The sequence below is a fragment of the Natrix helvetica genome (genome assembly GCF_964273705.1).
Source record: "Natrix helvetica genome assembly, chromosome: 11".
Lineage (NCBI taxonomy): Eukaryota > Metazoa > Chordata > Lepidosauria > Squamata > Natricidae > Natrix > Natrix helvetica.
The window spans coordinates 4,978,791-5,266,200 of NC_138562.1; the positions used below are offsets into that span (position 1 = coordinate 4,978,791).

Genomic DNA, 287,410 nt, shown 5'->3' on the forward strand with positions numbered 1-287,410 from the left:
GCTGCCACAGAGAGTAGGAGGTCAAGCTATTTTCCAAAGCATCTGAAGGCCGGACAAGGAATAATGGATGGAAACTGACCAAGGAGAGATTCAACCTAGAAATAAGGAGGAACTTTCTGACAGTGAGAACAATCAACCAATCGAACAGAAGTTGCCTTCGGAAGTTGTGGGGGCTTCATCACTGGAGGTTTTCAAAAAGAGATTGGACTGCCATTTGTCAGAAATGGTGCAGGGTCTCCTGCATGAGCAGGGGATTGGACTGGATGACCTTCAAGGTCCCTTCCAACTCTGTTAATCTGATGATCAGACCACATTTGAGAGAAAAGATTTGAAAGGGGTAAGTGAGCCCTTTCCATGGCAGTTTCTGGGGGTGTGAATCTTGGTCAATCTAAACAATTAGACACCTTTCTAGCAGGAAGTTAAAATCCAGGAGGTCTGAAACACACTTTATCTGTGATTACATGGAGGCTACGATCAATCTGAAAACCCATCAAGTAAGCAGGTAGAAGGGGAAAATAATATTAAGCAGGAAAGGAAGCAGAATGAGAACGAGTGCCCTGAGGATCAAGAGTGAGACAGATGCCACACTGCCATGAGCAAAGGTTGCTGCCAATGTGCCCCTTTCCAAATGCAAGACTTGAGGGGGCTGCTGGGAAGGGACCTTGGATTTGGATTCATTCCACAGTGACATTCCTTGGCAAATGCTTCAGGGGTCTCCCTCTTTCTCTGCACGCGTGATGGCAAATAATTGCATCCAGTCATCAAACTCGGGCAAACTCTTCCAAAAGTGAAAAATAAAATAATGACACGCAATTAGTTTTGCTTGGAGGAAACAGGATGGCATAATTTATGGAAAACAAGGACAATGAAGTCAGGCAGGGCCTTGTTTGCATCCTATTCTGGCCTGGGATTCTGTAAGGTCGCCACCTTTCTTATTTAAATCAACCCTGGAGGAAAAGTTGGTTGTACTTTAAATACCAGTTCTCAGTTCAAGCAGGAAAGCAGCAGTTTGCAAATAGTACTTTGCAATGCATTTATTTATTCAATACATCGGCAGCTTTGAGGACACGGGAGGATGACGAATTATTTCCCCCCCTTTTTTTTCACGGAGATTAATATTCATCCTAGCATGTGTTTTTTCCTTGAGGAACAAGTAGGAGTAAAGGGCACACCTCTACAGCTGCCACACTGGTACCACAACAGCCTCTTCTGTGTCTGTTGTCCTTTGTTGTCCAGTTCACACAACCAGCTGGATCAAGCCATGTTGTGCTTGGGAAATCTGGGCTTCAGTGGATAGTTGGGAACCTTCTTTGGGCAAGTGCTGCTTTCCTTTTTTTTCCTGATCACTAAAGAGTCACTGAGGCAAAAAATGGCACAAGTGCTGCTCCCGCCCATATGTTCCCACCCAGAGCCACTGTTGACAAGTTCATAGCCAGATTGTCTTTCCAAGCATAGTTGAAGCTCAGAGGTCTATGCAGACGTGATCAGAACCTTTTCAAGTCTGGAAGATAAGTTTCTGCTTCCTGGCATTTCCACTGTAATTAGCTCTCTCGATTGCACTTCTTGGAAGTATTTGGGTAAATATTAGAAGAAAAAGAAATGACCTTGCTATAGAATAGACTAGACTAGACTAGAATAGAATAGAATAGACTAGAATAGAATAGAATAGAATAAGGATAGAACAGAACAGAATAGAATAGAATTCTTTATTGGCTAAGTGTGATTGGACACACAAGGAATTTGTCTTTGGTGCAGATGCTCTCAGTGTACATAAAAAGACAAGATACATTCATCAACATACAGTGACGTGCAGTCAGGGGAGGCAGGGGAGGCACAGCCTCACCACTCTCATCATGAAAAGAAAAAAAATGTAAAAGGAAAAGGCGAGAGCTGAGGTCAGACTGAGCTAGTTGCTGCCTGAGCCTGCCTCACCATGGATGACTCTGCTTAACTGTTTAAAAAAGCCTCTAAAAAGTGCCCTCTACTATGAGGCAGGAGAACTGCATGCCTCCTCTAGTCTAGGCATTTTATGATCATTCGAGCAGAGTAAAGCAAGGGTTAAAAGCCTAAAAATTCCTGACTTAGGGGAGGCACGCAGTTCTCTGCCTCATAGTAGAGGGCGCTCATTTGGGCGGGGCTTCTTCAGAGGACCTGAGGCAAGAGCAGAGTTGAAATCCTCTCTGAAACAGCTGGAAAAGGTAAGTGTGGGTTGGAGGGAGGGGGAGGAATTCAAACTTCATCCTCCTGGTGCGGGGCTTTGGGCAAAGGCTGGAGGGAAGGACTCTGGCTCGCTTGTGCTCTCCCTTGCAGGCAGAGCCACGTTGCCTTTTCAAACCTGTAATCAGTGAAGCTGGGCTGGATCCTTCCGGGGCTGGGGGAAAGTGTGTGTGCTCCAGTATGGCTCTTTGACTGGCTTCCTGCCTCCTCCTGTGGTCTCCCTCCAATCCAACTTTGTGTGTGTGTGTGTGTGTGTGTGTGTGTGTTTGTTTGTTTGTTTGTTTGAGAGAGAGTTTGTTTGAATGAGGGAGGGAAGGGGGTAGGAGAGATAGTTCAATCCAATTTGTGTGTGTGTGAGAGAGAGATAGATAGAGATATCTGGTTTTATACAGGGGAGACAAATGAGAAGTAATGTAAGACAAATTGTTAATATATTGGAATATTTGGGGAAGAACAACCAAGTCCCCGCAGTGCTTTTATTCTTAGATGCGGAGAAAGCATTTGATTGAGTGAATTGACAATTTCTAATAAAAATAATACAAAAGATGCAGTTTGGAGAGTATTTCACACAATCTATTAAGGCACTATACCAGAAACAGACAGCACAAATTATAGTTAATGGTAGTTCAACAGAATCCTTTAAAATTGAAAAAGGTACAAGACAGGGGTGTCCCCTGTCTCCATTATTGTTTATCTTAACCTTGGAATTATTGTTGAATAGAATACGTGGGTCAGATGACCTACAGGGAATTAAGATCAGGCATTATGAATATAGAGTACAAGCATTTGCGGATGACTTGGTTGTAACTTTAACGCAACCGGGGAAATCAGTTATAGGTTTAATGAATATAATTAATCAATATGGTCAAGTATCCGGGTTTAAAATAAATCTAGGGAAAACAAAGATGATAGTTAAAAATGTGACTACAAATCAAAAAGAAGAATTAGAAAGAGTAACAGGATGCGAGATAGTAGAAAAGATTAAATATTTAGGAGTTTACATTGCAACCTCAAATGGGAAATTATATAAGTATAATTATGAACCATTATGGCATAAAATACAGTTAGAGATGAATAAATGGAAAAAATTACAATTGTCCTTGTTGGGAAGGATAGCAGCAGTAAAAATGAATGTTTTGCCTATTTCTCTTTCAAATGATACCAATACTTTCAAATGATACCAATACTTTAAAAAGATGCAAATTTGGAAGAATGGCAGAAAGGTATTAATAACTTTGTCTGGGTGGGTGGGGAAGAAACCAAGAGTAAAAATAATGCAAGATATACGGGAAAGAGGTGGTTTGAAAATGTCCAATTTAAAATTATACTATGAAGCAGTAGTTTTATCAATAATTAGTGATTGGATTAATTTAACAGAGGATAGAATACTGAATATTTAGGGATATGATTTGGTATATGGTTGGCACGCTTATTTAATATATGCTAAGAAGGTGAATTAGATTTTTAAAAGCCATATATTAAGGAATGCCCTATTGCGTGTCTGGAAAAAATACCAATATAGGCTAAATGATAAGATACCTATGTGGGTAGTACCTAGACACGCGATAGAGAATATAAGTATAGAACAAAAACAGGATGTAATTACATATAGAGAACTTCTTAATATAGAAAGAGGTGTACTACAATTAAAGCCTTTGAATGTATTAAGAGAGGAAAGGGTAATTCAAACCTGGTTTCAGTATGGACAGTTACAAGCTAGATGGAAAAAAGATCAGACAAAATGAGGATAGTTTGGTAAAACAAATTAGGGACCAGACTCAAATGCATATAAAAAGGTTGTATAATACACTGATAGAAATAGACTCAGAAAAAGAGTTAGTTAAAGATTGTATGATAAAATGGGCACAAACTTTGAAGAAACAATAATGATGGAAACATGGGAAAAGATTTGGGTAAGAAATGTAAAATTTACGCAAGCTCAGAAATTGAGAGAGAATTTTTATAAGATGTTGTATAGATGGCATTTAGATCCTAAAAAGTTAGCTTGTATGTATCCAAATTTACAACCTAAATGTTGGAGATGTGATTGTGCTGACGCTACGTATTACCATATATGGTGGACTTGCAAAAAAGTTAAAGCATTTTGGATAAAAATATGGTGGGTTATTCAAAATATACTTAAAAAGAGGATAAAGTTCACTCCCCAGCTGTTTTTGTTAGGCATAATTACAGACTGTACAGTTATAGAGATTAATTTGATTTTGAACTTAACGACGGCAGCAAGATTGTTGGTGGCGCAGTACTGGAAGAGGGAAGAATTGCCTACTATTCAAGAATGGACGCTAAAAGTAGTAAATCTAGCAGAGATGGCCAAAATCACAGCATATTTGAAGGACCACTCAGATGAGAAATATGTTGGAATGGAGACGATGGATTGACTATATTCAAAATAAATATCGGACTAAAAAATTTCAATTAGCTTATGAGCAAAGGGACAACGAATGTTACAATTTATCTAAAGTTAGTTTAATAAAAGGGGAATTAAAGCACAAGAGGAGGTAGGATGTTAAAGTCAGTTAGCTTATATTAGCGTATGATTGTTAAATGTTTATACCCTGTATTTTGCTCTGGGAGGTTGGGGGGAGGGAGGGATGGAGGGGGGTAGGGTCGGGGGTGGAGGGAGGGAAGGGGAAGGGGAAACATTTGTAAAATTTATTAAAACTTTTAATAAAAAAAAGTGGGGGGAAAAAGCTTCTGGGGATCCTCAGGAGTTCCCCCCCCCCCCACTTTTTAAAGCATTTTTTTCTTGCCTATTCGTCCAAACCAGCAGGAAAAAAAATGCTTTTAAAAAATGAAAAAAAGTTGGCCACATCCACCCAGTCACATGACTCCCCCTGCCACCAAGCCACGCCCACAGAACAGGTGGGAAAAGCAATTAGATTTCCCCACTGAGTGCTCAGTCCTTTGCAGCATTTGCAACTCTCTTTGGAATGAAGCTCTCCCATCCATCAGAAGTGATGAGAGGAAGAATAATGGATTGGTTAGAAACCAGCCATAAAGGAAGTAATTCAGGAGAGAGAGAGAAAAAGAGCGACAAATGTAAAGTTTTTCAGCAAACGTGGGCAAAGGGCCCATGAAACTGCAGCCCTCACCTTCTTTCCTTAAAGGGAACAGCTATATTTGGGCTTTTGCAGCTGAGGAATTATTTGACTCTTGACTCAAAGCACGCCTTCACTAATTTGATTGGCGTCAGTGGGATGATTTTTCACATTTCTGAATTAGGCCTAAGCCGGAGTTCATTGCTTGGTCCCGGTCCAGGCTTCCCCGAAAGGGAACAGGGAAACCTTCTGGCAGCCCCAAAGAATTCAAAAGGTTTAAGGAAGCTGCTTTTGCTGTGACAGAAAAAGGAGGAGAGCAGAAGGGATGCAGGGAGAACATGGGATGGGAAGACCAAGACTTTCCTGTGCTCTGCGTTTGGAAAATCCCTTTTCCTCTGGTGGCCCAAAGAATGGATCCAGAGTAATTTCTAGTTCTAGACTGAGTAGATGCTGCTGTTTACACACTGGTGGCTGCAGATGCGGCAGGCTCAAAACAAACTAAAAGGACTTTGAGGTTTATCTACCTCGTCGATCATCGGGTCAGTGCTGCAGAGCACAAGTGGGGATCTCTCTGCACACAGGTGGGAAGGCCTAAGGCAGAGGTCTTCAAACTTGGCAACTTGAAGACTTGTGGACTTCAACTCCCAGAATTCTCCAGCTTATAGCTGAATTCTCCAGCACATAGCATAGCTGACTGGAGAATTCTGGGAGTTGAAGTCCACAAGTCTTCAAGTTGCCAAGTTTGAAGACCTCTGGCCTAAGTTCTGTCCTAAGACATCTTCCATCACCCCACATACACTCCACACACACTGCATCCAGATGTATACAATGGGCTCAGTGCTCTTCAACATTTTCAGAAATGACTTAGCTGAGGGGATAAAATTAAAATTAACTGGTGACCCTAAAGTGGGAGTGAGGGAAATGCCACTGCCAACATCTTAGAAAAAACATTTTTTTGGGGGGGGGGGTCCAAGATCCCATGCAGTGGTTGGATTCAGCCGGTTGTCACCGGTTTGGCTAAGCCGGTTAACTTTGTGTGCAGTTCGACGAACTGGCTGAATCACCACGCCCAGGGCCTCCTTGCGCTCCTCCCCTCCCCTCCCAGCCACTTGAGAAAGTTGTCCCATGGCAAGTTGGCCACGGCAAATTCTTCAGCACCGAGTTGGCCACGGCATATTGTCCCATTCCATGGCTTTCTCCTGCAGGTCGTCATGCTTGGACAATTCATCAGAAATTAGTTGAGTCTTTAGCCGTTAGGTGAGTCTCGGCAGCAGCACCTGGGATTGTGCTAGGAAGCCAAACCACCCCAAGGAAGGTTGCTCACGAGCAACGAATGGATGCATTTCCTTGCACTCGTTTGACACCGGTTGCCGTTTCCAGGCAGTGGGGAAGGATGACGTGCTAAATGAGGCACGGAAGCCACAGGCTTGTTTTACAGGAATGATTTTCTTTCCTCAAGGACTTAAAGGGGGTGGCAGAGCATCGTCCCCCCCAATCCAGGTGGGCCCGTGTGCTGCCCACCAGCACTTTCTGCCCTCGGACAGGCTCTGGTTGCCTCAGTTTGACTCAGTCCGAGCTCCGTTGGTGTGTCAGCAATGCTGGGGAACTGTTGGTGAGAGGTGAAAGCACCGAGAATGGAAAGATTAGTAAGGGGAAAAGCTGCCATGCCGTTGCTGGTTTTCATTCCTTTTTGAAGTAAAAATGCATCAAGATTTCCTTAAAACCAGGCACGTTTTCCTTTCCTTCCAGTAAACAAAAACCGCAATGAGGAGACGTTTTGTCTGCCATAAGATGAAAAATGCCTTTTATCATTTAATGTGCAGACTGGGGTACCTCATGCTCTGTGTACATCAAGCCATGAAACAACCTGTGTTCATGTGTTGCATGCATCATATTGTCCAGAATGTGTTCTCCTCAGTGACTGCTCTGTGATAAAGATGTGGGTTTTTTTCCCAAATCACCATGCTGGTGAAAATATGTGCACAGGGCAGGGGCTGAGGGAGCTTGGCCAGTTGCTAGCGGAGCTTCCATTGTAGCGGCTGGTTGAGCATCGAAGGGTCAGAGCAGCCTCTCCGCAGGGGGCTCGGCTCCCTCCGTCACCATGGCAACCTGTGGAAGAAAGCGACGGGGGCCGTCTTTTAGCTCCCTATCAGCTGCTGAGAGGGTGAGGGCCTTGCAGTCACGCAGACCCAAAAGGCCAGGGAAACGGAATTTCCTGAGGGCTGCAGTGGAGAGCAAACGCACTCAGACTGTAAGCAGAGCAAAGATGCCTTTGGAGAATCCAGGCGCCGGCCCATCTCTCTTAGCTCGGTCCTCCGTTGCTGGAGAGACACTTGCTGGACTTCAGCTCCCATCCTCCCCACCCTTGGCTAATGCCGGTGAGCAGTGGTGGGAAGCTAGAAGGTGCAAGGGTGTGCAAAGCTAAGTCACAAGGGTTGGTTTTACGCATCACATGGACCAAAATGAACATCTATTTTATGGCTTAATGTGATGCATAAACTTTCTGGTTGCTTTTTTCTGGTGTAAGCACAAGTAGAATCTTTCCGATAAACAACAATTAATGGGATCCTGTTGTTTTTTTTCCATGGAGCACATACGGCCCACCCCAATGTTGCTAGGGAGTTTTGTTACCATTGATGCTACACAGTGGTGGGACTCCACCAGTATGCACCTATTTGGGAGAACTAGTTGTTAACTTTCTAAGCAGTTCGGAGAACCGGTTGTTGGAAGAAATCTCCTTTTGTTTTTTCCCATTTTACAAGGCTAATCCTGTAAGGAAGGCAGGAAAGAAGGAAACATTCTGGTGTTGCTTCTAGCCTAATCTTTATTGCCCTGCTTACAGAAACTGCCTCTCCTGTTAACCCTTATGACATTGTAACAGCTAAGGCGAAGTGCCCATCGACCTGAGTGATGTTGAGTTGGCCACGCCCACCCAGTCACATGACCACCAAGCCCCGCCTATCCAGCTGGTCATTGGGCAAAGAACTGGCTGTTAAATTATTTGAATCCCACCACTTCTGGCAAACACTGGAGTACAATAGCTGGAGGCCGGCAGCCCATGGCCTGCCCTTAGGACCCATCATGGCGTCCTTCCCAACTTTCCCTGGAGAAGCCAGGCCAAGATGGCTGACCAAGGGTTGGTCAGAGCAGGAAGGACCCATTTTGCAATGGCTGCCCAGGCGCCTCTTCTTTGCTGTTCCCCACACAGGCTTCATCTCAGCGGTGCCACCCAAATGCTGCCAATGCAGTCAGCTGATGGGTCTGAATGAAGCCCCTCCTCACTTTTGAACTAATTACTTACTTACTTTACTTTATTTTCATTGCACATGGTACAACGAAATTAAATGCCGTCTTCAGTGTACATTATAACTCTAAAAATAAAAACACAAACATACACCCTCTACTTTCTATATAATTGAAATTGAAAACCGAAATTGCGCTATACCATAGAATCCAATATGGTTATTGCCCTGGGACAGAAGCTGTTTTTCAGCCTATTTGTCCTTGTTTTTATTATCCTGTACCGTCTGCCAGATGGTAATAGTTCAAAAAAAGAAGGGTGCCCAGGATGAGATGGATCTTTAAGAATGTTTTGAACTTTATTAAGGCAGCAGGATTTACTTATTTAATTGTTTACTAATTTATTTACTTATATTTTGTACTTCTTAACCACCTGTTTCCCTCAGAGAGGAGCTTTGGTCTGTGTATAATTTAGCCAATAAAATTATGCATTAAAAACAGAATAATTTATGACTTTAAAAAAATATTATACAACATGATAAAATTTCAAAAGATGGAGAATTCCAAGATGGAACTTTCTCCACGTTTGGGGGCTTTTCTCACCTCTGTGGGCAGGAAGTTTCCCAGTGCAGGGGCAGAAAGCCCCCCTCCCTAGACCCTACCAGTCGAAATTCCTTGGCTGACAGGCTCTGCCACCTCCCCTTCCAGATCAAGTGGGAAGGGGGGATATGATGGGGCAAAGCTGGCTCCATAGGTAGCCTGGTCATGTAGATAATAACCGATACCTTGAATTAGACCCGGAACCAAACTGGCACCCAGTGCAGTTCACGGAGCAGAGTGCTATATGTACCCTTCTTTGGGCACCGAGTCTAGGTGGCGCAGCTACGTTATGCAGAGGTTGAAGCTTCTGGATCCATTTCAAGGGTAGCCGCATGTAGAGCGCATTGCAGGAGTCCAATCAGACAATGACCAGGGCACAAGTGACCGAGTAGAGGGCCTCCCTGTCCAGGAAAGGGCATAATTGGCATACAATGCAAAGTTGGGCAATGACCATCCTGGCCACGGCTGCCATCTTCTTTTTCAGCAGGAGCCCTTAGTCCAAGAGGTCCCCCAATTTACGCGCAAGGTCAGTCTAGGGTAGTACAACCCCATCCAGGAGCAAAGATGATAAACTCCCAGACCCAGAGAGGCCCACCCACGGTCACTTCACGTTACCAGGCTGAGTTGAAGACAGCTGTTCCCCATCCAGGCTCCCACTGCCTTCAGGTACCATTAAAGGTGTGTCCACTGCATCTCTCCCTTCACCTGGGATGGAGATACATAGCTGGGTATCATTGGGTTATTGGTGATACCTTGCCTCATGCAGGTTCACGTAGATGTTAAAAGGGACTGGAGTAAAGAGCCCTGTGGTACCTCACAAAGAAATAACCTTGCCCCTATGACCACCATTTGGGACTGGCCTCAGAGGGAGGTGACTGTGCCACCTGCCTCCAACTCCATAAGTCAACCCAAAAGGATACCACGGTTGATGGTATCAAAAGCCATCAATGACACAACAATGAATCTGAAAACAATATCAAGAGGGAAGAAAGTTAAAGAATTAGGAGCACAAGTGGTGTTTTCAGCTATACTTCCATCAAAAGGCCAACATCTAATGAGGGAGCAAAGGATTTTAGAAACCAACCACTGGCTGCTGTCATCAACAGAACTTTCCAACATGGCCCCCTGCAAATGGGTTGACTTTTCATCCATGCCAACAGAGTGGTATGTCCATATTAAGCCCAAGGAAGACAGTCATACAGGCCAGCTCCTCTAAGGGAACTCCAAAGTAAGTGGAATGCAACCTTTTGTAACTCGTGTGCATGTGACCCTAACCCCAACTCTTGCAATGAGCAAGTGGTCTTCCTCCTCTGTCTAATGTTGGATGCGATCAGTCATGTTATATTTTGCAAGCTGACTTTACTATTCTATGAATAAAGTTCACACGAGTTCAAAAACTACAATCAAGAGTAATCAGATGGATTTTTTTAATCCATGGAAACGTTATAAACATTATTACAACTAATCTACTTCTTTTACCAGACAAGTACACCAGGTGGAAATTACTTTAAGTGCCTTTAAATTCACAAAACAGAGAGAGCTGAATTGTTGGACATCTTTAGCTTACGACAAAAGCAGGTTTGATGAGAGAGGTACCCATTTCGGATGGGAGCACCGCACAATAGTTTGGGAGCTGAGTACCCCACCCTTCCTGCAGAAAGAAATATCAAACATTCACTTTCAGAACTTCCTTTCCTGTCTCAGCTTCTACTCTCTGGAATCAATCACATCTTGAATGCCTCCCCCCACCAGTCATTTCCCGCAGTAGAAATCAATGGTATCGGCATAATCCATTGATAGATTCCTGGGAAACATAGATCAACAGAGATTGACGTACGCCCAACGCCTGAACTTCCTGGAGGTCACTGTAACCTCTCACTACTCAATGTGCAAAGATCTGTGGCCCCAGGATTGGTCTGACAAGGCTGCCAGGGAGACGTGGGCGTTTTCATATCCCTCAATCAATCTTCAATTATTCTGTCCAGCTTATACTGGTGGTTAAGAACAGACTTCACAGGATGAACAATCTTCTGTATTTGATCAGCAACTTTGGGGAGTTAACATGAGCATTGGATGGCACCGGTAACAAAAGCATAGCAAGAAAGCATATACATCACTTTCTTCACCCCTCAAGGCATGTTAAATATCAATATGGCATTTCCTGATGACGTCTGTGGAAATAATTATTTGTCTGGTGGTACATTGGGAGGGTGTTGGTTGGTACAAGTATCAAGCTTATTTCTAAAGAGAAATGAACGGGCCCAAAATCTGGCAATCCTGAGCCACTCCCCAAAGTTCATTTATTTCTTGCATCTGCAAAGCATGGCTACAATGTGCTAGCTGGAGGCTTTCTACCCTGGTCCTCAGAGACATTTACAAGGTGAACTGAAACCTCTGGTGCAAAAGTATTCAGGTAAGTGCTATATCCAAGTTCCTAGGAAAGAACCAATTGCCAGTTTGTGGAATGGGGAATCCTGGGGAGGGGCCTGTCCAGAGACTCTGCAGGGATCCAAAGTGGAGCTTGGAGAAAGAACATCCCAGCCGAGATGTCAGAAGCTGTCAGACGCCTGAGGCAGAGAGACGTGCACACAACTATAACCACAGGATCTCTTTCTTCCTTTGGTGGCCGGTCGAATAAAAGCGGATCTAAATGCAGGCTCTCATCTCACTCTACGGCAGGGGTGTCCAAACTTGGGAACTTTAAGACATGTGGACTTCAACTCCCAGAATTCCCCAGCCAGCTATGGGAGTTGGGAATTCTGGGAGTTGAAGTCCACATGTCTTAAAGTTCCCAAGTTTGGACACCCCTGCTCTACGGCAAGCAGGAAGGGCCCTTTGGGGAGGAAAGAGGTCAAGGTGGGAGAGCGGAATGTGGTCTGGCAAAAGATGAAACTACCTGGAATGTCCTGAAGCTGCTTTGGAAATGAAGGGAAACTAGCCTCACAGAGGGGCGCCATTGGGCTTCTACTTCCAATTTCGGCACCATTTCCCTTTGTGGGGGCTGGAGCATCTGGCTTCAAAATCCTTCCTCCTGCCATTCACGCTCCGGAGCATTGGCTGGTTGTGCAAGCACAACCAATAAGAAGTGTGGAGGCCTTATTGGGAATGTTTTCAGCCTTTTATGAGTTAACAGCTAACCCCGCGCTTGCCCTCCACGCGGCAGGGGCACGAAATCTCAGTCTTTGAAAAGAAAAGAAAAAAAAATAACACAATGGGACACATTTGGAGCCACCCAGCCAGAAAACCTCTGAGGCACAGAAGCTGCTTGCAGCCCAGTTCCTAGATCCAGGTAGCAGCTCTTCAAGCGGGACCCCATAAGAGGCCAGAGTTGGCGGAAGGGGCCTCCCCTCCCGATGGGCCCCTCTTTGGCTGCTCCAACTCAGCTGCCAGCGAACGCTTCCAGGGGAAAGCAGCCCTTTCTGAAGAGGAAGAGGAGGAGGAGCAGAAGGCCCGATTGTTGCTCTGTCTTTTTGAACTCTTACAGTAGCGGGTGGAACTATGGTCCCTCCCAAGGATGTCTCTGCTTCTCTTATAACAATGCAAGATGTTCACGACGGCATGCTGAAAGGCGGGGTTGGAAAGAGCTGATTTACAGAGCAACACGCCGCGTGTTGCAAATCCGTGATCCAGGCTCAGCCATGCAGAAGCCTGGGAAGGAAAGAAACACGGGGAGTAAAACAAAAGTGGAGGATGTGAAAACACAACGCGCACCAGTTGGCTTGCTGGAGCTGCAGCCAAGAGGGGAATCTCCCCCCCCCCCCGGAGGTTTCTGCAACACCCGCCCCCCCGAATACCCCCAGCATTCGGGTTCTTAAGAAATCAGAAAATAAACGGCAGGATTACCTGGGGCCTTTCATCCCTCCTCATTTGGGGATCTGCCCTGGGGACAGGAAGAACTGCAAAAGAAGGGAAGCAGTAAGGAAAACAGCAAGGGAGAAAGCAGGAGTGCAGCTGTAGCTCTATCAGTCAGGCTGAACTGGAGTTACTGTATTTTTCAGAGTATAAGACACACCGGAATATAAGACACACCAAGATTTTGAAGAGGTAATGTTTTTTAAAAAAGTTTTTAAACCTCCAAAACCCTCTGCATGCCTCATTTTTTGTGAAATTGCTCCCGGGGGCTCGGGGCAAAAACAGACTGCTCATTTTTGTCCTCCCCAGTTCCCAGGAGCATGTTGCAGGTATCCCAAACCCTCTGCACATCCATTTTTGTGAAGGGGCGGGGTTTCAGGATGTCAAAAATACTGTATTCAGTGTATAAGACGCACCCAGATTTTCACCCTCTTTCTGGGGGGAAAAAGGTGCATCTTATACTCCAAAAAATACAGTAACTAGAGGGCCTGTGTGGTGTGGTGGTTTAAGTGCTGGACTAGGAGTGGGGAGGTCCAGTTCTCATTTCCCCTCATTCACGGAGACCCCATCTCTGTCAGCTCAACCCACCCGCAGGGACTGGCAATGCAGCACCCTAATATATTCAATGCTGAAAAACAATGCCTTGAATTTTAGGATCATTGCAAAGGCCAGGACGCTGCAAGAGATTGGAGGCTCAAGTTTGCAAGATTCCGCAATCCCAATTGACTATCAAACAATTGATAAGAATTATTTTATAACTCATGATTAAAATACTGCTGACCCTGAACCTGCAATGCCAACTCCAACGACTCTTCCTGCCTAGGAGATGAAGGATTGGGGTTGATAGGAAAGGGGCGTTATGGCCGCTCAACAGGCCAGCTGTCCAGCACAGGAAATCAGAAGCTGGAGCAGTTCAAAAGAAAACTCAGCTTTGTTGCGTGCTCACAGGCTCTACAAGAATCAAAGCAAAGTGGCTGTGGAGAAGGGTCAACGGAATTCAAGATGGGTTTGATCTTTTGTGGGCACGGAGGGACTCGAGACTGGTGAAGCACTTGACCCCCTCCCTCAGGCTCAGCCTGGTCATTTCCTCTACCAGCCGGAAAGACAAAAAGAGCCCTGAAAACAGTGGTGGGTTCCTACCAGTTCGGCCTGGTAGTGGCATGCTGGCCTGGATTGCAGAACCGGCAGCGACCCAGTCTGGCCACACCTCCGAACCAGTTCCCCAGTTGCCGCAGTCGCCACTGCCATCTTGTTCTTGAGTTTTGTGCATGCACAGAACCATTTCTATTGAACTGCACATGGGCATGCAGCATGCGTCCAGCGTGCCCACAAGCGAGCCGGAAGTAACACTGGCTAAACCCCACCAGTGCCCGAAAAGCTCTGCTACTGCCAAGCCAAGCAACCCTCGAGGCCCTCAGGGGCCAGTGGGGCTCTTTATGGGGCAGAATTTGGCAGGCCTTTTTTTTTTTGGTAATAGTAATTTTATTCCCAACCTAATAGCTGAAGAGTAATTAACAAGCCATTTTGAAAAATGATTAGGAAAGGAAGTATTTCACATGCCAACCGCGATTTGAGAAAGGTTCCCTCATCCCACAGAGCTGTAAACCCACCGGAGACCTTGCAGTTTTGCAGTCTCCTAGTTAGGAGCAACTGTCTGGAGCAGTTGTGGGCAATCTCAAGGCCTCTCCTTGTCCAGAGAGGAATTATGAAGAGCCAGCCTACTCGCTGGCTCTTCATTCTTCTGCAGTCATCGGCTCTACTCTCAGCTGAGCCATCTTCAGTTCCCCATCTCTTCCCCAGAAATCTCACAAAACATCTGCCAGTCTTTTCCACTCTCAGGCATCTGGAAAGCACCTCTCTATGCAGAGGGGATGTATTTGGGATAAATGTCCCAACCATCCATGGCAGGGGTGAAATTCAGCAGGTTCTGGAGAACCGGTAGCAGAAACTTTGAGTAGTTTGGAGAACCGGCAAATGTCACCTCTGACTGGATTCTGACTGGAGGTCTGGAGTGGGGAGGGAATGGGGATTTTGCAGTATCCTTCCCCTGGAGTGGGGAGGGAATGGAGATTTTACAGCATGTGATCCCGGGAATGGGGAGGGAATGGAGATTTTGCAGTATCCTTCCCCTGGAGTGGGGAGGGAATGGAGATTTTGTAGTATCCTTCCCCTGGAGTAGGGAGGGAATGGGGATTTTACAGTATCCTTCCCCTGGAGTAGGGAGGGAATGGGGATTTTGCAGTACCCTTCCCCTGAAGGGGGAGGGAATGGGGATTTTGCAGTATCCTTCCACTGGAGTGGGGAGGGAATGGAGATTTTACAGTATCCTTCCCCTGGAGTGGGAAGGGAATGGAGATTTTGCAGTATCCTTCCCCTGGAGTAGGGAGGGAATGGGGATTTTACAGTATCCTTCCCCTGGAGTAGGGAGGGAATGGGGATTTTGCAGTACCCTTCCCCTGAAGGGGGAGGGAATGGGGATTTTGCAGTATCCTTCCACTGGAGTGGGGAGGGAATGGAGATTTTGCAGTATCCTTCCCCTGGAGTGGGGAGGGAATGGAGATTTTGTAGTATCCTTCCCCTACCGTGTCCACCAGGCCAGGCCCACAAAAGCAGTAGTAAAAATTTTTTGAATTTCACCACTGATCCATGGGCAAAATCTGAAGACTGCATGATTCACCAGCTTTTCAGAATGCCAACCATGTGTCTTAAGGCAAACCTTTTCTTCTCTTACCTTGTTCTCCTGAAGGAAGCTGTCTCAAAGAACTTTGCCCTGGACGCCACCCTGAAAAGCAAGCAGCGCAAACAGCCTCTTTACTTTGTGGTAGCAATACGGATGTGCAGTCAAAAAGAGCCTGAGATCAAGGAAGCAAATTTCCACTAACCAAGGCTGGACAGATAGATAGATATGAGAACACAAGTGTGGACCTAGGTTTCTAGTCCTTATGACTGCCAAATTCTACTTGGAAGGATAAAGGGCAGTGTTTAACAAGTCCTCAGAAGCTGCTGTATATAATCAGGGATAATGATATACAAAACTCATGTAAGTCTCCACTATAATAATAGAAGTTGCAGTTTAGCTGACAGAAGTAGGGTAACTGCAGAGAACCAGTCTGTCCTCAGTTATAGAAACCTCTATTTATAGAAATTTCCATTACCAATTCTCTCTCCTGGAGAATTGGTAGCGGAAAGTTTGAGTAATTCAGAGAACCAGCAAATACCACTTCTGGCTGACCCCAGAGTGGGGTGGGAATGGGGATTTTGCAGTATCCTTCCCCTGGAGTGGGGAGGGAATGGGGATCTTGCAGTATCCTTCCCCTGGAGTGGGGAGGGAATGGGGATTTTGCAGTATCCTTCCCCTGGAGTGGGGAGGAAATGGGGATTTTACAGTATCCTTCCCCTGGAGTGGGGAGGAAATGGGGATTTTGCAGTATCCTTCCCCTGGAGTGGGGAGGGAATGGGGATTTTGCAGTATCTTTCCCCTGGAGTGGGGAGGGAATGGGGATTTTGCAGTATCCTTCCCCTGGAGTGGGGAGGAAATGGGGATTTTACAGTATCCTTCCCCTGGAGTGGGGAGGAAATGGGGATTTTACAGTATCCTTCCCCTGGAGTGGGGAGGAAATGGGGATTTTACAGTATCCTTCCCCTGGAGTGGGGAGGAAATGGGTCTTTCATAGTATCCTTCTCCTGGAATGGGGAGGGAATGGGGATTTTGCAGTATCCTTCCCCAGCCAAAATGGCAATTGTTGGGGGGGGGGGGGAAGAGTTGGCGTCCGACTCAGCTGGAGGGCTGGACCCTCTGCCACTACTCACACTGAGGAGGGGGCTTCTGCTGCTGTTCCCATCGCCAGGTCTGCCTTGGCGTCCACCTTTTGTGTCACAGCAGCCTTGCAGGGAGGATCTGGGGGTCGCATTGGAGGTCGTGTGATGACTGGTTTCTCGCCAGGAAGCCGTGCTTTAGTGAAGCTCTCGTATTCGCCTGGGGTGGAAAAAAAATTAACTGAAATGCAGGAATGAAGTGGAAGTAAATACGCAGACAGCCACAAAAGAGCAGTCATCAATAGTTTCTAAAAAAGAGGCACATCCCAGCATCCCAGACTTCCCTAAGGAAAAAAAAGATAAATATTGGGGATAAGGACATTCAATTCTTAGGGGAACAGAAACTATAGTCTGCAGAACGAACAGTCCATCTTGGGAGGAATACTGTCTCCCTGGAGCAAACATCAAAGATGTAACTGAGAAACTTACTAAAGGATTACTACCCCTTTCTTCCCCTACACGTGGGGACTAATGGCACAACAATGAATCTGAAAACAGTAACAAGAGATTACCAACAGCTAGGAGGTCAAGTGATATTTTCAGCTATACTTCCAACAAAAGGTCAACTTCCAATGAGGGAGCAAAGGATTTTAGAAATGAACCACTGGCTTAAAAACAGCTGCGGTCAAGAGAACTTTTGCTTTCTAGACCCTGGTCTGCATTATCTACATCAGGGGTGTCCAAACTTGGGAACTTATGGACTTCAACTTCCAGAATTCCCCAACCAGCTTGTTGTTGTCAGCATGAGTTGAAGTCCACAAGTCTTAAAGTTCCCAAGTTTGGACACCCCTGACCTACACGAAGGGCTACTGACAAGGGCTACTGTGAACCTCACAGGAACTGGAAAGAATATATTTGGATAACAACTTATCAGAAGGGTTTTAAACTAAAATTGAGGGGGAACCCTAATTCCAAGCAAAAATCATATATGGAGGTAGGGGGGAGGGGGAGGAGGAGGAGGAGGAGGAGGAGGAGGAGGAAGAGGAGGAGGGGGAGGGGGAAGAGGAGGAAGAAGAAAAACAGTGAAGTAGAGAGTGATGGGAAGGATGGAAATCCCAGTCACAAAGTAGGAGATATAAGAAACACACCCAAGACCCATAAAGGACAGAAATGACACTCAAAGTTTAGGGAACCAACAGTGTAAACTTGAAGTATTAGTACACGAAGGCAGAAATCATATAGTTGCCATTACTGAGACTTGGTGGGATGAATCTTTTGACTGGAATGTACTGATAGGATACAAACTGTTCAAAAGAAACAGACTTAACAAAAGAGGGGGTAGAGTTGCATTGTATATAAAAGATCACTACATTTCGACAGAAATTCAAAAAACCAAGGATGTCTATGGAGATTCTTAGTCATCCAGGTCATGCTTGTCCCAAAAGTGCTTTTTTCAAGAGGCAACTGGACTTTCTGGTTTATCTCTGAAGACATTTCACTTCTCATCCAAGAAGCTTCTTCAGCTCTGACTGGATGGTTGGGAATGGAAGGATTTATATTCTTTGCAGACAGCTGGTCATTTGCATCCTTTAAGATGGGACGTTGAGGCTGTTTGGGGGTTTTATCTGTGTCCTCAGGGTCACCTGAGGGGTGCAAATGGGTGTGGAGATGCAAGGGCAGAAAACACCGTGCAAAAAGCACAGCTCCACAGCACAGCTCCAAGAAGGATCCACACCCATAAAATCCTTCTATTCCCCAGCATCTGCAAGGAATATAAATCTATAAATATAACCCATCAAATCTGCAGATGACATTAAGCTGTCAGGAACAGCCAATACCCAGAAGACAAGAGCAGGATCCAAATAGACTCCAACCATGAGCCCTCTCCATTCCCACATGGAATGGAATGTGAAGAAAAACAAGGTTTTATACCTAGGCAGGAAAAACCAAAGGTATAAAGTATAGGTTAGGCGAAATCTGGCTCAAAACCAATAACTGTGAGACGGAGAGCTTGGAGTCCTAGTGGACGATCACTTAAACAGGAGCCAGCCATGTGGGGGCAGCAGCCCAAAAACGTTAATACAATCCTTGGTTGTATAAACAGAGGCATAGAATCAAAATCACGTGAAGCATTAGTGCCGCTTTACAAAGCTTTATAGCAAAACCACACCTGGAACGCTGCATCCAGTTTTGGAAAAAGTGCAAAGAGCAACTGAGATGATTGAAGGCCTAGAGGGCAGGACAAGAAACAATGGTTGGAAACTAACCAAAAAGAGAAGCAGTCTGGTATTAAGGAGAAACTTCCTAACAGTGAGGACAACTAACCAGTGGAACAGAAGTTGCCTTCAGAAGTTGTGGGCGCTCCATCACTGAAGGTTTTTAAAAAGAGATTGGACAGTCACTTGTCTGAAAGGGTATAGGGCAGTGATGGCCAACCTATGCCACAGGGGGCATGCAGAACCCTCCCTGGGGGCATGCCAGCTGTCACCACAGCCCATCTCCACTGTGCTTGTGTGTGGGCCTCCCGCCAACCAGCTGGTCTTTGGGTCTCTGATGGGCATGCGTGGGGGGCAGGGCACATGGACGTGTGCATGCATGCGTGGGGGAAGCAGGGTACATATGCAGGAGGGCTCGCATTGCAGTTTGAGGGTTTATGCACATCCCCTCCACATACACACACTGTGTTTTAACCCTGGAAGGCCTCCTGCACCACCCTGGAAGCCAAAATGGGAGATGCGATGCCCTTCGTGCCCTGTTTTGGGTTTGGAAAGCCTCCTGCATCAACCTGGGAGCCCAAAGTGGATGGGTGGGGCGCATGAATGGGGGTGGGGTCCCTGCGCGGGGGGGGTGCTCACATTTTGGGGTTACATGTACACTTTGGGCACTCAACATGAAAAAGGTTAGCCATCACTGTGTATAGGGTCTCCTGCTTGAGCTGGGGGTCGGACTAGAGGATCTCCAAGGTCCCTTCTATTCGGATTCTAATGGGAAAAGCATAAGCCCCTCGCTTAGAGCCGTTGTCCAATCCTACATGTGACCCAGGGCAAGGAAGAAACCAAGGAGCAGCTGATCAAAAATTCTATTTTGAAAAGAACACTTTCAATATTGTTTGAAATGTGCCAACTGACTGAACTGATGTCTCACTACAGCTGCCTGAATTTCTTGCCATCAGACAGCAGAACGAGCTCTAATAACAATTGTACAGTGGCCGACAACAGAAAGATTGGGAATGCTACCAGGTACAAAATAAATCCTGTTGTGTGGCAGGGCTGCAGAATGCAGAAATGCAAACAAACAAAATTAGTGCTGGAGCTAACATTACATTCTCAATCCAAACTATGAACAATTTGCAATAGACTAACAGTTGAAAATAGATTAGGTGCATTTTTTTTTAGTGCTCAGCATTTCAGGATAATTGAACAATTGTACATTGGAAGATTTTTAACGGTGGTAGAAATTCTACTCTAAGGAAGTTGAGAGGGCCACAAACATGCTCTCTAGAGCTTTTCTTGACAATTTATCTTATGTTGTGGCATGATGACCAGGGCTGTGGGTGGCTGTGATGAAACATCAGGATCCATGATGCAAATCATGTAGTTTACAGCCACCTGATGAATGCGTGTGACTCCATCAGAGCTTGTATGAGATAAGCCATGTTCTGCTTAACCTACTTCTGCCATCTGTCTTAATGATGGCACACTGAGTTGGATGCTGTTTAATAGTTCCTACTTTGTTCTTCTTCACTGCTCCTGCTGTTTTTATGATATTTTTACAGTGCTTTTTATAGCTTGCAGTGATTTTTGTTCTTTTATTACGTAATAATGATTTTGTGTTGGTACAATGGAAGTTTTCTGGTTATGGCTTTACCCTCGATGGCAGTTTGCGCAGAATATTTTAAAGAAATAATAAAAATAAAAAAGAAGTAACTCCGCCCCAAAAAACATCTCATGGAGAATGAAAAAAATGGGGCGTTGGTTCTTACCTGATACGCCCCTTCTCTGGGCAGGTGGAGACAGCGGTCATGCATGGGTTAACTCAGTCGGTAACCAATAGAACTGAGTCTACCAAAGTGATGTCATCACCTCAGAGGAGCATGCTCCCGCTTTTCTTGACGAAGGAGATAAGTAGACTGCTGTGCGGTGAACAATCGCTTTCCGTCCTGTGACTTCACAACATGCTCCCAGATCCCCCTTGCGAAGTAGGCCAGGACCCCAAAGGGTGGGGACGACCGCTGTCTCCACCTGCCCAGAGAAGGGGCGTGTCAGGTAAGAACCAAGACCCCATTCTCCAAAGTTGGTTGAGACAGCGGTCATGCATGGAACATACCAAAGCTGGCGTGTCCCTGGGAGGGAATGAGACTGGCCTAGGAGCTGGAAGAAGGAAGAAATTGTTGAAGGACTCGCCGTCCGAAGGCCGCATCCGCTGACACATACCGATCCACCTTATAATGTCGTTTAAATGAATTAGGAGTAGACCAGGTAGCTGCCTTGCAGATCTCTTCCACCGAGGCTTGCCGTGCCCACGTCGCCGGCGTAGCCGCGCTGCGCGTGGAATGAACCATAATGTTGGATGGAGGTGAGAGATGATGCGTGATGTAAGTCTGTGCACGTAGATTCGTAGATTCTATTAGTGGCTGGGCGGCGGGAAGCCTGATTGGATTACTGTCTCAGAAAGGTTAGCCGCCCTCAAGACCGCCCGCTCAGCCTCCAAGCGGTTAGGTGCAGGTCGAGATGGTGAATGGAGCCCTGATGAAGGAGGGACGGTATGATTGGGAGAAGCCACTGAGGTTCCACGGAAAGATTGACCAGGTCTGCGTACCATGGTCAACGCAGCCAATGGGGAGCAATTAGAATGAGCTCAGCTTCCTCCTCTATCATTTTCCAAATCACCCTCTGTATCAGGGGGAAGGGAGGTAAGGCGTACAGGAGACCATGAGGCCACCTGCACCGTAGACCATCTGTCCCTTCCGTGCCTGGTGCTGTGTAGCGAGACAGGTACCTGGGCAGCTGTTTGTTGGATGCCATTGCAAAGAGATCCAGAGTCGGAGTCCTGTACCTGGATGACAGCCGGTGGAAAATGCGACAATTCAGGCTCCACTCTGCCGGATCGATTGTTGTGCGGCTCAACCAGTCTGCCCTGGTGTTGTCGGATCCCAAGATGTGTTTGCCGTGGAGAGAGAGGAGGTTGGCTTCCACCCAGGTTCCTAGGCGAAATGCAGATTCCATGAGAGATACTGCCCTTGTCCCCCCTTGGCGGTTGACATGCGCCTTGGCCATAGTGTTGTCTGTCCGAATTAGCACATGTGTGTTTTGAAGAGAGGTTTGGAAATGAAGGCGGGCCAGATGAATGGCCCTCAATTCTAGCCAATTCATACTCTGGGATAGGTCAGAATCGGACCAGAGACCCTGAGCTACCTGATCCTTCAGGTGAACTCCCCATCCTGTCAAACTCGCGTCCATCGTAACTACGAGATGCGGAGATTCCCTGAAGAGGGAGCCCTGAGCTATGGCCGGGGAGATCCACCAGTCCAGAGATTGCAGAACCTCTGGAGTCAAGCTGACCTTCACTAGGGAACAGCTGCTGTTAGTCTTCTGGAATGGCAGAAAAAACGACCGAAGACAGCGGCTGTGAAGCAGTGCCCAAGGGACAATGGAGAAGCGGAGACCATCTTTCCCAGCAGTTGAGACAGCAGGAGAAGAGGGACCCGCTGTCTCCTTCACACCTCCTTGGCTAAATCCCTGAGACTGCTCTGGCGATCCTGAGACAGGAAGACCTTCCTCTGAGAGGAATTGATGTGTACCAGGCGAGAGGTGGGAACGAAGTGACTCTTCTCCCGATTGATGGTGAAGCCCACCTCCTGCAGCACTTGTAGGGTGTCCTGGAGAACCCGGAGGGCCTGGTTGCATGGCCTGGACAACAAAAGAATGTTATGCAGGTAACAAAAGATCCGGATGGCCCTGGCATGCAGGTGGGTTGCTACGACCAACAGAAGTTTCGTGAAAACCCTTGGGGCTGACGACAACCCGAAGGGAAGGGCCCGATATTGGAAGTGGCAGCCCGCATGGACAAAGCAGAGGAACCGTCTGTGTCGCCTGTGAATGGGCACATGGAGGTAAGCCTCCGTGAGATCCACTGATGTTAGGAGTCTGCGCACACTCTCCAGAATTGATAGGAGAGAGTGCATTTTGAATCTCCTGTATCTGATGAATTGATTTAAAAATTTGAGATCGAGGATTGCTCTCCAGCCCCCCGAAGACTTCAGCAGGGGTAATGCTCCTGCCACCATCTGAATCATCCCCAATGTTGGCCAAATCGTCTGTGCCCCTGGCATCCTGAGGCTGGAGAATGGAAGCCACAGGGGAGAGATCATCCTCCAAATCCGAAGATAAATCAGGAGGGGGACTGGTGTGAACAGGCCTCTGGGCTGTTATCTATGCCCCCCTGATTAGGCCTGGGGTTCCTGGAAGGGGGCTCAGTGGGGGTATCTTCAGGAGCAGGCCTGCACCCGTGGGCCCCAGATGAAGAGGTTTCTGTGGTGGGAGCAGGGGCCAAGGAGACTGGAGGCAGTTGAGCTTGTCGATCAGAAAGGTCAGCAGTTCAATGGTTCGAATCCCTAGCGCTGCATAAGAGAGTGAGCTCCCATTACTTGTCCCAGCTTCTGCCAACCTAACAGTTCAAAAGCACAGAATAAATGCAAGTAGAAAAATAGGAACCACTTTTGGTGGGAAGGTAACAGTGTTCCATGTGCCTTCGGCTTTGAGTCATGCTGGTCACATGACCACGGAGACGTCTTCGGACAGCGCTGGCTCTTTGGCTTTGAAACAGAGATGAGCATCACTCCCTAGAGTTGGGAACGACTAGCACATATGTGCAAGGGAAACCTTTACCTATGGTTTTATTCTTATTATATAGTGTACATGCTTTTGTATAATTCTATTCTTTTTACCATTGAAGGCGTCACCTTGGGGTGAGATGAGTGGCAAACAAATTGAATAAATAAGGAATTAGGAAAGGGCAAGGCTTGGCAAAGCTGCTCCCCATGTGAGAAAATGAAAGGCGTCTACAAGAAAGGGCTTGTGTCAATTCCATGATGACAGTTTGAGACTCAATATTGTCCAATTTATTTCCCTTCAAAATCTACATAAGCATGAAAAGGAGGCATCTGGAGGCTTGCAGCAGGGCATGCTTCAGGGATGTGTGTGTGTGTGTGTGTGTGTGTGTGTGTGTGTGTGTTGCCATCTTGCAGGTTACGAACAGTCCCTGGAGATGCCTCTGGAGTTCTTCCTCTCCAACTCCAAGGAAACTCCCCGTGTCCTTGAATGTTGCCAGATGGAGAATCCCAAGTTAAATAGGAAAGGCATCTGCAAATTAAGGCTCAGCTGTACTCCCTCCCCCCTCAGCTGGGTGAGGCAGGGCAGCTTGGATCTTCAGCCCCTGCATTTGCACAGTGTTGCCCCAGGCAGGCTGCTGTGCCACCCATGAACCTTCCCGAACCAGCTGGGACTGGTGACATTTACAGTAGCTCACATCTTGTCTTGATGACTGGAAGGAGATCCAGAAATTATAATTCGTACAAAATGCAATTGCTAAATTGTTAACTGGTGCAAAAGTTACACAGCGATTACACAAAGCCTGTTCTGAAATACGTATGGCCACTTCCAAGTGCTTATTAAGCATTATTTTACATCTTTATCTTCAGAGTCCTAAATGCTAATGGGCTGTTTCTCCCAGAAGGAGCCTGTCCAGCTGTTAACATCTGCAGAGAAAGCTCTCTTGGAAAAGTCCTCTCTGTCCTTCCGGCATGCAGGAAAAGACCATCTCCCACGCTGCACCAAGATGCAGGTCACGTGCTCCTAAAAACAGCAGCAGGGCCCCATTTCCTCAGCAAAAACCCAGATGTTTAATTAAGATGATTCAGAACTTATCTTACTAAAAAAAAAAAAGAACTTACCTTACTAATTTTGATATATGTTTGCAATGTTTTATTTTGTTTTCAGTTTTATTACCGTAGCTTTCTTGAGTGCTCACCAAAGTAGAATGGTGCGGTACAAATTAAATGACAGAATAAGAGAGTTGGAAGGGACCTTGGAGGTCTTCTAGTCCAACCCTCCTGGTCAAACAGGAAACCCTATAGCATTACAGACAAATGGCTGTCCAGTCTCTTCTTAAAAGCCTCAGTGTTGGGAGTGCAGGTAGTCCTCAACTTACGACCACAATGGAGCCCAACATTTCTGTTGTTAAATGAGACAATTGTTAAGTGAGTTCTGCCCCATTTTACAACCTTTTGCAAAAGTTTGCAAAAGGGGATCACGTGACTTTGGGTCATAAATATGAGTCAGCTGTCAAGCATTTGAATTTGGATCACACGATCTGTGGGGATGCTACAAAAGCCGTAACTGAAAAATGGTAATAAATCACTTTTTTCAGTGCCGTTGTAACTGGGCAGTCACTGAATGAATTGTTTTCAGTCGAGGACTACCTGTAAACTTCTGGTGGCAAGCTGTTCCACTGGTTAATTGTACTCACTGTCAGGAAATTCCTCCTTAATTCCAGATTGCTTCTCTCCTTCATTAATTTCCCTCCATTGTTTCTTGTCCTGCCTTCAGGTGCTTTGGAGAATACATTAATCCCCCTATTTTTTGTGGCAGCCCCTCAAATATTGGAAGGCTGCTATCCTGTTTCTCTCTCTCCCTCTCTCTCCCTCTCCCTCTCACACACAGGTCCTTCTTTCCATTCATAAAGATGGTAGCCCTGTTTGGTTTCATGGTCTTCTTATGCCTTTATATTTTCCAACTGCCCTAGGATTTCTCAGCCCTAAAAATAAGGGGTTCTTTTTTTTTTTTTTGAGCAAGGGCACATACTGTATAGCTACAATGCTTATTTGGGGGGATTTCAGACTTGAAATGAGGAATTATATTGTCGATTTCCATATCCCATAATATTGTCTATATCCCTGCGTTAAATAAAACGATCGTCCCACAATGTGATTTCCTAACTCTCTTAAAAATAACTATATGCTAGAATTGAAACTAAACAAAATGGACAAATGATTGAAAAAGTGAACAAATAATTCGTTAGTCAATCTCCCAGCTGTGATTCTAATTCCAAGGGGGAAAGACTCACTGGGCAAACGGCTCACTCCAAATTTAGTTTGAACTGAATTGCAAAACAAAAAGCCTTGGGGTCTTTAAAGGGCTGGGGGCCAGAAGCAGCATGTCTTGGAAAAGAACCAACCCAGGAGGCTCAGCCACAGGTGGGCTTCAGCCGGTTCGGACCACTTCGGGCAAACCGGTTGTTAAATTTTTGCGCAGTTCGGAGAACCGGCTAATCGTACCACTGGCTGGCCCCACCCCTCCCAGTCACTCCTTATCTCGCCTCTCCTGCCTTGGCCACGGCATAGCAGCTGCTGTTCTCTGGCTCCCTCACTTGCTAGCTCGCTTGCCTTGACCGTGTGCCCCCACAGCCCAGACACTTGCCTGCCTTCGCCCTGACCTCTCACGCGGCCCAGCTACCTGCCGAGACTTCCTTTGCCATTCTCCACTGCCTCCCATGCGGCCCAGCTATTTGCCTTTCTGGTGAGCCTTCCTTCACCTCTTTGCCAGTGTGAACGGCCTGTTACACGGCCTTCTTAGGGCTCCCCCTCCTCTTACAGGGCGAAATGGAGGGTCTCTGGGCCCGATCCACCCTCCTCACCCCATTCCCCATGCTTTACCGTACTTACTTTTTGAAGAGCTGCAGAAGAGGTTGACCCACGTGGCAGAGAAGCTAAAGTCTTTTATTTAGAAGCGGGGGAAGCTGTAAGAATGTGAGATGTAAGGAAAACAGCTTTCCCCATCTGAATAAAAGACTTTGGGTTCTCTGTCAATGGGTCAGCCTCTTCTGGACCTCTGGAGATCTTCATAAAAGTAAGATTTTCACAAAGTAAGTAATAAAGTAAATGACATGATTAACATTTCCATTATTTTCAGTGGGAAGTAAAAATAACACAGTTAGCATGAATGTAACCTATTAAGGTTATGTTTAAAAAATATAAAAGAACTATATGTTAAAAATGTGCCTGATTTGCAACTAAATCATTTATGTCCATCCTTTGATTTTTGCAGCAAATTGTACATTTTTGTTTTGATAAAGGAAAAGTGAATATTCATTGAGAATCAATCTGTTTCTTCAGAGTAGTTCCTCCCCCCCCCCCCCCCATCCTCTAAAGCTCTACTCCTTAACTGGTTTTTCTTAATAATTAGTCTATTTAGAACAACAGAAAGGAAGCAGAAAAAGGGCAACAGAATTCCTAAAGGAGCGAAATCCCTACAGCTATATAATAAATGGCCTCTAACGTGGTCTTATTATCACAGTAAAAAGCAGTAAAAACCAATGACTTTAAAATACAAAATATATACAGGTACATGCTAAAATTATAGAAGGTACCTAGGTTAACAGATAGCTGCTTCCATTAGCAAAAGAACAGCTTCCAACATAGGGGGAAATAATCACAAATCCAGCAAGTTTTTATATTTGCTTGAGAATCTGTGAGAAACCTTTTGCTAATGTTAGAATGAGACTTCACTGAACAAAGTAATGCAGTTTTGTCGTCTTATAGTTCTTGAAATCCATGTCACAGAATTCAATGTTTCAAAGGTACTCATATCATTTTAGAAATTTTTGACCTAAGATTGCCAGATTTAAAAATTCGGAGTGTTTAAACATTTCATGGGAAAGTTTTTTATGATGCTACTATCAAGCATTGTACATTAGACTTGTCAAATTTCTTCTTTCTGATCAGATGGCATTTCACAATGCTTCAAGTGCATAATGGCTTATTTAGTTTATTAACAGACTAGATATCAGTAAAAATTATACCATTATAGCAAAACAAGGGGGAAGTAATCCATGGGAAATGGAATAGGGAGGAGTAAATGGAATCTGAGATGCTAGCAAAGCAGGTCCAGTTTGTGGAGAGCCAGAGGGGTGGGGTGGGGTAAGCAATTGTGGAGACCCCAGGGGAGCATGAGGTATCTCAGTGGATTGAGGGAGGCCTTGGATCAGGGGTGGGTTCCTGCCAGTTGTAACCTCTAATAATAATAATAATAATAATAATAATAATAATAATAATAATAATAATAATAATAATAATAATAATAATAATAATAATAATAAAAAATTTAAATTTATTAGCCGCTCCCTCTCCAGACAGGACTCGGGGCGGCGTACAATAAAACATATAAAACATAAAACATGTGCAAACACATAGACATCCAAATACACACATATACCAAGACATACATGCATGGAGGAGGTAACAAATTACATCACATTTAGACAATTAAAAGTCCCCGTTAAAAATACCCCATTAGCAAAAATCACAATTTAAAATTTAAAAGGACTGTCAGGAGGAATAAGAAAAAATTTACGGTTGAGCCAGGCCGGATAATTGAAAGAGGTGGGTCTTCAGCTGTACACGGAAGGAGCGGAGATCGGAAGTAATCCTGATGTCACGGGGGAGGTCATTCCACAGGGCTGGGCCCATCACAGAGAAGGCTCTGCTCCTGGGTGTCGCCCCCCGACACTGTTTAGCGGACGGCACCCGAAGAAGTCCCTCTCTGTGTGAGCGGATTGGTCGTAGGGATGTATGGGGCAGGATGCGATCCTGCATGTAACTAGGTCCTGTGCCATGAAGCGCTTTAAAGATCATAGTCAAAACCTTGAAACGCACTCGGTAGACTACAGGAAGCCAGTGCAGCTCGCGCAGGAGAGGTGTTACGGGGGAGTATCTAGTCCTCCCCATAATCACCCGCGCGGCCGCGTTCTGGACCAACTGCAGTCTCCGAGTGCATCTCAAGGGAAGCCCCATGTAGAGAGCATTGCAGTAGTCCAGGCGAGACGTCACTAGCGCATGGGTGACTGTGCGTAGGGCATCCCGGTCCAATAAGGGGCGCAATTGGCGCATCAGGCGAACCTGATGGAACGCCCCCCTTGCCACGGCTGTTACATGGTCATCCATGGACAGCCGGGCATCCAGGAGGACGCCCAAATTGCGCACCCGTTCCATGGGGGCCAGTTGCTCGCCCCCAATGGCCAGAGATGGAAGCAACTGGTTGAACCGGGAGGCCGGAAGCCACAGCCACTCCGTCTTGGAAGGGTTGAGTTTTAGTCGGTTGCCATCCATCCAGACCCGTACGGCCTCCAAACACCGGGACATCATTTCAGCGGCCTCGTTGCGGTGGTTCGGGGTGGAAATGTATAGCTGAGTGTCATCAGCATACAGATGATATCCCACCCCAAAACCACGGATGATCTCGCCCAGCGGTTTCATGTATGTGTTGAACAGGAGAGGCGAGAGCACCGACCCCTGTGGCACCCCACATGTGAGGGGGCTCCGGGTCGATCTCTGCTCCCCTGCCAACACACGTTGCGTCCGGCCAGAGAGGTAGGAGCCAAACCACCGTAAAACGGTGCCCCTGACTCCCAGCCCCTCTAGCCGGTGCAACAGGATACCATGGTCGATGGTATCGAACGCCGCCGAGAGATCTAATAGGACCAGGATAGAGGAACAACCCCTATCTCTGGCCCTCCAGAGATCATCAACCAACGCGACCAAGGCCGTCTCCGTGCTGTGCCCGGGTCGGAAGCCGGACTGGCGCGGGTCTAGATAATCATTCTCCTCCAGGTGGCGTGGAAACTGTTGTGCCACCACACTCTCTACAACCTTCGCTAAAAAGGGAAGGTTGAAGACTGGACGATAATTGACTAGATCCGTTGGGTCCAGGGAAGGCTTCTTGAGCAGGGGCCTCACAACCGCCTCTTTCAAGGCGGCCGGTAGAAACCCCTCACCCAACGAAGCGTTCACTAGGCCCAGGAGCCAGTCGCGCGTAACCTCCCAGGAGCCAGTACAAGCCAGGAGGGACATGGGTCCAATAAACATGTGGTAGGACGCAGACGTCCACGCAACCTGTCCAAATCCTCGATGGCAACCGAGTCAAACTCCTCCCAGAACGGTCCCTCAAGACTCGCCTCGGGCGTCTCCACTGGACCACTGAAAGGGGCCCATTCCATCCGGATTTGAGCGACTTTGTCCTGTAGATATTTCCCAAACTCCTCTGCTCTGCCCTGTAAAGGGGCTTCCCGCGGTCTCTCAGACAAGAGGGAGCGAGTCACCCGAAACAGGGCGGCAGGGCGGTTATCTGCGGACGCAATAAGAGCGGCACAATGTTGACGTTTGGCCGCTCTTAATGCCACAAGGTACGTCCTCAAGTAGGCTCGTGCCTGTGCTCGGTCAAATTCGGAATGGGAGGATCTCCACCGACTCTCTTGTGGCATTTCATCACCCTTAGCTCCTCGGTAAACCAAGGAGCCAGGGTGGATCGTCGCCGCAGGAGAGGCCGCAAAGGCGCCACCCGGTCTAGGGCCCCGGTAGTCGCACTATTCCAGGCATCTACCAGGTCCTCCACTCGGGGGCGGGTCAGGTCCACAGGAGGTGGCCCAAGCTCCGTCTGGAACCTATCTGGTTCCATCAGGCGCCTGGGGCGGAACCATCTAATACCTTCCGGTTCCGCCTCCCCGCAGCGGGGGGTAGCACCAGGGAAGTCAAGCCGGAGAAGTGAGTGATCTGACCATGACAGGGGAATAATAGTTGAATCCCCTATTCCCAGATCACTTGTCCACTGGCCAGAGACAAAGACAAGGTCCAGCGTGTGGCCTCCCTCGTGAGTAGGTCCCTGAATTAATTGGGTCAGGTCCATGGCTGTCATGGAAGCCATGAACTCCCGAACCCCCTCAGACGCTTCTCCCATCGACGGCAGGTTAAAATCCCCCATCACTAAAAGTTTGGGGGTCTCAACCGCCACCGATGAGATCAGCTCGAGGAGTTCAGGCAGGGCCGCTGATGTATAGCGAGGAGCCAGGTATACTATCAGCAGGCCCAACTGCCTCCCTGGGCCCCATCTCACGACAAGGGACTCACACCCGGATGTCTGCGGCACAGTGAACTCTCTCGGCTCCAAGTCTTCCCGGATAATCACTGCTACCCCACCGCCCCTTCCCTGGGCCCGAGGCTGGTGAAATGCTCGATAACCTGGCGGGCACATTTCCACGAGGGGTAGGCCTCCCTCGTGGCCCAACCAGGTCTCAGTTATTCCTGCGAGGTCCGGCTCCCCCTCCAAAATTAGATCGTGGATGAGGGGGGCCTTATTGACAACGGACCTCGCATTGCATAACAGCAGTCTCAGGCCTTGGGTCTGTAGATCCTGACCACCTAGTATGCAGGGGTTGGTACAAACGACCGGGTATGACCAAAAACCCCGGTCTCCCAACCGACTACGCGTTCTTGATCTGTCCTCGCACCTGCCCCTCCCCACGACCGTTGGTATCAAAGAGCCCTGCACAGGAATGCTATCTTCCCTCTCCTCCCCCACTTTGCTCCCTCCTCCTTCGACCACACCTGGATGCCTGGCTCTACCATCCCTCCTGACCTGTTCCCCCCCCCATCCCTGGAACCCCTTACAATTTTTAAAAAACAATTAATTAAAAAACCCCTCAATGTGCGCTTCCTCTATAGAAGAGGTTCCACAAATCTACAGAGCCATTTAGAACCGGTTCCATCTCCTTCCCCCTGCCCGTCCGTACATCATCAAGATAAAGAGCGAGAGGAGGAATTCTGGGAGTTGAAGTCCACAAGTCTTAAAGCTGTCAAGTTTGAACACCCCTGGAGTTTTTTTTTCTTCCAAAGGTTAGGAGTGCAAGGGTCTTGTAACTTGACAGCTTTAAGACTTGCATGCTTCAATGCCAGAGTACCTGAGCCAACATTTTGGTTGCTAAGCAAGAGCGTTGTGAACTGAGTTTCACCACATTTTACAAGTTGGCCATGCCCACCCGGTCACATGGCCACACATTAGGGCAGAGAACCGGTTGTTAAATTATTTGAATCCCACCACTAGGCTCACCTTCTTTGCAGCCAGCCCCAGGCCTTGGAGCAGGCTTCTTGGGGTGTAGGCTGGAGGCCTTCAGGGAATTGGGAGTTGGCCCGAGGCTGTTGGCAGATTTACTGGAGACTTTGGCTCCTCCTTCTTGGAGCCTGGACACCAGCCTTCCTACATCCACCTCTGAACAGGGTTCCCCAGTTCCACGGTTGTCTGGGCTGGGTCTTCCTGGATCAGCTTCTCCCGGCCTCTGCAGTCGGCTACGCTGGAGTGGCTTCGGAACATCAGGGCTGATGGCAGCTATTACGCCATTCGGGGTCCGGTCACAGCTGTCCTCTTCTAGAGCAAAAACAACGGATGGTCAGTTCTTAGGGCTGTGATGGCAAACCTAGGGCGCGCGTGCCACAGGTGGCATGCAGAGTCCTCTCTGTGGGCACATGAGCCCTTGCCCAGCTGAGCTCCACCGTGCATGTACATGCGCCTCCCACCAGCAAGCTGATTTTGGGGTTTCTGCTGGCAAGTGGAAGATGCGTGCATGCGCAGGGGGGGTCAGGTGCACATGCGCAGGGGGGGTTGCATGTACATACATGGGGGGCAGGGAGAGCATGTGGTGGGTGTGGCACTCCCCTCTGCATCCCATTTTTGGTTACAGGAGGCTTCGGGGAGGTCTGCTAGGGCCAAAACGGGGCACAGGGGGTCACACACATGTGTGGTGGGGTGGGGGAGGCACAGGGGGTCATGCGTGCATGCACAGGGAGCATTGCATTATGGGTGTTGGCACGCATGCTTTTGGCGCATGAGGAGAAAAGGGTTAACCAGCACTGTCTTAGGGCATCCAGGCAAGTCAGAAATGGAGGGAAGCCTCTGCAAAGAAAACAGTGGAAGCTGCACTTTCCCACTCTGACATTATGAAATCCAACTGATAGTAAATTTCTTGATTTTTCATCTGATGTCTCTGCAACTGTATCTTATTAACCTGTCCATCTGTCCTGGTTCCATCTGATGTTTTCTACTGAACCTGGATAGTAACTCTCAGCTATTCGGCTGGCAAGCTGAAAGGGAAAACCCAACTCAAAGGATTCTGGCCACCAGGAACCTTTTCTGAGCCTACAGATCATACACGAACAGTCCATTTCCAGGAGGAGAGGGCCAAGTCAGCAAGGGCAATAAAGGTTTTAGGGAGGAGGGGTCTGAAAGAATGTCTGCCTTTCAATCCCCTAAAATAAATCCACCCAAAAAAACGTCTACACCAATATTGCCACGGAAATAGATTTCCCTGCTAAGTGTTAAAAAGGACTCCTTAAATATTTTCTCCAAATATATAAATCTCAGTATTAGTATAAGGAACAGCAAGAAAGACTGTAATAAATAGGAAACTTAAGAGCTGAGGTGGCGCAGTGGTTAGAGGGCAGTACTGCAGGCTGTTTCAGCTGACTGCTAGCTGCAGTTCGGCATTCAAATCTCACCAAGCTCAAGGTTGACCCAGCCTTCCATCATTTGGAGGTGGGTAAAATGAGGACCCAGATTGTTGGGGGGCAAGAGGCTGACTCTGTAAACTGCTTAGAGGGGGCTTTAAAAGCACTGTGGAGCAGTATATAAATCCAAGCGCTATTGGTAAATATATTTATAGGGCTGGGGGCTTCAGGACGTGCTTTCATTTAGCTCTCGGGTGATGGCAATACGCCCTCTGCACTCTTAGTAAGATTGGAGGAGATGGTTTTCAGAAGCGGCTGCCAGGAAGGAAGAAGGTATGAGTTCAAATTCATTTTTGCCCAATTCATTAGGCTGAAGGGAGAGCCTTCGCACTTCTGAAAGGCTGCCTCACCTCAACCCTAGGTTGTTCTGGGTGAGCTTACCTCAGCCAGCAGGATCATTGACTTCAATTACACTTGGAGCCCGTCCCAGAGTGCAGGTATTGCAATGCCCAAATCTTGCACAAGTGATGTTTAAGATGCTTGCATGTTCTGGCTCTCTTCCCTCTTCCGCTAGCCAAACTGCAGCACAAACCCGTGCTGGCTGTCAGCGTGATTATTCCATGCACCTCCCCAAATCACCCTGAGGGCAATGTTCTCCTACAACTTTTATACTTCTGAAGGAGCTAATGGGCCTTTGAAATACTTGAGTGTTGGAAGAACAGAGAGTACGGGCTTGGTCAGGGAAAGAGGCTCAGATTGGAAATCTCCAGTTCCTTTTGCAAAGGGACAATTCAAGTGGTCACCGGTTGCTGCTGTATTTTCGTGCTAGAGAATCCCAGAAGAACAGAACAATCCTCATACCGAGTGCTGGAAATTAACAAGGCGTTAAATCGGTTGTGGTCTGCCAGTGGCCTGCAGAGCTGGCAGCAGAGTCGGACAGTGAGGAGGTTGGGGAGGAACATGGGCCAGTCCTGGAGTCTGGGGAAGGCTCGGATGAAGGCAGAGAGGGGGCCAGGGCCATCTGGGAGTTATGTGCTGCCTCCGGAGCCTCCAGAGTTGGATAGCAGCGGAGCAGAGAAACAGGCTCCTCCTGTTTCCAGTGCGCGCATGCACAGAGCTGCCAGAAGGTAAGAACAGTTACAGAACTGTTCAGAAGGGATGACTTGGGAGTAAGGCTTGGAGGTGATTGGCTCCTCGCAAAGGACATAAAGGAGGAGCAAAGGCACGTGAGCCTTTGCAGGAATCCAACTTGGTTCATGCTGGTCAGTTTACCAATTGAAACTCCGTTTTGACTCTTCGCTCTGTGCGGCCTTGCAAAGCTATTGGCCAATTAAGTCTTCGGCAGCGTTTCAAGGAAGATAATGGTGGGTGCTTATCAGCCTTATCCCGAAGGACTTTGGCAGCCTACTGTAGGACTCTTTACAACTATTTGGGACTCATTACAGGCTGAGAATGAACATAATTCACAGCCTTTGAAATAAAAAGAGGGTTTGGGGGTATGTGTTTTTTATTGTAAGGAAGCCTAGTTCAGAACAAAATCTTGGAGCCCAGATCTCTTTGTTCCAAGTGCAAACCAAGACAACACAGGATTCCAGGCATTCAGTTTCCCATCTCATCGCCACAAACCCAAAGTCTAAGCAGGCCAGCAAGACCAATGACCTCTGGCCTTACGGTGAAATCAGGGCAGCAACAGTTTTGATCTGTTGCACGAGAAACCAGAGTTCATAACTGCTTCAAAGTTCCAAAAACTTTTTGTCAGGTGGACTGGGGTGACCATTCCCCTTTCAATAACGGTTGCAAATTAACACCAGGCTTAATTTCTCTTCTATTGCTCTAAAAATGCCAGGCCTTGTTTGGCACATCAGGAGAGATAATGGCATTCATCCCTTGGCCCAGCACCAATAGAACCTGGCCCTAATGAAGCGGCAACCTCTACTGATGGAAGGGTTTGTGCTATGAGGAACAAGAGAACCCACCTTCGTTTTCTTCCACAGACCCTCCAAAGAAGAGAGGTCTCTCTCTCAGGGGCCGCTTGGAAATGGTGATGGGCTTATGCCTCCGAGTGACTACCCGAGGAGGTGGAATAGGGGGTGCAGCATTGTCTTCAGGAGGCCCAGAATAGATCTAAAAGGGAAAAAAGTAATTAAAAAACAGATTACTTCAACCTTTTTCCTGCTCTCTTGTGCAGCAGAGATTGCAAGCTACTATATACCCTGTTTCCCTGAAAATAAGGCCTCCCTGGATAATAAGCCCAATTGGGCTTTTGAGCGCATGCACTAAAATAAGCCCTCCCCCAAAAATAAGCCATCCCTGAAAATATTGCAATACAGCAGCAGCTGTGAGGTGGCCACACTCGCCATCTCCTGCACCCCAAAAATAATAAGACCTCCTCGAAAATAAGGCCAAGCGCTTATTTCAGGGGTCAAAAGAAAATAAGAACCTGTCTTATTTTCAGGGAAACACGGTACAGAAGTGTGTGTGAGAAACAAGCCACATCCAATGATGTGATAACTGTTTCAGTGACTGAGCAGGATGATCTTGATGGGAGAATACGCTTAAAAGCAATGCAAAGTTTTCTGAAAGTGTCTGATGGATCAGAAAGAAGGTTCATTCAGCTTGGACTCCTGCAGGACCAATTCCCAAGAAGGCCACTAACAAGAAAATAGAGCTGTAACCCATTGTTGATCCCAGCAACTACCCTCACAGATTCTCTCAACCCCCCTTTAAAGCCATTTTAATTGGCAGCAAGGCTCAGTGGCTAAGACGCTGAGCTTGTAGATCAGAAAAGTCGGTAGTTCAGCAGTTTGAATCCCTAGTGCAGCATAATGGAGTGAGCTCCTGTTACTTGTCCCAGCTTCTGCCAACCTAACAGTTCGAAAACATGTAAAAATGCAAGTAGAAAAATAGGAACCACCTTTGGTGGGAAAGTATCAGTGTTCCGTGCACTTTCGGCATTGAGTCATGCCAGCCACATGAACACGGAGATGTCTTCGGACAGCGCAGGCTCTTAGGCTTTGAAACGGAGATGAGCACTGTCCCTTAGAGTCAGGAATGACTAGCACACATGTGTGAGGAGAATCTTTATCCTTAATCATCAGCACTTCTTCCAATTGGAATTCTTGGTATTGTGAGAAGGAATACAACGTCCGAGTGTCACACGAGGCACTAAACTTCTATCGCTTTCCCCACCTGGGGCTTGATTTCATAAATATTCACAGTCGTTATCACTGTCCAATTTCCTACTTTGCAGTGGCAAACTCCACCAGAGTCTTTGCCACAAATTCAAACCATACTAGTTTATGTTGGGCAAATGACTTTGCACAGAAATTCTCTTTTGATTCTTGGGATGAGTTCCACAACCCACTACACGCTTGGGAATCAAGACCATACGTAAGGTACGTTACCACTCCAACTATAGAAGAACTGAATTCAGAACTGAGAGTTAGCAATCTGGGAAGCTGTCTCAAAACCTTCTGAACTGCCTCTTTGGATGGGACACAGGGAGACCAAAGTTTTCCCCTTCGACTGCAGGCCCTGTGCTCTCCACGCACCATAATCAACAAAGTAGCTGAGGATTATGGAACTCAAGCACCAACACATTTGGGAGGCGCAAGATTGAAGAGCTCTGTCCCCGAGTTGAGTTTCCTGCAGATTGCAGAAGATTGGATTAGGGGACCCTTGCAATTCTACGAGATACGATTCTGAGGACCCTTGCAACTCTCTGCGAGATATGATTCTGGGGTTGCAGGAACAAAAGGAAGGGATCCTGTTGCAATCCGGTGTGCGCAAAAGCTCCTGCCTACTTCTGTCCCCAGCAGCCAGAAGGGAGAGCAAATTGCTGCAAGAGCTGCAGTCCAGAGGTGGGTTCCTACCAGTTCAGCCAAGTAGGTAGTAATTTGGCCAGCCACGCCCATGAACTGGTTCTATCGGCGGCGCCATCATGCGCAGAAGCAATTATTTTTACTACTATGCATGCGCTCATTGAACCAGCAGTAACAGGAGCTGGAACACACCCCTGCTTCAGTCTCGGGATGGAGGCACCAGGGTGAGAACAACTTCACCTGCTGAACTTCTGCCACATCACACAACTGTGAGACTGCAACCCAGTTGGGAAAAAGAGATGCCCAAGGCACAGCCAGCCAAAGGAAACTCTTTAGAACTCCCAGCCAGGAAGAACCTAACTTCCTTTTATTCTTTTTTTTTGGGGGGGGAAGTGTTTGAGTCTTTGTCAGCTGGCCTCTCCCCACACATCTTGAAAACACACCCTTTACAACAACAAAAGACTGCAAATTAGGGAGTTATGCAGGCAGATGATCTGTTTACTGTTGCTAAATTACGCAAAAAAAAAGTACATTTATTATTTTTGACGTGACATTCAAGCTAAAATGACTGTCAACAAAATCTTTTAATTATACATTACTAGCCTTCTGCAGATCTATCCAGTCTGATGAAGCTACGATGAACAGTTAGAAAACGCTTGAGAAACCCTTTTATTTGCAGAAAGCAGCATTTGGAATTGGTGTGTTTTTGTTTACTTTGTTACAGTATTTAAATCCCTTTATCTATTTGATGTTCAGGTAGAACATCAAATCTCAGTTTGCCTCTTTCCTTCCTTCCTTCCCCTCCTCCCTCTCCTCATCTTCTGCTTCTCAGTCAGTATTGATTTCTGACAATTGTCTGGACAAGTCCATCCAATTTTCTCCACATGTTTTCTTTTGATAGAGACCTCCCTCCTCCCCCGAGGGCTGCAAGAAAAGGATTGGCCCAAAGTGATCCATTAGGCTTTATGTTTAAGCAAGACTTAATAGAATAGAATAGAATAGAATAGAATAGAATAGAATAGCAGAGTTGGAAGGGACCTTAGAGGTCTTCTAGTCCAACCCCCTGCTCAGGCAGGAAATCCTACACCACTTCAGACAAATGGTTATCCAACATCTTCTTAAAGACTTCCAGTGTTGGGGCATTCACAACTTCTGGAGGCAAGCTGTTCCACTGATTAATTGTTCTGTCAGGAAATTTCTCCTCAGTTCTAAGTTGCTTCTCTCCTTGATTAATTTCCACCCATTGCTTCTTGTCCTATTCTTGTCCTACCCTCAGGTGCTTTGGAGAATACCTTGACTCCCTCTTCTTTGTGGCAGCCCCTGAGATATTGGAACACAGTTATCATGTCTCCCCTGGTCCTTCTTTTCATTAAACTAGACATACCCAGTTCCTGCAACCGTCCTTCATATGTTTTAGTCTCCAGTCCCTGAATCATCTTTGTTGCTCTTCTCTGAGCTTTTTCTAGAGTCTTAACATATTTTTTACATCGTGGTGACCAAAACTGAATGACAAAACTGAATGACCATACTTGACTACATGGTATTCTGGTTTCTAATCCGGTGTTTTTAATCACACTGCTGAGGGGACTCTCTAGTTTGGCATTTTTATTTGGTTCCTTGCAGCTTGGCAAAAGTCCGGAAGTGATTTGCCATTGCCTTCTCCTTCCTAGGGCTGAGAGAGAGTGGCTGGCCCAAGGCTTCCCAGCTGGCTTTGTGCCTAAGGCAGGATTAGAGCTCAGAGTCTCCTGGTTTCTGATGCTTCGATCTCCAATGGCTCCCTTAATTTGGCATTGTACGCATTAAATGTTTCGGTGGCTCTCCATGCTTCTTTTTGGCGCTGCACAAGAGGAGGAGAATTTTGGGGTGTGGCCATTTGTGATTTGCCGTTTCCCCCAATATGTGACCTCACAAATTAGGATAGAAAAGTATTGTTGGATGGTTGATACATTTAAAAATAGCCATTGTCTGGAAAATGCATTAAAATGACATTAAAGTTTTGTTCCAGGTTAGTGAGAAAGACTTTTGCAATACCAGATTACTTAGCTTTGTCGGCCAACTTTCAATTTGTCTTAAAACAAATAAAATGGTACCCGGGAATTTTTTTTTTCCAATCTGGATGTCTGACCTTTCAGTAAAAGAAAAGAGAGAAAACTTCTACCACATTCTGCTCTAATTTAAGCTGGAGAAGTGAAAAATATATTGTGTAAACGTGATGTGATGATTTTTAAAATCTTCTCTCATGGAAAGAAAGAAACAACTAAGATTGTTTCCAAAACAATTTTCAAGAGTTTGTGGTCCAGCCACATTAATTAAGTACATATGTTTGTGTCTTTCAGTAGCGTTGCTTCTGATTGGTGCAGAACATTTATTCTATACAATAACCATGTGGGATAGACAGACAGACCTCAGATGGATTTGTAATTGGCTGACAAGCCATACCCAGTGTGTAGTCTTCAACAGAACAACATAAACATGTAGGGAAGCATGCAGTGGGGTACCACAGGGTTCTGTCTTAGTCCCAATACTCAACAACTTCATAAATGACTTAGATGGGAGGATGGAAAGGGAGATCATCAAATTTGCAGGTGGTGATAAGCTGGGAGAAAGCGCTAAGATTTATAAGATAAGGTCAAGATATAAACTTAGGAAAGAAACGCCAAATTCACAGGTACAAAATAGGTGTCACCTGGCTCAACAGCATTAACTGTGAGAGGGATCCTGGAGTCCTACTGGACAATCACTTAAGGTTTCTGCAGCTGTCAAAAAAGCCAATGCAGTCCTAAGCTGCCTCACTATATAGGTAGCATCCAGATCGCGAGAAGTGGAAGTACCACTCTGTGCTGGACTAGTGAGGCCACACTTGGAATACTGCATTTCATTCTGGCAACCACGATACCCAAAAATATGCTAAGGAAAAGTTAAGGGAATTTAGCACGTCCAGCTTAACAAAAAGAAGAACGAGGAGGTGACATGATAGTTGTCCTCTCGTACATGAGGGGCTGCCACAAAGAAATGGTGGCTGACTCATTCTCCAAAAGCACCTGAGGGTAGGACAAGAAGCAATGTGTGGAAGCTATCAGAGGAAACCCAACCTGGAATTAAGGAGAAGCTTCTTGACATGAGCATAAACTGACAACAACTGTTAAGTAAGTAAGCTCCCCGTTAGGAGAGCGAGTGTGCAGAGAAGCATAATGAGAGTGGTATGGACGAACACGCACAAACCAGCATACAGGAACACTGAATAGTATAAAATATAGTAGTTTACTATGTGGAAATATAGAGGCATTCAGAGTCCAGTTAACAGTCCAAATCATACACGGTTCAGTCATTCAGTTATCAAATAGTCAGTCTAGCACACAAAACAGCTAACAGTAGCGAAACACAGTACCTCACAATACACCGATCAGCGTTTAACAAACAGAGAGCTAACAGTCATTCTGGCTCCCTCTTATGGCTGCTTGAGGTAACAAGCCAATTACATCTCTCTAGCATTTAAAGTAACAGATACATTTGTTACAATCATAGCTTATATACATTGCCAAGCCAAGCCTAGGGTTACGGTACATCCCTAACAACAACTCCAAGGTCCCCTCCATCTCTGTTATTCTGGTAGAGAGAACAATTAAACAATGGGACCGTTTGTCTCCTGGAGTCATAAGTGCTCCATCGCTGGTGGTTTTAAGAAAAGACTGGATAACCATTTGTCGCACATGTATAAGGTTCCCTACCATGGGCAGGGAGTTGGACTAGAAGACCTCCAAGGTCCCTTCCAGCCCTAGGACTCTATTACTTTTGTATCCCCAATGGAAACAATAAACCCAGATGCCCTTTCTCCCGGAGGAATGAATCTTCCACATGGTTCAGGGACTGAACAAATGTGGAATTCTGTAGAGGACTTCCTGCATCTTTCACATCTTCTTTTTCTCATGTGTGAAAAAGCCCTTGGCTGTTCACATGGATCCCTAGGAAGCCCCCGGACACAAAGAAGAATGGGTTCTAGTAACAGAAAAATGTCCCGGGCTGGTTGCTTCTGGATAGTTCCTTCATTCAACTACCTTTAGGCATGTTGACAGGTAGCTTTTCTGAAATCATCTGGCTGGACAGGGCGAGGGTTCTTTCTCCAACTTTTACAGACAGGTTGAAGCAGATATACCCAGGGGTGGGTTTCAAATATTTTACTACCGGTTCTGTGGGTGTGGCTTGGCAAATTTATGTTTCAGATTGGAGATGGGAAATAAAATATGTTGTAAAAATGTTTTTAAAAGGCCAAAGAAAGAAGCAACCCACACTGAGCTGAACACTCGAGAGCTGGAGGATCCAAAGAGTGCGTGGTTTTGCTTGCTACCTGTGAGCTCGGGGGGGGGGGGTGCAGCAGCCAAGTACCCTGCTCATGAGTAAACTTGCTCATGAGTAAACTGCAGATTAAAGGCAGTTGGCAGATCCTGGAATGCTTGTTGGCTGTCACCCTCCCCCGGAGCTCGCAAATAAAACTGCTGCCTCCTGCCTCCGTGCACTGAGAAGGCGGGGAGGCTCGATCCCATTTAGGAGGAGGTGGTTGCAAAGCCTCGGGGCTCCCTCAGCAGCCCATGCTGCTTACCTGTGTGTAGGCTCTAGGAGGCAGTTGTGTGGATGCACGTGGTGAAGACGAGGCAGGTTGAACATCGGAGCAAGCTGGTTTGAGGGCGTGGCCAGCCAGCCCTCACTACTAGTTCAGCGACCCATGCCGAATTACCACTACTGGTTTTCTTGAACTGGGAGCAAGCCACCTCTGGATAGACTTTTCTTCGGGTAATGAGAGTGGTCCCTTGCTCCCCTCCAAAGAGGTTTGAAGCCTGTCAAATCAGGCAACTTCTAATAGAGAATCAATTAGTTCATCCCCCCAACTTTTTTTAAAAAAAGGATATCACCAAGGGACACTCCATGGAACCAGACAGACCAAATGAATGCAATCCATTTTTTTCCATGGATCATGGTGGCCTGCCAGGATATCCAGAAGTGATGACAGATGGCAAATATGTTCTCACTTTTGAGGGTCATTTTAAGGATGAGGCATCTGGACCATAAAGACACAGGGGGCCCCTCATGCCATCCATTAAGCAAATGCTCACTGTATGCATCCTGCCCTCTTTTTACTGCCACTTTAGTGTCCAAGACTGCAATGGATACGTACAAGCTGTCAACACGGATCTTGGGGTCGGCTGTTCCTCCCGTTTCTCCATCCAAAATTAAATACCTTCCGTGTCTGGCAACCACACAAAGTTTGCTTTCAGAATTACTGGGCAGCCAGAGCATTTCAATAATACTGCCCAAATTTCATTTGCTCCAAATTTCTGAGCACCAAATCCAAATATAGTAAAGCAGCTGCTAAATCTCTAATGGATTCTGACACCAGGAATGCTGCATTTGGGACAAAGAAGCGATTCGGTTTTCCATGCTGGGCACCTTCCCCACCAGAAGTCACAAACTTTTTGACTTGCAAAAAAAGAAAAGAAAACTATCTATTGCAATTGAATGATTGGATGGCTGAAGAAAGCCCCTCCTTCATTTGATTTACTTCCCACCTCTTTTCTCTTTATATAACATCCACAATAGGAATACTACAACTTATTCATCATGTATTTATTCTATTCTATTCAATGCCACTTGATTCCAAACAACCTGGAGCACCTAGCAATATTATGCAAGTGTAATACAGCGACCAACAAAACCAAACTATAGAGAACAGTATCAACAGTAGAGACCTTCAAATTTCTAGGTTCTATGCCAACTCAGGAAGCTCAAACTTCCCAAGGAGCTGCTGATTCAGTTCTACAGAGGAATCATTGAGTCTGTCATGTGCACCTCCATAACTGTCTGGTTGGCTCTGTAACCCAACAAGACAAGCACGGACTTCAGAGGATAATTAATTCTGCAGAAAAAAACAATGACTGCCAACCTGCCTTCCATTGAGGACCTGCACACTGCACGAGTCAAAAAGAAGGCTGTGAAAGTATCTACAGACCCCTCACATCCTGGACATAAATTGTTTCAATTTCTACCCTCAAAACGATGCTATAGAGCACTGCATACCAAGACAACTAGATACAAGGACAGTTTTTTCCCAAACGCCATCACTCTGCTAAACAAATAATTCCCTCATCATGGTCAAACCATTCACTAAGTTTGCATTATTATCACTATTAGTCTTCTCATCATTCCTATCAACAATCTCCTCCCACTTATGATTGCAGGACTGTAACTTTGTTGCTTGTATCCTTACGATTTATAAGGATATTGATTATTCCTGATTGCTTATTTGTACCGTATGGCTATCATTAAGTGTTGTACCTTAGGATTCTTGATGAATATATCTTGTCTTTTTATGTCCATTGAGAGCATCTGCACCAATGACAAATTCCTTGTGTGTCCAATCACACTTGGCCAATAAAGAATTCTATTCTATTCTATTCTATTCTATTCTATTCTATTCTATTATTCTATTCTAATATGCACTAAAGACAAATTCCTTGTGTGTCCAATCACACTTGGCCAATAAAGAATTCTATTCTATTCTGTTCTATTCTATTCTGTTCTATTCTGTTCTATTCTATTTTAATATGCACCAAAGAGAAATTCCTTGTGTATCCAATCACACTTAGCCAATAAAGAATTCTATTCTATTCTATTCTAATATGCACCAAAGACAAATTCCTTGTGTGTCCAATCACACTTGGCCAATAAAGAATTCTATACTATTCTAAAAAAAAAAGAAGAAAAAGAAGGAAGAACAATAGTGAGAACCTCTTAGATGCCTGAAAGCATCCTACCAAGATTTAATGTTTAGTGAAGCAAGCCCCATCCAACCTCACAGGGATTCTGGGGAGGGGGACGACTCATTCCAGAGGGCAGAAGGGGCAGTTCCTGGGTCCCAGGCCTTAATGGAAGGGAGCCAGGTCTGGTTCCCAGCTGGTTAGAAGCCATGGAGGGCTTTGGATGATAATTAGCACCTTGACTCCCCTCAGGAAACAAACTGGCAACCACTGCAGCTTGCAACTCAGGAATTGTTAACCCTTTCTAGTTTAGTAAACCAATAACATTTTATAACAGTTCTCTGATTCAGAGAAAATAGGGCACTGTGATTTAAATGTCTGAACCCTAACACCTGTTGGACTTGCACATCTGCTGAACCAACATTTGACATTCCCACAAATTTCTGTTACTGTTATTTCAGATCCCCTTCAGCCCAAATATTTAAATACTGCAATACAGGTAATAAAGGCAACAGTCTCTAAATGTGTGCATGCAGTGGTGGAATTCAAATAATTTAGTTTAGTTTAGTTTACTAAACTTAGTTTACCTATAGTTCAAACCAAATCCAATGTTCCCTTATAGAAACTCACTTGAAACCATGGTTTATACTTAACCATGATGTAGCATCAGTGGTGGGATTCAAATAATGTAACAAGTTTGCTGCCCTAAAGACCTGCTGGGTAGGCGGGGGCTCTGTGGTCATATGAACGCATGGGAGTGGCCAACTGAATGTCACTCAGCCCGATGGGCGCTTCGCCTTAGCTGTTACAATGTAGTAAGGGTTAACCGAAGAGGCAGTTTCTGTAAGCAGGGCAATAAAGATTAGGCTAGAAGCAACACCAGAATGTTTCCTTCCTTCCTGCCTTTCTTACAGGATTAGCTCTGTAAAGTGGGAAAAAACACAAAATGAGATTTCTTCCAACAATCGTTTCTCCGAACTACTCAGAAAGTTAACAACTGGTTCTCCCAAATAGGTGCGAACTGGCTCAATCCCACCACTGTGTGCATGGATAGGTTTCATACTAATTGGGCTCCAAAAATATAGTATTACGGAGATCAGCAGGACATGCAAAAAATAGTGCCATTTATTGAACCAAGATATTTCCAATATAGAACCAAAGAATTCTAAAAAGAATTCTGCTTCCCTGGATACTAATGAGAATCCAAGTGACCAAGGTCACAAAGACTTTTCCAGCTTGAAATCCAGACTGACAAGCGGCCACCATTCATGTGACATCTCCTCACCACCATCACCCTCAGACACAGAGATTTTGAATTTGCAGCACAAAGTCTTATTTATATTAAAAGTTATCTTTATACAATTCATAAGAGAGGTGATATTGATCTAATCTCCGCTTTCCAGGGCAAGGCCTGTGTAACGCCACGTAACTGTTTTCTGTGGGATTAGTTTTTAAATTTTAATTTTAGTGTACATGTTTAAAGCTGCCAGAGCAATAATTATCCATACCAGAGAACATTTTCCTCCGTCCTTTGAGTCTTCATAATTCACATACAAGTTATATACCGTCCCTGCTTAAAAATTCATTTTGGAATGTTTGCTTAGGTGCCGGCTGAAACGTCAACCTCAAAACTACATTTAACAATCACCCAGCCTAATAAAATGTTACTAGCTTAACCTTATCATAGCAGAAATTGAAGGCCAAAAAGACACAGTCTCTCTCTTTTTAATTAAAAGACTTCACTCTGGAGATCAGACACGTGATTTTCTTCTCCCTCTGCTGGCTAGAATCTCCTGTGAAACAGAGAAATCGTGGAAAACCTTTCCGAAGCCAAAGCTTGGCCCTCTTATCTGAAAACAAAGCACTTTGCTGTTATAGCTGTTTTGGAGTTATTTTAATTCAGTGGAAAATTGTGTCACCCACTCTGCTTGGCCTTGAACGCCATTTATGGTCCCTGCATCCCATCAAGGACTTCCAGTTACAGCTCAACTCCAGCCTCCCTCTATAAAACCAAGACTGCAGCTGGCAGCCTCAACAGACCAGCTGTTGGTCTCCTCCTTGTTCCATGTTTTCAGAAGTCCAAACATCTGAAATGACTGTCTAGTTTTTGAATTAGAAATAACCCAAATCAATTTTTCTCTTTTTGATAGCAACAGATGCTTTTAAATAAAGAGCCAGAAGTGAAACAGAATAGATGTGCTGATCTGTGAGAAAATACCCATATGCTTGGGGAGATCCTTTGTTAGAACCAACTAAATGGGAACAGAATTGTGGATAACTATCTTAAATCTCTGGACATATTGTTGAAAGCAGTGGTGAAATTCAAATTTTTTTTGCTACCAGTTCTGTGGGCATGGCTTGGTGGGTGTGGTGTGGCTTGGTGGGTGTGGCTTGGTGAGCATGGCAGGGGAAGGATACTGCAAAATCTCCATTCCTACCACAGTCTGAGGGCCATTCACAGGTGGCATTTGCCAGTTCTCAAACTATTCAAAGTTTCTGCTACCGGTTCTCCGAATTATTCAAAGTTTCTGCTACCAGTTCTTCGAACTACTCAAAATTTCTGCTACCGGAAATACCATCCCAAGGAAACATAAACTGAGATTTGAAAGAGACACCTACAACAATAGTAAAAAAAGGGAGAGGAGGAGAGAATGAGAGGAAGACAGGGGAAGGAAGAAAGAGGTAAGGAGAGGAGGATGGAAGGGAGAGAAAGAGAAGGAGAGAGGGTAGGAAGGGGAAGAGGAAGAGTAGGAGTAGGAGAAAGGGAAGGGAAGAAGGAAGGGGAAGGAGAGGAGGAAGGAAGAAAGTAGAGAAGGGAGGGAGGAGAAAAGAAAGGGAAAATAAGGGGGTGTTACAACAGGCGGAAGGGATGGTAAATAAAGCAACCCAAACTGTATATTATAACCTATTAAATGAAATAACAAATGTATAAGAATGACAAATATAAAGAAGAATAACAATATTTGAATGTATACTTAAAATGGTATGTAAGAGAATTTTTTTAAAAAAATCCGCTATTAGTCCTCCAGAACCTATCAGAACCTGCTGGATTTCACCCCTTGTTGAAAGTATGCAAAATAAGAGGGAAGAGAGAGAATAATTTGAAAGTGGAAATTGTGGAAGGAAATAGTTAAAATCAGCCTCCTTAAGATAATACTAAAGCAACTGTACCCTTGGCATGGCATGGCGATTTCGGGAGCAGAAGCCATCCGCCTGCAAGAAATGTTATCTAAGGTAACTCACAAGATCAACCTGTATGTCCACCTGGAGGAACCTGTCTTTTTGCTTTCATATTCATTGCGTGTGCATTCCACCAGTTAATCTTTGGAAAACTCAAACTCATAATACTATATTTTATTCTCTTACAAGCGAATCAGGAATCTCTTCATTTGGAATATGTGTGTGTGTGTACGTACATGCGTGTGTGTGTGTGTGTGTGTGTGTATGTGTGTGTGTGTGTGTGTTACAAGCCCTGGTATGCCCAAATATGGGAGGAAGCTCACTACTCCCTCTTTCTGTCCTTCGGCTCATTACAGAAAACCATCCAGGCAGAAAACCATATTTTTATTTTTAATGTTGCCTTTTTATATTTGTGTTATATTTGTGCTGATAAATAAATAAATGGAGACTAGTATAGATCTATTTCAAGCTATTTAGCTGTCATCAGCTAGCCCAGGTTCAAATCCCAGTAAGGGTATGGCTAGCTGATGAGAGCTAAATAGCTTGAAATAGATCTATACTAGTCTCCCTTTATTTATTTATCAGCACAAATACAGCACACACACACACACACATATGTATATGTCTCATTATATATATATATATATATATATATATATATATATATATATATATATATGTATGTATGTATGTATGTATGTATGTATGTATGTATGTATGTATGTATGTATGTATATATTTAATGCCATAACCACCAGCCCTTTTCTATGGTTAGAAAATTAAAACATAATGCAATTATGACATAGATAATTGTCATAATTATCTACTACATAACCCTACAGCCATCATATTATAATAAAAGTATCATCTAAAACTATGCACTTTACCTAAGACAAAATAAAGGCTTCGTCAAATTGCAAGCCAGTCAGGTTCTGGATAGGAGAGTTATTGTTCCATGATCTTAATTTTAAAAACTGGACCCTCATGAAACACAGGAATGCCAGGAATGGGAAGCCAGAGGTGTTGCACGGAAACACCAAGAGAAGTTACGGGGAAGAGAAGTCCAAGGCTTCCGCTCCCTGGTTCACGCCCGAGCCCTCCAAACAGTGAGAAGGATCCTGGGGGACCCCGGCTGCCCATCCCCTGAAGGTCTATTGAAAGCACCCTGTTGAGGTGCTAAAAAATCCCCAAGTGTCAGGTTTCCTAAAAATGCCCTAATTGATTCATGAGTATTGAGACAAGTTTCAATCCAAAAGTAGTCATTTATTAGGAGCACCATTAGTCAAGGCCTTTCGCAGTCAGATCTAAGCTTTGTTTGAGTTATAGCTGAACTTCCCTTTTGTTCCTTCCTCCCCTCAGTCTGTGTCATAAATCACATTCCCCAATGAGGTGCACCCCTCCCAAGCCTGCTGCAGTAATCTGAGATCCAACTTTAGCTGAAAGTATGCGTGGAATGCGCTCCCCTCCCCTTCTCTCACTATGGCAACGTTGACACTCAAGTGTATTCCAGCAGTTTTCAGAAGGAGATTGATTACAATTGGTCGGTTGAGAACAGGGCTGGGTTTCAAATTTTTTTACTACCGGTTCGGTGGGTGTGGCTAGAGGGGTGGGTGTGACTGGGACTGAAAAATTTGATGTGTTTTTCCCTTCATTCAGCCCTGCTGAAGCCTGCAGAGTACTTCTGACGGCTATGGGAAGGCAAAAACGCCTCCATTTTTGCGAAAAACGGCCCATCTCTAGGACCTCTCTGGGGACTGTCATGTGCACACCATTAAAAAAGGAGGGGGAATTTACATTTTTTTCAATGAAGATTGTTCTGCGCATGTGCAGAACGGAAAATAAAGATGGCGACACCCCGGATAGAACTGGTACAGTCATGTTTCTGGCTGAGTTACTATCTATTCAGCCAAACTGGTCCGAACCGGTAGGAACCCACCTAAGGTTGAGAACACTGCAAAGACATGTATGGTCACCTTTGAATGCCATTTTGAAAATCCCTCTCCCCTCCCCATAATCACTGCTTGCAGAGAGGTCCCCAAGTGGGTCAGATTCTGCTGGTTCAGACAGAGCAAAAGCCTGGCACTGGGCTGGATTCCCAGCACTCCTCCTGGCAGCTGCATTCAGCCTGGGAGTGTCTGGCAAGGCAACACGCAACTACTGTTGCCTAAAATAGAGACATAAGAAAGGCCAAAGTCACCTGGGTCTTTCCTTCTGGAAAAAATATATGTCGAGGGAAGGGGATTATTTTCAGGCAGCATCTACCGTATTTTTCGGAGTATAAGATGCACCTTTTCCCCCCTAAAAGAGGGTGAAAATTTGAGTGTGCCTTATATACCGAATGTAGCCTCACCCATCCACTGGCCCAACCCTTTGGCCTCTGCCTCCTTGCAGCAAACGGGGAAAATGGGGCTTGCGGAGGCTGTAATAGGCTATGGCAATCCCTGCAGTCTGAAACAGATGATCATCGGGAGGCCTCTGCTGAAATTGAAAGTGAAACTTGCTGTTTGCTGCATGAGGCAAATTGCTGGGAGGCAGAGGCAGATTTTTTTTTTCTTGTGCTAATCAGGCTGTTTGCTGAAAGGAGGTAAGTCAAGAACTGTAAATGCCTATAGAATGTTCAAATTATTAGACTTATTTTTTAAAGACTGCTTTATTATTTTTCTAGACAATTTATCAAAATGAAGAACCTTTTTAAAATAAATGCTTGATCTGAAGAGGCCCAGTGCTATTGTATCTTCTTTTAAATAGCAGAGAATAACGTATACTTCCAGAAAGCCACATCAATTTTAACAAGTATAGTCTGAAATGTAACACCACAAACAGTTTATACCAGCGATGGAGAACCTTTTTTGGCTCGCGTGCCATAAGTGGGGGGGGGGTGCAGGGGGGTCATGTGCACGCGTGCCGCACCCATAGCGCGACCCCCCAGTGCGCATGTGTGTACTACAGGTGTGAACCTCCCCCCATTTTTGCATGCTTTTTTCACCCTCCCCAGGCTCCAGAGGCTTTATAGGACCTTCAGGAGTCTTCCCTGAAGCCTCCGAAGCAGTCAAAATGATCCTCCGAGCAAACAGAAAGTCCGTTCCTGAACTTCCGGTTTGCCCATAGGGCCGCTTTTTGCACTCCGGAGGCTTCAGGAAAGCTCATGAAGCCTCTGGAGGGCCGCCGGGGGGGGGCAGGGGAAGCTCTTTCCCCCCTCCGCAGGCTCCTATAAAGCCTCTGGAGCCTGGGGAGGGCGAGAAATGGCTTTTAAAAAGGGTGAACTCAGCTGGCCAGTACGCGCATGCGTGCTGGCCAGCTGATAGGGCAGCGCCTCATGTGCCCTGACAAATAGCTCCACATGCCACCTATGGCATGCGTGCCATAGGTTCGCCATCACTGGTGTATACCGTCTGTACAGTTTGCTATTCGTTGCAAGGAGGCAAATTGCTGGGAGGCAGAGGCAGATTTTCCCCCCCTTGTTTTCCTCCCCAAAAGCTAGGTACGTCTTATACTTTGGAGCGTCCTATACGCCAAGAAATATGGCAGATGCATCGTGGAGGTGTTCCGGCAAGGCTGAGCCTGCTTGCCCCAAAGGAGTGCCCCAGTTTCTCCCCTGCTTCCAGCCGCCTTGTCTTGAGCCAATGGCTTCACCCAAGTTCCCTTTCCAGTTGGGTGTGCTTGCCCGCTCTTCCTTCCTTCCCCAAATGCAGTTGGCTCCCCTCTGGCTCTGGAGCCATCTCTGCTAGCTCAGCCCCATTTCCCAGGCTTTGTTTGCCTTTTCCCCTAATTCTGTTTATGTTCTGGGGAGGCCCTGCAAGCATCCCTGAGAAGCTGTCTGGGAAAAGCCAGCCAGGCGCTCCTGTACCTTGTTAAAGTGCTCGATGAGAATCTCCACCACGATGTTCTGGAACTTAATATTCATCATTGCCGCAACCGTGTCCTCTTGAGCACGCATGAGGGTGGGGCCAAAGATCACCCCCATGTTGGAGGGGGACATGAGATTCTCCCTGCTGTGTTCACACACACTGTCGGGAGAAGGAGAGAAAACAGAGAGCGGTTCAGGAAAGGGAAGGGCAGAAGAGACAGAGAGCAGGTAGGGGGGAACTCCTTGAAGGAGGACTTGGAACTGCCCCCTACAAGCTGAAGAGGGTGCAAAGTCAGGACCAGGGAAGTGCCCGATGTCCAGTCTCCCGGCTGCCCTGGCTAGTTGACAAGAGGACGGAGGCTCTTCTCTGACCCAGCTGACCTGGAGGGTCCAGGAGAGAACAAGTCAGCAGGGCCTAGAGCAGCACTCGATGTTGTTCAGGGGAAATGAATTCAGCCATTTTAATTTCTTCCATATACTGTATTTTTCGGAGTATAAGACGCACCTTTTTCCCTCAAAAAAGAGGGTGAAAATCTGTCTGCATCTTATACACTGAATACAGCACTTTTTTTGCCTCCAGAAACCCCGCCCCCTTCACCAAAAGGGCCGTGCATAGCCTGTAGAAGGCTTTCAGAGTGCTCCTGGAGGCTGGGGAGGGCAGAAATGTTTTGGAGTACTCTATAAACCTCCTAAAGGCTATGCATGCCCTTTTTTTGAAGAAAAACAACGGGCCATTTTTTGCTCTTTTTTGCTCGCCCCCCCCTCTCCAGGAGCACTCTACAAGCCTCCTAAAGGCTATTCATGGCCCCTTTTTGGAGAAAAAAAACCAGGCCCGTTTTTGGGAGGTCTGCAGAGTGCAAAAACTTTTTAAAAAATTTGCCTCTTCAAAATCTTGGTGCGTCTTATACTCCGGCGTATCTTATGCTCCGAAAAATACGGTAAGTCTACGTAAGCAGGAAATATTTTCTACTGAGGCTGAAGCCAACGGGAAGCAGAAATATGTACTCAGAGCAAAGGCTCTCTTGTCCCAGGAGGCAAAACTGCAGCAGCCCTAATACCCGACTACTGAGGGTCCCAACTCACTCTTCCACTGTCTGCTCTCGTAAAAACACACCAAGATTTTGAAATGATCTATGTCTGTGATGGTAAAGCTATGGAGGTGAGCAGTGCGGTACGCATGGGGGGGAGCATGGGGTGTGTGCGTTTGTGCAAGCATGTGTACATGGGTGGGCGCTTTGCATTATGGGTGCCAGCACATGTGTGTGCTATCGCACGCGTGCACTTGCATTTTTGGCAAGCAATAACAAAAAGGTTAGCCATCACTGATCTATGTCATTAAAGCCCCACTTTAAAGTCTGGGTCAGAAAACATCCCTTCTCATTTGAGAAATTGTAAGTAGCCATATCTCCATGTGTGCCAGTGGTGAGCTCTGGCTGGTACGGCCGCACCGGTAATAGCCGGGAGCAGCTGACAGCATACCGGTATGGTGGTCTGTTCAGCCCACCCGCCTGCCCGTGTTTAAACTGGTTTTTAAAGCAACTGGCCAATTGCAAATGTGTGCACAGTGTGTGTGGCACTTGCGCGAGCTCCGACAAGCAGCTGGGTGTTGCAGGGGCGGTGAAGTGTGCATGGTTGCGCAGGGTGCGTGCACGAAAGGATGCGCGGCCCCATGAGCACCGTACCGGTAGCGACGGGGAGAGGAACCCACCACTGGTGTGTGAGTGGATGTGCACATGTGCGCGCAAATTCTTTTGCTCATAACTGCAAAATGGCAGTTATGAGCAAATTGTCAAGAAGACAAAGTGGGGGGGGGGGGGAGCATCATCATTTCCCCTTCTGTGGCCTTTCTGGTCCCCTGTAATTCAAAGCATGACTTCTTTGCAAAACCAGAGCATTCACAAAATGCTTTGCAAATGAAGCTAGAAAGAGAATCAGAGCAGACGGGCAAATAATTTTATTTCAGCCATTGACCAGTAAAAATGCAATCAATACAATGAGCAAGACAAAACTATCCCTGAGCAACAAGAACTACCGGCAACCATTTATGGGTGAAGCTTACACATAATGGAGCAAACATTTGCTGCTTTTAAGAGGAAAATTTTTTTTCTTGGTTGTTAAGCAGACAGGGCAAATAAAAAATGATCAGAATGCCCCAGAAATTTAAATAAAAGAGCGGTAATGAACTGGTGGAAAATGCCCCCGTAGTAACTGGCAGTATAGAAGAACATGGACTGTGGTTTCTATGGCACCCATATCATAGGGGCGGCATCGGGTTTCACGTGGGGTTTCTTCTACATTTTCCCTTCCAGGACAGTTGGGGGAGAACATTAAATCACGCTAAAGATGGAGGTTCTGCAGAATTTGAGAAGCAGAGCATATTTTAGAAAGTTTGCCGTCTCTCTTGTGACAGATCCGGGCTGGCTACAAAGCCACCTCTGGGTCGCCATTTCTGTCCCGTGCCAAGCCAAGCACATACGAATACACAAAGGGCCAGTTTTGTTCTCTTTAGTAAACGAGCCTTGCAGGCACACACAGTTGAAGTCTACAGAGACATTTCCCTTCAGAGTTCAGCAAGTTTGTCTTACAAGAGTTTCCAATCAAAGCAGCATGCTGTCAGATTCCTCCAGCTTCGGCTTGGCGCCTTGCCGCCGTTCTGTCATCAATCGGGGAAGTGGGGGGGGATGACAAATGGGCAATTTGCTGTATACCTTTATGGCAGGATATTGGGAGGGGGGGAAATTGACGGTTGAGGAAGAACTGAGCTGTTTGGAACCAGGTTCGCCCTGGTGCACTGGCACTTTCAAGGCCGCTTGCCCAGACTGTGGAAATTCACCAGTCCAAACACCTCCGAGTTTCCCATAGCAACTCAGCTGGGATTGGATTGGCTGCACAGAAACGGACCACACAGAAGGGCCAGGGAAAAACCAGGGGTTTAGTCCTGCATGGGCACACAGGAATTCCCCTTGACTTTACTGCAATCAGGATCTCTTAGTAAAAGGACCTTTTCACGTCAATCAAATGAGTTCTACTTCCCTAAGGGATCAGACTGGGGCCGGTTGACACATGCAGGCGAGAAGCCAGGTGGAATCGGAGGGATTAGGCTTGTAGCAGATTCGTCAGCCAGTCCAGGTTGCGAAGTTCACAAGTCAAGGAGCACAGAGTGGGGGTGAGTGAGCTACTGTTGCCAACACAGAATGGGTGCCAGCTGCTCCCCTGAGTAAGGCAGCGCCTGGGTAGTTCATTTAGTGGTGTGAGAGCCCTTCCGTGAAAGCAGTCTCGCAGAGCACCTCGGCTCTACTCTCTTGGTCCAGCTCTTGTGTGGGGAGAGGGTAGTACTCCCACCCCTTATCTTCAGAGAGCGACAGCAGTTGTGTTGCCGTTTGCCTGCTTAGACAGCAGCCCCTCTAAGGGGAGGTTGGCTGGAGTGAGCTGCTTCTAGGATCCCCTCTGAACACAAATCGGACCACGAATCAATTTCCACAGCAAGAATAGGGAATTGTTTTGCCCCCGCTTCCTCTGGGATGCTTCTGTTGATTCCCCTCCCAACTCACAGAGGTAAAGTTTCCTGGTGGTCTCTCACCTAAGTATTAGCCAGTTTTATTTCTGCTTAACCATATAGTTGGATCCAGCAGGGGAAGAGGGACTTTTATGGTTTTGCTGGAAGTGACAAAAAACTGCAGAATCAGCAGGAGGAATATGGGCCAATCCTGGAGTCTGGGGAAGGCTTGGATGAGGGCTCTGCATCGGTGGCAGAGAGGGGGCCAGGGCCATCTGGGAGTTATGTGCTGCCTCCGGAGTCTCCTGACTCGGACAGCAACAAGGCAGAGGAACAGTGTGCACATGCACAGAGCTACCAGACGGTAAGAACAATTAAAACAGAAGGGATGACTCAGGAGTAAGGTTTGGAGGTGATCGGCCCCTGCCACAGGACATAAAGGAGGAGCAAAGGCACATGAGCATTTGCAGGAAGCAACTTGGTTCATGCTGGTCAGTTTACCTTCTGAAACTCCGTTTGGACTCTTTGCTCCGTGTGACCTTGCCAAGCTAATTGCCAATTAAGTCTTTGGCAGCGTGTCAAGGAAGATAAAGGTGGGTGCTTATCAGCCTTATTCCAAAGGACTTTGGCAGCCTACTGTAGGACTCTTTACAACTATTTGGGACTCATTACAGGCTGTGAATGAACATAATTCACAGTCTTTGAAATAAAAAAAGGGTTTACGGACCTAATCGTGTGCTTTTTATTGTATCAGGAAGCCTAGGTCAGAACACTTGACAAAAGAGAGATGAGAAAAGGAACATCCCAGAATAAAGAGAAGAACTGGTGTGGGTTCACTTGGGGGACAAAGGAGAGTCCCGCCTGAGATGTCCACTCTCCAGGATGCCCCAGCTTGGCTTCTCAATGAACTCAGGGGCTCAATTGCCAGGAGACTCTCCGGACCCAACAGCTCAGAGCAGAACTGGCCAAACAGTTTTGGAACAAGGAGACCAAGGGTGAAAGGATCCCTCCAGAGATGTGATGGAACTGGAGAGTATCATCCAAGGTTCCAAGACGAAAGTCCAACCTGCCAAAAGCAGTTTCCTCTGCAAGCAGTCAGCTCTGGATTTTATTGGAACAGAAAATGTTTTTCTAAAACTAACTTTTCTAAAGAGAGGCTCCTGCACCTTCTCCAGGGTTTTGCTGGGATGACAACAACCTCATCTGTTGCAGATGTTTCTCACAAGTAGGCTGGGATCGGGCACAGTGTAAAGTTTTCTGAATAATTCCTTGTGCCTTCATCCTCACACTTACTCCCCACCTTGATGAAAGCAAGAAAGCCACGTGACGCAAAGCACAGCCACTCGGCACAACTGAAAATTGGCACCATTTACCAAGAGAGGAGCAACAGAAGGCATTAGGAAGGCGTGCCCAATGGAAATCCTGCACAGGCTCCAAAACTAGCTTGCACCAAAGAAATCAGAGCCGCTAATTGCTGAGCTATCACAGAACCTGGAGGGCCAGAGATGAGGGCTGGACTTCCCTCCCCTTCCAGCAGGAGAGACACAGACAAGCAGAGCCAAAGGAAACTAGGTTGGGAAAGAAACCCCTCAAAGAAACCTTGGCTAAACAGATGGGCAATTTAGTTTTCCAGAAAACGTGTTGTAAAGCTGTCCTGTGGGCAGTTGGAAAATAGCTAGAATTGCATGTAATTTGCTTGGTTTTGGATGCGCCAACTGCAAGGAGTCAGACCATGAAGATCTTAACCATGATTTACTGCTTAATGTTAGGAGAGAAACCGAGCCAATTGTGATTCCTTCAAAGGAAGGAATCCTGCTTCAAAAGATTGGTTCCACTCTTCAAAAGGGAGAGGGGGGGACCACAGATGCAGGAAACTACTGACCAATCATCCTGACATCAATACCTGGGAAGATCCTGGAACAAATAGTCAAACAATAGATCTATGAACATCTAGAAGTAAGCAAAGATATAACCAGAAGCCAACGTGAGTTTGTCAACAACAGATCATCATGCCAAACAAATCTTATTTCATTCTTTTACAAATTAGTGGAGCAGCGAAATGCTTTTGACACAAGTATACTTGAATTTCAGTAAGGTATTTGACAAAGTAGATCCCAACCAACTTCTTAGTAAGTTATAAAAATGTGGGATAGACAGGAGAAGAGAGGGAGAGAGAGAGAGGGAGAGGGAGAGAGAGGTGGGAGAGAGAGAGAGAGAGAAAAGAGAAGAGAAGAGAAGAGAAGAGAAGAGAAGAGAAGAGAAGAGAAGAGAAGAGAAGAGAAGAGAAAGATACATTTTTGGACTAATCTTTGCCAAGCCATGTCAGAGAGGGAGAGATCTTCGGCAAGGAAGGGACAAATCAATGGCCAGGGCCAATTAAGGATGCCAATTAATTTTGGCTGAGCCACAGTCTGAAGGGGGTGACTCAGGTCTGTATCTGGTCAGCATCTTGCTGGTGTAGAGGAGCTGTTTAGAAATATGTGGGTGCTGTGTAAGGAAAATGAGAACCAGGCAAATCCAACCAACTTTCTTGGTTTGGGACTTTTTCAGTGCCAGATAAGTACTTATTTCTTTAAATAAACAAGGCATGGGATACTGTAATGTAAAAATCAGCCCGTTGAGTGTAGCGGTTAAGGAGCTGGCCTAGAAACTGGGAGGTGTTTTTCAGGAGGCAACTGGACTTCTTTTTAAGCACCTTTGGGACATCCATGACTTGGATGACGGGTGGCACACAGAGACATATTTGGTAGCACGCCAGCTGTCAGTTCTGGCACGCATGCGTATGCCGTCCAGCTGATTTTTCGCCCTTCTGGAGGGCCAAGAGAGGCCATTTTCACCCTCCCCAGGCTTCAGGAAAGCCTCTGGAGGCTGGGAAGGGCGAAAAACAGCCCTAAAGGCCCAACCGGAAGCCCAAACTGCATATTCGCACACGATGTCTCTGAGCAACTCCAGCTGTTTTTCTTAATAACCCATCATGCCCTGCTGTCTTTGATAGAAAACTTTGCTGCATTTTTCCGTAATTGTATTTCAGATGTACCGTATTTTTCGGCGTATAAGATGCCCCGGAATATAAGATGCACCAAGATTTTGAAGAGGTAATTTTTTTTAAAAAAAGTTTTTGCACTCTGCAGGTCTCTCAAACCCTCTGCATACCTCTTTTTTTTTTTTAAAGGGCCATGCAGAGAGTTTGAGAGGCCTGCAAAATGCTCTTGGGGGCCAGGGGGCAAAAACGAGTAAAAAATGCCCCATTTTTTATGAAAACGGGCCTGGTTCTTTTCCAAAAAGGGGGGCGTGCATGGCCCGTTTTTAGCTCGTTTTTGCCCTTCCCAGCCCCACGGAGCACTTTTCAGACCTCCCAAACCCTCTGCACGTCCATTTGTTGAGAAAAACGAGATGAGTGGAGGCGGGGTTTCAGGAGGCCAAAAATGCTGTATTCAGTGTATAAGATGCACCCAGATTTTCAGCCTCTTTTTTGGGGGAAAAAGGTACAGTACTTAAAAGGTTTGATGCTCTTCTTGGAATGAGACACATCGCTCCTTACAACCTAGCCTGGCCCTGCCGTGGGAATCCTAGGCTGTGTTGGCTTACAATACCCAGCATCCCCAGCCCAGAGGGTTCGGAGCTCAGCAAAGCATGAAGACCCATGTGGCCCAAGAAGAACGGCTCAACAGGCTGGCTGGAATGACACATCGAGGAAAGAAACAGGGAGTCAGGAAGGAGAGTGCAGGCCAAAAAGGGGGGCCTCTCAGTGTATAAAACACAACCTCACAAAAGGGGTTGTTAGTTGCGAAGCCGTGTCTGACTCATTGTGACCCCATGGACAACCTTCCTCCAGGCCTTCCTGTCCTCTACCATCCTCTGGAGTCCATTTAAGCTCACACCGACTGCTTTGGTGACTCCATCCAGCCACCTCCTTCTCTGTCGTCCCTTTCTTCTTTTGCCCTCCGTCGTTCCCAGCATTCAGCTCTTCTCCAGGGAGTCAAAAGGGGAGGGGTCCTCTATAAGTGATTCCAAGAGGAGAGGACGGGGAACCCAGCATGCTGTGGTCCATGAGGGTTGCAAAGGGCAGACATGACTTAGAAACTTAACAACAACAACAACCTCTACAAATATCTATCACTAGTGCCAACAAAAAAAAAGGGCCTCCAAATGGAAATGTGCTTACTTCATCCCCAATTCCAGCGTGCTTTATCTGGAAGACAAGGCGGCCATGTCACGCCTGCTCGTTTCTGGAATAGCTACTAAGTACATTCAACCACTCAAGCTGCTTGGACACCATCGGCTCCTACTCCACTTCCCTCCCCTCCAGCAAAAGAGGCCAAAGCTCCAGAAGAACTAATTGCTGGGGTTTCAGATCAGCCCCTACTTACTGGACCAGGTGCCTAATAAGCAGCTCGGACATCTCTCGGTTCTTCTCTGGGAGTTTATACACCAGGGCATGAATGGCTCCCAGCCTGTAATCCAGGTTCTCAGACTCTGCAGGGGGGGAAAAAATCATCACCATCATTTATTTATTTTATTTATTTATTTACTGAGCGCTTATAGACCGCCCCCTCTCCCGAAAGGGACTCGGGGCGGTGTACAGTCCATACAAGAAATACATCATGTAAAAATAAATAATTGAACAGTTAAAATTGTTAAATAGGAAGATAAATATAAATATGGAGGAGGTTAAAAAGAAGGTTAAAAAAGAACTGTACAGCTGAGTAAATATAAATATAGATTTAAAACCCCTAAAAATATCCCATAAAATTAAATTTAAAACAATTCCCCTAAAATACCAGTTAAGAAATGTGTCTGCCAGGAGATAACAGTTATGATTATGCCAGGCCAGCCAATCGGAACAGGTGAGTCTTCAATTTTTGTCGGAAGGAGCGGACGTCAGTGGTGGTTCTAATGTCGGGGGGGAGGTCATTCCAGAGCTCCATTCCATCAGATCCATGGGGGCTTCCTTCCTTGCATGGAGCACAATTTGACCATGTTCGGGTTAGACTCCTTCCTAACTTGGTGTCGCCTCTTTTTCTATTAACAAATCTGGGAAATTACGTAACTGGGATGAGGCCCTGTGGCACCGGAGGAAACGGGGGAATTGGGGTGGGTGGGTTTCCAGTACAGTTAGACTATATGCCCTGGAGCTATATAGTCTAAATATTTTAAAAACCTGGAATTCATTGTTGTTTCAATCCATCAGAATAGAGCTGGAAATGACCTTGGAGGTCTTCTAGTCCAACCTCTTGCTCAAGCAGCACCTGTGAGGGCATGCGAGGCGTTGCCCTTACAGCTCGAGCGCGCATGGAGGCGCTGGCCAGCTAACTTCGGCCTTCTCTTAAGGCCGTTTTTCGCCCTCTGGAGGCTTCAGGATGCACTGGAGCTGCCAGAGAAGCAGCTTTCCCACCACCTTCCCTAAGACAGGACAATGGACGAAACTGGGGTCAAGCGATGGTTTCTTTAGGGAGGGAGCACTGTGAGAGGCCGGCAACAGCATCGCTTCCCCTCCTGCAGTGAAGAGTTGAACAGCGCCTGCACCCGTTTGAATGGCTGGAGATGGGTTCCCAAGTGAATTTTAAAAGAAACTCTGGATGGCCCAGCAATGTTTTCACTCCCAGATGCCTCCAGCTCCTAACTCCATTTTTCTCAAGGGGTTCCTGGGACAACAGACAGGAGACCAAGACCCTTTCTCCAGAAGGGTCCCCCCCCACCAAAATGTCCCCCTTGCTTGGGGAGAGAAGCAGCGTCTGATAGCTGGCTGAAAGAGCACTGATGGGGGGGGGGCTTATTCTGAAGGGCTTGGTGTGATAGCTGCTTCCTATCCATCAACCCAACATCCGTTGCATTATTTTCATTTATTAAACCCTCCCATACTACCACCTCTTACAATACTAGACAGCACAGTATCCACAGCAGAGACCTTCAAATTTCTAGGATCCATCAAATCTGAAGACCTGAAATGGACACCTAACATCAAAAACGTCATCAAAAAAGTGCCAACTCAGGAAGCTCAAACTTCCCAAGGAGCTGCTGATTCTGTTCTACAGAGGAATTATTGAGTCTGTCATCTGCACCTCTATAACTGTCTGGTTGGCTCTGCAACCCACCAAGACAGACGGAGACTTCAGAGGAGAATCAGAACTGCAGAAAAAACAGTTACTGCCAACCTGCCTTCCATTGAGGATCTGTGCACTGCACGAGTCAAAAAGGGGGCTGTGAAAATATTTACAGACCCCTCACATCCTGGACATAAATCAACTCCTACCCTCAAAATGACATTATAGAGCACTGCACACCAAGACAACTAGACACAAGAACAGGTTTTCCCCAATGCCATCACTCTGCAATATAAATAATTCCCTCACCACTGTCAAACTATTTACTAAGGCGGCATTACTATTACTATTAGTCTTCTCATCATTCCCATCACCCATCTCCTCCTACTTATGACTGCAGGAGTGTAACTTCGTTGCTTGTATCCTTACAATTTATATTGATTGTTCCCTGACTGCTTATTTGTATCCTATGACTATCATTAAGTGTTGTACCTTAGGATTCTTGATGAATATATCTTGTATTTTATGTACATTGAGAGCTTATCCACCAAAGACAAATTCCTTGTGTGTCCAATCACACTTGGCCAATAAATAATTCGGTTCTGTGCTATTCTATTCTATTCTTCTATTCTATTCTTCTATTCTATTCTTCTATTCTATTCTATTCTTCTATTCTATTCTGTTCTGTTCTATTCTATTCTTCTATTCTATTCTATTCTGTTCTATTCTATTCTATTCTAAACACATTCTTATGCTGCTGCAATTGGAAACAATTTTCAGTAGCATATGAATATAAATGTAAACATTAATGACCCAGGCCCTTGTGCCCTCCTCTCTTCTCAAGGAGCAGTACAGAGTATCAAACTTCCCAGCTGTGGAGAAAGATCCTCCACATCCAAATCAGAGGGAAACTGGGAAATAAAATCCCATAAAACAGCAACTCTGAGGCGGGAAGCCTTGGGGAGCTCATTAGCGCTGAAGCTCAAGCCAAGCAAGACAACATGATTAGCGATTACCAGACTCAACGTATTCGATTACAGGCTGGTAATTCAATGCAAATGAGGATGGTCAGAGCAGCTGGGAGATTTCATGGTGCATTATCTGAACTGCTCTAACAGGGCTCAGAACAATCCATTTTATCAATTTGGAAAATAACTCCGTCAGCCTCCAAGTGTCAGCACATTCATTCTAGAAAAAGGCCTCCGTTTTTTAAAGCAAAAACTCAAAATGCCCAGAACTGCAATTTCTCCATCTAAGATCAATCCCTCCTGCTGCATAGTTAAAGCAGAGATTGCAAGAAGGATGGGAGAGTAATGGGAAGGCAAGATAAAATAAAATTAGATGATAGATAGATAGATAGATAGATGATAGATAGATAGATAGATAGATAGATAGATAGATAGATAGATGATAGATAGATAGATAGATAGATAGATAGATAGATAGATAGATAGATAGATAGATTTTCGTAGATTTCGTAGATAGAGTCTACAAAATAGCATGCAAAATCTGCCCTGCAACATACATAGGGCAAACGAAAAGAAGAATAAATGCACGCATCGCAGAACACAAGAACACAGTAAGAAAAAAAAGAAAAAAACTTCCTCCCTTTTCCAGCACCTTAAAGCTACGGGACATGAAATTAATTTTGAAGGAACCAGGTTAATGTCCAAAACGGAACACTTCAACAAGAGAATAATTATATGGAAGCTATCGAAATAGAGAAACACCCCCACAACATGAATAAACGTAATGATACCTCCCCCCTACCAGGCATCTGGAAACCAGCCCTAGTCAACAAAGGAGCTATAAACATAAAATACTGCATGAGTCAAAAAGAGGGCCATGAAAATATCTACAGACCCCTCGCATCCTGGACATAAATTGTTTCAACTCCTACCCTCACAAAATGACACTATAGGACACTGCACACCAGAACAACTAGAAGCAAGGACATTTTTTCCCCGAATGCCATCACTCTGCTTAACAACCAATTCCCACAACACTATCAAACTATTTACTAAGACTGTATTATTATTATTATTCTCTTCCTTCCAAGTATCTATCTATCCCCACTTATGACTATAACCATGTTGCTTGTATCTTTCAATTTATATTGTTTTTATTTATTTCCTAGTATGATTTGATAGCTTATTAGTAAACTTGACTATCACTAAGTGTTGTATCTTTTTATTCTTGATGAATGTACTTTATTCTCCTTACGTAACCTGAGAGCATCTGCACCAAAGACAAATTCCTTGTGTGTCCAATCACACTTGGCCAATAAAGAATTCTGTTCTATTCCATAAATAACCTCATACATGGGGACTAAGTCCAGGAGGCAAGAAACCTGGGGAAGAAGAAGCAATTCAAGAGCCTCCACTTGAATTAACTGATTAACAAATGAGGGTTAAGAAGGGCATCTGCAATTTCCCAGAGTCTTATATTTATCTCTTAACATTGATCTTCCCGAAGTCTATTCCCACCATGGGAAATAATATTTACAGTTCAGAAACACTCTCTCCTCCCCCTGTCCCCCCACCACCACCACTCCTACCCCCAGAAATCTGCCTGTGGTTTCAATGAGGAGAGGAAGACACAGCCAAAGCACAGCCGTCTGGTTCTGCAAATCGCCCCCTCCCTCCTCTGGAGACTTTCCAATTTTGGCTTTTTACTTCTCTCATCAATATTCTGAAACTGACTACTGCCCGCCGCTTTTACGGATTTCACCACTAATTAACTTACACTGGCATTTTAAGGTTTTATTATATAGGTTTCCATTTCATTTTTGTCACTGCCTCGAGCACCATTTTGAAACCCGACAAGACATAAAATAACAGCTAAAGGCAAAGGAAAGCTGATTTATTTTAATGGTAAGTTGTGGTTAAGCAGTTAGTTTACTTATAGTTCAAACCAAATCCGTTGTTCCCTTATAGAAACTCACTTGAAACCATTGTTTACACTTAACCGTGATGTAGCATCAGTGGTGGGATTCAAATAATTTTACAACCGGGTCTCTGCCCTAATGACCAGCTGGGTAGGCGGGGCTCGCTGGTGATGGGCGTGGCCAACTCTACATCACTCAGGTTGACGGGCGTTTTGTCTTAGCTATTACAATGTAATCAAGGTTAAGTGGAGAGGCAGTTTCTCTAAGCAGGGCAATAAAGGTTAGGCTAGAAAGAACACCAGAATGTTTCCTTCCTGCCTTCCTTACAGGATTAGCCCTGTAAAGTGGGAAAACACAAAAGGAGATTTCTTCCAACAACCGGTTCTCCAAACTGGCTGAATCCCACCATTGTGTAGCATCAATGGCAACAAAACCCCATAGCTACATTGGGGTGGGCTATATGTGCTCCATGCAAAAAAACCAAAAAGACCCCATTAATTGTTGTTTATTGGAAAGATTCTACTTGTGCTCACACCAGAAAAAAAAAGCAACCGGAAAGTTTATGCATCACATTAAGCCATAAAGTCAATGTTCATTTCGGTCCACGTGACGCATAAAGCCAACCATTATGACTTAGCTTTGCACCCATTTGCACCTTCTAGCTTTTTTTAATGGACCGTGGCTTGAAAATCCTGCTTTGGCATTTGGTGCATGCAGAGCCGTTAACAGGAAAGGCTGTTGCTGCTTTCTGTGAGCCAAAGTCCCCCGGTGTTACTGAAGAGAGGAGCAGCATGGCATTTGTTCACAGCATCCGACAGAGATCTCACATTCCAGAAATGTATTTTTTTCACACCATCAGGAAAACAAACAAACAACATCAGGAAACCCTCCAAAACAGCCTCCTGTTCCCCTCCCCCCCCCTTCTTGGAGACTTACTGGCAGCTAAGACCAATTCTTTGTGAAGCTTGAATGTCATGACAGGTTCAGAGAGGTTCCTGAAAAGAGAAGAAGCAACAGTGCCAAAGTCAGGAACAATCAAGTGCCTTCAACACTGGGAAGGACTCTGTGCTGGGGGAGGGGAGGGTACACTTTATGACTCAACTGGTTGCACTGAGGTTGCTCATCGGGTACCCCTTACGCTCTCATTCCCTAGGATGCCTGGGAAATTGTTCTGACCCAGGCTTCCTTAGAAAGCAAGAAGCAAAGGCTTGGTCCCTGCAAAACCTCTTTTCATTTACGTGACTGTGGATTCCTTCCGTTCACAGTCAGCAAGGCTTTAGCTTCTTTCAGTTTTTCAAAGGAAGGTTTACCCACACGAACCTTATCTCATTCGGAGCGCTACCAGAGAACTAGCGCCCAAACGCAGGGCAAGGCAAACTTGGCGCATGGTCTCTTCAAGTCACAAACAAAACTTTCCACTTTTGAACCCACCAAATGAATGAATGGTTTCCTCCAAAGGCCCACTCCCCTGTTCATTCCTCTTTTGGGGTCAATCACCTCCAAGGTGTGGCTTTACTCCTAGGTCGACCCTGCTTTCTTAGTTGTTCTTGTCTTTTGGAAACCCAGTGCGTGCGCATACTGGGAACAGGCTCCAGCTGTTCTTCTGCCTCACTGCTGTCTAGCTCCCTCTCTGCCTCCGATGAAGAGTTCTCGTCTGAGCTATCCTAAAAGCCCAGGACTGGCCCATGTTCCTCCCCAACCTCCTCACTGTCCAACTCTGCTGTCAGCTCCACTAGCCGCCGCCCGGCCACAACAGAAATGATGTATTTTTTTAAAAAAAAGCATCATCCTGTTTAAATAGTTGATGGAAGCATCAAACTGGCTTGATAAATGACAGGGGAGGGAATTTGCCCATCTTGTACCAATTTATGCAGCCTCGTTCCCAAGCTATTAACAGCACGACACTTCCTGTGTTCCTTCAATTTTGCCAAAGTTTTCACTACTCCACTATTCTGCTCCCATCATGTGCCCAAGTCATGCCAGTTGCTCTTTGCTGATCGGTGCCTCTGGCAGCAGCCACTGACCTGACGCTGATGCACAGGTCCCCTGATGTGCTTAGCCGTGGTGAGAATGGTGGGTTTAACTACCTCTCGCCTATCTGAGACCAAAGAGAGAGCTTTGCTTCTATGGCTTTTAGTTTTCGATAGCCTCCTGGGATGACCAGTCTAAAATGACCACACAGGGGCAGAGCTAAGACCCATATATCCCGGAAATTCAATGAAGGCACAGTCCCAATCACACCAATGTAGATAATTAAAATTTTATTTTGTTTTGCTCCACTGTTTTTTAAAAAAGGAAGTGAGGCAGAAAACAAAGCTTCCAGGCTAAATCTGCCCACTGCCAGGAGTGCGATCCTGACCGGCTCAAGGTTGACTCAGTCTCCCATCCCTCTGAGGTAGCAAAATGAGGACCCAGGTTGTTGTGGGCAATATGCGGACTCTGTAAACAGCTCAGAGAAGGCTGTAAAGCACTATGGAGTGGTAAGGTAAAAGGTAAAGGTTCCCCTCACACATATGTGTGGCTCTAGGGGGCGCTGCTCATCTCTGTTTCAAAGCTGAAGAGCCAGCGCTGTCCAAACACGTCTCCGTGGTCATGTGGCTGGCATGACTCAATGCTGAAGGTGCACAGAATGCTGTTACCTTCCCACCAAAGGTGGTTCCTATTTTTCTACTTGCATTTTTAAGTGTTTTCAAACTGCTAGGTTGGCAGAAGCTGGGACAAGTAACGGGAGCTCACTCCGTTACGCGGCGCTAGGGATTCGAACCGCCGAACTGCCGACCTTTCTGATCGACAAGCTCAGCGTCTTAGCCACTGAGCCACCTTTAACAAATATTAACTACTGTAGAATATGCTGCCTTTTCCAAAACAGATCCATCACACATTCCCAATAACCATTCCTTAACATCTGGAATATCACATTACCAATTTCTTAATATGATCCTTCTTGACACCCTATGTTCAATACAACCATATTCCAAAGCTTTGCTATATAACATGTGTTAACACAAAGATTTCCCCACAAACCTGCTTCTATACATAAATATGCTCTCCCAAAAAGGTGCTAACTGATCACTGTATCATGTGAGTCAAGGAACCTGCATTTTTTAAATATATCTTCAGGATATATTAGATATAGAACTGCCGAACTGCCAACCTTTCTGATTGACAAGCTCAGCGTCTTAGTCACTGAGCCACCGCGTCCCTCTTGGGATGGTCTAAAGGCTATTGCTATTTCCCCACCCTCTACAAAGGACAATTGTCAAACGGCAGTTGCACCTCTATTCTCCTCTTGTGCTGCTGGCACTCAATGGTCTTTCTTTCTTACAGGAAGGAGCCTGGGTAACCAGAATTGTGAAGGGAGGACACCATTTGCTGGTTTTCTGGCGCAAAGCAGCGGATTCAGAAGTCACTGGCTAACTAGGCAGTATCAGGAGAGCATCGCCCACCTGGGACCTGAGATGCATTTAGGATCCGGAACACAGGCAGTTATTTGGTAGACGCAAACAAGTTTGGGCAATACCTCAGGTAGAACTTCAAGGAGCTAGTAATAGTCTTGATGTCCCAGTCATTGCTCTGGAAATCCACATCCCCGGGGCACTTAGGATCTTGAGAAGGAGAGGTAAGTGGAAAAAGGTAAGTTAGCTTAATTATGCATGCATGTATATTTAACATTTACCATGTTTCCCTGAAAATAAGTCAGGGTCTTATTTTCTTTTGACTCCTGAAATAAGCACTTGGCCTTATTTTCAGGGAGGTCTTATTATTTGTGAGATGCCAGGAGGCAGCGAGCGTGGTCACCTCATGGCTGCTGCTGTGTTGCAATATTTCGTGGAGGGCTTATTTTCGAGGGGGAGGGCTTATTTTAGGGCATGCGCTCCAAAGCCCAATTGGGCTTATTTTCCGGGGAGGTCTTATTTTCAGGGAAACAGGGTAGCCTTAGGGAAATAGAGGAACATTTTAATAAAATCAACAATACAAAAGGCAAATCCCAAAGCATTATCGAGGCAGTCCACAACCTACACCTGAAGGGTACTTACCCCCAATTCAAAGCTGTGACAGTAGTCCCTGTCCCCACCCTGGGATCACGTGACTACAGTGGGGGTGCTTGGCAAAGCTGCTGCAAAACGGGGTCACGTGACTGCAGGACGCAGCCGATGGCTGTAAATGCTAAACGCTGGAGGGCTCCCAGAAGCTCAGATCCAGGCCCCTGGTACCCCAGGGGCAGCAGTTGCTAAGCAGCCCGTCTTAAAGGCTACCTGTCAGCCCTAGAACCAAGACTAGGATGGAGGCCGAACAATGACTGAAAACAATGCAGTGCTTTCCAGAAGCCACTGTGGATTTGTCTGGAACTATTCTCATCCCATCTTCTTCCCGTTAGTTTGATTTATTTCTCAATAAATTGCCAAGGGTGCTATAGAGCCGTGACGACGAACCTATGGCATGCATGCCAGAGGTGGCACACAGAGCCATATCTGCCGGCATGTGAGCTGTCAGCTCCAGCGTGGGCATGCCTTCCGGAGGGCAGGGGGAGGGCATTTTCACCCTCCCCAAACTTCAGGAATGCCTCCGGAACCTGGGGAGTGTGAAAAATGGGCTGCAGGTTGTAGCCGCAGGTTGTGGAGTGCCTTGTTTCCAAACTTTTGGTTGGCCTGTTGGGCCCATTTTTTGCGCTTCCCAGGCATTGGAGGCTTTCCTGGAGCCTGGGGAAAGTGAAAATGGCCTCCCCCAGGCCCCCCTGGAGGAAACCGGCCCACGGTGCCTCTGCCAACGAAAACGGAGCTTGAGAGAGCCACATATGGCCCTCCCGAGCTCTGTTTTCGCTGGCAGAGGGTTGCAGGAGGTCATCGCAGCTGAAAACAGAGATCGGGAGCCAGTTTTCACTGGCAGTGTACTCTGACCACCACAAATACCCCCGACACGAGAGATGTCAAGCTAGCCACCCCCCGCCCTCGGTTAAACATAATCCTGATGCAGCCCTCAATAAAATCGAGTTTGACCCCCTTGCTATAGATGTATTTTGACACCTAATAAAATCATCTAATAAAATACCCTATTTCTGATTTTAGCAAATCATTCAGGCCTGTTCATTAAGGGGATACAGAGATTACGAAAATGGAAGTTCATGGATGAGGGCCACCAAGTTTAGGCAATGACTCCATATGCTTCGAAGTTTGGATGGATCAGGTGGATGAAACTGAAGGGACATTTACCAGATTTGCCTTTTCCCATCCTTACTGAATGATACAAAACAGGGTAGAAAGGTAGCCCCCCCCCCCCCCGCCCCTAGACCAGCAGTTCTCAAAGGACGCCCGTGAAGTTAAATAAATGCATGTTTTAAAACTTCTTAGTTTTATTTTCTAATACAGGAAAGATTGACAGATATAACCCACATAAGCCAGAGCTCATTAGGGTCCTCAGCCATTTTTTAAAATGTAAAAGGGTCCCGAGATCAAGATGTTTTATCTGCCTTAAGATGACTGAAATAAAACTCAAAATGACATGGACAAGTTCTAGGGCCGTGATGGCGAAACTATGGCACGCATGCCACAGGTGGCACACGGAGCTTTGTGCACGCCTCTCGCCGACCAGCTGGCCTTCGGGTCTCTGCCATGTATGCGTGGGTTCGCATGCAAGGGGGCATTTTGGGGCCTCGTGCAACACCCCCATGCCCCATTTTGGCTTCCAGGTTGGTGCAGGAGACCTTCCAGGCCCAATATGGGGGCCAGGGGGGTGGGCCCGTGCATGTGTGGGGGTGGGGTGCATGCACAGGGGGACAGGGGGACGGAGCACACAAGGGCGGGGTTTACTCGCTTTCGGCACACAACAACAGTGATGGTTAGCCATCACTGTTCTAGGGAAAAGGAATGAATGAAACTGAGGATGCCGTGAGACGAGCAGAGCACTAGAAATGTGGTCTCCATCTTTATTACCGTATTTTTCAGACTATAAGATTCACCGGTGTATAAGACGCACCAAGATTTCGAAGAGGTAAGTAAGAAAAAAAAAGGTTTTGCCTTCCCTCAGCTGCCAGAAGCCCTCTGCAAGCTTCAGCAGGGCTGGGACAAGGCAAAAATGCCCCCATTTTTGCCTCGCCGCAGCCCTGCTGAAGCCTGTAGACAGCTCCTGGGGGCTGAGGGAAGGCAAAAAATCCCTCTTTTTTGTGAAAAACAGCCGGGTTTTTTTGCAAAAATGGGATGGGGGGGGGGCTTTGGGAGGCCAAAAATGGCTGTATTTGATGTATAAGATGCACCAACACTTCCATGCTCTTTTGGGGGGGGGGAGAAAGGTGCGTCTTATACTCTGAAAAATATGGTAAGTCCCAAGTGAAATGGGAAGAACCGCCAGCCAAAATCCGGCCGGCCAGCCTCTCACTGGCGCTGCCTCCAGGGGAGGCAGGAATGCTTTGCTCCAGCCTGTCCTCCCACTGACCCAAAGGGATGGAAGCCGCTGCAAGTCTCACTCAGGGAGGCGGGTCACCCCCCCCTTTCTATCCTGGCCATGCAGGGACCTCTTCTGCAGAAGAGATTTGAGCCTGAAACCAAACGTCCCCACTGGATGCTGGCTCCTTCCAATAGATCTCTATCTTTCCTAAGGGGAAGGAGACATTCAAATGGCACATAAAATGTTTAATTTGTCTGTGGTTCTTTTACCGGTTGGTGACCCTTTCATTGACTGAACTTGCAATGTCTCTGAAGCTCTTCCTGGAACGTACCTCCATTTCCCCTCTTGGCATTGTTACAGCTGAACCTGCCTTCAAGTTATTCATTCTTCTTTATGAAGGTGGCCTATAATTTACTAATGACTTTAATTGCTGCTAACCCCACCACCACCACCACCACCACCAGAGTAGAAACTTGGCCCTGACCTTCCCACTCTCTCCTTCATCTTCATCCCTTCCCTTTTTTTTAAACTAGGGAGGGAAATCTATCATTTTTCTTTTTTAACTCCTCTGGCAGTATTTCTGTTTTTGTTGCCTGCCCAACTGTCAGCAGCCTTTCATCATTTTTACTAGCTTTCCCCTCGGTCCCAGAAATCTAACTCCGGCCCCCTTTCTTGCAAGCCCAAGCAGCTGTGATTGCTAGCTGCAATTTTTCACATTGACATACTTGTCCAATCAACCATCAGCTATTTTCCAGCTATTTAATCTTTACCAAACTCTCCTCTCCCGAACTGTTTTTGTTCCTTCTCTGTGGCTCGTGTTTCTACTTCTCTTGCCCCAGATTGTAAATCTCCATATTCAACCTAAAAATTAAAAAAAAAAAACCTCCAAGCCCTGAGGATTTATTTCCATTTGGCAAATTTTTCTGGTTGTACTGGCAACTAATGGGGATAGTTCCCAATTGCAGCTCAATCGCTGAAATGAGTGGAAAGTTGGAAGGTCTGGATTTACATCTTTCAGATTTTCCATCAGCTTCTGCAAAATTCAAAGCTAATCAATACTTCTCTGCAAACAGGGATCTTCACTCTTTTATGCAGATCCTAATTCTCCAGGGGAAGCATTGAAAGGTTGAACATGGGCAGGGAGGCGGGACGGCAGAGTAGGAGATCTCTCCCTTCCCTCCCTCCCTCTCTCTGCAAGTTAAATCATGATGTTAATCGGGTAACGAAACATCTGCAGGAAGCAACCAAGGGCTCTGCAGTTCAACCCCTGAGCTCTGCCTAGTCTCTTCTCTTGAAACTGGTTCGTCTCCACATGTTTGTGAGCTTATTCAAGGGGGCAAAATGTGTCCTGCAGATGTTCTATCCAACTGCAAACATTGCGGCATTAGACTGCACCTCTTTCTAGTAACGCCCGCCATCGAACAATGGTGGAAAGGAAGCTCTTGAAGGGCCCGATCTTGTCAATGCCTCAAAAATCATCCCGGATGTTGCCAGATGATGTGGACCAAAACATCTGGAGCGCCTCAGCTTGTATGGCCCCCAGTGGCACACAACTGGAACCAGAATTTTCATTCGTATGCGGGGATATGGTTAAGTGACGCCCAATTTTATGACTGCTTGCCATGGTTGTTAAGCAAATTGCTATGAATCATGCAGTCATTAAGGCAATCGGACTTTTCCCATTGATTGTGCTGATCGCAAGTTGGCTGGGAAGGTGGCAGAAGAAGACCCCGGTGAAGGAAATAAATAATAAGTTATTCTTTTATCAAAGTGTTTAATGCAGGGGTGTCCAAACTTGGCAACTTTAAGACTTGTGGACTTCAACTCCCAGAATTCCCCAGCCACAAGTCTTAAAGTTGCCAAGTTTGGACACCCCTGGTTTAATGTATCAGTAAGCTACAAAGTGCTTCCTGTTGCAACTTAACCATCATATGTGCTCAGTAAAACAGTACGTGATGACTTGCTAAAAAACTAACTTCCTTTGAAAACAGAAACATACACCCGAGGCAAGGCCACCCTTTGGTGAGATAGGAACATCCGCCAAACAACCTTGGACTTGTTTCAGTATTGTGAGAATTAAATTAATTGGATCTTACATCTCCCACCGGGACCCTGCCGCCCTCCTAAACACAAAAGCCAATTGCCAGACGCCTAGATTTTGAGGCTGCTGCAACGGTCAAATGTATGAGGACCAGTCCCGAGACATTTTCTTCAGGGCCATTGTAACTTCAAGCGGTCACTAAACAAATGATTGTAAGTCGAGAAGCGCCTATTTGCAGTAAAACCACTCCAGGTTTGTCCTTCCTCCCTCCTTCCCCTCTCCCCCCCAAGTCTAGTTTTCTATGATCTGGAAAACGGCGTGCTAATAAAAGCCATTCTACTATAACTATTATGTTAATTTGATTCCCATGAAAAAGATTATCACAGATTAATCAGCAAACTAAAAAAAGAGAGAGAAAGCGGTGAAATGTTGAGGAAGAGTTCAGAATGAACAATGGTGGTCCTCAATTTCGGTGGTGGGTTCCAGGCGGTATGGGTGTACCAGCAGTAGCCGGGAACAGCGGCCACCGCACCAGTACGGTAGCTCATTTGGCCCACCCGCCCGCCCGCGTCCCATACCTGCTTTTAAGGCAAGTGTGCGGTGCCTGCGCAACCTCCGACAAGCAGCTGGGTGTCGCAGGGGCAGTGGAGTGCGCAGGCGCTTGCAGAGCACATGTATGACCAGGATGCCAGGGCCCCGTGCGCAGTGTACCGGTAGTGACAGGGAGAGGAACCCACCACTGCCTCAGTTCCTCTCCTCTCTGGCCATTCTTTTCGGCAGCTTCTGATCAAGACCTGTTTCTTACCAAAGAAGGCATTTAAGAGCTTCTGGACTTGGATATTGCTCCCAACAGTGCGATAGATCCCTTCCGTGGCAATTCCTGAACGGGAAGAAAACAAGAAGCCACTCAAATAATTCATCCAAGAAAAACAAAGATCTTTATTAGGATTTGAGGAAGCTCACTAGTGCCACCTTATGCCATCATTAATGGAGGGAAAACATTTTTCAAAGGCATTTTGTAACAAACTCTGGAATAATAATTTAAAACGGAAAAGAATCCAAAAACCGCAGGCCTCTTTAAAATGATTTATTAGAACGCAGTAATTCTGGGGAAAAAGGCTTCGGGGTAAATTGCCTGCAGACGTGCCATGCGAGCTCAGGCAGGTAGGACGGACGTGCGGAGAAGCCAAAGTAAGGACTGTCCCACTCCAAGAAGTTGCACATCTGAGGAAAAATGGTCCCCAGCATTTCCAAAGTGGCCTGCAGCATCTCCTCCCTTGCAGAGATTTACTACCTGAAGTAATTAGACATAGTCCCAAAACCTAAGAGCCATGAACCCTGCGAGAATCCTTCATAAAGTCCGTCCTTTGTGGCCAATGTCCCTCATCCACATGGGGGTCTCGGCACGCAATGCAAGCTTCCATGTTCAACCATGAGATGTTGTGTGGTCGCACCAAACACAATCTATGCTGCCTTCTAATTGAATGTCCCCAGATTATTCTAGCCAAAGAATTTACAAGGATACTCAAAGAAAACAATGACAACATCTACAGGAAACTGATACTGCTGAAGTTCTTGCCTTCATTTTGTTCCCTTGTTGGCCACTTCTTTAAGTTTTCTGCCAGAAACACTCTACTGTCTGGGATTTTGAGTGTTGTCTGAAGAATGGAGCTGAACAAAACCCATTTATTTCTGTGGCACTTTTATGATGCGGCTTCTTAAAGCCAGAAACAAGAGACGCACCCATTCCTTCTGCTCTTCTTTTATTGTTTCATTCTGGAATATTAGCCATCCTGAATTTTCCTCTGAGCAATTCAGAAATATATTTAATTCCCTTCCCAGTTCTTTTGAAATGGTATAAAATGTCACCCTTATAACAGTTTTCCACTCTTATTTACAGCAGGTATCAAATATTTGCTTTATTTTAATGCTTCTAAAATTGCATGTCATCTTTTCAACTGATGCTTACAAGGGGTAACAAACATTTGTCTCTCCACTAATTGCAACTTGCTGTTGACAGATTGGCTTAATTCAGTGATTTGAGAATGAGGTTAAGACTACTTTAGGGCGTAACTTGCAAACTCCGCAACACTGTCCTAGAAGCAAAGAATTCTTCAGATCCCACTCACTCAAATTAGAGATTGTCTTTGGGAGCACAAAATTATCCCTTCAGAGCACTACCTCCCTCCATATTGAGTCTGTCCTCTGCACCTCCATAACTGTCTGGTTTGGTTCTGCAACCCAATAAGAAAGACACAGAGTTCAGAGGAGAATCAGAACTGCAGAAAAAACAATTGCTACCAACCTGCCTTCCATTGAGGACCTGGACACTGCACTGGTCAAAAAGTGGGCTGTGAAAATAACTACAGACCCCTCGTATCCTGGACATAAATTGTTCCAACTCCTACCCTCAAAACAACGCTATAGAGCACTGCACACGAAGAAAACTAGACACAAGAACAGGTTTTTCCTGAACACCATCACTCTGCTAAACAAATAATTCCCTCACCACTGTCAAACTATTCACTAAGGCTACATTACTATTAGTCTTCTCATCGTTCCTATCACCCATCTCCTCCCACTTATGACTGCAGGACTGTAACTTTGCTGCTTGTATCCTTACGATTTATATGGATGTTGATTGTTTCCTGATTGCTTATTTGTACCCTATGACTCTCATTAAGTATTGTACCTTATGATTCTTGATTAATGTATCTTGTCTTTTTATGTCCACTGAGAGCATCTGCACCAAAGACAAATTCCTTGTGTGTCCAATCCCACTTGGCCAATAAAGAATTCTATTCTATTCTATTTTACATTCCATTCCATTCTCTATTCTATTCTATTTCTTATTCTATTTCTTATTCTATTCCATATTCTATTCTATTCTATTCTATTCTAATTTCATTCCTATTCCTATTTCTATTCTGGGCTCCGTCACTGGCTTTTCTGAAAATATACCCTGCCCACCCCAAGCCTCCATCAGAATAACCTGAGGAAAGGAGGACAGGAGAAGGTTGGGTGTCTTTCTAGTCTTTTGCCAGGTCCTCCACAGGTTGGTGTGGGGGGGGTTTGTCTTGGAAAAGCGAGCTGATTGACCTTAAACAGCGTTTCTCAACCCCAGCAGCTTTAAAAGGCCGTTTAGACTATCCCCCCCCCCCCCGGCCAACTTTGACAACTTTGCGTGGACATCTGGGAGAACTCTGGGAGTTGAAATCCAGAGATCTTAAAAGTTGTCCAGGTTGGGGTAGTGGGAGAGAATGACCTAAACAGCCTTTTAAAGCTGGGGGCAGAAAGGAGATAAAGAGGAATTTCTCTTTTGTGTCTCCTGGGGAAAAGTGCAACGGCAAGAGACAAATTGAGGATGCTCCATCCTGTAAGGACTGCGATTCCAGGCCAGCACTGCTCAGGCAGACATGCCTCCCCCATGGCTGAACTCCAGTGTCTTGCTCCAGTTTAATAAAATGTGCCGTGTGCAATCCTTACCATTTGTCTCTACTGCATTGATGCATTTCCGGACAAATCTGAAGCCAATCTCGTTCAGTTCCACTGTTGCAAAACAAAACAAAAACAAAAGGCAGAGAAAATTATCCCTCGGCAACTTCCAGAAAAGCAAGTAAGAGCATGTTTATTTTGCTCCCCCTGAAGACTCGATGCTGCTTTTATGCAGCCAGCATCTGCTCGCACATGCAGACAAGGAAGGAACGGGGGAATTCCTTCCAACTGAGGGTGAACTATGGAACAGCTCTGATATCAAATGAGGCAGGAAGTCTGAATAAGGTCAGGTCAAGAGGCAAGAAGAGGCCTCGGGTTTAATCCTGCCCTTCTACAGGTGTGGCCAGGCTCAAATCTGTGGGGGGGGAAAACTCCTGCCAGTCAGAGCAAGCAATGTAAAACATGCTGGGCTAAGAACCTGCCTTATTCTAAGTCCTGGTAGTTATGGTAGGAGAAAGCAGGTGATTCCAGATCCCATGAGACAAAATGACTGTTAGGACGTTTTTTGTGCAGCGGCAGCCAAAGAAAGCCAATGCAATCCTAAATTGCATTAACAGAGAGATATAATCAAGATCAAGGGAGGTACTAATACCACTCTATAAAGCCTTAGTAAGACCACACCTAGAGTCCTGCATCCAGGTTTGGTCACCACACTATAAAAAAGATGTTGAGACTTTATAAACAGTGCAGAGGAGAACAAACAGGATGATTAGGGGAATGGAAGCTAAAACATATGAAGAACGGTTGTAGGAACTGGGCATGGCTAGCCTGGTGAAGAGAAGGACCACGGGAGACATGAGAGCAGTCTTCTAAAGTTTGAGGGGCTGCCACGGAGAGGAGGGGGTCAAGCTATTTCCCAAAGCACCCAAAGGCCAGACAAGGAATAATGAATGGAAACTGACCAAGGAGAGATTCAATCTAGAAATAAGGAGGAACTTTCTGACAGTGAGAACAATCAACCCATGGAATAGAAGTTGCCTTCAGAAGTTGTGGGAGCTTCATCACTTGAGGCTTTCAAAGGCCTTGGGTTTAATTCTGCCGTTCTCCAGGTATGGCCAGGCCCAAATCTGTGGCATGTTAAAAAACTGCTGCCAGTCCGAGCAAGCGATGGAAAGCATGCTGGGCTGAGAACCATTCTAAGTCCTGGTGGTTATGCTAGGAGAAAGCAGGTGATTCCAGATCCCATGAGACAAAATGACTTTTAGGGACTTCAAGGAAATGAAGTCCCTAAATGAACCAAATTCAGTACAGCGGTCAGGGAAGTCTGCCCTATATATTAGATTTAAGGTACAGCCTTTTATGGTATAGAAATGGTATGCACACAGGGGTCAAACTCCGATTCCTGTAAGTCCTTAAATATGTGTCCTGGGGAGGAGGTGGGCGGAAGAGTGGAGAACTGGAGGGACATTTATTTATTTATTTATTCTTTGCACTTCTAGACCGCCCCCTCTCCCAAAAGGGACTCGCGGCAGGTAGGGAGGTGTTAGGCAGAACCATGAGAATTCAGAAAGACTATTTTCCCCCATAAAGCCCCATCCTTACTGAAGTGAGTTTGGACTCAGTGTATCACATGCAGGAATATATATATGCTAATTAGAATATTCATAAAAGGATATTAATAATGTTGAATGACAGGGTTAACAGATTGGGATTGAAACCCTCTACAGCAGGGGTGTCCAAACTTGGCAACTTTAAGACTTGTGGACTTCAACTCCTAGAATTCCCCAGCTGGGGAATTCTGGGAGTTGAAGTCCACAAGTCTTAAAGTTGCCAAGTTTGGACACCCCTGCTCTACAGCAATGGTTCCCAACATTGGGCCCAAGCCCCATAGGGGGGCAATTCAATTTTTAATGGGGGCAATTTGAAGCTTATTTAAACCAAGTTAATGGCCTTTTAAGCTTCCTCCGCGTGAGTAGAGTTCACTTTTTGAGTAAAGTAAGAATTATATGTCACCGGTGACGGGGGAAGGGGGGAGGCATCAGGATTTTGAAGATGCTTAGGTGGGGCATGGCCAAAAAAAGGTTTGGAACCACTGCCCTACAGCAAGGAGGCTGAGCTATCGGGTTTGGCTGGGATGCACTGAGCGATGAGGAATCAACTTGAGCCACATATAAAAATATATAATGGAGTCAATGCATATAAATCACAGGTAGGACACACCTGTTCCAGAGGGCAGCAAAAGTCCTCTAGTGGCTTTGTGCCCTCTCCTGGCTATCTAGATTTTTCCAGCCCTCATCTGGTGGCTGTAATGAACATTTCTAATTACCCGCATTTTTCAGACTATAAGACGCACCAGAGTTTAAGGCGCACCAAGATTTTGAAGAGGTAAATTTTTAAAAAAGGTTTTGCACTCTGCAGGCCTCCTAAACCCTCTGTGTGTCCATTTTTGCGTGGTGGTGGTGGGGAAATATTTCGGGTGACCAAAAATGCTGTATTCAGTGTATAAGACGCACACAGATTTTTACCCCCTTTTTTTGAGAGAAAAAGTTGAGTCTTATACTCCAAAAAATACGGTAACTATTCCCTTTTTTAAAAAAAGACACATTTTTAAGCTTAATTCATTCAAGGCACGGATCCTGCAGGAAGAAAGGAGGTGGGCACACCCATGCTGCAGTCTCGCTACCTCCTTGCATTTTACTTCTGCAAGTCACATGGGTGGAGAAAGGGGAAATGGCTTTCTGGGATGGAACAAGGCTGGATTTGAAACTTCAAATTAAAAAGAGCAACTGCTGCCCTTCCTCTTTTCTAAGGCTACCCCTGCAGCCAAGTAGTGACTGACGTTTTCAAAAACATCAGCAAGTCTTAACAGGGGGACTGGACCGCTACTGATGAAAAAGCTACTAAGCTGCTGAAGAAAACCCCAAGGTATTTGTAGCTACAACTTGATGGTGCAAGACAGAGGTCTTCAAACTTGGCAACTTTTAAGACTTGTGGACTTCAACTCCCAGAATTCTCCAACCAAACTTGGCAACTTTAAGACTGGTGGACTTCAACTCCCAGAATTCTCCAACCAAACTTGGCAACTTTAAGACTGGTGGACTTCAACTCCCAGAATTCTCCAACCAAACTTGGCAACTTTTAAGACTTGTGGATTTCAACTCCCAGAATTCTCCAACCAAACTTGGCAACTTTTAAGACTTGTGGACTTCAACTCCCAGAATTCTCCAACCAAACTTGGCAACTTTAAGACTGGTAGACTTCAACTCCCAGAATTCTCCAGCCAGCTGGCTGGAGAATTCTGGGAGTTGAAGTCCACCAGTCTTAAAGTTGCCAAGTTTGGGGACCCCTGGTGCAAGACAATGTTACCCTTTCAGAAAACCAAGACTGTGAATTGCCTGCAGTTGGATAGACTCTGGAAGCCGACCTCTGTTTTCCTGAAAATAAGACCTCCCAGGGTAATAAGCCCAATCAAGGTTTTGAGCACATGCGCTAAAATAAGCCCTCCCCCCAAAATAAGCCCTCCCTGAAAATATTGCAACACAGCAGCAGCCACGAGGTGACCACGCTCACTGTCTCCTGCACCTCAAAAATAATAAGACCTCCCCAAAAAGAAGGCCAAGCGCTTATTTCGGGGGGGGGGTGTCAAAAGAAAATAAGACCCTGTCTTATTTTTGGGGAAACACAGTATTCAAAAAGTTGACATTGAAGTCAGAGCAATATTGAAGAACATTAAAGGAAGACCCTTCCCAAAACAAAATGCAAGGCATTTTTTTAAAGGAGGTTCCTTGACTTGAATTTTTTAAATTTCCTGAGCCTAGCAACGTCCCCGAATATTACTATTTTAAAGCCTGATGAGAAAACCTGGACGTGCCACCAGCAGGGGGCAGCAAGGGGCTCTCTTTGAAGCAGCGACTCCCTTTGGCATCCCCAATGCTGGGAAAAGTCACATACTCACTTTCTTCCTGCTTGGTGATGGGACTGTGGTAGATCTAAACAGCAAAGGGGAAGGAGGGGGAGGGGAGGGGTCAATGAAAAGCATGACAGGACAAAGGAATTGGAGGGGAGGGAGAGAGACAGAGAAACAAGAGTAAACATCATTGGAAAATAAGCACTTGGGTTAGTTTTCATCTTCGCAGTCTTTGCCAAGCTGCGCATTATAGTGGAAGATTTTAAACGCTTAAGATGGAAAAACAGCCCCCCCCCCTGGATTTGTGTGTGTGTGTGTGTTTTGTTGGTTTATTTTTGTTTCCAATTTGCTAAAAACAGTATTGGGAAGGGCCTGTTTCTAATATGAATCGACACAGCTCTGTCTTCCAAATTTTAGCTGTCTAGCCAAGGGTGGAAGGATGCCGTGATGGCGAACCTATGCCACGGGTGCCACAGGTGGTATGCAGAGCCCTCTCTGTGGGCATGCGCACTGTCGCCAGCTGCTCTGGTTTCCAGCCAGCCAGCAGGTCTTCGCGGGGGCCAGAGCACCAGAAAAAGGCTCAAAGTACAGGCCAAAAACGGCCTGGAAAACGGCCTCCAAAAATGGTAAAAAACAGGCATGCATGTGCCAGCCAGCTGGCTTCCGGTGCTCCGGCATGTGCACATACACGCACATGCATGTTCATTCCGGCTTGGGCACTTGGTGCTGAAAAGGTTCTTCATCACTGTCCTACTGCTACCAGTCAATGCTACGGCTCCCTCTTGAGGACGATTTCATGTCTTCCATTCCGTTCCTCCTTCTGCAGCCTTCTCCATGCGGCTGCTCCAGCCTCCCCTGCCCAGGCACCCTACCAGGGCACCCCCAGACGAAGCGCCATCGCTCCCCAAAGCAGTGCTGGCTTCTGGCAACAGCAACTCAGGTGGGCAGCTCTACCCAGAAGCAGAGGCTTCTTCTCCTGCCCTGCGAGTGGGTCCTCCCCACCATCCCTGGCAGCATCTACCATCCTCTGCTCAACAGCAGGATGAGATATACTGAAGGACACACACACACACACAGGCCCACACCCAGGCCTTCGCCTACTCCAAAACATCTGGAGGACACAAAACTGCAACAGGGAAAAGTAATTGTTGGGTGGATGGTGAATAAGGTATAAATAAGATATAAACCCTCATTAAAGAGACGTGGTGGCGCGGTGTTTAGAATGCTACTGCAGGCTACTTCTGCAGGCTGCCAGCAGTTCAATTCTCACCAGGCTCAAGGTTGATTCAGCCTTCCATCCTTCCGAGGTGGGTAAAATGAGGACCCAAATTGTTGGGGGCAAATAGACTGATTCTGTAAACCGCTTAGAGGGCTACAAAAGCACTGCGAAGCGGTATATAAGTCTAAGTGCTATTGCTATTGCTAGCAAAATCCACCTACAGCAACTCTCATGAAGAATCTAACAACCCAACAAAGAGAACTAATTTTTCAGGGCCCCTCCCATAAGCAATGGGGGGGGCAAAGTTTAAAGGTCAGCCTGTGGCCCCTCTACCAGGTTCGCAGCATGCTTTGGACAGGTTGTTCTCCGGGGGTGCCAGAGAAATTCCCTGGGTGCTTTGCTGGCCTGCTCTTTCTTGCCCCCTTCAGTTTTCCACCTATTCAGTCCCCCCCTGTGTCCCCCGCCCCCGAGACCTGCTGCTTTCCGAGTGTCAGAAACAGAAGATCCGACCGAAGGAGAAGATGGTCCCTCTCGTTTCCGAGCACGCTCTGCTGCAGCTGCCATAGGTAGAATTCACCACACCTGAGAAGAGACTGCAAACCGGCCAGCCACCTAAAGCGATGCCCGGAATTTGATGTAATACTGTAATAAGGTAAAGATTCCCCTGGCTCATACGTGCTAGTCGTTCCCGACTTTAGGGGGTGGTGCTCATCTCCGTTTCAAAGCCGAAGAGTCGTCTTAAGACGTCTCCATGGTCATGTGGCCGGCATGACTCAATGCCGAAGGCGCACGGAACACTGTTACCTTCCCACCAAAGGTGGTTCCTATTTTTCTCCTTGCATTTTTACGTGCTTTCGAACTGCTAGGTTGGCAGGAGCCGAGACAAGTAATGGGAGCTCCCTCCGTTCTGAAGCGCTAGGGATTCGAACTGCCGAACTGCCAACCTTTCTGATCGACAAGCTCGGCATCTTAGCCACTGAGCCACCGCATCCCTAATACCATAATACAAAGACTAAAAAAATAAAATGTGGAAAATTTCCAGGGCCTTAATTTCTTAAAAGGTCTCAACAACTAGACTTCTCTGCCAGGTGGTCCGTTGACAACACCAACCTTAAGTGATGTCCAGCTACATTCAGAAGGACTTTGCTGGATGACACCGACGCCTCCAGACTGAAAATTAATCCCAAGGCAGCCTTTTAACTATGCCAAGGCAGACTTTTTATTAAAATAAAATCAGCTCAAACCCTTTTTGTGGAGAGTTTGCCAATCCAAAACCACTCCTGGAAAATCCCATTCTCTGAAGAGGAAAATGACCAGCCGATGCTCTGCTTCAGCCAAGGGCAGCCACCCAGAGGTGGTATTCAGAAGGCTCTGACCAGCTCTGGAGAACCGTTAGCAAAACCAGTAAATGCCACCTCTGACTGGGCCTACTCCCATCTATTCTCTGCTGAGCCCCAGCTGATCGGGAGGGAATGGGGATTTTACAGTCTCCTTCCCCTGGAGTGGGGAGGGAATGGGGATTTTGCAGCATCCTTCCCCTGGAGTGGGGAGGGAATGGGGATTTTGCAGCATCCTTCCCTGGAGTGGGGAGGGAAGGGTGATTTTGCAGTATCCTTCCCTGGAGTGGGGAGGGAATGGGGATTTTGCAGTATCCTTCCCCTGGAGTGGGAAGGGAATGGGGATTTTGCAGTATCCTTCCCCTGGAGTGGGGATGGAATGGGGATTTTGCAGCATCCTTCCCTGGAGTGGGGAGGGAAGGGTGATTTTGCAGTATCCTTCCCTGGAGTGGGGAGGGAATGGGGATTTTGCAGTATCCTTCCCCTGGAGTGGGGAGGGAATGGGGATTTTGCAGCATCCTTCCCCCAGGAGTGGGGAGGGAAGGGTGATTTTGCAGTATCCTTCCCCTGGAGTGGGGAGGGAATGGGGATTTTGCAGTATCCTTCCCCTGGAGTGGGGAGGGAATGGGGATTTTGCAGTATCCTTCCCCTGGAGGGGGGAGGGAATGGGGATTTTGCAGTATCCTTCCCCTGGAGTGGGGAGGGAATGGGGATTTTACAGTATCCTTCCCCTGGAGTGGGGAGGAAATGGAGATTTTGCAGTATCCTTCCCCCAGGAGTGGGGAGGGAATAGGGATTTTGCAGTATCCTTCCCCTGGAGTGGGGAGGGAATGGGGATTTTGCAGTATCCTTCCCCTGGAGTGGGGAGGGAATGGGGATTTTGCAGTATCCTTCCCCTGGAGTGGGGAGGGAATGGGGATTTTGCAGTATCCTTCCCCTGGAGTGGGGTGGGAATGGGGATTTTGCAGTATCCTTCCCCTGGAGTGGGGAGGGAATGGGGATTTTGCAATATCCTTCCCCTGGAGGGGGGAGGGAATGGACATTTTGCAGTATCCTTACCCTGGAGTGGGGAGGGAATGGAGATTTTGCAGTAACCTTCCCCTGGAGTGGGGAGGGAATGGGGATTTTGCAGTATCCTTCCCCTGGAGTGGGGAGGGAATGGGGATTTTACAGTATCCTTCCCCTGGAGTGGGGTGGGAATGGGGATTTTGCAGTATCCTTCCCCTGGAGTGGGGAGGGAATGGGGATTTTGCAGTATCCTTCCCCTGGAGTGGGGAGGGAATGGGGATTTTGCAGTATCCTTCTCCTGCCATGCCCACCAATCCACGCCCACGCAACTGGTAGTAAAACATTTTGAATGCCACCACTGCAGCCCTCCATACCTACCGGCTCCTTCCCATCCATGGCCTCCATCCAGAGCCGTCGGTTGGCTTCCGAGGGAGCTTGTAAGGTGATGGGACCAGACCTGCATAAAATTAAGCGGGGGAGGGGGAGACACAAGAAAGAAAATTTAACAGCTAATTCCAATGAAGCTTTTATTTATGAGGAAGGGCTCACACTGAGAAAAGGAGTCAGGCTTCTCTCAGGAACGACTCCTCATTATATTAATGCTTCAAAGTTTAGCAATTGGAGGGAAGTACCATATTTTTCGGAGTATAAGATGCACCGTAGTGTAAGACATACCTTAGTTTTGGGGGAGGAAAATAGGGGGGGGGGGAATCTTCCTACCAGGTATTCATCTGGCTAGCGTCCTTTGTCAGCTTCAGCACATAGGTTTGTTGGTTTTGAACAATTTTATCCCCTGGTTGGGGATAAAAAAACAGCTTCTAAAGCACAGCTGATCATTGGAGAGAGAAGCAATGAGAAAAGCAGGCAAAGCAGGGAAGATGACTTCACTCATTAGCGCCTCATTAGGGCTGAAAAAAATCTTCGAAGTGTATAAGACGCACCCACATTTTCAGCCTCTTTAGGGGGAGTGCGTTTTATACTCCGAAAAATACGGTATTTGTTCATTCTGACGAATGATTTTTCTCCCGTTACAGTAGATCAGTGCTTCTCCAATTGAGCAACTTCTCGATATGCGGATTTTATCTCTCAAAATTTCAGCAACGACCCTGGTGGCTGGGAAACTTTGGGGGCTGAAATCCACAGATCTGGAAGCTGATCATCTGAGCGAGGAAAAGCTTTCACCCCTTCATTATGTTTTATCTTTATCTGCACAATTAGTTTAGTTTAGTTTACTTTATTGTCATTGCACATGGTACAACAAAATTCGATGCCGTCTTCAGTGTACATTATAACTATACAAATAAAAACACAAACATACGTCCTTTACTTTCTATACAATTGAAATTGAAAACCCGATGTTGCATTATATACTGTAGAATTCCATATAGTTACTGCCCTGGGACAGAAGCTGTTTTTCAGCCTATTTGTCCTTGTTTTTATTATCCTGTACCGCCTGCTAGATGTTAATAGTTAAAAAAAAGGGTGCCCAGGATGAGATGGATCTTTAAGAACGTTTTGAACTTTCTTTCTTTTTTTATAAAGAGTTTTATTATTTTTCAATTACAAAAATAAACATTCCATCTTTCCTTATGCAGTGTGTCATCTGGGAACAAAAATCTTTGTGCAACATCGTTCCTTTTTTTGCCACATCTTTCACGTTCATATTAACATGATTTAATATTATAATACATTGAGCATTTAAACTATCCATTTTTTCTTCTTAATATCTTCTAATAGTAATATCATATTAACATTAAACATCATTATTCTCATCATGCACATACTACACACACACGTTTGAACTTTCTTAAGGCAGCGGGAGCTATCAAGCTCTTCCAAAGAGGGGAGGGGGCAACCCATGATCCTCTGGGCAATGACGTTGACCCTCCGGAGAGCTATCCTATCTGCACCTGGGCAATTGGCAAACCATGCACAGGTGCAGTAAGTTGAAATACTCTCTATGGTGCAGCGGTAGAAGGTCACCGGCAGTTTTCCATTCAGTTGTTGCTTCAGGTAGTATCACCTCTGCTGGGCCCTTTTGACCAGGGTTGCAATGTGAGCGCCCCAATCTTTAAAGAGGAGCTGCCCAATATTTCACGGGGACCGAAGCCGCCAAAGGTTTAAGCTCACCTTTCAACTGTCTCAATGTCAAAACAAAACCGTTTGTCTATGGAGTCCGTCTTCCTTCGTACGCAGGATTTCAGAATCAAATGTACAGTGGCACCCTGAGAGAAACAGAATGTTACATTTAAAAGAAACACCAACACAGGGGAGGTGGCCCTTTAAGATGCATGTGCCAACATAAGGAAAGTCCTAGAGCCGAGATGGCGAATCTATGGCACGTGTGCCACAGGTGGCATGTGGAGCCATTTGTCAGGGCATGCGAAGCGTTGCCCTGTCAGCTGGCCAGCGAGCATGCATGTGCTGTTTTCGCCCTCCCGAGGCTCCTATAAAGCCTCTGGAGCCTGGGGAGGGCGAAAAAAGCATGCAAAAAATGGGGGGTTGCATCTGTCATGTGCCCATGTGCGCTGGGGGTCGCGCATTGCATTATGGGTGCAGCATGCCCGCACACGACCCCCCTGTGCTCCCCCCCCTTTTGGCATGCGAGCCAAAAAAGGTTTGCCATCGCTGTCCTAGAGGGTGCAGAGATGGATGGCCTCACCAAAGAGCTCAAAGATAAAGGAGAAACAGATTATTGTAAGGTATGGAATGAATGGTATAAATGGTTAGAAGACAGGTGTAAAGCTTAAGGAAAGATTAAACAAAGAAGATACAAGAGTTAGACATTAGTAATAAATATGTATAAATGGAAATGGCATACAATTAATGACTGTAACTCAAGAGATGAATATATTTGGATATATAAAAACACTGGAATTACATGTATAGATAATGGCATATTGGAGTGGGGGATGGGGGGGAGAAATGCACATATAATGGATGTATACTGATATGGAAATGTTGTATAGAAGGAAACGGTTAACGTTGTTTCTTTTTTGTTTTAAGAAACAGTGTAATAAAAAAATATTTAAAAGAAGAAGAAGCATTCACACCAAGAGTAATAGCCAACCCTCCAAACAAGGCAAATTGAAAGCGGTCTTAATCTCAATCTGCTCTCGGCCAATCAAAGCATAAATTGTTTCAACTCCTGCCCTCCAAATGACGCTATAGAGCACTGCACACCAAGACATCTAGACACAAGAACAGTTTTTTCCCGAATGCCATCACTCTGCTAAACAAATAATTCCCTCACCACTGTCAAACTATTGACTAAGGCTGCATTAAAATTACTCTTAGTCTTCTCATTGTTCCTATTACCCATCTCCTCCCACTTATGACTGCAGGACTGTAACTTTGTTGCTTGTATCCTTACGATATATATTGATATTGATATTGTTTCCTGATTGCTTGTTTGTACCCTATGACTCTCATTAAGTGTTGCACCTTATGATTCTTGATGAATGTATCTTGTCCTTTTATGTCCATTGAGAGCATCTGCATCAAAGACAAATTCCTTGTTTGTCCAATCCCACTTGGCCAATAAATTATTCTATTCTATTCTATTCTATTCTATTCTATTCTATTCTATTATGATGCAAATAGGGAATTGCGAGTAAAAAGAGGTCTTAGACATGCAACATTTTGCCTGTATCGAAGGATATTTAATAACAGAAATGCTGCTCCTTTAAGAATGGCTACACTGAGAAAAAGTCTGCAATGAACTACTTTTTGCTTGATAATAGGGCATTTTGGAGGAACAATAAAGCTTAGAGAGATAAAAGAGTTTGGTATGATTCCGAGGCAATGTCATCAGCTTGAGAATCCTAGATAGAAATCTTGGGGAAATGCCGAAGGTTTTCTCTTGCCCAGACAGCTGACCTGAACCTTGCAGGTTATTAGAAGATCGGCTGTCCAGTTTGTGATTCTTCTGACAAATGACACAAATGCAAATCTGACATGTCAAAGAATTTCCATTCTGTTAAGAGGAAGTTTCCCCAAACTAATGTCTCGTAACTCTTACAATTGCCAGCCTGCAAGGTTTTGCCTCTAAACAGTCTAAAATTAGTTGGTGGAACAAAGCGTTGTCTGAGTCAATATATTTTACTATAGACAACATATATCTTCTAATTCAATTTAAACATAGAGAGCATTTCTTTCAATTTTTCTACAATTAACAACATACTATAATGTGTGTATTTCTTAATTAAATACATAACAATAACAATATTACTACTATTCTCTTTGGTCTACTAATGTAACTCTTTTCCCCTTTCTTTCTCTTTTAACCATTTTCTCTTGGGCTCTCAAAAATTCCACTTTTAATTCTTTTTCTTCTTCTCCCCCTTTCTCCTAACTTCTTTTTCCAATTTTGTGGTTATTGTATCTTTTCTTCAGAGTATTTACTTTTATTATTCTAGTAACTTTCTCCAGGGTTTTCCCTGTTCCTCTCCCTTCCTTACTGTTTTGTGGTTTCTTTTTTTGGGGGGGGGATCCCCCCTTGGTCTGCTTTTTCTTTGTGACTGTAAATCCCAGTGAAATCTTCTACCTGCATTTTATTTTCCATTTTTCTTTTTTCCACGTTATCTTCCTGTACCTCATGTGTGCCCTCTTTCACCCCCTCTCTTCTCCTATTTCTTGTTCTGTATAATATGTATGATACATTTTGTATGTATCCCATAATATGTATAATTTGTATTAAAAAAAATAAAAAAACTTGAATTATAAAATTAATTGGCTAAGATTACAAACTGGAGACCAGAAAGTTAGAGAGGAGGGGAGAAGCCACAAGTTGCCATTTGAGCCCAGCGTTCCTTAAGGGGTGTTGAGGTTCTGGCTGGCTTTCCACCATTGATGCAAGAACCTACTCAAGGTAGTCAAGGAGAGAAGCAACTTAGAACTGAGGAGAAATTTCCTGACAGCGAGAACAATTAATCAGTGGAACAGAATTTGCCTCCAGAAGTTGTGAATGCCCCAACACTGGAAGTCTTTAAGAAGATGTTGGATAGCCATTTGTCTGGAACTGCATAGGGCAGTGATGGCGAACCTTTTTTGGCTCGCGTGCCACAAGTGGGGGGAGCGCAGGGGGGTCGTGTGCAGGCGTGCCGCACCCATAATGCAACGCGCGACCCCCCCCAGTGCGCATGCGCACACAACACGCAACAACCCCCCATTTTTACATGGTTTTTTTGCCCTCCCCAGGCTCCAGGGGCTTTATAGGAGCCTGGGGAGGGCGAAAAGAGCCTCCTCCGACCCCCCGGAGGCCCTCCAGAGGCTCCAGGGACTGTCCGGAGGCTTCCCTGAAGCCTTCGGAGCGCTTAAAACCACCCTCCGAGCAAACCGGAAGTCACTTCCGGTTTGCTCGGAGGGTGGTTTTAAGGGTTCCGAAGGCTTCAGGGACGGTCCCTGAAGCCTCCGGGGGGGCGGGGGGGCTCTTTTCGCCCTCCCCAGGCTCCTATAAAGCTTCTGGAGCCTGGGGAAGGCGAAAAATAGCTTTTAAAAAGGTTAACTCAGATGGCCAGCACGCGCATGCGCGCTGGCCAGCTGACAGGGCAGCACCTCGCGTGCCCTGACAAATGGCTCCGCGTGCCACTTGTGGCACGCGTGCCATAGGTTTGCCATCACGGGCATAGGGTTTTCTGCCTAGGCAAGGGGTTGGACTAGAAGACCTCCAAAGTCCCTTCCAACTCTGCTATTGTATTGTATTGTACTCACTTGTTTTGCTCCTGGTTTCTGCTCCATGGGCATCATTCTTAACATCTTTGTTTCCTTCTCATACTGGCAATAGTATTTGACCCAGGAGATTCCCAGTGCCCCTACATCAAGTCAAGAGATAAATTAATACCTAAGACACACACAGAGACATACCATTCTCCATGTTCAGAGACCTGCAGTATCTAATACAACCATCTCAAATACTGCCTGGGTCTCCAGCCCCCCCCCCCAAAAAAGACAAATGGCAGGCAGACCCCTCTCACTTCTCTGCGTTGTAGATTAAAAAACCCGATGCCACAGGCTAGCAATCACATCCTGGCCCTTACTGACTTTTCTTGATTCAATATATGTGAGAACTTGACTCAATTCCTTGATATTCTCATGTCTAAAATCCAGTTGCACAGAATTGACTGCATCCAGTTTTGGTCATCACATTAGAAAAAAGATGTTGAGACTTTGGAAAAAGTGCAAAAAAGAGCAACTATGATGATTAAAGGCCTGGAGAATAAAATATACGAAGAACAGTTGCAGGAACGGAATATGGCTAGTCTAGAGAAAAGAAGGACTAGGGGGGGACATGATAGAAGCATTCCAGGATTTGAGGGGCTGCCACAAAGAAGAGGGGGTTAACTTATTTTCCAAAGCCTCAGAAGTCAAAATAAGAAGCAATGGATGGAAACTAATCAAAGAGAGAAGCAACCAGGAATTAAGGAGAAACTTCCTAACAGTGAGGACAATTAACCAGTGGAACAGCTTGCCCCTCAGAAGTTGTGGCTGCTTCATCGCTGGAAGTTTTTCAGAAGAGACTGGACAATCACTTGTCTGAAATAGTATAGCAGGGGTGTCCAAACTTGGGAACTTTAAGACTTGTGGACTTCAACTCCCAGAATTCCCCAGCTGGGGAATTCTGGGAGTTGAAGTCCACAAGTCTTAAAGTTCCCAAGTTTGGACACCCCTGTAGTATAGGGTCTCCTGGTTGAGCAGGGAGCTGGACTAGAAGACCTCCAAGATCCCTTCCAGCTCTGATTGATTGATCGATTGATTGACTGACTGACTGACTGACTTCAGTTCTGGTTACAAGGTTGAATTTAACTAACTACATGGCCTCTGCTTTCATTGATTAAATGATATTCTCATTAGCAGAATGGGGAAAGCTGGTTTAGATGATACCACTATCAGACAACCCCATAGTGAAATGACTACAATGCCTAAAGGGTGCTTGTTAATGGCTCCATTCAGCTTGGAATAAAGGGCCATAACTTTTCTAACGATTTACTAATAAATCATTTTATTAATGACCAGGGTGGGAGTTGATGTGTAACATGGACAATGATGAAGTCCTGCGTCTTAGGAGGAAAAAAAAGGATGCACCCGCAAAAGATCTAGTTATTCCAAGACCCCACAGTGGTGAAGTTACCAAGCAGTAAATGCTACTTTAAAAGAACAAGATGGCGGTGTGCAGGTTCTGGGAAATGATTTTCCCTCTCTATTCTGCCTTGGCCATGGCCCACATAGAGGAGGACACCCTATTCCAAGCATCACAATCTGGAAGAAAGAAAAAAAAGACAAATTGGACTACCTCAGAAGAGGCCTAAATGACTTAGGAATGGAAATTGTCCAGTGAGGAAATTTAATGGAAGTGAAAGCGGTATGTTCAGCTTAGGAAAGAGACAATCGAGGGGAGAAAAAAAAAATCAATCAGAATAGAGCTGGAAGGGACCTTAGAGGTCTTCTAGTCCAACCCCTTGCTTAAGCAGGAGACCCTCTACTGTTTCAGACAAGTGACTGTCCAGTCTCTTCTTAAAAACGCTCCAGGGACGAAGGACCTACAACTTCTGACAGCAAACTGTTCCACTGGTTAATAGCAGCCTGTAGAAATCTAAAGTTGTAGGGAGTAAGGATATTTGTTCTCTGTTGCCCCAAAAGCTGAAATGTAAGGAAATAGATCCAGGCAAGAAATTAGGAAGAGCTTCCTGAAAACGAGAGCTGTCAAACAGCGAGACAGATCTACCTTGTACATCCCTCTTTACTGGAGGATTTTGAAATGAAGCTGAATGCACCAAATAAGGGTGGGGGTCAGATGAGGCATTTTCCAATTGTGTGGTTCTATAGCAGTGAGGGTGAACCTTTTGGGCACCAAGTGCCCAAACCGGAACACGCATACATGCGTGAGTATGCGCATGTGCCAGAAACCCAAAGACCAGCTGGCTGGTGTGCGCATGCCTGTTTTTTGGGCGTTTTTCAGGCCATTTGGGGGGCTGTTTTTGAGCAGTTTTCAGACTGCTTTTGGGGCTGTTTTCACACCGTTTTTGGTCCGTTTTCCAGGTCTTCCTGTGTCCATTTTAAGACTGATTTCTGGGCCGTTTTCAAGCCATTTTGTGGGCTGAAACAGCCTGAAAACAGCCCGAAAAAGGCCCGAAAAACAGCCTGTTTTTTAAACCACAAGAGTAGCTGGTGACGGCATATATGCCCATAGAGAGGTCTCTGACTGCCACCTCTGGCATGCATGCCATAGGTTCGCCATCACGGCTTATAGTAAATTACTAGGGGGAGGGGGGATTAAATTCAGGAAGCGTGTATTTCTTCAAAAAGGGAACCAGCAGAGTTGCTACACTGTTTCCCTGAAAATAAGACCTCCCTGGATAATAAGCCCAATTGAGCTTTTGAGCCCATGTGCCAAAATAAACCTTCCCCCAAAATATTGCAACACAGCAGCAACCATGAGGTGACCACACTTGCCCCCTCCTGCACTTCAAAAATGTTAAGACCTTTCTGAAAATAAGGCCAAGTGCTTATTTCAGGGGTCAGAAGAAAATAAGACCCCATCCAAAAAACAGCCTTAAAATGACCTCAAAAAGACCTGGAAAACGGTCCAAAAATGGTGTGAAATAAGACCCAGTCTTATTTTCGGGGAAACAAGTTATCATCCTGGGAACTCTTTTTGCAAGGATGAGCGCAGTTATATACAGCTCACAGAGCAGCATTTCTAGATTCATCTGTCTTGAGTTTTTCAAGTCAACTCATATGAATACTTCACATGAATACGAGTGTGGCCTCACGCTTATACGCAGAACAAAACTGAAACCCCACATGTATCTATTAGGGGTCTTGCTGTAAAGTGGTCTCTCGGAGCAGCAGAGCTGCTTTAAAGGGTCTGTTATGGGGATTCCATGGTGATCAGCTTGGCTTAAGAGACCCAAGAATAGCTCAAACCTTGCGATGCCATTCATTATCTCACATCCCTGCAAGGCGCCATTTGATGTCATCACCATGGCTTGAAGGATTGATTTGGGCAAGTGAAGGCCCCAACCTCCCAGGTTCATTTACAATTGTTTTACCCTCCCCCCCGATCTTTCAGCGTCATTTCAATTAATTTTGGGCCAAGACTTGATCAAAAGGGGAATTCTGGTGAGATCAGTAGATCTTCATTTGTCTACAAGGAGGCAAGCTGAAGAGCAAAGCTCACTTATTTCCAGGATCTTCAAGCAAAGGCCTGTTTTAGCCATAGCCCCAAGGAGTGTTTCTTCTCTTTCAGGATCCCACTCTGTATAACCTCGTTTAAGAAAGTAAACCTGCCTCTTACATTTTTCTTGTGAATAGAGGTATCCCTCAATGGTTGGTTTGCCAGGTAATTTGCAGGTCAATGGGGCTTCTTTCATTCTTTTCTTGAGGTCTTCCAGCTCTTCACGCGTACTGTTGAAATGATTCCTTGTCTATTGAGCAATGGGAAAAAAGCAAGGGTGAAATTCAACAGGTTCTGGCCAGTTCTGGAGAACCAGTAGCAGAAATTTTTAGTTGTTCGGATAAACGGTAAATACCACCTCTGGCTGGCCCCGCCCCCATCTATTCTATGCCTCCAGAATCCCACCTGATCGGGAAGAAATGGAGATTTTGCAGTATCCTTCCCCTGGAGTGTGGAGGAAATGGAGATCTTACAGCATCCTTCCCCTGGAGTGGAAAGGGAATGGAGATTTTCCATATCCTTCCCCTGGAGTGGGGAGGGAATGGAGATTTTGCAGTATCCTTCCCCTGGAGTGGGAAGGGAATGGAGATTTTACAATATCCTTCGCCTGGAGTGGGGAGGGGATGGGAATTTTACAGTATGCTTCCCCTGGAGTGGGGAGGAAATGGAGATTTTACATTATCCTTCCCCTGGAGTGGGGAGGGGATGGAGATTTTACAATATCCTTCGCCTGGAGTGGGGAGGGGATGGAGATTTTACAATATCCTTCGCCTGGAGTGGGGAGGGGATGGGAATTTTACAGTATGCTTCCCCTGGAGTGGGGAGGAAATGGAGATTTTACATTATCCTTCCCCTGGAGTGGGGAGGGAATGGAGGTTTTGCAGTATCCTTCCCCTGGAGTGGGGAGGGAATGGAGGTTTTACATTATCCTTCCCCTGGAGTGGGGAGGGAATGGAGGTTTTGCAGTATCCTTCCCCTGGACTGTGGAGGAAATGGAGATCGTAAAGTATCCTTCCCTTGCCACGCCCACCAAGCCACACCCACAGAACCGGTAGTAAAAACAACTGAATTTCAGCATTGGAGAACAGACTCGATTTGTATTTGGGAGGCAAAATCTTTACGTTCAATGGGATACTTCAATGGTCTTCTATGGAAGAGCCAGAGAAGGAGGCTAATCTTGGTGGAGCAGCCTAGCAATCATTGCAAGCAGAGGCTGGCTAGACGACCCTGGGGACTTGGCAGAGAAATGCAAGAAGTCAAGGTGTGCAAAACATTCTAAGATCAGTAGGGCTGTTTTGAGAATGTGCCTCCACAGAGGACATTGGAAGAGTTGATTTCCCACCCTGGAGCTTTAATATAAATGGATGGTAATCACAGAGGCTCTTACCAAACGTTTAGCCAAAGGAACAATTTTTAAATATTTTAAACAAAGGTTCTCCTTGCACATACTTCATGTGCTAGTCGTTCCCGACTCTAAGGGGGCGGTGCTCATCTCCGTTTCAAAGTCGAAGAACCAGCGCTGTCCGAAGACGTCTCCATGGTCATGTGGCCGGCATGACTCAACGCCAAAGGTGGTTCCTATTTTTCTACTTGCATTTTTTACGTGCTTTTGAACTGCTAGGTTGGCAGAAGCTGGGACAAGTAACGGGAGCTCACTCCGTTACACGGCGCTAGGGATTCGAACTGTCGAACTGCCGACCTTCCTGATCAACAAGCTCAGCGTCTTAGCCACTGAACCACCCTTAAAATGTACATGCCTAATCCTAAATGTCAGTGTTGAGAATAAGAGGGTCACTAAAAATTGCTGCTTTTCCACTTAAAAAGAAGAGATAGGAAGACACTGGGAATATTGAAAACTCACTTACATTTTGCAAACTGAGCTGAAGCTGTTGCTTGTATGGAAGGAAATCTTGTGTGAGCTCCACAGTCAGGTTGTTGTAAGTGAAGAGGCTATGAAGAAAAGCCAACACCTGCGCAGGGAAAATGATAATATTTTAAAAATTGTACAGGCAAAAGCCACAGACCATGCTACAAATGGAACTGGGCCTCTGCAGGAGGAACATGCTGCAAAATCAGAAGTGGGATTCAGCAGGTTCTGACCAGTTCTGGAGAACCGGTAGCAGAAATTTTGAGTAGTTCTGAGAACTGGTAAATACCACCTCTGGCTGGCCCTGCCCCATCCATTCGCTTCCTCCCAAGTCCCAGCTGATCAGGAAGGAATGGGGATTTTACAGTAGCCTTCCCCTGCCACGCCCACCAAGCCACACCACGCCCACCAAACCCCGTCCACAGAACTGGTATCAAAAAAAAAATGAATCCCACTACTGTGCCAAATGACACTGCAACAAATTAGAGCCGATTTCAGCACAGGCCAAGCGGGGCTGACGGGCATCACAGTTGCCTTTCTGACCAAGTTCACACCAGAAGAGGAAACATAAGCAACTAATCTTCACCTGCTCATCCCCACTGAGGCCTCAACCTGTGTGCATCTACGATTGTGTGGAACAGGTTTTCCCCTTTAATTCTGCATAGTTTATTATATATTTTCTCTAAGTCAAGGACAACAATGTTTGAATATAAGAGTAGTGGTAGATACAGTCCAAAAACTTTTAAGCTCTATTTTGCTATTTTGAGGGTTAGCTGATAACAGGTAACCTTCTTATGCAGACTTAAGTTTATGAAGTTTATAGAGAGTACAGAACCCATTTTCTACCATTTCTAAATGGAATGGAACTATTTATTTCTGTGTGAAATTCTGCATATTTCAGTTTCCTGCTTTATAACCAAAAGAAACCCTCAATTTCTATTTAGAGCAAAATGAAATAAAACTAAAAGAAAATGCAAAAGACTATTGAGGACCAATTTCACCTTCATGAAAATTCGTATTTACTTTTTTCACCTTCTGAAACAAAATTGTAAATGCTTACACTAAAGAGTACACAGGTGGCCTTCTACTTGTGACCAGCCACTTAGTGACTGTTCAAAATTATGACAGACCACCCAAAAGGCATTTACTACCCAGTTCTAAAGTTCCAATACAACTTTTAAAAGGTTGTAAAATCCAGTCGGTCAGTCTAGGGGGGGGGGGGAGGCAGCAGACTTACAGGCTCCACAATACTGAATTTCTTGCTCTCCTGCACTTCTTGGATTTGATAAACATATTCCAGGGAAGATTCAAAAAAAACATGTCGCTCTTTATCAACCAGCAAATCAGCCTGAAGAGAAAAAGAAAGAAAGAAAATAAATACTACACCAATCTTTCTGCTGCAATTAAGGAAGCTATAAATCTGAGTAGTCGAACGCTATTTCTAAAAGTAGAAAGAGTGAGAGGGGGGAAGGAAAATACCCCCAGAACAGAAAACACCATGTGTTTTGAATTGTTTCTTAAGAACAAACTGTATTGGCCAGAATTCCTATTTCAGACTTGCATTCATTTCAAAGTGTCCATTAAAGTGGGCAAATCAACAATACATTACATAACAAATAGGGGGGAAATGAATTGTAAAGTTCAACTAATTCTCTCTAATGCTGAACACACAATTTCGCCAGTTTGTGAATTTTTATTTATATTCCACCTTTATTACATTTACAAATAACTCAAAGCGCCAAACGTATCCAACACATCTTCTTCCTCCTCCTATTTTACCCTGGCTTTCATGGCTAAGGCAGGACTTGAATTCACCGCTTCCCGCTTTAACCACCAGACCAAACTGGCTCCCCAAACCGTCTTCATGAAGAGACTCATTTACAACTTGGGTCCACCTCTACGCCCTATTCATGGATGTGGAAGCAAGGCCCGTGTGGGGGGTGGGGGGCAAAATCCAGGCTTGGTCCCCTCTTAGCCAGCAGAACTGACTGGCTGACCTAGTGTTCTGATTTAGGCTTCCTGAGAAAGCATAAATCACAATCTTAGTCCCCAAAACCCTCTTTTATTTATGCGGCTGTAAATTATGGTCATTAACAGTCCCCAAGGCTTCACAAACAGTCTGTGAAGATTCCAACAGATGTCTGCTCGAGTTGCCACATTCTTTCAGGGGAATGCTGACACGCACCCACCTTTTCTCCCTGGCAATGCTGCCAGAGACCTAAATGCCAAATGCAGAGCAAGGCCAAACTTAGCACAGAGTCAAACAGAACTTTACAAAGCTTGAACCGACCAGATGAACTAATTGCTTCCTGCAAAGGCTCCCATCCCGTTCACACTTCTTTTATGTCTTATGGGAGGAGCCAATCATCTCCTAGCCTTACTCCCAAGTTGACCTTGTTTTCTTAATTATTCTTGCCTTCTGGCAGCTCTGCGCATGCGCACACTAAGATCAGGTTCCCACTGTTCTTCTGCCTCGCTGATATTAGATTCCGGAGGCAGCACATAACTACTAGATGGCCTTGGCCCCTCTCTGCCTCTGATGCAGAGCCCTCGTCCAAGCCTTCTCCAAACTCCAGGACTTTCCTCCCCAACCTCCTCACTGTCCGAATCTGCTGCCAGCTCTGCTGGCTGCTGGCAAGCCACAACACCTAGGTCCAAGGACCACTTTCTCAGACCAACCTAACTAACAAAGTTGTTGCAGGGGTGGCTCTTGTTCCTTCTTGGCCCGCCACTGGGGATAAAATGTAAAGCCCAGAATGCTTTTGCTTGCCAGAGAAGTGCCAAAATAAGCAGATGTAATGAGTGCAACATCTGTATGACTGTGGCCTGTTAAATCAGTTCGGAGAGATAACTGTCAACCATTGATTGGTAACCTTAGTGCCAATCCATTTGCTTGGGGTGGAGGAGAGTCAGTGGGCTGGATCCACTGATGGGAGAACTCAGGGGTGGGAGAAAACTTTCTGCCAGGCAGAAAAGGAACAAGATGCACGGGAAAAATGCAGAGCAACATATTTGATATTCTGAAGAAATGGCTGGACATAAATAAACAACAGACAGCCAACAGAGTTCTCTGACCATCACCCAACCATCAGGCTCTCCTTTACCTCTTGAAGTTGAGACTCCTTTTTCTTGGAAGATAAATGCAGGTGGCGGTCCAGCATGGAGTAAAACTTCTCCCCATCCTTCTCAAACTTCTTCTTCCTTTCCTACGGAGAGAGAATTTGCACAAACCTCTACTGAGCACAAATGGAAGAGCCAAAACCACAATTCACGTGAAAGGTTAAAACTTGGATGTTCGGAGAGGAAGGAAAATTGTTCTGAGTGTGCTCAAAAACTTTGCTAATATTATTTTTATCTAACCCCAATTTCTGGCTGGGGAATGCCTCCTCAAGACCAAAATGAAAGTGTTTTGGTTTACACACGCACACACACACACACACACACACACTCACACACACCCCTATGTTTGAACTTAGCCAATGAGCACTGTGAACAGAGGATTCTCAGATTAGTTTTTCCTATGATTTGCCCAGAATATTCATGAGCAAATCTGAATTGAATGCTCATCTTCTGTATCTCACCTTTGTTTATTCTGCTGTGCAGAAAAACAGTTTATTTCAAACACAGACCTTCCCTAAAATGTTAAATTGCACTCAGTCCAGGAATAATTACAATTATGCAGATCGTTAACCACAAATGAACTTTTAAACCCTTCGACCAGTGATGGCGAAGCTGTGGCACGCGGAGCCATTTGTCAGGGCACGCGAGGCGCTGCCCTGTCAGCTGGCCAGCGCGCATGTGCGTGCTGGACAGCTGAGTTCACCCTTTTTTAAAGCCATTTTTCACCCAGGCTCCAGAGGCTTTATAGGAGCCTGTTCCGGTTTGCTCGGAGGGTCGTTTTGAGTGCTCCGAAGGCGTCAGGGAAGCCTCTGGACAGTCCCTGAAGCCTTCGGAGCGTTCAAAACGATCCTCTGAGAAAACTGGAAGTCCCTTCCGGATTGCTCGGAGGATTGTTTTGAGCGCTCCGAAGGCTTCAGGGACTGTCCGGAGGCTTCCCTGAAGCCTCCAGAGGGCGTCCGGGGGGGCGGGGAAGGCTGTTTTCACCCTCCCCAGGCTCCTATAAAGCCTCTGGAGCCTGGGGAGGGCGAAAAAAGCATGTACAAATTGGGGGAGTCGCGCCTGTAGTGTGCGCATGCGCACTGGGGGTCGTGCATTGCATTATGGGTGCGGCATGCCCACACACGACCCCCCTGCGCTCCCCCCACTTGTGGTACGTGAGCCAAAAAAGGTTCGCCATCGCTGCCTTAGACTTTACTACTATATATGAATTATACTTTCTATTAATATTAAAAGTATAGTTCATAGACGTTACAGACTATGACAGTGATGGCTAACCTTTCTGTTGTCGAGTGCCAACATCCCTAATGCAATGCGCACATGACAAACACCTCCGCGCCCTGCTCCCCTGCGCATGCACGCCCTCCCCTCCGCGCTCCCCCTGCTTCCCCATATATGTCTGTGTGATCCCCTGAACCCTATTTTGAGCCTAGCAGGCCTCCCTGAGGCCTCCTGGGACCAGAAATGGGTTTTGGGGGTGCGTGCTGTACCCCCCCACACACACACGTTCCCCCCCACGCATGCACACATCTCCCAAATGCGCGGCAGAGACCCAAAAATCAGCTGGCCGGCGGGAGATAAGCCAGTACTGAGGTAGACCAGATATCTGCTTCCTTTTATCAGATTAAAGGTAAATGTTCCCCTTGCACATATGTGCTAGTCGTTCCTGACTCTAGGGAGCAGTGCTCATCTCTGTTTCAAAGCTGAAGAGCCAGCGCTGTCCAAAGACGTCTCCATGGTCATGTGGCCGGCATGACTCAAAACCGAAGGTGAATGGAAAGCTGTCACCTTCCCATCAAAGGTGGTCCCTATTTTTCTACTTGCATTTTTACATGCTTTCGAACTGCTAGGTTGGCAAAAGCAGGGACAAGTAATGGGAGCTCACTCTGTTAAGCGGCCATAGGGATTCGAACCGCCAAACTGCCGACCTTTCTGATCAACAAGCTCAGCGTCTTAGCCACCGAGCCACCTTTAACAAATATTAACTACTATAGAATATGCTGCCTTTTCCAAAACAGATCCATCACACATTCCCAATAACCATTCCTTGACATCTGGACTATCACATTACCAATTTCTTAATATGATCCTTCTTGTTCAATATAACCATATTCCAAAGCTTTGCTATATAACATGTGTTAACACAAAGATTTCCCCACAGATTTTCTGCTTCTATACATGAACATGCTCTCCCAAAAAGGTGCTAACTGATCACTGTATCATGTGAGTCAAGGAACCTGCATTTTTTAATATATCTTCAGGATAGAAAAACTGATGTCCATCCTTTCAAACATGTCCTTCATGGACTCCAATCCACCCTAAATACAATTTTTTTGATGAATCAACCTGAATCTTAGATCTGTAGACAACATTTTACCATTTTAAAGGCCATAAATCCACTACAGGACTTTTGAGAATACTATTTCTTTAGTCTATGCTTGAAATATTCCAGAAATGTCCACTTTAAAAGTATTTTTGAGCTTTTGATAAAAACACATTACATGTTTTTAATTCTGACATGAATTCCATCAAGTAAAAATGCGTAGACACAGCCAATTTAAAGTCATGATCTCAGCTTTCGTGCAAACTTTGCAACTTACCACCAATTTTCATAGTAGAAGTTTTTCCAAAGAAAAATGAGTGTTATTATCACGCATGACTCTGATGAAGAAAACTCTATTGGTGTCCCAAAGATTGTTCACCACTCCTTCAAATAAAATATATTTTCTGCTACAGGTTATACTAGCCATAGCCACATAGGAAATATGTGTAATATGTGATTATATTTTCATTTTACAAGCAGCTATCTGATAAGGCCATTTATTTTTTTTAAAATCACAGAGATAAATGTTGCCATCTTATAAAGAATATGTAGGTTTTAATCTGATATAGAGATGTAGTGGCTTGACTGGTTAAGACGCTGAGATCAGAAAGGTTGGCAGTTCAGCAGTTCAAATCCCTAGCGCCACATAACAGAGTGAGCTCCCGTTACTTGTCCTAGCTCCTGCCAACCTAGCAGCTCTAAAACATGTAAAAATGCAAGTAGAAAAATAGGAACCACCTTTGGTGGGAAGGTAACAGCGTTCCATGCGCCTTTGGTGTTTAGTCATGTCGGCTACATGACCACGGAGACGTCTTTGGATAGCGCTGGCTCTTGGGCTTTGAAACGGAGATGAGCACCACCCCATAGAATCTGGAATGACTAGCACATACGTGCGAGGGGAACCTTTACCTTTAATCTGATAAAAGGAAGCAGATATCTGGTCTACCTCAGTACTGGCTTAAAAGAAGAGTTGTGAATCAGAGAGAGCCATGCTGGTCTGTGGTAGCCAAGAATCAGCAGCCTACTCCTCTGTTCAAACCAAGTTAAGTTTATTAAAAGGCATCTGCTTTTGTGAGTGCTTTTCCTCAGACGAACCACGTTGAATTTAATTCAATAATATTGCCACTCGAACTCATATTCTCCAACTAGGCTGTAGACATGAGATAATAAGCGAAAGCAGTTTTGGCTCCACAGGAGTCCACGCCAGAATGTTGATCCTAATAAATGATTGGATTTCTTTTGAACTTTGTCTCGAGGCTCGTAAATTAATTAGGTCGTCTTCTGGGACCTTCACATTCGATACCTCTGATGAAATGAGCTGTTGCTCACAAAAGCTTATGACTTCTGATAAACTTTGTTAGTCAGAAAAGGTGCTACCAGATTCCTCTGCATTTTTTGAATAATGATTGGCAGTCCCTGTAGGAAGAACACTGATGATTCACCGTGAGGCTGATTCACAAATTTAGAAGGGAACGAAAACAGGTGAAAACAGGCTGAACAACTGAAGCTCCGGTTGGTGCAAAATGCAGCAGCCCGCATGGTTTTGCGCAGACCTCGGTATTCACATGTATCACCTCTCCTGCAGGAGCTGCATTGGCTGCCAATTTTCTTCCAGGTGCAATTCAAGGTGTTGGTTGTCACCTTTAAAGCTCTTCATGGCTTAGGACCAGGTGGTCCGAGGGACTGTCTCTTGCCGGTCGCATCTACGCAACCCATCAGAGCAGGGGGTGTCAGGGAATGCTGCGGGTCCCATCCCTGAGGGAGATACACCTGGTAGGACCCAGAAGAAGGGCCTTCTCTGTGGTGGCTCCCTCTCTCTGGAACATCACCCCCAGAAATTAGAATGGCCCCCACTCTAATACTCTTCCGGAAGGCTCTGAAGGCCTGGTTCAGCCAGTGGGCTGGGGAAGCCAGAGCGGGATGGAGCCATTCAATGGCTCGTGTGATCGGCTGTCGCTGGGGCAGGAGGTGGGGGGCGATTTTATTATGTTAATTTATTGGAGTCTTTTTATTAGCTTACTATTTTAAATGGGGTTTAAACTTTGTAAGCCACCTTGACTCACCACTGGCTATTAGGCGGCAATATAAATTCAATTAACAATAAATAAAAATTATAAATTAATATTGAAAATGTGTGGCTGAAAGCATTACGTGGCTTCCGTAGTTTGTCAACTCAAGGAAGGAAAACGCCATCTAACATTTTGAGTAATTGGCAGCCTGTTTGTGTCCAGGGGTTGTGCTGAAGTCTGACATTCTTAACCTGGGAACAGTAAACTCTACGCTATGAGACCTCAAACTACAGCCAGTGGGGCGCATGCAGGCCGCCAAAGCCACTAATCCGGCCCACGCAGGACCAAGAGGCTGCCCCGCCCACATCACCCCGCCCAACCTTTGGCTGAGCACTGGACTTACCTTCGCAAACTGAAAGATAAAGCCAACAATGTTGGCCTGCAGAGAGATTCTCGAGGTGGGACAGGTGAAAAACGGGGCGCATAGATGCCCCAGGAGGCAAAAAACAGGTGAAAACAGCCCAGTTTTGGCCAAAAAACAAGCAGTTTTTGCCTGCAGAATGCTTCTGGAGCTGGGGGGAAATGAAAAATCGGGTGCACAGATGCCCCAGGGGGTCAAAAAAACAGGCGCCCACCCAGTCACATGACCACCTAACTGGCCAGCCCCCCAACAATCTGAGGGACCGTGAATTGCCCCCCTGTTTAAAAAGTTTGAGAACCGCTGCTCTACACTATATGACTAAATACCATATTTTTCGGAGTACAAGACGCACCTTTTTTCCTCAAAAAGAAGCTGAAAATCTGAGTGCGTCTTATACATCGAATACATAATTTTTTGCTTCCCGAAGCTCTACCCCCTCACCAAAATGGCTGTGCTTAGCCTTATGGAGGCTTTCAGAGAGCTCCTGGTGGCTGGGGAGGGCAGAAATGAGCGAAATACGGGACGTTTTTGCCTCCCAGCCCCCAGCAGCACTCTATAAGCCTCCATAAGGCTTTGCAATTTTTTTTTTACAAAAAACGGGCCCATTTTCGTGAAAAGTGGGCCGGTTTTTGCTCCTTTTTGCCCCCTCCCCAGCACTCTGCAAGCCCCCCCCCCAAGGCTATTCATGCCTTTTTGGGGGGAAACGGGCAGTTTTCGCAAAAAAGGGCCATTTTTGGGAGGTTTGCAGAGTGCAAAAACTTTTTTTTTCCTTTTGGAAAGCTCTTTAGCTGATTGATGAGAATTACATTGATCAAGTGCTGTGCCCAGCAGAAACAAAGACAGTGATTTCCTTCTCCAGCACATGGATAAATACACCTGAAAACATCTATCTACCTACCTACTCTCTCTCTCTCCCTACCTACCTACTGCATTTCTCTCTCTCTCTCTCTTTCTATTTCTCTCCTCATAGGGTGGCATCCTTTTTCCTAACTGAAAGCCCTATCAATTGTGGAAAACCCACCCCTTGCTATAGAGCCTCCACCTGGCGCACGCTGCTTTCTCCCCCCCCCCAAACCAGAAGCTCCTCTCAAAATCGTAGAGCCGACAGGGAGCCGCAGCAGAGGGATGAAAGAGCCACATGTGGCTCCAGAGCCTTGGGTTGTTGAAGCTTGGTCTAGACTCTAGGAATGGGAACACCACCACCCCTCTGCAAGTGTCTGTGGGTCACGCTGGCCCAAACAGAGAGGCTGGAAAAGGTCGCTCACCTCCAAGGAGCTCCTTGAAATGAGAGACTCACTCCCAACTGGGTAAAAAGTGGCACTTAACAAATCACCAAATGTGAAAGTTACCGTATTTTTTGGAGTATAAGATGCACCTTTTTCCCTCAAAAAAGAGGCTGAAAATCTGGGTGCGTCTTATACACTGAATAAAGTATTTTTTGCCTCCCGAAACCCAGCCCCTTCACCAAAATGGCCATGCAGAGCCTTTAGGAGGCTTTCAGAGTGCTCCTGGGGGCTGGGGAAATGAGTGAAAAACAGGCCGTTTTTTGCTCAATTTTGTCCTCCCCCCAGCCCCCAGGAATACTCTATAAGCCTCCTAAAGGCTATGCATGCCATTTTTTAACAAAAAACAGACCCATTTTCACGAAAAATGGCCCATTTTTTGCTTTTTTGAAGGGCATCCCCCAGGATCACTCTATAAGCCTCCTAAAGGCTATTCATGCCTTTTTTTTTTTTTTTTGAAAAAAAAAACCGGGCCCATTTTTGTGAAAAACAGACCATTTTGGGGAGGTTTGCAGAGTGCAAAAAAAATTTTTTTTTTATTTGCCTCTTCAAAATCTTGGTGCGTTTTATACTTCGGTCTGTCTTATAATCCGAAAAATAGTTTTGTGACTTTCCAGAAGGCTGATTGAAACATGTTTGTATTTCTTCAGCTGTTTTACAATGTTTGTAGACTTTGCACAGGAGACTATTGCATATAGCTCACAATATGGAAAGAGCAAAGTCAGAACATCCTAATTTTTGAAATTATTAAAAAAACCACATAGCTACTGTATTTAGCTACATAGCTAAATGTAGCCATCCGAGACCCTACTCTGCAATTTATTTCTTTTTAGGAAGTGGCTAGAGATACTTCGAATGAGCATTGAGAATCATGCAAAAAAAAAAAATGCCATCAGTCTCCTCTTAATACAGTTACGTTACAAATAAAATGGGATTAGAGAGAGGAACTTACTTTGGTGAATCCAATTTGCTCCTTACGGAATTTTTCAAGAGGTTTGATCAACAAATTACTGGCATTTTGCACCTATGAAGAAAAATGTAGCCAAATAATAAATAGGCAACAAGACTGAACCTTTTAAATCTGCATGATTTGGTCTTCCATTGTACTCCACAACTAATTTTGAAGTACCGTGTTTCCTCGAAAATATGACATGTCCTGATAATGAGGCCATGCCACATTTTGCTGGTGGGCAAAAATATAAGCCCTCCCCTGCAAATAAGCTCCCTGGACAACCCCCCCCCCACCTCCCACTAGGCAGAGCGCCGCTCACCAACCTAGCGGTATCCCAAAGGTGCTAAGCTGCGGGAACCGGAGGGGAAGCAAAGGTGATCGCATTGCTTGGCGCTGTTGGGATACCGCTAGGTTGGTGAGCAGCGCTGTGCCCAGCTGAAGAGGGGGGTTGCCAGACGGCTGCTCTCTTGCGAGCTGGCTTCCAAAGAGCTGGGCACAGCCTCAGGGGCGAACATTTGTGCTGTGCTGTCACAGCAACGCAACACAACAGCCATGAAGCGACCACGCTCACGAGCAACCACCTGGCAAACCCCCTTTCCAGCCGGGCACAGCGCCATTCACTGAGCTAGGGGTATCGCCAAGCCACGTGAGCACCTGTTAGCCACCGCCGCCTGGCTCCTGTGGCTTGGCGATACCCCTAGCTCAGTGAATGGCGCTGTGCCCGGCTGGAAAGGGGTGTTGCGCGAGCGGCAGTTCTGCTCTCGCTCACGCGCCTCCCAGCCTGACAATGCCCTGGCTCAGCTCTCCCTGCAGAGCTAGGGCACCTCCACTGCCGCCACCACCATCGCCACCATCCCAGCATGGCTTTTTCGGCGGCTTCCAAACCAAGTCTTCCAGCAGTGGCCGCTCTGGGCGTACACTCTATGGTTGTGGGCTGTTAGTTGAGAAGTCGTGTCCGATCCATCGTGACCCCATGGACAATGTTCTTGCAGGCCTTCCTGTCCATCATAAGCCAAGATTTAGAGTTCCCATGTTCCAACATTAACACAACATGCTGGGCCCAAGCCAAACATCCTTTGGGTCATGCAATGATGAGGCTGAGTCCCATTTACTGAATCTTCAAGCTGACTAAGGAAGAAGGAGAAATGTCCTTACCATCATGGACCTCTCAAGTTCCACCTCTTGCAGCAGCTCAGCAAATTCCTTAAAGGATTCAGCTGAAAAGGAGAGAAAATACTGCAATGAGAAAACATTCATTGAGAAATTAAAACAGTGGTGGAATTCAAAATTATTTACTACCGGTTCTGTGGGTGTGGCTTAGTGGGCATGGCAGGGGAAGGATACTGCAAAATCCCCATTCCCTCCCCACTCCAGAGGAAGGATACTGTTAGATTGGGTAAAGGAAAGGCACACTCAGGCTAAAGGCAACAACAGCTCTTTATTGTAACAGAACAACTATGTACAATCCAGCGAAGTTTTGGACTGACAGCAGCCCTTTTATAGGGAGCTGTCAGACCCTTCGACCAATGAGATTGAAACACTGTTCCCGCCGGAACAGAGGACCTTGGTGGAAACCATTATGACAGTTGCTAGTATCTAACACCCCTCCCCTCTTAGATGGAATCAACCGACTTGTGACATAGTCATGCAGGTGGGCGGGCTTTTTGGTAGCTCTGCCAGACCTGTGCAGTTTAATCGGAGGGTGTTTTTCGGACAGGTCAGATGGACCTGTTGGCTCTGCAGCTTCGCCTGATGGAAGCTCCTGGAATCTTTCACAGGCCGTGGCTGGAGCTTCTAGAGAGGGTTCGCTCGGAGCTCACTGCGAGCCTGCAACACAAGTAGATGAGTATCCCGGTGTTTTCGGTTTTGAGTTGGCTGTGGAAAGAGTGACTTCATGCTCCTTTTGGGTAGGGCTTCGGCTAACTCGTGCAGGAGTTACCTCTGGCTGCCTAAGAGTGGAGTTGGAGAGGCGGCCACGGAGTTGGTCAATGTGCCTTCTCCAATTCTGACGGTCCTTGAGCTCTACGAGGTAAGAGCGAGGCCTGGTGATGCCTATCATTGTGGCAGGAATCCACAGAGTTCCCCAGGCGTAGTTGTCAGCATAAACTGAATCCCCTATGCTAAAATTCCGGATTTTGCTTGTTGAGTCTGTGGGCGATGTGGCAGAATAGTTTGGGTGTAGCCGGTGTAAGTGGGACCTTAGCCAGCGATCCATGAGAAGCTCGGAGGGGCTTCTCCCCATAGTAGCACTTGGCATGATGTGTTGAATTGAAAGATAATGATCAACCCGTGTTTGCCAATCTCCCGGGCCCATTCTGGATAGGGCCTCTTTTGCAGATCTCACCATTCTCTCCACCTGACCATTGGAGGCCGGATGGAATGGCGCAACCAGGGCATGTCTGATTCTCTGTGCTGCTAAATAGGTCTTCAATTGCATGGCCGTGAATTGGGGCCCATTGTCAGAGACCAGGACATCGGGCAGGCCATGTGTGGAGAAAAGTCTCCGTAGTACCTTGATGACCACTTCTGCCGTGATAGAGGTCATGAGGACTACCTGTAGCCATTTCGAGTAGGCATCCACAACTACTAAGAATGTCTGGCCATGAAATGGGCCAGCAAAATCTATGTGCACCCTAGACCATGGTGCTTGAGGTCACCCCCACTCCTTAGCGGGCGGGAGCTGGTCCGGACTCCTTGCACGGTGTGCAGGTAGCCACCCATTTTTCGATCTCCCTGTCCATGTTAGGCCACCACACGTAACTCCATCTTGACAATTCCAGGATGCCCTACGTTTAAAGCCTCTAATACTGTAACTCGCAGTTTGGGTGGAACAACGACCCAGTTCCCCCACAGCAAACAGCCATTAATAACAGACAATTCATCTCTTTTATAATAATACATTTTGAAATCAGCCTCAACAGGCCCCTTGGGCCACCCCTTCCACCCCCAGTTCAAAATTTGTTTGCTCGCGGAGTCTCTTGCAGAGTGGCGGGCAACATCAGTAGATGAGACAGGACCAGTCTCTAAGCAGTCAATGAGAAGCACTGGCGTCTCGGCGGTAGGGTCTGCAAGTAGTTCTGGCAGAGGGCAGCGACTCAAAGCATCGGCATGCCCCAAAGTTGAGCCTGGTCGATGGACGAGGCGATAGATGTAGGCTACGAGGAAAATAGTCCATCTGGTCATTCGCGGCAACAATGACACAGGAGTAGGCCGATCCCCAGCCAGCAAGCCCAGTAGCGGTTTGTGGTCCGTGACGAGTTCAAAATCACGGGCATAGATGTACTCACGGAACCTTTTTGCACCGGCCACTGCAGCCAAAGCCTCACGGTCCAGCTGGCTGTAGTTCCGCTCAGCAGCGGACAAGGTCCTTGAGTAATAGGCTATGGGTGCCTGGGTTCCATTGGTATGCGGTGGCTGAGAACGGCTCTGACGCCAAACGGAGAAGCGTCACAAGTTAACACAAGTGGCAGGGTCTGGCTGTACTGAACCAGGAACGTGTCTGCTGACAGCAGTCTCTTCACCGCGGCAAATGTGGCTGCTTCGGCTCTGCCCCAGGACCACTTTGTGTTCTTTGCCAGGAGACGAATTTGCACGGGAGGGGTCACTACTGCTTTAATTCTACCTGCATTGCCTAAGGGGATTCAGATGTTGCTTTGCCTCTAATGGTTTCCATCCTTCTTAATTAAAGAAATAAACCGTTTCAAGAGTCTTCACTTTCTTAAGTTAGGAGAGGAGCCATTACAGCGTGCCTCCAACCAGCCATGAATGTCTGTGGGGTGGGGCGCATGTAGAAGACACATGTGCATGGGGGGGTTTGCACACATGCATAGGGGACAGGGGGAGCATGGGGTGTGCAGCATCCCCCCGCAGCCCATTTATGGTCCCAGGGGGCTGCAAGGAGTCTACTAGGCCCAAAATGGGATGGGGGGGGCAGGTGGAGTGTGGGGGGTTGCGCGTGCATGCGCAGGGGGCAGAGCATGGAGGGGTGTCGCACACACATTGCATTATGGGTGCAGGCACACTTTTGGCACAAGCTGACAAAAAGGTTAGGCACCACTGTTAGAGGGTAACGTAGAATCATCGATTGGATATTTATGCTGTGCCAAATCTATTTCGCAACTGATCAAACTTTTCCCTCCTTCAGTTTTTCTGCCTTCCCCTCAGGGTGCCCCCACACTCACCTGAGAGGACACCTTCACCTGTTCTACTTATTCTTCCCCCAAATCTAAATTCTGCATGATTTTACAAACATTTCCTACATACTGCAATAATTTTTTTTTAAAACCTGATCTGACGTTTGCACCTCTCAATCCATCCATCAATGCATCCATCTCAAATATTAATAGGCAAAGTAATCATTTACAACTGGGTTGTTTGTTTATCAGCTAAGAAATGTGAATAGTAAGCACATGGTTAGAAAAGCATTCTCAAAAAGAAGAAATCCAGTTCATTTCCTTCCCATGGAAATAAGTAGAAGCCCACTTTCTGATCAGGACAGAGTATCATACAACTCCTTTTTCTTAAAAAAAGAGGAATGGGAGAATGAACACACTTTTTTCAAGAGAAGGAAGTTGCACTGTGTTAAGGGCCTCCCAAATCATCCTGGGAAGGAGAAACCAAAGGCGGGAGGATCCCATTCTTGGAAACACACATTCCAGCTGTTCCTGGGTTCCCTAGGCGGCTACATGGATCCCTGGATCAGGGGAAAACAAGACATAAATCTAGTAGACATATCAACAAGGCCAGATATAGTTTGTATTTTTAAACTTAACAACTTGAACTTTTCAATGAAACTTCAGCTGCCCTAATACATGGCTCCTGCTCTGGATCTGAGGTGTTTAACAGATTTAACAGAATAACAGAGTTGGAAGGGACCTTATAGATCATCTAGTCCAACCCCCTGCTCAAGCAGGAGACCCTACGCAATTTTTGACAAATGGCAGTCCAATCTCTTCTTGAAAGTCTCAAGTGATGGAGCTGCCACAACCTCCAAGGGCAACTTCTGTTCCATTGTTTGATTGTTCTCACTGTCAGAAAGTTCCTCCTTATTTCTAGGTTGAATCTCTCCTTGTTCAGTTTTGACCCATTATATCCTTGTCTGGCCTTCAGGTGCTTTGGAAAATAGTTTGACCCCCTCCACTCTGTGCAGTCCCTCAGATATTGGAACACTGCTATCATGTCTCCCCTGGTCCTTCTCTTCACTAGACAAACCATGCCCAGTTCCTGTAACCGTTCTTCATATGTTTTAGTCTCCAGTCCAGTGGTGGGTTTCTGCCGGTTTGCACTGGTTCAGGCGAACTGGATCGTTAACAGTCCCGGAAGTAACCGACCCGGAAGTAACTGACCCGGAAGTAACTTCTGGGAACTGGCACCGGCCCTGTCGCTCGATCGCCCTTGCCGTCCCGACGCAGCTCGCTCGCTCCCCCTACCGTCCGCACTAAACTAGGCTAGCTCAGCCCGCCGCTCACTGATTGGTTCAGTGAGCGGACTGGAGGCGACCCATTTAAAAGCGGGTCCTCCATTTCAAAACTCCCTTCCCTTTGCCTTCCAGGAGCTTGCTGCTTCCCTCAGGTAAGCAACTAAGCGGGAGGGGGGGGCGGGAGGCTAGCTTCCTCACGGGGAGGCCTTCAGGTCTTCCCTCACTGAAGCGGTGAGCTGGCGGGGACAGTAGGCAGCAAGCCTCCACGAGGGAAGGCCAAAACCCCCCGCCCCCCCTCTCCAGCCTCGCCTGGCTGGCTAAGCCTGCCAGGCGACCTGCTTAGTGACAGTCTTACCTGTCCTGCTGTCTCTCTGCCTGTCTGCTGCCTGTTGCATCCATCCATCGCATCGGAGTGCTGCTGATTCTGCCTGCTGGTAAGTAACCTTTTTTTTTCTTTTATCTTTTTAATGTATTTTAAAATAATATTTTATTTATTGTGCATAGAATTTTTTAAAATAATTTTACTTAAGAGTATTGAGTATAGAATATTTTAAAATGGTTTACTTCAATTTATTGTGTGTGGATTCTTTTTTTAAATTGTCTTAGACTATTTTTAAAAAGATTCTATCCAAAATAAATTAAAATAAACCATTTTAAAATATTCTATACTCAATACTTTAAAATGTATTGTGCATAGAATTGTTTCAAATCGTTTTATTGTAATTTATTGTGTATGGAATATTTTGAATGGTTTCATTTTAAACTATTGTGTGTGGAATAGTTTGAAATGGTTACAGTATAAATTATTGCTGGTGGAATAATGGTTACAGTATACTATGGCTGGTACAATACCTTAAAATAGTTACAGTATAAATTATTGCTGGTGGAATACTTAACAATGGTTTTTAAGGATTTTTTTTATTTATAGAATATCTTTTTTAAGTTATTTTTTGGGAATTTTTATTTTTTAATTGTTTATAAAATATATTTACTGCAAGAAATGTTATTCCTTTTTGCAAATGTTTTCTTTGTGATGCAATATGTTGCTTAAAAGTGTTCAGACCAGGTTTATGTATCTCAAAGTGGCTGCTTTTCCATGGGCAGGCCAGGTTGGTGCAAGGCAGCTTTGCCACATTTAATGTGTTTCACCCTCGTTGTTTAGGTAATTCTGAGGTGGTTGATGGTTCTGTGAGCTTCCTGGCACTGTCCTTTATAATTTCCCACAATGCCTTGATGGTTTTTATTCCAGTGGTTTTGTCTTTCCTGTCCTTAGGGTTAGGAGGAAAAAACTGGTTTCATTTGCAGTTTTTGGGGGAGGGAATTCTTATTTTTTGGTGTTTTTCTGGCACTGTCATAGTTTGTGTGGGTGTGGGTGTGGGTTTGTAATGTCCCGCAGTTATCTACGCATTAATAATGATCTAGTAATATTTCCTTATACATTTTAGGCACCTTTCCTTACATAATTGGCGTTTTCTTTCATACTTTTGGATTTCTAATTTCTGTTTCCATTAGTTAGCAATTGCTAAAACAAATCCCACGTGAAAAAGTATTCAAAGCCTTCTTGATTTTAATTGTCAATTTATTTATTCCTGCACATTGTAATATTTATTCGTTTTCATATCTCTGTTTTTCCACTGTTGTGCAAACACAATTCCAGCAGCTGCTAACATGTGTAAAATTAAATATATATTGTACTCCCTTTCAAATAGCCAACAAAATATTTCTGGTTTTAATTCCATATCTTGCTTTACTATTGCTTCTAACCACTAACTTCTGAATAGCTACTTGGACTGATCTAAGTACTGAACCTAATTCATATATTCCTGTTTTTTTGGAACTGAGAACTAATTTCAGAAAAAGGAAATCTGTATTGCTCTGAGAATATGACATTCATTCTTGAACTATCTTCTTGGATGAAAGACTATATCTTTCCTGTTTGTTGGGAGACATCCTTCCTGAAAAGACTGTACATTGTTGGGTGAAAACAGAGGTCCCTTCTGTTACCTGTAGTGTAGTCCTCAGCTTACAACCACAATTGAGTCCAATATTGTTTTAGTTCTTCTGCAGTTAGTATTATTTAACAGGATGAAGAGGCAACAGAGTATGACCGCTAGGACAATCATCTTTCCTATGTAAGTAGCTCTTTTATTGCTTTGTGTGCTTGTTTCATCCTTAATATAGTAGTGCAAGCAATTAAAGTCTTGCTTTCTGTGTCTGTCCATTGTGCAGGTTTTTTGAGCAAAGTAAATCGATAAGGTGGTGTGCAGAAGACCAGCAAGCCAGGGATCCTTCCTCTGTAAGTAGCTGTCTTTATTGCTGTGTGTGGTGTGGTCTGTGCTGTGTTCATCCTTGAGATAGTGAAGTGCAAGCAATTAAAGTCTTGCTTTCTGTGTCTCTCCTTTGTGCAGGTTGTTGGAGCAAGGTGGTGAGATGGTGGTGCAGAAGACGCAAAAAAGGAGAGTAATTTTCCTTTTCTATTATTTTGTGTGCTTGTTTCATCCTAATGCAGTGCATGCAATTAAAGTCTTGCTTTCTGGGTCTCTCCTTTGTACAGGTTGTTGGAGCAAGGTGGTGAGGTGGTAGTGCAGAAGACGCAAAAAAGGAGAGTAATTTTCCTTTTCTATTATTTTGTGTGCTTGTTTCATCCTAATGCAGTGCATGCAATTAAAGTCTTGCTTTCTGTGTCTCTCCTTTGTGCAGGTTGTTGGAGCAAGGTGGTGAGGTGGTGGTGCAGAAGACGCAAAAAAGGAGAGTAATTTTCCCTTTCTATTATTTTGTGTGCTGGTTTCATCCCAATGCAGTGCATGCAATGAAAGAGTTCATTTCTGTGTCTCTTCTTTGTGCAGCCCATTCATTGGAGTCCGTGATACTGAAGACTAGCAAGAACAGTCATCTTCCTTCTGTAAGTAGCTCTTTTATTGGTTTTGTACTTATTTTAATCTTATTGTAGTTCATCCATTGGGGCAAAGAAATCAGCCGGCAAGCCACTCCCACAAAGGAGGCCACACCAACAGAGTAGGTTCCAAAAATGTTTGAAACCCACCACTGCTCCAGTCCTCTAATCATCTTGATTGCTCTTCTCTGTACTTTTTCTAGAGTCTCAATGACTTTTTTTATAGTGTGGTGACCAAAACTGGATAAAGTATTCTAGGTAAGGTCTTACTAAGGCTTTATAAAGTGGTATTAGTATCTCTCTAAGTTGATCCCCTCCTCAAATATTGGAAGACTGCTATCATGTCTCCCCTGGTCCTTCTCTTCAATAGACTAGCCATGCCCAGTTCTTGTAACCATTCATCATATATTTTAGTCTCCAGTCCCCTAATCATCCTAAGTAGTGATCTGCCCATCACAAGAGGGCTAACATGGCAGTTATGGAGAGGCCGTTAAGTATGCCCGAGAGGTTTGATGTAAGATATTCAAAGTGAATTACAACCAATAATTTTATTACTCAAGCAGGACATGAAATGGACTTCTAGCACCTAGCCCTGACAAGGCAAAAGAGGCAGCTGGCCAAAAAAGCACTTACCAATGTTGATTTCATCATCTGTCAGAGTGTCCCCAATGAAGTCAAACTGGAAGGACTGGAGTGTCAAGGAGAATTTCTGGACAGCCAAGGAATAATCTGGGAAAGTTTAAATGGGAGAATATCACACATGAGTATACAAGTAGAGCAATTCAATTTGCAGAAACCTCATAGCTGAAGCAAAGCACCGATTCTGAACCTTGGCCCCCAGGGACTTCTGAATGAAAGCTGGGCTACCCCCAAACATCACCTGCTTACAAAGAGGCTACTGCCCCCTAGCGACTGGCTTGCCTGCCTTATCCTGGCTCCTCCCCCTTTGCTCCTGGCCCCACCCATGGCCCCAGCTGGCCTCTGCAGCTTCCACAGAGCGCCCTGGATGCAGCTCCTGACTTCTGCCTGCCAAAAATGCCTTTGGGGCCAACAAAATATTCTTGGAAATAAATCTTACATTGAAGGCTGGCACACTATTTTATAGCATGGCAGCTTCTCAATGTTTTTGTTTTTTTAATGAAAACTATCTGCAACGGAATCAGGAATCCGAGAGCAGCAGCAGAGTAAATGTTTACCAACTCGCTGCTCTCCATGGCTATTAAACTGCCTTCGCCAGTTTTAAAATAAACATGCAGAAGAGAGGCTTTATGTGCATTAAAAATAATTTCCATGCTGGAGTCAACATAGGTCTGTCTATGAAGGAAGGAAAGAAGGAAGGAAAACATTGGCAGGGCTGCTCTGAATTTGGTTCTTCTGCAGAACAGTCCTCTGCCTGAACGGATCTGCGAAACTGTCGGACTGCAACACCAGCCCTGCAAGAGCCCTGCCTTTGCCCACTTTTGAGACCTTCACTGGAGATATTGCACCTTATAAGGCAAAAATGTGCTTTGATTTATCTATACATATATATATATAAGCAAAAGTCCACTCACGAGTCATCACAAAATCTCCAGAACTGTAAAGCCTACAGACTTGAAATTTGGCACCTATGTTCCCCTTGGTTTCTAGGTGCTTGCCAAGAAAGGATTTTTTTGAAATGACCATCAGATCATTAGTATTTCTTATATTATTATTATTATTATTATTATTATTATTATTATTATTATTATTATTATTATTATTATTATTATTATTATTATTATTATTATTATTATTATTATTACCATGCCCTCATGCTAAGGAGTTAGACGTTCTACTCCCCCTCCCCACCTGAAAATAACTCTATTCCAACTGCCACTTGGGGATGGGCCTGAGGGAGAGAAGGGGAGAGGAGAGGCCGATCGTAACTATTGATTAATGTTCAAGCTTTAATTGTCAATTTATCAAGCCCAATCACATAGTTCTGTAGTGAAGCGGAATGGGTATCCAACTGACTAATTGCATATAAATTATACTTCCATTCAAAACCACATTTTTTCAGGATGGCTATTACATTGACCCTTTCATGTTCATGTTCATTGATCAGGTTTTCAAGGCATTAATTGTTATTATTTATAAGTATTTATTTTATTTGTATCCCGCCTTTATTACTTTTTATAAACAACTCAAAGGGGTAAAACGTAAGTATATAGAGTCACGGGGCTGGAAGGGACCTTTATCATCTTTTTTGCTCTTCTCTTCATACTTTCCAGGGTCTCAACATCCTTTTTGTATTATAGTGACCAGAACTGGACTCAAGAGTTCCACGTGTGGCATAATCACTTCTTGTGATCTTGATACTTTCCCTTCCTACATGAGTAATCATGATTTTGATGCTTCCTCTTCTTGTGTTATTTTTCCCTCTCAGTGCAACTGAATCTGTAGGCAGCATATATGAATTGATTTACTTTCCTGAATATAAGATGCACCTTTTTCTCTCAAAAAAGAGGGTTAAAATCTGGGTGCGTCTTATACACTGACTACCGCATTTTTGGCCTCCTGAAACCTTGACCCCTTTGCAAAAATGGTTGTGCATAGCCTTTAGGAGGCTTGTAGAGTGCTCCTGGGGGCTGAGGAGGGTTTTTGCCCCCCCCCCCAGGTTCCCAGGAGCACTCTACAAGCCTCCTAAAGTCTATGCATGTCCATTGTTGACAAAAAAACTGGCCCGTTTTTTGTGAAAACGGGCCGTTTTTTTCCCATTTTTACCCGACCCCACCCCCAGGGCCACTCTACAAACCTCCTAAAGGCTATGCATGCCCTTTTTTGACGAAAAATGAGACATTTTTGGGAGGTCTGCAGAGTGCAAAACCCTTTTTTAAAAATTTGCCTCTTCAAAATCTTGGTGTGTCTTATACTCCGGTGCGTCTCATACGCCCCAAAATATGGTACTTTTGAGTCACAATCTCTAAAGCGCCTTCAAAGCTCATCTGCTTTCTTTTTCTATGCATTCTGGAATTTGGAAATTTAAAAAATACTTGCATAACCAAAAGCAACTCGGTCTTAAACACCAAGAGAAGGTAACTGTTTTGACCAGCTCCCCAGAATTGCATATGAAATCAGCATTCAACAGAGTTGCTTGGTGGCACATGAATTGATTTGAAGGGCAGGCAGCAAAAGACTCTGATTGCCATGCTTGGCTCATGGAGTAGAATCCGAAAAAGAGCCATTTATGCTCTTCAGCCTTGTTTGAAGGCCAACAAACCACAAAGAAGCAAAAGGCCAGGTAGGCGGGCTGCAGATAAACCAGGCTGGTAATGCTGGTAATGCGACGGGACGTGGTGTCTCAGTGGCTAAGTTGCTCAGCTTGTTGATCAGAAAGGTTGGCAGTTCAGTGGTTCGAATCCCTAGCGCCGTGCATGCGCAGCAGAAGACCGACTGGCGGTGGAGCTGGGCTGGGGCAACAGCTGGCGTGCCCACAGAGAGGGCTTTGTGTGTCACCTGTGGCATGCGTGCCATAGGTTTGCCATCACGGTGCTAGGCACAAAAGAGAAGGCTTCTCCAGAAAGCCCAACTAGAAGGTGGGAGTTTCCTTTCATCTTATTTTCTGAACCTTCAGACAGCCAATAGTTTTTTTCCAATGCTCAGGAGATGACTGGGCCGTTCTTCAGGTTTATTAGGTTTGACCATGGCACTGAGAGGTCATGTGATGCTATTGATAACGCATGAAGATCGGGGTTGGGCAAGCATTCTACCCTGGTTTACTTCCTCAAACTCTCTATGCTGCTGGAATCCTTGGAGACCAGGGGTGTCAAACTCGATTTCATTGGGGGGGGGGTTGCATCAGGGTTGTGCTTGACCTCAGGAAGGGGGGGCAGGGGGGCATGTCACTTGTGTCGGGGGTGCCTGTGGCGTCCCAAGTGCTTTGCCAGTGAAAATGGGCTCCCAATCTTCAGTCACATTATTAAGCAATGCACACTTGCAAATTGCTTTGCTATGACCAATAAACACAGTAGCCAGCACGACATCTGGTGGTTCCACATGCTAATCAAGCTTTGTGTAAAGAACAGTTTGCATTAAGCCATCATTTGGGGATACGAGCAGCAACCCTCCTCCTGAATCGTTGGTTTCCACACTCTCTTCCAGGCCCCCGTGCCTGCAGGAGTTGGTGCTTTTACTTTGGTTTTAGATCAAGTACAGACTACACGTCACTGACAAGCAGTTCTTAATTTGAAACAGAAGGCAACTGCCACAAGACATACATACATACATACATACATACATACATACATACATACATACATAAATAGATAAATAAATAGATAGATAGATAAATAAATAGATAAATAAATAAATATAGATAAATAGATAGATAGATAGATAGATAGATAGATAGATAGATAGATGATAGATAGATAAATAACGATAGATATAGATAGATAGATAGATAGATAGATAGATAGATAAATAAATAGATAAATAAATAGATAAATAGATAAATAGATAAATAGATAGATAGATAGATAGATGATAGATAGATGATAGATAGATAGATAGATAGATAGATAGATAGATAGATAGATAGATAGATAGATAGATAAATAGAAGGCCACAAGACATAAATAAAGCATAGTTTATGGGGCTGTCCTGAGCCAATTAAAGAGAATTGGGTTTCATTCTCTTTAGGAAGCAAAGATCTACTGTATGCTCATATTAAGCTACCATTAATCTAGAAGACACGGTGATTCAGTGGCTGAGACGCTGAGCTTGTCGATCAGTGTGTCACAGTTCAATGGTTCGAATCCCCAGCACCGCGTAATGGAGTGAGCTCTCCATTACTTGTCCCAGCTTCTGCCAACCTAGCAGTTCGAAAGCATGTTAAAAAAATGCAAGTAGAAAAATAGGGACCACCTTTGGTGGGAAGGTAACAGCGTTCTGTGTGCTTTGGCGTTTACTCATGCCAGCCACATGACCACGGAGAAATCTCTGGACAGCACTGGGTCTTTGGCTTTGAAACACAGATGAGCACCGCCCCCTAGAGTCGGGAACGACTAGCACATATGTGTGAGGGAAACCTTTACCTTTTAAAATAGCATAAAAAAGGATGCAAAGAGGAACAGGTCCTTCAAAGACCTGTTGCTGACAATTGGACATGTGTGCGTGTGTGTGTGAGAGAGAGAAGGGGAGGGAGGGAGGGAGGGTGCTTTCCTGGCAAGATCCTTTGTGCCAAGATCTCTTTCTTGGTGGATCCCTTGTGCCAAATTCTTTTCCTGCTGGAGATGAGTGAGCCAAACACTCACTAGACTCAACTGGGAGTTGAAGTCCACAGGTCTTAAAGTTGCCAAGGGTGGACACCCCTGTCCTAGACAGCCCTGCACAGGCCTGACCTGCAGGCAAACCCTGAATGCTGAAGTGGGGCACAACGCTTGAATCCTGCAGATGGAGATTTTTAAAACGCCATTCCTCTCTCTCCCACTCCTCCCCTCCGCCCGCCACACAAAGAGGAAGGAAGAGAGCTTGAGATGAGCCCTGTGAATTAGAGAAGCCCCTTATTTCTACTCTTCCTCTCTGCAAAAAAAAAAGCCTCTTTCAGCATTTTCTGCCCACAAAGATCTGCTTGCCAACTCTGGCAGGGGGAAGCGCTCAGCTGCTACCATTCAAAGAAAACTCCTCCATTTTGCACAAAGCCTGAAGCCTCTGTGGCTCTTTTGAGGCCATTCCTCAGAAATGCAGCCATAGGGGGAAGACTCACCGGGTGGACGGAGCTTCCCGCCCTTCGCCAGAAATGCATGATCGAGAAATTACAACTTCAGCTGAAGACACTGAAAAACCTTGGAAAGAATGCCCAAAGAATACAATGCTGGCGCTGGGGAAGCCCCCATGGAGGGAGACCCCTTAGAGATCCTGACAGGGAAAATATTCTCTCTCAGATCACAACAGGCTTCCCCACTGCTAGCAGCAAACCCGGTGTTCAGATCTAGGCTTCCTGAGACAATTAAAAATCACACGCTTAGTCCCCAAAACCCTCTTTTTATTTCAATGTCTGTGAATTATGGTCATTCAAGCCCATAATGAGAGTCACAGTTTGTGAAGAGTCTGACAGAAGTCTGCCACAGTCTTTCGGGATAAGGCTGATAAGCACCCACCTTTATCTCTCTTGAAATGCTGCCACAGACCTAATTGCCAATTAGTTTTGCAAGGCCAAACGGAACACAGAGTCAAAACGGAGCTTCAGAGTTTAAACCGACCAGAACGAAAAAAGTTGCTTCCTGCAAAAGCTCACATCCGTTTTCTCTTCTTTTATGTCTTATGGGAGGGGCCAATCATCTCCAAGCCTTACTCTTGAGTCACCCCTTTTGTCTTAACTGTTCTTGCTTTCTGGCAGTTCTGCGCATGTGCCGACTGGGAATAGGCTCACACTGTTCTTCTGCCTCACTGATGTCAGACTCTGGAGGCAGCACATAACTCCCAGATGGTTCTGGCCCCCTCTCTGCCTCTGATGCAGAGCCTTCGTCCAGGCCTTACCCAGACTCCAGAACTGGCCCATGTTCCTCTCCAACCTCCTCACTGTCTGACTCTGCCGCTAGCTCCAGAGGCCGCCGGTGGACCACAACATCTGGCAGGCAGCTCTACTGGGCTCCTTCCTTCTGGGGTCTCCTCTGCCTCCCTGATATTTATCCTCTGGGGTTTAATCTTGAAGGCCTCAGTCTCAAAGCTCAGCCCAGAGAGCTGGATAACTCTTCCTTGGACCATCGTGCCACAAGCTCAGCAGGAGACTCTGCCAGGTGCCTTTTGCAGTAGGCAACCTCTCAGGAGGAGAACCGGATGGGGGCCCAATTCTTCATCAAAAGCTTCCGGCCACCCAGGTGACCACTGTTCTAAGGTGGCTTAAGAAATCCCCATGCAACAAAATCAGGAAGATCCAAGTACTTAAAGAGATAAAAATTAAATTCAAGCGATCCAAATTATCAAGTTAGCAGGACTATTCCTAGGCAGCAGATTTGCAAATGCCTTCTTTGTTTGCTCCTCATACCATGTTTCCCCGAAAATAAGACAGGGTCTTATTTTCTTTTGACCCCCGAAATAAGCACTTGGCCTTATTTTCAGGGAGGCCTTATTATTTTTGAGGTATTGAATTGAATTTGAATTTATTAGCGCTTATAGACCGCCCCCTCTCCCGAAAGGGACTCGGGGCGGTGTACAGTCCATGTCAAAGAACAAGATTAAAACAATTAAAATTACTAAATGGACAATATATATTGTGCAGGTGCAGGAGGCGGCGAGCATGGTCACCTGATGGCTGTTGCTGTGTTGCAATATTTTGGGGGAAGGCTTATTTTCAGGGTAGGGATTATTTTAGTGCATGTACTGAAAAGCACAACTGGGCTTATTATCTGGAGAGGTCTTATTTTCTGGGAAACAGGGTAAGTTCCCTGCAGCAAGAGGCCAATGGGGGAAAGAGGAAGCTGACTTTCAGCTAGATTACCACTCTCTCTCCAATCTGCCTCCACCAAATCACCAGAGTTCCAACTTCAAGAGGCCAGGTGAAAAAAAATCACTCTTGCCCTTGCAAAAGACAAGGAAATGGGAAAGGAGGCAGATGGGGGTACAAATCAGACAGGAATTATGGCAAGATAATGTAAGGATGGGATAATAATACACCCATTAACTTCAATCTCACCAATCCAGTACAAAAAAATCACTCTTGCCCTTGCAAAAGACAAGGAAATGGGAAAGGAGGCAGATGGGGGTACAAATCAGACAGGAATTATGGCAAGATAATGTAAGGATGGGATAATAATACACCCATTAACTTCAATCTCACCAATCCAGTACAACTGGCATGAAGCAGAAATGAGGAGAACTGGGATGTTGCAGTTAAGGTGCTGAACTAGGACCAAGGAAATCCGAGCTCTGGTCCATGCATAGGGATGGAAGCTCTTGGAGTGACCTTGGGCCAATCTCAGCCACTCAATGCATCCTATTGTGAAATTCTGTTGTGGAAGGGCAGGAAGGCGGGGCAGAAGCTGCCCTGGATGCAACCTAGCAAATCAATTCTGAATTAATCATGCCTCATCCAATCCGTGAAAAGCCAAAAGGTCTCCTCCTGGCTCCCTGCCCTTCATTCTAAAGGTTGGGACGGAAAAGCAATTTCCCCTTATTGTATCACTCTGGAGAAGACAATAGTGATGGGCATAACTGAGAGCTAAACTGTCTGGACAGCATCCTAATTGGTATCCAAATTGGCTTAGAAAGACTTAAGCTCATAATAATAAATGCACCGTGGTTTGTTTCTTTGTTTTTGACTTATAGCGAAAGAAAAGAGGCAGATTGGAGAGCAATGGTGCACAGTTCCAATGACCACAAACAAAACTTAAACCCAGCATAAACGGTGTCATCTCCCATTACCACTTTGTCATGTGCAAACTGTTTTTGTGGCTCAAGTAAAGCCCCACCATGAGGCATGTCCAAGACAAGGGGGTCATCTGTTACTTGGAGGAAAAGGGCGAGTGGAGAAATTCATCCAAGCAGTGGAATGGGGGGCGGCGATTCAGATTCTTGCAGTATCTCTTGAGGCCAGAATTTATTTAATGGAAAACAGATTCAAGGCTGAGCCAATGAGATTGCACTACAATATTCGGGAGGCAAAGCAGGACTTTTGTTTAGGTCACTTTTCAAACAAAATCAGATGTGCCAAAGTAGAAAAAAGGGGGCCACAGAAATTGTTCAAGCTGGTAACTCCCCTCCGCAACTCTGGGCAGCTGATTTAACAGGAGGGAACAGCAGCTTTGTACTTCAGACTAACAGGAGGAAAAGAAATGCACAGCGTGAATTAAAAGTTAAAATAGGGAGGGGTGGAGCTAAGTAATTGACTTCACTTTTGTATGGAAGAGGGTTATGGGAAACTGTGTTTCTGTTTGTGGAGAGCAGAGCCAGATTTCAGATATCCACGTCTTATTGTAATAAGAGGGAGGCATCTGAAGTAGAGGTGGCATTCAGAAGGTTCTAACCAGTTCTGGAGAACCGGTAGCAGAAATTTTGAGTAGTTCGTAGAACCAGTAAATACCACCTCTGGCTGGCCTCGCCCTCATCTATTCTCTGCCTCCTGAGTCCCAGCTGATTGGGAGGAAATGGGGATTTTGCAGTAACCTTCCCCTGGAGCAGGGAGGGAATGGAGATTTTACAGAATCCTTCCCCTGCCATGCCCACCAAGCCACGCCCACCAAGCCACGCCACACCCACCAAGCCACGCCCACAGAACCGGTAGTAAAAAAATTGAATCCCACCACTGGTCTGAATTCGGGCTTTCTGCTATACACAAACAGCACCAGTTTGAAAACACATCCTGCCTGCACTTTAACTCCCATCTTATTTGAACCTATTTCCCATAGGGGGAATAGGTAAGTCTCTTTCTTGGTCTTGCTCCATTTTGCCCGCATGCCCTCCGCATGCTCAGCATGTCTTTCCCTTGCAGAAAATGACTGGGCTTGAACCACTGAACACCGGATGGTCATACAGCAAGCCAACCGATCAGCACACAACACCGGTGGAGAAACCAAACAACATTGGAACAAAAGCAAACTTCAGTTTGAATCTCTTGAGAGCTGCTGCTCATTTTCTTTCCGTTACCCATAGTCAGTGTAAGTAATCGGCGTAAGAATCCAAATGCAGGATAGGAGGAAGAGTTTATCAAACAACTACAGAGCTTAAATAAAGCCGGTGGCATAATCTGCTCAGCGGGACTAATTCCAAGTTAAATATACAGAACCATACAATCCTATGGGCACTTCACATACAAGCACGCTTGCTGCTAGCTTGCCCAAACGTTTCCCTCTACCAAAGGGAACATACGCATTGCCATCCAACTGTGCTTAGTAGATCCCCACCCACGACTTTTAAGGCTGTGTTAGTGCACCTTGTTGAAATATGTCACTCCTTCAGATTTCTGTCCCCTCCCAACAAGAGGTGTCCAGCAGCCAGTGGTGGGATTCAGCCGGTTGTCACAGGTTCGGTAGAACCGGTAGCTAACTTTTTGTGCAGTTCGGCGAACCGGCTGAATAGCCTCCCCATATCTGGACCCACCTCACCCTTCCCCTCCCAGCCAGTCCTTGCTTCGCTGCCCAGCTGCTCACCCGGCTATTCAGCTTAGCGGCAGGGCCAGTAGCTGGGTGTGACAAGGAGTGCTGGGAGGGGACGGGTTAGGTATGGCCAGGCACGGTGAGGAGAGGCTGGGCACAGCAAGGTGCCCCTCAACGTGAGTGATGTTGAGTTGGCCACACCCACCCAGTCACATGATCACCCAGACATGCCTACCCAGCCAGTCATTAGGGAAGAGAACCGGTTGTTAAATTATTTGAATCCCACCACTGCCAGAAGCTCTGTCTGAATAGGGCCGAATATGCCGATGTCCCTGTTCGTCTATCTGAAGCCCAGATCTGGACTGTTCCGCAACTGGCCTTTTCACAGGCCAGAAAATCAAGACACAAGTTAGTACTAGCAAGAGATCAAGATGAAGAGCACTTCGTAGGAGCTGAACAGACTCCATGATATTTTTTTGGTTCCATTCAATAGTGTCTGGTTCTCAGAGACGGCCGTTTTCTTAGCAGGGTTTTTCAGAAGTGGTTTGCTTTGCCTCCTTCCTGGAACGAAGACAAAGTGACCAGCCAAGGTTACCAGGCAGCTTTGTGCCTAAGGTGGGTCTGACACAGTGGTGGGATTCAATTTTTTTTACTACCGGTTCTGTGGGTGTGGCTTGGTGGGCATGGCCGGGCTTGGTGGGCGTGGCAGGGGAAGGTTCCTGCAAAATCCCCATTCCCTCCCGATCAGCTGGGACTCGAGAGGCAGAGAATAGATGTGGGCAGGGCCAGTCAGAGGCGGAATTTGCCGGTTCTCTGAACTACTCAAAATTTCTGCTACCGGTTCTTCAGAACTGGTCAGAACGTGCTGAATGCCACCTCTGGTCTCACAGCCTCCCACTTTCTAATCTGGGGCTTTAACCACTACATCAAATAGGCTTTTTATTTACTTTGAGATAAATACTGACAGCTGCAAAGGCAGCAACCGATCGCTTTTTCTCACTAACTGCTCCTCACTTGGTTAAGCACTTCTTTTTATGTCTTATTAGCAGACGCAGCCTGGGTCCAACCTGATTTTTCCTTCTGCTGCCAGTTCAGCTTGGGGTGGAACTAGCAGGTCCTGGGATTAAGCCGCTGATCAAAATGTAATTTATTTTTTTCTTCCTCAACAAAGATTACAGCTTGCTTACTCACCATACACAGGTACTGAATAACCAAAAGTACGCCTTTATTATAGATTACCTTTATGATAAATGTCTTGATAAACAGACATTTGACATTATAAGACTAAATAAACACAATGCAGGAAAGCAGGAACATGAAAAGGCATTGAGTGTAGGGGAAGAGAAGAGCAGTAAAAAGGTAAAGGTTCTCCTTGCACATATGTGCTGACTTTAGGGAGCGGTGCTCGTCTCCGTTTCAAAGATGAAGAGCCAGCGCTGTCTGAAGACGTCTCCGTGATCATGTGGCTGGCATGACTCAATGCCGAAAGCTCACGGAACACTGTTACCTTCCTATTTTTCTACTTGCATTTTTATATGCTTTCGAACTGCTAGGTTGGCAGAAGCTGGCACAAGAAACGGGAGCTCACTCCATTATGCGGCGCTAGGGATTTGAACCGCTGAACTGCCAAACTTTCTGATCGACAAGCTTAGTGTCTTATCGACTGAGCCACCCTAATTTGGAGATGTGGTGACGTCCAGCTGCTCGCTTTCTCTAAGTCGCTGCCACGGGGAGGAAAGGATTGGCAAAAAAAAAGATTTGAGGCAGAGCCAAGGATGAGCCTCCCCTGAAAACTCCTCTAGTGCCCTCTTTCCTGTTGCAAATGGCTCCTGTTCAAGGAGGAAAGCTGCCCCCCCTTCAGACTGGCGGTGAACCCCAAAGTGTGTGTTATTTGCAACAAATCAGCAGGACAATTCTGCTACGAGAGAATAAGAGCCAAAGCCAAGCTGTTTTACGAGCCTGTTACAAAATAAGAGCAATAAACCACGAACACCGGGATTGTGTTCTTATAAGGACATTAAAAGATTTGACATGCTTGCCAGAAAAAACGGGCCCAAAATACAACTTCCTAAACCCTCTATTAAAAATTTGATTTGAGCTGCTTCAAATATTAATCTCTGCACAGGGGGGGTCGTGTGCAGGCGTGCTGCACCCATAAGGCAATGTGTGACCCCCCCCCAGTGCGCATGCATGCACTATAGGCACGAACCCCCCCCCCCATTCCCTCCCGATCAGCTGGGACTCGAGAGGCAGAGAATAGATGGGGGCGGGGCCAGCCAGAGGTGGCATTTGCCAGTTCTCCAAACTACTCAAAATTTTCGCTACCAGTTATCCAGAACCTGTCAGAACCTTCTGGATTTCATCCTTGGTTTGGGCCCTCCTCAAATGGGAGCAGCAGAGAGCTGGTTCAAAACAGCTCCTGAAATGTCTACCTGGGTCTTGCACAACTGTGCCTACTTTCAGCATTGCCATTTTTTGGGGGTGGTGGTGGTGATTTTTGATGTTTAAAACACCAATACTTTGCAGTGAGATTGTCTTCCAATGAATTATTTATGGAGGAGGGGTGACTTAGACTCAGCCATTCAGTCATTATCATACCAAAATGCAATAGATGTAAAGGATTCAAGCTTGAGCACAAGGAGAGAGTGCTTACAGATTTACAGTTAAAGTAATAGAGTTGGAAGGGACCTTGGAGGTCATCTGTTCCAAACCCCTGCTCATGCAGGAGACCTGTACTAGGGATTCGAACTGCCAAACTGTCAACCTTTCTGATCAACAAGCTCAGTGTCTTAGCCACAGAGCCACCTGCTAAGTATCAAGAGCAGAATAAAATGATGGGACTCAGGAATGGATCTTGATGATAAAGATTTTCTACTTACTACAATCTCTCATTAGGCCACCCAGGTAACAGATCGCTTCTGCACTCCAATCAATGCATTCTGGGACTTTTGAGGCTTACTTTGTGGGCATCCCATGTAAATTCTCAGAGAATTCATGAGCATCATTTCTCTTCCTCTTTCCCATCCCTTCAGTCCAGCGGTAGGTTTCAAAAAAATTTAGAACCTCTTCTGTAGGTGTGGTCTGCTTTGTGGGAGTGGCTTGCTGGCCATGTGACTGGGTGGGAGTGGCTTGGTAGTCATGTGACTGGGTGGGCGTGGCCAACTTGCAAAATGTGGTGAAACTCACTTAACAATGCTCTTGCTTAGCAACCAAAATTTTGGCTCAGAAACTCTGGCATTTGAAGCATGCAAGTCTTAAAGCTGTCAAGTTACAAGATCCTTGCACCCCTAACCCTTTAGAAAAAAACCCAGGGGTGTTCAAACTTGACAGCTTTAAGACTTGTGGACTTCAACTCCCAGAATTCCTCCTCCAGTCATGTTGGCTCAGGAACTCTGGCATTGAAGTGTGCAAGTCTTAAAGCTGTCAAGTTACAAGACCCTCGCACCCCTAATGCTTTAGAAAAAAACCCCAGGGGTGTTCAAACTTGACAGCTTTAAGATTTTAAGGTTTAGATAGGACTCTTAGAGGTGGGGGGGATTGGTGAGCCAGCCAATCAATGAGCAGTGGGCGGAGCAAGCATGGTGCGGACAGGCGAGGGGAGGGAGCTGGAACCGGTTCTAAACGGCACAGTAGATTTGTGGAACTTCTTCTATGGAAGAGGTTAGAACTGGCAGGAACCCACCTCTGCTCCAGTCCCCACCTGACATTGCCTAGCAGGGACATGATTTATACTGTGGGCCCTTTGCAAACCGTCATAAATTATAGCTTCAGCAGTTTTAAATTTTGGGGATCAGGCAAAATTTAAAGTCAAAACAAGACTGGCATAAAACAGATATTTTGTGCCGGTTTCCTTTCTATGGTTCTTCTGATTTCTAGACCCTGAGGTCTTAAGGCCTGTCAGGCTGGACAATGACATACTACCTTTTAAATAAATCAATCGTTACACTTAATTCCCTCACTACCTCTTATGGCCAGATTCCCCCTCTGGGAGGCCCACCATCTCTCCAAGAGCTCACACCCGCCAGTCGGAGGACTTCTGGGCTCAAAAGAGGGCCAACCCAACCCAAGCCCAGCTGCAAGTTTTATTACTGAATGTGGCAGCAGCTGCTGCTAATTTTGTATCCCAAAAATGAGTGTTCCTGCTCTGGATTAGGGAGTGCCTGGTACTGCTGCACTCGGAGGGGCGAATTTCAGAAAAATGGCTTGTGTACCTGCTGCTTTCCCCAAGAATTCATGGGCATGACACAGTGTGTCTCCTCTAGTTGCACGACCAGTTTGACTGGTCTTTGTAATCCACTGCGTTATTGCTCGGGGCGCATGTCCCCAGAAGTGGCTTTGCCAGCACTGGAAGAGAGTGTGCCCCGATGATGCTGGCAAGATGTTGCGGGAAGACGAAGACTCCTCTGTCCATCTGTCTTGGTTCCATTCAAAAGACAGGCAGCTTCAACCTGGGCACGTTTGTTCTGACCTAGGCTTCCTACTGGGTCACCTTACTCATCAGTCACTTGCCACTTATGGGAGGGAAGCAGAAACTTCTCTAAGAAAGATTTGATTGGATAGGGAAATTAAAATGCCGGTGCTAAAATACAGAACCACCTGAATGTCTCAGAAGCTAGAAATGTGGAAGGAAAAGGAATGGGAATACTCAGCCACCTTTCGAAAGCCCAGGCACAATCCAAGGGCTCTCACCTGTTGGTGCTTTCTGGTCACCCCTAAGTATTTAAATTCATCTGGCAGAATTTCAAAAGACAAGGAAAAGCAGTGGCAGGATGGAAGTTCAGAGCATGTTCTACAACTAAAATGTCTGGGGATTCCTCACCGGTGGCCTTATGCAAAAGAAGGCTAACTCTGACTTTTCTCCTTTGCAAATAAATCCGATTCACAGCAGGCTTGTCACCTGGGGGGAGGGAGCACGGGTGGGTTGCTCCCAGCATTACTGCTGGTTCATTGTGCACAAGAATTTTGCCCACACACACTAGCTTTGCTCATGTGCACATTTGCACAAAAACAGATTTGCACATGTGCAAAGCGTTTAAAAAAGGGAAAAAAAATTAAATTTGTGCAATTACTATTGTTCTGCCCGTGCACGGAACCGAAAATCAAGATGGTGGCCCCATAGGAGAACCAGTTTGGGGGCATGGCAGGCCTGGGTCGCTGCCGGTTCCAGTGACCCAGGCTGCCAAATCACTACCGGTTCGGACAAACCAGTCCGAACCGGTAGGAACTCACCTCTGGCAGGGAGGGAGGGAAGAGAGAGAAGCTTTCTCAAAGAAACCAGCAGATCTGTCTCCTTTTCTCTACAGAACCAACTGATGGAGAACTGCTAAGGGTCTTTGCTTGCTCTGCTTCCTTCAGGAAAGGACATCTGGGGGCTGGGGGGGCTTCTGAGGCCCAACAAGGGATGCCAGGAAAGGCCACCTGGCTGGGAGGGAGACGTGTGGGAGCCACGTGCCCAGAGAGCTCTCCCCCTTCCTTCTTGTGCAAACCAAAAAAAGGGCCACCTAGTTAAGCTGCCTCGTCTTCATCTCCAAGTTGATGGAAAAGAGGCGGCCAGGAGCCACTTGTGCACCACGGGAGTAGCTGCACCCTCTTGAAGTGGTCCCCTTTGCAAAGGTTCAGTAGCAACGGCTCTCCTGCTCCTACAACCTCTCTACATCTGGATTCCCACAGAAAGGTTTGCAATGTCCCATAAGGGTGTGATCAGTGGTGAAATTCATTTTTTTTTTACTACCAGTTCTGTGGGCGTGGCTTGGTAGGCATGGCAGGGGAAGGATACTGCAAAATCCCTATTCTCCAGAACCTGTCAGAACCTGCTGGATTTCACCCCTGGGTGCGATGTGATGATCTGATTCCTACCAGAAGTGAAAACCATCACCCGAGTCCCACAATGCATTGCTCCACAAGCCGTTCCATCTGAGTCTGGAGAGCGTTTCGTGTGAATTCAACCAGCATCTCTCGGTTGTCATGGCTGAAAATGAGAGCATTGAGACCATCCTCCATCAACAACAACCAGAGGAAGATTCTTAGTAGGCAGATTCCGTTCACCTCCAGAATTTGCCTGGGACACCAAACTCTGTAACCAGATTGGCCGGACGCCTTCAGATGTACAGTATGTCCATTCAGACAAGCGATGCAGCTTCCCTGGTTGTTTACAGGGAGAAGAGAGGCCAGAGGTTTATCTGGGACAATTCTTACAGCATTGTAAAAATTTGATGAACAAGATAAATCAAACGAACATCCACGGCAGCAAGACAAAAAGCAAAATCAAGAAAATATAGGGCTAATCTATCCAGCCCTGTGGGCTGTGATTTATCACCTGGTGCAATGCCCAAATAGCAACTGCATAAAAGGTATCTTTGGATTGGGGGTCTCCTACACTGAAGAGATGGGGAGGGGGCTCCTGCCTCCTTACAGACTCTTTTAGAAGACTACAGGAAGGGTGCAGCCCACCAATAAGACATAGGAAGGATGGACTTATAGGCCAATACATATGGAAGACATCAGTTTGAAGAAACTTTATCACCTCTCAAACAAATTATCCAAAATATATTCCTGGCCCTAAAAACGAAGATTAATGGGAAAAAATTGAAAAGAGGTGACAGGAGACCATCAGCCCTTACTTCTAAGAGTCCTTAGACTGGGGTAGAATGTAAGTTTAACAAGCTAATAAAAACCAAGGCAGCAAATGCCCACTTCCTGGTCAGATTGTGGAAAGCGGCTGATTTCAGCATTTCCAGCCTTGGCAGGAAGCCAAAGGACTCACAAAATCTCCCTCGTGATCTATGAGCCATCCAAGGAAGCGGGGGTGGGGGGTGGGGTGAGAGGGAGAAGTCCTCTGAGCATGAGCCACTCTGGCTGACCTGAGTGCACAACTGCCGCTTGGAAAGGCACTCGCAGCTGAACGGGAGGAGAAACAGAGGTCTCTCCCTTTTCCTGAAAGAGCATCCAGCTCAGCCGACAAGTCCACCATTCAAGCCAGGAACAGCTGGCATTTATCCCACTACAGACGCCGAAGGTTGGCTCTAGGAGACTAAGACTGCAGGGCAATCATGAGTAGTTTTTTTTTACTACCGGTTTTGGTGGGCATGGCAGGGGAAGGAAACTGCAAAATCTCCATTTCTTCTCCACTCCAGGGGAAAGACACTGCAAAATCTCCATTCCCACCCACTCCAGGGGAAGGACACTGCAAAATCCCCATTCCCTCCCCACTCCAGGGGAAGGACACTGCAAAATCCCCATTCCCTCCCCACTCCAGGGGAAGGACACTGCAAAATCCCCATTCCCTCCCCACTCCAGGGGAAGGATACTGCAAAATCTCCATTCCCTCCCCACTCCAGGGGAAGGACACTGCCAAATCCCCATTCCCTCCCCACTCCAGGGGAAGGATACTGCAAAATCTCCATTCCCTCCCCACTCCAGGGGAAGGATCCTGCAAAATCCCCATTCCCTCCCCACTCCAGGGGAAGGACACTGCAAAATCTCCATTCCCTCCCCACTCCAGGGGAAGGACACTGCCAAATCTCCATTCCACCCCACTCCAGGGGAAGGATACTGCAAAATCTCCATTCCACCCCACTCCAGGGGAAGGATACTGTAAAATCTCCATTCCCTCCCCACTCCAGGGGAAGGATACTGCAAAATCTCCATTCCCTCCCCACTCCAGGGGAAGGAAACTGCAAAATCTCCATTCCCACCACACTCCAGGGGAAGGATCCTGCAAAATCTCCATTCCCTGCCCACTCCAGGGGAAGGATCCTGCAAAATCTCCATTCCCTCCCCACTCCAGGGGAAGGATACTGTAAAATCCCCATTCCCTCCCCACTCCAGGGGAAGGATCCTGCAAAATCTCCATTCCCTCCCCACTCCAGTGGAAGGTTCTGCAAAATCTCCATTTCCTCCCCACTCCAGGGGAAGGTTCTGCAAAATCCCCATTCCCTCCCCACTCCAGGGGAAGGATACTGCAAAATTTCCATTCCCACCACACTCCAGGGGAAGGATACTGCAAAATCTCCATTCCCACCCCACTCCAGGGGAAGGATACTGCAAAATCTCCATTCCCTCCCCACTCCAGGGGAAGGATACTGCAAACTCTCCATTCCCACCACACTCCAGGGGAAGGATACTGCAAAATCTCCATTCCCTCCCCACTCCAGGGGAAGGATACTGCAAAATCCCCATTCTCTCCCCACTCCAGGGGAAGGATACTGTAAAATCTCCATTCCCACCACACTCCAGGGGAAGGGCACTGCAAAATCCCCATTCCCTCCCCACTCCAGGGGAAGGATACTGCAAACTCTCCATTCCCACCACACTCCAGGGGAAGGATACTGCAAAATCTCCATTCCCTCCCCACTCCAGGGGAAGGATACTGCAAAATCCCCATTCTCTCCCCACTCCAGGGGAAGGATACTGCAAAATCTCCATTCCCACCACACTCCAGGGGAAGGGCACTGCAAAATCTCCATTCCTTCCCCACTCCAGGGGAAGGATACTGCAAAATCCCCATTCCCTCCCCACTCCAGGGGAAGGATACTGCAAAATCCCCAATCCCTCCGGATCAACTGGGACTCAGGAGGCAGAGAATAAATGGGGGCGGGGCCAGTCAGAGGCGGAATTTATCAGTTCTCCAAACTACTGAAAGTTTCTGCTACCGGTTCTCCAGAACTTCTCTGAACCTGCTGAATACCCCCTCTGGACTGAGCTTAATTCCAGGTGTTGCCCATGATCTCTAGACCTTTGATCTTCTTAGGAGATGCTTTCAAACAGAATCGCCTTGTTTTATTACAGCATCCTGGGAACTTTTGAAAAATCTGTACAAGTCTTATCTGGTCAGAATGCTACTCCAAATAATGACTACTTCCCCTTGACTACTAGCCTGTTTGGAGGCCCAGTGAAAGCGCCTTGGCCAAGGATGTTGGAAAGGGCTGCTTGACTGCTGCCATCTGCGGAACTGGCTGCAAAGGGAAGTTCAGCCGGTTCCTTATCAGCTGCCCTTTTGCTGGCATCCAAAGAAAGAGATCTTTGATGAACAGGCTGGGTTTCTTCTTAGCTGCTGTCTATTACCGTATGTTTAATTTTGATTGAAAATGTTTTTTTTTAAATCCTTCCATTTCAAATCTCCTTGGTTAATAGACTGGTTGGCCATACACTGATTTGTTGCAGATGAGTGTTCCAATGACTTGGGCATTTTAAATAATGAGTTTCATACTTATGGGTACTACTGAATGCATTGAAATGGCTGGCCCAATTAGCACATAGTGCTTGAGTGCTGCCCCATGAATAGATTACCTCAGATGGAGGAAATAGAAAGACTGTATTGAAACTGCCTTGGAACGAAGTAAAAAAGATTAAATTGCAAATACAGATTCCTCCATCAATAGAAGAGAACATCCATAGGTCAGAGAGTTCAACTGTTGGGTCCTTGGTGCTCTCTCAGCTTGGTTACAGACATTTCATTACCCCAGTAGGTGACCTCATCAGTGCTAACGAGTATGGGGTTTGCTCAGTATTGATGAAATCCCCATCCCCAGTGCAGGCAGGAGCAGTTTTTCCTTGGCATTTCCTTGATTAGAGCATTCTTTTCTGCAGCAGAATTTAATCAAGGAATCTCCAAGGAGAAGCTCCACACGATCAACACTGGCAGAGCAAGCAAGATTGTTCTCACCTAGGCTTCCTGAGAAAGTATAAATCCCAATCTTAGTCCCCCAAACCCTCTTTTATTTACATGGCTGTCATTAACAGTCTGCGAGATTTCACAAACGGTTCGTGAAGGTTCCGGCAGATGTCTGCTCGAGTTGCCACAGTCTTTCAGGGGAATGTTGCTAAACACCCACCTTATCTCCCTTGGAAGGCTGCCAGAGACCTAATTGCCAAATGCAGAGCAAGTCCCAACGTAGCACAGAACCAAACAGAACTTCTCAAAGCTTGAACTGACCAGATGAACTAATTGCTTCCTGCAAAAGCTCATGTCCCGTTCGCTCCTCTTTTATGTCTTATGGGAGGAGCCAATCACCTCCAAGCCTTATTCCCAAGTCGGCCCTGTTTTCCCAATTGTTCTTGCCTTCTGGCAGCTCTGCGCATGAGCGCACTGGGAACAGGCTCCAGCTCTTTCTTCTGTCTCTCTAATGTCAGATTCCGTAGGCTCCGGAGGCAGCAAATAACTACCAGATGGGCTTGGTCCCCTCTCTGCCTCCAACACAGAGCCCACGTCTGAGCCTTCCCCAGACTCCAGCACTGGCCCATGTTCCTCCCCAATCTCCTCAATGTCCAAATCTGCTGCCAGCTCTGTTGGTTGCTGGCGGGCCACAACAGAGCTCACAAGGCACCAAGGACTCGACAGATGGCACATCTTCTGCTGGATGTCTCCGTCCATTCACACGCTGGGATTTCCTCTTCAGGCATTAGTGAGTGCAGTTACAACTGGCCTGTGGGCAATGGCCGAGGGCTTTGGAAATCAGGGCATTCTTTCCAGTCTCCTGCTGTTTTGGAGAAGAGGCTGTTTGGGTCCCAGTGAATATGAAGACCTCTGTCCCTTCAGACAGCATGAGACCCCGAAATCAGGTCGAGTGGCAGGGGAGGGAGGTCACACAAGAGAGCCATCTGGTGTGTCTCTCGCTGGGCGAAAGTCAGGAGCCTTTTTGCCACCCCTGCTTATTTCCCTAAAACCCTGGCAGATGGAAAGGGGGTCCATGGCAGCCGAGCTCTATGGAGACAAGGCCTGAAGACAGGCAGAGGCTGGAAGGCGTTCCACTTAGAAGGAACTTAGAACTGAGGAGAAATTTCCTGACAGTGAGAACAATGAATCAGTGGAACAGAAGTTGCCTCCAGAAGTTTTTAAGATGATGTTGGAGAACCATTTGTCTGAAGTGGTGTAGGGTTTCCTGCCTAGGCAGGGGGTTGGACTAGAAGTCCTCCAAGGTCCTTTCCAACTCTGCTATTCCATTCCATTCTATTCCATGTCTTTCTCGTCTACCACTGCTCTAGCTTCTGTATCTTCTGCAGCTCCTCATTCAACCATAATGGGGTACCCCAGGATTCGTAGCAGAAGTCACATGACGGCATCACAACCACCACCTCCTGTTGCACGGATTGACAAGACTTATAGCAGAACTGCCCCCCCCCCCCAATTTACTGGAATCTCCCCAGCACCTAGAGTAGAATAACAGAGTTGGAAGAGACCTTGAAGGTTGTCCAACCCCCTGCTTAGGCAGGAAACCCTACACCACTTCAGACAAAAGGTTATCCAACCTCTTCTTAAAAACATCCTGTGTTGGAGCATTCACAACTTCTGGAGGCAAATTCTATTCCACTGATTAATTGTTCGCACTGTCAGGAAATTTCTTATTAGTTCTAAGTTGGTTCTCTTGATGGAATCCAGTAGGATCCATAAAGCATCTCCATCTCTTGTGGAGTTAGAAATAGCAACTAGTTGCAAACTGGTGACCCAAAAGTGATTCAACCCCAACAGTCGTAGACTGCTGACACATTCAGCTAGAAGTTGGACGCTAGACGTGAGATACTGTATCTCAGTATTATTTACGACAAATATGATAACACTGTATAAATCTGTAAATACTAATATATTTTAAGCGATTATATGATATTACGGTATATAGAATACATTCGAGAATATAGAAATAGAACTTATGTAAATAGGAATGATATCAACGATACTGACATGGACTCGTAATGAGTGGAAATTTGTGTTTTGCTTTTTAATGTTCAAAAAAAGCTTAACAAAAATCATTTAAAAAAAAAAAAGGTTACCACGTGTGTCATTGTGAAGGATCATCTGACTGATGGCCTCCTCCCACCAAGCTCTAAAGGCATTACAGGATAAATGTCCAACTGAAGGACGCACGAAATATTACAGCTGTTGCAATATTTCTTTCCAGATGAGAAATCTCATCTGCTGTGGCTTACATCACAACATCTGGTTTCAATTTGCAACAACCTGGGAGGTAGCTTTTGGGGGGGAAAGCACAACACAACAGTCTTAAAGAAGAGGGTGCCCAATGGCCTTCTAAACCAAACTTACTTGCCCAAGCCTAACTGCTGAGGGGGCAGCGAGGAGGAGGGGGTGTCTTCTTCCAATGGGGTCTAGGCAAGAATGGCTGGGAGGAATGAACTTCGCAAACAGGAGAACCTGGGGCCATTTACTCAGGTGAGCAGAAGGTTTAGCCCAATGCTGCCTTTCCCAACCAGGTACCCTCCACCTGTGCTGGACAGCAACTCCCATTAACTTAGCTCACAGGGGATTTTGGGATTTGTAACCTGAAGACCCCCAGCACAAAACAAGTGGTGATTTTTTTTTTACTACCGGTTCTGTGGGCGTGGCCTGGTGGGCGTCAAATATGTACAAGATAGCAGGTATAAGTATGAACATGGACAAATAATACAAATAAATGGGGACAGTAGGACAGGGACACCCTTGATGGGCGTGGTGTGACTTGGTGGGTGTGGCAGGGGAAAGGACACTGCAAAATCTCCATTCCCGTCCCCACTCTGGGACCAGCCAGAGGTGGCATTTGCCAGTTTTCCGAACTACTCAAAATTTCCGCTACTGGTTCTCCAGAACCTGTCAGAAGCTGCTGGATTTCACCCCTGATGTGAAGGTGCCCTTAAAGAATGCCACAAATCTATAAGACGACTTTGTTGTGATCCAACCCCTTTTGCCACTGGGATCTTCCCTAAAAGAACTCTTATAGGGTCTGAAAATGTTGCCAAAAATTCCCTGTTAATGAGTTCTTTGATTTCTTGACTAGAAGCCGCTAAAGTCAGGCGTGAGAACTGTGTGAAATATGAATTCAGTAATAGGAGTCTTCTGTGAGAACAAAGGCTTTGCAAAAGGAGGAATGGAGATACACATTCTTATGCATACTTGGCCTGTTAAATACATAATACTGCATCCAGGAAAACTGCATCCAGTTTTGGTCACCACGATATAAAAAAAGATGTGGAGACTCTAGAAAGAGTGCAGAGAAGAGCAACAAAGATTATTAGAAAACTGGAGGCTAAAACAGGAAGAATGGTTGCAGGAACTGGGTATGTCTAGTTTAATGAAAAGAAGGACTAGGGGAGACAGGATAGCAGTGTTCCAACATCTGAAGGGGTTAAACAAAGAAGAGAGAGTCAAACTATTTTCCAAAGCACCTGAGGGTAGAACAAGAAGCAATGGGTGGAAACTAATCAAGGAGAGAAGCAACTTAGAGCTGAGGAGAAACTTCCTGACAGAACAATTAATCAGTGGAACAACTTGCCTGCAGAAGCTGTGAATGCCCCAACCCTGGAAGTCTTTAAGAAGATGTTGGATAGCCATTTGTCTAAAGTGGTATCTTCTCCTTGAGCAGGGGGTTGGACTAGAAGACCTCCAAGGTCCCTTCCAACTCTGTTATTCTATTCTATAAACACACACACACATAGATACAGAAGAATATCTCAGGACCAGGCTTGAAATGGTGGTCTCTGATAATGTTACCTAATTTGGGTAATGGAATCTCTCAAGAAAACCACCCAAGCTCAGCAGTACCAAGGACACACACACACACACACACACACACACACACACACACCAATTTTCAAGCCACCATCTCCCAGCTAGCAAAGATCTCTAAGAAAACCTCCTCGGTGCTACAAAGACCCCAAGAAAGGCAGGGTCCCTACTCCCACACATGGTCCCCACCACATGGTTTCCCCCAGCATCCCCAAACTCCAGAGCAGCTTCAGAAACAACCCTGGACACAGGACCTAAAGAGCAGGAGGCGTGCTCAGACCAAAACACGCTCAGCAAATTAGACCACAACGTTTATTTTAGATTTCAGATGTTTACTGGAAAGAATAATTTGCTATTTGTCAAGCACAACTTCCAAGATTACATCAGCCTCTGAGACAAACGGGCACCTCACAGTCACGGAAAAGGGTGCTTGTTTTTTTCTAAGTGGTTGGCATTAGACTAGCCATGGAAATTCTATAAATAATTTAAAAAACGAAGGCAGTTCCATTCTTCTGCACCCTGTTTCCCTGAAAATAAGACCTCCCTGGATAATAAGCCCAGTTGGGCTTTTGAGTGCATGCTCTAAAATAAACCTTCCCCCTGAAAATAAGCCCTCCCAGAAAATATTTAACCGTATGTGCAGCCGGTCCCCAACATTTCTTGGGGGGAACATACCCCAAGCGCACCACATGTACCTGCCATCCACGCAGAATGGCCTTGCTGAGGCCGCTCCCGCAAACCCTAGCTACTGCACCCCTTCTCTTAGTGGCCGCCGCAAAAAGAGCAGCAGGCCCAGTGATGCTAGGGCTGGCAGGAGTGTGCCAGAAACAGAGACAGAACTTCTGGCCCTCTCTGGATCAGCTGATCTGCGGGCTGGGGTTAAGGGGCCTCCTGCATCTCAAAAATAATACCTCCCCCAAAATAAGGCCAAGCACTTATTTCAGGGGTCAAAAGAAAATAAGACTCTGTCTTGTTTTGGGGGAAACATAGTATTTCTTACAGAGGGCTACCCTAAGAGAGCGGAATTCTCATGCAAAGCTCAGCTACACAATCTGCTGATCTCCTACCCACACTCAAACCCCATTTCTGTCTTAAGCATCAAGCCCTCCCGTGCTCTTCCGCGACATGCTAGACCCAAATGGACAAAGTCCACAAACTCTGCTCTTTTGTTCTGCTCCAACAAATAAATCATATGGAAGTTCAGTGCTCAAAATCGCTTCACATTGCACATCGAGACAGGTTGAACTTCCACTCCACGCAAACCATCAGGCTATCAGCAGCTGCCAAAAAAGCCAACACAGTTCTAGGCTGCATCAACAGAAGGAGAGACTCAAGATCACATGAAGGGTTAATACCACTTTATAATGCCTTGGTAAGGCCACACTTGGAATACTGCATCCAGTTTTGGTCACCACAATGTAAAAAAGATGTGGAGACTCTGGAGTGAGTGCAGAGAAGAGCAACAAAGATGATTAGGGGACTGGAGGCTAAAACATATGAAGAACGGTTGCAGGAACTGAGTATGTCTAGTTTAATGAAAAGAAGGACTAGGTGTGACACGATAGCAGTGTTCCAATATCTCAAAGAAGAGCTTCTTGTCCTGCCTTCAGGTGCTTTGGAGAATAGCTGTTCTCCAGAGCACCAGAAGGCAGGACAAGAAGCAATGGGTGGAAACTAATCAAGGAGAGAAGCAACTTAGAACTAAGGAGAAATTTCCTGACAATGAGAAAAATTAATCAGTGGAACAACTTGCTTCCAGAAGTTGTGAATGCTCCAACACTGGAAGTTTTTGAGAAGATGCTGGATAACAATTTGTCTGAAGTGGTGTAGGGTTCCCTGCCTAAGCAGGGGGTTGGACTAGAAGACCTCCAAGGTCCCTTCCAACTCTGTTATTCTATATATGTTCTATATATCTTAGTTTAGTCTGGTGCAGTAAATGAAACAGGGAGTGCACGAAAAGATGCATTATTCACACTTGGTTTGCTGAATTGGCAGGATTTACGCAATAACTAAACCCGGAAGTGTGATTTGTTGCTGCAACTTGCTAATCCAGTTCTAATCACACTCGGTGACAGTTGAGCGTAACTTTCCGCCCTTATGAAAGCTACTCTGGCCAGCGATGCTGGACATCAGGCAGCTGTTGGATGGATGTTGCTGCAAAACTTTAGGATTTAATTTTTCTGGAATGTCTCCAGCTACCCTCGCAAGAGCACCAGCTGAGCACAAATGCAAGCGGAAAGGAGGCAGGCAAAAAATGCTCATTTGACAAATCCCATTCTGTTGTGTTTCAGTCTCAGCACAACACTGTGCAAGCCCAGAGAAATCCCCACCCCACCAAAAATGAAATACCACTCCCAAAAAATGTTTTGATTTCAGTTTGGCACATTGTGTGAATCCAACTTTGTAGGTTTTAAACTAGGCAGGACAAGAAGTAATAGGGGAGGTGTAACCTAGAAGTAAGGAGATTTGTTACTCTCTGACCGTGAGAACAACCAAGGGGGCAGCTTCCCTCCCAGAGTTGTGAGTGCTCCATCACTGGAGGTTTTCAAAAATAGACTGGACAACAACTTGACCAGTTGGCATAGGGGAGAGATGGCGAACCTATGGCACGCGTGGCGGAAGTGGCACACAGAGCCATCTCTCTGGGCACGCCAGCTGTCACTCTTCAAGGTCCCAGCACATACATGCGCAGTGGCCAACTGGTCTTTGTGCATGTGTGAGCACCAGAAACATGAAGAGCAGCTCCCTGGCACGCATGTGCACACCGGGAAGCTTAGCTTCTGGTTTCTGGTGCATGCGTGCGCACCAGCCATCTGGTCTTCATGCGTGCATTTGCGTCAGAAACAGGAAGACCATGTGACCGGCGCATATGCGCATGCTGGGAAGCTGCTCTTCTGGTTCCAGTGCTCCCCCCGCCCCGGTTCGCACGCTCCCGTTTTGGCACTCGGTGCCAAAAAGGTTTGCCAACACTGGTATAGAGTCTCCTGCCTTGAGCAGGGGGTTAAACTAGATGACCACCAGGGTACCTTCCAGCCCTATGATTCCATGTTCTAAACCATGGTATAAGGCATAAATATCATGCAAATCCACTCAAGGGTAGTAAACTTTAGAGCAGTTCCACACAGCCTTCATTTTCATCCACCCAAACCTGCTTAATTGTATCTCGCTCTTGTCAGGGGCTGAAGAGAGACAAACCAAATGATATTCGTATCTTGTGCTAGATTTCTACTGGAGCGGCCAAGCCACCTTTGCGCAATCTAAAAGGGCCGTGAGATAGAAGGTGGCAAGGCACCCTTTACCACCAATGGGAAAGCCTGAAGGCAGAAAAACGGCCTGGGGTGCGCCCTGCAAATTATCCCAGCCCCAGCAGAGCCAGAACTTAAATGCAGAAGAACAGTCTGAGGATGGCACTGGAAGCACCTTAAAGGTAAAGATAAAGGCTCCCCTCGCACATATATACACTATTCGTTCCCGACTCTAGGGGGTGGTGTTCATCTCCGTTTCAAAGCCGAAGAGCCAGCACTGTCCAAAGACGTCTCCGTGGTCATGTGGCTGGCATGACTCAATGCCGAAGACGCACGGAACGCTGTTACCTTCCCACCAAAGGTGGTCCCTATTTTTTCTACTTGCATTTTCTACATGCTTTCATGCTAGGTTGGCAGAAGCTGGGACAAGTAATGGGAGCTCAGTCCATTATGCGGCGCTAGGGATTCGAACCGCCAAACTGCCGACCTTTCTGATGGAGAAGCTCAGCATCTTAGCCACTGAGCCATTGCGTCCCCTGAAAGCACCTTGGCAGGATGTTAATCCTGGATCAGTAGAAATGCACATGGAGTGGCTCTTAGTCAAACAACCATTGTTTAAGAAATCACAGCTTATAGAATATGTGCAACAAGCAATGCCTCCCCCTCCTTTTGAGGCCAATCAATGGCCTTCAATGCAAAAATCTAGCACATACCGTGTTTTCCCGAAAATAAGACAGACTCCTATTTTCTTTTGACACCACCCCCAAATAACGCTTGGCCTTATTTTCCGAGAGGCCTTATTATTTTTGAGGTGCAGGAGGCGGCGAGCGTGGTCACCTCATGGCTGCTGCTGTGTTGCAATATTTTTGGGGAGGGCTTATTTTGGGGGGAGGTTTATTTTAGCACATGCGCTCAAAAGCCCCATTGGGCTTATTATTCAGGCAGCTCTTATTTTCGAGGAAACAGGTTAGCCTTGCATTGGTTTGTCTTTGCCGGATTTTGCAACGGTCAGGCGATGTTCTTGAAATGCACCCGCCACCTGACAGATGTTCTGAGAGTCATGTCAGAGAAGCTGCGCCAACAGCTGCAGCTCAAGCACCTGACCCCATGCCTCGGCTCACGGAGCAGGGAAGCTGAGCACCGTCTCAAACAAGGGCCAAGCTACCGCCAGGGTCTCCTTTCCTTCTTTACAAAGAGAAGCTTCTTGGTGCGGATGCATCAGGAAGGGAACCGCTTCCTTCCACCCCCGGCCTTGAGCTCGCTGCAGAAAGGCAAAGCTAATAGCTCAAGGATTGCGGTCATGTAAGGAGCCCAGCCCCAAAGCAAAGACGGCTTTCAACCAAGTTTTCCTTTCGGACAGAAGTCTTCAAACTTGGCAACTTTAAGACGTGCAAACTTCCACTCCCAGAATTCTCCAGCCAACTGGCTGGAGAATTCTGGGAGTGGAAGTCCGCACGTCTTAAAGTTGCCAAATTTGGGGACCCCTGCTTTAGGAGCTAAGAGGCTCCTTCTGCCACGAAGGACAGTTAAGAAATACTTCTCTTCTTTGGGTAATTAAAAGCAGTTTCCTCATTTTCCTGGCTTCTTTTATTTACCTCTTGGAAAGAAATTGATGTTTGCAAAAGAAAGTAAAGCATCCTTCTTCTTAGCCCAAGGAGCAAACCATTAGTCTATCTGGTGATCCAAACCAAGGATACACCAGCTGTAGCTTGGTGTGATGTGCCTATACAGTTACACCATAGAAAACAACTCTCCCTCCAGAGTGTGACATCAACAGATAATGCAACATGGAAGCCAAAGCAAACACAAACAACAGGTAGGGCTAGGGGAGGGGGGAGAAGCACCTGCTGCAGTCCAGGAAGTCGGAGAGGACCCCAAATGCCTCCGGGGCCAACTCAGGCAGGCTGGAAACAGGAACAACAGGAAGGGACATTTCACCATGCTTGGTGGAAGTGTAAAAAAGCTTCAAAATGGATTCAGTTGTATAAGTTGATAGAGAGGATTTTAAAGATTAATGTTCAATCGAATCCAGAGCTTTTCCCTTTAGGACTTGATGGATAAACAGAAAAAACTCACGGAAGCTTATTTCCGTATATGATTACTGTGGTTAAAGTTTATTAAATGCAAAAGATGGAAGATTTGGCATTAGCCACCGTGGAGGAGTAACTGGTGAAATTAAAGGAACGCACTGAGATGGATAAGCTGATTGATTGGGGGGGGGGGCACTATTAGCATTCATTAGTGACTAGAAATACTTTGTGGATTTTTTGTACACAAAACTGATTTTATGACTGATGGTTTTAATGATTAGCAACTTATGGAAATAAGATAAATACGACAAAATCTTAGTTTGGATTATAAAAGATTGGAAGCCACTTCTTTATACACACACATTGTCCTTTTATTTTCTTTTTTCTATCTCGTTTTGCTTTTTCTATCTCTTTTTCTTTCTTTCTCACATTTTACCTGACTATAGTTTTCTCTCTGAATTTCTTTCTCACTACTGTTTATACTTAAACATGTTTGATGAAAACCTTTTACAAGAAAAAAAAACGTCCTTTCGGCTTGCAATTCTCCTATCTCCTACTGGCCGCATGCCTGCGAATCCTCCCTGGGGGATCCGGAGTTTGTGCTTTCCTATCTGGGGTGCCACACTTCCTTCCCCCCACAGACCACTTCTAATCTGAAGTGGCCAGGAGACACATTCTGGGACAGGAACTTTTCCAATGGCAATTCACACACACATACACACACACACACACACACACACACACAGAGTGTGTGGCCCACACACCCAATGTGGCTATCTATGTACCGTGTTTCCCCCAAAATAAGACAGGGTCTTATTTCCTTTTGACCCCTGAAATAAGCGCTTGGCCTTATTTTCGGGGAAGTCTTATTATTTTGGAGGTGCAGGAGGCGGCAAGCGTGATCACCTCGTGGCTGCTGCTGTGTTGCAATATTTTCAGGGAGGGCTTATTTTTGGGGGGGAGGGTTTATTTTAGTGCATGCGCTCAAAAGCCCGATTGGGCTTATTATCCAGGGAGGTCTTTTTTTCAGGAAAACAAGGTACTGCTGAAACTCTCTATCCTTCACTTGGGTGAAATCATGCGTCCGAGGGCAGCATTGTTTTAATCAAAAGCCCTTAAGTGGGTTAACTTAAAGAAGACAGCCAAACTCTGGCGCCCAGGACTCCTGCGGGATGGAAATCTGGCAAAAACTGTGGTTGGTTCACTGCTGCCCTGACCGTCATTTCCAATCCTCCCTGCCAGCTTCCCATAAGGGAAATCAATGGGGAAACAGGCAGGAAGTCAGAAGTCGCTGCCCCTCAACCTGACCTTTTGCCCAACCTTGGTTGTTCTGTTCCTCCCATAAGGAAATATCTCTATTAATGTTATCTTAGAAGAATCAAATAGGAATAAACAAAGCACTCTAGGCCCCTTTCTAAAGCTCCACCAAGCTAAAAGGGAAGCCTGCTTTTTCAGTTCCATCAGCAGCTGGGAGAAGCTTTGGTCCCCGGACACTTGTTGCAGGAAACTTGTCAGGATCTACATAAACAGAGGGATGGAATCAAGATCACGTGAAGTGTTAATACTATTTTATAAGGCCTAGGTAAGGCCACACTTGGAATCCTGCATTCAGTTTTGGTCGCCACGATGTAGAAAAGATGTGGAGACTCTAGAAAGAGTGCAGAGAAGAGCAACAAAGAGGATTAGGGGACTGGAGACTGAAACATATGAAGAACGGTTGCAGGAACTGGGTATGTCTAGTTTAATGGAAAGAAGGACTAGGGGAGATATAATAGCATCCTTCCAATATCTCAAGGGGTGCCACAAAGAAGAGGGAGTCCAAAGCACCTGAGGTAGGACCAAGAAGCAATGGGTGGAAACTAATCAAGGAAAGAAGCAACTTAGAACTGAGGAGAAACTTCCTGACAGTTAGAACAATTAATCAGTGGAACAGAAGTTGCCTCCAGAAGTTGTGAATGGAAGTCTTTAAGAAGATGTTGGATAGCCATTTATCTGAAACCGTATGAGGTATACTGCCTATGCAGGAGGTTGGACTAGAAGACCTCCAAGGTCCCTTCCAACTCTGCTATTGTATTTGTATTTGTATCATGGCTGTAAAGTCTTTGACTTGCGACTGGTCTAAAATCCTCAACCTACGACCAGCCGCAAGTCCTCAACTTATGAATGACAGCCTGACAACCAAAGGCTTGCACCTATTGGTTAAGACGTGCCTGGCTGGAAGCGAGCTTTTTACTCTGTTACCATTGTTCAGACCTTGGGCTAAGAAGAAGGACGTTTTACTTTTTCTTTGCAAAAACCAATCCCTCTCCCAAACGGAGGCAAATAAAAGCAGCACGGGGAATGAGGAAACCGCTGTTAATTACTCAAAGAATGACCGTTGGCTTACCTGAATGGTCGTTCTCTGGGCGCTGCGGGAGTGTCCAAGGACGGGTTAACTTCAGCTTGCTGCCCAAGGACTGAGTTCAAATTTCTTGTAGCTCTGCCTCTGTTCCCCTCAGAGGCTCAGTTTAAAAAATGAAGAGAAGTCCTGGAGACCTGGCAATGGCGATGATCCACGTCCCAAATGATGGAAGGGACCCCGCGGCCACCTTCAGGGTGGGGTTGGACCCTCCCGCAGCGCCCAGAGAACAACCATTCAGGTAAGCCAATGGTCATTCTCCTAGGCGCTGCTTGGAGTGTCCAAGCACGGGACATGCCAAAGCTATGTAGTCCCAGGGAGGGAAGAATTGTCCAAGGCCGCGGGGCTCGAGACAACCCTTTGTAGGACTCTCCCCCCAAACGCTGCCTCAGCCGAGGCGAAAACGCCAAGTCTGTAATTTTTGATGAATGGAGAAGGATTTGACCATGCAGCGGCCCGACATATTTCCTCAATGGGCGCCTGAGTGGCCCAAGCAGCCGATGTTGCGGCGCTCCTCGTTGAGTGAGCTGTGATGCAAGGAGGGGCCAGTCTGCCTTGCTGCTCGTAAGCCAGCTGGATACATGCCCTTATCCAGCACCCAACGGTAGAAGAGGTAACCTTCCTGCCCATGGTTGCAGGTTGAAATGATACAAAGAGTGCCTCCAACTTGCGGAAGGGGGCTGTTCGTTTCATGTAGATCCGCAGAGCACGACGCACATCCAGCTTATGCCACCTGTGCTCCCTGGGGTGTCTGGGACGCGGGCAAAAGTCCGGGAAGACCTCTTGAGATCTGTGGAATACGCTGTTGACTTTTGGCACAAAAGCCGGGTCCAGCCGAAGGACCACTCTGTCGGAGTGAATGATACAAAGGTCGTCTCTGACCGAGAGAGCGGCCAACTCGGAGATTCTACGTGCCGAAGTTATGGCAATAAGGAAGGCCATCTTTAGCGTCAGGTGGCGCAACCCCACCGTTCGAAGAGGCTCGAAGGGGACCCCGGACAGGGAACGTAACACCACCAACAAGTCCCAAGTTGGATATCTGTGGACAGTGGGAGGGGATAGGTTGGTGGCACCTTTAAGGAAGCTACGCACCTGCGGGTGTTTGCTGAGCGGCAGCAGCGAGTCTGTGGATAGAATAATAGCCAAGGCGGCCGTTTGACGCTTGAGGGTGTTGGGCGCTAGGCCTTTGTCCAAGCCCTCCTGCAAAAAGTCCAGGATCTGAGGGATGGTGGCAGATGTAGGGATGACTTGATGCTGAAGGCACCAGCGAGAGAAGGACGACCAGGTTGCCTCGTAGATCCTGACCGTAGACGGGCGCCTGGATGCCTGGATGGTACGGATGACCTTCTCAGAAAAGGCACTCCCAATTTTGATCACATTTCGGTGAAACCCCTGTAATCTACCCCAATCAGTCCCACATATGCAGATCTCAACCGAACGATTTTGTTTAAGTACTGTACTGTGTTAAATGTCATTTTCCAGTTCTGGCCGCCCATAAGGTATATGCACTCAAGCACATATACGGTACATATATACTTTTAAAGTCGCCCAAAAAAATTCCCTCAAGAGGGTTTACATATTTACCCTGAAGTAAAGTACGCACATTGTAGAAAGATATGTAGTTTAGCTTCAATGCATGGAACTTCTACCAAAGCAAAGCAGGATTTCTGAGGAGCCGTTGAACGTAGCAGCCACATCTGCCCTACAGTTCCACCTAACAATTCTGCATATTCTCCCCTTTCAAACCTGAAAGCTTTTCATGGACTGGAGCGTATTCAGTAAAGACCCGCAGTGGGAAATTCCAGCAGCTCCAACATTTGCAAATCTGTTCTATGTGCCGAGTTAAATTGGGTTCACACATTGCTTGTGGCTTGCAAACCATAATTCACAACGTAAGAGAGGCAAGAAATCTTCCTAAGATCCTTCAGCCACATTTTTAAAAGTAACAAATATGTAAATGTATTACTGTAAGGAAAAGGTAAAGGTTTCCCTCGCACATATGTGCTGGTCGTTCCTGACTCTAGGGCACCGATGGCGAACCTTTTTTGGCTCGCGTGCTGTAAGTGGGGGGAGCGCAGGGGTCGTGTGCAAGCATGCTGCACCCATAATGCAATGTGCGACCCCCCCCCAGTGCGCATGCGCACACTACAGGCACAACCCCCCCATTTTTGCATGCTTTTTTCGCCCTCCCCAGGCTCCAGAGGCTTTATAGAAGCCTGGGGAGGGCGAAAACAGCCTCCCCCGTTCCCCCAGAAGCCCTCTGGAGGCTTCAGGGACCTTCAGGAGGCTTTCCTGAAGCCTCGGGAGCAGTCAAAATGAACCTTCGAGCAAACCGGGAGTCCGTTCCCGAATTTCCGTTTTGCTCATAGGCTGGTTTTTTGCATTCCGGATGCTTCAGGGAAGCTCATAAAGCCACTGGAGGGCCTCCGGGCAGGATGGGGGAGGCTCTTTTCGCCCTCCCCAGGCTCCTATAAAGCCTCTGGAGCCTGGGGAGGGCGAAAAATGGCTTTAAAAAAGGGTGAACCTAGCTGGCTAGCGCGCGTTCAAGTGCGCTGCCCAGCTGGCAGGGCAGCGCCTCGTGTGCCCTGACAAATGGCTCCGCGTGCCACCTGTGGCACGCATGCCATAGGTTCGCCATCACTGCCCTAGGGGGTGGTGCTCATCTCTGTTTCAAAGCCGAAGAATCAGCGCTGTCTGAAGACGTCTCCGGCAAAATGAGAGGAGTAGACCTTCACTGAATTATTTTGGTTTACATCCAAACTGAAACAACCCAATCTTCATTTAGGAAATTGCCAGGTTTCTCCACCTGCTGCCGTGGCACAGAGCTTACCTTGTTCAACTGCCCAGTGAAAACTGACACTGTATGGCACTTTTTAGGAAAGTTTCTCTCAGCTTTTTCTATCAGGTAAAGAGCTACCTGTCACTGCGTTATTCTGGGGATAGGCTTCAAAAGAACTTGCTACTTTTGAGTTCAAAAATGTGTCCATTGCTGGAAATGTGACCACATACTGGGCACCTACTACCACATGTGGTGGACATGTAGAAAGACAAAAGGCTACTGATGAAAGATTCAAATGTGGCTGGAAGAAGTGACCGGACAGAAATTGGAATTTAAACCAGAACTATTCTTATTAGGAATTATTTTTAAAAAGGTCAAAGTAAAGGGTTAACATATTTAACATTACATATCAAAACAGCAGCAAGAATAGTTTATGCCCAGCAATGGAAGAATGAGAACATACCTCTAGAAAGGGAAATAATAAAGAAAATATTAGATTGGGCAGAATGTGATAGATTAACACTGGAATTAAAAAACAAAGGAGAGACAGGATAATGGGAGATTTGGAATAGATTTTACCAATGGTTGGATTTGGGGAATAGAAGTCAGAATGCAAAAGAACAAAGATGTATAGATTGAAAGAAGATGTAATAAATATTATGTAAGTGTAGTGTTGATAAGGGGTTAAGTATGTATATATAATTAGTAATGTATGCAGAATGCATGAGATATTCGTGTTATATTTTAGTTTTTATGGCGGTGATAACACCAGCACGGTTCCACCATGTCCAACTTTTATTTTTAACAATAAAGTATTTTTTTTAAAAAAGAAGAAATGTGTAATTTTGATTTGATGGAAACTTAGGCAATTATCATTTCCGCTTATTTCACAGCAGATTGTCTCTAAGGAGTCATTTTCCTCTATTAATGACAATTTGACCTACCAGAATAAAACGTATTTGGAATCTGCACTCCTCTTAAATGAAGGAAAACAGTGGAACAGCTTGCCTCCTGAAGTTGTGAATGCTCCAACACTGGATGTTTTTAGGAAGATGTTGGATAACCATTCATCTGAAGTGGTGTAGGGTTTCTTGCCTAGGCAGGGGGTTGGACTAGAAGACCTCCAGGGTCCAACTCTTGTTATTCTAGTCTAAAAGCCCTTGTGCCTCAATTATAGGCCATGCCGGGAGAAGTTAAAAGAGCTCTTTGGCAGCCATCCCTAACTTATCCTGTAATGTGTATTTTGCCCTCTATAATAAAGACAGAGGTAATTGCACACCCCACTTGTTATTTCTCTGTTATGTTATGATTATAGATTCTTTCAGGCTATGCATAAGCATCTTTCAAAAGACACACAACAAAGACACAATACTGGTGAAACAGCATAAGATAATTTCTGGGTGAGTATTTTCTACCACCCCACCCATCTTCTGAGACTCTTGTTGGAATGAACAACAGTTGGGAGGCTGAAATCAAATGCAGGGTATTTATTAATTTGGCAAGGGGGGGGAGGGGCTTAAGCCTTTTCTTCTTGTAGTGTCTTTGCGCTCTTCTGCCTATTAATTAGTAGCGCAATGCTTACAGCGGATGCAATTTAAATGACATACGGCTGCTTTGATTGTATCTGGAGGATTCCAAAATCCATCACTGTTTTGAAATATTTCAGCAAACAGAAATGGCTGCCCTAGATCCGTGATGGTGAAACTATGGCATGTGTGCCACAGGTGGCACGCGGAGCCATATTTTGGTGGTACGCCAGCCGTCAGATCGGGCATGCATGCGCGTGCTAGCCAGCTGATTTTTTGCCTTCCCCCCAACTTCAGGAAAGCCTCTGGAGCCTGGGGAGGGTTTGTGTGTGATTGTACGGGGGGGGGGGGCACACGTGCATGTGCATATGGGCGGGGAGACTGAGTGGGCACGCATGTGCAATAGTGCACAATGTTGGCACGACGTAAGAAAAAGGTTTGCCATCACCGTCCTAGATCAAGTACTGTATAACTCCTGGCTTTTTCAGCCCAGGCATTCTGTGGGGATGTTTCTGAGAAATGAAATTACACCTCTGAAAGTCTAATTTCTCTTGCAGGAAAGTGGGTGGGTGGAGCTGATTTAACATCTCTTTTAATACTACCATGCTCAGAATCCAGGCTTCTCAACTTCCTAACGTCCCATCTAGCCCACCATAGCCAGCTACGTTAGGTCACCGAGAGATAAATGGCCATCAACAATTGCCATCAAAGAATACATTTGCCGTTGTGCAACCTGATCTGGGTGGAGCCCATCGCCCAGCCAGGCCACTGCGTTTCAGTTCAGCTGTGAATGACAAGCCCCCCCCTCCTACTCCCCCCCCCCCGGACGATCTGCACGCTTCACCTCGTCTCCAGATGGCTGTACAGAAGGAGCGTGGCTATTTTTCAAAGACGCCGTTGAGGTCATGGCTGTCAACAGATGACCTGGTTCTCGCCAAGATCCTGTTCTCCCCCTCACTGCCTTCCCAGCTTTGGCATCCTCCAGGTGAATGGACTTCAACTCCCAGAATGCCTCAGCCAGCACAGCGCATGACACGGCGTGCTCACTGCCTTTCCAGAAAGCTGCGTTCCCAAAGAGCCTCTGCAGCGACAGCAGCCCAATTTCACAACCGTCTTGGAGAGCAAACTTTGAACTCCCAAGTTGGCGCTCCTACCTGGCTGGCGGCAAACAAAATGCCAGCAAATCTACACACCTTTTTCTCAGGTTTTCTTGGGGTTTATCTGGTTCAAATCTCTTGCGCGAATCTTGAAGCCCTGACTCTAAGGCGCATCTTCCGCCCAGAAGCTGCCACATTTACGATCTCAAAAAGGAGATTGTAACTACCTGCTCAGCCCATAAGGCAAAACAGTGCCAGCCCCACATCTGTGGGAGTTGGGAGCCGGGGCTGCTCAGGCAGCAAGGCCAAGTCAGCTGAGATCTCACGCCAGGAAAGGGAATTTTCAACCCCCTGTGTCTCTCTCAAAGCAAAGCAGCCAAGGGTGGGTTGCTACCAGCATTAATGCCAGTTCAGTGCAAAAATAGGTTTGCGTTCGTGCACGCGCTCGCTTCACTCACATGCAAGTGCTCCGTGTGCGTGCGCATTTACCCAAAAAATGTATGCGCATGCGCAGAATGTTAGAAAAGGGGGAAACATTTACATTTCTGCAATGGAGATTGCATGCGTAAAACCAAAAATCAAGATGGCACTGCGAATCAGAGAACCGGTTCGGGTGTGTGGGTGGCCGAGTTACTACCTATTCGGCTGAACCGGGCCAAACTGGTAGGAACCCACCTCTGGTAACCTCTTCTCCAAGGCTACCGAAGGGCAGACCTTAGTGGCTCTGAGTCAGTTCCCCCTCCTGGGACTGGCCACCCAGAAAAGCCGAGGGAGAGGAAGAGAAAGCTTGAGAGTAGAAAGGGGGGATGGGAAGCAAGCTGCCTTCCCATCGACCCACCGTCTATAGCAGGGGTCGGCAAACGTAAACACTCAAAGAGCCATTTGGACCCATTTCCCACAGAAAAGAAAACACCGGGAGCCACAAAGGTCCTAACCGGAAGCCCCCCGTTCAATTCTGGAGCTGACCGGAAGTTCAGTTCCCCCACCATAGAGTCTCCTCCTAGCGCGGCATACTTTTTCCTCTACCCGTCATAACCGAAAGCCCCATCAATTGTGGAGACAACTAAAAAAAACCCTCCCCTTGCCATAGAGTCTTCTCCTGGCACACTGTGCTTCTCTCTCTCCCACCCCCCACCGGAAGCTCCTCTCAAAATTGTGGCGCCGACCAGTGACGGAGCCGCAGCAGAGCGAGGAAAGAGCCACATGCGGCTCCAGAGCCACAGTTTGATGACCCCTGGACTATAGGGTTGGCCTTGCATAAATGAACCCTGGTTTGTCTAGCCATGGTTTACTGAATAAGTTACAAATGGCTGGGTCTATACCAGGGATGGCAAACCTGTTCAACACCGAGTGCCCAAATTGGAACGTGCACGCATGCCTGAGCACTGGAAACTTGGAAGACCAACTGGCTGGTGCGCATGCCGGACACCTGGTCTCTGGGTTTCCGACACGGGCATGTGCACCGGCCAGCTGGTCTTCGCATGCCGAAGCACCAGAAACCCAAAGAACAGGTGGCCGGCGAGTGCATGCGCACTGGCCAGCTGGTCTTCAGGTTTCTGGCCCTTCGGCATGCACGAAGACCAGCTGGTTCACCAAAAACCAGAAGAGCAGATGCCGATGGCATGCGTGCCCACAGAGGGGGTTCTGGGTGCTACCTCTGACACGCGTGCCATAGGTTGGTCATCACGGATCTATACATTGTGTTAAATCGAGGGTCCTCAAACTTGGCAACTTTAAGACATGTGGACTTCAACTCCCAGAATTCTCCAGCCAGCATAATTTACTCTTTTGCAATCCCTTCCTCTGCAATCTCTCCACTTAGATCAGAGGTCTTCAAACTTGGGAATTTTAAGACTTGTGGACTTCAACTCCCAGAATTCTCCAGCCAACATAATTTACTCTCTTGCAATCCCTTCCTCTGAATCTCTCCATTTAGATCAGAGGTCTTCCAACTTGGCAACTTTAAGACTTGTGGATTTTAACTCCCAGAATTCTCCAGCCAGCATGATTTACTCTCTTATAATCCCTTCCTCTGCAATCTCTCCACTTAGATCAGAGGTCTTCAAACTTGGGAATTTTAAGACTTGTGGATTTTAACTCTCAGAATTCTTCAGCCACCATAATTTACTCTCTTGTAATCCCTTCCTCTGCAATCTCTCCACCTAGATCAGAGGTCTTCCAACTTGACAACTTTAAGACTTGTGGACTTCAACTCCCAGAATTCTCCAGCCAACATAATTTACTCTCTTGCAATCCCTTCCTCTGAATCTCTCCACTTAGATCAGAGGTCTTCCAACTTGGAACTTTAAGACTTGTGGATTTTAACTCCCAGAATTCTCCAGCCAGCATAATTTACTCTCTTATAATCCCTTCCTCTGCAATCTCTCCACTTAGATCAGAGGTCTTCCAACTTGGCAACTTTAAGACTTGTGGATTTTAACTCCCAGAATTCTCCAGCCAGCATAACTTACTCTCTTGCAATCCCTTCCTCTGCAATCTCTCCACTTAGATCAGAGGTCTTCCAACTTGGGAATTTTAAGACTTGTGGACTTCAACTCCCAGAATTCTCCAGCCAGCAGAGTTGAAGCCCACACATCTTCAAGTTGCCAAGTTTGAAGACCTCTGTGTTCAATCATACACTGTGTTTTACAGACTGTGGTACTGGGACTATAGGAGACTTCCGGCCATAAGCAAGTGATCCAGATTAGACCTTAGCCCAGGTTTGAACCCAGGCTGAGGGTTTCCTCCGCAAAACCAGCGTTTCGCTTTCACCTGCATCCGGGTGAAGAGAAGCAGGTTAAAAATATCCTTGGCATCCTGACAAGGCTTCTCTTTCTCCCCACTTCCCCACCCAGAAATCTGCAGGCAGCTCATTCTGAAGGAGTGTAAGATAAGCAGCCATCCTTCCCTGGAGAGGAGTCCCATCACCCTCACTGCAGAAATCCAGCTGAAAGGAGTCACTCCCCAACAGACCTCTTACCTCTTCTGCAAGGCAACTCCTGGGGCTGCTTCCCCGGAAAGGGCCCATCCTGCCTAAAAACCTCTTTTTTCACAAGCTTTCGTTATTCAGGAGTGAGAACCATGCCCGTGCAATCTGGTTCTTGCGCAAACGTTGGAATAAAATACGCTGCCTATTACACGTTATGTATAAACGGCATTTTCCTCTAAAATCTTCACTCTCTCCGAGGAAAAGGTAAAGCCACGCTCGGAGAATAATAGGTATTCCAGAAAAAAAATGCCCTGTCCTGGAATTCAACATAGGCCAGAATGTCTGCCTCTATGTCAGTGATGGCGAACCTTTTTCTTACGGTGTGCCAAAATTGCGTGCCCGTTATCACATGCGCAAACGTGCCCTCTCAATATCCCCACCTCTGCGCATGTGCACATGTCCCACCCACCCCCGTGCATGAATGCATAATGCACACATGCCATGCATGTGCATGCAACCCCTCCCCAGGCTCCGGAGGCTTTCCTGAAGCTTGGGGTGGCCGGAAAACGGCCCAACCGGAAGTTTGGAGATGATCCATTTCCGGCTTCCGGAGGGCCTCCGGTGGGCCTGTGCATGCGCACCAGAGCTGATGGCTGGTGTGCCCCCCAATATGGCTCCGTGTGCCACCTGTGGCATGTGTGCCATATGGTTTGCCATCACAGCTCTACGTCCTTCCTTCCCTACAACTTTGGATTTCTACAGGCTGCTATGAACCAGTGGAACAGATTGCTGTCGGAAGTGGTGGGCGCTCCATCGCTGGAGCGTTTTTAAGAAGAGAATGGACAGTCACTTGTCTGAAATGGTAGAAGGTCTCCTGCCTGAGCAAGGGGTTGGACTAGAAGACCTCCAAGGTCCCCTTCCAGCTCTATTCTGATGAATTGATTGTTCCCCAAAGCAGTGCAGAGAACAGTCCAAGCTGAAGTCCTGGGAGCTTTAAGGTTGGAGCCACCAACTAAGGATGCATCTCTGCAGACCAGACCTTGCCTTCCTGGCCACCTGCGTCTCAGTCTCCCCATCTGAGAAAAGGGGAGGTGGGGAAACCCTTTGAGAAGCCCCTGTGTCTTCTGGGGCTGTCTTAAGCCTTTCCCAGTGGAAGACAAGCCAAAGTAGTCCAACAAGTCCAAGAGGGAACCCCATTGATCTCCCACACAACAAACCTCCTGGCCACCTTATCTCGCTCTCGGAAATCCTGGCCTCTGCCCCAGGAGCCAGAGAAAGCCGCAGCTCATGAAGTTATTGCCCAAATTACCTATCTCCAGCCAAGAACTATCAACCACCTCAGATATGCAGATGATACCACTCTAATGGCAGAAAGTGAAGTGGAACTAAAGAGCCTCGTGATGGGGGTGAAGGAGGAGAGTGCAAAAGTTGGCTTGAAACTCAACATTAAGACAACTAAGATCATGGCATCCGTCCCTCTCAATTCCTGACAAATAGATGGGGAAGAAATGGAGGTAGTGACAGATTTTATTTTCCTGGGCTCCAAGATCACCGCAGATGGGGACTGCAATCAAGAAATTAAAAGACGCTTGCTCCTGGGGAGGAAAGCTGTGGCAAATCTAGACAGCCTACTCAAAAGCAGAGACATCACCCTGACAACAAAAGTGCGTATAGCCAAGGCTATGGCTTTCCCAGTTGCAATGGATGGCTGTTAAGGTTGGACCATAAGAAAGGCTGAGTGCCAAAGAATGGAGACCTTTGAACTCTGGTGCTGGAGAAGACTCCTGTGAGTCCCTTCGACTGCAAGGCGATCCAACCGGTCAGTCCTAGAGGAGATCCACCCTGACTGCTCTTTAGAAGGCCAGATCCTGAAGAGGAAAGTCAAAGACTTTGGCCACAGAATGAGAAGGAAGGACCCCCTGGAGAAGAGCCTCATGCTGGGAACGATGGAGGGCAAAAGAAGAATGGGGCAACAGAGAATGAGGTGGTTGGATGGAGTCACCGAAGCAGTCGGCGTGACCTTAAATAGACTCCAGAGGATGGTAGAGGACAGGAAGGTCTGGAGGAACGTTGTCCATGGGGTTACAACGGGTCGGACACGCAACTAACAACAAGAAGCCAAGAACCATCAAAGCCATGAAGTCCCTTGGCCCCAGGGCCGCCACTGTCCACGCTGGTGTCACCCAGCCATGGGGTCACAACACTTGCCACGCTCGTTGCCTTAACTGAAGTCAGCAGAGGAGGCATTTTTAAATACGCAAAAGCAACCTTTTACCAGACGCCCAAAAGCGCCCAAGCGATGCTTTCACCCCCGCAAGGGCCAGGTTCAGGAGACGCCGACAAGCGGGGCAAAAAAGCCCCCGGGGGAAAGGCCAGCGCAGCCCCTCAGAGGTCTCCCCCTCGGCTCCAGCAGGCCCAGGAGGCCCCTCGCCCTTCCTGGCCAGGGATGGAGAAGCCCCTCCGATGGCTGCCCGGGGCGTGGAGGGGGGGGGGACGTTTGCAGTCCGGCATTTCCTCGTGGCCTCCCATCCAAGCGCCACCCGGACCCAGCCCGCCAGGCGGAACTAAGGCGACGGCAAGGCAACCGAGCGCCGCTCCATCGCCATCTCCCTGCCAGGAGGCGGCGTCCCCCGAAGCCGGGCCGAGCTCCCCAGCCGCGGCGGCCTCCCGAGCGAGCGGGGGAGGGGATTGGAGGGGGGGGTCTTGGCGCCACTTACTTTTGATGGCCCCGATGAGCGCGTTGCCGTCCTTGACCACGTCCTTCAGGAACCGGTTGGTGCGCTCCAGCTCCTGCTCGGAGCACCGGAGCCGCTCGCGGAAGGCCGGGCTGTCCAGGTAGCAGTCGCTGAACTCCAGCGCCGGCAGCCCCATGGCCGCCCACCCGCCCGCCCTCCACCCCGCAGCCTCAGCCCTGGCGGCGCGCTCGCATCCCGCGGCGGAGGGGCCGAGGCGGGGAACGGAGGGGCCTCCTGGCAGGGCGGGCGGCGCTTCGGCTGCTGCGCCCGGGCCGGCGCTGAATGAAGGCAGTGGGCGCGGGCTCCGGTCCCTCCCCCCGACTACCCGGCGGGGCCGCCCTTTGTTCGGCCGGAGCGCTGCGGCGGCGGCTGACGCCTCCCTCGCGGCCGCTCCCCTTAAAGTCGCAGGCGGCGCTGCCGGCTGCCCTCCGCGTGGCCGGGAGGAGGCGAGGGCCCGCGGGTCTGGCCACGCCCGCGACCCCGGCCGCCTCCCCCGGCAGCCAAGAGGGGAAGCCGCATCGCTGACCCTCGGGGGGGGGGCTCCGGGGCTTGCAGCTGATTCCGGGCACGGGCGGCTGCCCCCCCCCCACGCCCCTCGGGTCAGGGGGTCTCCGTCCTCCGCGCACAACCAGGCCTGGGAGGCGACCCTCCTCCACCAGTGCTTGCCGCCCCTTGGACGGGCAGGGTGGCCGGGCAAGTTAGAATACAATAAAATAGAATTCTTTATTGGCCAAGTGTGATTGGACACACAAGGAATTTGTCTTTGGTGCATATAGAATAGAATAGAGAATAGAATAGAATAGAATAGAATAGAATAGAATAGAATAGAATAGAATAATAGAATTCTTTATGGGCCAAGTGTGATTGGACACACAAGGAATTCGTCCTTGGTGCATATAGAATAGAATAGAGAATAGAATAGAATAGAATAGAATAGAATAGAATTATTTATGGGCCAAGTGTGATTGGACACACAAGGAATTCGTCTTTGGTGCATATAGAAATAATATAGAATAGAATAGAATAGAATAGAATAGAATAGAATTCTTTATTGGCCAAGTGTGATTGGACACACAAGTAATTTGTCTTTGGTGAATATAGAATAGAATAGAGAATAGAATAGAATAGAATTCTTTATTGGCCAAGTGTGATTGGACACACAAGGAATTTGTCTTTGGTGAATATAGAATAGAATAGAATAGAATAGAATAGAATTATTTATGGGCCAAGTGTGATTGGACACACAAGGAATTCGTCTTTGGTGCATATAGAAATAATAGAGAATAGAATAGAATAGAATAGAATAGAATAGAATAGAATAGAATAGAATAGAATAGAATAGAATTCTTTATTGGCCAAGTGTGATTGGACACACAAGGAATTTGTCTTTGGTGGATAAGCTCTCAGTGTACATAAAAAGACAAGATACATTTGTCAAGAATCCTAAGGTACAACACTTAATGAGAGTCACAAGATACAAATAAGCAATCAGGAAACAATCAATATCCATAAGGATACTAGCAACAAAGTTACACTCCTGCAGTCAAAAGTGGGAGGAGATGGGTGATAGGAACGCTGAGAAGACTAATAGGAATAGTAATGCAGCCTTAGTGAAGAGTTTGACAGTGGTGAGGGAATTATTTGTTTAACAGAGGGATGGCGTTCAGGGAAAAAAATGTCCTTGTGTCTAATTGTCTTGGTGTGCAGCGCTCTATAGTGTCGTTTTGAAGGTAGGAGTTGAAACAATTTATGTTCAGGATGTGAAGGGTCTAAATATTTTCTCTTTTTGTCGCGTGCAGTGTACAGGTCTTCAATGGAAGGCAGGCTGGCAGTCATTGTTTTTTCTGCAGTTCTGATTCTCCTCTGAAGTCTGTGTCCAACCCCTCCCCCCTGCTCAAGCAGGAGACCCTACACCATTTCTGACAAATGGCAGTCCAATCTCTTCTTGGAAGTCTCAAGTGATGAAGCTCCCACAACTTCCGAGGTCAACTTCTGTTCCACTGGTTGATTGTTCTCACTGCCAGAAAGTTCCTCTTTGTTTCTAGGTTGAATCTCTCCTCGGTCAGTTTCCATCCATTATTCCTTGTCTGGCCTTCAGGTGCTTTGGGAAATAGCTTGACCCCCTCCTCTCTGAGGCAGCCCCTCAAACTTTAGAAGACTGCTCTCATATCTCCCCTGGTCCTTCTCTTTGCTAGACTAGCCATGCCCAGTTCCTGCAACCATTCTTCATATGTTTTAGTCTCCATTCCCCTAATCACCTTGGTTGCTCCTCTCTGCACTCTTTCTAGAGTCTCAGCATCTTTTTGATAGTGTGGTGACCAAAACTGGATTCAGTACTCTAGGTGTGGTCTTACTAAGGCTTTATAGAGTAGTATTAGTACATCACTTGATCTTGATTATATCCCTCTGTTAATGCAATTTAGGATTGCATTGGCTTTTTTGGCTGCTGCTGCACACTGCTGGCTCATGTTTAACTTGTTGCCCACTAAGACTCCCAAGATCCCTCTCACAGTCACTGCTATTTCCATTACCCGATCTAACAGCTATTAAGCCTGGTCTCACCCAGTCTATATGATTCACCACATGGGAAGTCTTCCCTTTAACTGCCTTCCCATTCAGTGTCAGCATGAAGTAGAACAGCCCCAGCTGGGATTTTGCCCTTGGATGCTGCCCTACCTACCAAGGGAATATTCCACCACAATCCCCTGGCCTAGTCAGCCTTGGCCCCATGGCACAGATACAGCCTTTCGTCCTGGGCCAGCCCTCCCTCAAAGCCAGGAGCCCTGGAGCAGCAAGGTCCATACAGTGGGTGCTGGTGTTCCTAGGCAACTGTGCCAGGCAACCAAGTTGCTAGGCAACAGAGCTACAAATTAATACCATTTTAGACTAGCAAGTTGTAAGAATCCAGGCAGCTTAGGGATGTGATGGCTAACCTTTTTGTTGTTGGGTGCCAAAAATGCATGCATCCATGATAGTGCATGCTTGGGCCAGCACCCATAATGCAAAGCACACCTCCACATGTGCCTGCGTGCACACACACACCCCATGCCCCCCCCCCCCGCATGCTGCACTGCTCGCCTTCAAGCTGAGCTTGGTATTTCCTCCAGGAAGGCAGAGGAGGCCGTTTTTGGAAATGAACTTTCAGTAGGCCTGTTGGCATGTCATAGGTTCGCCATCACAGGCCTAGGGTAAACATGTCATACAAGCACAGTCACTTTAGATGAACAAACCCTTCTTTATTGTATGTATAAATCCTGGCCCACTCAGCAGGAGTTACGGGACACAACCAGTGGTGGGATTGACATAATTTAACAACCATTTCTCTGCCCTAATGGCCAGCTGGGTAGGCGGGGCTCGGTAGTCATGTGACTGGGTAGGCGTGGCCAACTCAATATCACGCACGTTGATGGGCGCTTCGCCTTAGCTGTTACAATGTCATCAGGGTTAACCGGAGAGGCAGTTTCTGTAAGCAGGGCAATAAAGATCAGGCTAGAAACAACACCAGAATGTTTCCTTCCTGCCTTCCTTACAGGATTAGCCCTGTAAAGTGGAAAAAACAATTGATTTCTTCCAACAACTGATTCTCCGAACTGCTTAGAAAGTTAACAACCGGTTCTTCTGAATAGGTGCGAACTGGCTGAATCCCACCACTGGACACAACCCAGGGAGAGCCACCTATTTGGGGTGGAGGCGACCAGACTATTCAACCAATGGCCTACTGAGTTTTCTGGCCAACATGATACAAAAAAGGTGCTGAGACCCTAGAAAGTGTGCAGAGAAGAGCAACAAAGACATTAAAGGATCTAAAGGTGATGATGAACAATGGTTAAGGGAGCTAGGCACATGAAGCCTATTGAAGAGAAGGTTGGGGAGGGGACACACACCATAACTGTCTTCTCGTACTTGAGGGGCTGTCATAGAGAAGAGGTCAACTTGTTCTCCAAAGAACACGAGGGTAAGACAACAAGCAATGGGTGGAAACTCATTAAAGAAAGATCCAAACTTGAACTAAGGAGAAACTCCTTGACAGCGAGAACAATCAATGGAACAGCTTCCCACTCAGAGTTGTAGATGCTCCATCACTGGAGGCTTTCAAAAAAAAGTTGGACCACCATTTGTCCAGGATGGAATTAGGCCTCCTGCCTTGGGCAAAGGGTTGTATTAGAAGACCTCCAAGATCCCTTCCAGCCATATTTAAGTTCAACCCATATTCTCCTTTCCAGCTGCACACGAAGAGGGAAACCTGGTTCTTCTTACCTTGGCAGCCCTGAGGCAGAAGACAGTGGAGATGCCACTTCCCTGCCTCTCCCCGATTGAAGCCACTCAGAAGCTGCCAGGAAAAGCTCCAAAGGTTGCAACCTATTCACAGATTTGAAGGCACAGCCCTGATCCTGGAGGTCCCATAATTCCCTGCAGGGACCAGTCATTGAGGGAAACCCCCATTGGAAGTTCTGACCACCAGGCTTGGCAGAGCAACAGAAAATAGAATAGAATATAGAATATAGAATAGAATCCTTTATTGGTCAAGTGTGATTGGACACACAAGGAATTTGTCTTTGGTGCAGATGCTCTCAGTGGACATAAAAAGGCAAGATACATTCATCAAGAATCATAAGGAGCAACACTTAGTGATAGTCACAGGGTACAAATAAGCAGTCAGGAAACAATCAATATCAATATAAATCATAAGGATACAAGCAACAAAGTTACAGTCCTGCAGTCATAAGTGGGAGGAGATGGAAGATAGGAACGATGAGAAGACTAAGTAATAGTAATGCAGCCTTAGTGAATGGTTTGACAGTGGTGAGGGAATTATTTGTTTAATAGAGTGATGGCGTTTGGGGAAAACCTGTTCTTGTGTCTAGTTGTCTTGGTGTGCAGTGCCCTATAGCGTCGTTTTGAGGGCAGAAGTTGAAACAATTTAAGTCCAGGATGCGAAGGGTCTATAGATATTTTCACAGCCCTCTTTTTGACTCATGCAGTGTATGGGTCCTCAATAGAAGGCAGATTGGTAGCCATTGTTTTTTCTGCAGTTCTGATTCTCCTCTGTTTCTGTCCAGAGAGTCCCCATATATATTTTTTTCCAGAATTTTTTTTATTTTTTATTCTCTTACATAGCATTTTAAGTATACATGGGACTGCAGTAGAGTGCAGGTGTCGTCATATGGAACGAGAAATTGTTACACCAATGCCACAAAGTGTGTGTTTTGTGTCCAACACATGACATCCTCCAAGGTCTACCAGTCTCCCATACAACAGCAATTTGGGGACAACCAGGACACAAGTCACAGGGACTTTCACAAGCAACAAAAAGCCAGTTTTGTTTTCCATAATGCTCTGGAAATCGGTGCCTCTGTGTGCAGAAAAACTCGGTGATATGACATTTACAAGATGGGAGGAGCAAAAGGCTTCTGAACAGTGCAGAATTGCTTCTCTCCAGCAAGCGGCAGATTTTTGAAATGGAAAATCGGCGTCTGCGCCAGCACTGAATATTGAAGCGAAAACAAGGAAACCATAAGAAGGGCCAAGGCCGTTCCCTTCTCCGTGCATTTCATCTCATCTCTCTGGGGAAATGTCTTGTCAGGAGAATGTTATTCTGGCCAGGGCAAGACAGCGTCTCTGTTTTTCCCACTCCACCCAAACTACTCCTCAGAGAAATGGCTCAGCATCCAGCTGGCCTGGAGAAGTGAGCAAGGATCGTGTGATTCCTGATTGTTTTAGTGCGTTGAGCTTGGCTCTTCTGCCAGTTGCCTTGCAATAATAACATCCTGAAGACAGACCTGTGTGGAGCAACCGAATCTGGGCCCCCCGCTTGCCCCAAAGCTGTTTGGGGAGGGGGGGGGTGTCAAGACTGACTCGCACTCTCACCTACATTCTGCTTCGCTTGCAGCGTGACACTGAAAGGGAGGGGGTGGAATGGAATGCAAGGGTGGGCAGAATGGCATCCAAGCACCCGCCGGTTCTCGTGAGGCATTGCTTCCACCCAGCGAGCGAGCGGAGGTCCCAGTGTGGCTGGCAGGTCCCCATAACAAAATGAGCAGAAGTGATTGGTGGACATAATGGTCTGTGGGGGAAAGGGGGAATGAACTATTCATGCTTTTGAATGGGAAACCCAGAGCTGGTTTTGCTTCTTCTGTCCAATGTGGATTTATTGAGTAAAGTTTATACTCTTGATAAAATAACACCCAGGAGTTTATTTTTCTGGATTCGACAACTAGACAGATGACGTTAAACCAGCTCTCTTAAGTAGCAGCCTAGGAGGAGGTTGGCAGTTTTGAGATGTCGGCAACCGACAAAGGAGTGAAAGGTGGGGGGCAAAGCCAGGGGAAGCCTCCTCCCCAGAGACCCCAGCAGTGGCCCAAGCTGAAGCTGGGATGCAAGCAGCCAGCACAAGCACCAAACAGTGGGCTGAGAAGCTGGAGCAATATCCCATGCTCAAGGGGGAGAGCGCGACAGAAGGACTCTGTTTGGGCACCAAGAACTGACGGGCAAGTCATGTGGGGAAGGTGGTGGAAGCAGAGGATCAACCGATCTCCCTGGAGTCACAGTGACCCTAGCCTAGGGAGCAAGCGGAAGGCTAGGTGAGCAGCCGAATGGGATTACCCAACTGAATGTAAGTTCCCAGGAGGTTCTTTTTCTAGATTCACCAACTGGACAGTTGACAGAGATGAAGGGTTCTTGGCCAGCCTCCAATGCTCTTTGACTCACAAAGTGCAGGCTCAGGAAAGAGATCTTTAGATGTACGTTGGATGCTTCTTGAGCTCACATTGGCTTGATAACGTCGTCTAAAGTTAGGTTGGATGTTTTCTTTCTGCTCTTCAGCTGGGTCTCTGAAGACTCTCTTGAAACATATCAGCCTGTCCTGCAACGACAAAATCTTTCAGCAAAAACCTCAGACAGATTCCCCATTCATCCACTGGTTTTAGACTTCCTCATCAGAAAAAAAATCTGTGTTTGCACAATATGCTTGTTCAACCCAAAGTACTGAAGTGTAGTGTACTGGGCCTGTGCTGTCCATCAAGTCTCACACTGCCCATGTTTGCATGACCAAATGCGTCAGAGTTTTATTCCATCAACGCACTGCACCAAAATGTTGAGAATGTTCAATCATTCCGAGATCACATCTGCCAGCTCCTTCAGTATCTCGGGATGTAATCCATCTGGTCCTGGAGACTTCAACGTGTCCAAAGCAGATGTTCTGTCATAAATTCCTTGCCTATTTTGACCTGCATCCATGTTCTGCCTCCAACACAGGTTCTTTTTATAGATTGGACTATTTTTCCCTTTTGTGTAAAGACAAATGCAAAGAAGGAATAAAGCAGTTTTTGTTTTTCCCTGCTGCCTCTCACCTTCTTGCATCTTCTCCCATTAGTGGTTTGATCATTTCCTTGACTTTCTTCTTCCTTCTTACATATTGAAAGAAACCTTTTTTGGGGGGTTATTTTTGGCATTTGAGGCAAGCCTTAGCTCATTCTGAGCCTTTACCTTGCTGTGTCTTTGCAGATTTGGGCTACTTGCTTGTATTTTGCTCTAGTTATACGCCCTCTTTCCATTTTTTCTACTTGCCATTTTTATCCCAGTTTATCAGAGAGGTCTTTCAGGCTGGAGACTAAAACATATGAAGAACGGTTGCAGGAACTGGGTATGTTTAGCTTAAGAGAAAGAAGGACTAGGGGAGACATGATAGCAGTGTTCCAATATCTCAGGGGTTGCCACAAAGAAGAGGGAGTCAAACTATTCTCCAAGGCACCAGAGGGCAGAACAAGAAGCAATGGGTGGAAACTAATCAAGGAGAGAAGCAACTTAGAACTGAGGAGAAATTTCCTGACCGTTAGAACAATTAATCAGTGGAACAGAAGTTGCCTCCAGAAGTTGTGAATGCCCCAACACTGGAAATCTTTAAGAAGATGTTGGATAGCCATTTGTCTGAAACGGTATAGGGTTTCCTGCCTAGGCAGGGGGTTGGACTAGAAGACCTCCAATGTCCCTTCCAACTCTGCTATTGTATTTATATTTGTATCGTGGCTGTAAAGTCTTTGACTTGCGACTGGTCTAAAGTCCTTGACCTACGACCAGCCACAAGTCCTCGACTTATGAATGACAGCCCGACAACCAACAGCTTGCCTCCAGAAGTTGTGAATGCACCAACACTGGAAATCTTTCAGAAGATGTTGGATAGCCATCTGAAACGGTATAGGGTTTCCTGCCTAGGCAGGGGGTTGGACTAGAAGGCCTCCAAGGTCCCTTCCAACTCTACTATTGTATTGTATTGTATAACCATGCTGATCTCATCTGGAATATCATTTTTCTTTCTCTGTGGTATTGTTTTTGTTTGGGCCTTCATTGCCTCATTTTTCAGAATATCCCAAGCATCATATAGTGTTTTTCTTTCTAAGATTTCTACACATAGAACCCTTCCTATTCTCTCTCTCTCTCTCTTTTGATTTGTTGAAATCAGCTCTCTTAAAGTCTAAAATGCTAGTCTGACTATGTTCAGTTCCCTGAGCCTAGTTCCATTATGGTGAATTCTAGTATGACACACTCACTCTCCCCCAAAGTTCCTACAACTTCCACTCCTTCAACCATTTTGTTTCTATTGGTTAGCATTAAGTCCAGTATAGCTGACCTTATCTCTTCCATTTTTGGGAAGATAAAGTTCTCAGCTTGGGTGGACTATAGCGTACACCTATAAGTAATCATGTTCCCCTCCACCTAATATTCACTCAAATACTTTAAACATAGCTTCCATTCTTGGTATTGTGTATTCCTGTAGAGATACAGTAGTTCTTTGCATACATTGCAACTCCTCCCTACTTATGTTGGGTCTGTTTCCTTTAACAATTTATATCCCGTAGCAGTATGTACCATTTGTGGGTTTCATCCTACCAAGTTAGCTACCATATCATATTGGCCTCATGTCCTAGGACCTCAGAGTCTCCCTGTTTGTTCCCCATACTTGGAGTATTAGTGTACATGCATCTGGACCCTTTATGGCTGACCCTGTGTTTGCTTCCTGCAGCTCCCGTTACATGCCTTCCTTCTCACTACCTCCTCATTGTCTGATTTATTGTCTTGGGCTTCATGCTTTGGGTTTCATCCCCAAAATTGGTCTCCTTTCCCTCCAACTTGAGTTTAAAGACCTACGGATGAGGGGGGGACTAGCTGTTTTTCAAACACAGTCTCCCTATGCCAGAAACCATTCCTGTAGGAACAAAATAAAAATAATAATAAAGTTTCTTTAAACATATAAATAACAAGAAAAAAGTCAAGGAAACAATCAGTCCACTAATGAGAGAAGAGGGCAAGGAAGTGGTGGGTAGCAGAGAGAAAGCAAAGCTGCTTGCTTCTTTCTTTGCATTCAAAAAGAAAAAGTAATCCAGCTACCAAAAACAGAATCACAAAAGACAGACTAGAAATCCAAATTTAAAAAGGCAAGAAAATGGCAAGAGAATACCTGTCTACTCTAGATGAGTTTTGAATTTGCTGGCAGATGTGATCTTGGACCTATTGAACTATATTTTTCAAAGATCCTGGAGCACGGGGAACTAACAGGATTGGAAAAGAGCTGATGTGGTTCCTATCTTCAAAACAAAAGTGTGTGTGGGGGGACAGATCCAGGAAACTGCAGACCAATCAGCCTGACATCAATACCTGGGAACATTCTGGAAAAGATAAGCAACAGATCTGCAAACACCTAGAAGCAAACAAAGTTATAACCAAAAGACAACATGAATTGGTCCGAAATAGACCATGTCAAACAAATTTTGTTTCATTCTTTGACAAAGTGACTAAATTGGTGGGCTAGCAAAATGCTGTGGACAGAGTTTCAGTAAAGCATTTGACCGCTTTACTAAAGTAGACCGCAACCTACTTCTTGGTAAGCTGGAGAAATGTGGGATAGACAGCATCACCACTGGATGGATTTGTAAGTGGCTGACAAATCATACTCAATGAGTAGTCCTTAATGGTACTACATCTACATGGAGGGAAGGAAGCAGTGGAGTATCCCAAGAGTTAGTCCCAGGACTCTTCAATGTCTTCGTAAACGATTTAGATGAGGGAATAGAAGGGGAACTCAACAAATGTGCAGGTGACACCAAGCTGACAGGAATAGACAACACCCTAGAAGAAAAGCTCAGGATCCCAAGAGATCTTGACAGACTTGAACAATGGTCCCTGTCCAACAACATGACATTTAACGTGGAGAAAAATAAAAGGTTTTACACCTAGGCAAGAAAAAACAAATGCACAATTACAGATTGGGCGAAACCTGGCTCCAAAACAGTCACTGTCAGAGGGACCTTGGAGTCCTAGTGGACGATCACTTAAACAGGAGCCAGCCATGTGGGGCAGCAACCCAAAAACACTAATGCAATCCTTGGTTGTATAAACAGAGGGATAGAATCTAAATCACATGAAGCATTAGTGCCGCTTTATAATGCCATAGAAAAGGCCACACCTGGAATCCTGCATCCAGTTTTGGTCACCAAATTGCAAAAAAAAAAAGATGTTGAGACTTTGGAAAAAGTGCAGAGAAAAGCAACGACAAAAACATATGAAGAACAGCTGCACGAATGGCTCTTGAGAGGCTTGAACACTGGGCCCTATCTAAGAAAATGAAATTTAATGGAGACGAAAGTAAAGATTGATACTTAGGCAAGAAAAACCAAATGTACAGGTGTCCATTGGGTGAAACCTGGCTAAATAGCAGTAACTGAGAGGGATCTTGGAGTCCTAGTTGGACAGTCACTCAGATTTGAGCCACCCGTATGCTGCAGCTGCCAAAAAACGCCAATGGCTACATTAACAGGGATAGAATCAAATCATGTGAAATGTTAATACTACTATATACATGAAGGCTTGGTATGATCACATTTGGAATATTGCATCCAGTTTTGGTTGCCACGATACAAAAAAATATGTTGATACTCTAGACAAAGTGCAGAGAAGAGCAATGAAGATGATTAGGGGACTGGAAGCTAAAACATAGAAAGAAGGGTTGCAGGAATTGGGAATGTTTAATTTAATTACCGCAATTTTCAGACTATAAGACACACTCCCACCATCACCCCCCCCCCCAAGTGGGTGGAAATGTCTGTGCGTCATATAGAGGGTGTCAGCCCTGGAAGCCATGTTTTTGGGGGGAGCTTCAGGCCCGCCACGTTTAGTGCCTGGGAAAATGGGAGAGGGGATTACAAGGAGTGGTGGAGGATTAGCCATAACAACATTCCTTTCTTTGGGAGCCAAGGGCATTCGGCCTGCCCTTGGATGGGAGTGACGGGGGGTTGTCTCCGGATGGGACGGTGAATTGAATGGACCATGTGACGGACTTGTGGGTTCAGGGGATGGATCTTTGACTTTCTTTTGGGTGGGGAAAACCTGGAGGCTTTCAGATTAGGGTTTTTCCAGATGTGCCAATATGACACCTCTAATAAAATGCAACTTCAAGCCTTGGGGTCTTCTTTCATTGGGGGTGTTACTCGAACCCCTGACAGAGTGAATATTGCAGCGGGGGGAAGGGTTTGGTGTGGCACCAATCAGCTGTTCTAGGCGGCGGGAATTGCTACCGCCGCTACCACCCATTCACCAGCAATCGGCGATAAATGGGCCACAGCAATCCCCACCACCTAGAACAGCTGACCAGCAGTATTCCAGGAGGCAAATCCAATCACCAATCAGCTGCTTGGCAGTGAAGGCTCCAGTGTTTCCCCGGCAGCGGCAGCAGCTCAGCTTAGTTGACCAGTGGTGGGCACAACAGGGTGGAGCCTTGACGAGCCACATGCTGGGGCTGCGATAACATGATGAAGCTGACCAGACTGTTTGCTGTTTGCTGCAAGGAGGCTAGCCAGATAATGGATGGATGCTGGGAGGCAGAGGCAGATTTTGTTTCTTGCTTTCCTCCACTAAACGTGCAACGTGCATCGTATGGCAAGTTGTGTCTTACAGTGCAAAAAAGACAGTAAAGGGAGGATTAGGGATGACATAACATGTTCCAATATTAGAGGGGTTGCAACAAGGGGAGGGTCTTATTCTTCAAACATCTGAAGGCAGAACAAGAAACGGTGGATAAAAACCAATCAAAGACAGAAGCAACCTGGAACTAAGGAGAAGTGTTCTGACAGTGAGAGCAATCAACCCATGGAACAACTTGCTTCCAGACGTTGTGGGTTCTCTATCCCTGGAAGCTTTTTAGAAGAGATTGGGCAGTCGTTTATCTGGAATAGTATCGGGCAAAGTTCCCCAAACCTTCTGACTTTGTGGACCGGTGGGGGTAAGGGGGGGGGCAGGAGGGGATGATTTTGCATGAGTGGCAGGCCTGCACATGGAGGCAGTTCCATTTGCACAAGCAACAGGCACACTCACCTGTCACTTACACAAATGGCATGCCTGTGCCCACGCTTGCCCGCTGCTTGCACAAGTGGGCATGCCACTTCCGCAGCCTGGTAGAGCATGTCAAATTTTTCAACTTTCAATTTCCAAACATTAGGGGTTGCTCGGAAGTTGTGATACGCCTTGGGGATTGGGAAGACATTTTGGTTAGCTTAATATAATTTAGATGTGCTTGATAAGTAACTACATAAATATCGTAACTTTTCAGACCAGCAATTCCCCAGCAAACAGTTCAGAGCCAGTGCCATCAAAGAAGAACATTATTCTGTATGCAGTGAGCTGGGTGCAAGATTCCCTTCAGGGAAAGGCTCAAAAACAGGACAATTGCAGATAACCTGGGGTATTTAAGGAAGAAGAAAGGCATTGAAAAAAGCTTGAAGGCCACTGGAGGAGATTCCACCAATGTTAACACTGGCTGGGAAGGTGGGGCCATGCACTCCACCACTCTCCCCTTGCACATGCACACGAACCCCTTGTGCTCCACCCCCGTGCATGCGTGCAAACGCCCCTGTGGCCCATTTTAGCCTCCCTGAAGCCTCCTGAAACCAAAAATGGGGTGTAGGGAGGTACACTGCACCCCCACGCTCCCTCCGCCCCCACGCATATGAATGTGACAACCTCCACACCCCACGTGCATGCACGCACATTTCCCACATGCGCGGCAGAGACCCGAAAATGAACTGGGAGACGCACACATGTGCAATGAACCTGAGTTTGGCAATGGCTCGCGTGCCTGCAGAAAGGGCTGCACATGGCACCTGTGTCACGCATGCCATAGGTTCGCCCTCATTGCTCCACCGCTTCTGCTCTCTCCTCTAGCCATCTGATCTGTCTGCACTCAGTGCAGGTATAATTTGAGTCTTCCACGGCCAGGAGTACAAGCATAGCAGGCACCTTGCAGGTCACTGGGTGCTAGACTCTTTCCTCACGACTTTGCTTCTCTTTAGGATTTGTGCAGATGCAAATCTGGTAGACCTACCGCTTTGGATTTTTAGTTGTAAGAATCCTCTAGTGTTACACAGATGCTCTCAGTGACTAAGTCCCAAGGCTGCTACCTTGATCTGCTGTACAAAGTCCTACTTCTACAGTGCCGTTTAGAACCAGTTCCAGCTCCCTCCCCCCCCCCCCCGCCCGTCCGCACAACATCAAGATGAAGAGCGAGAGGAGGAATTCTGGGAGTTGAAGTCCACAACTCTTAAAGCTGTCAAGTTTGAACACTCCTGGGTTTTTTTTCTAAAGCATTAGGGGTGCGAGGGTCTTGTAACTTGACAGCTTTAAGACTTGCACACTTCAATGCCAGAGTTCCTGAGCCAACATGACTGGAGGAGGAATTCTGGGAGTTGAAGTCCACAAGTCTTAAAGCTGTCAAGTTTGAACACCCCTGGGTTTTTTTTTCTCTAAAGGTTAGGGGTGCGAGGGTCGTGTAACTTGACAGATTTAAGACTTGCTTGCTTCAATGCCAGAGTTCCTGAGTCAACATTTTGGTTGCTAAGCAAGAGCGTTGTTAAGTGAGTTTCACCACATTTTACAAGTTGGCCACACCCACCCAGTCACATGGCTGACAAGCCACTCCCACCCAGTCACATGGCTGACAAGCCACTCCCACCCAGTCACATGGCCAGCAAGCCACTCCCACAAAGCAGGCCACACCTACAGAAGAGGTTCTAAAAAATTTGAAATCCACCACTGAAGCTGTGCCTGTATGCTTATTAACTGATCCATCTTAAGCTTTCATTGATCTGCTTAGTCTTTTTAACTTCAGTAAACTTTATTCCTTGGCAAATAAGATTAAAGGCTTAGTCTTCTAAATATGAAGCTCCAGACTAGTTTGGGAGACGTGAAGGAAGCAGGGATATAAGCATCCAGAAGAAATCATGGCAACCTCATGTATCTCCTGTAGATAGCATACACATTAGTTGACTGAGGAAAATGTCATAGTTTGTGTGTTAACTCCATGACATTATGATAGAGGTGACATTATTTGCTCATACCAAGTTACACATGGGGAGGACCAGGGTTAGATACCAAGGTCCCAGTTTACAGACTGGCTATTGTCAGTCATTTGTTTAACCATGGTTTATTGACAAAACCACAATTGCCTGGATTTCCATGACCTGCTAAGCCATATAATGTGATCTACAAGCCATAATAGGTTTGTTCTCAGGGATATCATGCGTCATGGCGGTGGGGAGGGCTAGGTGTGCACCAGGGACGTGCGGGCAGGGGAGGCAGGGGAGGCAGAGCCTCACCTCTCTTCATGAAATAATAGTATATAATATTATATACTATATATATATAGGAGCTGCGGAGGCAGAAATGTCGGCACTCCCGGATGACGAAGCCACAAAAGCGACTGGGGAACAACGAGAACCTTCTCCCAGTCGCTTTCGTGGCTTCGTCATCCGGGAGCGCCGACATTTCTGCCTCCGCAGCTCCCGGGCGCAGCCAGACGGATATAGCCAGAGCGACGCCGAGGCGGTCCGGGCGGGCGAAAGAGCGAGTGAGGCAGCCTGATCCTCGGTCGCTCACCCGCCGGACTGCCTTGGCGCCACTCTGGCTATATCCGTCCGAAGCTTCCATTTCTAATCCAAGGACTGTGATTAGTGTTGTTAGTTCAGATGAGAAGAATGTGAGCATTCTCAGGTGTTCAATAACATTAATAACAAATTGGCATATTTTCAGCCCAAAGAAAGCTTGGATAAAGATATAAGTAGAAGTCTTTAGTTTGGCCACTTAATACGGTCCGATTTCAGATTTAATACGGTCCTATTTCAGAAGGGACGCAGTGGCTCAGTGGCTAAGGCACTGAGCTTGTTGATCAGAAGGTCGGCAGTTCGGCAGTTCGAATCCCTAGCCCCACATAACAGAGTGAGCTCCCGTTTCTTGTCCCAGCTTCTGCCAACCTAGCAGTCCAAAAGCACGTAAAAATGCAAGTAAAAAAATAGAAACCACCTTTGATGGGAAGGTAACAGTGTTCCGTGCTCCTTCAGCGTTGAGTCATGCTGGCCACATGACCACGGAGACGTCTTCAGACAGTGCTGGCTATTCAGCTTTGAAATGGAGGTGAGCACTGCCCCCTAGAGTCAGGAACAGCTAGCACATCTGTGCGAAGGGAACCTTTACCTTTAAAATATTTTGACTTGTTCTCATTAATACAAGGTTTCTTTGGAAATAAAGATGGGAGCCTGTAGCTGGGCCTTTTTGTTCTGGTATCGTGTTTGCAAGTTTATTTAAGACAGTTCCCACATTGAGTGGTTGTTGATTCCCTTTTCCCTGCAAAAGTAGCATCTTTGAATACTTAGAACTTCAAATGGAGACTTTGGTTCATATGCCAGAGAACATTTTCTGTTTCCAACATGGAAAAAGGAACCGATGAGTTGTTAGGGAGATTCCTTCAAAATCCCTCAGAGAGGGTGGACCTGGCCCAAGAGGCCAGCACACATGATAGCAGTGCTGAATCATAGCAGTCCTGACCACGAGTAACCTCCTGCAACTGTTGCCCTCGGGACCAGCCCACCAATCCAGCTCAGAAGGAGAGGGGAAAGATAAGAGGGGTCAACTGCAGCATTTCGCGCAGGGACCCTTGCCCAGGCCATTTCTCAGGCCTATCGCCATCTGTGCCTGCGGAGGGAAGGGTGTGAAGAGCTCCCCTTGCAGGCTTTCTCAGACTTCTCTCGTCTGCATTGTGGGGATGATAGCTCCGTGGCTAAGACGCTGAGCTTGTCGATCAGAAAGGTCAGCAGTTCAGCGGTTTGAATCCCTAGTGCCGCCTAACGGAGGGAGCTCCCGTTACTTGTCCCACCTTCTGCCAACCTAGCAGTTCGAAAGCATATGCAAGTAGAAAAATAGGAACCACTTTTGGTGGAAAGGTAACAGCGTTCCGTGCGCCTTCGGCATTGAGTCATGCTGGCCACATGACCACGGACAATGCTGGCTCTTTGGCTTTGAAACGGAGATGAGCAAAGCCCCCTAGAGTTGGGAACGACTAGCACATCTGTGCGAGGGGGACCTTTGCCTTTTCAGAAAGCAAAGGCAGGGATAATTCTGTGGGTGCTCAAAGTGAATTGGGGGAATGCAGCAATCCGTTGGAGTTAAAGGAACATCTGAGCGATCAGGAGGGGCCTCTTCAGGTTGTTGTTGTTTTTTAAAAAATGAAATTTTGCAATTCCCAGTCGCTGTTGGAAGTACCCTTTTGCAAAGAGGCCTTTCTATGTAGCAGACATTAAAAGGTACGCATTAAAAGCTCTCACAAACCCAGAGTTCTGCTTTTTCCAGCAGAACTCAACAAAGTATTGCAATGTTGCAACTGCTTCTTTTTGGGTAGCACCTTCATTTCCATGTTGCCTTTTCTCATAAATCTTTCCAGGGCCATCCATTGCCAGATGTGACTGGGAGGTCTTCCAACTTGCCATTGAGGTGGTCAGTAGTCTTAGTGCGCCCCCTGCTGGGCAGAGCGAACCAATGACCTGGCAAAATAGCCAGTTTGGGCAACAGTTGGCAGCAAAGGGAAACCAAGTCCAAACAAGTATGTCCTCAAATGCCAGGCAACTTCAGCTTTGGGAGGAGCTGCAGGGTGGGGTGCAAGTTAAATCTCATTTCTCGTTCTCAGTTTCATCTCTTTACCTATCCTAGCATTTACATACCACATGAAAACAGCATGCCACCTACTACAGCAGGAGACGTGAACAGAACAAGCTTGCTGTGGAGGTCCAGGTGCTGAGTAGAGAGCAGGAGAAGGTCTCTTTCTCAGCCCCCCTTTGTTATGAAAGCTATCTGGGTGCCTTTGGATCAGTCACTCACTCTCAGCCTCTTGGCTGTGATTTGAGGCTATCTCAAGCCACTCATTCAATATTGTCTGGATTCTTCAACAAATCATTGTTTGGATCCCTGAAATCATTTCCCCAGTTTGTTTCTGGATTCATCTGGGGATTCTGGTCAGAATCTTTGCAGAGATGTTTGTAGCCATGCTTGCACCCCTGTTCTGCACAGAATAGAACCACGCTCTCTGGAACTTGCAAATCTATCCTTAAGCTTCTTTCAAAGCCATCAGGTGTCAGGGTTCCAAATAGCATCCAAAAGTAAATCAGAGTCCAAGGCAAAGTATTGCTCAAAGTTCCAATTTATGAAGAGAGCCAGGTTGGCACATCTGGGAAAACATGAATCTGAAAGCTTCCCGGTTTTCCCACCCAGTTGAAAGTTCAAGATCTTACATCCCCAAGTCCATCCCATGGTCCAATCTCCCACTGCCATCCAGTTCCGGTCAGGTGCAGAGGTGCAGAGACAAAGGATGACCTTGGTTTTCTAGAAAGAATTTTGTTATGGCTACATAGCATCTAACTCCGTACAATCCCCCCTCCCATTTTCCCACCATAGAAAATGCATAGTAGAATAATAGAAAGTGTGGCAGGCCAAAGATCCAAAAGAAAAGATGGCTGCAGGCCTGAAATCATTTTCTCCTGACTCTTTATTAGGCTTGCTTTTGATGCTTTAGAGCAGACATGTCAAACTCAAGGCCTGCGGGCCAGATCCAGCCCACAGGCCCACCCTGGGAACAGCAAGGGGCTGGCCCCAACACTTTGGCCCAGCCCAGCCAAACTCCCCCTGGGCATGCGCATAGAAGGAAGAAAGTGCGGTGGGGATGGGACTGGTGGTGTCTGGCAGTAGCTGCGGCTCATTGGCCTTGCCCAGCCCCCCCCCCTGCTCTGCCCAGCCCACCCAGCCCCCTCCCACCCCCGCCTCGCCTCGCCTTTCAAATTTCCTACAAAAATTTGAAACATTTCTTTCCTACAAAAGGAAACAGGGAAACAAAATCAGGCAGGAATGTTTATTTGTTCACCATCCAATATACATTTGAATACACATCTCCCGGGAAATCCAATGTTGCTGTTCTCAAACTGAATTCTGGGAGTTTCTAGTTTCAGCATCTCTGGGTGGGAAACTCAATCTTGTCCAGCAGTCAAGGTAACAATATAAAAACAAGGGTCCAGAATTCACGGATCGATTAATGCAGCTGGGTTTAAGGAAGTACAGAGGAGAGAGTAGACCCATTTTTACTCATGTTATTATGCGGATTTCCACGGGGGCTTGGTTAGCTTTTGCAGCTTCTCTCTGGCTTCCGCTGCACCCAGTTTGTCACAAGCCAAGCGGTATCCATGGCAACAGCAGAGCGAATGGTGCTGGGCCCATACAGGTAACGAACTCAAAGGGAGCTATAAGCCGGACCGGGAAGTTCTGGGGTGTTTTATTATTTCTGCTTATGAGAAGGCAAAACCCAGCTTTGGGACTCTGAACTAGCTCATTCACCTGGTTTTCCCTAAGGAGGTGTTGGAAGTTGAAACCAACCCCTCTGCTAGAAAAATGTAATATTTTAAAGGAAGAATATTTAAAAGGAAGAATATTTCCCCTACAAAGAGAAGTAGAAACTCAGAGAGGCAGAAACTCAGCTGCCCCCACCTTTGTCAATGGGCCATTAAAGCCTGAGCCAGTCTTGTCTACATAACAAAGAGCTACCCCCTTCAGGGGGGCCCATCTGTGCAGTGTCGCATGTGGGGGGCTTGTGCATCCATGTGGGGGCGGAGGAGTGTGGGGGTCATATATGCATGTGGGGGGACATGCACACATGTCACAGGTCATACGTGCATGCATGGGGGAGGCTCACTGGGGCCACGCCCCGCATTGCATTATGGGTGCGCGTCAATGGTGGGTTTCAATTTTTTTTAGAACCTCTTCTGTAGGTGTGGCCTGCTTTGTGGGAGTGGCTTACTGGACATGTGACCGAGTGGGAGTGGCTTGCCAGCCATGTGACTGGGTGGGCGTGGCCAACTTGTAAAATGTAGTGAAACTCACTTAACAACGGTCTTGCTTAGCAACCAAATGTTGGCTCAGAAACTCTGGCATTGAAGTGTGCAAGTCTTAAAGCTGTCAAGTTGCAAGACCCTTGCACCCCTAACCCTTTAGAAAAAAAACCTAGGGGTGTTCAAACTTGACAGCTTTAAGACTTGTGGACTTCAACTCCCAGAATTCCTCCTCCAGTCATATTGGGTCAGGAACTCTGGCATTGAAGTGTGCAAGTCTTAAAGCTGTCAAGTTACAAGACCCTTGCACCCCTAACCCTTTAGAAAAAAAACCCAGGGGTGTTCAAACTTAACAGCTTTAAGACTTTAAGGTTTAGATAGGACTCTTAGAGGTGGGCGGGGTGATTGGTGAGCCAGCCAATCAGTGAGTGGCGGACGGGGCAAGCGTGGTGTGGACGGGCGGGGGGAGGGAGCTGGAGCCGGTTCTAAATGGCACGGTAGATGTGTGGAACCTCTTCTATAGAAGAGGTTAGAACTGGGAGGAACCCACCTCTGGTGCACGTGCACAGGAATGGGAAGCTCTGGAGCGGGGCCCTGAGAGGGCATAAAACCAGGGCACTATCAGCATCTCCTCCCTTTTTCTGCTCAGGAGCTCAAGCCATGTGATCCTGTCCACCATTAAACCATCTTTCCAAGCAGCCTCCATGTCTCCAGTGTCTTTTTCCCCACTTGGAACTGGACCCAGAAGGACTTTTCTTTCAACAGAGGAATCCCAGGTCAGACGGGAGAGGCCGAAAAGAGGGAGCCCCGATGCCCCTCGCTGGATCTTTTGCAGAGGTTCGAGGCAAAAGTCTTCTCTGCATCGAGTTGGAAGGGAACATGGAGATTTTTAGAACTGTTCTGTAGATAGTCCTGTAAAAGTTCATTTAAGGATTGTTCGAAGTTACAAAGTGAGCTGTGAGTGTTTTTCCCACTTATTACTGATATAGCATCCTCACAGTCATGTAATCAAAATTCAGATGCTTGGTAACCGATTCAGATGATTCATATTTATGACAGCTGCAGTGTCCCAGTCAGAGGTGGGATTCAGCAGGTTCTGACCAGTTATGGAGAACCAGTGGTGGAAATTTTGAGTAGTTTGGAGAACTGGCAAATGCCACCTCTGGCTGGCCACACCCCAATCTATTCTCTGCCTCCCGAGTCCCAGCTGATCGGGAGGAAATGGAGCTTTTGCAGGATCCTTCCCCTGCTACGCCCGCCTAGCCATGCCACGCCCACCAAGCCACGGCCACAGAACCGGTAGTAAAAAATTTTGAACCCACCACTGTTCCTATACCATTTCAAATAAGTGTCTTCAGTCTCTTAAAAACCTCCAGTGATGAAGCATCCACAACTTCTGAAGGCAAAGCTGTTCCACTGGTTAATTGACCTCAATGTTAGGAAGTTTCTCCTTAATATCAGGTTGCTTCTCTCCTTGATTAGTTTCCACCCATTGTTTTTGTCCTTCCCTCTGGTGCTTTGGCAAATAATTTCACCCCCTCAAATCCTTGAAAACTGCCAACATGCCACCCCAGTCCTTTTTTTTTTTCTGGACTAGCCAAACCCAATTCCTGCAACTGTAACTATTCTTCATATATTTTATTCTCCAGGCCTTTAATCATCTTAGTTGCTCTTCTTTGCACTTTTTCCAAAGTCTCAACACCTTTTTGTAAGGTGGTGACCAAAACTGGATGCAGTATGCCAGGTGCAGTTCTACCAAGGATTTATAAAGGTACTAATACTTCATGTGATTTTGATTCTGTGCTTCTGTTTATACAATCCGTATGCAAAGATTGTATTAGCTTTAGGCTGCAGCTGCGCACGGCTGACTCATGTTTAACTGATCGTCCACTAGGACTCCAAGCTCCCTCTCATAGTTACTGTTTTTGAGTCAGGTTTCGCCCAATCTGTATTTGTACCTTTCATTTTTCCTGCCTAAGTATAAAACCTTGCGTTTCTTCACATTACATTTTACTTTGTTGGCTAGGGCTCAACTTTTTGAGCTTGTCTTCTGGGGTGTTGGTTAGTCCTGCCAGCTTGGTGTCGTCTGCAAATTTGATGAGTTCCCCTTCTATTCCCCCACCTAAGTCATTTATGAAGATATTGAAGAGTACTGGGCCTAAGACAGAACCTCCACTGCTTACTTCCCCTCCACGTACAGTAGATGTAGTACCATTAAGGACTACTCGTTGAGTGCAGTTTGTCAACCAGTTACAAATCCATCTGGTGGTGATGCTGTCTATCCCACATTTTTCTAGTTTACCAAGAAGTTGATTGTGGTCTACTTTGTCAAATGCCTTGCTGAAGTCTAAATATACAATCTCCACAGTATTTTGCTGGTCTACTAATTTAGTGACTTTCTCAAAGAATGAAATAAAATTGGTTTGGCATGATCTGTTTTTAACAAACCCATGCTGACTACTAGTTATAGCTTTCTTTGTTTCTAGATGATCACAGATTTGGGTTTTTAAAAAATATTTCCCAGTATGTTCCCAGGTATTGATATTAGGCTGATTGGTCTGTAGTCTCCTGAGTCTACTTTCCCCCTTTTTTGAAGATGGGAACCACATCAGCTCTTTTCCAATCCTCAGGTAGTTCCCAGGTGGTCCAGGAGTTTTGAAAGATGTGGGTACAAAGGTTCTGAGATGACATCTGCCAGCTCCTTCAGAACTCTGGGATGTAATCCATTAAGTCCCGGTGATTTATCTTCATCAAGATCAGACAGTTGTTCTCTTACCATTTTCTTGCTTATTTTAATTTTAACTTTTAGTCTGTCTTTTACGGTTATGTTTTTGGTAGGTTGGGCTATAGTTTCTTTTCCTGTGAAGACCCTTCCAATTCTGTTATTCTGTTATATTAGTTTCTGCCCCACTCTTTCCAGAAGGGGAGGTGGCTGTGGCTGAAATTCTCACCCACTTTACCAATATAACAATTGGTGTACCCCTTCAATGAGTGTACCCCCTCAATCAGAATTACACTGAAACTTAGCTCTTGCGGGAGGGGTCATTTCTAAAGCAAATTCTCCTGCACGAAATGGGAAGAACGTCAGAGAAAACAGAGGCCCATTGCATGGCTTCTAGCTTGAAGGTGATGGGGCAAGGCTGAAGAGGGCACTGCCCCCCATCATACAGCTTCTCATTGGCCTTCTCCAGGGCCTCAGCCAGATCAGTCCCTCCCTCCTGGAGTGACTCCGGGGTCCCCATCCCAAAGTGAACCTCTTCCTAGCAGTGGTGTCACCATCGAGGGAGGGAGCTGATTCCTTGGTCTTCTTGGTTTCATTAATAAAATAGCTGTGGTGAGAACAACCACCAATTAAAAGAATTGGCCATTATTTAAGACCCTGATTTCCTGAAGAATTTCAGTGGAGCAATCTGTGGGGGCTTGGGAGGTGCAGAAAAGAGATTTCCAACTCCTGCAGAGAAGGGGGGAGGCTGGATGGGCATCCCACCCAGGAGTGGCTGGCAAGGACTCTTACAGCGGGGACACGCAAGCTGGATTCCCAACACAAGGCAACCCCACATGCAAGCGCTGTGCTTATGTTCCCCCCGCCTCGCAACCTCCTTTGAATCGAATGGCCAGGAGGAGCTCCGGACAGCTGTGTGTCCACTGCTGGGAAGAGAGTGTTGTTTTAGCTGCTTCAATTTGGGCCGAAAGAAGCAGCCCTGGGAAGGCGGTCGGCATTTTCATTTGCTTTTGTTTCTATTTCTTTCTTGCACAACATTTAAGGATCACTTCTTACAGGAACAGGAATCCTGCTGACTCCCAAGACAAAAAGAAGGGACAGAATATGCCGTTCAGAAGATGTTATGCAATCCCTCTCTCTCTCTCACACACACACATATGGCTGTATACATGGTCTGCGTGAAACAAATCAGGGAGGGATGGGATCAAGGGAGGATCCCTCTGGATCCCAGTTGTGTAGGTTAGCTGTTGAGTTGTTGGCTCTGTTCAATAGGGCTTTTATGCAACAAAGACACCCCCACACACTTATGCAAAAACACACCCCGCAGTCCAAGAGAGAAAAAGAAATGGCGTCTGGCCCAACTTCAGGCTCCCGGTCTGATTCCCCCTCCCCTCTGTTGTCAGACGAACAAAGGAAGCTTTTTCACGACCCTGAATCTGTTCCAGGGGTTTGTCCTGTCAAAGGGCCTCTTCTCCTCTGGAATGTTCCCTCACATTGCAGATGTCCCCCTCATTGTTTAACAGACCAGTTGGAGGGAGGGGCTGTCCATTAGTCACAAACATCTGCTAAATGTCATTCCAGAAACGTGGTGCAAATCCTGCCAGTTGCACCAAGCGACACAACAGAGGCACGGATATTGTGATGCAAACAAATACTTTTGGTTGCAATATAGGCATCGGTTGAAGAAATGTCCATGTGGGTTCAGTTCCAAGAGGGGAGAAAGACACTGGAAACAGGAAGGCTATTTGGAAAAATGGTTTAATGGTGGAGAGAGGGGGATGGATGGATGGATACATACATATTTGGTCTATCTGCTGATATTCTGCCTTGGTTGTGTGTCTGTCTTTCCATTTTTTGTAGGATAGGATAGGATAGGATAACAATAGCAGTAGCAGTAGCAATAGGAATTAATAGAATAGAATAGAAGCTGGAAGGGACCTTGGAGGTCTTCTAGTCCAGCCCCCTGCTCAAGCAGGAGAACCTATACAATCTCAGACACATGACTGTGCAGTCTCTTCTTAAAAACCTCCAGTGATGGAGCAGACACAATTTCTAAAGGCAAGCTGTTCCACTGGTTATTCTTACTGTTATGAGGTTTCTCTTTAATTCAGGTTGCTTCTCTCTTTGATCAGTTTCCAACCATTATTTCTTGAACTGCCCTCGTTTGCTTTGGAGAATAATCTGACCCTCCTCTTCTTTGTGGCAACCCCTCAAATACTGAAATACTAGTATCATGTCACCCCTAATTCTTTTCTTTAGACTAGCCAGACCCAAAATCCACAGCTGTTCTTCACATGGTTTAGTCCCCAGGCCTTTGGTCATCTTAGTTGCTCTTCTCTGAACTTTTTCCAAAGTCTCAACATCTTTTTTGTAGGATGGTGACCAAAATTGGTTGCAGGTTGATCTTGGTAGGGTTTTATAAAGTGGCACTAATTCTTCATGTCATCTTGAATCTATGCCTCTGTTTATACAACCGAGGATTATATTCGTGTTTTGGAGCACATTGCTGGCTCATTCAAATAAACATCCACTAGGACTCCAAGGTCCCTCTCACAATTACTGTTTTTGAGCCAGGTCTAACCTAAACTGTACTTATACTTTCGTTTTTTTTCCTGCCTAAATGTAAAGCTTTGCTTTTCTCCATATTAAAATTCATTTTGTTGGATAGGGCCCATTGTTCAAGTTTGTCAAGATCTTTTGGATCCCGAGTTTTCTTCTGGGTTGTTGGCTATTCCTGCGTTTAGTATAATCTGCAAATTTGATGAGTTCCCCTTCTATTCTCTCATCTAAGTGATTTATAAAGATATTGGAGAGTACCGGCCCTAAGACAGAACCTTGACGTACCCCACTGCTTACTTCTTTCCATGTGGGTGTAGTACCATTAAGGACTACTCATTGAGTACAGTTTACCAGCCAGTTACAAATCCATCTGGTGGTGCTGCTGTCTATTCCACATTTTCCTAGCTTACCAAGAAGTAGGTTGTGGTCTACTTTGTCAAATGCCTTACTGAAATCTAAGTATATTGTGTCCACAGTATTTCACTGGTCTACTAATTTAGTGACTTTGTCAAAGAATGAAATAAAATTGGTTTGGCATGATCTGTTTTTAACAAACCCATGCTGGCTGCTAGCTATAACTTTACTTGTTTCTAGATGATCACAGATTTGGTTTTTTTTAAATCTGTGAATAACTAGAAATAAATAAAGTAAAAAATATTTACTTCTTTTTTATCTTTAAGTTTATCAGAGAGATCCTTGTGCAACTATACTGTTTTTTCTTGGATTTCTTGTTTTTCTTTTTTCAGTGGTATTGTGTTGGACTGGGATTTTGTGATCATATTTTTCAGTGTTTTCCACACTTGTTGAATTGTTTTCCCCTTTAAGATTTTTATCCATGGAATTGTTTTTAGGCTCTGAGTTTGTTAAACCCAGTTCTTTTGAAATTTAAGACCTTGGTTGGATTATATTTTATTGCTTGTGTTTGCATTATATTGAATTCCAATATGATGTTGTCATATTGACCAAAGTTCTGGCAATTTCAACTCTCAACTATCACTTCTTCTCTCTAACCAAGAATTAGGTCCAGCATAGCTAGTTCCCTCCTCTACCTTTTGGAGACAAAGTTGTCAGCTAAGTTGTTAAGAATCTGTTCGCTCTTCCACTTGCTACAGAATTTGTCTCCCAGTTGATATCAGGGTGGTTAAAGCTTCCCAGTATTTCTGTGATATGTTTCCCTGCATTCATTTGTTAATTGATTAGCAAAGAGTTTGGGGGAGGCAAACACAATCAGCACCCAAAGAGATGCAGACAGGCCATGCTTTGAATTAGAGAAGGTGGGGAGAAATGGGCCACATATTTGGCCCTGTGGGGGGGTGAAGTCTCCCATCTTTCTGGGCAGAGAAATTGGGTCAGGGCGATGGCTGTGAAGCAGGGGCAGTTATGGACTGAGATATATCAGTAAAATACGGTAGATTTCTGCTTGGATGCTTTTTTTTAATTAGAGAGATACATTACAAAACCTAAAATTGATTACATAGAAAACGTGGAATGAACCTATAGGAACTGATTAATATATTTTGCATCTTTGAATACACACCAGTGGTGGGATTCAAATAAATTAACAACCGGTTCTCTGCCCTAATGATTTCTTCCAAGAACCAGTTCACCAAACTGCTCAGAAAGTTAACAACCGGCTCTCCCGAAATGATGCAAACTGACTGAATCCCACCAGTGGAAGGAAGGAAGGAAGGAAGGAAAGAAGGAAGGAAGGAAGGAAGGAAGGAAGGAAGGAAGGAAGGGGAGGGAGGGAGGGAGGAAGGAAGGAAGGAAGGAAGGAAGGAAGGAAGAGGAGGCAGGGAGGGAGGAAGGAAGAGGAGGGAGGGAGGGAGGGAGGGAGGAAGGAAGGGGAGGAAGGAAGGAAGGAAGGGGAGGGAGGAAGGAAGTGGAGGGAGGGAGGCAGAGAGGAAAGAAGGAAGGAAGGAAGGGGAGGGAGGGAGGAAGGAAGGAAGGGGAGGGAGGAAGGAAGGGGAGGGAGGGAGGCAGAGAGGAAAGAAGGAAGGAAGGAAGGGGAGGGAGGAAGGAAGGAAGGAAGGAAGGGGAGGGAGGGAGGAAGGAAGAAGAGGGAGGAAGGAAGGAAGGAAGGAAGGAAGGAAGGAAGAGGATGGAGGGAGGGAGGAAGGAAGGGGAGGGAGGGAGGCAGAGAGGAAAGAAGGAAGGAAGGAAGGAAGGAAGGGGAGGGAGGGAGGAAGGAAGGAAGGGGAGGGAGGGAGGAAGGAAGGAAGGAAGAAGAGGCAGGGAGGGAGGAAGGAAGGAAGAGGATGGAGGGAGGGAGGGAGGAAGGGGAGGGAGGGAGGAAGGGAAGGGAAGGGGAGGGGAGGGAGGAAGGGAGGAAGGGAGGAAGGAAGGAAGGAAGGAAGGAGGAGAGGGGAGGAAGGAAGGAAGAGAGAGAGAGGAGAAAGGAGTGGTGGGATTCAAAATTAACAATGTTCTTCCAACAACCATTTCACCCAACTGCTCAGAAAGTTAACAACTGGTCCTCCTGAAATGGTGCGAACTGGCTGAATCTCACCACTGAATACACCTTAAGTTCAGTAAATGATCGGTAGACCAGCCAAGTTGCAGAACAATTATTCCAATTTCTTCTTTACAAATATTCTTAAAAGGCTATTTCATTGGACATTGTCAGTAATAGGTTCTACAAACTTTGCAAGCTATCTAAAATGTTTCCATTGTTAAAGCATAATTCTAGTATTTGTCTTATAATATAACTGCAGGTCCATCCGCATTTGTGTGATGTAAAAAAAAAGTCAAGGTAGCAGCCTGTCCCACCCTTTTTATGTCTCATGATGATCTCCAGGTTGTGGACATCAACTTGACTTTTTTGGCCTTCCAGCGGACACCCCGATGTACTGTCCCCTACCACTGCAGGGTCAGTTCTGGATGACCGGATGAAAATTCTCTGCCAAAGTTTTCCAAACAGATTCACAGAGATTTCCAGAGTTTTAAAAAGATTTTTCAAAAATGTTATTGGTACAAGGGATAAGATTTTCTTGAAAAAAAGATACAACTGCTTCAAAGGTTTCTGTTTTTTAAAAAAAGGTCAAGGATCTCCCTGCCCAGTTGTCTGACTTTAGTGGGCGCTGCTTGTCTCCATTTCTCAGCTGAGGGAGCCATGTGGACTGAAGGCACCTCTGTGGTCATGTGGTCATCACGATTGTAGACCGAGGCACATGGAACAATGTTACCTTCCCGTTGAAGTGCTAATTGCATTTGCTTGCTTTCAAACTACCAGGTGGGCAGGAGAAAAGGTTATTGATGGGCTTCTAATTTGCAAAAAAACAAAGAAAAATCAAGTTGTGTGACAGGTGTATGAAGAGCCTGGTAAATAAACCGATGGATGAGGATGAATCAAAAATAGGCAACCCTGTAATATTTAAAACTCGCAGACACACAATATATGCCCTATTGCCGAGATAGAGTCCTGGTGGCGCAGTGGTTAGAGTGCAGTATTGCAGGCTAATTCTGCATGTTGCCAGCAGTTCGGCAGTTTGATTCTCACTGCCTCAAGGTTGACTCAGCCTTCCATCCTTCCGAGGTTGGTAAAATGACGAGGACCCGGATTGTTGGGGGCAATATCAGAGGTAGGTTTCTGCAGATTCACCCCAAATTGGACAAAGCGATAGTGGCGGCGGGAGGCTCCACCCACATGCCCGGATGCTCGCACAAGTGTGCGATTGCATGCACACGAGCAAACCGGTAATAAAATAAATTGAAACCCACCACTGGGCAAGATGCTGACTTTGTAAACTGCTTAGAGATGACTGTGAAGTGCTATAAAGCGGTATATAAGTCTAAGTGCTATTGCAGTGACGGCTAACCCTTTTGTTCTCCCGTGCCGGAAGCGTTTGTGTGTGTGTGCGACAGCATGCTCGGGCATGCCCACACCCATAACGCAATGCATATGTGACACCCCCGTGTTCCCCTGTGCATGCAATCCCCTCCGCCCCTCCCTGCATGGGTGCGCGTCTCCCGCATGTGCAGCAGAGACCTGAAAATCAGCTGGTTCGTGGGAGATGCGTGCCCACAGAGAGGGCTCCATGGGCCACCTGTGGCAGGTGTGCCATGGTCTTGTCATCACAGTGCTATTGCTATATTCCTCTAACAATTGTGATCAAACCCAGGCCAGCCTTCCCCACCAGTGTCTGCCATATGACCTCACTTTCCTCTTATCCTCAGCCAACAAGGATGCTTGCTGGCAAGGAAGGCGCCATGATCAAACTTTTGTGGTAGACTCCAAATTAATATGCTTGTGTCCGTAGTGGGAAAGAGGCTGCTATTTGCCCGCTGAGTTGGAAGCAAAAACTTTTACAAAATTACTTCTACATTTAGGCAAGAAAAACGAAATGCACAGGTACAGTATAGGTGGTACCTTGCTCAACATTAGTAAGCGAGAGAGGGATCTTGGAGTCCTAGTGGACAACCATTTAAATAGGAGCCAGCGGTGTGCAGCAGCTGCCAAAAAAGCCAACACACTTCTAGGCTGCATCAACAGAGGGATAGAATCAAGATCATGTGAAGTGTTAATACCACTTTATAATGCCTTGGTAAGGCCACACTTGGAATACGGCATTCAGTTTTGGCCACCATCATGTAGAAAAGATGTGGAGACTCTAGAAAGAGTGCAGAGAAGAGCAACAAAGATGATGAGGGGACTGGAGACTAAAACATATGAAGAACGGTTGCAGGAACTGGGTATGTCTAGTTTAATGAAAAGAAGGACTAGAGGAGACATGATAGCAGTTTTCCAATATCTCAGGGGTTGCCACAAAGAAGAGGGAATCAAACTATTCTCCAAGGCACCTAAGTGTAGAACAAGAAGCAATGGGTAGAAACTAATCAAGGAGAGAAGCAACTTAGAACCGAGGAGAAATTTCCTGACAGTGAGAACAATTAAATCAGTGGAACAACTTGCCTCCAGAAGTTGTGAATGCCCCAAAACTGAAAGTCTTCAAGAGGATGTTGGATAGCCATTTGTCTGAAATGGTATAGGTTTCCTGCCTAGGCAGGGGGTTGGACTAGAAGACCTCCAAGGTCCCTTACAACTCTGCTATTGTATTGTACTTTGAAACCTTTTGAAAATAAGACTTTTTATGGGGATGGGGATCATGTCCATGGTGGAGAGGTTCCAGGCACAGACTGGCTTCATGAAAGAATGAACCCTTCCTACGGGAAGACACACGCGGCAGGATGGAAACAGCAGGATCAGTTTGGTAATACAGGTCTCTTTCCGATGAAACACGGGAAACTTCCCACCCAGCCATCACGATGGCAAGGTGACCATTTGCCTCTTTCTCTTCTCTTTGGTCATGACCGTGTCGTAATAGCCTTGGAATTTGATACAGAAGAATGGAATTGGGATGATGATGGTCAGGATGCCACACAGGGCTGTGCAGGCTCCAATCACTTTGCCAACTGGAGAGTGGGGTACCATGTCTCCGTAACCTACTGTCGTCAAGGTGACCACTGCCCACCAGAAAGCTGAGCCGATATCAAGGAAAGGTGTGTATGCGTTGTCTTCGATGATGTCTACAAAATAACAGAGAGAGCCAAAGAAAAGGATTTCAAAGAGTAGAACCACGAGGAGGAGGAGGATCTCCCTGATGAGGGCCCTGGAGGTATAGGACAACACTCTTAACATCAGAGGGGTCTCCACCAGCTTCAGGACCTTCAAGAGTTTGAAGAAGTACAAGGCACGCAAGAAGTCCAGCCAGAATACAACATGCAGATGGCTTTCGGGATGCCCATACAAGGAATGTTCGACGTAAACGGGGAAGAGGCAGAGAAAGTCAGCTGCATTCAGTGGGCTTTGAAGGAATTCCTTCTTCCTTGGACAAGAAAGGAGTCGCGAAAAAAATTCAAGCATGAACCAGAGGACGCAGAAAAGTTCCGTGTGAAGGAGGTAAGGGGTCTTGGTGTTAAAGGGATGGTCCGCTTCAGTGTGAAGGTCCAAAGTAAGGTTGGTCTGGTTTTCCAGGATGTAAACAGGAAAAAAATGGGTGTCTTCAAAAGCTTTGGCAATAAAAAGGCAGCATACCCCTATATTGAAGAACAGACACACAGCAGCCAAGACCTGTTGGGGAGGGGAGAAAGAAAGGTGGTCAGCAGGATGGATGGATTGCTTTATCAATCAAAGGTATACGCCGGTCTCTGACCCTGAATATCAGGGCGGCTGTGCAAATATCCCGTGCAAAATGCCAGCTGTGCAAGTGAGTTCGGTTAAAGAGGCTCAGCTTTTAGCACACGGATCGCCTCTCTGAATCCAGGGCATCGGAGTCAACTATCTGAAACTAGAATCTCGGGGGCAAAATGACATGGTCATTTCGTGGTGGTATTCAGCATGATCTGACCAGTTCTGGAGAATAGGTAGTGGAAATTTTGAGTAGTTCAGAAAACCGGTAAATACCGCCTCTGACTGGCCCCGTCCCAGAGTCCCAGCTGATCAGGAGGGAATGGGGATTTTGCAGTAGCCTTCCGCTGAAGTGGGAAGGGAATGTGGATTTTACAGTAGCCTTCCGCTGAAGTGGGGAGGGAATGGAGATTTTGCAGTATCCTTCCCCTGGAGTGGGGAGGGAATGGAGATTTTGCAGTATCCTTCCCCTGGAGTGGGGAGGGAATGGGGATTTTGCAGTATCCTTCCCCTGGAGTGGGGAGGGAATGGGGATTTTGCAGTATCCTTCCCCTGGAGTGGGGAGGGAATGGAGATTTTGCAGTGTCCTTCCCCTGGAGTGGGGAGGGAATGGAGATTTTGCAGTATCCTTCCCCTGGAGTGGGGAGGGAATGGAGATTTTGCAGTATCCTTCCCCTGGAGTGGGGAGGGAATGGAGATTTTGCAGTGTCCTTCCCCTGGAGTGGGGAGGGAATGGAGATTTTGCGGTATCCTTCTCCTGAAGTGGGGAGGGAACGGGGATTTTGCGGTATCCTTCCCGTGGAGTGGGGAGGGAATGGGGATTTTTTAGTAACCTTCCCCTGCCACGCCCACCAAGCCACACCTAGAACCAGTAGTAAAAACAATTTGAATCCCACCACTGAAATGACCCCTCATTTTCTTAAAATGCATTCTTATTCAACCTCCGTCTGCTTGAGAAAACAGTCCTTGCCAAGAGAAGAGGATTTTAGAGAAATCCCCAAGGTTGACTGGTGAGGCTCCTGTACATACCTGAGGCTAGCTGGCCAAATGTGGGTCTGAATAGTCGACCTTTCAGAGGACAAACCTCTCTCTAACATCTGGTTCTCCCCCTCTCCCCCTTCTATCTATTCCCATCCATAAGCTCCGGAAGAGCCTCCTCGCAGGCACTCCCTGGGGAATTTCTCCTTCCCCTCCAAACATTCAGTGGTGGAAAATGTCTGCCCAATTGCTCTGCTCATGAACTTGGGGAAGAATTGTGGGGGTGGGGGGATAATCTCATCTCTGGCCAGCTTTGTCTGAGCTAGAGGAGGAGGCTAGAGGAGGCTGTAGGCTGTTTCAATGCTGCATCCTGAATAGGTTGATTTCCACCCCACGGGGAGCTAATCAACTAGCCATTCTTACTTTTACTACTATTATAACGAGCAGCAAGATTTATACTTGATGTGCCTTGCTCTTCATCCCAACAATCCTGAAGGTATTCTCTTATAGCGCCTGAGAGAAACGGACGTCAAAGTGAATAAACTGCCCTTCAGCTGACCCTCAGCTTGTCCTGCAGGTCCAGGCAACTCAACCAAATGGTTGCCCTCCAGCTTCCCTTGGACTCTCTTAACAGTAAGAGAGTGGGAAGGGACCTTGGAGGTCATCTAGTCCAAACCCCTCTCATGCAGGAGACCTGTACGAGGGATTCGAACCACTGAACTGCCGACCTTTATGATTGACAAGCTCAGGGTCTTAGACACTGAGCCCTGCAGGGAGACTAAAGGCTCAGCGCGGTTCTGAAAGAGTGACCAGCCGCTTCACGCTAACAAAATGGGCGGGTGCCTTTGGCTCGGCCTTGGGTTATGGCCCCAGAAGTGGCCGAGAAAAACACTGAGGCAAGACTGCAAGGAGCACATGCTTTCCCCCCCCCCAAACCCTAGTTGACCTTTGCGCTTAAACTTGAGAAGGGCTTCTCAAACATGGTCCAGATTCTGGTCCTCCATTGTCCCCTCCAGGCGCTTTGGTTCCCTCCCGCCTGGTCCAGGAGCCCAACGACTGCTTGGTCTTCCTCCCGGAGGCCGTACTCTTCCTTTTGCCTCTCAGCGATGGCCAATTTCTGCCAGCAGCAGGGTGCCAGGGGGGCGTTGCTGAGCCCCCAGAAGGCCAACTCCTCATCCAGGGCCGACTTGCAGGTCAGGTCAGGGCAGTGGAGCTGTTTGGTTCTGTAGTAGTTGAGCACCTCCTCGAAGAGGCAGGAACTTCTGTCAAAGAAGAACTCCTTGGTGTCCGGGTCGTAGTCGAAAGTGGCGGCTGCCTGGGGCTCCGTCAGGCGGCATAGCTTGGTGCCAGGGAAAGCCTGGAGGGTGCTGGCATAGGTCTCAAACCGGAGACCCCCAATGTTCAAGGAGATCTTTTCCTCCAATGGTTTCATCTCTTGCAACTGGCTGCCAAGAACAGGAAAAGGTCTGTCGTCATAATCATCATCACCACCACCAACATCATCATCTAGAACAGTGATGGCAACCCTTTTTGGCACCAAGTGCCCAAGCTGGAACATGTGTGCATGCACGTTGGAGCACTGTAAACTTGAAGACCAGCTGGTTGACGTGCACGTGCCTGTTTTTGGCCATTTTTAGAGCCATTTTCAGGCTGTTTTCAGGCCATTTTGGCCCGGAAAAAGGCCCCAAAATGTCCTGAAAATGTCCTGAATAAAGGTCAAAAAAGGCCTGTTTTTTGCCATATTTTGCCATATTTTGAGCCGTTTTCAGGCTGTTTTCAGGCGCTCTGGTGCCCGCAAAAACCAGCTGCCAAAAACCAGAAGAGCAGCTGGTGATGGTGCACGTGCCCACAGAGAAGGCTCTGTGTGCCACCTCTGGCGCGCATGCCACAGGTTTGCCATGACGGATCTAGAATATTCATCCAGGAGATAGCAGAGGCTTCATTCTCCAGTGATTTGGCTGTAGCTAGGAATCATGTAGGTACTATTATCATTATTCTTACTATTATTAAGAGTCCAACTCTTTTAATACTGTTTCGAAGAAAAGTGTTGGGAGACAGGAGATTTTGCAGTATCCTTCCCCTGGAGTGGGGAGGGAATGGGGATTTTGCAGTATCTTTCCCTTGGAGTGGGGAGGAAATGGATATGTAGGAAGTTATCACCCAGCCCTCTCCCAGAAAAATGAAATATCCTAGGAAATATTGAAAAGGCAGAATATTTCTCTGGATGTGAAAAGGAAGAAACATGTTTTATAAAGACAGAATAGCTCCCTGCAGCTTCCTGCCTCCACCCACTTTGTCAATGGGCCATTAAGAAGGCCAAGCCAGTCCCTTTACATAATAAAGAGTTCTCCCCTTCAGCTCCAGGGGATGAGATTAAGGCAGGATAATATTGGCCCTTTACCCAACTCCCCAGTGGCATCTGAGAACTCAGCCAAACCTGGATTCAAAACACAGCCTAGAGAGTTGCCCCTGCATGGCCCTATGGGAGTCTGAGAACCAATCAGAATACAAGATCAAGATCAAAGCCCAGACAGGGCATAAAACCAGGAACTTTCAGCATCTCACTCTCTTCTCTTCTTCTTCACCCAACACTGGAGCATGTGATCACCTTTTCTGTTCAGGACTCAAGCCACGTGGTCCTGTCACCAATAAAACCACCATGTCTCCAGTGTCTTTTCCCCCACTTGGAGCCGAACCCAACATTTCTTCCAACAGATATTTTGCAGTATCCTTCCCCTGGAGTGGGGAGGGAATGGAGATTTTGCAGTATCCTTCCCCTGGAGTGAGGAAGGAATGGGGATTTTTCAGTATCCTTCCCCCGGAGTGGGGAGGGAATGGGGATTTTACAGTAACCTTCCCCTGGAGTGGGGAGGGAATGGGGATTTTGCAGTATCTTTCCCTTGGAGTGGGGAGGGAATGGGGATTTTGCAGTATCTTTCCCTTGGAGTGGGGAGGGAATGGGGATTTTACAGTATCCTTCCCCTGGAGTGGGGAGGAAATGGAGATTTTGCAGTATGCAGAAATGGAGATTTTGTAGTAACCTTCCCTGGAGTGGGGAGGGAATGGGGATTTTACAGTATCCTTCCCCTGGAGTGGGGAGGGAATGGGGATTTTACAGTATCCTTCCCCTGGAGTAGGGAGGGAATGGGGATTTTGCAAGATCCTTCCCCTGGAGTGGGGAGGGAATGGGGATTTTACAGTATCCTTCCCCTGGAGTGGGGAGGGAATGGGGATTTTATAGTATCCTTCCCCTGGAGTGGGGAGGAAATGGAGATTTTGCAGTATCCTTCCCCTGGAGTGGGGAGGGAATGGAGATTTTGCAGTATCCTTCCCCTGGAGTGGGGAGGGAATGGAGATTTTGCAGTATCCTTCCCCTGGAGTGGGGAGGGAATGGGGATTTTACAGTATCCTTCCCCTGGATTGGGGAGGAAATGGAGATTTTACAGTATCCTTCCCCTACCATGCCTACCAAGCCATGCCACGCCCACCAAGCCACACCCACAGAAGCAGTAGTAAAAAAAATTGGATTCCACCACTGATATTACTTCCTCTCAATATTTCCTAGTTAATGAGGGATTTCTGTGGATCACAATCACACTGTTTCTCCAAACATTTAGAAAAAAGAGTTGTCCACCAGAGACTAAGGGACAAGCCCTCAAATACTTCCTTCACACTTCATCCTTCATTAGAATAATCCTTTCTGGGTGTTTCTTTACATTAAAATCAGTGGCCCAGAAGTAGGTAATAAATTATCAAAAGAAGTGTTAAATTTAACTCATTCATTTTAGCACCTTAGATTTTTTTTTAAAAAAAAGGTTAAATCATCTGATTCTTTCAAATACCTGTCCATCCTTTGGATGGTTCTTCCCAGCTATGGAGACCAAAGTAATTAACAGAGTAATTTTCTCAGAAAGATGAAAGCTGAACCAGGGGTGAAATTCAATTTTTTTTACTACCGGTTCTGTGGGCGTGGATTGGTGGGTGTGGCATGCCTTGGTGGGCATGGTAGGGGAAGGATACTGTCTCCATTCCCTCCCCACTCCAGGGGCCAGCCAGAGGTGGTATTTGCCTGTTCTCCGAACTATTCAAAATTTCCGCTACCTCCAGAACCTGTCAGAACCTGCTGAATGTTACCCCTGGGCTGAACATGAAACCCAGTTGCCTCTTTAATTGTCTGCTCAAGGAACATGAATTATTTGAAAACTGAGGATTTAAAAAAAAAACAAATTAATCAAATGCATAACATTTCCTGAAATTTTGAGCAAATATTTCCATAGCTAGCTGAATGATTTATTGAAAATTAGAAAAATAAGAAAAATAAATATATGACCATGAGAAAAATAAGAACTATCATTCAGTTCTGAAGCTCACAAACCCCATAAGGTAAAGATTCCCCTCGCATATACTGTATGTGCTAATCGTTCCCAACTCTAGGGGGCAGTGCTCATCTCTGTTTCAAAGCTGAAGAGCCAGCGCTGTCCGAAGACGTCTCTGTGGTCATGTGGCCGGCATGACTAAATGCCACAGGCGCATGGAATGCTGTTCCCTTCCCACCAAAGGTGGTCCCTATTTTTCTACTTGCATTTTTTACATGCGTTCGAACTGCTACGTTGGCAGCTGGGACAAGTAATGGGAACTCACCCTATTACGCAGCTCTAGGGATTCGAACCACCGAACTGCCAACCTTTTTGATCAACAAGCTCAGCGTCTTAGCCACTGAGCCACCGCTTCCCCACAAAACCCATACCAGAGAGTAAAAAGTTCCTGGTTGTAATTAAATGTTAAATGTATTCAGCCAGTTTCTGCCCAAACACAAGTGGTAGTAACAACCCGAGTCTTTTATAATCCACCCCAATGAAAGCACCAGACCTGGCTCCTTCTTCGATACAAAGGCTGTTGAGCCCCTGGAATCGGTTTTACGTTACTCCTCTCTGGCATCCGAGAACGCCACTTTTCAACTCCTGGTTCCTTCCCCAGCTCCACTGAGGCTCCAGCAATCTTCTCCTTCTCTTTTCTCTTTTTACCTTTAATCTTGTAGAGCAGTTTTGCAGAGTCTTGGAAAAAGCAGCCTGCAAAAGGAAGAAGAAGAAGAGGAGGAGGAGGGAGGAGGAGGAGGAGGAGGAGGAGGAGGAGGAGGAGGAGGAGGAGGAGGAGGAGGAGGAGGAGGAGGAGGAGGAGGAGGAGGAGGAGGAGGAGGAGGAGGAGGAGGAGGAGGAGGAGGAGGAGAGGAAAACAGGATGTGCTGGGCTCATGTCCAACTCATGAAGGCCAAAAATACAAAGCCAGACTCTAAACAGAGGCACCAGAGGGGTGGTGGGGGAAGAGGGGTGGGCAGATTGCATAAGATCTTTCCCTGAACATCATGCTCTGTCCCTTCCCATTGCTTTGGCAATAGCAGAGTGATCTTCTTCTGTCTTTATTTTTTTTTTAATTTTAATTTTCACACACACACACACACACACACACACACACACGAACCAACTCTATTTTATTTCATTTCGGAAATTGAGCAACTTTCTTTCCAAAGCAAACGTAGTCAAATGATTCATAATATAACTTGACCATAATTATAAGCGTCTTTAGAAAACAACAACGTAAAACTCATCAGCAGCAGTTATTCTAGTTTGTCGAATGGAGCCCCCATCTTTTTAATCTAGAAGGATGGACAATTGGACTTTTAGCACAACTTTGTCATGCTGACAACGAAGGGGAGAATAGGGTGGGACCCCACGCTTCTGGTGCCCCATTTCTCTGCCCAGAGAGATGGGGGAGCCAAGGTCCATTTCTCCCCACAGTCTCCAATTGAAAGCCTCCCCTGTCTGCCTCTCTTTGGATGCTGGTTGTCTTTGCTTCCCGCAAAAGCAGCTCCAGGTGGTCAGTTTGGCAGCCTGGCTAAAGGACCAGCACAGAATCCACCCATCTTACCCAAGACAGAGGCAGCCCCCCAACCTCCCTGCCCCCGCACCCCCACATCACTTCCAGGTTTGGATGGCAGAGAAATTAACCAGTAGGTCGATCAAATGCATTTCAGCCATTTGTTTCAGCGGATAAGGCAGGGGTGTCCAAACTTGGGAACTTTAAGACTTGTGGACTTCAACTCCCAGAATCCCCCAGCCAGCATGGCTGGCTGGGGAATTCTGGGAGTTGACGTCCACAAGTCTTAAAGTTCCCAAGTTTGGACACCCCTGGGGTAAGGGAACGGCAGCCCTGGGGAGAAAAAGGAGCTCAGCCCGTTACTAAAGAGCCAGGGGGTCCTTGAGGCCATCTAGTCTGTCTACATTGTGGTGGACATATATAGAAGCGAAAAAATGCTGGGCAAGAATTTGAATGTGGTTGGAGAATATGACGCAGCAACATATTGACTTAAAACCTGAATTGTTTTTGTTGGGTATCTTACCAGGGAAATATAGCAAAGAAAAGGTATATTTGATTATTCATGTAATGACTGTGGCTAGAATTGTATTTGCACAAAATTGCAAGGCTAAAGAAATCCCTAAAGATGAAAAGGTGATTAAGAAAATATTAGAACGTGCCGAAATGAGCAGATCAACACTCGCAATTAAAGGAAAGGAAGAATCCAATTATTATAATATATGGGGGTTATTTTATCATTGGTTAGAAAATGATTGTGGATAAAAAGTATAAAATTAAACAATTTAGGAAGAGAAATGACAGGAGATACGTATGTTAAGTTGTAATGTTAAAATAGGAATTGAAGTATATAAAGAAAAAACTATTACTATTATGACAGAAAAAAATTGTACTGTCGAGTTTGCTCTTGATGGACTTCCGCAATTATTTCTATAACGCTTTTCATTATGGAAAGTGACAAAACAGCTCGCAACTCTGCATTTAAGGTAACCAACAACCTCCTCAGGCCTGGGGAGAGGGGGGGTGCAGCCGGTAGATTGTTCCGGGCCCATGGAGCTCAAAGGGGACCCATGAAGGGGATTTTTTTTTTAATTGAAAAAGTTTTATACAAACAAATTTCCCCTTTTTAACCCCCCCCACCATACCATGTAAATCTCATACACATGCTATGCCCCCTCCCCTCCCCCAACCCCCCCTCAAAAAAAATTCTCATTCAAATATTATACTAAAGACTTTACCCCCTCCCCTCCCCCATCTTAAAATAGATTACTCATTCACATATTATACCCTCTCACCTCCCAACAAACATAAGTAACAATAGCCCATTAATCCCATCTTCTAAGTTAATTAAACATATATAAATCATAATATAATTTCTCTTAGAATAACAATATTTCATTAATCCCATCTTCTAGTTTAATTATGCATATATATTACCCCACCCTCCACCCTAACCCACCCTCACCTCCCACTCAAGCCCCCCCCCCGACTTCCGCTGTACACCACTCTGACAATTCCAAGCAGCCCATGTATTATTTACTCGAATCATCTATCAGTCTAAACATTCTTACCTAAAGGCTACATAATACCTCCTCTCTGGTATCTATTCTGTATGTAATCAATCCATTTTACCCATTCCTGTCTATAGTTCTCCTGCTTCTGAGTTTTTAAGAAAGCTGAAATTTTTGCCAGGGGAATTTTTTTAAAAAAAGTTTTACAAAGCCCAATTTTTTAAAGGAAAAACACTATACAGGATATATACTTCATGCTCTGTACTTTGTGTCTATAACACACATGCCACTGCATCCCAACTATAATAATTGTTATATATAACTGTATATTGTCATCAATCTAGTATTCAATTCATTGCTTCTGTATATTGTTTCATTATTGTTTACCTACTAATGTGCATTGTCGCTTTTATTGCCTTTTACAGAAGTACCTGCCCTCTTCTTAATGTATTTGCAAGTACGTTTGAATGCAATTAATAGATGTGCAATTAGGACATTACTGATTTATGTGTCCATGTGTAGGTGAGGGGGGGCATATAAGTCCAATTCTCTCGGCGGCCCTGAGGACAACTCATGTGTGGGAGGGGGGGCTGGATGCACGCGCGTGTGTGTCCGTGAGGAGGGGGGTCTTCCATCCCCCCATGTTTTCGGGTGGGGGCTCCGGGCCGGGGCGGGACGGCTCTTTCCTCCTTGCGCAACGGGCGGCCGGTCCGCTTCCAGCTAGGCGGTAGGTGGGGGCGGGGGGCGACTGTCACCGGATTGGCCGCCTCGCACCGCCGCTCGCCTGGGCGGCTCCGTGGCCCCTTGCCCGCGCCGCCGCCGCCGCCGCCGCTGCTCTCGCCACTCGGAAGGGGAGCGGGAGACGAGGAGCCGGAGCACGGGCAGCGGCGGGGCGTGAAGCCGCCAAGCACCTGGCTAGTGAAGAGTAACAGAGTTGGAAGGGACCCGGGAGGTCATCTAGTCCAACCCCCTGCTCAGGCCAGGTAGCGAGGTGGGGCCTCGACGCCTCCTCCTCCTCCTCCTCCTCCTCCTCCTCCGCGGCGCCCTGCGAGACGGGCCGCCGGAGGGCAGCGGGAGGAAGGCGAGCAGAGTCCCGCAGCTGCGAAGGAGCGTCCGGAGGGAGTCCGACGGCCGAGAGGGAGAGCGGCGCCCTCGGCACTCCCAGCACCGCCGCTTTGGCTTCTTCTCCTCCGGCTCTTGGGAGCCCCGCGCCGGCCATGGAGGAGCCGTCGGGCCGAGTCACTCTGAACGTGGGGGGGCTCCGCTACCGTCCCTGCCGCGCCACCCTGGCCTCCTTCCCGGGCACCAAGTTGGCCCGGCTGGCGGAGCCCGGGGCGGCGTCCCGCTTCCCCTACGACGCCCGCGCCGACGAGTTCTTCTTCGACCGCAGCGGCCGCCTCTTCGAGCAGGTGCTGCACCTCTGCCGCAGCGGTCACCTGCACGGCCCCACCGCCTGCGGCGCCGCGCTGCGGGCCGAGCTGGCCTTCTGGGGGCTGGCGGAGGCGCGGCTGCCCGCCTGCTGCTGGAGGAAGCTCTGCCCCGACGATGACGAGGAGGAAGAGGCCGAGGGGACCGGCCGCCCAGACGACCGGCGCGGCTTGCTGGAGCGGGGTCCGCGAGGGACGGGCGGGCGGTGGGCGCGGTGGACGCCGCTGGCCTGGGCTCTCCTGGAGGAGCCGCGCTCGTCGCCCTGGGCCATGGTGAGCCGGCGGGGGGGTGGCTCCTGGGCTGGGGTCGCCCCGGTCTGAGAACCTTCTCCCCCCCTCCCCCAGCAAAGAGCAGTCGCGGGGGGAACAGGCACGGCTGAGCCAAATGTTGAAGGTCCTGGGGGGGAGGGGGGTTGGCTCCCCTTTCCTGGGGACACTCTGGGGATGGGAAGAGGAGGGGGGAAGGGGCGCTGAGGATTGCCTGCCAACCCTGCCGGTGGGCATCTGCCCAAAGAGCTAAGGGACCTGCGGAGGGTAGTACAGCTTCAGCCCAGGCAGGAACTCTAACCATAGTTCAGAAGTGCCATGGAATGGAATAAGGAATAAGGAATGCATTAGGAATAGAATAGAATGGAACAGCACAGCACAGCACTAGAAATAGGAATAGAATAGAATAAAAGAATAAAATAAAATAAAATAAATGAATAGAATAGAATAATGGAAGGGACCTTGGAGGTCTTCTACTCATGTCCCCTGCCTAGGCAGGAAACACTACACCACTTCAGGAAAATGGTTATCCAACATCTTCTTAAAAACGTCCAGTATTGGAGCATTCACAACTTCTGGAGGCAAGTTGTTCCACTGATTAATTGTTCTGTCAGGAAATTTCTGCTTAGTTCTAAGTTGCTTCTCTCCTTGATTAGTTTCCACCCATTGCTTCTTGTCCTGCCCGCAGGTGCTTTGGAGAATAGTTTGACTCCTTCTTCTTGGAAGACTGCTATCCTGTCTCCCCTGGTTCTTCTCTTCACTAGACTAGACATACCCAGTTCCTGCAACTGTTCTTCATATGTTTTAGCCTTGGTAAGGCCACACTTGGAATACAGCATTTAGTTTTGTTTGCCATGATGTAAAAAAGATGTGGAGACTAGAAAGAGTGCAGAGTTGCTCCTCTCTGCATTCTTTCTAGAGTCTCCACATCTTTTTCACATCATGGCAAACAAAACTGAATGCCGTATTCCAAGTGTGGCCTTACCAAGGCGTTGTAAAGTGGTATTAACCCTTCACGTGATCTTGATTCTATCCCTCTGTTGATGCAGAATAGAACTGTGTTGGCTTTTTGGGCAGCTGCTGCACACTGCTGGCTCATATTTCAATGGTTGTCCACTAGGACTCCAAGATCCCTCTCACAATTACTACTATTGAGCAAGGTTACCACCTATGCTGTACCTGTGTATTTCGTTTTTCTTGCCTACATGTAGAACCTTACTCTTTCCACTAAAAAAAGTTTTAGGGAAAACTTTTGGGTTCCCTAGATTCTCTGCCATACCCTGTATAGCATTGTCAGCTTCCGTGGTTGGGAAAATTCTTGGTCAGAGGGTCTATCAAGAGTTAGTGGCTTTGTGGCTGTTTTTTAATCTCTGGAATCTCCCGGTGGTGTCCCTTTCCCCAGGCTGACCAATCCCCGATGCCTCCGACCATTCCTTAAACATGCTCTGATATGTCAGTGTTTCTCCTAAAATGCCACGCAGGGTGCAGTGTTCTGGGTCAAAATAGAAAAAGGACGCAGGGAGCAGGCGTGATCCTGAGCTTCTCCTCCTGTGGATGTGGCCTCCACTGACTCCTTGTCTTGTACCCGCATGTCACTCCTGCCTTATGTGGGGCTTCTTTCCATCAGATGCTTTTCTCCTCTACTGCTGTTCCTGGTCCGGCCTATTTCATCCCCCTTTGATTTTGCCCCCTCCAATTAACCCCATCCTTTTTCTTTTCCTGCTCCTTGTTTTGGGATTCTCTAATCTCTAACAGAGCTCTTCTGACGATTGGAGGGCAGGTGGGAGAGCTAATTTAGAAGCCTCCCTTAGAAGCAAGAGAAGCTCAAACTTGGCAGGAAGATCTGCTGGGATCTGTTTTCAGGGTCTCCCAAGAAAAAACTAATAGGGACGCGGTGGCTCAGTGGCTAAGACGCTGAGCTTGTCGATCGAGAGGTTGGCAGTTCAGCGGTTTGAATCCCTAGCGCCGCGTAACGGACTGAGCTCCTGTTACTTGTCCCAGTTCCTGCCAACCTAGCAGTTCGAAAGCATGTAAAAAATGCAAGTAGAAAAATAGGAACCACCTTTGATGGGAAGGGAACAGCATTCTGTGCGCCTTTGGTGCTTAGTCATGCCAGCCACATGACCATGGAGACATCTTCGGATGGCGCTGGCTCTTTGGCTTTGGAATGGAGATGAGCACTGCCCCCTAGAGTCGGGAATGAGTAGCACATATGTCCAAGGGGAACCTTTACCTTAGAAAAAACTGTTTGACACCATAGAGGCCTATTGCTGTCATCTAATCATGAATATTCTTAAGTGATGAGTTATTGATCTTGGAAAAGGACACTTTTCATTTTCAATGTTTTCTGGTCCAGCCATTTAAAATCCAGAGCCCAAACTCCTTCAACACCTGATGACCAAGAGATGTATGTTTTGTTCTTTGTCTTCCTTTTGTAGACTTTTCAAGGAGGAAAATAGGAGTGGAAAGTCTCCAGGTGACCCAAACTACGTCACCAAAGTCCAATGACAAGAGGGTTAAATGATGGTGGTTTGGTTTCAGAATTTAAAACTGTAAATGGAAGCCGTTAGCCTCCTATAGACATCTTCCCGTTATCCCTACCACTATTTGTTTTTTAATAGTATTTATTACATTTTCCAACATTTAAAAAACAAAACACAAATGTACACTTGTAACAGCTTTTCCATATCGGTATATCTATTTTTCGTAACATTCCTATTTACCAAAAATTATATCTCCATATCAATATCCTAAGTTATATCCTTATTTAAATACTCTCTATATATTACCCTTTTTACCTTAAGTTCTACATTTACTCTCAAGCCAGGAATACCATCTATTCCAAATTTGATAATACTCGGTTTCTTCTCTCTCCTTCATTTCCATAGACAGTCTATCCATTTCTGCACATTCATAAATTTTCCTTATAATTGGGTCTGATTATCCCTACCACTATTTGATGGGAGGGGAAGAACTTAATCATAAAATAAGAGAAGGGAGAAGTAGCACATACCAGGGGGTGGGAGGTGAATGTAGAGTTGTATGTAGGTTTAAGCCAGTGTTTCTCAACCGTGTCAACTTGAAGATGTCTGGACTTCAACTCCCAGAATTCCCCAGCCAGCATTGGGGAATTCTGGGAGTTGAAGTCCAGACATCTTCAAGTTGACACGGTTGAGAAACACTGGTGAAGTGATGACCCTTGGCTGGCAGTTGTGGCTGTGTTCCTCCTCTGGTTGATTTACAATCGAGTTGGGGAGGAGATGCTCCTGTCAACTGACGTGGGATCTCTCTCCTCCCTTGTAGGGCTTCGCAGTCATGTCCCTCCTGTTCAACGTTGTCCTCATCACCATCCTTTGCACCAAAGGAGGCCAACGTGAAGACTCCCTGGGATACCACGACTTCGCCCACGCTCACCACCTCTCAGTGGAGTCATTGTGTCCACAGAAACCTCCTCTCCTCCACCTGGAGCTCTTCTTCGTTCTCTGCTTCATGGGTGAATTTGTCATCCGGCTCGTTTCCTGTCCAGACAAAAAGAAATTCTTCCGGAAGCCCATGAATGTGGTTGATTTCCTGGCGCTTTTCCCAGTTTGCCTGGACCTCTTTTTCAGTGGACGTGGACACCAGCCTGAGGTTCTGCCCTGTTGGCTGAACTTGTTCCGCGTGGTGTATATCATCAAACTCTTGAAGGTCTTCAAGCTGCTGGAGACCCCGATGATGCTGAGAGTCTTCCCCTACATGTTCAAGTCCGTCTTGAAGGAGACGGCCATCCTGATGTGGGTTTTCCTTTTCGAAATCCTTTTCTTTGGCACCCTCGTATTGTTTGCTGAATTGATTGAGGGTCACCCAGAATCGCTGTTTCACGACATCTTCTCGTCCTTCTGGTGGGGTGTGATCACCTTGACCACCATCGGCTACGGCGATATGTACCCCACCCAGACAGCTAGTAAAGCGATTGCGGCCTTAGCGGTGCTTTGCGGCCTGCTAACCATCATTATCCCCATCCCCATCTTTTTCATAAAATTCAAGCATTATTATACCTCCGCTGTAATTAAGGAGAAGAAGAAGAGAGAGGAGAAGGCAACACCGACCCTGGCATCCTCGGACGTCTAATGTGGGGGCTTTTATTTGGGGAAGGAAACCCCTTTCCCTTCAACACCGCCATGCAGAACCAGCCCAATTACCATATTTTTCGCAGTATAAGACGCACCTTTTTCCCTCAAAAAAGAGGGTGAAAATCTGGGTTAATTGTTTTCACTGTCAGGAAATTTCTCTTTACATCTAAGTTGCTTCTCTCCTTGATTGGTGGGCACCAGGGCCAGATTTTCCTATAGGCTAACTAGGCTTCAGCCTAGGGCCTCAAGATCAAGACGGGCCTTTTATTTTTATTTATTATCCGTGCCACATTTTTTATAAAGGTTAGTACCAATTACAACATGTTTCATTTAATATATTGATATATATCACAGTAATGATGTATTTTATTATCTCTCATGTAATTTACAAACTTAAAAATGGGAGGTGAAAGGGCCCCATAAGTGGAATAGCCTAGGGCCTCTTTTCATCTAAATCCGGCCCTGGTTGGCACCCATTGCTTCTTGTTCTACCCTCAGGTGCCTTGGAGAATAGCTTGACTCCCTCTTCTTTGTGGCAACCCCTGAGATATTGGAACACTGCTATCATGTCTCGCCTAGTCCTTCTTTCTCTTAAGCTAGACATACCTAGTTCCTGCAACCGTTCTTCATATGTTTTAGTCTCCAGTCCCCTAATCATCTTTGTTGCTCTTCTCTGCACTCTTTCTAGAGTCTCCACATCTTTTCTACATCGTGGCGACCAGAACTGAATGCAGTATTCCAAGTGTGGCTTTACCAAGGCATTATAAAGTGGTATTAACACTTCACGTGATCTTGATTCTCTCCCTCTGTTTATGCAGCCTAGAACTGTGTTGGCTTTTTTGTCAGCTGCTGCACACGGCTGGCTCATATTTAAATGGTTGTGCTGTGCTTGGAATGAGCAGCAGGAAGTAAATGAGAGCCCAAGATAAGTTTGTGGCATCTCCAAATGGAGGTTTTTAATCACATGGAGATTTGTAAACTTCTGTGAACTTCTTGAATTCCTCAGCGACTTCAGGCCACCATCTGCAGCAGGGGTTAGGTAGGGTTTCTTACTTGTAAGTCGGGTGTCCCTGTACAAAGCTCAGCCCAAGCTGGGATCCCAGATGTTTTAGGGCTCCAGAGAAGTTGCTCTCAGGTCTAGGACTAAGCAAAGAGCATCTATTGTCTTCATCACATCAGTCTGAAGGATAATTCTGTGAACATTACTACTCTTTGTTTTTCCTGCTCTGCTTCTATTTACTGTATTTTTCGGAGTATTAAGATGGACCAAAATTTTGAAAAAGTAATTTTTTTAAAAAAGTTTTTGTGTACTGCAGGCCTCCCAAACCCTCTGCATGCCACATTTTCTGTCAAAACATGGGGCATCCAGAGAGTTTGATAGGCCTCCAAAGTGTTCCTGGGGGTTCCAGAAAACGCTTGTTTTTGCCCCCTGTTTTTCTGCAAAAAACAGACCATGCATAGTTGTTTAAGAGGCTTGTAGAGTGTTCCTGGAAGCCGAGGGGGGGGGGCAAAAACGAGCAGAACCTTCTGCACATTCATTTTTGCGAGGGGGGGTGGTTTCAGGAGGCCATAAATGCTGTATTCGGTGTATAAGACACAGCCAAATTTTCACCCTCTTTTTTTGGGGGGGGAAAGGGTGCGTCTTATACTCCGGAAAATATGGTAGCTTGTGTTATTTACTCATATTTGATGAGGAAACTTCAACTTTGTCAACCATTTACTGTCCTGTGGAATTTTTCCTCAGCAGCTTCCAAATTGCTTTTTTTTTCCTTGCTGAAAATTTAAGCTAGGTAACTTTGTAAAGCATCACTTTTTGTACAAACAAATTTTCCCCCTTTTCACCCCCCCCTCCACACAATATAAATCTCATACAAAAGCATCACTTTTTAATGTTTTAGTCAGCTTTTCCAATTATTCTTTTGAAAGTAGTAGCAAATTTATGCACCAATGGAAATATTTCAGCACCGTAGCTATATGACAATATTTGTTGTAGAACGTTTCCTACAATTCTCATTCAATTTAGGAATACTGAAAATCAGCTTCATTTAAATAATGCTTTTGCATTATACATCTATGATGCTAACTTTTAAACTGCTCAATTTTAGCTGTTGTTTTTAAATATGAACGTATCTGATTGTGATATAAAATATAAATTTCATATAAATTTGATTTAAAAATAAAATATATTAAACTGAACAACATGTTTTTGTTTTAAAATCTCAAAGTAGTAAAGGAATGGCAGTAACAGAATTTAGGAATTAATAATGGAAAACCACAAACGAGAAACTGGCACTCACCCACTTAGCATCCTGGAAAACAGCTTTATAAGTTTCCTCCATTCTTTGCTTGCATTTTAGAAAAACCACCACTTCTTCCCAGCAGAGGGAGCTCTTGGATTACCTAAAGGTGGTCCAAGATTTAACTTTAATTTACTTTAAAGATGATTAGGGGGCTGGAGGCTAAAACATACCATGAAGGGTTGCAGGAATTGGGTTTGTCTAGTCTAGTCTAGTGAAAAGAAGGTCCAGGGGTGACGTGTAAGCAGTCTTCCAATATTTGAGGGGCTGCCACAAAGAAGAATGGATCAAGCTATTCTCCAAAGCACCAGAAGGCAGAACAAGAAGCAATGGATGGAAACTAACCAAGGAGAGAAGCAACCTAGAACTAAGGAGGAATTTCCTTACAGTGAGAACAATTAATCAATGGAACAACTTGCCTCCAGAGGTTGTGGGTGCTCCAACACTGGATGCTTTAAAGAAGATATTAGATGTCTAGAATTGGGGTAAAATCTTCTGCTTAAGCAGGGGGTTAGATTGGAAGACCTCTAAGGTCCCTTCCAACTCAGTTATTCTGTTAGTATTCTCTTAAAGGTGCAGCTGGGTGTGCAGAATAGATTCCAAGGATTAGCTGAGAATCATGAGGCCAAAAGAAAAAGGAGGTCAGTTGACCCATTTTTCCCTCTGGGTATAATGATATTAGAATGCTTAGTTATCTCCATTTTCTTTGCTCAATACATTCATTGTACATTTACAAAAGCTGCTGGTAATTCCAATCACAGCGCACCGGCCCCACAGGAACTAAAAACTAATGGACTATCTGTAGCTCCAGGTTGCGCTGTAGGGTCCTTGATGGTCTTTGAGTTTGATGGTTTTCTTGCACCTTGAAGATGGCCGGACCTGGTTTTTACTGGCTATTGTTACCTGTTTCCAGAGACATTCCTCAGAGGAGCAGAGCTGCCATTTTCTGCTCTGGGGTGAAAATAATGTCTGTGTTAGGGGAAATATTTCACCCTGAACTAATGAGGCTTAGACCGACGGCTTTTCCAAACAGGCATATCTTCAAGAAGCGAAAAATAAAAAAACCCGAGAACATGTTCTAATGAAAACAAACTTTTAATATGAAAATAAAATGAAAATAGAAATAAAACAAATCTATCTAATTGTTACATTTTGGCAAGAACAAATGTTGTCCGCCTTCTTGAAGAGGAACAAAGATCAAAAGGGAAGAAGTCTCTGGAATGTGTGATGAGCAGGCGCAGTACATCATTGCTGATAAGACCTATGACCTCTTTCAGTTCAGCTAGCAAACAATTAACGCAGTGACACTCGGTGCCATGGTCACCACAGGTGAGCTCTGTGTGGTGACCATGGAGTTGTGCAGTGGGGAGCGGGGCCTTCTGTTGGCTGCTTCTGGACTGGATGGCAAGAGGAAGGAAGAAGCCCTAAATTGACTGGCTGGTCACTTTTGTTGGGGATATTCATGCAGTACCCTACTAGCAGCCTCCTTCCCTCCCTGCCTTGAGGAGCTGGAGGTGATCCACAGGGCTCTTCCCACAGAGCGAAGGTGCCGTTCGGTGTCCCCTGGGGCTCAGCTGCCATTCCAGCCATCTGCCAAAACTGCATCCATCCCAGAGTGTCCCAGGCCCTCCACACGAAGGAGAATGACTAGGATGTTTGCCCTTCCTGGGTGGGCGATCCACCATGGGTCCTCCTCCGCTTCCTCCCCAGAAAGCTCTTAGGGCAGCTGAATAGCTAGAGGACGGTGGTTGTCAGGATGCAGCCTTAGGAATGACGTGGGGAGGATGGAGGTGACTGGAGAATACTGGGAGTTGAAGTCCACAAGTCTTAAAGTTGCCAAGTTTGAAGACCTCTGTAGTAGACCTTTGTTTCTGCCACTGGCTGCCTCAGCTGCTGGGATTCCTTTTGTCCTGTCGTTGGACACCTTACCCGACGTGTCCGAGGCATTTTTCACAGCATTTTGTTTTCCGCAGAGTAGTTCTCCAGCTCTTTAACTCACTTTTTGACAGCTGCCCAGGGACAGCAACTGCTGCGGTCCTTGTTAACCTAGGCATTATGGGGTTGTTTTTCTGTTGTCTCATCACGATTAATGGGTTTGTCTTAGCCTGGCTCTTCAGTTGAGACCTGTCTACAGAGGTGGGATTCAGCAGGTTCTGACCAGTTCTGGAGAACTGATAGCGGAAATTTTGAGTAGTTTGGAGAACCGGTAAATACCACCTCTGGCTGGCCCTGCCCTCATCTGTTTTCTGCCTCCCGAGCCCTAGCTGATCGGGAGGAAATGGGGATTTTGCAGTAACCTTCCCCTGCCACGCCCACTAAGCCATGCCACGCCCAGCAAGCCACACCCACAGAACTAATAGTAATTTTTTTTTGCATGCCAACACTGTCTGATATACTTTCTAGTGCAATTCCCCTCCAAGCACAGGTCTCACCCTCAAAAAGAACACACTAGCTTCCTCCCCCCCTCCCCCACCCCACCCCACATGCAGGAATTTATTTTTTTGTACTTTTTAATTTATTTTCCAGTTTGTAGGATGTACGCTGCCCAGGGCCACTTGTTGAGATGGGGGGCTGTGGAAATCACATCCATAAATAAAAGTAACCATGCAATTAAATCCCCCACCCTGTTGTTAAGACGGATGCAGGTCAAAAGAGTCAGGATTTGCAGTCATGCAGCAGTTAGAGCTGCCATCTGAACTTCTTTCATGCTGATTTCTTTTTTTGAGATCTCTTGTTTTTCTTCTTCATTGGATTGTGCTAGACTGGGTTTTTATAATCTCGCTTTTCAAAGTTTCCCAAACTGCTTGTGTTGTTTTCCCCTTGAGGATTCTCATCCATGGAATCCTTCTCAATCTCTTAAATTGATTGAAATCAGCTCTCCTAAAGTGGATTGAAATTCAACTCCCAGAATTCTGGGAGTTGAAGTGCCCACGCCTTAAAAGTTGCCAAGTTTGAAGACCTCTTGTTCTAAGTTGTGGAAGCCCACAATTTCAAGCCTGGTGGCATAAGGGATTCTGTTGCGAGCCTCAGAGGAGCGGAGGTCCACTCCTCGCAACAATCTTGGTCCAGAGCAAGTTCACAAACTGGTGTTAGCAGAAATCCCACCCCACATCCCTGCGCAGGAGAAGCGGGGCTGTTGAGGGGGCAGAGGGGCTGCAGGCGAGCTACATGCCAGGCAGGGTGGAAGCACGCCGGAGCCTCCCCGGGCGAGCGGCTGGGCATTCCGTAGCCGTCCGGGATCGGATCCCGAAGAGGAGACGCCTTGCCCGGAGCCCGCCGCCCAGCAGAAGAGCTGCTCCGCGGAGTGGGGGGAACCCGAAGGCCGCCTCCCGCTCCACCCGGGGCGGCTTCTCCTGCCTCGGCTCCTCCCGCTTCATCTGCCTTCGGTCCCGGCCATATAAGGCCGAGCATCGGCCCCTCGAGGAGGAGGAGCCCCCGCGACGCCCATGAGGTCACCGCGCATTTTGGGCTACAATCGCAGGAAATCCTGGCGTGTTTTGCCGGGCCATTTCCTCCCATTCAGCGCTCCGCCGGTCGCGGCACCTCCGGGAGGGGAACCGGGGCATCCCTCCTGCCCCCGCCCGCCCAGGGGGCTTTTCATGGCTTCCCCTCCGAGAAAAAGCCCCTTTGGGACAACCGGAGGATTGAGAGGCCCCCTCGGCACCCACTCCCCCCCCCCCAGAGCCCCGGGAGGGGCGTGGGCTGTTGGACCCAGGTGGTGGGCTGGAGAAGAGAGCGGAGGTGGGCCTGCAATGCCCGCTGGGGTCTTCCTGGGGATCCCCCGGGAGGGCCTTTGCATGCTGGGTTGCAACCGGAGGTTTTGCTGGAGGGGGGGAGGGGGGAGAAGGCGACCGGGGACCAGTTTAGCAGAATGAGAGGAGGAGGAGGAGAAACTCCATTCAGTGGCCTCAAACCGGGAGCTGAGCTGCCTTGTGGCTGCTAGAAGGGAAAAGCTTCAGCCAGCAGCTGCCCAGCTGGGTTTGTTGAGACCAGCTCAGAAAAGCAGGGGTAGGAGATTTGTCTGCTGCAGGGGTTTCAGTAGAATGGAATAGGATTAGGAATAGAATAGAATAGAACAGAGAATCAGGAATAGAATAAGAATGGAATGGAATAGAAATAGAACAGAACAGAATCAGGAATAAAATAGAATAGGAATAGAATAGAACAGAACAGAGAATCAGGAATAAAATAAGAATGGAACAGAACAGAGAATCAGGAATAAAATAGAATAGGAACAGAACAGAACAGAGAATCAGGACTAAAATAGAATAGGAATAGAATAGAATAGAGAATCAGGAATAAAATAGAATAGGAATAGAATTGGAATGGAATAGACTAGAACAGAATAAGGAATAAAATAGAATAGGAATAGGAATCGAATAGAACAGAATAGGGAACAGAATAGGAATAGAACATAACAGAAGAGAATGCAATTCTTTATTGGCCAAGTGTGATTGGACACACAAGGAATTTGCCTTTGATGCAGAAGCTCTCAGTGTACATAAAAAAACAAGATACATTTGTCAAGAATCATATGGTACAACACTTAATGATAGTCATAGGGTACAAAGCAATCAGGAAACAATATCAATTGTAAGGATATAAACAACAAAGTTACAGTCCTGCAGTCATAAGTGGGAGGAAATGGGTGATAGGAACGATGAGAAGACTTAACAGTAATAGTAATGCAGCCTTAGTCAATAGTTTGACCTTGGGGAGGGGATTATTTGAGGATAGCCCACAGGCCGGATGAGTCCCATGTGGGCCATGCCCACCACAGCTCTGCAAATGGGGAAAACGTCACAAAATGTTACACGAAGGCAACGTGACACCAGACATTTGACACTCATGTTCTAATGAGACTCACAAAGGAAATCAGATCTTTGACACAAATCCTAGTGGCCCCATAGACCAGATGATGTGGTTTCCGTGGCTACAATGCCATTATGTCTCATTCCCGTTCAGGGGGTTTGCTTTCTTCCTTCGCCCTGTAGTTCTTTGATCGCCTGGTGGTCTCCCATCTCAGTAACAATCAGGCCTTGGTCCAATGGAGCAAAGCAGCCATTTGGCGTCACTGGTTGCATTTGCATACATTTGCATAGCACCAGAGTTTGCTGGGAGGAGCAGCTCACAGTGAGTTCAAGAGGACTCAGGCTTCACCCAGGGCTCCTTCCCAACGCAATTGCCATCTGTGAGTAAACAAGGTCAACTAGAAACCCAAGTAAATGAGGACAGATTTGATATTGTTGACATTATGGAAACTTGGTGGGATGAAACTCATGAATGAACTATATAGCTAGGGCCATTTAAATTGTTTAAAAGAAACAGACCTAATAAAAGAGGAGGTGGCGTTGCTATTATAGTTAAGAAATCACTACCGTAATTTTGGAGTATAAGACGCACTGGAGTATAAGACGCACCAAGATTTTGAAGAGGCAAATTTTAAAAAAAACCTCTGCACTCTGCAGACCTCCCAAAAATGGCCCGCTTTTCTTGATATCAGACCATTTTTTTGTCAAAAAAAAGGGTGTGCATAGCTTTTAGGAGACTTATAGAGTGCTCCAGAGGGCTTGGCGGGGGGCAAAAATGAGAAAAAAATCATTTTTGCCCTCCCCAGCCCCCAGGAGCACTCTGGAAGCCTTCTAAAGGCTATGCATGGCCATTTTTACAAAGGGGGTGGGGTTTCAGGAGGCCAAAAATGCTGTATTCAGTGTATAAGATGCATCCAGATTTCCACCTTCTTTTTGGGGGGGAAAGATGTGTCTTATACTCCGAAAAATATGGTACATCTGTACAGAAATATAACAGAAGAATGCTAAAAAAACCTCTGTTTTGATTTCATTGAGGTGCATATAAAAGGGAAAAAGAATGATGTTGCCACAGGTTTATGGCAATAGATGGACTTTTTGCTAGTCCCTTAACTGAGTTATGGAGGAAGCACATCACGATAGTAACGGGGGACTTTAACTACTCTGACATCAACTGGGAGACAAACTCTGCATCCAGTGGAAGATCAGATTCCCGACAAATTTAGCAGATGACTTTGTCTCCCAAAAGGTACAGAAGGGAACTAGAGGGTCAACCATTCTAGACTTAATTCTCATTAACAGAGATGAACTGATAGAAGGCATTGAAGGTACAGGAAACGTGTGTATGTGTGAGAGAGAGAGACCATGCAATATTGGAATTCAAAATTATGGAAGCACAAGCAATAGAACAAAGTGAAACTAGAGTCTTGGGCTTTAGGAGAGCTGATTTCAATCAATTTAGAGATTGAGAAGGGTTCCATGGATAAGAATTCTCAAGGGGAAAACAACACAAGAAGCTTGGGAAACTTTGAAAAGTGAGATTATAAAAACCCAGTCTAGCACAATTCCAATGAAGAAGAAAAACAAGAAATCTCAAAAAGAAACCAGCACGGCTGCACAAAGCACTCTCTGATAAACTGAAAAAACAAAAAATGACAATTATAAAAAATGGAAGAGAGCGGTTCGTGATCTAAGGCAGAATATCAGCAAGTAGCCCAAACCTGCAAAGATGAAGTCAGGAAAGCTGGGGCTCAAAATGAAGTCAAAAAACAACAATAGCAACAACCACCAAAGCTCCCTACAATATGTAAACAGGCAACTGGGTCATTAATGGGAGGGGAAAAAGGCAAGAAGGGGATAATAAGCAGCAGAGAGAAAGCAGAACATCTTTACACAGAAGGGGAAAAAACAGTCCAATCTGTTAAAAAAAAAAACCCAACAACCATAAAATGCAGATTAGGAAAGCAAGTGAAAATAAGTAAGAAAATGGTAGGAGAACAGCCCTCTACAATGGACAGGTTCAGATCAGAAGTTGCGGAGAGTTTCAAGAAGAGGAATTGGGTATGTCTAGTCTAGAGAAAAGAAGGACTAGGGGTAACATGCTAGCAATCTTCCAGTATTTCAGGGGCTGCCAGAAGGAAGAGGGGGGTCAACCTATTCTCCAAAGCACCAGAAGGCAGGACAAGAAACAATGGATGGAAACTAACTAAGGAGAGAAGCGACCTAGAACTCCTAGTGAGGACAACCAACCAGACGAACAACTTGCCTTCAGAAGTTGTGGCTGCTCCAATACTGGAAGCGTTTAAGAAGGGACGAGGCAACCATTTGTCTAAAATGGTACAAAATCTCCTGCTTGAGCAGGGGGTTGGAGCAGAAGACCTCCAAGGTCCCTTCCAACTCCGTTATTCTCCTGATCGCTCCGGGACCTCCCGTCCGACTCGCTCAGAGGCAACCTCTGGCGGTCGGCCCCCTTCCCTCCGCCCCACCGGAGCTGCTTGGGCGCCCCTCCTCGGGAGCTGGGGGGGGAGGAGAGTCGCGCTTTCCTCCGCTTCAGCCTTGGAAGAAACTCCGCCAGAGGCCGCTCACACCTCACTGGGGCGTCGGGCAGGGAGCGGCGATGGAAGCAGCGCTCTTGGGCGGCTCGCATTTGGGGAAGGGGCTCCTGATCCCTCCCTCCCCCTCCAGCGACAGGCCCCGCCCTTTCCTCCTGGACCCCCAATTCTGGCAGCGGCTGGGGAGGGCGGGGTAGTCTCTCCCGCGAAAGGGGGCGGGGAGGGAGAGCCGGAGGGCCCGGGGCTGAAGCGGGCTAGGGGACCCAAGGACCCTGAAGCCCATCCTGCGCGGCACGACCCAGCCTCCGAAAGGGCTCTGGCGGGGCGTACGACCCCAGCCAAAGGAGGGCGACGCTTTCCCCTGCAGATAGACTGCGCCGGGCTGCGGGAGCTCCATGGCTGGGCGGACGAACCCAGCCAAAGGAGGGCGGCGCTTTCGCCTGCAGGTAGACTGCGCCGGGCTGCGGGAGCTCCATTGCTGGGCGGAAAAGAAAGGCGGAGAGACAGAGAAGGCAGGTGGGAATGCATAGATTTAAAGACCGCGAGGCTGAATGAAGGGGAGCCGGCGACATGGAACGCAGGGGAGAAAGATGAGAAGCAACAAGAGTTGAACCTCGTGCAACCAAATGCAAAACTCTGGAGGAAAATCCCACATCCCGTCTCGTGCCTGTGATCTGCGGGGGCGATTGCCGGATCGCCCGTCCTGATTCCTCCCCCCTTACATGCCACCCGCAACACCCAGGATGTCATCGTGACTTCCTTTAAAACGCGGGAATTGCATTCCAGAAATTGAACGGCAAAGGAAGCAGTTTACAAACTTCGCATTATTTGGTTCTGCTCTTAAAATGCAATTTTATTTTAACGTCTTAATGGTTTCTTCTAGCTTTTTAAAAAGCAAGGCGATCCAACGGGTCAGTCCTGGAGGAGATCAACCTTGACTGCTCTTTAGAAGGCAAGGTCCTGAAGAGGAAACTCAAATGCAGAGGTCTTCAAACTGGGCAACTTTAAGACTTGTGGACTTTAAGATTTGTGAGCTATGCTGGCTGGAGAATTCTGGGAGTTGAAGTCCACAAGTCTTAAAGTTGCCAAGTTTGGGGACCCCTGCTCAAAGACTTTGGCCACCTAAAGAGAAGGAAGGACTCCCTGGAGAAGAGCTGAATGCTGGGAAAGATGGAGGGCAAAAGAAGAAGGGGACGGCAGAGAAGGAGGTGGCTGGATGGAGTCACCGAAGCAGTCAGTGTGACCTTAAATGGACTCCAGAGGATGGTAGAGGACAGGAAGGCCTAGGCCCTAGAGCAGGGGTGGGTTCCTGCCAGTTCTAACCTCTTCTGTAGAAGAGGTTCCACAAATCTACAGTGCTGTTTAGAACCGGTTCCAGCTCCCTCCCCCCGCCTGTCCGCACTTCATCAAGATGAAGAGCAAGAGGAGGAATTCTGGAAGTTGAAGTCCACAAGTCTTAAAGCGGTCAAGTTTGAACACCCCTGGGGTTTTTTCTAAAGGGTTAGGGGTCCAAGGGTCTTGTAACTTGACAGCTTTAAGACTTGCGTGCTTCAAATGCCAGAGTTTCTGAGCCAACATTTTGGTTGCTAAGCAAGAGCGTTGTTAAGTGAGTTTCACCACATTTTACAAGTTGGCCATGCCCACCCAGTCACATGGCCAGCAAGCCACTCCCACTCAGTCACATGGGTGGCAAGCCACTCCCACCCAGTCACATGGCCAGCAAGCCACTCCCACAAAGCAGGCCACACCCACAGAAGAGGTTCTAAAAAATTTTGAAACCCACCACTGCCCTAGAGGAACATTGTCCATGGGGTTGCGATGGGTTGGACACAACTTCACAACTAATAACAACAGCGCATGTGTCTGGGGGAAAAAATGAACTTCACTGAATCCGAAACTGAAGTGCTGATTAGTCCCTAGTTTTTAAATCTTTTGATCTGTATAAGGTAAAGGTTCCCCTTGCACATATGTGCTAGCCGTTCCTGACTCTCCGTTTCAAAGTCAAAGAGCCAGCGCTGTCCAAAGACATCTCCATGGTCATATGGCCAGCATAACTAAACGCCAAAGGCGCACAGAGCGCTGTTACCTTCCCACCCAAGGTGGTTCCTATTTTTCTACTTGCACTTTTACATTCTTTTGAACTGCTAGGTTGGCAGAAGCTGGGACAAGTAACGGGAGCTCATCCCGTTACCCAGTGCTAGGGATTCGAACTGCTGACCTGCCGACCTTCTGATCAACAAGCTCCATGTCTTAGCTACTGAGCCACCATGTCCCTTTTTAATTTAAAAACAAAGTGAGCCCAGAATATGGCTGTTACATTCTGAAAAACAGGCCAGGAAAGCTTTGCGTTAACACATGGCAGCACCTGAATGGGGAAGCTAAGTAAGGGGTGGGGGGGAGTGGCTGGTTCTTGAGTGGAGGACCCCCACCCACTTACCCTTACCCTGAATCTCCAGGCTGTACCCAGCACTGGAAAATTGGACAAGCATCCCAGAATCTGGCCAGTCAACCAGCACTTCTGGTGAGCGTCCATGAAATCATCAAACTTGAAAGTCCCAGTTGGTAAAAGCAGAACAAGCCTAACATGATTCTGATTTTTCAGCTTCGTTGCTGACTATCAAATAATCCCTCCTAAGGTCCTCTTCTTTCCCTCCAGCTCCTTTCACAGAGCGGCTCCTGTGTCCGTCTGCTAAGGAGTTTTCTCTGTGGAGGCAGTGTGGCCTTGCAGGACAGCACAGTGGGGGAGTGTCGGAATAAGCCTTGTGAAGGCCAAAGGGAAGGGCAGCGCCACCATCATCCAAGCTTCCTCCACTGTGCATTGTGAGGACAAAGGCCTGGGGCTCAGAACTGGCCTTGACCCTACCTGGGTCCTGATGGAGAAGCTTTTTCCCAGAGGCCCAACTCCCACTGGAGCTGTGACAAGAAAGCTGCCCCAGCATTGCAGAACCACTTGTGAGCTGCTTTTCAGATCTTGCCCTAGAGGGTGGGGCTTGGGAAAGACCCTCTTCCACTCTTCTTCCTGGGCCCCCAGAAAGGAGCAGTTCAGGACCAACATCAAAACTCATTTAGCCTGTCCTTTTGCACTCAGTGAAATGACTTTATAGTTCCTGCTGCCTTAAGAAAGTTCAAAATGTTATTAAAGATCCATCTCATCCTGGGCACTCTTTTTTTTTTTTTTGAACTATTACCATCTGGCAGGCGGTACAGGATAATAAAAACCAGGACAAGTAGGCTGAAAAACAGCTTCTGTCCCAGGGCAGTAACTATATGGAATTCTACGGTACATAGTGCAGTATCGGGTTTTCAGTTTCAATTATATAGAAAGTAAAGGATGTATGTTTGTGTTTTTATTTTTATAGTTATAATGTACACGGAGGACGGCATTTAATTTCATTGTACCATGTGCAAGAACAATAAAATAAAATAAACTAAGTAACTAAATACCCCACATACAATAATGCACCTTAACAGAAGCAATGAGGACAGTTGGTTGAGGAAGATGTTCTAGCACAGTTGAAATGATCCTCTCCAGTGACCGTTAAGTCTCCGACCTTCTGATGTTGTTTGGCAACCTTTGTGGAGATCTTTCACAAAAGCGGCTGGTGAACAGCCCACTTTTACTCCAGCCAGTGTGGAATGTCACTGCTCAGACCAGTGGCCCAAATGCTCCTCTGCCTTTCGGTCAAGGCCAGCTGAGCTGCAGGTGGGTGGCGCTTCCATTTCGGAGTTTCCTGGGCAGTGGTGGGAATGATTTTTTTTTTACTACCGGTTTTGCAGGCGCTCCCCAATTATTTTCCTAGAGCCCATGGATGAGCCGCTTGGATTTCGTGCAATGTTTTCATGTTCTCTTATCCCCCAATTTGACCGTGGTTTTGTTCTCTGGCTTTTAGCAGTCTTTCATTTGCGGAGAAAAGGTGCAGAGCTCCAGCCTAAGAGACTGTCCACCTGCCCCAGGAGGCCACCAGAAGGCGCTGCACTAAAATCACACATCCACTTTGACTTCTTTTCCATAGAAGGGAAATAAGAAGGGACTGGGGACCACCAGGAGATGAAGCTCACGCTGCCAAGGCCCTGGTGAAATTTAGGCCTGTTCGGGTCCTTTAAACCCTACAAAAAAGAATACAGCTCTCCGTTAGCAGATTTGTTTGTTTTGTTTTTATTGGATTTATATGCCTCCCTTCTCCCAAAGGACTCAGGGCGGCGTACAACATTAAAAAACACACATCCCGAAAGTTAAAAAGAAATTAAATACATATCCAAAAAAAAAAAAAACCCAATTTATAGGACAATACATTTTAAAAAATGAGTTAAAATTAACAGGCCAGGCCTGTTAATAAGTATCAGCTTTGTTTCTGGATTTATTCAAACATTGATATGCTATTTCCCATAAAATGTCCCCAAAGGGCTTGCCATCAATTTTAAAGCAACAAAGAGGGTCACCTTTGCAGATAGAAACTTGGGAGGTTTCGGGGAATAAACCGACTCCCTATATTTAAGGGGAAAGGAAGCTGAAAAGGGGGGGGGGGTTGCCTTCCTGTGGCTCTTAATCAATCTAGCCTTTCCTATCAGCTGCCATGAATGTCGGCAGCATTCATTGATCCTGGGTTGAACTGACCATCTGCATTCAAGGCGCTCTTGTCAGTATTTCCCCTTCATTCCATGGGTTCTTCTGCACCTTAATTATTACCCAGCATTCTCTCAGCACTCTGCTTGTGCTCAGGGGCACACCTTAAAACACAGCTTCCGCTGGAGTAATATAATCTCAATTCCCAATATTTGCTAGTGGTACCCAATGGATAAAATCCCTCACCAGACTCCTGGCAAACATCTGGGTGTTTTTTTGTTTGTTTTATCAACCACAAGTCAGAGAATGGCCCTTTAGTACTGACTCTGGTCTAATCTTGAGCAAATAAATACAGTCCTGGAACCCAGGAGAGTCAACAAACAAAGGATAATGGGTTCCCTCCGCTTTGTTGATCTACTGTAACCGCAGCCAAATAAGAATAAAAAGGAAAAACCGAAAAGCACACACAGACACCTAACCTTAAGCTGACCGGCTTCTACAAGGAGGAGATGTTGTGATCTCTGGGGCCAAAGGAGTGTGGCTAAAGTCAACTCTCCAAGTTGCAATTCTGAATGAGTTGCCTCCTCAGTGTTTAGCAGGGGGTCTTCAGATGTGTTCACGGAGGAGGGGGGAGAGGAGGAGGCAAGATGGCAGCTTTTAACCAGGGACATCATCTTGGCTTGTTTTACTCTTCCAGGATTCGCCCTAACTTAGATTATTTGTCATGAGGTCAGAGCTAGTAGAAAGTTGGAGAGAACCTGGAGAAGAACACTTCTGAAGCAGAGGTGGTATCCAGCACATTCTGACCAGTTCTGGAGAACCGGTAGCGGAAATTTTGAGTAGTTTGGAGAACCGGTCAATACCACCTCTGGCTGGCCCCGCCCCCATCTATTCTCTGCCTCCCGAGTCCCAGCTGATTGGGAGGGAATGGGGATTTTGCAGTAGCCTTCCCCTGGTATGTGCACCAAGCCACGCCCACAGAACCAGTAGTAAAAATTGTTGAATCCCACGACTGTTCTGAAGCTCTCTCCAATCCACTCAGCCTCCACTTGGGTCATGTGAGCAGGAGGGGGAAGGCTGAGAATGGCAGTGCACCTTCTGAGCCAGGGTGTGTGTGTGTGGGGGGGGGGTTCTGGAGTCCCCCACATATATGTAGGCTTTCTAGCAGTGGTCATGCCTGGTAGCTTGGGCCCCTCTGCAGTCATCCCTGCTTGTTTGTTTGTTAGCATCTGGCATTTACAGAGGTCATGCAATCCCTGATATACAAATTGAGTTTAAATAAAGCATCAGCATAAAAATATATACAACTTGCATATAATATGAGGACAACACAATAATGGAGATACTATATTAAATTAAGATTAAAAGCCATAATAAAGCCTCCATAATATGGAGCCATAGAACTGCAACGGGATAGATAGATGTTATAATTTGATATCTAAGGAAGCTAGCCCTCTAAAAGCTCCTGGTGAAATCTCCTTGGGTGCCTTGAAATTTCCTAAGGAGACCTATTCTTGAATGATATGATTTATCTTTTGTTCCGGTGCCCCATAGTCACATGGAGGCTCTCGGCCCCCACTTAAAATCCTACCCAGGGGACTTGATTTCCAGTAGGGCTGTCCACAGGAGGGTGGCTACAACCAACATCCTCATGCAACTGGTCATGCAAAAGCCAGTGACCCCACTGGCAGGTCCACGTCTTGACTTCTTTTCACCACACCATGCAAGCTCCTGCCTTCAGCCCACATCTCCAATATCTCAGTCAGTCTGCATCAGAGGTGGGATTCAGCAGGTTCTGACCAGTTCTGGAGAACCAGTAGTGGAAATTTTGAGCAGTTCAGAGAACCGGCAAATACCACCTCTGGCTGGCCCCGCCCCTATCTATTCTCTGTCTCCCGAGTCCCAGCTGATCGGGAGGGAATGGGGATTTTGCAGTAGCCTTCCCCTGCCACGCCCACCAAGCCACGCCCACCAAGCCATGCCACACCCACAGAACCAGTAGTAAAAAAATTTGAATCCCACCACTGGTCTGCATCCTTCATTCCATGGCAGGAACTGGATGGCAGCCAGACAGTACCACCAAGCAGAGCAGAGCAGAGCCAGGATGCCTCCTGACTGGCCCTTCAGCTTTGGGTTAAGCGGCCCAGCCAGGGGATCTCTGGCCCAGCAGCTTTTCCTCCGCTTTGCTGTCACCAGCTGCAGATCACAGCTGATTTCATCCACCCCTTTGGTCACTCGAAAGAGAGTGAGAGGAGAGCTGGCAGGCAAGCACCTGGTGGGCACCTTGCCAAGGAAGTATCTTGAGATTTTGTCATTTGCAGGGTGACGGATCAGAAGGCCAGACGGATGTGTGTGTGTGTGTGTGTGTGTGTGTGTGTGTGTCCTTCCGCCCAGGATCTTCATTTCCGTTGTTTTTTTAGTAAAAGCGACTCCCTTTTATCTCAACAACTTCCTGTTCACATGATTTGCCATCAGCTTCATCACCATCTTCTCTCCCTCGTCTTACTTCAACCAGTAATGAAACCAATGCGATTTCTTGGAGCTCCATCCTGAATCCCATCGAGGTCATTTCGATTTCCTTCTGCTTCTCTCCCACCAGAATCACCTCTCAGATCCCTGAGCCAGTAGATCCCGGATCCTCTCTAGCATTTTAAAAACATGACGGAGTCGTCACAATAATATGCAGTCCAGAAAAGCTAAAAATCCCAATACTACCATGTTTTCCCCAAAGTAAGACAGGCTCTTATTTTCTTTTGGCCCCGAAATAAGCGCTTGGCCTTATTTTTGGGGAGATCTTATTATTTTTGAGGTGCAGGAGGCAGCGAGCGTCGTCACCTCATGGCTGCTGTTGTGTTGCAATGTTTTCAGGGAGGGCTTATTTTCAGGGGGAGGGCTTATTTTAGAGCATGCACTCAAAAGTCCAATTGGGCTTATTATCCGGGGAGGTCTTATTTTGGGGGAAACAGGGTAGTGAAAAACACAATGGGTTCCTAAGATCAAAACCAAGATGTGGATCAGAATCTGAGCCAGCTTTGGGAAGATCGAGATATTTTCTGAATAAAGGTTGCAGGAGTGCTACCTTGGGCGGGGGGGGGAGGGGGGTGGCGGCTCTCCCCTCCGGTTATTTGCACAAATGGTGCTGCGACTAATCTGTGTATCCGTGCCAGGATGAATACCAAAGAATGAGAACATTAAGGGAGATGCCAGGACAATAATGAACTTTGTAGAAAATTTATTAGGAAAACTCTCCCCAAATAAATTGTTAGAACAATTAATCAGTGGAACAGAAATTGTCTCCAGAAGTTGTGAATGCCCCAACACTGGAAGTCTTTAAGAAGATGTTGGATAGCCATCTGTCTGAAATGGTATAGGGTTTCCTGCCCAGGCAGGGGGTTGGACTAGAAAACCTCCAAGGTCCCTTCCAACTCTACTATTGCATTGTATTGTATTGTATTGTATTGTATTGTATTGTATTGTATTGTATTGTATTGTATACTGCCGGGGTCTGCTCTCAATCTGCCAGGTGAGCCCAAGTGGCAACGAGGGTCTCCAGGATTTGACTCACAAAGGGATTGGTTTGTTGGGCAGGTTTTAGAGCCCCCTCCGCCTCTCTTCCCCCCTCCACCCACAAACCTGCTCAGTTCAGGCATCAGCAAGAAAAGTTATCAGGGGTCCCCAAATTTGGCAACTTTAAGACTTGTGGAATTGAAGTCCACAAGTCTTAAAGTTGCCAAGTTTGAAGATCTCTGGGTTAGCTAGTAATGAGGGTTGTCTGTCTCCTGGGCAACCAAAGAGGGAAATAACTACTTGAGTGAGGTTAGAGCAAAACCTTGGTTATCTCACAAGAGCAAATAGGAAGAGCAGCTCATCTAAGGAACCTCCCTTCCTGATGCCACGGCATTGAAAAATGCAGATTGCCTTCCGAAAACATGCTAATTAAAAAAAATAATGAACTGCGCGGAAATGGTCAAATTAACTTTTAAACTGCAAGATAAAGAATATTATGCAGAATGGGATAAATGGTATCGGTGGTTAGCGAATAGGAATAGCGAATAAAAGTAGAATATTTATATATGGAAATATTGGGTTATAGGAATTATAAATGTAAAGAGGAAATTGTAAATGTAAAACGAATGGGAAGTACATAAGATGATGAACAAAATGGGATATACTGATGTCTTAGGAATGGGAAGAATGGATGTTGAATTTGGTTTTTTATATTTTGTTTTGTAAAAAGTTTAATAAAAATTTTGTTTTTAAAAAAATGCAGATTAATCACCATCAGGTGGCTTGTTTCTGCAACCCCTCAAAGGTCTTCTAATCCAACTCCTTGCCCAAAACCAAAGATCTTATTCCATCCCAGGCAGATGGCTGTCCAGTTTCTTCTTCTTCTTCTTCTTCTTCTTCTTCTTCTTCTTCTTCTTCTTCTTCTTCTTCTTCTTCTTCTTCTTCTTCTTCTTCTTCTCCTCCTCCTCCTCCTCCTCCTCCTCCTCCTCCTCCTCCTCCTCCTCCTCCTCCTCCTCCTCCTCCTCCTCTTTTAAATAAATTTTTATTAAATAAACATTAAAACATTGGACATAGAGCAATCTTTCTGGCTTTGTCATTTCCATACATGTTTTAACATAACGACAAATACAGTTCCTACTTATTGTACATAGCTACTTTGATCTTATAAACATATCCCTTGTCTTCCTTTGTATATTTGTCAATGTATTATCCAGTTCCAATTTGGCGAACCCTCAATATGTTCTGTTCCGACACCTTTTCCTCATTTCCAACCATTGATACATTTTGCTCCAAATTTCATAATATTCTGTTTTGTCTTTATTTTTGATTTCTAGTGTCAGTCTGTACATTTCTACACAGACCAACATTTTCTTTATTAACTCTTCTTCGGGGGGAGGGGGGGACATCCCCGTTTTTCCAAATTTGCACATAAACCAATCTTGCTGCGGTTATAACATGCAGCATTAGATATATCAATCCTTTACTATATTTCTCTCTTTTGATTCCTAATAGGAATAGTTCTGGTTTTAAGTCTATCTTTTGATCTAGCATCTCTTCCAACCGTGTCTTTATCTGACGCCAAAATCCCTTGGCTTTTGTTCATCACCATGACATATGATAAAAAGATCCTAACGCCAAGTTACATTTCCAGCACTGTAGAGATTCTTATTCATTTTTCTTATTCATGTCCAGTCTCTTCTTGAAGACCTCCAGGGATGAAGCACCTAGAACTTCCATTGTTTGAAATGTTATTTGTTTTATTATATAAAATACAAAGAACAGGAAGTAAAATCAGAAATCAAAGGAAGGAAAAGCAGTGGGGAAAAGGGGGTGTGAGATAACAAGCACCCACAACTTCTGGAGGCAACCTGTTCCACTGGTTTATTGTTCTCACTGTTGAGAAATCTCTCCTGAGTTCCAGGAAGGGCCTCTCTTTAAGAACACGTCGGTTGCCAAGTGCCCAAATTTTGATCATTTGACTACGGGGGAATTCTGTGATGGTCATAAGTGTGAGAACTGGTCATAAATCATTTGTTCAGTCCTGATGTAACTTTGAATGGTCATTAAACAAATGATTGTAAGTCAAGGACTGTATAGCCTAGAAGCAATTTATTCCAAGTTACCGTATTTTTTGGAGTATAAGACACACTACCCCCCCAAAAAAAAGGGGATGAAAATTTGGGTGCATCTTATACACTGAATGTATAGCCCTGCCCACCCACTGGTCCCCACCTTTTGGCCTTTGCCTCCCAGCAATTTATCTCTTTGCAGCAAGAGGGAAAAATGGGCTTGCAGAGGTGGCAATAGGCTATGGCAGGAGTCAGCAAACATAAACACTCAAAGAGCCATTTGGACCCATTTCCCACAGAAAAGAAAACACCGGAAGCCACAAAGTTCCTAACCGGAAGCCCCCTGTTCAATCCTGGAGCTGACCGGAAGTTCAGTTCCCCCACCATAGAGTCTCCTCCTAGTGCGGCATACTTTTTCATCTACCTGTCATAACCGAAAGCCCTATCAATTGTGGAGACAACTGGAAAACCCTCCCCTTGCCATAGAGTCTTCTCCTGGCGCACTGTGCTTTTCCCCCTCCCACCAGAAGCTCCTCTCAAAATTGTGGCGCCGACCAGTGATGGAGCCGCAGCAGAGGGAGGAAAGAGCCACATGCGGCTCCAGAGCCGCACTTTGCTGACCCCTGGGCTATGGCAATCCCTGCAGCCTGACACATCTGATCATCGGGAGGCCTGTGCTGAAACTGAAATTGAAAGTGAAACGGGCTGTTGGCTGTTTGCTGCAAGGAGGCAAATTGCTGGGAGGCAGAGGCAGATTTCTTTTTCTTGTGCTAATCAGGCTAAACTGAAACAGGCTGTTCGCTGATTGCTGCAAGGAGATAAGCCAATAACTATAAATGCCTATAGAATGTTGAAATTATTAGACTTATTTTTTAAAGACTGCTTTATTATTGTTCTAGACAACAAAATGAAGAAGCTTTTAAAAATAAATGCTTGATCTGAGGAGGCCCAGTGCTATTGTATCTTCTTTTATATAGCAGAGAATAATGTATACTTCCAGAAAGCCACATAGATTTTAACAGCATCTGTACAAGTGTAGTCTGAAATGTAACATGACAAACAGTGTATACCTTTTGTACTGTTTGCTGTTTGCTGCAAGGAGGCAAATTGCTGGGAGGCAGAGGCAGATTTCCCCCACCCCCTCATTTTCCTCCCCAAAGGCTAGATGTGTCTTATACTTCGGAGCGTCTTATATTCAGAAAAATACAGTAGCTTAACTAGGAAAAACAAAGGACCATCAAAGACAAGGAATAATGGATGGAAACTGACCAAGGAGAGATTCAACCTAGAAATAAGGAGGAATTTTCTGACAGTGAGACCAACCAACCAATGGAATGGCTCCTTAAAGCTGCTCAGGCTGGGGCAGGCAGAGGAGTATTAGTGGGGGAAGCTGCTTCTCACTTGGCCTGTGCAGACCTGCCAGGGTTTGGGCAGGCAATGAAGAGCGAGAAGTCTGGAAGGAGTTTGCCAGGATTATGAGAAGCTATCGAAGAGCAGAAGCAAGAAGAGTTGGTTAAATCAAAGGCCAATGCAAGGGGTTTAGTTTATTTTTGCAAAGTTACTTTTTAGTTGCTTTGTTTTATTCACGGGAGCAGGTCCCACAACTTCCTTTATTCTTTTGAGGCTTCATAATATTACAAAGTTTGAAAGTCAGGCCAAGTGTGTGTGGGGCAGTTGGGTGGGGTGGATGGGTGTGTGAGTGACTGAGAGAGAGGGAGAGCACAGCTGGCTGGAGAATTCTGGGAGTTGAAGTCCACAAGTCTTAAAGTTGCCAAGTTTGAAGACCTCTGTTCTAGAACTTGGGAACAGAGTCTGGCACTATTGCGTTTCCACAACGTCTGCTGTGGCCGACAGCAGCTGGCAACGCCCAGGTTATTTTTAGTTTTTTTAAAAATAGATTTTGACATAATGAATAGAGGCAAATTTTGGATGGAAAGAAGAATCAAGGATCTTCTATGAGGCTGTGGATTGTAGTGGATTGTGGCCATGTTGAATCCACCCAGTCCTCCCACTGCGAGACAAAGGCCAGATTTATTTTTGCTGGGCCTTTTGAATTACCGACTGATTCTGGAAACAATCCTTTGCAGAACTTTGTATTATAGAGAATAACAGAGTTGGAAGGGACCTTGGAGGTCTTCTAGTCCAACCCCCTGCCTAGGCAGGAAACCCTACACCACTTCAGACAAATGGCTATCCAACATCTTGTTAAAAACTTCCAGTGTTGGTGCATTCATAACTCCTGGAAGCAGGTTGTTCCACTGATTAATTGTTCTAACTGTCAGGAAATTTCTCCTAGGTTGCTTTTCTCCTTGATTAATTTCCATCCATTGCTTCTTCTCCTGCCTTCTGGTGCTTTGGAAAATAGTTTGACTCCCTCCTCTTTGTGGCAGCCCCTCAAATATTGGAAGACTGCTATCATGTCTCCCCTAGTCCTTCTTTTCATTAAGCTAGACACACCCAGTTCCTGCAACCATTTTTCATATGTTTTAGCCCATTACAGACAATGTTTGATTTCTTCCCTTCTTCCGGGGTTGGCATCCTTCCTTTAGCAAAGATCTCCTCCACCACCTCTCTGCAGTCCCGAGTTCCCTTTGCAGAGAACTTTGCTGGGTGGCCTTGAACTCTCAAGATGGCAAAAGGAGTTTGGCAAACAGAGCTCAGTCCGAGAAGGCTTATGTTGGGCATTTGGAAGTTAAAGACAATGGGACATAAGAGGGATGGGCTACCTGTTCCAATGTTTAGCTATTCTGGCCAGTAGTGAAATATATCCCCCCCACCCTGGTTCTGTGGGCGTGGCTTGGTAGGGGTGTGTGTCATGTGGCTGGGTGGGCATGGCCAACTTTTTTTTTAACCTTTAAAGCATTTTTCCCTGACAGTTTGGGTGAACCAGCCAGGGGGAAAATGCTTTAAAAAGTGTGTTGGGGGTGGGGGTAGCTTCTGAGGATTGCGTGGCTTTTTTTTTTTACTATCGGTTCGCAGAACCAAGGACTATTGTCTGTACTGGTTCGGCTGAACCGGGCCGAACCGGGAGGATTTCACACGATTCTGAAGCACAGCTGCAATTGCTAACGTAGCATCACTGCAAGAAAGACAGTGCAAGCTTTTGCCAGAACTCTTCAACATCAGCAGCTGACTGTGGCTATAATATGGAGGTTGGTATAGTTTACAGGGCTGTCCCCCAGCAGAGGGGGTGTTCAGCAGGTTCTGACAAGTTCTAGAGAACCGGTAGCGGAAATTTTGAGTAGTTCAGAGAACCGGTAAATGCCACGTCTGGCTGGCCCCACCCCCCCATCTATTCTCTGCCTCCTGAGTCCCAGCTGATTGGGAAGAAATGGGGATTTTGCAGTATCCTTCCACTGCCACGCCCACCAAGCCACACCCACCACACCGGTAGTAAAAAACTTGGAATCCCACCACTGCCCAAGGGAAACGTAGAGAGCGCAGGCCCTTCCAGACCGCCATTTAGAGAGGGTGTCCCCTCTCCTGGTTGCTGGGGTCTCAACCTGCTAATCCAGGTTGGGCTTTTTTCAGGGACAGATGCTGACAGGCACTTTCACCTGCTATCGGAAGCTGAAATGTGCTGCCTTTGGCTTCAGCCCTCCCCCACACCCCTCCCTGTGTTTTGAACCCAGCTGTTCTGCTCCATATTGTGTGCATAAGCAATGGCAGGGGACCAGTGATGGGATTCAATTTTTTTTTACTACCGGTTCTGTGGGCGTGGCTTGGTGAGAGTGGCAGGGGAAGTTTGCTGCAAAATCCCCATTCTCTCCCGATCAGCTGGGACTTGGGAGGCAGAGAATAGATGGGGGCGGGGCCAGTCAGAGGCAATATTTACCGGTTCTCCAGACTACTCAAAATTTCCACCTCCAGTTCTCCTGCTGAATACCATCTCTGATGAAGGTGTGTTGAATACGTTTGCTAACCTGAGTAAAAATAAAAAGGCAGGAAGCAAAGAAATCTGTGAACGTGGCTTATAAAATGCTTATCTCACTACTTGTTTGTAAATGTATTTATGAAGGATTCATATAATATTGTGTTGACAATTTAAAGCCGATGAGAAATCCCGTATCAAGGGAGACTTATAACAGTAGCACTTAACGAATTATATACCACTTTATAGTCTTTTATAGCACTCTCTGAGCTGTTTACATGTGTTAGTATATGGCCCCCCAACAATCTGGGCCCTCATTTTACTGACCTCAGAAAGATGGAAGGCTGAGTCAACCTTGAGCCCATCAGTATCGAACTTCTGGCAGTGGGCAAAGTCAGCCTGCAATACTGCATTCTAACCACTCAGCCCCATGGCTCTTATATGAGTAAGTTAGTAATTAAATGGATAAAAAAATTCAAAAAATCAAAATAGCACAACAAATAATTTCAATTTGGAATTCAGAGTATGGAAACGCCCACCTGCTGCGAAAGAAGTAAAAGCAACTAGAGGTCAGAGCCCACTGTCAGAATGGATGCCTATTGGAGCTGACCTAAAACCAGGAGACTGGGAGTTCCAGTCCTGCTTATAAAGCAGTGGCGAAACTAATTTTTTTTTTACTACCAGTTCTGTGGGCATGGATTGGTGGGCATGGCAGGGGAAGGATACTGCAAAATCCCCATTCCCACCCTATCCTGGGGCCAGCGAGAGGTGGCATTTGCCAGTTCTCCGAACTACTGAAAATTTCCGCTACCGGTTCTGCGAACTACTGAAAATTTCCGCTACCGGTTCTCCGAACTACTGAAAATTTCCGCTACCGGTTCTCCGAACTACTGAAAATTTCCGCTACCGGTTCTGCGAACTACTGAAAATTTCCGCTACCGGTTCTCCGAACTACTGAAAATTTCCGCTACCGGTTCTGCGAACTACTGAAAATTTCCGCTACCGGTTCTCCGAACTACTGAAAATTTCCGCTACCGGTTCTGCGAACTACTGAAAATTTCCGCTACCGGTTCTCCGAACTACTGAAAATTTCCGCTACCGGTTCTGCGAACTACTGAAAATTTCCGCTACCGGTTCTGCGAACTACTGAAAATTTCCGCTACCGGTTCTGCGAACTACTGAAAATTTCCGCTACCGGTTCTGCGAACTACTGAAAATTTCCGCTACCGGTTCTGCGAACTACTGAAAATTTCCGCTACCGGTTCTCCGAACTACTGAAAATTTCCGCTACCGGTTCTGCGAACTACTGAAAATTTCCGCTACCGGTTCTGCGAACTACTGAAAATTTCCGCTACCGGTTCTGCGAACTACTGAAAATTTCCGCTACCGGTTCTCCGAACTACTGAAAATTTCCGCTACCGGTTCTGCGAACTACTGAAAATTTCCGCTACCGGTTCTGCGAACTACTGAAAATTTCCGCTACCGGTTCTCCAAACTACTGAAAATTTCCGCTACCGGTTCTGCGAACTACTGAAAATTTCCGCTACCGGTTCTGCGAACTACTGAAAATTTCCGCTGCCGGTTCTCCGAACTACTGAAAATTTCCGCTACCGGTTCTGCGAACTACTGAAAATTTCCGCTACCGGTTCTCCGAACTACTGAAAATTTCCGCTACCGGTTCTGCGAACTACTGAAAATTTCCGCTGCCGGTTCTCCAGAACCTGTCAGAACCTGCTGGATTTCACCCCAGCATGAAAGCTGGCCAGGTGACTTTGGATCTATCACTCTCTCTCACTCAAACCCACCTCACAGGATTGTTGTTGTGGAGAAAATAGGAGTAAGAAATATGTTTGCTGCCTTGTGTTACTTACATAAGGCAATAAGGGTAGGATAAAAGCAAGTCAAAGCAAAGCTGGCTGGGAAATTCTGGGAACTGAAGTCCACCTCAATGATCGGAGACTTGCTGTCCAGTGTGTTCTGCGCAGGACCGAAGGACGATGGTAAAGTCCACCTATCTTAAAAGTTGCCAAGGTTGAGAAACATTGTGCCAGTCCCTCAACGGATACATTGTTTTAGGAGAGGAAAAAAATGCCAATCAAAAATCTAGGGAGGTTGTATAGAAGGATTCGCTGTAGCAAATCTTTTTGGCACTGGGTGCCAAAAAGGTTGCATGGAAACGTCCATGCGCTCATCAGGGCCACGCTCCGAAAAGCTGAACTTCCAGGTTCCCACGCGTATGTGCACCCAATGATCAGCTGGCCGGCGAGCATGCACAGGCCAGTTTTTGGCACTGCCGCGCGGGCAAAGGATTGCGCTCCGGAAAAGCCAGACCTCTGGGTTCTGGCATGCATGCACACCTAACAATGAGCTTGGTGGCAAACATATGCACACTGATTTCCGGCACTGCCGCGTGCGCAAAGGACAGTCACACGGACATGCTCACCAGAAACCTGGAAGACAAACAGGCAAGGCCCCGCGTGCCAGGCAGCATGGCTTCGTGTGACACTTTGGCCATGGGTGCCATAGGTTTGTCATCACAGCTCTATAACTGTGGTCCTACTCATAAGACTAGGCTGGATAAGGGAGTCGAGGGACAACTCCATTCATTCCTTGTGGTATGAACCACCCCCTGGGTTCTAACTGGCCATTGAGGAAGATGCCCCCACCCCGAAGATTCAGCTGTTGGGAAATGGCCTTCACCTCCGTCCCAGACTTTGCAGGGGCTGCCAAGGAGGCTCCCTTGGCCCAACATTCCAGGATTCAGGAAGATGGCAAGCATGTCCCCCCCAGCTTTTCTTGACCATCCTCATAAATGCCTCCATTGTTGGAGGTCACCTTGAGTGTTGGCGTATATGGAGAAAATCAATCAAACAAACTTCTGGGGGGGGGGGGTCGGTTCCTGAGCGCGCAGGGCAGGAGAACAGCATTCAATGAATCCAACTTCTGCGTGTACACAATACAGGATCTATGACCAAGGCAAACGGGCCAGCAGCACCCACACGTTGCGGGAATGTTTCAAAGAGCCGTCGGGCAACCGTTCCAAGGGAAGGCCCGTTGATTTAAAGGCCCAACCCGTATGGCCGGGCGTGCTGATCTGGGGCTGGGATGAGGACGGGGGGGGGGGGAAGCAGCTCAGCGCTCCCGATGTCTGGCAAGCGGCCCGGGGAGGGGGGCAAGGGGGTTGGGGCATCGCCCGTGGGTCGCCCTCCACAGCCCCTTGCTCAGCTTCTTCGCCGCCCACCGGGGAGAAAAGCGGCAGAGCAAAAGCGGCGCGTCTCCATCGCAGCGCAGAGCCCGTCGGCCGCGCTCCAGAGGCTTCCGAGCGTTTCCTTCCCAGGCCCTGGAGCGATGCTGGGGCCGGCCGGAGCCCCCACCTCACTCGCGGCCCGGTGCCCATGCTCGCCCTCGCCGGCCTTCACAGAGGGCGCAGAGCCGGGGAAGCCCCGAGGCGGGGAGGGCGCCAGGCCCGCCCGGGAAGGGCGGGAGAGCGGCAGGAGCGTCGGGGCGGGGGCTCCAGAGCGCCGGCCCCGAATAAAGGCGGCGCGCTTGGCCGAGGCTCTTAGCCTGCCGACGAGTCACTCCCGCCGCTTAGCGAAGCTCCCAGCCGAGACGCCCGCAGCCCCAGGACGCCCAGCCCGCCGGCACGATGCCGAAAACGGTAGGGAAGGGGGGCGGAGAGTGCGGGCCGGGGGGAAAAGCGGGCCGGGGGCGCTTCTTTTCCGGCGGCGTCGCATCGCATCGCGGCTGCTCGGAGTGCGCGGAGCGGAAGGGCGTCTCCCGGGAGGGGGACAGGGAGGGAGGGCCGGGGGCGCCCGCGAGGGTCTCCCCTCGTACCGGCTGCGGACCTTCCTTGAGCCGGGCACCGGGGGGAGGTGGAGGTCTCGCTCCGCCGTTCCACCCGTGAATGGGGGCGTCGTTGTCGGGATGGGGCCCAGGCCGGGGCGCAGGCTCCCCCCGCACACGCGCTGGCCGCTTCCGCCCACGGCCGCTCGGGAGGGGAGGGGTCCCTCGGCCTCGGAGCGAGCCCGGCCAGTCCCTGGCGGCGCTACCGGCAGCCTCCCCAGTTGCGCCAGGCGGGCCCCGCCCGAGGAGAGCGCTTGGCGCGGCTGAAAGTCCGGCGGGAGACCCGGAGGCGGGGGGGGGGGGCAGGCAGCCGGGCCCGAGGCGGCGATGGGCGGGAGTCGCCTATTGACCTCAGGGTCGGCCGTGGGGAGCCGGTCGGAGCCCCCTCCCCCCGGTGGCACCGGGGTTGGAGCGCCGGGCTGCCGTCGGGCGGGAAGGAGCCCAGGGAGGGGCGGTGGGCGCGGCAGCTTTCCCACAGGCCCGCCTTCCTCCTCGGGAGCAGCGTGGCTGGGAACCGCTGTGCTCGGCTGACCAGTCGCCAGCGACCGGATGCCGGTGTTCGCCTGTGGGAAAGCGGGCCTCGTTCTCGTCGGGTGGAAGGGGCGAGGCGGGCCAGCCTCTCCGGGCCCCGCTCCGGCTGGCCTCCCCCCCTTCGATTCTCGCCCGGGCAGGAAGGCCCCGCGGAGCATCGCCCGCTGCGCTGCGGCTGGCAGGAAGATGCCGCGGCTGCTGAGGGGCGGAGGAGGGCAGAGGCCGGGAGTTTTCCCGCTCTTAAGGCGGAGGGGCGGCGGCGGTGGCTCCGGGCGAGAGTTTGAGCGAGGGCAGAATTTCCCCCCGCGTGGCCATTTGCCCACGTGAGGCCCAGAGGCGTCCAGGGTGGAGAGGCAGCCAGGGAGGCGCTTCTGCAGGCTCGACCCGGCTCCTCCTCCTCCTCCCCTCGCCCGTCGAGTAAGAGAGTCCCGGTTCCTTGAGGGCGCAAAGGGCCAGTCCGGCCTGCCGTTGTTGCTCAGTGTTGGGACCCGCGGCGGGTGGCCGTCGGTGGCTCAGCTGGGAAGGGGCCGTTTGAGACGACGTGGTTTTTTTTTTTAAATGAAGAAAAGCTCCCATTTCCCTTGCTGGGACCCCCATTGTCTGCGTGCCTCAACGTTTTTCTCAACCTCGGCAACTTGAAGCTTTAGGGCAGGGGTGTCCAAACTTGGGAACTTTAAGACTTGTGGACTTCAATTCCCAGAATTCCCCAGCCATCCTGGGGAATTCTGGGAGTTGAAGTCCACAAGTCTTAAAGTTCCCAAGTTTGGACACCTCTAGCGTAGACCTTGGAGCAGTCTTGCCCAACTTCTCATGACCTCCAAGGTTTACAGCTGCAACTTCAGGGCTTCCCTGGCTGGGGAATTTTGGGAGTTGAAGTCCACAAGTTTTAAAGTTCCCAAGTTTGGACACCCCTGATGTAGGGCCTTCAACTCCCAGAATTCCCCAGGCAGCAGGACCTGCCCGCCGTAATGTCTGGCCAGCATGATCAGTGGCTTTTGGTGCATTTCTTTGCATTGCTTCAATGGCTTTCAGTAGCTCATACCTTTCTCCCATAACCATTGCCTGGGTGGCTAAAGGCAGATGGACTCCTTCGGGCATAGCTAGAGGCCTTTCCCAGCAGTTCCTCTCTAAAGCCTCCTTGGTCTGGAGATCCCAGAGATTGAAGATGGGCCTTCTTCCTTCCAGGCCTGGGGGTTTCCTGACTCGTGCAGAAGGGCCCTGGTGGAAGAGTTGCAAGGGAAGCCTCTTGTTTCTAATAGTATCCGATTCTTTGGAGATCTAGAAAGCTGAGCAAAATAGGGGGACGGTCCACCTTTATTGCAAAGAAGCGAAAGCTGCACCTACCCTCAGTAGTAGCAATGATGGGTCTAAGGGGAGGAGGGGTAATTTTCCCAAGAGGCCAACATGACAAACTGGGTCTTTTCTGGAGGGCTGAACCAATGGAACTGAAGGTGTGGAGGCATGCAGGCACATGTGTAAACTGAAAAATAGTTGCCTTAAAATTAAAAAAAAAGCAACGTAGTTGCATTGCATGGATGGTATATATACACTTATTTACATTTGATTTCTAAGTGATCTCAATGGGTCAGATGTAGCCCTGGGGTTGTACAATGCCCTGCTCTGGTCTAAGGGATCTGCAGTCCAGTATTGTGGACATCATCCCAAGTCTAAAACGGAAGCAATTCCCGCGAATGTGTCAATCTTACCAGATCAACCAGATAGGGAACGCAACCAGATAAGATTAATTCTGCTTTATGGCAAAGCTGCATGAACAGAATGTGAAAGTACAATTAATTCTGCAAGCCTGAGATCTTGGGGAGGGTTCCTTCTAAGTCCCTTGCACCCGCCCAGCCACTTATCTGGCCATTCCTAGGCAACATCTCTTTGCTCTTTTCCCCCAAAGTCATTCTGACATACCACTGCAAGATGTGGGCAGTGGGGACTTTGATGCTGTTAAGAATTGTAGTTGGATCCCTGTGGAAAGTTACAGCCTGCTGAGGAACTGGGGTTCCAGTTTTAGGGGCCCAGCTCTAGTCCCAGGGCAAGGTAACTTGTGGAGAGCTTTGCGCTTTTGAGAATTGTCACTGGTTCCCTGTGGCTGCTCGTAAGAATGGCTGCTGTGTGGGCGTAGCTGTTTACAAACGGGTCCTTTACCAGAGGGCAGCAGTGCTGGAGAGATGCTCTGGGCCATCCCATCTGGGATGCTCTCACCTGCCTTACCTGCATCTTTGCATGGGATTGGTTGGCACCCTGCCAAATGAAGCCATGTTTATTTTTGAAGAATGCCAACGGGACTGCTGCCCTTGGGAGGCTGGCCTATTAACTTGTGTTGTTTTGTAATATTCTTTAAGTTAAAAATAAGTCGGATGGTGCGGAGAGATTGAGCCCTGCAGGAGAAACTTGATGCCAGGAGCAAAGCAGAGTTCACAGCTACTGTTGGGGAGCAGCACACGGCTCATGCGTCTAGAGACTGGAGGAATATGCCTGGAGTACCTTGTCTTGGGGGATTGATGGGAGCTCCCCGGTTTGCTAATCACATTTGTGGTTGGCCTGGTTTTGTTGCCATCTGTTGGACGAGGGCCAGCCACTTTGGAGAGGTTCCATATCTTGTATTCTTCCTTGCGTCTTTCAAAATGGAATTTCAGAGTTTTTCCCTGGGATGCTGAAATATCCATAGCTGACATACGTTGTAATAAGCTATATCTTTCCGGCTACTGGCTTTGGAAGAATAAGTTTTGAACTGAAACCGTTGCAATCACTGTGCCGAGAATATGTTAGTTTGGAGCTGGTAAAATGAGCTGCAGAGCCTTGTCTGAGCTTGACTGGAATGGCTTCCTTGGCTAAGGAAGGTGAGGTGTGCTTAAATGTGGAGCGTGTCAAGTCTGTACTTGACTTCCTTTTGGGGGAAAAACAGGAAGATTTTAAGGAGAAAAGATTCCAAGAGAAAAGAGAAGGGACCATCTTGGCTTATTTTCTAGCTGAAAAAAACTTTTTAAGGAGCTGCGCTCACAAACAGGAGAATGTATTTCAAAGTGGCCTAGATGGGGGTGGGGGGAAATGCAACGCACAGCTTCCTTAAAATACTAAGGGTATTGTGAGTGGATTCCCCCCTCCCCCCCCCCACTGCTGGGGAGAAAGATCAGTTTGATTCTCTAACTCCTTGTTCCTTGGGTTGTACAATAGCTTCTTTAAAGAGACGGGCATCTGATACTTGAGTGGTATAACCTTTGAAATGAGATGGAACTGCAGCTTTCCTTTCTTCGTTTTTTTTTAATAAAAAACTGCCATTTTTACAAAGAAAGAAGGCAAATGGCTGCTTTGTTCCTAGGCAGGAGGAGGGCTTTTTTTTTTGACATGCCAGGCTAGCCCTACGGTGGGGTTTGAAAACCTTCTCTTGAGAAGGCGGATGTCATAAGAGCCCCCCCCCCTCCGCTCTTCCTGTTCCTTCAGAGGCCGTCTCCCTTCTGCGCCGACTCCTCCCTCCCCCTCCCCTCCCCTCCCCCCCCAGGCATGGGGCCACCAGCAACAAATCTGCATTTTCAGACATTGGGTACATTTGCAGCCATCTAGAGCTGTGATTTCCTAGCTTGAAGGTGGATCTGGGGAGCAAATGCATGAGGCTGTCTCTGTATTCAGCCTTCCTAACCAAATTCCTAGTCCTTTGGGCAGGGGTCATCTGGGCACCACTGATGGCCAGAGTAAGCACGTACTAGTTGCCAGGTGAACTCTTGATTCCCCTGGGTCAGTTATCCTTGCTTCCAGTGATCATGGGTCGAAACTGTTTTGTCTGATCTGATTTCATATTAAAAAAAGTAAAAAAAAAAAAAAGCAAAGCCAGAATTCCTGGGATCTATTCGCGCAACTTTTTCTCCACTTTGGCAACTTGGAGGAGTGTGTGCTTCAACTCCCAGAATTCCCCAGCCGGCCAGGAAGCCCTGGGAGTTGAAGTCTACACACCTTAAAAGTTGCCAAGTTTGAGAAAAAAACGTGTCTTTGTGTTTGCAATTGCTGTAAATGATAAACTAAGATTGCACACTTAGCCTTCTTAAGGCAAAAGTATCCGTGAGCCTGAGTAGCACTCTTGTTTTAAGTGTGTCAGAATTACCCTGATGGTCTGACGAGTGCCCCTTTCCCCAGGCAGAAATCTTTACTGGGGTGTTATTTATTTTTTTATGTTCAATTTCTAGAGCTGCCTATCTCAGTTGCAAGATTAAGTCTTAGATTATTTATTGCTTTTAATCCCACCTTTATTGGGTTTGTAAATAACCCAAGGCAGGAAACATACCTAATACTCCTTCTTTAGGGGTATTTTGTTTCTCCACAACAACCCTGTGAGGTAGGCTGGGCTGAGAAGGAGGGAGGGAGGGACTGGCACAACGGGGGTCTTGCTCCAAGAGGAAACCTGAATGTGGTTAATTTGAATTAATTTGAATTAATTTGTTCATGTGATTCTTCATTTAATAATCTCTCTCTTTGTTAAAATTACACTGTGGGAAGAGCTTATGGGTCTGAGGGCCATCCAAGGCCTCCACCAGCCTCAGGGTATTAGTAAGGCTCCTTGCAAGCTGAAGGAGTTGGTGACTCCTAGTCCTTATCTTCTCCTTGGAGATTACAGCAGGAATGTGCAACTTTTTTCCAATCCTGTGTGGGGCCACATTCCTGGTCCTGCCTTATCTGACCTGCAAAGCGCAGAAATAAGCAGTTGATGACTCTTACAGCTCCCTGTTTCTTGTATCACTTTGCTGCCCTCTCATGGCTGCCGGGAGTTTTGCAGCCCAGGTCTGTTTGCACAACATAATCTAGAACAAGGGTCAGCAACTGAGGCTCTGGAGCTGCATGTAACTCTTTCATCCCTCTGCTGTGGCTCCAGGGCTTTGGGTTAAGACAGGTAGAGGAAAAAGGACGCCACACTAGGCAGAGACTCTATGGTAGGGGAAGCGGACTTCCGGTTGGCTCCAGAATTGAACCGGGGGCTTCAGGTTAGGACCTTTGTGGCTCTTTGTTTAAAGTTGCTGACCCCTGACCCCTAGAAAGTGGACAGGACAAAATGAAGCTTTGGTCAGAAATAAAACTAATTTAATAGAAAATGGAATTAAAATATTTATTATGCCAGTACTTTGATTACTCCTTGTGTGTTTAATAACATTCCACCTGTTCTAGAATAGAAATTACAACTTGGCAGTAGTCTTGCTGGTTATTTCCATGCCCCTGGTTTGCATTCAGTATGTTTGTTTGATTTCTGTAACGGTCAGTTAACATCTAAGGGTGAAGCAGTCTTGTGATACAATATCTTCATTTTGTCTCATAACAGCAAAATCCGGGGCCTTGGGGGTTGAACAGATAAACTCTCTTTCTTAAAACGTGGTGCCTTCAACATTTGCGAACAACCTTCAGAATTAGGTTTTTGAAAACGTTCTTCCCCTGACCTCAAAACAGACCTTATTTGTGTTGTCAGGGATTCATCACAATTCCAGAGTTGCCTTCTGAGCAGAGCAGAGGTGTGGCGTTTCTGTACAGCTTTGTAGACGGTAGCACTTTAGTGCTTTCGTAGTGAATGGCTAAAGAAAGCAGCCATGCCTGAAGTGCATTTATTCTCCAGATGCATGGAGGATACTTCTCCCAAAGGTGCTTTTTTCAAAAGGCAGCTGGACTTTTTCCTTTTTTTCATTGAAGACATTTCTCATCCAAAAAACTTCTGCAGAACTGAGGAACTTTCTTGGATGAGAAGTAAAACGCCTCCAAGGAAAAACAAAAGTCCAGTTGCCTTTTGAAAAAGCACCTTTGGGACCATCATAAACTGGATAACTGAGAATCTCCATAGATTATTGAGGAGACCTATGCCTGGTTTACATCTGTGTATATTTGTATGTTGAATACTTTCATAATCATTATCAAGGCTACTAAAAGGAGAGCAAAACCCATGGAAGCAAAAGGATTTTGATTTGTCTTTCTAGGCTTAAGGAATAAAAGGATTCTGTCATCTTTGCGACTTGGTTTTTTTTTTTAAAGGAACGCTTAGTTAAATTTTAAGGTTAGTTACTTTAGGGCAGTGATGGCTAAACTTTTTGACATTGTGTGCCAAAAGCGGGGGGGGGGGAGCATGTGTGTGTGTGGGGGTAGTGCGTGTGCATGCCCTCCCCATGCACATGTGCGTGCAACCCACCCTTGCGCGTGTGACCCCCCCTGCCCTCCCCCACTTTTGGTGTGCAATGGAACGGTGGACCGATTTTTTTGCCCTCCTTTCTAGGAGCCTGGGTAGGGTGAAAACTGTCCCCCCCAGACTCATTTCCTGTCTTCCTATTTGCATGTTGGGCTTCCTCCAGAGGGATAAAAATGGCCCAACATGCAAACCAGAAATCCGTTTCTGAACTTCCGGTCTCCATGTTGCCCTCCAGAGGGTGAAAAATGGCCGAAAATGAAGGCTGAAATCAGCTGGCCAGCGTACACATGCACGTTGGAGCTGACAGGGCAACGTGTTGCATGCCCGAAGAAATGGCTCCACGTGCCACCTTTGGCATGTGTGCCATAGGTTCACCATCAAAGCTCTATGGTTCTTCTTAGGTTAAGATAATTTTAAAAAAAACATTTGGAAGTAGGCTTTGTTCCTTATTGTTTAAAAGAGCCAAGTTACAAGACCATAACTTAAAAACTCTGAATTAGTAAAATAAAGAGTCCTTCCTTCATATCAAGGTTTGGCTGCTGGAATTGCACGACTCCTGGAAATGTTGACCAACTGCAAATATTTCATTCTTGGCCAGGGAGATCAAGTAGGCGAAGGCTTCTTGAGAAATGTATCCTGGTTATATCTAGAAGTGATCTGGTCCATTTCAGACCTGCTTTTGGTCAGGATGTGGGACGGAGTCTCCTGATTGATGCCAGGAAGATTGGAGCATGGATCTGTTACTCTAAAGCCCCCCCCTGGCAGCAGTTGGTTGCTTATTACATGCCTGGTGAGTGGAAAGGGCTGATTTCCTTGCTTGTCAGCATGGCCATTAGCCTGGGGTGCCACATGGGACTCATCTTGTTCCCTTATTTGCCAGCAATGCAAAAGAAATCAGCTGGAGCTTTGCTGTGAGTTTTCATCAGTGTTTCAGTAATGGTAGTTTTATTGCTTCGTGTCATTAACCCCAAGCAGATTGGCCTCAGATGTTGCTTCAGTTCAGTAGTATGTGGGATGAGGGTGAACAAGCTGAAATTAAAGCCAGACAAACCAGGAATTCAAATGTCTGTAAGGAAAGCTGGCTCAGGGCTGGAATTCAGCGCAACTTCTCTGGAAGTGTTCTTGAAGTGTGTGTAAGGGGGGGGGGGCTTCCTAGCAGGGCCCCATGGCAATTTTCAGATGAAAGCTGGGGAGCACATTTACAGAACTTGGCAACAGTTATCCATGCCTTTGTTTTGAATTGCAGTGGGGCTGCTCCAGTACATTTATGCATGAAAAGTACCCAAGAAAGCTGCTAGCCATGAATGGAATTGCAATCGTCTCATGCCCACACAGATGCTGTAGGCTGGTGCTGGTCACCACTTGTTTTCCGGCCTCAATTCAGTGTTAGACTCTTCTTTGAAAACAGCAGAGGGCAACTTGCTTGTCAGCAAAATCTGGGGGAGGGGGGGCAAGGGGTTCTCTGAGGGGGTCAAGCTCCTGTTCAAAAAAGTGAAAAAAAATATTCAGGATGGCTTGCTTTTAAGACTTTGGAAGAATGTTCCATACCTTGCAGTGTTGGAAACGCATAGGAATCCATGTGCTTTGCCTTTTAAAATGGCACAGTGCTCAATGGGTTGTGGTTATGAAGCTGGTTGGGAAAGATCATCTTCCCTTTTAAGGGAAAAAACTGAGTAATATGGCAAAAAGGAATATATGAACTGTTCTGTCTGCTGCCTCTCATATTCTACTATTTCATGTCTTGGAAGCATTTTACTAGCCGCTGCCAGAAACAAGATGTTCCTTTTATTGATGCCAGTTTATTACATTTTTACTAAAGACCTGCTCTTTTTTTATGCTTCCTCCACTAATTTACTAAGCTTTCTGTTGTGTTACTATGATGACCAAGGAAAAAAAGGGGGAAAGGAGATGGAAAAGGACTTTCATCTCTAAAGGTGGTTTTCCGATAATTAAATTTGACTTTGGAGGACCTCAACAAACGTCCTTTCCTATCTTCTTCTTCTTTTCTTTTTTGAAACAAAGTTTTTTTGTCTTTTATTATATGTTTTAACTTCTTTTACAAACAAAGTGTTGCTGGGGTTTCCCCCTTTACATCTTCTGTTATCCATAGTTCATTTTATATCATATTTCACATTTCAGCCATCTTATTTTCTTTTCATACTTTCCAGCTTAATTTTAATTTCTTCTTAATCTATAAACAATATCATTATTGCCTCTCCAAGTTAATCCGGTTTAACATATCATTTCCATCTATTACTATTGATAGCATATATCCTCAAATTTAATTTTATATAGTAAACATTTCACTTTGTTAATAATCCACAATTAATAGTATTAATCTATTTCCCTCACATCTTATTGGCTACATACCATTGGCTATATTTACCGAATTTCACTCTATTCTACTAGTAAATTCTTTTTCTTCTTTCCTCCTTTCAATCATTTTCTCTTAGTCTGCACCCTTTTGCCTAGCTTTTTCTTGTTCTTGTAATTTCTAAATTACCAAATTCACCAAAGGGTGGCTTTTCTATTATTAAATTCGACTTTGGAGGACCTCAACAAACATCCTTTCCCATCTTCTTCCTCTTTTCCCTGTTCATTTTTTTAAACAAACGATTTGCGCATGGAAGGAAGAACTTTCTCTGTTTCTGATTTTTCATAAAGAGAGCTAGAACTTCCTTGCTTGCTAGGCCTCTTGAATTCTCACGCAACCACTTCATCAGTATCCTTCCCTGGCAGCATATTGCCCACAGTGTGACCAGTGTTTCCTCTTTTATTTTAACACCAAGAAAGGCTTGGTTTTTATTAAAAAGGATTCCAGCTCTTTGTGTTTATTATGTAACATGGCTCCCTTGGGATGGTGAACGTCTTTGAATCGTTGTGCCCTCTCCATGATTTCCCCCACATAAAACACAGTGTTTCCCCCCACTCCCCTCTCCAAAATGGGTTTGGAGCTCCAGAAATTGCTACAGTCATGCAGTTTTCACCATAAGAAGGGGAAATTGCTAAATAAATGCAAAGTGATCAAGTTTACTTCCGTTCAGTTGTATCTGATCTCAGAGACTGCCTGGACAAGTCCTTGCAGATTTTTTGGCAAGATGTTTCAAGTGGTTTGCCATTGCTTGCTTTCCAGGGCTGAGACAAAGGGACTGGCCCAAGATCACCCACCTAGCTTTGTGCCAAATATGTCATGTCGGACCCATCGCGACCCCCATGGACAATGTTCTTCCAGGCCTTCCTATCCTCTACCATCCTCTGGAGTCCATTGAAGCTCACGCCGACTGCTTCGGTGACTCGATCTAGCCACTTTATTCTCTGCTGTCCCCTTCTTCTTTTGCCCTCAATCTTTCCCAGCATTAGGCTCTTCTCCTGTGAGTCCTTCCTTCTCATTAGTTGGCCAAAGTATTTGAGTTGCCTCTTCAGGATCTGGCCTTCTAAAGAGCAGTCAGGGTGGATCTCCTCTAGGATCACCTTGCGCCAAGGGACTCGCAGGAGTGCCTATAGTCAAGGCTATGGTTTTCCCAGTTGCAACTTTTGGCTGTGAAAGTTGGATCATAAGAAAGGCAGCGCTAAAGAATGGAGGCCTTTGAACTGTGGTGCTGGAGAAGACTGCTTAATTTGCTTACGGTACATTTAAATCAGATTTAGTTTCTTTTTCTGTTCTTTGGAGTCCAGCCCTCCAGCAGGTTCCTCAAAGACTAAGAAATGACTCTTCATTTCAATATCTAGAACAGTGTTTCTCAAACTTGGCGACTTTAAGTCCTGTGGACTTCAACTCCCAGAATCCCCCAGCATCCACAGGACTTAAAGTCGCCAAGTTTGAGAAACACTGATCTAGACTGAAGAGATGAGCTGATTCTTTAAATTAGTCCGCCCTGGGGTGGGTGGGCATGTCATGAGTTGACCTGCAACCAAAGGATGGATGGGCTCCAGTCGCCCTGCTGGGATCCTTGGGCTCTGACCTGGGAGCAATACTTGCCAGGGATCTGCTCCAGGCTCCCACATTGGTCACTGATTTGTCCCATTGAATCAAAGGTACAAAATTTGGATAGAATCCAGAACTTCAATATTTACCAGTTCCCTGAAGTTGGCCTCTGAATAAAATTGGACTGAAACTAACAGTTAAGAGCAGTGGTTTTTACTACCGTTTCTGTGGGTGTGGCTTGGTGGGTGTGGCAGGGGAAGGATACTGCAAAATCTCCATTCTCTCCCCACTCCAGTGGAAGGATTCTGCAAAATCCCTATTCCAGGGGAACAATACTGCAAAATCTCCATTCCCACCCCACTCCAGGGGGAGGATACTGTAAAATCCCCATTCCCTCCCCACTCCAGGGGAAGGATACTGCAAAATCTCAATTCCCTCCCCACTCCAGGGGAAGGATTCTGCAAAATCCCTATTCCAGGGGAAGAATACTGCAAAATCTCCATTCCCACCCCACTCCAGGGGGAGGATACTGTAAAATCCCCATTCCCTCCCCACTCCAGGGGAAGGATACTGCAAAATCTCCATTCCCTCCCCACTCCAGGGGAAGGATACTGCAAAATCTCCATTCCCTCCCCACTCCAGGGGAAGGATTCTGCAAAATCCCTATTCCAGGGGAAAGATACTGCAAAATCCCCATTCTGTTCCCACTCCATGGGAAGGATCCTGCAAAATCCCCACTCCAGGGGAAGGATACTGCAAAATCTCCATTCCCACCCCACTCTAGGGTTAGCCAGACATGGTATTTGCCGGTTCTCCGAACTACTCAAAATTTCCGCTACCAGAACCTGTCAGAAGCTGCTGGATTTCACCCCTGGTTAAGAGCTCTTGTTACTGTTTTTTGGATGCTTTGGTTGTTTATGACTTCAATTGACATGGCCACCCCTCTCAGATTCATGACTAGCCAGGGACTAATAGGCTGTGGAATGAAGCGGCTCTGCTGGACGGGCGGGAGCAAGGTCAAGACTGCCCTCTTCAAGGTCAGGCGGGGGTGGTGGGTGGGCACAACCCTGTACTGCCCAAGAGGCACTTGTACCTTAAGGGCTGGTGGAGGGGAGTGGGATGCCTGGAGATCGTGAGGACAGGTTTTATTTTTTTTTCTCTTTGTGGGGTATTTGCAGGATTTTGTTTTGGCCAATTAAATACAATTGCCTATTTTAAGACCATGGGGTTGTTTTTTGGGGGTGTGTTTGTGTGTGTCTTTATCCCAAATTCTGCAAGTTGGGATGGTGATATTTAGGGAAACAAGAACAGGAAAAAATTCAAGAGGCCTGCCCTTCAAGGTAGTGTTTGCTCTTTGAAGGACAAAGCAATTTAAGCAGAACGCAGTATAAAGTATTAAACAAATCTATTAAAATGGTGGCTCAAACACCTCCTAAATATCTTGGCGCAATCCCCTTTGTTTACAGCCTGTTAATAAATGCTGGCTTAGAGGCCTCTTCTCTCCTTTGCCAGGTGCCGCTGGCTGGCTGGCTGGCTGCCTTGGTCCTTGGGTGTTTTTGTGGCTTCCAGGGAGTTGGGGGAGGAAGAGAATGCAGGAAAATCTGCTGCAGGGAATTGAAGGGGTTGTGGCAAAATGCAGCCGAAGGACGTTCACCACAGTTGCACCAGGTTGTCTCGCTTGCCAGTGGGAAAAGTGGGTTGTATGTCCTTGTGCAAAGCCATTTCTCCCCAATTGGAGCTAAGTGTTCTAGGGATGGTAGTAGTGCATTGTGAAGTGTCTGCCTTCACTGCAGCCGCCTTATTCATTCCCTCAAGTTGTGCTTGTAGAGCGGTCAAAGTACCTAAAAACCCATGGAAGAAGTTCAAAAGCAGACAAATAAAAGATGAGGCAGTTAGAGGTACATTCAGTAAGCGAATGGCTGGCATTGTTAATGCCATTGAAGCCGGTTTTAGTCACTGGTCTCACAGTTTAATGTTAGCAACCACCCGAGCAGTAGTGGGATTCAGAGATTTTTACTACTGGTTCTGTGGCTTGGTAGGAATGGCATTGCTTGGTGGGCATGGCTTGGTGGGCGTGGCAGGGATAGGATACTGCAAAATCTCCATTCCCACACACCACTCCAGGGGAAGGATACTGCAAAATCTCCATTCCCTCCCCACTCCAGGGGAAGGATACTGCAAAATCCCCATTTCTTTCTGATCAGCTGGAACTTGGGAGGCAGAGAATAGATGGGGGTGTGGCCAGTCAGAGGTGATATTTACTAGTTCTCCAAACTAACCAAAATTTCCGCTACCAATTCTCCAGGACTGGTCAGAACCGGCTGAATACCATCTCTGCACCTGAGGCAAAAAAAACCTGAGTGGACTTTCTTCCAGGCTTTTCCAGAAATTAAAAGTCTCCGGAAGGCCAGAGCGCCTTCTTAGCTCTGAGGAAGAGTCCTGTGTGTGGGGGGTGGGGGGGGGGACGGGTCCCTTCCCTACACGGATGGAAGTGAGAAGCCCAGGAGAAAATCCCCCCATCATAATGGACAAGGTGTTGCTGCTGGGTCACCTGATCACTAAATAGGTGCAAACACCACCACCCCAATTGGGGTTTGCTCCTCTCCTGCTTTGAAAGGAATTTCAATAGTAAATTGATTGTTTCTTGATTGCTTATTTTTACCCTATGACTATCATTAAGTGTTGTACCTTATGATTCTTGACAAATGTATCTCGTCTTTTTATGTACACTGAGAGCATCTGCACCAAAGACAAATTCCTTGTGTGTCCAATAACACTTGGCCAATAAGAATATTCTGTTCTGTTCTGTTCTATTCTATTCTATTCTATTCTATTCTATTCTATATAAAAATGGGCTGCTAAGCCTCCCTAAGGACTTTCGGCATGCAATTCATTTCTATTCTGATTCTATTCTATTCCCATTCCTTATTCTGTTCTATTCTGTTCTGTTCTGTTCTATTCTATTATTCTATTCTATTCTATTCTATTCTATTCTTCTACTCTACTCTACTCTACTCTACTCTACTCTACTCTACTCTACTCTATTCTATTATTTTATCTGCTGGACCAAGAGCTGGTTGGGAAGAGGCAGGGGATTTTTCTACCTGGCACAAGAGAGGAGTTGGAGAGGGAGGTTGAAAAGCAGCAAATTCTAAGCATTGAATAGCTTGAACTGGCAGGATGGGGGAGGCTGCCGACATGCTTGGGAATTCGCAAGTGAACTGGGTGGACCCACCAGCTCCCATTTTCAAATTGCTGAGAGTAGCAAAACGGTATTTTAACTGTCAGATCCAGCAGCTTTCAAATCCTTCCTTCTTTTTTTAAAGTTGAAGTTCAATTTTTTTCAGTGAAGCCTTGCTCACAACATCCTGCAGTGTTGTAGTAGTTCACAAGGCTGCCTTCGTAACTCCTTGTGCAGACCAGGCTAATACGCCAAGAGGGCTGTTTTGCGGGGTGGAGTCAAAAAAGTCAAGATGGCAGCTGTGACGCATGTAAAAAAAAGGGTGGGGCTTCAATCAAGGGGTGTGTGGCTTCCTGTCTTTTGGGGAAGATCTTTTTCTTAGGACAGAGGTCCCCAAACTTGGCAACTTTAAGACGTGTGGACTTCAACTCCCAGAATTCTCCTGCTGGAGAATTCTGGGAGTTGAAGTCCATACGTCTTAAAGTTGCCAAGTTTGGGGACCCCTTTTCCTGGTTAGCTTGCTTGATTCAGTTGAAACTGAAAATGTTCGCTCCATTTTGTGCCATATACATATTTGGACATAAACTCACTTTAAAAAAAAAAGGTTTGTCCCCTCATATCTATATAATAATAATAGATACGTTTTGTGAATCAATTTGGGAGTTGCTCACTAATGCCCCTGGTCTGGATGGTGGATTAGGGTTAGGTTTACTTCATTGCTTGTTTCCACACCATGAGTGCCTGTGTTAATTTTTGCATCTGAGGTTGGTGGAGGTTTAAGATTTGCATGCTTGGCATTTAAAACAGATCGTGGGAAGGACCGGGCTTTAGAATCTGGGTCCACGGAGCTGATAACAAAGGATTTTATTCCAACTTGGAACAATCACAAACGTGGGATTTAGCTCGCTCTTTCTTTCATTAAATTTTTATTAAATAAACATTAAAACATTGAACACAGAGCGACCTTCCTAGCTTTGTCATTTCCATACCTATTTTAACATAACAGCAAATACAATTCCTCCTTATCCTACATTGCTACTTTGATCTTATAAACATTTCCCTTGTCCTCCTTTGTATATTTATCTATGTATTATTAAGTTCCAGTTTTACAAATCCTCCGTATATTCTGTTCGACTCCTTTTCATTTCCAACCATTGATACATTTTGTTCCAAATTTCATAATATTCTGTCTCGTCTTTATTTTTAAGTTCTAGTGTCTGTCTGTCCATTTCTGCCCAGGCCAAAATTTTCTTTTATTACCTCTTCTTCAGAGGGGGCATCCGTTTTCCCAGTGTTGTGTATAGACTAATCTTGCTGCGGTTATCCCATGCAGCATTAGATATATCAATCCTTTACTGTATTTCTCTCTTGTGATTGATTCCTAATAGGAATAGTTCTGGTTTTAAGCCTTATCTTTTGATCTAGCATCTCTTCCAACCATGCCTTTATCTGACCCCCAAATTCCTTGGATTTAGCCCTTTCTAAGCAGCTGAAACTTTGGAGTCTTTTTTTCGCTCGGAGAAGTCGCTTGAATCTGGCAGGATAAATTCTGCAAAGGAATGCCGCTGTCCCCCACCCTCTTCTGCCAGGCTTACTGTGCCATTGTCTGCAGCCCCCTGCCCGCCCCAGGAAGGCCAAAGGGAGCGAAGCCGCGTCGCCCCCTCCCCGTCCTGGGCCAGGAAACGCAGCGCCCTGCGGCGTCCCGCGAGCCCCCCGCCTGCCGCGCTTTGGGGCCGGGGCGTCTCTGCTCCTCTCCGGGCGCCGCAGCCTCCCTCGGCCCCGCGCCAGGCTCGCAGGAAAGGGTGACTCAACGCTTCCTCCGGATGACGTCGCCGCGAGCCCTTCCCGGCCGCTGCGGCTCCAAGAACGCCTTATTTGGCCGCCTCGTTCTCCGGCCTGCGCGGCTGCTCTCCCTACCCGCCGCAACCGCGCAAGGAAGCCCCGCGGTTGCGCTTTGGGGAGGCGGCTTCTCCGGGCTTGGATGCGGGCTCTGTCGGTCGCTGTGCAAGGCAGAGGCTGTTCCACGGAACGGCCCGCAAAGAAGCCCCCCATCCCGCCGCCCGCCCGCCCTGGTTGCGGGTTGCCTGCTTTCTCTGTAGCCGCCTCTTGAGGTTGGCTCCCCTTTAATTGGCACTGGCTGGCAAACCCTCCGGGAGCTTCGGGTATTGGGGTACAGCTGCCCCCCAACTCTCCAGCACCCCCAAACTCGCTTGATAAGAGGGGAAAGGAATCCATGGCCTGCAAGGGTTAAGTTGGAGGGAGCCCTGCTGGAGGATGCCGGGGGCTGCCCCTTGCCCGGTCCTGGGAGGACGAGAACCCATTTTTGGGGGAGGGGGGCATTAAGACCAGCAGCGAGAGGCCTTCAGGGGCTGGTGCGTTCTGTTTGGTGTTCCTGAAGTTTACTGTTCCCCCCCTCCTGCCCCCACCTTGCCATGAGAAGGGTGGGCAACCAGGCAAGCCCACATGGCATTTGTGTTTAGGGATGCCACCTCACTTTCTCCCCAGCATTGGCCAAAGGGACCTTTCTGATAAGGCCTTTCTGTTCTGTTATTTGCAGGCAGCCTCGGAATAAGTAACTTTCTGCATAGGGAGAACAAAAGTGGACAGAACAAAAACTTGTGTGAGCTTAGCAGACACTTTTAATAACAGGAAGTGCCTCTCCTCCCGTTTCTGAATCCCCCACCCTCTCTTTTCACTACGGCTTCCTAGCAAAGCAAGCGGCTCTGGTTTCCTGTGCCTTCATCATGCTGAAAGCGCCTGGCTGTTGCCCCAGTGGCTCTAGCAGGGCGCAGGAGGCCTCTTAAGCAGGCTGCTTGGAAGTCTTGGCCCTAGGCCCATACTTGCCCTTCTGCAAGGAAGTGGGAGGTGGGGGGTGGGGTGCACCGCGCTTGCAGCTCTTTTGAATTTGCTTTAGCTGCATGGCTGAGTCCTGTAGTGCTGCAGGCCCCCTGTGGATCAAGGGGTGCCTTGAGCTGTGCTTGGCTTGCCTGGTCTCCCTTTGGGAAAGTGGCCAGGCGGGGTATGTCTGTCTGTCTGTCTGTCTGTCTGCCTGTCTGTCTGTCTGTCTGTCTGTCTGTGGGTCTTCCCAGGGTTTGTGAATTCTGTGTTGGGGAGAGGCTATACCCGTGATGGCAAACCTATGGCACGCAGAGCCATGTCGCCTTGCATGTGCGGCATCGCCCGTTCCTCTTCCAGGCTTCTCGCACGCATGCGTGCGTGACAATAAGCTGGCCTACACCCGTGTGGCAGTGCCAAAAACTGGAAGAGCTGATCTTTTGTTTCCGGTGTGTGCATGCATGCTGGCCAGATGATTGTTGCATGCGCACATGCACGAGAAATCAAAAGACCACCTGGCCAAAGTGCACCGGAAACCGGAAGTTCATTTCCTGGTGCATGCCTTCTCCCTGGGCAGCTCCTCTTCTAAGTTGCGACCCCGACGAGTGTGCGCAAGATACGCACAGGTTCCCTCCCTTTTGGGCACTCAGTTCCAAAAAGCTTCGCCCTCACTGGCCTATAGAAGTTCCCTCCTATTGATCTCAAGCCCCTGATTCTGAAGACGAGGAGGAGATGCTGGATGCCAGTAAAAGAAGCCAGACCCAGTTTGCCCATGGATGGCAGTGGGCAGACCCTTCCGTCACACTCATTGTTGAGTTTGGTCTCCTCCAGGCTGCTTTAAGGACGGCTCTGTTCAACCTCTAGGAAAGGGCTAAACTCTGAAGGAGGGGTAGAAATGTGCAGCAGTGATAATACCACAAGGATTCCCCCCTCCCCCGTGCTCTGTGCTTCAAGGATAAGTCTTGAGGTTCTGCAAAGCTCTTGATGGCTGGTATGACTCAATGCTAAAGGTGCACAGAACGCTGTTACCTTCCCACCAAAGGTGGTCCCTGTTTTTCTACTTGCCTTTTTACATGCTTTCGAACTGCTAGGTTGGCAGAAGCTGGGACAAGTATCGGGAGCTCACTCCATTACGTGCTGCTAGGGATTCGAACTGTCGAACTGCGGAACTTTCTGATTGAAAAGCTCAGCGTCTTAGCCACTGAGCCGCTGAGTCCCTTTCTCTAGAAAGGCCATGCCCAATTCCTTCAACTGTTCTGCATATTTTTCTCTCCAGGCCCTTAATCATCTTAGTTGCTCTTCTTTGTACTTTTTCCAGTGTCTCAACATCTTTTTTGTAATGTGATCAAAACTTGTCTTCTGGGGTGTTGATTAGTCCTGCCAGCTTTGTGTCATCTGCAGGTTTGATGAGTTCCCCTTCTATTCCCTCATCTAAGTCATTTATGAAGATAGTGAAGAATATTGGGCCTAAGATAGATTGTGTTATCCCTCTGCTTCCTTCCTTCCATGTAAATATAGTACCATTAAGGACTACCTGTTGAGTATGGTTTGTCAGCCAGTTACAAATACATCTAGTGGTGCATTTTTCTTGTTTTCTAGAAAACTAGAATTTTTTTCCCCTCTAGATTTCCCACATTTTTCTAGTGGGGCCAATTTTAGTTAGCCAATCTGCAACCAAAGCATTAGGCAGAATTGGGTTCTGTGTTTGCAGCTAAGCAGAGAGGTGTCCCTGCTTTAAAGGAAGCATATATTTCTGAAGAGACTTTTCAATTTTTAAATTCTACACAGGGCCTAAGGGAGGGGCGTATCTCTGCTTTGGATCCCATTCAGCCTATTTTTTTGAACTGTCATCTGAATCAATTCTTTGCAACAAAACTAATCAGCTGAAATAGCTCAAAGAATTATGACGTTCTTTTGAGCTTCCCCTTGTCCTGGAACTTTAGTTGTGATAACAATAGCACTTAGACTTATATACCACTTCCCAGAGCTTTCCAGTCCTCTCTGAGCAGTTTACAGAGGCAGCATCTTGTCCCCAACAATCTCTGTCCTCATTTTACCGACTTCGGGAGGAAGGATGGCTGAGTCAGTGACCCCCCCCAAAAATGACAGTGACGTAAGAGGCACTAAGACATATTTTGGGGTGGGATTCATACGTAGCAGAAATCCATTGGTCTCTAGATGGTAGTAACGAAATAGGGAGGGAAAATGATTATTACCGTATTTTTCGGAGTATAAAACGCACCCTTTTCCCTCAAAAAAGAGAGTGAAAATCTGGGTGTGTCTTATACACCGAATACAGCATTTTCGGCTTCCCGAAACCCCGCCCCCTTCACCAAAATGGCCATGCATAGCCTTTAGGAGGCTTCCAGAGTGCTCCTGGGGGCTGGGGAGGGCAGAAATGAAAAAAAAAACGGGCTGATTTTTGCTCGTTTTGTCTCCCCCCAGCCCCCAGGAGCACTCTATAAGCCTCCTAGAGGCTATGCATACGCGCTTTTTTTTTTTTTTTACAAAAAATGGGCCATTTTTCGGAGATTTGCAGAGTGCAAAAACTTTTTTTTTAAAATTTGCCTCTTCAAAATCTTGGTGCGTTTTATACTCTGAAAAATACGGTATTTGTGCCATCTAATGCTCATCTTGATTTTCATAGCTCCAGACGGTCCTCTGGGATGCTGGCCTTGTGCCAAAAAAAAAAGCTGCGATTGAGTGGCTCCTTCCAGGAATTTTGGGCTGAGAGGAAGCTGCGAATGTTCTGGTCAGTTGCCTCCCGAGTGGTGATCCTTGCCAATCAGATCGGGCTACCTGAGGTGGCACCACTTAGGCGAGAAGAAGCTAGTTTTCAAGCCTTGCTGAGGAAGGGAGGGCTGAAGGCAGTCATTCTCTGCACGGGTTGGGAAATTCCTAAAAACTGTTTGTCAAAAGTCATTTCGATTTAGTCATGCATGCACCATATTGTTCGGGAACAAATATGATAATTGTATTTCAGTTAACAATCATGTAACAGTTTTAAGGTTGGAAAATGTGAGCACCACGGAGAGACTGATCAGTTCTGAAAACATGCAGAGGAATGCAGTCTGGGCTCCCTGATAGTCTGTTCTGACAGAAAGGTGGAGTCAAACAATAGTTTGTTTTGTAGAACACACTAAGCCAAAATGTAGCTTGTATATTTTTGACTTTGCATGTAGTTTGAACTCCATTACTGTGTCTGCAAACATGGTGTGACTGAACACAAGGTATGGATTCAGGCTTCTTTTATGTCAGTGTTTCTCAACCATGGCAACTTGAAGGTGGGTGGACTTCAACTTCAACTCCCAAACTCTAGGCTGGGTGGTGGTGTGGGCGCCAGTGGCCAGCCAAGCTGGCAGCAGATTCACACAGTGAGGAGGTTGCGGAGGAACATGGACCAGTCCTGGAGCCTGGGGAAGGCTCGGACGAGGGCTCTCCATCGGAGGAAGAGAGGGGACCAAGGCCATCTGGTAATTATTTGCTGCCTCCGGAGTCTGACATCAGCGAGGCAGAAGAACAGCAGGAGCCTGTTCCCAGTGTGCGCATGTGCAGAGCTGCCAAAAGGCAAGAACAGTTGAGAAAAAAGGGTCAACTCAGGAATAAGGCTTGGAAATGATTGGCCCCTCCCATAAGACATAAAAGAGGAGCGAACAGGACATGAGCTTTTGCAGGAAGCAATTAGTTCAACTGGTCAATTCAAGCTTTGAAAAGTTCTGTTTGACTCTGTGCTAAGTTTGGCCTTGCTCTGCATTTGGCAATTAGGTCTCTGGCAGCCTTCCAAGGGAGATAAGGTGGGTGTTTATCAACATTCCCCTGAAAGACTGTGGCAACTCAAGCAGACATCTGTCGGAATCTTCACAGACTGACTGTGAAGCCTTGCGGACGGTGAATGACCATAATTTACAGCCGTATAAATAAAAGAAGGTTTTTGGGACGAAGATTGTGATTTAGGCTTTCTCAGGTCAGAACAGGTGGGGAATTCTGGGAGTTGAAGTCCACCCACTTTCAAGTTGCCAAGGTTGAGAAACACCATTGTATATAACCAAGAGTGACTCAGCCTGAAATATGAATGCAGCCAATGGCCGTCAAGAGGGATTTTTCCAGCCCCCTCGGGAAAGAGGATGCCTTTAGTACAAGGAGGCGCATTAGATGAATAGTTTTCCCTGATTTGTTCCCCCCCCGCATGGCTCTGGTGATGCCCCCCCAAACTCCTGGCCAGCTTAAGAGAGCAAACCCCCAGATTGCTTTAGGAGAGAGCGGAGGACTCGGCTTAGGAAAAGAGCAGCTGCTATTTTAGAATAGAATAGCAGAGTTGGAAGGGACCTCAGAGGTCTTCTAGTCCAGCCCCCTGCTTAGGCAGGAAACCCTACGCCATTTCAGACAAATGGATATCCAACATCTTAAAAACATCCGCTGCTGAAGCATTTTCTGGAGCATTTCCACAATTTCTGGAGGCAAGTTATTCCACTGATTAATTGTTCTCACTGTCAAGAAATTTCTCCTTAGTTCTAAGTTGCTTCTCTCCTTGATTACTTTCCACCCATTGCTTCTTTTCAAGAGGAATATGTTTCTTCTCCACCTGTGGGAGCTAGAATGGAGTCTACCATCTGAGGGAAGTTCTTAATAACTGGAGCTCCTGATACCCTCCCCATAATTGCGGTCCCTCCAGCTTCTCCTCCCCACAGCAATTTAGAATAAACAGCGTCACCCCCTCTCTTAATACATTTCCTGCCCTTAAGCTGTCTTGCCCTTCTTGAAAGGTATTAAGCGAGTGCAAGGACTTCATTATGGCTCAACATCACAATTTGGCTTTCTTTCGGGGAAGTTGCTGGTGTGTGTGTGTGGTTGCTTGACCAGTGAGGATTGGTTTGCTCCATCTTCTGGTCTTCCTGGATGAAGAAAACCCAAATGCCTCTTAGATGCAGTTTTATCATATTCTCCTTCCTTGAAATAGAGTTATTGGTGAACTCCCACCAACAGCCCTCTTTGGGCCCCACCAAGGGATGATGCATAGCTTGTTCTGGAGCCAAGATGCTACCAAACTAAGTTACTCCTACGTAGCTGTGAGTTGGCCCTTTAAAATGGGAGAGGATTCCTTCAGGGTGTTGCAGATTTCCACCTGAACTGTGTGCTGCTTGTCATCTGCAGAAGCCATTACTTCCAATTTGAGTTAATTTGGTGGCTTGAAGTTTGTGATCATCAATATTAATGAAATTCAACTTTGCTTCTCACCTTCAGACCAGAGGCTACAACCAATATGTCCAGGTAAAACAAACTCAATGTAGAACCTCTGGAACAGCAGGATTAATCTTTATCTAAATTTAATTAAGCGGAATTTTACTCAGTGCTTGATAGGTAGAATTTCTTTACTCTGTTCTTGCTTTGTACCTTTGAACTCACCATCTCTAGATTTCTAGCCAGGTGCCTGAACCACCACACCAAACTGATCCTCCATGGAAGGCTTCTGCAGAATCACTTTTTTTTTACTACCGGTTCTGTGGGCATGGCTTGGTGGGCATAGCAGGGGAAGGCTACTGCAAAATCCCCATTCCCTCCCAATCAGCTGGGACTCGGGAGGCAGAGAATAGATGGGGCGGGGCCAGCCAGAGGTGGTATTTACCGGTTCTCCGAACTTTCCGCTACCGGTTCTCTGGAACTGGTCAGGATCTGCTGAATCCCACCTCTGTTTCTGCCACATCAAATGTTCGAAAACCTTGATGGGAAAAAAAGGAATGAGCAGGTTTGTTTCCCTGCAAAATAGGCAGAGAAAAATGCAAGCAGAGATGCTGATGCTCTCATGTCTTCATGGCTACTAAAATACAGAGACTCACCACTGCTGAAGTCCAGTGCCTGGCTGACCATTGAGGGTTCTCATGGGCAATAACAATCACCTTGTACATGGACAGATGGCTGACAGCAAAGGGACATGACAGATTTCCCAGTTCAGGGATCTCCAAATGTTTTGCGCTGAGGAGTGTGTGTGGAATTTTGAGAGAATCCCTGTCAAATGGCTTCCATGGTGGATAGGGTCCATCTTAAAGCCCCCAGTCCTCCCTCTTTAGCAACCCCCATTTATCTTTGACCTTTCCTTTTCCTAGCAAATGAAGTTGAGTCCATAGAACCATTACCAACATTTTGATTTTCTAAGAATGCTCTGGTGGGCTTCACTATTGCTCAAGGCTGGTGAGTTTTCCAAAAAGGGTGGCTCAGTGGGTAAGACACTGAGCTTGTCGATCAGAAAAGTCAACCGTTTGGTGGTTCGAATCCCTAGTCTGCATAATGGAGTGAGCTGAGCTTCAAAAAACAGTCCTGGTTAGATGCCAATAAGCGAAGGGGGCTGTAGGTGCTTGGCGATTGAAGCGCTCCGCTCTACCCAGAGGGAAGGAGGAGGCAATCACTAGGAGAAGCCCCAGTGCCTGCCAGGCCACATGGCAAAATGGATGCGACGCGCCCGTGCGAACTGAGGCACGAGTGACCACCACCACAATTCCCTCTCCACCACCACCTCCCTCCCATCCATTGCGCATTTCCTTCTGCAGAGGCCGAGTCTATCCCTGAGACACTCCAGCCTTTTATTCATGACCGCCTTTAAGTTGCTCGTGTGGTGATTGGCTGGGCGTGGCGAAAGACGGAAATGGCTTGGTAGCGCAGCCATTCCTCGACAAGCTTGACCAGAGTCCTGGGCCAGGGGTTGCTGGTGGTGGCAGTGGGGGAGGGTTTTTACCTGCCAGGCTTGTCAGTTCCTCTCGGTCCTGAATTGTATGGCATCATTTCGGCTTCATTGCTCGCCCTGGCTGGGCAGTTTCATTTTGGGGGAGGAAGGCGGCTGACAGAGCCGAGGATTCATCACGCTAAAAAACACTGCGTGGCTATTGGAAACTGCTGCGCAGCATTTTCTTGACATTTGTGCGGCTGCGCAGCCGCGCAGCTTAGAGGGAACATTGGTGAGCTCCCGTTCCTTGCCCCAGCTTCTGCCAACCTAGCAGTTCGAAAGCAGGTAAAAATGCAAGTAGAAAAATAGAAACCACCTTTGGTGGGAAGATAACAGCGTTCCATGCACCTTTGGCATTGAGTCATGCCAGCCACATGACCACAGGTACGTCTTTGGACAGCGCTGGCTCTTGAGCTTTGAAACAGAGATGAGCACCACCCCCTAGAGCCAGGTACGACTAGCACATATGTGCGATGGGAACCTTTACCTTTACCAATTTTCCAAATATTTTTTTAATGATAAATGAAAGGGGTTATAGGAATTTTTCCTCCTAAGGCAGGTAGCTCAGGAAGCCGATGTCTCAAAATGCCGCATTGGGGACCCAAGCTCTAGTGCCAAGCCAATAATAACAGGCAAGGCTATCTCTCACTTTGCCCATTGTTCATTGAAATCTCAGCCAAGCAAAAGCCAAGAATATATAGAAAACTAAAGGTTGCTGATTGTGGCTTGCAGAAATAAGTAGATTGGACCTGGGTTTTTTTTCCCCCCTTCAGGAGGCCTGCTCTGCTTTTTTATGCATTCTTCATCATCAGCTTGAAGCAGGCTCATTTAGCAGGGCCTTTGCAATGAGAGAACCAAGCTGATTTCTGCTGTGGTTTTGTCTATTGTGTTTGCACGCAGGCTAGCAAAGTCACAAGGAAATTGCTCTGCAGTGTTCCGGTAGGTAAGAAACGGTTAATACCAGAGGGCACTTCTGGATAAATTTGCCCTCATCTTTTCTGACAATACCCTGAGATTTACGATGTTCTTCTGTTCCTTCTTGCTCCCTCTTGCACTCATTTGTGAGAAACGCTTGTGCCACAGAAGATTTTTCACCATTCAAGAACTATTTCGATACCCAAGGGCAGGCTAATGTCTTTCAGCACAGGCCTCGTTTCCTTCTCTCCGTGTTTTCTAATCTGACAAAAACAGTTGTAAAGTAGTTTGGTCAAAAAAGGAAGTTTTAAGAGGATGGGCACAGTCCTGTAAAGGCTCTTGGGACAGTCTTAAAAATACCCGCCCAGCAAAGACCAGGATCCATCCGGGTGGGACACTTCTGACCCTGTGATGTCTCATCGTGTTGGCTGAGTAACTGCCGTGAAGTCCGATTGCTCAGAAAAAGTGATGGTTGGGTCATTGGGCCTGCCCAGACGATGAGGTCTGCTCCAGAAATAGCTTTGGCCAGAAATGGTCATCTCGGGGAAGCCTCTTATCCAGCTCTGACTCTGCCTGCCTGTGGTAACAATGGACGGGGCCTTCACAAAGAGGGTCGTGGACATTTTGAAAGCTGGACTCACTCTGGTGGGGTTATTTTGGAGAAGACGAAGTCTTACACCCCACACTTCTGCAGCCCAGATTTGCCTATCTGTGGCGGGGCCAAGAAAAGGAAGGGCTTAGCGATGGTGAAATCCTGGACTCTGGTCTGGTGTAGGGCAGGGGTCTGCAACTTTAAACATTCAAAGAACCATTTGGACCCGTTTCCCACAGAAAAGAAAACACCGGGAGCCCCAAAACCTGGTTGGGTGTGGCCAGCTCGACATCACTCTCTCCCACCCAGTCACATGACCCCAACCAGCCATGCCTACCCAGGTTTTGTGCCTCCTGGTGTTTTCTGTGATAAACAGGTATCTCTCTGTGTGTGTGTCTCTCTCTCTTTCTCTCTCACTCTTTCTCTGTCTCTCATCTCTCTGTCTCTGTCTCTCTCTGTCTCTCTCTTTCTTTTCCATATCTGAGGCAGGCGAGGAGTGACTGGAAGGAGAGGGCGAAGGGCAGGGCCAGCCAGTGGTGGCTTCAGCTGACGGAGCCACAGCAGGGGGACGAAAGAGCCACATGCAGCTCCAGAGCTGACACCTTGTGTAGGGGATGGGTCACGTGCTGAAGAGACTCCGGTTCTAGTTTCTTTGGCCCAGGCAAAGTCCCTGGGAGATAATGAGCCACCCCCCCCCCCCCGCTGAGCTCTTAAACGAAGAAAGATGGGTATCTCCATCCCAATCTCTGAATCTTGTCCAACCTGGATCTGCTGTCCAGGGATCCCAAGGAAGTAACTTCCAACTCCTGAAGGAGCACTGAAGCAAAGGAGATCTTAAGGACACGGGATTTGTTTAGAAATATAATCTTTCTGCCTACAATGGATTTAATGTAGTTGTCTCTGCAACAGCTTATGTGTAACACGTTTTCTGCAAATTTTCATTTTCTGGAAGTTCAATTATGCCATTTGTGGAGGAGTCAGAGGTGCTTGTTATTTCCCAGACCTGTGCTTTCTGACTGTGTTTACACATTACTTTAAGTTACAATGTGGTTTCTTTAGCTGAAACCTGGGATGTTACATGAATCTAATCAACAATGATCAATCATAGCTTATGGTTCACTCGGCTGATTGTCGTACCTCCATTGTAGAGCAGTGATGCTATTGCTGCCCCCTGGTTTCTAAGCCACAGCCTAAGTCCCAGTATACTGTGCAGGCTCCAATTGCAGTTGAACTCAATAAACCATGATTGCCCAATCCTCAGCTGCTTGTGATTCTAGGAAACACATTAGACAAATGTGTTGATTGGCTTTCTCAAACTGTCCTGCGTGTCTCTCGTAATCTCTGGCCCAAAACATGTGTAAGCCGCAGCCTAATTGCCCGAAGCCGTGAAGGGAGACAGGGAGGGCTGGGGGGAAGCCTTGTATTGTAAGCCAGATCGGGAGGAGAAATAGCAGAGCCTCCAGAGGGGCGCGAAGGATGAAGTGTCCCTTTCAGCCTGTTGAGGTTGACCCATGTTAGAGGACTTGGCTCTGCCGGGTGGTTGCCTCTAGTGAGAGTGGCCATCCAAAGTGGGCTCTGGTCAGCTGAAACCGGAATGGGTTTTTTGGTACTCATGGACAGGCGCTTAGAATCCCCCCCGAAAGACTGGTTTTGTATAAGGCTGTGATGGTGAAGCTATGCCACGTGTGGCACACACAGAGCCTTCTCTGCGGGCACGTGACCTGTCGCCCCAGCTCATCTCCACCTCGCATGCATGTGTGCCTCCCGCTGCCCAGCTGATTTTGGGGTCTCTGTCGTGTACGCATGGTGCACATGTGGGAGACGCACATGAATTTCGCAGGGGGGGTTGTGCGTGCATGTGCGGGTGGGGCTGAGGGTCACGCATGCTTGTGCGGTGGGGTGGATGGAGCACAGGGATGGTGATGGGCCATTTTTGGTCCCAGGAGGCTGCAGGGAGGTCTACTAGGCCCAAAACGGGGCACAGGAGAGTAGTGTGTGCATGCACAGGGGTCATGGGTCAGGCGGTGTGTGTGTGTGTCATGCACGTATGCACAGGGCGGGCAGTGTGTCGCACATGCATTAAATTATACGTGTGGGTAGGCACGATCGCACACTTGTTTTCGGCATGCGATGACAAAAAGGTTAAATCCTCAGCGGTACAAGGCATTGCAGCTACCGTACGCACAACAAGGGGGAAAAAAATCTGAGATGCAAGGGAGGAGTGGACCATGAAAGGGGCAGAATCTACAGAAATGACAAAACGGACCTATTCGATCAGGGATAAAAGAAGTCCTTTTATAAAAATCTGGAAACTTCATGGGCTTTTGGCTGAAAATTGAAAAAAAAATGAGTTGGAGATTTTTTGGATCTGTTAATAGAAAAGGGTTGCGTACGGAGAGAAGGGAATGATGTCATATAACTTTAAAGAGGGAGGAGAAAGAACTGAAGTCACTTGAATGTTCTCCCCACCCCCTTTTTTTAAAAAAAAATTCTTATAAAACTTTCTGGTTCTGGTTTTGCAAAGCAAAAAGAATAAGAAAAGAATAAGAGCTACGGATGGAGGATGGTGTGGTGCCTAAAAGTAAATCCCCCACACACGCTTTTCTTCTGCTTGTAGACAAGTTGAATCTTCTCATTGCAGGCACTTAACTGAAGGGGGGGGGACTTAGGAGTCATTAAGCTCTGCCCCAGCCCCCCCCCCATTCTCCTCCCCCAGGGCTGAGAGTAGGAAGCCCTCCTCTAACCAGGTGGATGCCTGCAAGATGAACTGTGAATGTCGACCGAGGATGCAGGGCCCTTTCTTCACAAACATTGCTAAAAATAAGCCACATTTAGCGAGTCTTTCCCTCTGCTGCATTGGGGGAAGTCATCTTTGAACAGGATGTTTGTGGCTTCCTGTTCTGGGCCCAACCTGCCCCGTCTCTTAACTGTTCCGCTCTACCAGAGGCAGATTTCTGGTGGAACAGGCTGTTGGGAACAAACATGCTAAGGTTTTGGGAATGCTACCATCCCTATCCCGGTCGCATTTAGTCATGCCAGCCACATGACCACGGAGAACGTCTTCGAACAGCGCCAGCTCTTGGGCTTTGAAAGGGAGATGAGCACCGCCCCCTAGAGTCGGGAACGACTAGCACATATGTGCGAGGGGAACTTTTACCTTTTAAAGCAGCACCCCCAACTTCTGGAGGCAAGACGTTCCACTCATTAATTGTTCTTGCTATCGGGAAATATCTCCCCCTTCAACAAATTAGATTAGGGGATAAAAGAGGAGCTCATCAAATTTGCAAACGACACCAAGCTTGGGGGGGGGGGGTCACTGCGTTAAATTGTTTGCTAGCCTGAGCTGACGAAACTAAATAGTTAAACTGAAAGAGTTACTGCGCAGGTCATAAGGTCTTATCTGACAATGATGTACTGCACCTGCTCTTCACACATTCCAGAGGTTTTTTTTTGATCTTTGTCTGTCTACCAGGAAACTGGCAGACAAGCTGTTTTTACCAAAATGTAACAATTAGTTAGTTTTGTTTTATTTTCTTCATTTATTATTTTTGTATTAAAGTTTGTTTTTAATTAGAATATGTTTCTCCAGAATGTTTTATTTCTTTTCTTCGCACCTTAAAGAATATGCCTGTTGGAAACGCCGCGGTCTAAGACCTCATTTAGTTCAGGGTGAAATCTTCCCCTGACAGGGGGATTGCTAACATTCTAGATCCGTGATGGTGAAGCTATGGCACGTGTGCCAGAGGTGGCAGGCAGAGCCCTCTCTGTGGGCACGTGCACCATCACCAGCTGCTCTCCTGGTTTCCCACACTTTGCATGCACCATAGTGCCGGAAACCCGAAGAAGGAACAGCAGGCTGATGTGCATGTGGCTGCCGACCAGCTGGTCTTTGGGTCTCTTGCACACACACACACACACACACACTCCATTTTGGGCACTCAGTGCCGTAAAGGTTTGCCATCGCTGCTCTAGATGATTCTCAAGAACCCGAAGGATCTCGACAGAGTGAAGACTGGGCCCTACCGATCTAACAAAACGAAACTAAGTAGAGAGGAAAGTAAGGTTTTACACTTAGGCAAGAACAACCCAATGTACAGATATAGACTGGGTGGCACCTGGCTGAACAGTACTCCTGGAAAGATACAGGTTGATAGATGGAAGAGTATAATTTAAAACTAGTTAAGCTTATTTAGTGACAATAGATATAGTTAAATAAATAATTGATCATGCTAATAATGTATACAATGTATAGTGTCATGATAAGCAATAATGGGATATGAATATTGAATGGTACCCATGAAAGGAAAATTAGAAACCCTTTTGGATTATATATAAAGGTTAATAAAAAAGAACTAAGTTAGATTCAGTTAAGTTGAATATTAGGGGGAAAATGTTATGATGCAGGATATAGTCAAATAAAGGAGGGATAATGATAACGTATATGCAGGTATGGGTACAACATAAGGAAATTGGATGTAAATTGTAAACAGTGATTTGGAAAGGAGGATTAGAAAACTTTGTTATTAAATATTATGGATGTTTAGCTAGAATAGGACATAAGGATTCAGTGTCATTGGAGGATTTTAGAAATAGTAAATGAAATGCCAGTATGTGGTTATGTATTAAATCTTGGTATATTTTATGATGAAGGATGTTTAAACAATTATAGTCAAATGAAAATGGAGGTATGATGATGGTAAGATGTATAAATATCTGAGTTAAAATACTTGAGTTAATATGAATTATGCTTGATGACTGTGGAAGAGATGCACGAAAGCCTTTGTGTAACCAACTGATACTCTTGCTACAGTATATAAAGAAGGATGTGTTGTGTTTGTTTTGAAAATAAAAAAATAAAAAAAAATATTTAAAAAAACAATAGTAATTCTGGGAGGGATCTTTCCTAGTGGACAATCACTTAAGTGCGAGTCGGCCATGTAGCCGCCAAAAAAGACAATGCCGTCCTAGACTGCATCAATAGAGGGATTGCATCAGGATTATATGCAGTGCTGGTACAGCTTTATACTGTGCTGGTAAGACCGTGATTGAAATGTCGCATCCATTTCTGGTCAGCCTGATACAAAAAAAGATGCTGAAACTCTAGAAAAAGTGCAGAGAAGGAGCAACAGAGACCAGGGATGGCTAATCTTTTTGTCCTCATGTGCCGAAAGTGCGTGTATGCACGATAGTGCACACATGTGCCCATGTCCATAATGCAATGCACGTGTGACCTCCCCACGCATGCTGCCCCCATGTATGATCATGTCCCGTGCACCCTATTTTGGCCCTAACAGGCCTCCCTGAAGCCTCCTGGGACCAAAAATGGTGCACGAGTGGCGTGCCACATTCCCTGTGCTCCCGCCGCATGGGCGTGTGACCCTCCTCACCCCCCTCACATGTGCGCATCTCCCGGATGTGTGGCAGAGACCTGAAAATCAGCTGGCCGGCAGGAGGCGCTCACACCTGCACGGTGGAGCTCAACTGGGGTGATGGCTCGCAGAGAGATTCGCCATCATGGTGATAAATGATTGAAGGACATAACTGTAGGTATGTCTGTTCTAAGGAAGAGAAGGAATAGGGGAGGTTTGAAGCAGTCTTCCACTACTTCTCCTCACAGAGTAGAGGGAGTTGGGTTGACTTATTCTCCAGACTACCTGAGGGCAGGATAAGATTATCAGAGAATCAACCTAGAACTAAGGATAGATTTCCTGACGGTGGGACTAATTAATCAATGGAACAGCTTGTCTCCAGAAATTGTGGGTGTTTCATCATTGGAGGCTTTTAAGAAAAGACTGGATAGCCACTTGCCTGAAATGATATAAGTGTCTTCTGCTCAAGCAGGAGGTAGGACTAGAAGACCTCCAAGTTCCCTTCCAACTCTGTTACTGTATATGCTATGTTGTAATTGCAGAGGAGCTGGTATTGAAGAGGAGCTGGTTTTGGTTCTGGCATTAAAGAAGATTGAGGTGCCAGGTTTAGTCATTTTAAGCAAGAGTAAAATACATAAAAAGGTAATGATTCCCCTCGCACACATGCGCTAGTCGTTCCTGACTCTAGGGCAGTGTTTCTCAAACTTGGCGACTTTAAGTCCTGTGGACTTCAACTCCCAGAATTCCCCAGCCAGCTATGCTGGCTGGGGGATTCTGGGAGTTGAAGTCCACAGGACTTAAAGTCGCCAAGTTTGAGAAACACTGCTCTAGGGGGCAGTGCTCATCTCCATTTCAACTCAAAGAGCCAGCACTTTCCGAAGACGTCTCCATGGTCATATGGCCAGCATGACTCAATGCTGAAGGCACACAGAACGCCGTTACCTTCCCACCAAAAGTGGTACCTATTTTTCTACTTGCATTTTTTACGTGCTTTCGAACTGCTAGGTTGGCAGAAGCTGGGGCAAGTAACGGGAGCTCACTCCGTTACGTGGCGCTAGGGATTCGAACCGCCGAACTGCTGACCTTTTTGATCGACAAGCTCAGCATCTTAGCCACTGAGCCACTTTTCTAAAGTACGAAGGAGTGCCTTTATGCTTTACTGTACTGAGGAGACACACCTTGTTCTGTGCACTCTTTGGTGAACATGGCAGGGGTGTTTTGCTAATCCTAGTTAGTGCATGGCTGGAATTCACAGCCAACGTTTGACCGATGTAATTGCTATCCTAATTTTCTGTCTTCCCTACCAAGGATGCCCTACCTCTGATTTATCATTTCAGTCCAATTCTCTCGAGCAGCAAAATCCTGCTAGTTGGAGTTGGCTATGCAAAGAAACACTCCTTGTCTACATGGAGAAAGAAGAAGGCAGTAGGTTGGAAATACTGAGTTATTTTCAAGATATGCAGCTCCCACCCTGTACTGGCTGCCCCTTTCCTGGCAGCTATTTGAAGAAAACCTGGTTGAAAATCTCAGGACTCATTCCAGGTGGAAGGTGAAACATGCTTCTGTACTCTTCCCCACCCCCCAAAAAAACCCCCAACCAGGGCCATAAACTGGGAGTGCCTTCTGCTTCTGATTAGCTTAAGGATATGAAAAGGCCTCTTTCAGTGAAGTTTGCTTTAATTAAACATAATCCCTTCAGCAATTGCAAGCATTTGCCTGTTGCCAGAGTTGGGATTTTCCTCCCCCAGGCAAAATGCCAAGACGAGAGATGGAGAAGGGGAACGGTTTGCGAAAACTCTCGATGCATTTAAATAAATTTAAATAAATAAATATGGGAAGGCAGCCCTATCCCTTGAGACACATCTCGGGGATGACGACATTCCTGCTCCCTCCACGGTGGTGCAACTCTGAAGCATGGGGGGGTTTCAGCCGGTATGGCCAGGTACAGCTGTACTGGTAGTAGTGAGGAGCAGCGGCCACTGTACCGGTACAATGGCTCGCATGGCCCACCCACCTGCCAACGTTTCATACTTGCTTTTGAAGCAATGGGGCCAATTGCGCATGCACGCACAGTGCACGTGGCCTGTGTGACTTCCAACGAGCAGCTGGGTGTTGCAGGGGCGGTGGAGTGCGCATGCATGCGCAGCGCATATCCGGACCATGAGCAGCGTACTGGTAGCGATGGTAAGAGCAACTCACCACTGATGGGGAGTCAGAGAGTCTCTTCCCATAAATACTTTGAGAGTCCTTTGCTGGGCTTATTATTCATCTGGAACCGTTTCTGAACTCTGGCAGTTTCCAAATGTGTGAACTTCAACTCCCAGAATTCCACAGCCAGCATCCGGAAGGGTCAGAGTGTGTCCGACGACGTGGTCTGTCTGGAAACTGCTGCACTGCTCCGATGGGCGTGGATAGGTGCACCCTCCAGTGGCTTCTGCAGTGGCTGTCTCTTTGTTGCCCTACTTCAGGGGGTCGGCAACCTTATATAAATGCTATTGCTATTGCCTTCTCTGTCACAACACCTACCCTGTGGAATAGCATGCCCCACTCCAATACAATACAATACAATAGCAGAGTTGGAAGGGACCTTGGAGGTCTTCTAGTCCAACCCCCTGCCTAGGCAGGAAACCCTATGCCATTCCAGACAAATGGCTATCCAACATCTTCTTAAAGACTTCCAGTGTTGGGGCATTCACAACTTCTGGAGGCAACTTCTGTTCCACTGATTCATTGTTCTCACTGTCAGGAAATGTCTCCTCAGTTCTAAGTTGCTTCTCTCCTTGATTAGTTTCTACCTATTGCTTCTTGTTCTACTCTTAAAACTCCAAGAGCCATTTGGAACGGTCTCCCCACAGGAAAGAAAACACCGGGACCCACAAAACCCTTTTGACATCTAAAATGAAGATTTTTTTTAACCTTTATGCTATATATTAAAAAAACAAACTATCTCATGTTGCATTTATGAAATCAATGAACTGCTACAGAGAAAACACATTTTTATTTCTGCATGCGACAAAAACATTTTGAACTCCCCCCCTTAAAAAAAGACAGGTCGAAAACCTCAATTAATTGTGTGCCAGTGGATATTGCACGTTGGCAGTTGGGACTCACATTTTGAGCGACAGGGAGCCGCAGCGGAGGGATGAAAGAACCACATGGGGCTCCAGAGCCAAAGGTTGCAGACCCCTGCCCTACTTGATGGAGTCTGGGCCAGTGGGCAAGGGGCAGATTAAACCTAGCCCAGCCAGAATTCTGCCTCCCAAGTAGCCAGCAAAAGGCTTCTAAGGAATTTGGGATCTATCTTTTTGTCTGAATTGGTGGTGTTTGAAGGCATCCAGACCTTCCTTTTGGAGGTTCTGGCTTGCTCTGCTTTCCATTTGTCTGAGTGCAGGGGTGTCCAAACTTGGGAACTTTAAGACTTGTGGACTTCAACTCCCAGAATTCCCCAGCCAGCCATGCTGGCTGGGGAATTCTGAAAGTTGAAGTCCACAAGTCTTAAAGTTCTCAAGTTTGGACACCCCTGTCTTAGTGTAACACATCGGTCCAGAGCATGGCAGAGATTTCCACAGACTTTATGTGGCAAGAAGTGTTTCTGCCTCCACTGAACAAACAAAACTCATCAGGTCTGGTGCCTTTTTCATTCCATCCTGACAACAACCGCTCAGTCACGCCTTCCCTTCCGTCTGATCATGCATCCTCCAAGCTTCAGATTGGGCGAAACATGGCTCCAAAACAGTCACTGTGAGAGGGAGCTTGGAGTCCTAGTGGACGATGACATAAACAGGAGCCAGCCGTGTGGGGCAGCAGCCCAAAAACGCTAATACAATCCTTGGTTGTACAAACAGAGGCATAGAGTCAAAATCACGTGAAGTATTAGTACCGCTTTATAAAGCTTTAATAAGGCTGGAATGCTGCATCCACCACATTCAACAAAAGAGGTCGAGACTTTGGATAAAGCGCAAAGAAGAGCAATTAAGATGATTAAAGGGCCTTAAGAGACAAAAACATATGAAGGACAATTGCAAGAACTGGATCTGGCCAGTCTAGAGAAAAGAAGGACTAAGGGTGACCTGATAGGAGTACTCCAGTATTTGAAGGGCTGCTACAAAGACGAGGGCGACGGAAGGGAAACTAATCAAGGAAAGAAGCAACCTAGAACTAAGGAGAAACTTTCTAACAGTGAGGATAATTAACCAGTGGAACAACTTGCCTTCAGATGTTGTGGGTGCTTCATCACTGGAAGTTTTTAAAAAGAGACTGGACTTGTCTGAAGGGACTTGCCAGGTCCCTTCTAGCACTATTCTGATTGATTGATTGATTGGTATGGAAGTGCTTCCTTGGGTGGGGCTTGTGCAGTGGATTCTGAAGGTTCATCCCAATCTATGATGATGCCTATTGGCATCCAGTAGCAACCAAGAAGGCCCCACACGCATCACAGCATGACGTGATTTGGTTTCTGAGGACCCTGGAAAAGGAACTAATCTGGAGCAAAGCTATATGGCAGGGGTGGCGAACAAGTTCGACAAAAAGAGCCAAAATTTTAAACTGTGAGAGTCAGAGAGCCACACCACGCAGTGACCTGCCAAAACAGACCCGGAAGCAATGTTCCCTCTAATTTTTTTTCGATGTGAGCAGAAAAGTATAGTGTTTGAGCGGCACATTTTCATGCCTGAGCACCCGAATTTTTTTCACAGATGTCACCTAAGACAACAACGAAATCAGTATTATTTGAAACTCAAAGTTATGTTTCTTCAAGGTACCCGCTTAATTCAAAGTGTTATATAATATCAGTATCACTTAACAACGCTCCTGCTTAGCAACCAAAATGTTGGCTCAGAAACTCTGGCATTTGAAGCACGCAACTCTAAAGGGAAAAAAAACCCCAGGGGTCTTCAAACCTGACAGCTTTAACACTTGTGGACTTCAACTCCCAGAATTCCTCCTCCAGTCATGTTGCAGCGACGTCATCTGCGTGGATCTGCTCCATCTTTGCTTTCTTCATTGTGGGCAGGGCTTCTGCTGAAGATGCCGACGAGTACGAGTTGCCACCAGAATAACTGCTGCTACCTCCTCCTCCTCTTCCTCCAACAGAATCACCAGATTTGCTCCTGAGCTCAGCGCTGGGTTACCTCTGCCCCCTCCCCCTCCTCCGTGCTTTTGAGGAGCCATGAGGCTTTTTTTCCCCTGCTCCCCCCCCGCCTTCCTACTGGCTCCTGCAGCCTCATGGCTCCTCAAAAGCACGGCGGAGGAGGGGGCAGGGGTAACGCAGCGCTGACTGAGCTCAGCTGCTCCGAGCGGAGGGGAGGCACCGCTGCCATGATCGGAGATGCCGGCTGGAGCTTTGGCGGCTTCATCTCAGCCGCAGCGCCGGGCGGCAAATCCGGCAGTGCTGCCTGTTAGAGGAGGAGGAGGAGGAGGTGGCAGCAGTTCTTCCGGTGGCGGTGGGGGCTTTGGGGCTTCACAACTAGCCTCAGTCGCCCCGTGCTCCTCAAAGCAAGTCTGGGGAAGTCCTTTGCAGGCGGCCCGTTCTAGCTGCCTGCAAAGGACCTCCCCAGCTTCCGAAAGGGAGCACGCGATCCGAGCCACAGTATACTAAATAATGATAAGAGGCAAAGAGCCTCATTTATTTTGGCCGGGAGCCGCATGCGGCTCACGAGCCGCGTGTTCGCCACCCCTGCTATATGGCATTACCTGTTCCACTTTGGCTGGCAAAGTGCTGCAGCAGGCATATATCCTGGCTCCCTTCCCCCCTGCTGCCCTCCCCCAGCCCGTGGAGGAAAATTGCAGTTTTCTGATCCGGCCCTTGGAAAAATCCAGTTTGACACCCTTGCTCTAGGCCTTTGAGAGTGAATTGGTGGGTGGGTGCTGATATATGCTCTGAACCAGAAGCTTGTTTGCACCACAGAGGGCCTGCTTTTCATTGGGGACAAACTCTTGTTAAGACACTGAGCTTGTCGATCAGAAAGGTTGGCAGTTCGGCGGTTTGAATCCCTAGTACAGATCTCCGTAAGCAGGGGGTGGGACTAGATGACCTCCAAGGTCCCTTCCAACTCCGTTACTGTTTATTGTTTCTTGTAGCTCTCTTTTCTTCCGTCTAACATTCTTGCCTTGGCTGTCCAATAGAAGACCTCATTTGGCTTCTCTTCCTGATAAACTGAAGGCTAAAACGTAGGAAGAACGGTTGCAGGAATTGGGTATGTCTAGTCTAGAGAAAAGATGGACTAGGGGTAACATGCTAGCAATCTTCTTGCAGGGGCTGCCAGAAAGAAGAGGGGGGTCAACCTATTCTCCAAAGCACCAGAAGGCAGGACAAGAAACAATGGATGGAAACTAACTAAGGAGAGAAGCGACCTAGAACTCCTAGTGAGAACAACCAACCAGACGAACAACTTGCCTTCAGAAGTTGTGGCTGCTCCAATACTGGAAGCTTTTAAGAAGGGACGAGGCAACCATTTGTCTAAAACGGTACAAAATCTCCTGCTTGAGCAGGGGGTTGGAGCAGAAGACCTCCAAGGTCCATTCCAAATCCGTTATTCTGATAGTTCATCTACTAAATGTTTTTCTACCTGCAGTAAACGAGAGATAAATTGTGGGTTTCAAAAGCTAAGAGGTTTCACTTTTGGCCAGATTGAAACCTGCCCTATGAGACTAGCATGGATTGTGTTTTTGAATGCCATAGTCCTGGCATATTAATTAATTTAGGGCAGGGGTCCCCAAACGTGGCAACTTTAAGACTCGACGTCTTAGGAGTTGAAGTCCACAAGTCTTAAAGTTGCCAAGTTTGAAGATCTCTGATTTAGGATGCATTTAGTATTTAGGGTGCAATAGTATGCAACTTTCTCAGTCTCCGTTCTGGATTTGTGGGAGAGGTGGGTGGTTTGCAAAACCTTCGGAAAAGAGCAGAGATAGTTGTGGAAACTTGTGTAGCCTTAAAAACAGTGGAGGTTGGCTCTGGCCTCATTCTCAACAACTTCAAGATGTCTACACTTTAATATAGTTCTGGCAGTTGAGGCTCATACATCTAGAAGTTGTTGAGGTTGAGAAATAGACTATATGTACAAATTAGGGCCCTGGAACAACCCTGGGTCCTTCTAGAAGTTTCATTTCATTTATTTAGTTTGTCAAACATGTATAAGATAACAGATATAAGTATAAACATAAATGTGAACACAGAATATGGGTACGAATAAACGGAGATAGTAGGACAGGGATGGTAGGAACGCCGGTGCGCTTATGCATGCCCCTTACAGACATCTTAGGAATGGGGTGAGGTCAACAGTAGACAGTCCAAGGTTAAAGTTATGGGGGTTTGAGGATGTAAGAACAGAGTCGGGAAGTGCATTCCAGGCATTGACCACTCTGTCGCTGAAGTCATATTTTCTGCAATCAAATTTGTAGTGGTTTACCTTGAGTTTGTATCTATTGTGTGCTTGTGTGTTGTTGTGGTTGAAGCTGAAGTAGTCATTGACAGGTAGGACATTGTAGCAGATAATTTTGTGTACTACGTTTAGGTCAGACCGTAGGCGGCGTAGTTCCAGGTTTTTCCAAGCCCAGAATTTCAAGCCTGGTGGCATAAGGGATTCTGTTTTGAGCAGAGGAGTGAAGTCGCCTAATTGTGATTTTTAATCTGGCAGAAGGGAGACGTACTAAAGGAGTTATTCTAACTTACTCTTGATTTACTCTTTAATTTGATTCTGTTTATTTTTGGCTGCTCTGGTTCCGTTCAGTTTTGTCCAACTGCAGTTTGTAGAGCATTTACCTGTAAGGTGGATCCAAAATGTCACGGTTGGTTTTTTGCGTAAAGCCCATTTAGGGTTCACGCATCATGTGAAACCCTAACTCAGTTTGGTTTTAACGAAGAGAGCGGAGTTTCTAGCTTAACATGTAGCGTGAACGCCACAGCATCTTTGGCTGAATTATTCAATCCTTTAGAGAGCAGGATGCTGAAGGTGAGCCTTTGCCGGGAACGGGAGAGGGAAAAGGCAAACGACACAATCACGTCTATTTTATCTAATTTGTGCAATTTACAATGTATAATTTCAAATTTCATGGCTGCCGCCAGTGCCCATGATCTGATGATTTCTGATGCTTGGGCAATAGAACCTTTCTTGAAAATTTCTGGAATCTCTTTCCTCTTTGTTTCCTCCACATCGCTTGGTCTCAGTGTTGGAGCTGAAGCTCGGGATACGGTTTTGGAACGGCAAAGAAGCCTTTGCTTTTGCCCATTAAAAGTTTAAGTGCAAGCCAATAAATGGTTAATGGGCTGCACTCCCCCACTCCCCAATTTGTTTGACTTTGAGTCCTTCTCCATAATCCCCCCCCCATTGTTTGGCTTGTGGATTGGGACCTATGGAAGGTGAAATCCTGCCTGGAAGGGCTTATATAGGGCGTGTTACTCTTTTTACATTGTTGATGGCTGCCTCCTCCTTTATCCTTTAGGCGGTTCCACTCTTTTGAACTCTCTTCCCTCTAAGGCGTCAGAATCTTTTTTGTAACCTGGGGGTGGATATGATGGAAATTTCCTAGTAAATGTGATGCTATAAGTCCCCACTATTTTTCAACACACACACCCCAATCAGTATGGAAGGCTTATCCAGATGAAGTCTTGCCCTTTGAGAGATGGGAAAAACATCTTGGATGTCCTCCTCCTCCTCCCCCTCCCCCTCCCCCTCCTCTTTCCCCTTCCTCCTCTCCTCCTCCTTTCCCCCCTCCTTTTCTTCTTCTTCCCCCTCCTCCTCCCCTCCTCCTCCCCCTCCTCCCCCTCCTCCCCCTCCTCCCCCTCCTCCTCCTCCTCCTCCTCCTCCTCCTCCTCCTCCTCCTCTTCTTCTTCTTCTTCTTCTTCCCCCTCCTCCTCTTCATCCTCCTTCTCCTCCTCCTCCTCCTCCTCCTCCTCCTCCTCCTCCTCCTCCTCCTCCTCCTCTTCTTCTTCTTCTTCTTCCCCTCCTCCTCCTCCTCCTCCTTTCCCTTTCTCCTCCTCCTCCTCCTCTTCCTCCTTTTTTCTTCTTCTTCTCCAGTTTGGGTCAAGAGAATGGTTGGGAGAGAGAGGAAACATTGTGCCCAGTTGTGTGAAGCTCTTAGCTTGCCTCCTGGAGAGCATAAACAGATCCCAATTGCCTGGTTGTCACCCTGAACAACATTCCCAATAGCGGTGCTGCCATTTTTAGTTGAGGGATTGTCTTGTAGTTAAGATTCTGTTTTTTTGTGTGGGATGTGCTGGATTTTTAATGGATTTCTCTTTCCAATTCCAGATTAGCGTGCGAGTGACCACCATGGACGCTGAGTTGGAATTTGCCATCCAGCCCAATACAACGGGGAAGCAGCTGTTTGACCAGGTAAGGGGGCTGGGCCAGGAATCGACTGCGCCATTTAGAAGGCCTCGTTGGATTGGTTGTCCTCCCCTCGAGAGCCCTGTGTTGAGTTCTGGCACCACCACAGTTCACAAGGAAGAACAAATTGAATGGCTCCAGAGGTTTCTAAGGCTTCTAAGATGATGCATCTGGAAATAAAGTCCTGTAAGGAACAGTTAGGACAGGGGTGTCCAAATTTGGGAACTTTAAGACTTGTGGACTTCAACTCCCAGAATTCTGGGAGTTGAAGTCCACAAGTTTTAAAGTTCCCAAGTTTGGACACCCCTGAGTTAGGAGGACTAGAGAAGACTGACCGAGGAGAGATACAAAAGCATTCTTTTTTTTTTTGAATTTTTTATACTTTATTGAAAAGACGGTGCCGCAATTACAAACAAAGCAAAGCCAAAGAAAAATCAATGGCAAATCTTAACATACTTAACAAGCTAATAACTATAACAGTAATATATGTACAGTGATTATAATAATAATAATGCAACCAAAGGAAAAAAGAGAAAATAAAATGAGCTTTAGCTAAATTTCTACTTACATTAGCCTATTTACATTTTTTTCCATATTATATCCATAATTCTAGAGCATCTTTATTTTCCACACTTAACCGTTATTGACATTCATCAACTTCCCTCTCATTTCTACTCCTTGTCTCTATCCATTCATAAAATTGATTCCAGGTCCTGTAGCATTTCGAGTCGCCTTTATCTTTCATTTTTAAGGTTAATCTATCCATTTCAGCACAATCCCAAATTTTCCTAGAATTTCCTAAAAGCATTATTTAACTGACGGTTTCTCATGCAGAGGAGGGAGGGCATTCGTTCTCTGTCACCCAGAGGACAGAACCAGAATCAGTGAGCAGAAATTGCACCGAAGGACTGCCAAAATGATGGAGGCTCCAGAAACCAAATTCTATGGTTAGACGTTCTGAGTGCCGTATTTTTCAGAGTATAAGACGCACCTTCCCCCCCCTTCCCGAGGGTGAAAATCTGGGTATGTCTTATACACTGAATACAGCATTTTTGGCCTCCTGAAACCCTGCACCCTTCATAAAAATGGATGTGCAGAGGGTTTGGGAGGCCTGCAAAGTGCTCCTGGGGGCTGGAGAGGGCAAGAAGCAGCAAAAAATGACCCATTCTTTGCTCGTTTTTGCCCCCCAGGAATACTTTGCAGGCCTTTTAAAGGCTATGCATGCCTTTTTTGGCAAAAAACAGCCCTGTTTTGGCAAAAAAACAGGCCGTTTTTTGCTGGTTTTCCCTCCCCCCAGGAATACTTTGCGGGCCTCTCAAACTCTCTGCATGCCCCGTTTTTTAACAGAAAATGAGGCATGCAGAGCAGTGGTGGGTTCCGGATCCCGTTGCAACTGGTACGATTACAGCGGGGCACAGCGTCCACTACATGAATGCGAGCAGTGCGCACACACATGCGTCCTTACCTCTTGCGACGCCTTCGGTAGCCTCCGCAATGCTCCAGCTGCTTGGTGGGGTGTCACGCAGGCATGCGCGGAAGCGCCAAAGAACTCAAATACAGGTAAGGGGCTCGGGTGGGTGAGTGGGCCCTCTGGAGCACCGTACCGGAACGGTACCCGGTGCTCCGGGCAGGCATCGGTGCATCCATACCGGGGTGTATCACCTGCAACCTACCACTGGTGCAGAGGGTTTCCGAAAAATACGGTATGCTTAGCTTACAGGAGAAAAGGCTAAGTGGAGAGAAATGGTAGCAGTCTTCAAACATGGGAAGCATTGTCATGTAGTCGAAGACATGAACTTATTCTCTGTTGCCTTTGAGGGGAGGATCAGGGCCGATGTGTTACAATTGGGGGGCTCAGGCCAGACAACAGGAGGGGCAGCCTAACACCCTGTCAGCCAGCGGGACACTTGCCCTGTTAATTGGTGAGTTCCCCTTTGCTACAAGTCTCCAAACAGAGGCTTGAGGCTCATTGGTCAGAGATTCAGGTACTGAACGTGGTCTAGGATGCCATAATTTTGTCATATGCTAAATCCATGTTAATAAAACACAATGATAGGGCTCAGTTAGTATGTTTTACCCAAATAAATATATACCTGGCTATGTTGCTGAGCCGGAATGCATTAAGAGCCCCATCTCCGGCTATATTGCCAAGTATTTGGGCTGCTATATATATTTATTTTTGGATGTTTCTTTTGTTTCTATTGTTTTGAAATGTTACTCGTATTTTGATTGTAATATATTTTGTGACTTGTAAGCCACCCAGAATCCTTGACCGAGACGGGCAGCTGTAGAAATCGAATGAATGATTGATTCATTGAATGAATGAATGATCGATCTAATGTAAAGGAGTATCTCACAACTTAGATCAAGGCAATGCTGGGGTTTTCACAACATACTGGGCCAAAAACTTACCTATTTTACTCCAGGGTAGCACCCATGGAGAGCCAGAAGTATAAACATGAATGTGAACACTTTCCTAATCTATATATATATAAAAGCGGAAGGCCGCTCACACAGCATCATGAAATCTCCAGAGCCGTAAAGCCTACAAACTTGAAATTTGGCATGTATGCTCCTCTTGGCTTCTAGGTGCTCGCTAAGAAAGGATGTTTTGAAATGACCATCAGATCACTAGCATTTCTTATATTATTATTAACAAGCTCTGATGCTAAGGAGTTAGATGTTCTACTCCCCCTCCCAACCTGAAAAGAACTCTGTTCCAACTGCCACTTGGGCGTGGCCAGCACGTGACTCTTCCGGCCTGCGGGCTGGGAGTTTGGAGAGGATCAATGGGGCTAGCCTGAGGGAGAGAAGGGGATAAGATAGGAGAGGCCTCTGTGGGGCAAGCTGTGGGAGAGAAGGGGGTAGGAAATACTAATAACCTGGACTTGAAGTTCTGATGTGTGCCACCTCGCCCCCCGGTGTGCTATGACTACAATTTGGGCAAAGCCAAGCCAAATTTAGAGCCATCTGCAATGTCCTGGGCTCCTGTGGCTGAGATTTATGACGTTTCTGCCAGAAACCAGCTTTACACCTCAGTGAACTGGTTCACTTAATGACTGCTGCATTCTGTAAAAAGCACTGCAAGGAAAGTGATAAAAATCAGATACAGTTGCATGATGATCACTTAACAACCATCATGACTTATGACCATAATTGCATAAGTTGAGGATACTGTACACCAGGGGTGTCCAAACTTGGCAACTTTAAGACTTGTGGACTTCTGGGAGTTGAAGTCCACAAGTCTTAAAGTTGCCAAGTTTGGACACCCCTGCTGTACACCGTATCTACCTGTATTTTTGTATGTACGGCATCATTAAACTTACCTGCAAGATAACCTTCTTCTGAGTGACTAAATCCTAATCCTGATGGAGCCACGAAAGTAGGTCTGGAAGTGAGCTGAGACCTGAGTAGCTTTCTGCGAGGGGGCGGCTGGACTGAAGAAACACGGTTAAGGAGCTTAGATTCATTCCAATTCCATAATCTTTCTAAATGCAGCGAATTAATCAAATTAGACTTCTGTTCCGTTAGATAACTTCCACAGGGGCAACAAAAATAACATTTTTATGGTGCCACTTCATGATTGCTTATATGGAAGACTTATGGAGGAATCCTCGGCCGATAAAGATTTATGATTAAAGAGAAGATTTATGACTTTAACCCTGGAGACTTTTCTTCTTCAGAAATTGGTCGTGGGATGTTTCCAGTGGTGAAATGGTTCCATGCCCTGAAAATGGACACATTTTACTTTTCATAGGTCATCTCATTTGGCTTTCTCTCTCTGAAGTAATCTGGTGGTGGCATTTATCTCATTTTGTTTGGGTGCTTGTGCATTATTATAATATAATTAATATAATTAATATAATTAATATAATTAATATAATATAATTAATATAATATAATATAATATAATATAATATAATATAATATAATATAATATAATATAATATAATATAATATAATATAATATAATAAATAAAATAAAATAATAATATAATATAATATAATATAATATAATAATATAATATAATATAATATAAAATAAAATAAAATAAAATAATAAAATAATAATAAAATAAAATAAAATAAAATAATAAAATAAATAAAATAAAATAAAATAATATAATATAATATAATATAATATAATATAAAATAATATAATATAATATAATATAAAATATTATAATATTATTACATTGCATTACATTATTATATATAAACATTTATATTATAAATGAAAATACTTAATACATTATAAATAGCTACACACACAATACATATACATATACATACACACACACACACACACACACACACACACACACATATATGTGTGTGTATTTGTGTTACAACCCCTGGTATGTATGTATGTATATATATATATATATATATATATATATATATATATATATATATATATATATATATACATACACATACATACATACATACATACATACATACATACATACATACACATACACATATATACATATATACATATATACATATATACATATATACATATATATATATATATAATGTAGGTCTTGGCGTATTCGGGTCTTTTCCCATGTAAGATTGAGAGTATCTTGGCGACGTTTCGACAAGGCCCCACTCGCCATCTTCAGGCTGATGACTTCGGCTTCGTGCTTATGCGAGCAAAGCGTGATCGGAGCTGCCATCTTTCTGTAAATATTGGTGTGTATGTGTGTGTGGAGTTCTGGCTTTGTTGCTGTAAGCAGGTTGGTTGTCTGTGTTGTTACATCTTGATTAGTTGATGGAGTTGACAGCGAAATACCATCATCACGCATCATCACAAAATCTCCAGAACTGTAAAGCCTACAAACTTGAAATTTGGCACATATGTTCCTCTTGACTTCTAGGTGCTCTCTAAGAAAGGATTTTTTGAAATGACCATCAGATCATCAGTATTCCTTATGCAGTATTATATTAACACACATTGATGCTAAGGAGTTAGACGTTCTACTCCCCCTCCCCACCTGAAAGGAACTCTGTTCCAACTGCCATTTGCCTTATATGAGCGTGGCCAGCGCATGACTCATCCAGCCTGTGGGTTGGCCCGATCACATGGTTTTGTAGTGAAGCATGGGTATCCAGCTAGTAGTTTTGTATATTATTTTGCATATTTATTAGCTGTAATGTATGTATTAGTAGGAAAGCAGATATAAATGCAAGGGATGACTTAAAGTTAAAAAACCCTATAAGGGAGGGGAATGAGACCTTTAGGTCTCCTCGCTGGGGTTTTCCCTCAGAGACCTGCAAAAGGAGTTACTCAGAATGTGCCCACTCCACCCCCACCCCAAAAATACATGCAGCAGAAGAAAAAGAATACCCAGAGCTACCAAGGAAAACTTGGCTGACTCCAAAAACCACTCATTTGGCTCCTGCACCAGCCTTAACCTGGAAAGAAAGGGCCCTCACATCTAATCTGCTCTTTCTCTAACGTAGCTCTGGAATTCAACAACTGTCTCTGGACAATTGCAAGAGGAGGAAGTTGATTTGCAAAGGAAATAACCCATTCAGCCTGCCCACAAAGGGAAATCAAAGTAATTGTTCCATGCTTTATTTTATTTTTTTTGCCCAACTGAATGTTCCAGCTTGCCCAGCCTCCCCTATTGAGAATGAAAAACAGCTTGGCTGACTGTTCTCATCCCCTTCCAATGCCCAGCTTTTCACTCTGCAATTAATAATGTTAAAGCTAAGTTTTAATACTGTTATGCAAGGCTAAACGTTGAAATGACTCTTTTAAAGATGGCGGTGCATCTTTTTAGCAGTCAGAATGCAGCTTCCTTTCAGTTTTCTTGCCATAATAATAATAATAATCCCACCACACCCTTCTTTATCATTGAGTTGTTTTGCCTTTGGAGGGGATATTGACAACCGATTTCAAATGTTGGATTGGATCTTGTAGTTGCTTTTAATATGCTAATGCACGATGGTTGGCACAGAAGGCTATTTCCTTTTTAAAGATATTAACTCACCAGGGGTTGCCAGTGGAATGGACATGCTAGAGGTATGGCTGCTGATGTATATACAAAGCTTTATAGTTGCCAGTCCGGTCAGTTCAAATAAAGGGGACAATAGATTCCTTCCAAAATGTCATAGGTACCATCTCTTCTCCCCCTCCCTTTCCCAGTTGTGAATTCTAAACATTCCTGGACATTCCTGCATTTTCCCAGGAGGCACAGGGCCTGTTGTTGCAAGAGCCCTGATTGAATAAGATATTCAAAGGTGGACAAGAATGTGGCCAAACCAGAAGAGGGACGTTTTCTCCAAGGCTCGTGGGGAATCACACAGCTTTCATCTTTGTTGACCTCTGCCCCCTTCAAGCTGCCCAAATGGACTTCCTTGCAAAGAGGGAGGAGGAGGAGGGGAGGAAAGAGACCCAATTCTCACAGCAGAGTCCCAGACCTTTCATTGCATGTACATTGCCTGATTTGCCAGAGAAAACTTCAGCACAATTGGTGCCATGTAGACACCCCCACATTGTCTGTCTTCCACACTTGGGACCCCCTCTCTTTCCCCCAGCTGAGGCCTCCCCCATCTCTTCCCAGCAGCTCCATGTCGGAGCGCCTTATGGCAGGTCAGTGTCGCATCTAATCTGCCTTAGAGGACGGATAAAATCTTGAACAGCCTCTCTATTCTCGCGTGGAATTCAGACTATTTGGTGGCTGCAGCTGCCTGTGGCTTTGCATGAATTTGCTTTTGGAAAAGAGAGAGAATGCCAGTATGATATTCATGACTCTTCATACATTTTGAATTGAATTGGGGGGACGGGAGGGTGTCAAATAAGTCAAGATAGTACCTGCAGTTGCATGCTCCTTTTTATGATAGTTCTTCCTTCTTGACTTTTTTGACCTCCATGCATCTTTTCCCCCTTGCATGCAAGGCTGATGTGGCCACACTGCGCAAAACCCAGCGGAGTTGCCTGGAAGAGAGAGAAGCTGGCCGGAGAGTGGCTGGTTTGCAACACAGGCTCCCCAGGTGGAGCCCAGTACTGTGTGTGTGTGTGTGTGTGTGTGTGTGTGATCGCACGTGGAAACGCTCTTCCCCTTGGACGCAGCATATGACACTCTTGGTCACCCAGGACCATCAAAGGCAGAAGGAGCCACAAGTGGCCACTCTGCTTTCGGGTTTTATTCTGAGTGACAGGATTTCGGCCAAGAGAAGCATCCCAAAATGGATTGGGCATCTAAAGAAGCAAAAATATGCTAGGAGCGTGATAGCAAACCTATGGCACGTGGCGCATAGAGCCCACTCTATGGGCACATATGCCGTCGCCAGCTGCTCTTCTGGTTTCTGGCCAGCTGATTTTCACAAGTACGAGAGTGCTGGAAAATGGCTGAAAACGGCCTGAAAAATGGGCAAAAAGAGCCAAAAAACCAGGCTGTTTGGGCCTCTTTTTCGGGCCATTTTGGGGGTCTTTTTCCAAGCAAAAACGGCCCTGAAAATGACCAAACAACAGGCATGTGCGTGTCAGTCAGCTGGTCTTTGGGTTTTGCATGCTCCCGCACATGAAAAGACCAGGTGGCCAGCGTGCATGTGTGTGTGCTGGAAACCCGAAGACCGCAAGCACATGCATGCATGCATGTTCCAGTTTGGGCAGAAAAGGTTTCGCCATTTCTGTGCTAGGACTTGTAAGGAACATTCAGCATTTGAGTAGAGAAATGAGATCTAAGCAGTTATGGAAATAGTTGGGGTTCTCTTTTCAACTCTAACTGAATATTTGTCTTTGTTGAATGTCCTGTATTTTTCCCTACCATTCCACCCCCCCCCCCCAAAAAAAAATCCCATTCTTTCTTTTTCCTAGAAAAAGCCTCTTCTTATAGTCATAGCTGTTGAGAATCTCCATGTAGCAGCTGGCCTGGGGAGTGAGGCTGTGTGGGAGCCTTCTGCAGAGGGAGCTTCTCTGCGCATCCCACCCTAACCCCCCAAAGCCAACAGCTGCATGGGGGATGCCACCTCCGTCTTGCCCCCTGCCTGGGAAAAGAAGACAGCTCTCTTATGGCAGGGTGGCCGCTTCCCAGCTGAATCCCAGTTTGTCTTAGAGCAGTGATGGGGAACCTTTTTTGGCTCACGTGCCAAAAGCGGGGGGAGCGCAGGGGGGATTGTACGCGCCACACCCATAATTCTATGCGCACGACCCCAGCGCGCATGCATGCATGACCAGTGCTCCCCCCATTTTTGGTGTGCTTTTTTCACCCTCCCCAGGCTCCAGAGGCTTTATAGGAGTCTGGGAAGGGCGACAACAGCCTCCCCTCCCTGGAGGCCCTCCGGAGGCTTCAGGAGCTTCCCTGAGAGCCTCCAGAGAGTAAAAATCGGGCCCTACAGACAAACCAGAAGTTCGGGAACGGACTTCCGGTTTGCTTGTAGGGCCGGTTTTAGCCCTCCGGAGCCTTCAGGGGCCTCCAGGCGGCTTCCCTGAAGGCTCCGGAGGGCAAAAAACGACCCTATAAGCAAACCGGAAGTTACTCTGGTTTGTCTGTAGGGTCGTTTTTTGTCCTCTAGAGCCTTTAGGGAAGCCTCCTGAGGGTCTCTGAAGGCTCCGGAGGGCTAAAACAAGCCCTACAAGCAACCTGGAAGTCTGTTCCCGAAGTTCCGGTTTGCCCGTAGGGCCAATTTTTCACACTCCGGAGGTTTCAAGGAAGCCTCCAGGGGGCGAAAAATGGCCTCAAACGAAGGCCAAAGTCAGCTGGCCAGTATGCCTCACGTGCCCTGACAAATGGCTCTGTCTGCCACCTGTGGCCATAGGTTCATCATCAGGGTCTTAGAGGGTATTTAGGGCAGAGCTTGTTCCGTGCAAAAAAAAAACCGGAAGGAAGGGAGTCCCCCATTGCTGCTTGCACACACCCATGCCTGCCATTTGGCCCTCTTGTCACCTGTGCCACAACGGAACCTCTGAAGGGGTTTGGTGGTCCTTCTGGGGTGCAGTGACCCGTACGCCCCTTCCTCTTGTTCACGCGCTGATGTCTGGTTTTCCTGAACAGGTGGTGAAAACAATCGGCCTGCGAGAAGTTTGGTTCTTTGGACTCCAGTACCAGGACACCAAGGGGTTCTCAACATGGCTGAAATTAAATAAAAAGGTATGGAGGTGCCTCTCATTTTATTTTCTGCTTCTGCCCCCCTCCCCCCCCGCTAAAAAAGGGAGTTTGCTTTCTTGGGCAGAGATGAAACAGGTTTGCCCCTGTGAGGTTGGGCCCCCGTCAGTCTTTGTTGAATGAGAGTCACAGACCATGCTCCCGTCATTCTCTGAGACAGGCTGCAGCCCCACCTCCAAATCTGGATCACCTCCACAGCTTTCCTTCCATCTAGCAGGCTGCTACGTTGCAGGTGGCATTGCCAGTCTACTGCTTTGTCCCCCTGAGCACCTTCTACTGTGTTTCCCCCAAAAATAAGACAGGGTCTTATTTTCTTTTGAGCCCCGAAATAAGCGCTTGGCCTTATTTTCTGGAAGGTCTTATTATTTTTGGGGTGCAGGAGGCGGCGAGCGTGGTCACCTCATGGCTGCTGCTGTGTTGCAATATTTTGAGGAGAGGGCTTAGTTTAGCCCATGGGCTCAAAAGCCCAATTGGGCTTATTATTTTCAAGGAAACAGGGTAGGTGTAGGACATTCAGCACCCAACATTCAACCATGGCCCTTCCAGAATTCTGGAAGTTGAAAGGCTTCAATAGTTGGCAAAGGCTGAGCTAGAAACACTAGGCTAGTCAATCCAGTGGAACAGATGAACAAACTGTCCTTGGATTTAGGACGGGCACTCCAACCTCTGCCCCGTGGCTGGGGTCGTGGATAGTGGCTTTAGAGGGCCTTCTGGCTTAGAAAGTGCAATTTTTCTAAAGGCAATTGGGCTTCCTTTGTTTTTCCTTGAAGACACTTTGCTTCTTGCCTAAGAAGCTCCTTCGATGCTGACGGAATGGAGGAGAATGGAAGGATTCAGATTCCTTATATTCCAGATGACTGCCTCTCATCCTCCACCATTCCGTCAGAACGGAAGAAGCTTCTTGGGTGAGAAGCGAAACGTCTTCAAGGAAAAATCCAAGAAAGTCCAGTTGCCTTTTGAAAAAGCACCCTTGGGAGAGCCATGGCCTGGATGACCACAGACTTCCTGGCTTAGTATTTGTCCCAGGAGTTTTCAGTTGTGATATTTCTGGGTCAGTGGTGGGTTGCTCTTACCGTCGCTACCGGTACGCTGATCATGGTCTGTCTGTGCACAAGCCTGACGTGCGCTGTGCATGTGCCTGACATCCAGTTCACATGCATGTGCAATCCAACGCTCCTGTGACACTCAGCTGTGCTCGTGTGTGCATTGTACCTTTTGGCATAAATACAGCTATAGAGTGTGGGTGGGCGAATGGGCCAAACGAGCCACCATACCGGTACCCTCTCAGCTGCTCCAGGCCACTACCGGTATAGCTGCACCGGCCAGGACTGGCAGCAACCCACAACTGTTCTGGATGTGTTTTCTCACCCTGATTTTGCCCCAATGCGCTGCAGGTGACAGCTCAGGACGTGCGCAAAGAGAGCCCGCTGCTCTTCAAATTCCGGGCCAAATTCTACCCAGAGGATGTTGCAGAGGAGCTGATCCAAGACATCACGCAGCGCCTCTTCTTCCTCCAAGTGAAGGAGGCCATCTTGAACGATGACATCTACTGTCCTCCAGAGACGGCCGTTCTCCTGGCTTCTTACGCGGTCCAGTCCAAATACGGGGACTTTAATAAGGAGGCTCATAAGCCCGGCTATCTAACAACTGACAAACTGCTTCCTCAAAGGTAGAGCGAAATATGGCAGAGTTGCGGTTTCCCCCTTTAAGTGCATAGCTACCATATTTTTTGGAGTATAAGACGCACCTTTTCCCCCTCAAAAAGAGGGTGAAAATCTGGGTGCGTCTTATACACTGAATACAGCATTTTGGGCCTCCTGAAACTCCGCCCCCTTTGCAAAAATGGATGTGCAGAAGGTTTGGGAGGTCTGCAAAGTGCTCCTGGGGGCTGGGGAAAGCAAAAATGAGCGAAAAATGGACTGTTTTTTGCTTGTTTTTGCCCCTCCCCCCCAGCTCCCAAGAGCACTCTATAAGCCTCCTAAAGGCTATGCATGCCCTTTTTTGGGGGGCAAAAAACTGGACTGTTTTCACGAAAGGCGCACCATTTTTTGCTCGTTTTTACGCTCCCCCCCAGCCCCCAGGAACACTTTGCAGGCCTCTCAACTCTCTGCATGCCCCGTTTTTCACAAAAAATGAGGCATTCAGAGTGTTTGGGAGGTCTGCAGAGTGCAAATCTTTTTTTTTTTTTAAAAAAATTACCTCTTCAAAAACTTGGTGCATCTTATACTCCGGTGTGTCTTATATTCCGAAAAATATGCTATATATTTTTATGATGAGCTTCATATCCCAGTTTTTCCTGTGTACAGTTTGGACGTTATTCCGCAATGGATGAGCCTCACCCTCTCCGTTTTGAGGTTGTGTGGGCCTCACAATGCGCTCAGCTGTGGTTTGGTGAATAAACCACAATTAAGGGACTTGCCATGTGGCATTCAGACACAAATGAAGTTGTGCTGAGCACAGTGTGTGAGTGCAACCCAAATGCCTTTGGTGTGTGTTTTTCATTTATTTCTTTTCCTTAGTAAAATAATACTTAGGTAAAGGTTCTCCTCGCACATATGTGCTAGTCGTTTCTGACTCTAGAGGGCAGTGCTCATCTCTGTTTCAAAGCCCAAGAGCCAGCGCTGTCCGAAGACGTCTCCGTGGTCATGTGGCCGGCATGACTAAATGCCAAAGGCGCACGGAGCACTATTAACTTCCTACCAAAGGTGGTCCCTCTATTTTCTTCTTGCTTTTTTACATGCGTTTGAACTGCTAGGTTGGCAGAAGCTGGGACAAATAATGGAAGCTCATTCCATTACGCAGCGCTAGGGATTCGAACTGCTGACCTTTCTGGATGACAAGCTCAGCGTCTTAACCACTGAGCCACCATGTCCCGTTAAATAATACTTAGATCCCAAACTACTATCGCTGTAAGAGCTGTGAAAGAGACATTCTGAAAAATTGGAAAGCTGTGTGAGAAGGAATAACCCTCGGGAAGGAAAGACCCGAGAGGCGAGATGTTTAAAAGCAACCAGAGAGAAATTCAAGCCTTGGAGAGGTCCCCTGAGCAATTCCAGTGTTATCTGTAGCCCATGTTGACGTCGCCTCTCTTCCACTAAGTGGAAACCTTGGAGGTTCTTTTCATGGTTGAACTTCATGTGGCTGAAGAATCTGTTTTTGCAGAGCTGTCCATAGGTCCTAATATGTCTTCCATCTCTTTGCCTTTTAGAGTTTTGGAACAGCATAAGCTTAACAAGGATCAGTGGGAAGAAAGAATCCAGGTGTGGCATGAGGAACATCGGGGGATGATCAGGTATGGCTGGCAAGAACAGAAGGTGCTTTTGTGGTTCAAAAACAGAGCATTATTTATGACCCAGGAACTGGGTATGTTTAGCTTAAGAGAAAGAAGGACTAGGGGAGACATGATAGCATTGTTCCAATATCTCAGGGGTTGCCACAAAGAAGAGGGAGTCAAACTAATCTCCAAGGCACCTGAGTGTAGAACAAGAAGCAATGGGTGGAAACTAATCAAGGAGAGAAGCAACTTAGAACTGAGGAGAAATTTCCCGACAGTTAGAACAATTAATCAGTGGAACAGCTTGCCTCCAGAAGTTGTGAATGCCCCAACACTGGAAGTCTTTAAGAAGATGTTGGATAGCCATTTGTCTGAAATGGTATAGAGTTTCCTGCCTAGGCAGGGGGTTGGACTAGAAGACCTCCAAGGTCCCTTCCAACTCTACTATTGTATTGTATTGTATTGTATTGTATTGTATTGTATTGTATTGTATTGTATTGTATTGTATTGTATTGTACTTTTTACAAGTCCCCTTGTGAGGCATTCTGCTTGCAGGGACATCTGCAAGGTATAATTATGTCTTAATGATACATGGCGCATGTAAAAACAGTTGGCGCTTTGGCCACACTGTTGCAATCACACCTTGATTTTCATTTACCAGAGCCTTTGGTCACCCATATACCCTTAAGACAGATGGGAAGATTGATAGAATTGTCTCTGTGTGTCTCCATGCCCTGGCTGGGCTAGTTGGTTGTTACTGTAAAGCAGACAAGCCTACCCACACTAAAAGTCACAATGCTCCAAGCAAATGAGCAGTGCCCTCTCTTGGGTGCAGTACCAACCGTTGCAAAAAAAGAGAGGATGTTCTTGAGAATGTGCCACCAAAATAACCTTTTAACACGAACCTCTGTTTTGTTTTCTTGGTCCTTCCAGAGAAGACGCCATCTTAGAATACTTAAAAATTGCACAAGATCTGGAGATGTATGGTGTGAACTACTTTAGTATTAAGAACAAGAAAGGCTCAGAACTCTGGTTAGGAGTAGATGCTCTTGGACTCAACATTTATGAACAGAATGACCGGTAACGAAACTATTCTCCTTAATCTTCCAATAGAGTGCATGGTGGTGTGTGTGTGTGTGTGTGTGTGTGTGTGTGTGTGTGTGTGTGTCTGTCAGAGAGAGTGATCGAGATGGGGAGGGTTTATAAGAGCAGGACACAGCTGGATCTGACTAAGTCTCCACAGATGGTGACAGCCATCTTCTCCTTTGATCAACTAGATGAGGGGTCCCCAACTTTAAGACTTGTGGACTTCAACTCCCAGAATTTTTTTCTTCTTCATTGGAATTGTGCTAGACTGGGTTTTTATAATCTGGTTTTTCAAAGTTTCCCAAGCTTCATGTGTTGTTTTGCCCCTTGAGGATTCTTATCCATGGAACCCTTCTCAATCTGTAAGTTGATTGAAATCAGCTCTCCCAAAGTCCAAGACTCTAGTTCAGAAGTCTTCAAACTTGGCAACTTTAAGACTTGTGGACTTCAACTCCCAGAATTCTCTAGCCAGCTATGCTGGGAAGTCCACAAGTCTTAAAGTTGCCAAGTTTGAAGACCTCTGAACTAGATACTGCCACGTTCTTGGGAATATAGTCTGCAAGCAATTCTATTTTCATTTTTATCTTATGTGGTTTTGGCATTGCTCCTGATAATAGCTTCCTCTATTGGCACTCTCTAGTCCTGTCTTAGCCAGAGTGACTCTCTGTGCTGGCATTGGTTTGCCATTAGTTGCTTCCAGTTCTCACACAATTCTATGAATCTACTGACAGATTTTTTTTGAATATTCATTCATTCATTCATTCATTCATTCATTCATTCATTCATTCATTCATTCATTCATTCATTCATTCCTATAGCTGTCCAACTTAACTTGTTTAAATGTCTCTGGGTAGCTTATAATTCTAAAATAATTAAAGCCATTTAAAAACATTAAAACAATAAAAAACAAGTGTAACTTGCTTTCTAATCCCAACGTAATTATTTCCCAGAAATTAAATTACTTCCTAGGCTCAGAGTGATCTTGAGATTCATTTTAGCTCTCATGCTCATTGTCCTTGAAGCAGAAATGAGAGATTTCCTCAGATTAAAGAAGAGGGTAGTGGTGGTTTTTGCTTCCTGTTATATGAAGCTAAGCTCACTGCTTGAATTGTCTCTATATGGTCTGTATCTTCACATACCTTCCGGCTGCAAGAATCGTTCTGGGCAATCTTAATTTCATATATCAAGCGACTTTTGATACAGGTAGATTTTAATTATTAGGAAAAGTTGCTCTTCTGGCCCAGATTTGTGTGGATTACCCTTGTCTACTGCTTTGTCCCCCTGAGCACCTTCTACTGTGTTTCCCCAAAAATAGGACAGGGTCTTATTTTCTTTTGACCCCCCCCCCCCCGAAATAAGCACTCGGCCTTATTTTCGGGGAGGTCTTATTATTTTTGAGGTGCAGGAGGCGGCGAGCGTGGTCACCTCATGGCGGCTGCTGTGTTGCAATATTTTTGGGGAGGGCTTATTTTTAGGGGAGGGCTTATTATTTTGGAGGTGCAGGAGGCCTCTTAACCTCGGCTCACAGCCCGCAGATCAGCAAATCCAGAGAGGGCCAGGAGTTCTGTCTCTGTTTCTGGCACACTCTTGCCAGCCCTAGCATTGCTTGGCCTGCCACTCCTTTTGTGGCCGTCACTAAGAGAAGGGGTGCGATAGCTAGAGTTTGCAGGAGCAGCCTCCATGAGTCTATTCTGCATGGATGGCAGGGGCATGGGGCCCGTGTGTGGCGTGTTCCCCCTCCCCCCCAGGAAATGACAAGGACCAGCTGTGCATGTGGTTAAATATTTTAGGGGAGGGTTTATTTTGGTGGGCAGGCTTATTTTAGTACATGCGCTCAAAAGCCCGATTGGGCTTATTATCCGGGGAGGTCTTATTTTGGGGAAGACAGGGTAGATGACACCTAGTGTAGGAAGCAACGTTGAAGTAAATGTCTTCCTGGCCTTTGTGGTGTGGGGTGGCTGCACAATTTGCACCAAAACAGAGGGGAGAGCACATATAGGGTAGGACCTACCTGGCATTTTAAACTGAGCATTTCCACCTTACTTGCGATCTCTGCCCTTTTGGGGGTACAAGGTTGGATTTGTAGGCATCTGCAGGATAAGAGACAATACAGCGAATCCTTGACTTCAACCAGGGGTGAAATTCAGCAGGTTCTGAACAGTTCTGGAGAAACGATAGCGGAAATTTTGAGTAGTTTGGAGAACCGGCAAATATCACCTCTGGCTGGCCACGCCCCATCTATTCTCTGCCTCCCGAGTCCCAGCTGATCGGGAGGGAATGGGGATTTTACAGTATCCTTCCCCTGCTATGCCCACCAAGCCATGCCCACAGAACCGGTAGTAAAAAAAAATTAATTTCACCCCTGCTTACAACCATTCATTTACTAATGATGTGAAGAGGCTGAAAAATGTGACTTATGGCCAGTCAGCACAGATTCCCATGGCAAAAGGGCCAGATTTGGGGCTCTTAGCCACTGGCATGTATTTGTGAGAGTTGCAGCATCCCAGGGTCACAGGGTCACCATTGATGGGACCTTCCCATCTGGCTTCCAGTAACTTCCAGATTCACTTAACAACCACAGGATTTGTTTAACAACTGCAGGGATTCTCTTAACAACTGTGGCAAAAGCGGGTGCAGTTCAGTGAATCGCTACCTTGCACAGCAACAGGAATTCCGGTCCTAATTGTGGTGGCGAGGACTATCTTTATGCATACCACAATGACATCACACACACACAATATGGATTATACCCTGGTCATCCTTTGGACTTGACTCCCGGCTTGGACTGGACGCTTCGGATGGCACCTTAGAAATTCGATGCCTTGTTTTGAGCTGCCATTCATTTCCTAGATCTATTCAGTTACATAGTTTGGTCAATTTGGAATTTCCACTGACACTCTGAATCCAAACACTTTCATGGGTGGGAAATGTCTGGAGGGTGTGAGCAAGCACAGGTGTTTGCATGGCTGCAACTGTTCATTGAGGTTTAAGTGTTGAAATCGCGCATCGTCTTTCACAGGCTAACACCCAAAATTGGCTTCCCCTGGAGTGAGATCCGTAACATTTCCTTCAATGACAAGAAGTTTGTCATCAAGCCCATCGACAAGAAAGCCCCAGTAAGTTATGCTTTGCAACTTAACTGTTTTCGTGTATTAATTTATTCAGAGATTAATTAAAAAGAAGTGGAAAGTTCAGATCAAATGAAATCAAAGACTTTGGACCCAGCCAGGGGTGACATTCAGCAGGTTCTGACAGGTTCTGGAGAACCGGTAGAGGAAATTTTGAGTAGTTCGGAGAACCGGCAAATGCCACCTCTGCCCATTTGAGATACCTTGCTATAAAAATTGTTGTCTTAGGACACACACTTCTTTCCGTCCAATTGAAAGTAGATACAAGAATTTTAATAGTATGTATTGGTAGGTGCTTGCAAAAGGAAATGCTTGTTTGAAGATATGCTTAATCATCCTAAAAATTACAGCCCATGTAACCAAGTTGTGTCGTTACGTCTGGAGAAAAAAGAGGGCCGAGGGAAGCTGCGTTCAAGGCTAACTTTGTTCTTTCTCCTTTGCCAAGGATTTTGTCTTCTATGCTCCCCGGCTAAGGATTAACAAGCGCATTCTGGCTCTGTGCATGGGGAACCATGAGCTTTACATGCGCAGGCGTAAGCCGGACACCATCGAGGTCCAGCAGATGAAGGCTCAGGCCCGAGAGGAGAAGCATCAGAAGCAGATGGAGAGGTGAGTTGACTGAGCACAGAGAGGCCCTCTGGCTGGGCCTCTCCAGCCAGGGATTCTCACAGCAGGATGTGGATTGGGGTGCAGAGCCTTCTTGGGGGGCAAAATCCTGCAACTGGGTTGTGATCAGAGGACTCCCAAGGGACACGTAGACATGTTGCGGCAAGGAGAGTGGCGGCTGACTCTTTGAATGCAGGATCCAAATGAGGATAAAACAACCAAGGCACACGAGGAGGAGGATGTTCCAGGGGGCTTTTTCAGGGGGGGGGGGAGGTTTCAAGAACTCTCATTTCATAAAGTGGGAGGGGGGAGTCAAAGGCTCTTTGAGGTGGGTTTGAACAAAATCTTAGTGTAAAGGCAGCCTGCGCTCCATTGTATGTTGGAATAATCCTGCACAAAAGCACATTCCTGCATTTTAGGGAAGCCAAGTGATAAAGTCCTTCTTGGCTCCTCCTCTCGGAGGTCCCAGAGGGTGGGGACCGGTGTTTAAAGGGACTCAACAAAGACAGGGGAACCCCTGACCCCCCCCTCCATTAGCAGGAAGGGTCTTCCTGATTCTGCCAGGGGATTGAAGAATTAATTAAAGATTAAAGAGCAGGTTCCTTCAGCTTTTAAAAATGTGGGATACCTGGTGAGGCCACCCAGAGAAACACGGTGGATTTTGAATTGAAAGTGTACAATCCCTAGCAGAGAGCAGTTTTCCAAGCCATATTTTAATCTGAGATATGCAGATTATGCGATTGGATTAAAAGATCTGGATGAGACGAGTTTGCCAAGTCTTCCTTTTCAGTTTGTTTAAGTCATTAGAGGTCATCAGACAGAAATTGGTGGAAGTGAGGTCATCCGTCAGACGTATGCTAGGGGAATCCTATATCGAGCAAGAAGTTGGACTAGATGACCTCTAAGACCATTTTCAACTTTGACTAAGTAGAAATTGCACACTGAAAGCCCTTAGAGAGGCTTAGCAGCCCATTTTTATATAGAATGGGATGGAATGGAATGGAATAGAATAGAATAGAATAGAATAGAATAGAATAGAATTCAATTCAATTCAATTCTATATTGGCCAAGTGAGATTGGACACACAAGGAATTTGTCTTTGGTGCAGATGATTTCAGTGGACATAAAAAGACAAGATGCATTCATCAAAAATCCTAAGGTACAACACTTAATGATAGTTACAGGGTACAAATAAGCAATCAGGAAACAATAAATATCCTTATAAATTGTAAGGATACAAGCAACAAAGTTGCTGTCCTATAGTCATAAGTGGGAGGAGATGGGAGATAGGAATGAAGAGAAGATTAATAGTAATAGTAATGCAGCCATAGTGAATAGTTTGACAGTGGCGAGGGAATTATTTGTTTAGCAGAGTGATGGCGTTCGGAAAAAAACTGTTCTTGTGTCTAGTTGTCTTGGTGTGCAGTGCTCTATAGCATCATTTTGAGGGTAGGAGTTGAAATAATTTATGTCCAGGATGCGAGGGGTCTGTAGATATTTTCACAGCCCTCTTTTTGACTCGTGCAGTGTGCAGGTCCTCAATGGAAGGCAGATTGGTAGCAATTGTTTTTTCTGCAGTTCTGATTCTCCTCTGAAGTCTGCGTCTGTCTTGTTGGGTTGCAGAAATATAAAGGAGGTATGAAATTGCTCCATGTTTCTTTTCCTCTCAGGGCTTTGCTGGAGAACGAGAAGAAGAAGAGGGAGATGGCCGAGAAGGAGAAGGAAAAGATTGAACGGGAGAAAGAAGAGCTTATGGAGAAGCTCCGGCAAATTGAGGAGCAAACAAAGAAAGCTCAGCTAGGTGGGCAGGGGGGCTGGCCTCAGGATGGGCCCGGGAGAGGAGCACTGGGGTGGGGGTGGCAGAAGGGGTGACGCCTCAGCCTCTTTCTCCAGAGCTGGAGGAGCAAACGCGAAGGGCGCTGGAGCTGGAGCAGGAAAGGAAGCGAGCTCAGGAGGAGGCAGAGAAGCTGGCCAAGGAGCGGCAGGAAGCCGAAGAAGCCAAGGAAGCCTTGTTGAAAGCCTCCAATGATCAGAAGAAGAACCAGGAGCAGCTGGTAGGTTGTCTGGGGAGAGCTCAGCCCCAGGAATCTGGCATGGCTTCCGAGCCAGGGAAGCCTCTTTGACAGAGTGGGCCGGCCTTTGGGGGTGGACAATGGAAAGATCAGCTCTGCAGCCAAAGTGGCCGAAGGGGAGACGCTGCTGTGCTTCACAGGACAGGGAGGAGGACGGGCCCGGTGGACGAGAGCAGAGGTGTGCAGTACGAGGTGGTGCAAGTCCTGGAAAGCATCCCCCAAACACCTCTCAAAATGTTGCCCTTGTAGTAGAACTCTCTGCATCAGACAGAGGGGAAATGATTCCTCCTGTCCATTTTAACATGCATTAATGACACTGCCAGGGAGGCGGTGGCTCAGTGGCTAAGGCACTGAGCTTGTCGATCAGAAAGGTCGGCAGTTCGACTCCCTAGCGTTGCAAAACGGAGTGAGCTCCCATTACTTATCCCAGCTTCTGTCAACCTAGTGGTTCAAAAGCCTGCAAAATGAAACTAGAAAAATAGGGACCACCTTTGGTGGGAAGGGAACAGCGTTCCGTGCACCTTTGGCGTTTAATCATACTGGCCACATGACCACGGAGATGTCTTCGGACAGCGCCGGCTCTTCAGCTTTGAAACGGAGATGATCACTGCCCCCTAGAGTCAGAAATGACTAGCACATATTTGCGAAGGGAGCCTTTACCTTTACCTTAATGACACTGCCGTTCATTTATTTCACTGAATTTAATTTTAAACACTGCTTCATCCAGGAGCCCAGCCAACTTTCAAAGGGTAGCCCCTGACATGCTTTCCAAAGATGCGCAAGCCAACAGAAGATGCACTTACTGGTGGGGGGCATGCAAAGACACTTCCCTCCCCCAAAAGCAGCTCCGTGCTGTGAGTCACAGAAAGTGCAGGAGGCCCCTTTTTGGTCTGGATCAGCTCAGGCCTCCTGAGTTGGACTCCATCACCTCCTACCAAAAGGCTGCAGCTGATTAACAGAATAGCAATAACAGAACAACAGAGTTGGACGGTACCTTGGAGGTCTTCTAAACCAACCCCTGCTCAGGCAGGAGACCCTAAATGATTCTTACTTCTTCTTGAAAACCCCCAGTGATAGAGTACCCACAACATCTGGAGGCAAGCTGTCCTACTGATTACCGTAGTTTTTGGATGATAAGACGCACTCCGCCCCCCAAAAAAGTGGGTGGAAATGTCTGCACCTTATAGAGTGAATAAGGCCTCCCAAACCCTCTGCGCTTCCCTCTCTTCCCTCTGGCATCCAGAACCACTCTGCAGGCTAAAAACAGATTCATTTTTGGCCTCCCAAACCTTCTATGCATCCCGTTTTTGGCCCTCCCTGGCATCCAGAAGCCCACTGCAGGCCAAAAATGTTTTTGCCCTCCCCAGCATTGGGGAGGCTGAAAACGGGACATACGGAGGGTCTGCAGAGTGCTTCTGGATGCCGGGGAGGGCAAAAACTATTTTTTTCTTGTTTTCCTTCTCTAAACCTAGGTGTGTCTTATGGTCCGAATAATATGGTAATTGTTCCCATTAACAGGAAATGTCTCCTTAATTCTAGGTTTGACCTCTCTTAATGATACAATACAATAGCAGAGTTGGAAGGGACCTTGGAGGTCTTCTAGTCCAACCCCCTGCCTAGGCAGGAAACCCTACACCACTTCAGACAAATGGCTATCCAACATCTTCTTAAAGACTTTCAGTGTTGGGGCATTCACAACTTCTGGAGGCAAGTTGTTCCACTGATTAATTGTTCTAACTGTCAGGAAGTTTCTCCTCAGTTCTAAGTTGCTTCTCTCCTTGATGAGTTTCCACCCATTGCTTCTTGTTCTACACTCAGGTTTGACTCCCTCTTCTTTGTGGCAACCCCTGAGATATTGGAAGACTGCTATCATGTCTCCCCTAGTCCTTCTTTTCATTAAGCTAGACATACTCAGTTCCTGCAACCGTTCTTCCACTCTTACTTCTTGTCCTGCCCTCAGATGCTTTGGAGAATAGGTGGACCCTTCTTCTCTGTGACAGATTCTCAAATACTGCAAGACTTAAGGCTGTCATGTCTTAATCCTTCTCTTTGTTAAACGTTCCCAATTCCCACAAGCATTCATCATATATTTTGTCCTCCAATCCCCTAATCATCTGTGTTGCTCTTCTCTGGACTCTTTCTAGAGCAGGGGTGTC

The 287,410-nt window shown here is 46.5% G+C and overlaps 4 protein-coding genes across 7 annotated transcripts in view; 2 read left to right on the forward strand and 2 right to left on the reverse strand.

Annotated features, from left to right (window-relative positions):
- Nucleotides 1-10,529: 10,529 nt before the first annotated feature.
- Nucleotides 10,530-154,453, reverse strand: OPHN1 (oligophrenin 1). 2 transcript variants are annotated; one of them, XM_081963986.1, is made up of 24 exons: nucleotides 154,131-154,453; nucleotides 112,496-112,591; nucleotides 104,706-104,767; nucleotides 103,551-103,622; nucleotides 96,550-96,651; nucleotides 94,683-94,793; nucleotides 93,444-93,548; nucleotides 91,699-91,828; nucleotides 88,116-88,216; nucleotides 84,534-84,628; nucleotides 82,782-82,860; nucleotides 78,888-78,921; nucleotides 74,984-75,046; nucleotides 72,303-72,377; nucleotides 66,596-66,680; nucleotides 64,012-64,070; nucleotides 58,515-58,620; nucleotides 50,649-50,808; nucleotides 35,028-35,175; nucleotides 31,661-31,972; nucleotides 16,779-16,944; nucleotides 15,700-15,750; nucleotides 12,960-13,012; nucleotides 10,530-12,764 (listed from the first exon to the last, which is right to left on the reverse strand). In XM_081963986.1, the coding sequence occupies exons 1-23, from the start codon at nucleotides 154,282-154,284 to the stop codon at nucleotides 12,970-12,972; spliced, it is 2,409 nt and encodes an 802-aa protein (XP_081820112.1). In that variant the 5' UTR covers nucleotides 154,285-154,453; the 3' UTR covers nucleotides 10,530-12,764; nucleotides 12,960-12,969. The 2 variants fall into 2 exon arrangements, with proteins under 2 accessions (XP_081820112.1, XP_081820111.1); XM_081963985.1 differs by having other exon boundaries at nucleotides 31,661-31,975; nucleotides 154,131-154,452.
- Nucleotides 154,454-183,621: 29,168 nt separating this feature from the next.
- On the reverse strand, nucleotides 183,622-190,784 carry LOC309397727 (voltage-gated potassium channel KCNC1-like). 3 transcript variants are annotated; one of them, XM_081964005.1, is made up of 3 exons: nucleotides 190,743-190,784; nucleotides 186,665-187,163; nucleotides 183,622-184,683 (listed from the first exon to the last, which is right to left on the reverse strand). In XM_081964005.1, exons 2-3 carry the CDS (start codon nucleotides 187,148-187,150, stop codon nucleotides 183,874-183,876), a joined length of 1,296 nt encoding a protein of 431 aa, XP_081820131.1. In that variant the 5' UTR covers nucleotides 187,151-187,163; nucleotides 190,743-190,784; the 3' UTR covers nucleotides 183,622-183,873. The 3 variants fall into 3 exon arrangements, with proteins under 3 accessions (XP_081820131.1, XP_081820129.1, XP_081820130.1); XM_081964003.1 differs by having other exon boundaries at nucleotides 186,665-187,159; nucleotides 190,588-190,782; XM_081964004.1 differs by lacking the exon at nucleotides 190,743-190,784 and adding an exon at nucleotides 190,588-190,723.
- Nucleotides 190,785-193,957: 3,173 nt separating this feature from the next.
- On the forward strand, nucleotides 193,958-201,105 carry LOC309397730 (voltage-gated potassium channel KCNC1-like). Its single transcript, XM_081964014.1, has 2 exons — nucleotides 193,958-194,800; nucleotides 198,098-201,105. The coding sequence occupies exons 1-2, from the start codon at nucleotides 194,318-194,320 to the stop codon at nucleotides 198,902-198,904; spliced, it is 1,290 nt and encodes a 429-aa protein (XP_081820140.1). The 5' UTR covers nucleotides 193,958-194,317; the 3' UTR covers nucleotides 198,905-201,105.
- Nucleotides 201,106-226,072: 24,967 nt separating this feature from the next.
- Nucleotides 226,073-287,410, forward strand: part of MSN (moesin) — a 69,773-nt gene continuing 8,435 nt past the window's right edge. Inside the window, exons 1-10 of the mRNA XM_081963997.1 lie at nucleotides 226,073-226,232; nucleotides 265,889-265,972; nucleotides 274,978-275,073; nucleotides 276,483-276,757; nucleotides 278,297-278,380; nucleotides 279,296-279,442; nucleotides 282,468-282,564; nucleotides 283,022-283,185; nucleotides 284,853-284,983; nucleotides 285,076-285,236. Of these exons, the coding sequence (XP_081820123.1) occupies nucleotides 226,221-226,232; nucleotides 265,889-265,972; nucleotides 274,978-275,073; nucleotides 276,483-276,757; nucleotides 278,297-278,380; nucleotides 279,296-279,442; nucleotides 282,468-282,564; nucleotides 283,022-283,185; nucleotides 284,853-284,983; nucleotides 285,076-285,236 (1,251 nt within the window). The 5' untranslated portion in view covers nucleotides 226,073-226,220. The remainder of the gene's footprint in view (nucleotides 226,233-265,888; nucleotides 265,973-274,977; nucleotides 275,074-276,482; nucleotides 276,758-278,296; nucleotides 278,381-279,295; nucleotides 279,443-282,467; nucleotides 282,565-283,021; nucleotides 283,186-284,852; nucleotides 284,984-285,075; nucleotides 285,237-287,410) is intronic.

Bases quoted from the DNA above. Each gene is read 5' to 3' on its own strand.
- OPHN1 (XM_081963985.1), bottom strand. From the start codon at position 154,284: ATGGGGCTGCCGGCGCTGGAGTTCAGCGACTGCTACCTGGACAGCCCG. The intron at 91,829-93,443 runs GTAAGTGAGTTT...ATTGCTCAATAG, and splicing joins TTCAGCTCAGTTTGCAAAAT to ACAAGGAATCATTTCAACAG. The intron at 58,621-64,011 runs GTAAGTCTCCAA...CCCCCCCTGCAG, and splicing joins AGAATTGGTCTTAGCTGCCA to AGTCTGAGAACCTGGATTAC.
- LOC309397727 (XM_081964003.1), bottom strand. From the start codon at position 190,656: ATGCCAGAGAGGAGTAACGTAAAACCGATTCCAGGGGCTCAACAGCCT. The intron at 187,160-190,587 runs GTCTGGTGCTTT...CTTGGCAGCCAG, and splicing joins TGTATCGAAGAAGGAGCCAG to TTGCAAGAGATGAAACCATT. The intron at 184,684-186,664 runs GTCAACTAGGGT...CCTCCCCAACAG, and splicing joins TCTCAAGTTTAAGCGCAAAG to GTCTTGGCTGCTGTGTGTCT.
- LOC309397730 (XM_081964014.1), top strand. From the start codon at position 194,318: ATGGAGGAGCCGTCGGGCCGAGTCACTCTGAACGTGGGGGGGCTCCGC. The intron at 194,801-198,097 runs GTGAGCCGGCGG...CCTCCCTTGTAG, and splicing joins GCTCGTCGCCCTGGGCCATG to GGCTTCGCAGTCATGTCCCT.